Source organism: Brachyistius frenatus, unplaced genomic scaffold, assembly GCF_029030835.1.
Source record: "Brachyistius frenatus isolate BFR_SWC_R1_liver_20210118 unplaced genomic scaffold, ASM2903083v1 Contig_20, whole genome shotgun sequence".
Lineage (NCBI taxonomy): Eukaryota > Metazoa > Chordata > Actinopteri > Embiotocidae > Brachyistius > Brachyistius frenatus.
In genome coordinates, this window is record NW_027210619.1 from 4,465,092 (window position 1) to 4,740,084 (window position 274,993).

Below are 274,993 nucleotides of genomic sequence, written 5' to 3' on the forward strand. Positions count from 1 at the left end.
CAATTCAGGAAAATGCTCTGACAACTCATCTGTGAGTGTCTCTTTATTGCTCCTTTCAATGCTGCTGCTTTTTCTTTTGCAAATCAGACAGTGCAGCTCCTTGACAATCATTTCTCACAATTGTTTTTCCAGTATTTGCAAGCAATTATCTCTGTTGGTGAGCGTAAGCAGAAGCAGCCTCCAGACCACTGTACACATTCTCTCTGTAGTGGTGACGTTGCCCGGCAATCTGAGCTGCTGGATGAGTGCTGCTCAGATGGCTCTTTCTCCTCCTGCATGCAGGCTTCTCTCGCCGTCTCTTTCTGCCTCGCTACCCCCCACCTCTCCTCTCAGCTTGCCTCTCCTTTATTTGCATACTAATAGATGAAGCAAAGGCTCATTATAAACCCGGGTTGTCAAACTGATTATTAATATTATACATTTTGGGTTGTGTTTACAGAGACAGTTTGTGGGAACTCACTCTAATCTCTCATCTTTGTTACATGTATAGTTTTCACTGTGAAATACAGTTGACAAAGAGTCTACAGGTTTTATCATGTGCATATATCATTAAGGTTGTATTGCAAAAAAGTTAGGTCTTTTTAATTTATATATTTGTGTAGTCCACTAGAGGAGGGCAGTGTGCAAGTGTTGAAAAGCTGTAAAACCAATAGCAGAGCAGTAAACCTACTTTTGCTATTATGTGCTAGTCAATAAACTGCTGCTGAAATGTCTCTGGGGCCCACCACCACCACTTTGCCCCAGACTCTGCATCTTTCAAAAGCCACCAAACTTCAGGAGTCTATCACTGCTGCATCTTTAAACAGGAAGGAATCATTAGTTTCACAACAACTCACAAACAGATAGAGTGTTTAGTTTATATAAAACAGCCGTTCTCAATTGCAAAAAGAGACAAATATACACACAACATAATAAGCATAATACACAATGTAATGAGCATTGAAATTAATGTTTGTTTGAATTATTTTGTCTTTTTAGAAAAAAAATTTACAGCAACTTTCTGTCATTTTGAAGAACTAGAACAGTCAGAAAACAGCTGTAATTTGTTCTTAGACTCAATTATTTTCCCATGTAGATTTGCGCGGAAACACATGACTTTTTCCCTCATCTGAAAGTTCATTGTGTTTTCTGTGCTATTCTCAATTATGTTAAAGTTGATGTGAAGCTGGCATGTAAAAGTAGATGGATCAAAGTATAAAACCTCATTTTTTTCATTGAGGAGTTCCTCAGTGACAAAGTTCCTCTTCCTGATAGGTCTAATCCTCGAGAGACGAGTATAATTAGAGCTATGGAAACAGGAAACACCTCACCCTCCCTATCGTTTCCCCCCCTCTCTACCCTCTTGTCTCTCGTTCTTCCCTCCCTTAGATGTGCATTTATTTGTACAAATTATCAGGTGTGCAGACATTGAGTGTAGCCATAATGAGTCTTGAGATGGTTATCGCGGTGTCTTATGTCCTTTGGTTTACTGGAAATGAGGACATGGCTTCTTTTTTTTTTTCTGCCTGAAAGTAATTAACGAGCTGCAGATTCAGTGGATGGTTTTGCAAAATCTGATCTTGTTGACCTTCAACTTTCTGCCTGTTTGTAAAAAGTTTCTTATAGTATACTGTATATGTTACTCGCTTATTCAACTACTAAAAAGCCCAAAAGCATTCAATTTACAGTGATATAAACCAAGAAAAATCTCATACTTTGGAAGGGTTTAATATCAAATAGTTTGTATTATGACTTCATAAAGGGCTGATCAAATAATTAACTAATTGTTTCTACATTCATGGTCCTGCTCCGGGAAATATAACAAATGTAAGAGATACAACGAGATATATGTATTTTTATTCATTCAAGTCCTCATGATGTAAGACAGGCTCTAATATTGCTAAATATTTCATGCTGTCTAAACCTTAATCCCCCACAAACTCTTCAGCTTGACTTGCATCACAATGTTTTGGCTGTGACTGCCTCTGATTCATTTGTGGTGAATGTTTACACTCCCTTGCTAGTTTAGTCCAATGTAAGGGATGCAGTGGAGCAGCCTCTAATTTCTGCTCCTTCCTCCAAAGATTACAGACCCTGTGGAGACCAGGTGTACTGTTCAGACCAAAGATTAGCCACCCATTATACTTCCCTTCATCTGAGACCACATAAACATTCTGCTCCTACACCATACTCCACCTCTGGGACAGGGTTCAATTTGTAGAGCAGGGAAGCTTCTCGGGACTCCCCATGAGCACTCACCCCTTCTTCCACTCAGGGACGCACAGTTCAAGAGAGAGAAAAGTCCACATTTTTTATTGATTCGGAGGAGTGGCTCCCACCTTGCCTCTTCCTGGTTTGGAATGCACACCTGGAGGTGTTTGCTGAGTGGCTCAAGTAATCCATGTAACAATGCAGGCTGACATCTGGTGCCTTCAGAAGCACTGGAGGCAGTTTGCACTGACAAGCTCTGCATTGTCTCTATGGATCAGCAGGTCTGCAACCCTGTTGATCTCTTTATTGTTATTATTTAACGTAAATCCTTTAGGTTTGTCCCTGCAGATTAAAAGGTTTAAATATGATCCGTTTTTTAAATGTGGCAGAACATGTGAGAAAATTCTGTAACTGCTTTGTGAAAATAAATATAACCTAAATGTTTGCGCACATAGAAAATACCATAAGCATTGGGGACTAGAGAGCACAGGTAAAGTGCAGTTGTCTAGACTTTGTTGACATGGCAGGCCAGTTGAGTTGCTCCACTCTCGGTTCCCTTCACAGTGTACACACAGGAGGGAGATGGGTGCAGATAAAACGACTGGGTTACGCCCCGCTGAGGAATTGGGATGCCTGGAGGGGCTGGGAAACTTTCTGCCTGGCTAGCCTTAATATTGTGATTCTACTCAGTCAACAAAACAGTGCGTTTGATAGAACATGTCAGGTTTCTCCAGGATCTGGGGGCTGGTCCTCTCCTCTGGTTAGACAGCTGTCAGCCCCTGAGAGCCCAGAGAGCCGTACACTCCTCCATGTGGTGTTGGAGACTTTAGAGCGACACAACAGAGTGAGGTGAGTGCTGATTTTCAAAACAATTGAACAGTTAGCCTGTTTTTTTGTTTTTTTTTAAATTATCATTCAGAGTTGGTTGTTGAGTCAAGTTGCACCCGTTGGTCCTTGGAATTCATTCTCCTCTGTCTATTCTCTGAGCCATTGTTTTGTCTTTGGAGAACAATTTCTTTAATTTATTATGTGCAGGTTTTTTTTTTGCTCATTTGTAAAAAACAGATGATCTTTATTTGTTTGTCTAATGTCATGTTTAAAGCAATAGCTTTAAAGATTGTTCTCAGAATCCAAGTAGCATGTGATTTCTTTAAGGGACCAGTTGAACAGTAGCCATGTTAATTTCAGTTCATCTAAGAGAAAAGTGAAGCACTATTGTTTCTACACAGTGTTTTAGATGGAGGAAGATCAATTTGTAGTGTTGAAGTTGTTTAAACTTTAAAGTTTTGATTATGTTATGCTCAACTACTAAACAGCAGGGTGTTGCTGACCTTCTTGGATAGTATAATAACCTGTCAAATGAGCAGATGATCAATTAACATTACTGCATTATAACCATACTCCTAGGGCTTGAATTATTTTAAGGTAAATCAAATAAATGCAATGCAATACAACTAGAAAACATGCTTTAGCAGACCTCGAGTCAATGTATGTATTTGATGTAGTTCATGTAAGGTTTGAATTCTTGTTGAAACAGATTTATGAGCGCGTGGGGACCCAGACAGGTCTGTGCAAAGATGATAAAATCTAACATCAGTGTGTTTAATATAGGAAAGTATTTCCACGTGGTCTGCCTGTTCTTCTTTCTTACAGCACAGATTAGAGTGCAAAGGGAGGGAAACCGTTCTACGAGTTTGATTACTGTAGTTAAACAACAGGGATTACTTATTAAAACATTCTTGCAATCCATATAAAGAACAAAGAGTAGGTCATGCTTCAGTATATTTATTGTCCTCAGTACGTTTGTTGTATATGAATACTTTGTCAGGCTTAGTGTGTTCTCTTTGACTTCTTGATGGTTTGAACTGTGGAAGCTGCTGCTGTAACTCGACCTGCCCTCCTCCAGCCACCTGTGCTCGCGTGCTAAGAGAAAACACTGGCTTTTGTGTTGGAGTGAGACGTCCGCACAGAAGGGGGCTAAGGTACATTAGGGGGCTATGACAGGTGGCATACTCTTCCTGTGTTTCCCCGCAATAAAGAGCATGAATATGGTCGTGCTTGTGGTAGAACAGCCGCACCACACTGCCATGGAGGTGGGGGCAAATCTCATTCCAAACAAAGACATCAGAAAAAGACAGCATCTGGGACGTTTGATTTAAGATGCATTTCTTTTTAGTGCAATGTATGCGTGTCTACATGCGGATTTGGGTCTCAGTTTACATGCAGGCTTGGAAGGCAGAGGGAAGTCGGGGGCTGGGTACAGTGTGGGTGTTTCTGTTTGTGTAGCTGTGTGCATGTGTGTACTGAGCTAATCAATCTGAAATGTGCAACAGCAGAACTGAGTCTGTCTGCGAGAAGGAGGACCGGTTCAGTTCAGAGTTCCCAGTAACTGCTGGAACTGGTTGAGAAGGGGGCAGAGGGGGCCATAGTTCAAGCTGTGTGAGCCTGGATGGAGATGTGATGTGAGTTCTCATGGCTGTGTGAGGTGAACAGCAGCAGAGTGATAACTCATTCGTGTTGTCCTCTACACAGAATGAACTCCGCATCTTTGCCACACAGTCCAAAACGGACCTGTAAGTATAACATTTATTTCAAGATTCAGTTATTTTCCTTTTGGATTGTTTAACCCAGTGTCTCGCAGTTATGTAAACAGGGACTTTCTCAAGAGTTTGACTTTGGAATTGTTGGAATTGAGTATGTTTTATTTTTATTTTCTAAAGCCTGCTTTTCTTGATCTTATTATAGTGAAATAACATTTTGGGTTTTTCAGACTTTTGGTCAGACAAAGCAAGATATTTTAAGATGTCACATTGCTGTAATTTTAGATAAATAGTAGCGAGTACTATTTCATGAAAAATAATTATTACTTGCAGTTCTAGTTGGTATGAACAATCTGAGGTGTTGCAAAGAACAAATCAAATATTGATGTTTAAATGATCACACTAGAGTTTATAATGATTTAAAAGGGTGAGGGTTAGAGTTGGAAGTTTTCATCACAACTGTTGGTGGCCTGTGTGGCACTGTAGGGTTGATATGAAGTGAGGTAGGATCAAGGTGTCACATTCCACAGTTTGGTGTGTGTGTGTGTGTGTGTGTGTGTGTGTGTGTGTGTGTGTGTGTGTGTGTGTGTGTGTGTGTGTGTGTGTGTGTGTGTGTGTGTGTGTCACCTCTACAATGACCACCCATCTATCTGCAACAGAACATGCACTTTATCTAACCTTCCTTAAACTTAATATACAGTTATGTCTCCCGTTAATTCTTCCATATTCTAGAGTTTGAAAGTATGTGTCTACATGTTTGTTTGTGTGTGTTTGTCTGCGTGAGTGTGTGCATGTCCAACCGCAAAAGTCTTTCAATCTTTATCCAAACATCTGCTGTGTTCATCCTCCCCCTTAAATCTGTATTGTATTTTTATCTGTAGAAAAAAAAGATATGATGAAGAAAAATGATGAAGCTGCAGCTCACATGTCATCTGACTAATTTGTTCCCTTGATAGCTTTATCAGATCGCGTGCCACCCTTGGGACTGCCCTATCTGCTTTTTCAGATCACATAAATATTGTTTACCAGAAGCCTGCATAAATAAGGCTATTTTAGACCTTATGGAAAAACAACAGGAAAAGTTTAATTCTCATAGCTGTGCAAACATTTCAGTGTAAATGGAGCTGATGTTCTACTGTCCAGAGCTTCACTGCTATCTTGGTTTGAATCTAAACACACTTATTTACACATTTATTTTTGCCTTTAGCAGAGGGACATCGGCACTGTGGAATAAATCACCCTCCAGGATACATTTAGTGTTTTTTCTTTATCCCAGTGTCGCAGGGCCTGCTCATGACCTAAATCACCAGGAATACAAACACTGATGCCTCCTCTTGTGACCACAGAGGAGACACATGTCCACATTCACAAAATGACATACAAAGAGGGGAAAAATGTGGACAGAAGGTATCTTATATGACCAAGTCTCCGTTCTGAGTGAGATGGTCGAATATATTTACTTTTTTTATTTAAAAAAATCTCCCAGTTGTCAATTAATTTTTTTCTTTTCATTGCTAGACAACTTTAAAAAATATCTAAACCGAGGATTTATTTAAAATATTATTACAGTATATTTCACCTGTAATCATTTAATGAGTGTCAAATCATAAAAAAATATATTTTTTTAAATAATAAAAAAATATCACTGCATATGTGATGTGTGTAGTAATGTGCAATATTTTATTTTCATCACAATATAAGCTAAAATGTGTGTGATCACTTTAAATTTCATATAATTCACAGAATTGGATACTTAATGCTCTGGCAGCTGAGAACCTCAATTTAACTGTGCAGTTTAGCTCAAATATCTGCATACAGCCCTGTTAATAAAATATAACAGAGACATCCCATATAAAAAGATGTATTAAATTATACAGATTCTATCAGGACGCCGATCTGCTGAAGACACAAGTAGATTAGAGCAGCTGACTACTCCAAGGCCAGCTTTCTTGAAATAAATTAAACTATTGACCTATTGTGTCACTCAGCACTTGATAACTAGTGAAAAATTTGCAGTGACAGCCATTCACCACCTAACAAGGCTGCATTCATTTGAATTTAATACTTTAACATCTGAACATTTTTGGCTAATCTCTAAAAACTGTGCATGGATTATAAAGTTTGTAACATTTTGGAGCACATTCTGGCGTAGTTCATATTTAGCGTAGCCTTGGGTCACCGCTGCTCTCCCAGGACGAGAGTCTGAGCGATCCTCTGATGCACGTCATTTCCTGTTATCTCTCTACTGTCGACTTGGGAATACATAAAACTTGACCAAAAAAAATTCAACTTGACCCGTTTTGTTGCCCACGTGAAGTAAATTCAAACCAATATGATAAGTAGGAATTAAAAAGAGCAAAAAAGGGAGACCGGAGGAGACAATCTGCCTGCTCACCCAGTGAAACCAGCCCAGTGGAAAAGGCCAAGGCAGCAGAAATTATAGGTTCAGTCGTGGCACAAACAGTGAGCGAGTTGGAGAGAGAGGAGTGTATATTTGCATAGTGCATACAGTATGTGAGGTACATCTTTTGTTTATATAGCAGATTATACAGTAGATATAAGACTAAGACTAAATGTAGATCCAATGTATATATAACAATATGTGTGGTAATTCATATTGTCACTTCTGATTCCTCTTTTTATAGAAATGTACTACATGAAAGTGTAAGGTTTTCTGGATACTATTGTCAGCATGACAGCGACCACAGTGTGTTCGAGTTGAGACCACGTGTGCTGTGTGACTGCAGCTGGTGACAGTGCGCCTCCTTGTCTCTCTCAGGTCTTTGTGATGTCTGACTCTAATGACGCCTGACAAGAATCTAGTGCCTCTCTAAATATAAGACAACCTAATTACCTATTCTCACTACCTTCTCTGTTTACACGGGCTGACTTAATATGATCTTCACATCTTCACACAGAGCGTCTATTCTCACGAAGCATGCTTTTTCTCAAACAGGGATTTCTTGTGTTTAGGAAGAAATGGGAAGGACTTACTGTTCACAGCTCACAAACTTGTCACTTTTTTGCATTTCTGCTGTAAAAACATCCTCACCTCTCGAATGTTTCTGTGTCTTGCACAAAAAGGGTTTCGTTGCAGTGCCTGTCGGATGTCATTATAACTCCAAGGCAGCCTGTTGGTAAAAGCTTTTTAAAGACCATTAATCTCCTTTTTTAATATTTTGTATGTCCTTTAGAGTCAAACTGTTTCAAAGATGTCATATCTATCTTCTGTAACAAGAGGATGTCCCACATGTCAGTGGTTTGTAAGAGCCAGTTAAAGGATTGGCCATTGCCCTGACAATATTTAAGGGGAATACTATTATAGTGAGTGACCTGAGCAACCAATCCTATGCTGATGTCTTCCTTTCTTTTTCCTTTTGAAAAGCAGCAGAATAAGCTGAAACCCTAGTCCATTTGTATTGTCAGGACAAAGAGAGACCATTGTGGCATGAGGGGTAGAGGGGAGCTGCCGGTGGAGGTAGGGGTGCAAAGGGTCAGGGGGGCAGAGAGGAGTTGGTCAGAGTCGATGCCTGCTGGGTGGAGAGCTGGGGCTCGTGGCGGTGGGGTCGGGTGGGGTGCAGGTCAGGTTGTGTGTGTGTGTGTGTGTGTGTGTGTGTGTGTGTGTGTGTGTGTGTGTGTGTGTGTGTGTGTGTGTGTGTGTGTGTGTGTGTGTGTGTGTGTTGTTTTCTGAATGATGAGCCTGAAGTTGCAGCAGTGTGCATTTATCCAGCTGGAAGAGGCTTCAGTAGCAGAGCAGCAACAGGGCGGGGGAGGTTAGGTTGGAGGAAGGGAGGGTGAGTGACTGGGAAGGCAGCGCGCACTGCCTCTCTCACGCTCGGGAGTTTAGTCTGCTCCAGCTGCCAACACCGTAGCAGAGAGAGAGAGAGAGAGAGAGAGAGACATGGGGGAGAGAAATGGAGCTGGACCTGTTGATATCACAGCAATGACTTACAGCAGTCACAGTGTGGACTGTTAATTCTGTTGCTTGGAGTATATTGCACATTATTTATTGAAGTTTTGAGGGGTTTTTTTGGTGCCTAAATGCTGTCGCTAGGCAAAATGCACTCCAGAGCAAAATCCCGGAGTTGTGACAACTACCTGAGCATTAAGGTACGAGCTTGAAATATGTATTTGTCACAGTTTAACTATAACTTTTTGGAAGCTACTGATTCTGTGCGTGTGTTTTTACATGTGTTTTAACAAACATTTCCCTTTTTCTTCTCTGTCTTGGATGCAAACCTGGTTGTTCCACGACTGTGTTGTATGTGTTAGTATACACATTCCAGCAATGGATGATTTTAATGTCACAGCTCAGAGACAGCTGTTATTTTGACTTCTTGCACTGTAGTCAAAACATAGCAAGTAGCTTTTTATACATGCATTATGTGAGTGAAAAGGGAGGGCAATATGTGTGCTGAGCTGGGAGCATGTTATTCCTTAATATATGAACACATCCCTTTATTTTCTCTCATTTTTTTTCATGAAAGGAGCAAGTTTGTGTTTTCAGAAAAAACGAGGTGAATGGGAGTGTAATTCCTCATCTACTGCTTTGTAAAGTGTTGAATTACAACTCAAAATAGTAAAGTCTCACAGTGCTCAAAGACAAATTAGATGTCCAGTCTTGATAGATGAGCTAAACACAGGATTTGGAGACCAAAGCTTATAAATAGTCAAAGCTTGTATTTATTTCTTCAGTAGGCAGATAGGTAAACAGGACTGAATAACAGACTACTTATCAGGGGTCAGTGAAGTACACAAGTTTGTTTCCTCTCTGATATGTTGTTGTGTTATCATCCTCCCACTTGTTTCGGAATGCACTCCTTCTATATTTACCCTGCAGAGGTATCAACAGAATTTGTTAGTCTCCTTTGTCTCTGCTGTCAATGCTCATCTCTACTCTGATTGGTCTGAGGACCTCCATTTACTTGTTATCTTCTTTGTTGGGTTTTCCTTGTGCAAAGGCATTATTACTGATGTGAATCCGTGTGTTTTTATACAGTGAACATCCATCTATGGCGTCAGCGAGGTGCCGCTCTGGAGGAATATCATGTCAGTGCTGTTTTTAATCCTGTGGACAAAGTCTTTAGCTCCCTGCTGATGACATAAATCAAATCTTTCTGATAATTAATGTGGGAATCTGTAAAAACGTCCCCTCACTGCTTCATTAGGTAGCTGTAGTTTTATTTGTAAAACACTACAGCTCTGTCACTTTGATCTTTTTTTTTTTAATGAGCCATATATAAAAACAACGTTGGAAAGGTAAACTTGTAATGGCCTGTTGATTAACAAAAATATCCCTCTTATTGAGGGGCTTACTGTAAATCCATAAAAAGTGTAATATAAAGTTAAATTCAAAACAGTGCCTTTTTCTGTAGACATGTGGGTGGCCTGGTCTGTCACGAAGCAGACTTTTCTGTGTTGGTCACACAGTCATTGTGCCCCTCTGTGGGTTAAAGTTTATCTGCCAAGATAACATTACAAGATTTACAACGTGTCTTTTTACAATGTCACATTACCATGTAATGCTTTTCATTCACAGAGAGATGGAGGTTCTTTGTATATGATGTATATTTAATGTTGTGTGCTCGACAATGTGTCTTAAGCTGCTCTTGCGTTAAGAGACTTACGTGAACTCAATGTTTTGGTGTAACGGAGATCTTTGTCTTTAACTAACCTTACTGAGTTGGTCATCTCTTCATGACATGACTACTAAAGACTAAGGTTACTCTTAAATTCATTAGGAGTACAGTAGAGTCCCTTCCCCTGTCCTTCCCTCTCTCCCTCTCATTTATATAGGATTTAAATTGGTACAGATCAAACGCTGAATCAAACTGAAGGCTCAATGGGGAGGTCTCACTTGGGTCTTTTGTTGGCATCCTGGCACCTGGCAGCAAGGCAGGTCTGAGCAACCTGTGGCCTTTGTCAGCCTTTGAGGCTGTTAGCAGGTTGGTTAGTGAGCAGCCTGTATGGGGGCTCCAGGGCTCTCCTGTTACACTCCCCTGGTGGCTTCATGCTCCACTGGAGGCCTGGTAGGCAGCGTCTTTTGTGTCCCTGACCCACTAAATGTGTCAGTGACCACCTCATGTTCACTCTCTCTGTCTGTCTCTTTCTCTTGTGATGCACTCTTTTTATTTCTGCGCCTGACTCTGATTCTTTCTTTTTCCACTGTGCTCTCTAACACATGATTGAAATGGATGCTGTGATTTTAGACTTGACATTTGACTGGGATATGTTTGATGAATTTAATGTGGTCAACTTAAAAAGGGTTCCGCTAATTAAACTGAAACTAAAAATTTCAGGTTTTTTTCAGTGTCTTCTTAACCAGGACTTAACAACTGAAACTTCAACAGAATCAATCCTCTTTGCCTGTTTCATTGAGAGACAAAACCCCCATCGTGTAGCCTACCTACTCGCTGCCTTCCCCTCTTGAACAGCTGGTTTACCAACGGCACAGACAAAAGTGTCCCACCTGGAGCTTAAGGCCATTAATTACCACCTCAGTCACACACAAGCAGCCGCTTACAAAGCATCAGAAAGGGTGGGACTTCCCAACTTGCTCCTGTCCAGGCCGAAGCTCTGAAGCTAGACATACACAACTATACACACTGCATTCCTGTGTGGCTCAGAGCGGATGGGAAGCTCGGCTCCGGTGGCTAAGCTCAGTCGTTCTGCTGAGACATGCAAATATGTCTCGCACTAGACAGGTGACGCTTAATGAAAGGCTTCAAATGCTTCAGGACAGTGGAAAGCTACATATGTTTTACTTTCATATGATCTACAGGGTGATGATGTAGTATACACCTCTAAATGTAAACATCCAGCTATTGTTCAGTTTGGATTACATAGACAGCCACTCCTGTGCAAGGCGATGACTGGCTTTTGAATTGTAATTGAGATCAAATCTCAGCTATGTTGACTAATTGTTCTTCAGAACACTGCTCCTGTCACTACCGCTGTGTTTTTTTTTCTGCTTTGGAAACATGCAGAGAAACTTGCTGGCCTGTCCTAACGATGTGGCGAGGGCTTTCCTTCCATTGTTAGCTTTCCTCCAATAAAACACCATGTTATTCTTCTCCTCCTGGGTGCAACAGTGACTAATGCCCAGAGACATTTTTGTCTCACTAAAAGCAAGCTGACTGCTAATGGAAGTGGGTGTTTTGTTTCTGGGCACCAACACTGTACAGCACATACCACTTAGAGAGGCGGAGTGCACAATGAGCGCCTTGTAGTAGAGTCGTGGCATGTGTACGAATGCGCTGAACTGTACTGCCTCTCCTCTAATTGATGGTGCTGAGCTGCTTAGATCAACAGGACAGATCCTACAAAGGGTAAAACATGGGCTGTCTGACAGGCAAACAGTACAGGCCATCTCTTGATTTCTCGCCAGCGGTTTTTATGCACTTTCATTGTCATGTAAATGTGTACATTCAAGTGAAAGTAACAAAACAGTCGTGATGTGCGGCATATTCAAACTCTGCATTCTTCGACATGCTACAAAGTTGTTATAGTGTGAGACTTTCCCTGGCATTGCTATTCATCTGTGTGCTTATCATTGGAGACAGATGTCTCTATTTCACTGCTGTGTTCCATCCAGGAAGGACAGATAGCAGAGTGATGTTTGGCCTTGGCTCCAGCTGCATGGAGGGAGGTCATAGCCTGAACCATGGGCATACCTACCGCTGCAGGTCAACCTCATCCAGGACTGCGCTAATCCCAAATGTCCTGTTTTATCATTAGACTAGTTGTAACTAACAGTGTTGGACATGTCATCTGTTCTGTTGGGGAATGGGCGGTGTTGGCGGTACAGGTCATGCAGAGGTCGGATAATATTCGGCGATGACACAGTTGGTATTATAGGGTAATGTTCCACCACCGTGGACACAACCGGAGTCCAGTATGGACTTTCCAGTTTGACTGTTTGTGTCCACTGACGGTGGCGTCACTCTCACCAGGTGTTTCCCCTCACTGGGATGGCTGATATTCCCTGTCATGTTCAGACTTCCTGACTGTCAAGCTAAGCGGGATCATGCACAGTGAATCATGTGCAAACACAACTGTATGGTTATCTAGTTGTATTATTGTACAGTATACAGATGTCTTTTAATTTGATTATAGTTGTACAACATTTGATCGATTGCAATGCAAACTGTCTAGACTAGACGTTCCCAACCAGGAGTCCCACAAATGAATCTGCAAGGTCAGAAGATGATAAAGACTTTTCTCTCGCTTTAGCTGGATACCTTACACATTTGAAAATCTTTTGAATGAAACTCTCATGAAGGAAAAAAAAATCTGCCTTTGGTTGACCTGCTCAACCCTTTTTCATGCCATAACTTTTAATACACGTATCGGTGTCACATTTTGCCTCGCCTTGACATGAAAAGTAAAGTGTCTCAAGTTTAGTCACCAAAAACCTTGTGGTTAGGTTAAATGGTTGCAATTTGGTTTGGGTTTGGCACCAAAACTATTTGGTTGGGGCTTACGTAAAGTAAATCCACATTGACTTTCACTTTCTTACGGAATCGAACACCAGTCATTTGAGTGAAATTATCCAACCACCCCAACATCCACACAGACTTGATCAGTGTTTGTACTTTGTCACATGACCTCGTTAACGTGCTGGTGGGCTGGTCATACATTCATGTACTTTTCGCGTTTATATGAATCAAAACATTGACAAGCTGTCCTCCAGTTCATTGACAGGTGTCTTACATGCTTTGGCATCATACCAAACTGACCTGCTCACAGCACGTGCCCACACCAAGGCCACAAATGACACATTGCATGCTTGCGTTACATATTGTAATGTTTTGTTCTATCCTGAGAAGAAATGCTTCCGACGTGGCTCTGAGCATTGTTGTTATCACAACATATTTATTGTTGCACAATTTATCTGACGAAACATGTCTCTAATTTTTCCTCAGGACGCTGAGTCTTTGGACAACTGTATCCAAAACACCTTGTCTGCCCTGTACCATCCCTTCAGTGCCACCGCTGCCACCGTCCTCTGGCAGCTCTTCAGCGTGGTGGAGAGGCAGTATCGTGGTGACGGCCTCCGCTGTCTCATTGACTTCCTGCTTCCTGCCAAGAGGATCCTGCAGATCATCCAAAAAGAAACCTGTGTGAGTACTTGATAGACGCGCTACCTGAGATTAGATTAAGGAATCCAAGAATGCCTTTAGGGATTTGTTGCAGTATTTCTTTTGGGGTAGAGCACAGTGAGAGATTTACTTGGTACTAACCTCTGTAATTTCCTGCGTGACTGTTGGAGATGCTTTACTCAGTTCTGTCTTTGGCTTTGATGTGTTTGAAATAGTAAATTTAAAGAAAGGTGCAGTGAGGACACACAAAGGAAAAAAATAAACTTAAAGCCCCACTAGGACATGTTTCACTGTAAGGACATATTAACTAATTTGCTCAAATAATGAGAAAAAAAATGTTGTGCCAGAAGAGCGTACTGCTGAGTCTAAGTATTTCTGCTGATTGGGAAAAGTGACGGTGAGAGGGAGTTGATTATTGTTCTGAAAACGAGCTGAAAAGCCGTCATCCTACTCTGACAAGGGAAAACAGAGGTAAACTGTGGTTTGCTTGAGAGGCTGCCATGGACTCTTGGATCCAAAGTTAAACTCAATATTCTCTTTCACAAGCTTTGATTGCTGTGGGTTAGAGCTCTAGGACCAAAGCACTGAAACTTTATTCCTCTGTATTCATCTCTCTGGTGATTACACTGTGACGATAGCCATAGAGCAATAGTTTCACCTAAGCCTAGCCCCTGAGAACAGCTTGCTGTGCATGAGAGTCTTTGTACTAGAGGCAATATGAGAGGCTTCAGAGGAAGATCACATCCTCAGTCCTTTCCCTTGACATTCATAAGGGATGAAAAAAGCCAACACTTGAGCACCGTGTCTTTGCTCTTAGGATCTGTTTTTATGCTGTCACAACCAAGATTTGTGTTGCGGTTGCTGCGAAACCAGGCCTGATGAGACAGGTTCTTGTCTTTAGTCGAATGATCGCTGACAGTGATTCATCCGCTACGTCTCATGAAAACATGTTGTCTCTCTATTAAAGCCAAACGTGTGTTTGAACACACACTTTGCAGATGTCAGTTGAAATGATGCAAGTTGTACCACAGCTGAACCATGACATACAGATGATAACAGTGTTTTATGGGAGTGGGTATTGAATGACCTCTCTGTTTTCTCTCAGGTAAGGTTCAGAGGCTTGCTGTTCTATCATGAGGGATGGCCTCTCTGCATCCACGAGAAAGTCGTCCTGCAGCTTGCCCCTCTGCATAAAGTTCGACTAAAGCAAGGAGACTTCTACTTACAAATAGTCCCTTTAGGCCGCAAGGCTGCCAAACTAGTGATAAAATGTTTGTCGGCCAGTGGGCAGGTCATTGCAGAAATCCCCATTTCAGAGAGCATGTATGGCAGCGTCTTCACAGCTGAGTTCTTGCAGAATGTAACACGTGACAGAAACCTGCACCCACTACAGAACTGTCTGCTTACCACCGGTACGGCTGTGTACAGGACACCGTGGAAGAACGTGGTCAACCCGTTATTCGTCAGCAGCACGGCGGACGCCATCATGCAAGCACACTGCAGCAGAGGTGGCTTCCGTGGCCACCTCAGCACTTGTAGCACCAGCGGATCCACAGGGACTCTGGACAGCCACCGCAGCTCAAGAGAGTCCCTGCACTCTCAGGGAGCTGACTCCATCTTCTCTGAGCCCACCTCCCCAAACAGAAACCACATGGACTCCAGCAGTGACAACCACAACGTCAGCACAACTGAGCCTGCAACACCCATCATTAAAATCGAAAGGCCTAATGAGGAGTTTGGTATAGGACAGGGGGATGAGGACAGTAGTGAAAGAGAGAGAGGACCAGGGTCCAAGATGCTCTCTTTTAGTACAGACCTCAGTAACCCAGGCGCTCGCCGCCGCCTCCCAAGAGATTCTGTGGCCTTTGAAAGCAGGAGACTTTTCAGAAAATCGTACATGGAGGCCCTGCAGAACCCGATGAGCCTTGGGTCGAGCTCTGAATCCATCCTGGAGGAAAGCCCGGAGCACAGTGTTGGCGTAAGAGACAGAACAGTGACACCAGGCAGCAGCCCTGACACGCGCACCTCTCCCAGAGAACATTTATCTCGAAGGTTGGGCAGCCGGGGCTGGCTCAGTGGTGATGACTCAAGGCCCAGCACACCTTTGCTTTACTTGCAGAGGGGGCTGAGGAGCGCTGAGAGACGGGCAGAAAGGCGCTCCAAGTCACTGGAGAGGACTAACAAGGCAGGACAGGTTAAAGGTCACCGGGAACGATCCTCATCTGGTGGCTCAGCGGGAATCTCTCCCAAAAAGCTAATGAATGGTTATGCTCTTCGTTTTGGGAAGCTGGATGTGGAGGCAGCATTTCTGGGCACTGAGAGGAGAAGCAGCAAGGAGGAGTCAGGTATGTCCTGCTTTACTAATGTTCAACCTAATGCTCTCAGTGCACTGAGATTACATTTGAAATAGTCTGTACATTATCATAACACCCCGAATGGGCCATGTTGCATAAATACCTGAAGTACATTTTGCTCAGAATACGTCTGTTTTTTACCAAAGTAAATTTAAAATGTAATACTTTTAATTTAACATCAGCACAATGTGATTTCCAACTTTTACTGAAGGAATAAAAGCAATTTTTGTTATTGACAATAATCTGAAAACCCAACAATGAATTTAACTCCTGTGGAGCCAAAGTTAAAAATGCACCTATCAGCCACACTGGGTGACATGTTCCTTCACCACAGCATGATGGTTTATTTTGAGTTGACGCCACTCACAATGTGTTGCTGTTATAAATATACACTAGTGTACCAAAATATGTATTAATCTATGGACAAAAACAGTGCCCAATAAATGTACCATTTATCCCTGACTGAGTTCTGCTGTTTTGGGGAATTGCATAAACCTTTTCAAAAATGTAATATGTATTTGTACAAGCAATTTTGAAGTAGTAATGTGCTCTTCAACAAATACTTCTACAGTTTGGCTTTCTCCAGCATTTCTTGAATCATAATGAGAGCCCATGACCTGTCATTTATCACTTATCAAAAAACACAACCTGAGGTCATGAAAACCTCTTAATAGCTAGACGGTGGGTTTTCACCAGGGTGTGCAATGATGCCCTGCAGCAGGACTGGTTACAACAGTTCATCAGATGGCTGGAGTCGGAGTCGGAGTAACGACAGCTCATAATTCTGAAGCATTAATGCTTTTGTTGGTGACAGATTGCCTTTCAAAGCCCACACTGGTTTTTTTGGCACGATAAGGGGACAGGTACGGCCCTACCCTGGAAACAGAACTTTAGTCACAACCCTGTGTTTTCTTTACAGCTGTCAGTCTGTTTTGTGTTGTGTTGTTCTAAACTCTGTAGCTCAGGAAAGCAGTGATGTGAGAGTACCACCTAGGGAGTCATGCTGTTTTTAGAAGGTACAGCTTCTTCCGTCAATTGAAATGTGAGGTGAAAAGTGACTGAGTTTAGTAAAATCTCTGAATCCTACCCTTGGACAATACCAGACAATATTTGTTAATATTAAAAAAAAAAAAAAAAAAGATTTTCAAAGGTGAATGCAAATGTTTTAAATGCACACCACTCGGCAAAAATACAGTAGTTAAAGCACATCGCTGCTGCGTTTGTGAGATTACCTCAGAGGGGATTGTATTTCAGCTCTTGCGAAGCAGGTTTCTCACAGCGACATTTCAAAGGCAACAAAGGGTCCTGTAAACCCTGTAAACCGAACACAGGGACCCCAGCATCCCACAATGAGATGACCCTGCAGTGTTACTGGGGCTGGGGGCTGCACTGATCCCAGATGGGTTGCATCATTTACAAAAGTTTCCTTTGTGAACCAATCAGCCACTGGGGATCCATGGAAAAACAAAGTCTTTCAAACTTTGCTAGTGTCTTTGGAGAGTCCATTAACTCTAGAAACACGAGACGTAACCTGCACTGACTCATACCAGTTTAAAAAAAAAAAAAAAACATAATCCGGAAGAGATGAATTACTCCGCAATATCAGAACACACTCTCCGTCATTTATGTGATCAATAAGTCAAAACCCCAGCAGCTGCTGCTTATTCACCTCTTTGGTGGCTTTAAAATGTAAAAAAACAGACTTTGACACAGAACAATACTCAGACAGCTTTACTCAACATGTGTCACTTCCTCTCAAAACAAAGCATTTTAGGAAACATGCAGCAAACACAAGCCTGGTCACACAGTCGCACAGGAAATGCACTAACTGTTCGAAGACAATAGAGGCTGAGCTGGGAGGGTTTACCGTCACTGAACAGAGCAGGACAATACAAGAGGCCTCAAACTGTTAAAAAAGACCAAATTCAACAAGCATCAAGCACAGCTAAGTAATTATAGATCTACCCACGGAGTTGGCTGGGCAATTGTTTAATGTTCAGTTTTAGGCCAGTTAATAGTTTGATGACTTGAGTTTTCAAAACTGTCAGGGCTGTTATAGTGTAATTTTAGATGGCATTTTCAGTGATCTCATTAAATGTTTGTGCCAACTTTTGTCTCAGCCTGGTTCTGTTAGACTGTGACAACAATAGGAGATAATATTTTCTATAGTACAGCTTTATAACCAAGGGAATTACCTGGTGTGGACCATGCCGCCATTTGAGCTGCCTTCCTGTGCAGCTGCTGTAAGCGTGCAAAGAGTGAGCAGCAGACATAGTGACTATTACATTTCAGTCATGATTTTTGTCATGAGCACAACAAATAAAATACCTGGAGCTATGTTTTTGAATCCTTATACTAGGGCTGCAGCTATTTTTTTTTTTTTATTATCAAATAATCTACCAGTCATTTCCGGTGATTTTGATCCAGTAATCGTTTTAAAATTTGTTTTAAAGATTCAAAAATAGTAAAAAAAAAAAAAAAAAGAAGCTCCCTATAGCCCACAATGGCATTATGCTTTGTCTGACCAACAGTCCAAAGTACCCATATGTTCAGATTATTATCAAATAGAAAAGAAAAAAGCAGCAAATTTGCCATTTGAGAGAATCTTCTAGCATTTCTGCTTCAAAAAGTACGAAAGGAAGAATTATCCAAGTCATTTTATGTTAATCAAATCTTTGATTAATCGACTAATTGTTGCAGCTCTTACTATGCATGTCCATTTTATCCCTGTCGTTGACACTCTTCTTTGGCCAAGACACAGGGAAGTATCAAGCAGAGTGCATACAGATACTGTATTGTGTGAATATTTGCATGCCGATTTGCCGCCTCAGGAACAGGATCAAGTCTAAAAACTGTGGTACCGCTTGAGAATGTCAGGCAAATCATTCCTGTAAACAGAGCCTTGAGGTAGGCAAGGCTGAATAGGAGGAGGTGAAGATATGAGTGTGTGACTCAGGCTGACTAAACACCTGGACTCCATGATGACTCAGGGTGAACTCACGAATAAAGCACGCCTAATGAACACTTGTTTCAAAAGGAGTTACTAAGAGAAAGTACAGTGTTGAAAGATTCTAATTTGTATTGGTTACACTGTATTTTTAGTTGCTCAGTGAACATCTTTTAGACACTCAGAGTTGTTCTCACTGTTTATGTTTATCTCTACAGGACAGCATGATGACAGCATCAGCAGTGAGAGCGGGCGGCTTAGAAGTAGTGGAGAAGAACCACACAGTCCTAAAGCTACCAACGGGACGACCATCAGAACGGCTTCAGTACAAAGCTCCTCCTATGATGATGATTCAGCCTTTCCCAAACTGGTGTCAGAGGTCAACCAAGAGCTGCTCACATCAGGGGCTGTGATATTGCCAGGTAGGGGACAAGGCAATGGGACATATCAGCTTTCATTCCTGCCCATCAGGTATTGTCTTACAGGTATCTTTCACATATTGGCCAAATCGTTCCAAGTCTAGTATCTCTTACATTACACATAATTGTGGGAAAACGTCATTCAGTTTATGAATAGTGAACCGTGCTCAAATGGACAACAGAAATTAGTTTTTGATGGACTTTGACCTTTGTCTTTCAGTCTCAATCATTTATGATCAATGTAGAGTAATTCAACGATGAAATAACTCATCTGTAATATCTAAAAAAGTTGCAAGAAATGTCTGTAAAATCATAATATCCCACATGTCCAGTGCTTCTTATCCACTGCTGAAAAATTACAACTGGCCTTCTGTAGCATATACGACAATCATCCCCAAATTCGTTTTTGCATAATTTATTTTATTTGTTTATTTCTGGATAGTATAGGGGTTTATTATTTTGCAGTCCTTTATTAGGCCATTGTTTTTCCCCCTCATTTTCGATTTTACAGAAATTCATGAACCTTTTTGCTTTAAGTAACATTAGTTTGATATTTCATTGACACATTCCTGTTGTAGAAAGATAGTAGATGTGCATGTGTTAAATGTTGACCCCCTACCTTCTCTCCTCTAGGAAACGGAGATCGCAGTGGGAGAGCCGTGCTGCAGGTGTGCACGAGAGCTCAGGTGTGGGCCGGTGAGACTTGCACAGTCAACGACCTGACCTGTTTACTGGGCTACTACTACTCGACTCTGCGGTGAGTCACACATGCTTCGGTTTATTTTGTCTGGGTTAGGAGATCATTTTGACACCTGTCATTTCTCCTGAGATGAAACTCCTACTGTCCCATCAAAAACGTTTCATACATTTAACAATTCTAGCACTTTTCCAGTGGTCCTCTACACTGCAGCTGTTATTTAGAGTTTATAGACAAATAACATTCTTGAAGAAATGTCACTCTTTTTAGATACAGAGTATTGTCAGTAAACTTGAAACACTCATTATTCTGACAGGGTCTTTCCAGTTGGCTTATTTGAGCATATCTGTTCCCAATTAGATTTATAATTAAACATTGCAGTGTTTTTGTAAAGCAGTGTAATACCTACATTCGTCATGGCTATACAAAATACATATTTTACATTGAAATCCAACAGCAGTGGAATTAAAATGGACTTTCACTGTGTCTAAACTCAATTTTAAATGTCACAAAGTAATCGTATACTACTGTCTTCTCATATAGGCAGGGCCTATTTCTGTGTTATTGCAAGCAATCAGGTGTTTGACAAAGACAGTGCACTAACTTTAATACTCTGGTTTTAGGAAGGAAAGGCGTGATCAAGGTCTGACTGTTGTAATAGACAGCAGAAGGCAACAGCCTGTTCCAGCTCTGTTGTCATCTCTTTCTGAATTTCAGGTGAGTGGAAAATATGTAATTACCCTCCAACACACTCAAAGAGTCCTCAGCGCTGTAATGTCAGAGTCTTCTGAGCTGTAATGCCATGTCTCTCTATCAAAGTTATTATACTCTGTCATTCGTTACACGTTTCCTATTGTTCTGCCTCTCAGTCTCTGGCACAGTTTGAGTTTTTTTTTTTGAAGAGGCACACCTTAAATTTGTAGTGACTGTACTTCCAAGACATTTCTCTGAAAAAGGCTGCCCTCGGGGCTCTTGGGAAGAAGCCTGCCCTTACTTGTTTGTTTTTAACCACACACTGTGAGTGGGATGACTTCAACCGACTCACAAGAGACGTATCATCATATTATGATAATTACTTTCTTGCTGATATAAGGATGATAGTTCTGCAAACCATAACACATACATCAGAAGTCACTTTAAACGCCTGTTTCACAATATCTAGCAGTTCATGATGTAAATCTATATGCAATATAGTTTATTGTCTCTAAGTGAATATAACATTTCTTGTGCTTGTTTTTTCTCAGACTTTGGTACCGAATGCACTTTATTCAGTTCTGTTCCTAGTGGACAAGGAGGCAGCCGCCAAACCTGAGAGAGACATCAGTGTACAGGTAAATAAAGACCATTATTATCAGGTGGACTAAAGGTGTTTCCAGTGACGTGTTCATGTTGCTGACTTGAGTCTAGCCTCAAATGAGGTATACGCAAGAGTTCAAATCCATCAAGTCTGTTTGTTACTGGATTTAAGGCTTGTTGGATTCTTATGTAATCTCATCACTACAAGCTACGATGGCAGAGATTCGGGGTGAGCATGAATTGGCCTGCGGAGAGCTAAAGTTTCGGTAGATTTGAGGCAGAACAGGAGGCACACTTTGACTGAAACCTGGACGTTTGTTTATATTTCTTCTTTTCTTTGGCACAGACTGAGACACTGTCATCTCTGAAGGCCCTGCTGAAGCATATCGATCAAACCCAGCTCACACGAGACCTGGAGGGCACCTTCCACTATGACCACAAACACTGGATCCATTTCAGACAGGTGGGTGTGACGGAGGCAACTGGACTGTGACCAACATCATAAACATATTTGTAATGTCCCTTAAGAGATTGGAGAGGGTGAGGATACCCTCTGAAGAGTATTTATTTTCACTTAACATTGACAGATGCTCTAATTGCTGTTTTGCCAGAGTTGCGAATAGTTACAGGAAATTATCTCTGAGCCAGTTGAAACATGATCTTTTTAATATATTGCAGTATTACTGTTTAGACATTGTTAGTGCTACTAATCTCCCACCATCTTTTTTCTCTGTCGTCCTCTTTCTCTCTCTCAGAAAATTGAACCATTTGCCAGCAGTTGTAGTGCAGCCATCACCTCCCTTCAGGAGTCTATCAGCACACTGAGCACCAGCAGCGACATGAGAACCTCCAAGGTCAGACCTAAATCCTGCAGGCGGTCTGCCCTTCTGATTTGTGTGTCTCCACTGACACATAATAGTTTTCTGCCAGTATTTTTCTTTTTAACTGGAGTAAACAGTTCAGGAGTTGTTGTTTTTTGTTAGCCTTTATGAATTTTGTTTCGAAATCAACATGAAGCAAATATCTAACTTTATTTGTGTCTGGAAATGTTTGATTTTATTTTCCACAATGCATCCTTAAAACAGGAGGTTTGTGAGGTGATAGAACAGCAGAGGCATCTCATGAAGTGTGTACTAGATGACACCCGTCTTAACAGGCTGCGTCTAGAAGGAGGAACTGTACTTGCCCGCATCAGGAAGGAAGAGGCCTGTGACAATGAGAACTACAGGTACAGCTTGAAGACAGTCACAATTTGTAGTGCCATTGACGACAAAATCAACTTTTCATAACGTGTTTGATTGCATTTTCTTAAATTTTTCAGGAATACTGTTGACATGCTGAATGCGCTGTACAACCAAGTGGATGAGGAGGTTCATAAGCTTGTGATCCTTTCCAACAAGTCACAGAAACAGTTAGAGAGCCTGCTGGAGATGCACAAGTTCGAGGAGCAAACACAACAGGTGGCCTAGAATTTAATTTCCATCAGATTTGCAGATCTTCGGTTTCTTTTTCATCTCTGTTGACGAAAAGGAAACCTAAGTCAGTAAACAATGCTTTTCTCTTCTCAGATCAAAGTCTGGTTCAATGTCGCGGGAGAGAAGCAACTCACACCTTTGGAATCACTAACTCTGTCTGTGGCCAAAATAAAGGAGATGAGAGAGAGCCTGAACCAGTTTCTGGAGGAGTCGGTGGTAAAAACAAATTGCAGCAGAACAGAATCCTTTCCATATTAACTTTTAAATGCGCCTGCTGTTGGCTGCTAATTTGATGTAATTGTTATCCTGACAGCACCAGCAGAGGCATGGTTTGCAGCTAGTGAAAGAGTCTCCGGAATCCCTCCCAGGTTCGGTTCTGTTCGACTTCAAACAACATCTGGGCTCCATGTTAAGCAGAGTTGAGAAGAGGAAGGCTAAGCTGGACATCCTAACCAACCTGTATGAGTTCTATGACTCGGTAAGAAAGAAAAAAAAAAAAAAATCTGTCTGTATCCTGTAAAAAAAAGTATTGTTACATTTTATCTTAACATTTCGAATTAAGCATCTTCTTTAATCCAGACTGCTTTAGAAGGAGAAGACAGAAGACAAACTATTGGAACTGGAACTATTTGTTTTTAACCATATTGTGTATCTATCTCTGGTATAAAGAAACCACTCTTTTATGTCTGTAGGCAAACCAGTGGATGGACCACTGTCAGGATTATTTCCGTCACCTGAGTCTGGACAGCACAGCTGTAAGGTTTTCACCTTCTGTGGTGCAGATCCTGCAGGATTACTGCAACGAGGCATCCAAGTTCTCCATGGACAACTTTAGCACGCTGAATGACATGGTGCTCTCACTGGAGAGTCCTCAGCAACTGCAGCAGTGGAACTCTGTGTGGCACAAATGTCAGCAGACCAAACAGCAGCTTGAGGAAACTTTGGCTCGAGCCATAACGGAAGCGCCGAACTCCACGACTGTTGATGCGGTGGATTCTTTAAAGACTGTAGAAAGTCAGACTGTCACCCCAGAGGAGCATGTAGCTAATGGGTGTGTGTGTTTACCTGGGGCGATTACGTCTTTGACTTTTGAGGACAACAAGAATCACTCTGCTGGACCTTTCTCCAAGAGCCCCTCCAGTTCAATCTCATCTTCGTCACACTTTACCTTCCCCCCCGACTGTGAGAGCAAACTGAGGCAGAGTCCATCCATGTTTGAAGACACGGACAGCGACTGCACCATCGACTCCACCATCTCCTGCCACTCCGAGCCCATCTACTCTGGAGCCTCTCGGCTCCGCAAGCAGCCAATGAAGAAGATCATGAAGAAGACCATGAGTTACGAGCTGACCCCGAGAGACAACAGTCACTCGGATGTTGGCCACATTCATGGCTATACAGGTGTGTACATTAAGGGGTTGGAGGTGGCCAATAACGTGTCGGCAGAGAAGAAGCTGCAGAGACCTGATGTGTTGAGCCCTGCATTGGGCCGCAGCCGCAGCATGTCTACGCCCTCCAGGATCCATAACAGACGCAGTGACGGAGACGGCAAGAAACAGAGCAGGTGAGGAAGTAAATCTGTGATACTAAGCTTACACTGGGGAATTACTTTATGTGAATCCAGTTTATGCTCCATATATAGGACATGGACAAAACACTAGAAACACTTAGTACTATGATTTTAATGACCAACCACAAGATACAACCACATTTTGGCATTCAGACAAGCCTCAGTCCTGATCAGCCAGTCATAAGGACTTCAATGAAGTGTGGTTGCTTATTAGGAAAGTGTTTTAAAATCTCACAAACGAATACATCTGTTTTTAATCTGTTATAAACAATTTGGAATTTGCCTTATTACAAATGTGGTTTAGGTTTGGTTTAAGTTAAAAACATCTTCTCTTGTGGTGTTTCTATTATTTTGTCTACCCCACATCCTAATATGTCAAAGTTATTGTTATATTAGTCATAGACATTCCTACCTTAATATAGTGATAATATATACAGTGTATTGTTGTTTTTATGCTAATGGTAGGAGCTAACAATAGCCTTTAGTATTGATTCATCTCTTGGTTACTTTTACAATTGATTTATTAAATATTTTGACTATTATATGTGGAAACTGAAACATTTACATCACTTTTTTCCCCAGCCCAAGATGAAATTGTTCCTTTTTTATAACGAACAATTCATAATGAAATAAAGATCTTCATTTGAGATGCTGCAATTAGCAGGTTCTAGCATTTTTCTTTAATAAATAGTGTAAAATTATTAATCAGTTATCAAAATCCCTACTACTAGTTACTTTTTTTTTTTTTATTATCTGAAACCGTTTGGTATCATATTGTTCTGAATAATATGCCCTCTTAGCCTTATGCTGTTGCATCTTTCTGTTTGCCAGTAAAGTGCAGCACATCATGGATGAAATGATTTCCACAGAGAGGGAGTACGTTCGCTCGCTCAGCTACATTATTGAACACTATTTCCCTGAGATGGAGCGCCTCGATCTGCCTCAGGACCTGCGGGGGAAGCGCAGCATCATTTTTGGGAATGTGGAGAAACTGTGGGACTTCCACACTCAGTACTTCCTAACAGAGCTGGAGGCGTGCGCCCACTCCCCGCTGTCCATCAGTAGCTGTTTTCTCCGACACGTGAGTCCAGACAGTCAAGAGCGCCCTCACTTAGGACATTAGCGTCAGTCTAAAAACAGCACTTAGATCTAGTAGCTCCCATTAACAAAAAGTTACTGAAGTTTTAAACAGCAACTTAGTGTCATGTTTCCAGTGGAGTGTTATAGTTTCACTATACCATAGTTTCATTATTGTTTCTATACCAATGTACTTAAGTCACCTCTGCAACAAACTCTGCAACAAAGCTGGTGGCTGAACCCATATATTTACAGTTTTGGCCTCTTGGGAGCTGAATCGTTCATTGTGTTAAACAAACCATGCTGAAATGTCAACTTACTTTATGCTGTAGTCAGTGTTGTAACTTGTTAATTTTGTGTGCAGGAGGATCAGTTTGGAATGTATGCTCTGTACAGCAAGAATAAGCCGCGGTCAGACACTCTACTCAGCAGCCACGGGAACGAATTCTTTAAGGTGTGTCTGGAAACTCTGGTCCTGGTTACTTTCTTTTCAAAACATAAATGCATGATGTTTTGGTCTTACACTAAGTAGATCACAAACAATAACATGCATATGAGAGCCAATCACTTTGATGCTTAAATTATGACTGGTATATTGGTGTTGAGGTATATGACAAAAAAATACAAACTAGAAATAATATTTGTTAAAAACTAAAATAAAAATACATCTCATGGGCCTCTGTGGATGCAAGTGTCCAGTTGTCATGGAAATAAATGGCGAGATCATAAACCCTGTGTTGTCTGTTTGAGGATTTGAACAGAGATGTTGGAGTTGATTTCAAAACAAGTACACCATTATATACCAAGTCCACTAGAGAGCACTGAAAAGTTTAGTTTTCAAATGTAGAATGTGCCGCACAGTTCTTATCTTTGTCATTATTCTTTAAAGGATTTTTAACTGTTGAAAATTACATCAGTGGATGTTTTCTAAGATTTAATAATACTAATAGTCATGTTGGCAAAAAACTACATGTCTAACACTCAACACAGATGGATTGGATCGGTATCAATTAGCCAATGGCCTCAACTGTAAGTAGTCCCATTTTCATGAGTAATAATAGCACACTAATCCTCCTCCCTGTTTGTCTGTTTCTCTCTCCAGAATAAGCAGCTGGAGCTCGGGGACAAGATGGACTTGGCGTCGTACTTGCTGAAGCCCATTCAGAGGATGAGTAAATATGCACTGTTGCTCAAAGACCTGATAAAGGAGTGCAGCCAGTCCCAGGAGCAGGAGCTCAGTGACCTCCGCACAGCAGAGGAGATGGTCAAGTTTCAGCTTCGCCATGGCAACGACCTGCTGGCAATGGATGCCATCCGGGGCTGTGATGTAAGCAGTAATACACAGGCACACAGCCACAAAGTACAAGTACTGCTCAACAATATTATAAGACAGTCTGGCAGGACAAAGGTCATTAAAACTATTTTTGAAATGGAGGTCATCTTGTTATGTAAACAGTAAAGTGAGGTCAGAATCCCATCAGGAATTGTATTGTTCTCTCTGACGCATGTGAGCGGCCATGTTTCCTCTCCAGGTGAACCTAAAAGAACAGGGTCAACTCCGCTGCCAGGATGAGTTCATAGTCTGGTGTGGACGCAGGAAATACCTTCGCCACGTCTTCTTGTTTGAAGACCTCATTCTCTTCAGCAAGACCAAGAAGATCGAGGGAGGATATGACATTTACATCTATAAACAGTCCTTCAAAGTAAGAGTTTATTGCTTGAGGAGGATAGTTTTTGCAGTTTCTAGATTGTTTGTTTAACATAGTTTCACTTCTATATTTTTTTCTGCACAGACAGCAGAGATTGGTATGACTGAAAATGTTGGCGACAGCGGCCTTCGGTTTGAAATCTGGTTCCGTCGAAGGAAGTCACAGGACACATTCATACTCCAAGCCAGCTCTGCAGAGGTCAAGGCAGTGTGGACAGCTATTATTGGCAAGATCCTGTGGAGGCAGGCGCTCAGGAACAGAGGTGTGTTTTTCTGTCAGATTATACAGTTTTTCACAAACTATTCATTGCATCATTCAGTACCAATACAATGACATACAGTTATTTCTATGCACACATTATGCCATTAAAGATCTTTAATTTTTGTGATTGTAGAGTTGCGTATGCAGGAGATGGTGTCCATGGGAATTGGAAGCAAGCCTTTCATGGATATCAAGCCAAGTGATGCAGCCATTAGTGACAGAGCCATTGATTATATCATGAAGGGGTCAGGTGAGCCGGTCTTGTGCATTTATTATTCCTACCTTCTCTGCCCCATTTCCTCTCCAGTTTCTTTCTAAGAGCATGTATGGGTTACTTATTTAATTCAGATACACAAAAACCCAGCTCATGTTTGCAGAAGTCATTACAAACGCAGTAATTCCTTTTCAACCCTTAATTATCATCATTACCAACCACAGGATGTTTATACATTTGGCTTGTACACTGCTCCTGTTATCTAACGGCTCACACTGTTTGTCTCCACCTGCAGAGTCTCGGACCAGAGCGTCCATTGCCGTGTCTTCATTTGAACACGCCACCTCATTCAAGAGGCCTCACTCCACCATCTCCAACAGCAGCACCTCCTCCTCCAGCAGCCAGTCGTCCTCCTCCCTGCTGGGCTCGCTCAATCTCCACCTGTACTCCTCACCCTCTCACCCACACACACATTCGTACTCATTAGGCAGCGTTCCCTCTTTTGCCCAGTGGCCCTACGACTGCATAGAGGAGGATGAGCTGGAGCAGGACTCTGGGAGCCAGCCCTCCATGAGTGAGTGGATACTTTTCTGTTTAGTGTATCTGTTGATTTTGAATAATAAAAAACAATGAAATGTCAGATGACAAAAAATAATAGTATACAACATTTTCTGTGTGTAGGATTTAGGAGGATCTATTGGCAGGTGGAATATAATATTCATTTTAGAGGGCCTTTCATGTTTTTTTTGCAAGTTTCGTTACCACTGTCAATTCTCTTACGAGCTTGGGAGGGAAGGTTGAGGTGATGAGTGTTTAGTTGGTTGCAATCTGCAACCTCACCACCAAATGTCACTAAATGCTCTGCTCTTTTAAATAACTGGTTGCTCACTTCTTTGATGTCTTTTTGTTTACAAGAAAGGACTTTGGCAAAAAGAAATCAGCAACTTATTTGTGCCTTACCATCATTTTTCTCTGCAGTTTTTTATGTATGGACACATTTTCTGAAGTGTCGATGTTGGAAATGAACTATATTTGATTTAAATATTTGTCATCACTGTCCTCTTGAAGCGAGAAACACAACAACCTTATGATTTGTACAGTTTAAACCAATCAAATTCATAAAAAAATAATGTCATGATAATAATGATTGTAATAAAACAAACAAAGCAAGTACATAAAACATATACAATTAGCCTTAAAGCCTTTATGTGTAACATTTGTAAAGGAGTGCAATCTGTGCATCTGTGTCTGTTTGCTGCCTCCACTAGGAGCTGCGAAAGTGATCATTTCAAATTTTACATACTGTATATTTATAAACACATAAAATATTTCACAAACTTGGTAGCTGCCCACAGACTGACTAAACATTTCAAACTCTTGGTTCAGTATTTAGTAAAGACAGTTCCTTGTTTATTGATCCTGTATTATTTTAACAATGTATCTTATATTTCTCTGTGTGTTGTGTGACAGTCACTGAGAGCTCAGAAACATCCTCCCAGTGCACGTCGAGTGACAGCGTAACAGGGCTGAGCCCCCTCACCATACCCGGGCATGCCAGCATCATTATGGACTCCTACAACAACAATGAGCACTCCTCCTTCCTCTGCTCCTCCACACCTTCCTCCTCCATAGCATCTCCCTCAATATTCCAGAAAGATGAAGACCTCCAGCCGCAGGGCACCAAGTTCATCACAGCAGTGAGTGTTTGATTACCTTCCTTATTATGATCTCTCATTAAAATGAACTAATGTCACGTAATTGCAGACATCATGCTGTTTCATGAATGTATTTTGGGAATATTTATTTAAAGATTGGCTACAACGACACTCGTTATATTTGGTGGCCCTCTGTGGTCATGTGTTTTCCCTCAAGCTGACCTTTATAGAGAGGCCTGAACACATGAACACATTTCACTTCATTTTTTTTTTCTATTTGTGCTCTTTCATTGGCCATGTGTCAAATATGAGCAGGTTCAAGGATGGCTAACCACCTTAACTACTGAATTTCTTTCACTCTCTTCATGTCTTTGTATAATTTTTCTGATTACATTACTGCGTAATTTTACATTTAAAGAAGCTGTGTACCGTATTTATGTTTGTAACTTCCCCTTTTCATTACTCCTATGATAGTTTTCATGTCAAACTTTTGATAAGAATTTAGCTTAGTTAGTGTATTGCTTTATATTACATCCTCGTAAGCCCGATGAGTAGTTTGGAAGTTTGCCAGTTTATGAGGAACGCTTTGCAAAAAGCAGTGCAGTGTAATACAGCAACAATAAACTGGCACAGTGTTATGGGCATTTATGTTTGGGGTTTATTTTTTTTACAAATATTTTAAATATTCATGTTCATCACCCTTGTTTACTCTGATTTCATGGAAGCAAAACATAATATTTTACTTTTTTTTTTTAAATGTAAAGACAGTGATGACAGGAATGTCAGCCAGTGAATAAAGTCTAAGCTCAAATATTCTCATCATTTTATAGTGTGTGTGAAGTATTTTTTGCATTTGTTTTAATTGACAAACAGCGATAACAAAGGTTAGACAGACAAGTGATCAGAAAACTTGTACATAATTTAAAAAAAAATCTAAAGCCAGGAAAATATTTGTGAGTTTGAAGAGAGTTTTGGATGTAAATTATTAAACCCTGATTAAAGCCTTAGACCAGTCAAAGTTTGGCAGTTATATTAAACTTGTATTTATTTATCTAACTAGAATCTATAAAAATCTGAACCTGATCCAGTTCTTCATGTAGAGAAGTCAATGTTTACATGACCACATTTTTTCCCTCACACATTACTGTATATCTATGAAAGGAGTCCTCATTTTTAACCTGTGCAGGGGAACTAATGATTTAAATAATCAGCAATGTTTTTAGAACAGACAGGGAACTTAAAGACAAGTAGTAGAGAATAGTTGCAGCTTTAGTTTCACTCACCACCTCTTTTTGTTTTTACTAGAGCACGACCTCTCATATAGCAGTAGGCCTCTCTACAGTGGTCTGACTCAGAGCTGAGGGGTTTTTAGCTCAGTAAGTAACCAGTGTCACAAGAGTGGACATCTGTGTTGTTCCCTTCACAGCCTCATTAACAACTGTGAGGAAGTACCCGTGGCCTGAATACTAATCTGTGTGGAAATGCTTTTGGTGCCTGTGTCGTGTCGTGTGCTGCATGGCAGTGTGTCCTGATGGGTTTAGTGGGCTCTCCTCCTGACGTCTGGTTTGTCTTGTAAACATGTGACTCTTTTTTCCTGTTTTCTCTCTTGGTTTCCTCATCCTTCTCATTTTCCTCTGTGCATCCGTTTGACATGAGGGTGAAATGTATGATATCACATGTTCTCAAGAGTATGTATGTTTGAACACGTGCATGCTGTATTACAGCCTTTGATTTCGTGCTTTGGAATGCATTCATTGTTTATGCCTAAGTTTTGTGTTTTGAACAAACTTTTGAACTTGTTATTGTTTTCTTTATTGCATGTGATGGGGGAAAATTATATTTCAGATAGCACACCTTAGCCAAGATAAAGACAAAATGTCGCAAAGCAGGAAGCAGTATTAAAGTGGACAACCAGGGGACAGTAGAGAATGGAGGGAACTGTTACATCTGTAGTTAGGTTTAAGTATATTGAAAGCATGTGTGATAAATAAGAACTGTTACCCTCTGTTGTACGGCCTAAATGGCAATGAATCCCTTAGTTGTAATCATTTCTTTCCAAAATTATTGCATTAAATCTACTTTTAGCCTAGAAGAAACATTATAATGTCCAAAATCCAATTGCCTCTCTACGTTCGAAACATTTTCAGCTCAAATATTACAGAAATAAAAACACATTTTGATCAAAGTTTCAGCAAATAGTTCAAAGGCTTTTTAATTTCGGTACAAGTTAACAGCTAAAGGCTACCCTATGGAAACATGTAGTCATAAACATCCGGTATAACATTATATAAATGTTATGGACCTGACTTATTGATTATGTTGATGTTGTCTTCCTTAAATTTATAATTTGAGCTGCATTTTGGTCACGTTCTTGATCTTGTATGAAACACTGATGACTGGACTTGAGCAGTGAGAATTTTAGGGTGACAAATAATGAGACTACGAATATTGAAAGAATTCTGCCATGTTGTTTTACTTCATAAAAAGGGCTTTAACTGGGCTTCTTTCCTTGACTGGCATTCTTAAAATTGCATGCTTACTCAAGTAAAATTATTTTGATTGCATTTGTAGATATTACATTTTTTTTTTGTCTTCCTTTGCAGCTGTGATGTCCTCAAGCTGAATACCCTAGCAGTTTGCTTTTCACAACAAGTGGATGGAAAATAAAGAGGAGTCAAACTTCAAAGCCTTTAGGACTTTTAATGGCTAAAGCTCAACCCTTACATGACATTTCATTATGATACTGTAAATTGACACATAATATACACTTATGATGGTACGTCAGAGGTCTGTACATTAAGTTTTAATGAACTTAGGTATGTGTTTATATTGTAGATGTAATTTACAAAACAAAAAATAGCAGATAAATTCAGACAATGTTCGTATTTCTCGTCGCCAGTTGTACAGATGATTAAAATGTTTTAAACATGTCATTGTATTTATTTCTTTGCCACAGACAAGTTTATTGTGAACTTATTCTCGCCTAACTAATGACTGCATTGGTTTAAAAAAAAAAAAAAAAAGAAGAAGAAGAAAAAAAGCAGGACCGTGACAAACAAACCCTTCATTTTTCTCTGAAGCTTTCTGTGCGTGAAACCATCTGAAAGTGTGAATGCAGCTAAAAACAAACAAGATATTTCCACTGATAACCAAGTATAGAATGTAAAACCACACATGCAGAGAACATTGCACATGGATAGACAGAAGTGCACTATGAGATCCACTACTACCGTTACACAGAGACGTAGATGTTGAGGAGGATGAAGGGTGGTTTTTTTTCTTCGCATGAGAAACGCTGACATTTCCTTACCACAAGTCTTGTGTTCTCAGTCCGAGTCGAACATCATCCGCACACCACAGCTCAGCCTCTACAGCTGGGGTTTGAACTCCAGTATAGGTATTTTAGAGAAGTTGCAGAAAGCTACATTATGTACAAAAAAAACATAAATTGCCTGGTCCTCTATATACAAACAGTTAATTTAAAGTATACAATCTTCAAATTTTTTCTCAAAAAGTTTCAGCAGTTTGATCATGGTGATTTTGGGTGTTTCTCTTTCACGAACCAGAAGCAGAGAATGACAGAGAGGAAAACCTCAAACCCCAACAGACAAAGTTCCATCACCTCCATCTGTCAGAAACATAAAGATCATTAAATGTTCAGTGGTTTTCTATTAGAAAACATGTATAAATTTCTTTTACTAAATATGGCCTTCTCTGAAGTAATCACTTTGTCATATTCTTAACATGGTCGTACCCTCAAATGCTGATCATTTTCGTCATTCCAGTAAGCCAGGTCCACACTTATCAGACAAGCTCCAGCCATAGCCACAATAATGCAGCCACAGTTGACTGCAAAGGACACCTGTGACAACATAACACAGTAATCTTTTAACTATTAGTCACCTCTGTAAATGTATTATTTGTCAGGATTTTATCAAGTTTTACTTACTGATAGTAATGCTGGATACTTGAACAACAAGTTGGAAAGAAGTCCGGCTATTATAAGCTGTAGAGGAGGAGAATGAACGTTAGACGTTTTCATGTGCTTCACCACTGAATTGTTTCTTATAGTTTGGTTTTTGCTTGAGACTCACAGGTGTCCCAGTCATTTGGGATACTCTGAACAGAGTGAAAAAGGAGTTTTCCATCTTCTGGGTAACAGAAAAAAGAATTCCCACTCCAACACTGAAGAGGCCGCTCACTATCTGCAGAGACTGACAAAAGAACAGAGACAACTTGCATGTAACTAAGACATCACTAATGATGCAAAATAGAAAATAGTTGTGTTCAGGTGTACAAACTAAATTCTGTTAATATTTGCATTGAATATATTTTTTTATATTTATAATCTCAGCTTCATTTCCATGAAAAATTACAACAACAAAAAAAGGGATCCATTCCCTCATGTAGATGTGAGGAGCAGCGACAGGAAATGGTTTTTTTTGTTGCTGTTTTTGTGGCATTTCATTAATTGTGTTTATTTGGTAACACTACGGTAAGGATGTAATGTATTCAACATAAAGGCTAAAGTGGCAGGAATGTATAAAAAGAATAAACATTATCTCATGAATGCCAAAATGCAACAAACATTGAACTGAAGACTATGAAGAACATAAAATCATACGTATACATAGCTCTAAAACATCAGTCAGTGTTTTAAAATAGAATAGAATAGAACTGAACAACTTTATTGTATTAATATTATTAATAAAAGATCAAGTTTTCCGCTTCCTGTGTTTACTGTAAAGAATTTCCACATAAATAGTTGTAAATAAATAACTCAAATAAATAATATCTTTAAAAAAGTTAATTGAACTGTAGAATATTGCATACATTTACAAGATTTAAGTTCATGAGAAACTTTAGTCTTTACACTTATGAAATGCAGTGCCACAAATGTGTTAACCAAGCATTTCCTGTTGTTGCTGCTATTGCCGCTATTTCTACATCGCTAATCTGCTGGTGATTCTGACATGAAATGTCTTTTTAGATCATAAATAACATAGTCACAGAGAAATGGGGAAGTGATTTGTTCTAGTAACGTGAAAAAACCTATGGTATGTACAGTATGTACTGTACATACTGATGAGGGGAAAAAAAACTACAATCTTAGTTCCTTTTGTCTATGAATATGCACAAAATCATTGTGACTTACAAAATGTGAAACAAACTCACACTAAATAAAACACTTGTACTGTAAAGACTTAATTACAATTCATTATCAAATTTGACCATAAAGAAGCACTGCCTTGCAGGTGTATGCCTCCATCTACCAGTTTGCAGTGTACTTCCATGTCTTCCCAGACTTAAAATATATGTAGTGACGAATTTATAGTAATCCTTATCAGTACGTGTTCACATACTGATTCTGATGAAGCACAAAGTTGTGGCCATGACAGTAGACAATGCTTCAATGTTGTTACTGCAAAGAAACTACAAACAGGAAAACATGGATGCCTCGCACACATCTTCTACCCAATAGCACAAAAGATCTATATTATCAGCACAATTTCAAGATACTAAAAATTAGTGTCATTAATTCAGTTTATGACCAAATGTGAAATATATAGTCACAATCTTTCCTTCTGCTCCTGAGTTATGGAGTTAAACAAAGGCTAAATAAAGTGTTTTTGCAGCGCACAATGATGGCACCTTTAACTCTTGGATGTAAAATGTCACCACTTAATTTGATTCGATTAGACATTTGTTTGAATTTTTGTCATGACTAGTGTATGAATTCTTGACACATAAGTGATTTGCGAGCTTGAACTCTGACTTTTGACCACCAAATTCTAGTCGATTCATCCTTGAGTCCAAGTGAACCAGATTTGAAAAAATTCCTTTCAGAAGTTCTTGTTAAATTGTGCTCGCAGGAATGGGAAGGATGGACAAGCCGAAAACATAATGCATGTGGCCAAGTCTGTCGGCGGTGCAGAGGCATACATATAATCTGTTTTGATCAATTATTCCTGCCATCAATAACCTTCTGACATTTAGAAAACGTATAATGGTTAATAATTGTTTTGACTAGACACTTTTTGAGAAAGTCGTTTAGATCGTTAGATTTTGATTTCAGTTTTATAAAGGAGATTGTCCAGTTGAATTGTTAGAGTTTGATCCCTGGTTCCTCCTCACTGCACAAGCTGAACTAAACCGTTAACAATTCCCAGTTAGCTGTGTATGCCATGAATGTCTGTCTGCATAAGCAACTTCAGAGTTGACCTTTCTGCCATTACTCAACACTAAACTTCACAAAGGTATTACTTATTTCAAAGGCATTACATCTTTTTTATGTATGTACTGAGCTGTTCAAACACTCTCACCCCCAACACGGCTGGATGTTTCTGCAGCAGGTCGTGCAGCGGCTTTCTGTTATCTGGCATCATCTCTGTAGCCTGGTAATATTGGATCATTGGCGCTCCTCTCCGGCCACCTCTGTGCGGCTCCTCATCAGCACGGATGTCCATGTCAATATCAGCACAGGCCATGGTGCTTCTCTGATCTAGAGGAATAGTTGTTTCCCTTATGAATGTCTAAATGCATATTTATTTAAAAATCATGATGTTTCTTTCAACGTGTCAAAAGTGATTCATTTTGCCTCAGCGCGGAAGAAATTCTGCAGTGGCCTTAAAATACACAGAATAGGCTGAAAAATGTAAGTCCTTGTAAATTATAAGAAGTTTTATAATAAGATTCATGGTATTAAAAAAAAAAAACACAAAACAACCATGTAATAATATGATTTGTTGAACTGTTGATGACAATGCTAGGGGATTATTCAGGGTTATTGCATCTCAGGAAGCAGAAGTGCATTGTTCTGGTATTTCTATTTTTCTTGACATGTGGTTTGCACCGTGTGTTTGATATGTGTTCATTGAAGTTGGTCCTGAGAATAGTTGGCTTTTTGATTTCCCCCCAAAAATGCAAAAAGACAATGCAATAAAAAAAAAATTTCTTTATGAAGTTCATTACTGGGAGATTTATATTTTTCGGTGTTGTGAAATTCCTACGTTTGCAGTCAAATGTGTAAAAATTCATTAAACAAGCATAATTATTTGACCTAATAATGTTTCTTGTTCTTCTTTAGGCTATTTGATAGCGAATATGATGATACATATATGACACAAATGTCACACAGCAGCAGCTCTCCTCTACATACACTTTGTGACACATTTAGCAGATAATACATTTAACATGCAAAGAAACTCACAAATACATTGACATGCATATACAGACTTTGAAATACTCATAAATTAATCTTCCGTATTGCAAATGTGTTTAACAAAGCAATTTTCAGTGCAGTTCAAAAACAGACTTTGGTTCAGGATTCTTACCAGGTTCAGCAGTATCTCTGTATCTGTCTCAAACATGTGTTGCACTCTAAAGGCATGATTTTCACTTCCCTGCTAATACTGAGAGATGAGGTCATCACATACTTTAACTTCCTTACTTTGCAAGTAAAGTGCCTTTAATATTATTGTATTAAAGCTTTAGTGCCTCATTGTCATATGTTTTATATTATGTTATTTCCGTTGCAATGAAAACACTTTTGTAACTTTTAAGACTGTAAAAAAAACATAAATAAGTTAAGATATTAGATCTTTGCAGTTTTCAGACAAAGTCTGCATGCACGCATTTTGTCGGTGTGAGAGAAAGGGTGGCAAAGAGGGGGGGGGGGTGGAGGAAAGTCAGAGAGGATTGGTGTTTCAGGTCATTTCCTTGTCAAACTTGTTCGACAAAGCAAAGAATTTGAGGTCTGAATCGAGCCAAGAAAAGAAAAAGTGCAAAGGTATTGCTGCTGTTTACTGAAAAGCTACACCTGGTCACCAGTCATATACAGTAAGCTGCTGCAAAGCTCTTTGATCTTTTTCAGAGGAGAATGAGGAAGACATTTCTATGTGATGACTCAATAATCATCACTATTCCCATTGGAAGTCTCAAGGATGCTCGAGAGGGTCAGCTGATGCCAGAAAAATTCAACTGTGTGTTCAGGGATTTCTACAAAGTCCTTGTTATTAAGGGAAAACCTAAACCTATCGGAGTAAGTTGCACTGTTTTATATGCAGATGGGAAGGTGTGGTGCCATGCAAACAGACTCTATAGAAGTTTATATTTCTTGTTTTTTAATTTACAGACAAAAATTTAAGCATGCATAAAGTATTTTCTGTTCTGTTTATTATCATGTTTCCCCCTTTTTTTTTATTATCAGGCAGCCCAAGTCACGGCTGGTGTGTTTCTTTACATGATTGGTCTAATTTCTAAAGACAGCGCTGCCATGATGTACATTCTACCAAGTGTTCTGGTAAAAACTACTTCAAATATAGATAACACTTAAAATGTCTTGTAAATGATCATATTTCTGTTTAAAATAAATAATATGCTTTATCATTATCTTAGTTTGTGATCACTGGTATGGTGTCCTTTGCTGCAGGACAATATCCAAACATTCATGTGGTGAGTAATGTAATTTAAAATGAGGATTTTGTGTGCATATAAAAAACCCACAAAATGGCGGTGGAGTTACTGCTGATTATTTATCACAACTTGACTTCAAAATGATGACACACTGCATATTGACTATTGTATTGATCCAGATAAAGTTATATAATTACTTCAATGTTTCTGACGACTGTTTAGTTTCTTTTAATTTTTTTAATGTATTCTAATACATACTAATATGATTAATTTTACTCATAATCAATAAGGTGTGTGCGTGTGTGTGGTGTCTGTGTCATTCATCAATTATTCAGCACTGTGTTCTGACTTTGTCTTAATTGAGCAACACACCAATGCCAACATTGCTGCCAAAATAGATGTGTGTGTATAATGTAATGTCTTTTTCACCTTCCAGGCAAAGATCTCATTTTCTCTGAACATTATCAGCTTCTTCTGGTCAGTTGTGGCATTTTCTCTCTGCGCGGTCCGGTTTCTTGAGAAAAACAAAACCACCACCGAGGTACACGACAACACCATCACACTTGACTGAGTAAAAGATTTCCCTTTGATATACCAAACAGTTGATTTGTATTTAAGCCATTGTTTTTAAAAAAAACATTTTTTACAGGTGATCAAAGGAATCAATGGATTGATGATGGGTCTGCTGGTAGTTGAAAATTTAATAACCTTGTTCTCGATCTACTGGTTCAGTAAAGCTGTATGCAGACAACATTTCAACACTCTGGTATGTAATTTTCTTTACACACATGGCAGCTCCACAGAATAGATATAAAATGTTTTATGAATAATAATAGTCTTTATTCTTTTATTTTGCAGCCCACCATACTGCTAAAACAAGAAGACTGAATTTCGAGGATTGATGCAAACCAACGGCAAACCCAAATGTAGTCTGTACTTTAACATTTAACAGCCTCTCAATTTTCGTGACTCGTGCAACAAAAATTGTGAAGGACATTTTTGTTTCTGTCAGAAATAGCAGAAAAATATTTAGAGCTGCTTGTATTTGAAATCCACTGCCAGCCAATTATCAACAATTACTTTTGTTTTTGCATAGCTACCCGTTTATATTGGATTTCTGTATAATTCTATTCAAGCATTCATATCAAACTAAGAAAACGGTTGCTGAGCTACGTTTGATTTTTGCAGAAAGCTGTAATTTCTCAGCGGCCAGCAGTTTAGATCAATTTTGATAAATTTGTATCCATGTTTTTGTTGAATAACTTTGCAATTTTGATTTGAACATATAAATAAAGTTAACTATCCTACAATATTGGCATTTTTATTGAGCAAAAACAATAGTTATCTATACTCCAATGCACAGGTGATGATAATAATAATAATAATAACAATTGTAAAAAATTTGCCCTCTTTTAAAAAGAACAATAGGTGCAAATACTGCAAAAGCAGGGAATTTATATTTGATTACAGTAAGAAAAAAAAGTACAAATTAAATAATTTAGATATATTGTTGTGTCCTACTGCCAAACAATAAATAATTACTTTGCAGACTTAAAGTTACTGAAAGTTACCAGAGTAATTATGTATTCCACACGTATCAGATCTACACATATCAAAAGCTACCAAAAATGTAACTACATTTAGAAATGTAAGGGAAAGGGAAAAATGAAATAAATAGCCTAAAGAAGCATATACCTAAATGGATTTGAAAAAAAAAATACATTCACAAATAAAATATAAAATTAATTGTGAATGCAAATGATTAGCAGTATCAATACAAATGCTAATAAATACAGAAGAAAACTAAAAAAAAATAAAAAAATATTGATATATGTTACATTAAATCAATTAATTGGTGCCTGCAATTATTTATTTTTTTACCATGATTTTTAGTGCACATTAATGTATTTATTGGGTCATCTATTTATTTCCGTTTTGGCACGTCCGGTCCTCCACAGAACTGCTGCGGTGCAGCTATTAATGACTGGATGCGGCCGCAAAAGGGCGACAGACACAAGCCAAACAAATTCAAGGAAATCTACCAGCCAAGTTTATTGCAGGAAACACATTCATTTGACATGCAAATGGCTTGTTTTGCTTGTTCCGTGCTGGAATCGTTCAGACAATGAAGTGAGTCGAGGTTTTGCAGTCAGGCTCTTGTTCATCAGTTATGGCGAAACGTCCTCGCGTGGGAAGTCACGCTTTAAAAGCACATGAACTCTTCCGCCCTGGGACACTCCCAAACAAAACATATAAACCAATCCAAAATATAAACTGAACAAATTTCCCTTAAAAAAAAAAATAATAATAATAAAAAAAAAAAAAAACTGCCTTCCCCTCTTTTAATCCTGCTGCTCGCCAGTTTTATGACTTCATTTCTTTTTTGTTTTGTTGTTTTTGTATCTGAATCCTGTCCGGTGTCGGTGGTCGTAGATGCTTTTTTTTTTTTTTTTCCACTGTCACGCCTCCGCGGCAGCAGCAGCAGCAGCAGCCGCCCTGCCGGCCGAGTCCAGCTATGGCGTCTGTGTACAGCGGCTCCCACACCTTGAGCAAGGATGATGTGAATTACAGGATGCATTTCCGAATGATCAACGAGCAGCAAGTCGAGGATATCACCATCGAGTTTTTCTACCGGCCGCACACGATAACGCTGCTGACGTGCACGGTGCTCAGTTTGATGTATTTCGCCTTTACGAGGTGAGTCGCTTCCCCAGCTAACGTCGGCTAGCTCCCGTGGCTTAGCTTAGCCCGGGCTAACAGGGAGCGGGGATGCTCGGGACGGTGCCGCCGGTGTACGCGGGCTCTTTGCGGGCTTCTCCCGCTCACGAGAACCGGGACGACTTTCTTAACCTTTTACTGTCATTAAACGTCAGCTTCGGTTCGTAATAAGAAACGTTTTTGTGAAGTTATATAACGTCGATCCAGCGGTGGACGGTGTTTCCTGTGTGGCAGTGTAACCAGAAATGAAACTGACTCTCGTTTCTGCTTCACAAAATCTAAAACTAATCTGATGCACCGTGATGTCGACCAGATGTTCACACATGTGAGGCACATCCACACCACTGCGGCTGTGGAAAGGATGTGGAGCATCCTTTTAAAATGAGCTGTTTGATAGACCCAGTGGAGGAATGTAACTAAGTGCATTTATTCAAGTACTGTACTAAATTGAGATTTTATTTATTTATTTATTTTTTTACTTAACTTCAATATTTAAATTTTATGCAACTTCACATTTGTACTCTGCTTTACATCTCTGAGGTAAATATTGTACTCTTTACTCCGCTACATTTGTCTGACAGCTTTAGTTACTAGTTACTTTTCAAATTACAGTACCTTTCCTGTCTAGTAAAAATCACACTGATGATTTTGAATTTGATTTTTTTTTTTTCTGATAAACTGAACGATTAGATGTTCCTTTATGGATTAAAAAAAAAAAACTTTATTAGCGACATAATCTAGAATATATATATAATGCTAAATAATTTTCTGAGCTTGTTGACTTTTTAGAGATACGTAGTTCTTACAGAGCAGAATTGAATATGATGCAGTGCTGTAGATTCAACTAACCAACATGATATAATATACAACCTTAAATACCTGCAGCAGTAAAAATGCACTGTAATGCAACAGTAATATGAATCCAAAAATATCAGGGAACACTTACTACTCATTGTGTACTTATACTTTAAATACATTTTTCGCATAATACGTAAAGTAAGGACGGTAACTTGTACTGGAGTATTTTCACTGTGATGTATTAGTACTTTTACTTATGTAAAGGACCTGAATACGTCTTCCACCACAGGATATTCTTCAAATCACTGGTAATATTAACTGATCATTGGGAAATATGTATTTGTCCCATTTGCAGAGATGATGGAAATCCTGACAGTAATGTCTGGATTGGACTCATTCTCGTCATCTCCTTCTTCCTTGTCATCAGTGTTTTGGCATTTCCCAATGGTGAGTAAACCGCAGAGAGGCGGTATTGTTTAGTGAAAAACGGTGAAGTCAGTCGCCCTGAAGGTGAGTCCCAAACATTTTAGCAAAGTAAATAATAAAGACTGTTTTACACAAGTTAGAACAAAGAGGAACTTCAACAAGGACCTCGTTATGAAAGGAAAAAAACGAACAGACTGTATAAACTGAATTTGAATCCTAAGGGGAACTGCTTCTGTCAGCGTGGTGTCATTTGTCAGGTATTTTAGTTCCCTCTAAAAGCCATAAATCACCTCCACTAGCAGGCATGAGGAAGGGAACAAATCCAGAACTATATGTGAAGTAACACAAATAAAGAAAATATTTTTTTGTATCTTAATGTACCTCATTTCAGGTCCATTCACCAGACCACACCCAGCAATATGGCGTATAGTTTTTGGTGAGTATTTGCTGAAAGTCTTTCAGGTTAAAAACAGGCGTTGTCTGGACCTCAGATTTTCCTCTCTCACCATCATGTATCTCTGCTGCCATAAGGTCTGAGTGTCATCTACTTCCTGTTCCTGGTTTTCATCATCTTCCTCAACTGGCAGCAGGTGAAGCAGCTGATGTTTTGGCTGGATCCAAACCTGCGCTATGCCAAGAGAGAGGCAGACATAATGGTGAGGTTCACTGCAAAAATAGTTTACCCGTTGATTTGCATGCACCAGTTGTGCTCACCGTCAGGGGGGATTATCAATCAGTGTAATGAGGCTATCTGTGCTGTTGCCTGCAGGAGTACGCTGTGAACTGCCATGTCATCACCTGGGAAAGAATCCTGAGCCATTTTGACATTTTTGCATTCAGCCATTTCTGGGGTTGGGGTATGAAGGCCCTCCTCATTCGAAGCTATGGCCTGTGCTGGACCATCAGTATTACCTGGGAGCTCACTGAGGTACAGAAGCAAGCACACACTGGTGCAAGTCATCAAACGCATAGCATCCTGTCACTTTCTGCCTGCCTCTCGCTCACTCTCTCTCTCTCTCTCTCTCTCTCTCTCTCGCTCTCTCTCTCTAATGGAGGAATTTTAAGGTGTATTAAGCAGGTGGTTTATCCAGTGGAGTATGATGGGTTTTAGCCATTGTTTTGCGCTTCCTTCTCCTGTACCTATAGCTATTCTTCATGCATCTGTTGCCTAACTTTGCTGAGTGCTGGTGGGACCAAGTGATTCTGGATATCCTGCTGTGTAACGGAGGGGGAATCTGGCTCGGCATGACTGTCTGCCGCTTTTTGGAGATGAGGACCTACCACTGGGCCAGTATTAAGTATGACTCTATGGTCTACAAATGCAGCTGTAACTGTGTTGTGCTGCTCCTCAGTCTGTTTGAACAGCACTAACATGCCCAGAATTTTCAGATGCCTTTTCTAAATCATTTACAGTGTGTGGAAATGGAAGGGGGCTTCATATTGGAAGACTGGTGCATACATTTTATAAAATCAGCCATGTTTTAATGATATTACATCTGATTTAAAAAATGCCGGTAATACATCATCAGCCTGTTTATGTCACCTCAATTCAAACTCGAATATAAAAACTAGCATCTGAGGATGATATCACAAGCTAAAGAATGATTATGTTTATTATTATTTTGGGGCTTTTAGGCTTTGTTATATTATTTCAAGAAAATTTTGTTTGTCAACCCAATGAAATTTATATTTAGTTTTTCTTTAAATTTCATCAAACTTTCTTCCGTGATTTTATTATACAATGTATCTGAAAGTCCCAAGATGTAGATGTTAATGTCAGAATACATCAAATATAATGAATAAACACTATCTAATGGATTTAATTTACTTTGATTTTGTAACATTATGATAAAACCTATTCCGCTCCAGCAACTCTTTTTAGCAAACCATCTGATGCATAAATTGTTATTCTGAAAAATAATCCCACATGTTCATCAAGGCAGAGTGGATCTGAATGATTTATGTGGTGGCATTGCTTTCATCTGTTCTCTGCACTAACATAACACTTATTGTAAATCTATCTGCAAGTGTTTGTAATCCTGTTTATGTGCTTCCCAACCAGGGACATCCACACCACCACAGGAAAGATCAAACGAGCCGCGCTGCAGTTCACCCCTGCGAGCTGGACATACGTGCGCTGGCTCGACCCGAAGTCTTCCTTGCAGCGAGTGATGGGCGTCTATCTGTTCATGATCATCTGGCAGGTGGGTCCGTGAGAAATCCGCTCTCATGGTGACTAAGTGCCGACTAGTTGGAGATCATCCGTTGTGCTCCGTGTGCTAAATCCTGGCTAATCTAATTCAGCTGAAATCTAAAACCAGTCCCAAAAGGATCCAAATAATGCACGAGAGTCCTGCTGTCTGCATATTGACAGCTAATCCCATAAGAGTGAGGCGGACTGGATTACTTGGGTGCAATTTATGGTAATGAGAAAACCACGCATGGAGAACCTGAGTAAGCGCCGTCGCTCTCCACTAGAGAGTCAACTATGGCTGCCAAAATTTCTAGCCGCAGACTGCCGTGGTGATGGAAGCTAAAGGCTGGTGTTTCTCCTGTTTTTTTGTTTGGTGATGAAACGGCAACATCCACCCCTCTCCTTCACTCAGGCCATCGACAACTCTCTTGAGACCTCAGATAGTAATTACCAGTTATTAAAAATGAGTTGAGGAGATGTGGGATGTCTCTCCTCTCCTCAGCGTGGGGACAGTTTAGCTGCTCCTCATTGAGTTCAACCACACAAGCTTCTGGCCAAATGAATGAATAACACTGCAGCAGGCCTCCCTCTCATTATCTTCCAGTGCGGATGAGCGGGACTTGGACAAAGTCCCCCCTTTAAAATACACTGCTGTTGTTGTTGCCAACGTGTTTATCCAAGCCTGATTTGCATCGTAACAGAATCTTTGTTAGTGTCCTAACTTCAACTCGAATGGTTTCATAAGTGTTACATTTTTGTGAAATAATCGGTATACCGTATGTGCCAGTGTCATTATAAACACCCTGAAACCAAAGAAATCTATACATTTATTTTGCTGAAAAGGACTTGGGTGTAATAATAGAATTCAGATATCATTACTTAAAATGGGAAAACAATTTTACTGTCTGTGTTCGGGCTGAACTAATTGACATTTTCAGTGAATCTGCCTGCAATAAAATTAAAAAAAATTCCATACTGACACCACAGATTTTGATTTGTCAAACACAGATGTAATCATAACATAAAGAGGGGCCGCATTCCTTTTATGTATCCGAGTTTCAGGGTCCTGCTCTTATGCACGCAGGCTGTGTCTCAATCTCAAGGATGCATCCTTGGTAGGCAGAGGTTTTAGTCTAGTCACTATTATCTATTTATATAGCACATTGAAACACAGTGCTGTACAACATCAACCAGAATTAAAACAAAACAATTTCTTGGATGTTATGTCATCAAATCCTGACAGGACTGCTCCAATGTCTCGGATCAGTTAAGTCCCACATTAAGGGAAATTTCAGAGATGCATCTGGTGTATCTTTGGGTTGCTTAAAGCACCCACAATTCTGTACGCACATACAAGGGTGGAACTTTTTCTAAGACGCATAGCTGGAATATAAAGTCTGTATAACACAGCAGTTGTGGTGATGATCTTCTGCCTGGCTCCAATTTGCCATTAAACAAAGAAGAAGGATGAAGCACACTTTCAGACTCGCTAGACTGTTTCATCATGTGTACTCTGAGTGCATAGAAAGAGTATGGCCTCGCCTCTGAAGGTCCTGGCTTGGAAGGTCCCATCCTTTCAAGGACACATCCTTGAAATTGACAAAACCACCTCCTGTCTCACTGGCAATGGAACAAAGCTGTCATGAAATGTTATTTGCGACACCTGTGCTTGTCCTGCTCTGCCATCAGCATGTCTGCTGTGTGCGAGATTTATGTGGACCACAAACTCGAGCTCATGACAATATTCTCTACTTTAAGGGTAGATTTTCTTAGCTCTCAGACTGGAATAAAACTGATGAACTGGGTTCATAAATACACAGCTGTGAGAAAATGTGGTTTTAATCTACAAGCAACATTTACTGTCCACCCTTAAAATAATATTGTATTCTCATGTAAAATAGAGCATGTTGTTTTAAGTATTTAGTAACAACGAAGGAAGAGTAGTACAGTTATGTTAATAAGTAGAAGCACACTTTGACATGTTTTTCTTTGGCCTTTTTAACAGCACACATTTTGACTAATCATACTAATGATACCTTCATTTCATTCGGTTGGCCCAGTAATCCATGAAGCCATCATGCATAATACCAAGACACAGAAACTCACCAGCTTCAGGGAACATAAAATTGTATTATTTACACCTGTGCTTTTCCTCGATGACAAACCACTGCCTAACCTAGAAAAATAGCTTTTGTATTTACTCCAGCACATTTTATTTGAATTTGAACAGTTCAGAAATTAAAATGTATAATGTTAATTAGATGACTGAAGAAAAGCCAATCATGAGGAAAGATACTGTTGATATTTACCTCTGCTAGTCATTTCATTCATATTAAATATTGATATTTACAAAAGATTAAGGTATAATTGTTTATTTTGTTTTTTCTCTGTGATTATATATAAAACACATTGTAACTTTTTTTTTTAAACCTTTATGTTTATATGTGGTGCCAACAACAGAAATGTCCTAATAATTACAGACTATACTATAAGTGCTTATATAGATTTTTACCATGATCATCTGTGTTGTTTCCTGTTTCTTTCGCAGCTCACAGAGTTGAACACATTCTTCCTCAAACACATTTTTATCTTCCCCGCGAGCCATGCTCTTAGCTGGTGTCGAATCCTGTTCGTTGGTATCATCACGGCTCCAACAGTAAGGTACGTCTGGTTCATGCTTCTGTGTCGTTCATTGTTTAGTCAATTTTATAGACAGGTTTATGGTTAGGCAAGAAACTGACTTGAAATCTGCTAACGTTTGCATTGTATTTGTTTTGTCTTCAGGCAGTATTATGCGTACCTCACAGACACACAGTGCAAGAGAGTGGGGACTCAGTGTTGGGTGTTTGGGTAAGTAAAACCTTATTTAGAGTGTATTGTTACAAATGAGATCCTCAAAAGTCAGTTGAACTACACCTTGTATGAAGAATGTAGTTTGCTGTATACACATAATAATAACGGCCTCAGGCAGTGATGGCAGATAAGAAGTGATGCTGGCTGTGATGAATGTTAACTGATCTACCAGGTGGTATGAGCAGTAGTATTTGTTGCGGCATTTCGCTGCCTCACTCAAGGTCTAAATTGTCATTCAGTTGACCCACATCAGGAATGTTATTCAAAAAGAATATGTTTCATTGAGCTGATGTAAACAGATTCAGGTCAGTGAGCCTCCCACAGCTCTCGGGTAAAAAAACCACAAACCAACATATTTGTTTAGAGCTTCTATTTTTTCCTGTTAAAGTGAAAGTTTAATGTGAGAAGGTCAAAGGTTTCAGTTATATGTGGGGTTTTTTTTCTCTCTTTATTCACAGGGCAATAGCCTTTCTGGAGGCCTTGGCATGTATTAAGTTTGGACAGGACTTGTTCTCAAAAACACAGATCCTCTATGTGATCCTTTGGCTGTTGTGTTTGGTAAGATCATGTTTATGTGCCTTTCTGCCATCATGCTTTCAAATATGTGAAAGCTTAGACCTTAACCACCAACACACTGTAATTTTGTCTGTTTCAACATCTACAATTAAAAAAATGTTCAATGCTGTAAATTATTGATTAAGGATTTTCCAAGAATCGTTTACGAGTCTCTGTTGCCTTTGATCTGTTTTTAGGCCTTCATTACATTCCTGTGCCTATATGGCATGGTGTGGTATGCAGAAACATATGGTCCGAGGGGAAAGGTATGTTTATTGCTTTAGCTTTTAGGAGTGTTTTTTTTATGTCAAACTACTGCAGACCTAGTAACATTTCTGTATCATTTACAAAGACAATTTTAATTTACACAAAAGTATTGTTTGTTTATCAAGATTACATTGAAATTTTCCCTATAAATTTCTTGATGGTTCATTGAATACATCAAAACATGTTATTAAAATCCATCTCCGCTGCAGGTTGTGAGGGAATAAAAAAAACGTTGCTCTCCTTTGACGTCATTACTTTTCAACAGCAGTGGCAGACTCTTTCCCAGAAGCCAGTGACCTTCTATATTAGTCCTGTCACGTCTAAGTAAAGCTGTGACAAACTGATACCCATGTCTGAATGACAAAAGGCTGTGTCGTCTGCGAACTAATAAAGCAAATCGTTTTCTGTGTCCAAAAAGTCTTACTGTTGAGGACCCTCAGTGAATATTAACATTCAGGATGTGTCCCTTTTAAGGATTCTTATCAGTCAGTGAGCTGTTATATGTTCTCTGTTCTTTTAAAGTTGTGCGTGTGTGATGTATATTTACACTTTTCTCCTCTCACAGAGCTTCTCAGAATGTGATGACGGTAATTACACAGAGTCAGCTGATCCTGTGTTCGAGGAATTTAACGGTATTTTATGAACCACAGGCTCAAAAATACACATCAATCTTCAGCTATTATCCAGTGAAAGACTGACCTCTAGTGCTTGAAATAGAGTTATACTGTAAATATGCACATTTCAGTTAGGTATTTTAATGAACTCACTTAAAAATATTTGATCTTCATGTGTCAGTAGAGACAGATGTACACAGCGACAGCCCGACAACCAGACGAAGAGGGACAGGCTCAGGAAAAAACAAATCCATCAACGGCCTCGACAGCCAGTAGGAGCCGGAGCCAGAGGCTGCTGGGTGACTCCTGAACTCACTCCGAAGAGCCAAGCGTGAAGGATTATAGGCTGAAAAAAAAGGGGGCAAAGATACGACCTCTTCCCGGTGTAATTTGAAGTCTAGGAAAGCCCCCCACCTACAGCAGAGGGCGTGGAGACGACAGAGACAAAGTGGATGAGCAGGTCCATGCAGTGTTATTAGGAGTGCATGGTGGCTCTGACTACAGCGATGCACACTAAACTGTGTGCTGTAGTCACAAAAGCTCCTACAGCACTGATCACTGGTTTCTTTGTGTGTGAAAGAGGGGTAGAAAGATGAGGTGTGAGAGTGTAAGAGAAAGGGCAATTAAAAACTGCCGATTCTAGATGTGACTGCATGATCATTGTAGCCGATAATTTACAAACATTTATCCTATGATACAGTATCACTGATGGTTAATGTACATTAGACTGGTTTAAGCCAGCCTCAATTATCTTGGTTCGACACATTTCAATGTTAAAAAAGCCATTTTGTCGAATTTATCACTTTAATTGGAGCCTCTATGTCATAGCACAGAAAAGCTAGTCTTTTTTTTTTTTTAAATTATAAGTATGTCATTGATTGTCTATTTACATCATAGATGTTCACTATTAGGTGTTTTTAACTTGAATGTGGGCCAGATTTCAATGCAAGACAGCTTCAGCTAGGTAGGATCATCAACTGAGGTTTGTTTTTGACCTGTAACTAAGCGAAGCACACAGTTTACGCACTTTGCAGAATGTTTTCTTGAAAAAAAATGTTGTACATTTTGTAATGTTTGAGTATTTTGTGAATCATTGTGACCTTGAGTGATTTTACTCTCCCTGTCCATCTGTGGCTGCTATAGTTTTTATTTTTGTTTTTTTCCTGTCCTGATAAGAGAGGGTAGTTTTTTCAGACTCCTGCATGTTTCGTCAGGTTCTTCCTGGCTGTGTGCGGGTGATTTTCTTTTACTATCGGCCTTCTTGTTGTTGCATATATTGCATTTGCATGGCTGTGTCAAATCAAATCAAGTGTTTTAGTAGGAAAATGTTACAAAGTAGTCAAAGAATCTTTGTATTACAACACACAGCAGGACACCAGTGTTGTTATGTTCATGTCATTTTAATGGTTTAATTCACCCCTGCGTGCCTGTTTGCGTGTTCTTTTTTATTATTTTTTTTTTTATTCCCTAATTTGTCTCAGTTTGTGTTCAGACTAAATCTGAGCCTTTTGTGTTTGATTCTTCTGGCCTTGAGTGCTTTATTGAAAGTTTATTTTCATTTGCTCTGTCAGTATCATCTCAGAACAGATATATCCCTGATAATTCTCAACAATCCAGACGTTGACCTCTGTGGAATGGACCAGGCTCCTATGCTACATGTACACACTATAAATGGTACATTGTCTCTGGATTTAGATGTAATTTGCCAAAAAAAAAAAAAATTCTGCTGAAAATTACTTGTGCTGTTCTTTTTCACTGTGAAATAATGAAACATATTAAAAAATGTTTTACATTTCCTCTTAAAACAAGGTGTGACTTCTTACTTCAAGGCCCTCCTGGTTTTTAAAGTAGACATTAAGCAGCTTACCCATTTTTACAAGAACAAATTCCTTTATTTCTCAGCAAATACTTTTTCTTTGTACTCGCTACCATGTTTATATCAGTAGGAGGCTGTTTGTTTACTCCAAAGTAACAACAGCAATTATAGAATGACCTTGCTCTGCCGCAAAAGAACGTCCTGCTGCAGCAAAGGAGGGCTGGATTGGCTGACTCAAGTACTGCCCATCTCAGATCAGATTTCACTCCGGCTGCACACCATGAAACTGAGACAGAAATAGCTGCCTCATGCTGACCTGTAATAAGATGTATTTGAAGGTACAATTGCTGTCTCCTTGGAAAACGACAGCAATAAATGTCATACGGTCCTAAACAGCAGCAGAGGTTGAGTTAGAAATTCAGAGCCTGCTGAAAGATAAACTCTCCAATTGTGAGTATTCAGGCAAACTGTAACGGGGTCCTAGTTTTGAATTTAGGCAAACATATCTATTTGTTTATTGAATATGCATGTAAGGATTTTTTATTTTACTTGCCTCTGCTGTCGCTGAATGTGCTCTGAAATATCTGCATAACAACCTGTGTGAGTTGATTTCCAAAGGAGGGCAGCAGAGAGCCTCAGTTATGTGCAAGATGTCACGTGACTGGCTGGGCCTACAAGCCTGGGACATGACTGTACATACAAAAAAATTGTGGTGGTTCTGTGCTTTCATATCCCTCTCTTTGTCATTCTCTCTGTCCTAGTCTTGTTCTTTTGGTTTACTGAGCCTTGTGCAGCATCAGCTGACTGAACAGTCTCAGTAGATTATCAGGATATTTAAGTCATGGCTAAGAGTCCTGGTCTCCCGCATCGTGGCAGCCTGAGCCCTGAGAGGATACTGAGAGAGATCCAGATCAACTTACTGGAGTGCAAAGTCTGCTTCGAGATGTTCAGTCCTCAGCAGAGGGAGCGAAGACCACAGAACCTTTCCTGTGGCCATGTACTCTGTCAGGAATGCATCACTGCTTTGTCCCACCCTCTCCTGAGGAAGCTGGAGTGCCCGTTCTGTCGACAGCTGTGCAGTGTTGACAGCACCTCCCACTGCCAGGCTCTGAGTGACCTGCACGAGCTTCTGGTGTCCCGGAGCCCCACATCCTCTTCTCCTCCTCGCCGGGCAAATGGAGGCTTTGTCATGCCCACAGGCCTGGCATGCACAGCTCTGCACCTCCACTCTGTGTTTGGTGGGTGGGGGACTCTCATCAACCCCACAGGCATAGCTGTTTTGGGGTCTTCGGGGGCAGTAGTGGTGGTGCATGATGGAGAGAAGAGGGTGGTGGTGTTCAATGTGCAGGGAAAAAAGCTGAACACCTTTGGTCGAAAAGGAAAAGCCAATGGGGAGATCTGTTACCCGGTGGATGTGGCAGTAACTCCCAGTGGTTACGTGGTGGTGACAGATGCAGGGGACGGCGCTGTGAAGGTTTTCACCTCCAGGGGGAATCATGTGTTGACGGTCAAGGACTCCTTCCAGCTGCCCTGGGGTGTGGACACAGACAGCAGTGGGCACATCCTGGTCTCAGATGTTCAGGCCGGGACACTGTCCCAGCTAAAAGTGGACTACAGTCACAGTGTCCTTCTGGAACATCAAATAGCCGTTGCAGACCTTCATTGTCCCAAAGTGGTGGCCTACTGTTGGGCTACTGGGAACACTGCAGTGATGGAGCACCTACCCGAGGTCACACATCCAACAGAGAGGCACCAGCACAGAAAACTTAAAGTGTTTACAAAAGACTTTCACCTCCTTTACCAGACAGACAGTTTCAGCCTGATGCTGCAGTCCTCAGGGAGGCTGAACATGTACGGGGTGGCCTTTGACAGAGATGGAGATGTGATTGTGACCGACTCTAATCAGGGGATGATTTGTAGTTTGGGGAAGGTCCTGAACAATCCAGTCCTAACTCCTCTTGTGGGAGACAATCTTGTCCGGCCAGTTGGATTGGCGTTACTGAACAACCTGCTCGTCATCCTGGACAGTGGAGACCATACAGTGAAGATTTACTCTGCTAAATCTCATACTGGGCCGACAATGTAGCTTATGTATGAAGTAGAGTTGAGTAAGAGTTTAATTACGTTTTATCTTATCTGACTTTTTTTTTTTTTTTGGTATTATATGACAAAGCCCAAGTAACCAATGTTTTACTGTATGTTTTATTTTTTCTGATAGTAAAATGAATGTAGTTAACATTTTTCAGTGGTGTTAAGCATGCAATCATATTAAACATGTTTTTTTTGTTATGTGTTGTTGTTATTGTCCCAGCTTCTGAGCTTAAAATTGTATTATTTAATAACACTATAGTGTATGCAATGGTTCCCAATCTATGCTTGGGGCCCCACAAAGATGCTCAATGTATATCTCAGTCTAGTCTCAAGTTGACTAAAGGGATAAGAAGGAAAACAATGAGAAGGAAAACACACTATGAGGTTCAACTGCTCACAGCTCATGTCTACACAAAGCTATAAACTGATGGGTAACAAGTGGAGGTTTAAGTCTTCTGTGATTAAGTTTAATTTCTACAGTTCATATTGACAACATTTTCAATCTTATTATACCTGTAGGGACAACTGACATAAACACATCTTCATACAGTCCATCAATACATCAGTGAGAATGAAGGGGGGGGGGGGAGCACTATTTTCAGGTTATGAAGAGAAAATAGGAAAACCTGAACTTGATTTAGAATATAAATATGAAAAGTGGGTTATACATAAATACCAAATTACCAAAAATTATTTTTGATCACCGGTTTTAAAAACCGAGTTAATTTGACTATTTTAGGTTGGAGAAGAAACTAACTCAGTTGGTATTTATTATTATTTTCATGATTAATATTTATCTCCCCTCAGTTTTATTTTTTATTGTTTTACAAAAAACAATGGATAAAACAATTTAATGTGTGTGTGTGTGTGTGTGTGTGTGTGTGTGTGTGTGTGTGTGTGTGTGTGTGTGTGTGTGTGTGTGTGTGTGTGTGTGTGTGTGTGTGTGTGTGTGTGTGTGTGTGTGTGTGTGTGTGTGTGTGTGTGTGTGAGAAAGATGATCACCAGCAGACAGGTTTTATAGGACTGTTTAAAACTTACTAACTTGTGTACTTCATCTCACCTCGACACTCTCTCAGATAGATGCTTATTGTTGACGCATGTAAATCAACTTGTCACACAGCCTCTCATTTCTCGTGTGTTGGTTTACCCCAGATAAGCGGCGCGGTGCGTAAATCCTTTCCCCCTCTTTGGCACAGCCTCTCCAGTCTGCCAGAGGATAGCTGTCGTGCTCCCAGTGGAAGATGGCGGTGGGGATGCTGTCTGGGGCTGGAGCAGAGCGCTGGATTTACACAAGAAGCGAACCCGGATGGATATAAAGAAGAAGAAAAAAAAATGAACATATTCCTATCTCTTCTCCTCGAGCTCTGGACTCTTTCGGGGCTGTTTAACTAGAGTCTGCTGCCTCTTTTTTTTTCTGGCAGAAACCCGGGCTTCTTGTCGGGGATTCACAGACTATATACATCGATAGCTCGGCGCATAGACAGGGTGGGAGTGAAAAGTGGACGAAAATGTCGGATACAAAGGTAAAAGTTGCAGTGAGAGTTCGGCCCATGAACCGCAGGGGTAAGTGTCCTAACGACGATTTCTGCTTTGCAAACTCTTTTCTGTCTTCTCGGATTCATGCTAAATGATCTCAAAGTTGTTTTGCTTTCTTCGCCATTGCTGCTTTCAGTCTTGAGTTATGAGCCTCAAGTCAGACTTGAGTGTCGTTGAAACACGGTCAGAGGAGCTCATATTTGTCTCTTCACACCCCCGCATTCTGCTTTACTTTCCAAACAAACTTCTCTCTGCAGAAATTGAACTGAACACAAAATGTGTCGTGGAAATGGAGGACAACCAAACAGTTCTACACCCACCACCCTCAAATGCAAAAGGAGAGAACAGGTAAACAAAGCTGAAACACCGCCAGGAGTTCGTATGTGCAAGTGAATACGAACACATTACATTACAGACTGGAATATAGTGCAGTGGGATTAAGGCTTTTTTTTGGTGTGTTTTTTTTTTTTGCCTTAGTGTGGCTAGTTTGACTGCATCTAAGTAGAGGTCTTGCAGTGCAGAGCAGGAGGACTGCACTCTCACTGTGATGACTTATCTCCCTGCCTGGTTGTAATACAGCAACAATAACATTTGATATTTGCAAAAATACTAATAATCCAGTGAGCTCCTGCATCATAAATGTAGATCGAAAAACACGTTAAAACAAGACAGCATGCACATGAGCCTGATAAACAGTCATGAGGATTAAAGATGCATATGACAAACTTCTATCTTTAAATTCGAGGTAAATGATTTCTTAACATTAATGCCAGTAAATAAATGCAGTGTAGTAACAGGAATACTGCACTGCTGCTGCTGCTGCTGCAGAGGACATGGTGTCTGTCACCCACCTGCCTGCAACATGATATTATGTTATGTAATTCACGTGAACTTTCCAATACCAATCAGCTCAGCATAATAACACCATCCCGATATTTTGCGTATATCTCATGTTGAATTTCAAGGCCAGGATCGGAGGTCGAGCCTGTTTCACATGAAGACGTCTGCCAGACCGAGCAGATTAATGTCGAGCCTCGGGGTATCGCTGTAAATCTCTGGAGTCAGAACTAATTTATGTTACGTCGCATTCAAAGTGGCGTTAGATCGCACAGTTGCTTTTTTAAGTGGCGAGATGCTGCACGCTTAATCTGGAGTTATACTGGCACAACAGTGACAGAACGAGTCGCACTCTCGCTGCAAACTGAAGGGCTCCAAAAAAAAGCTGCACTTTGTGTTGCCTTGTGATCTGAGAACTTGCTTTCAGACTGTAATGAGGAAATGTCTGGAGTCACACAACATGGAGGCCAGTGATGAGCGTATCCTGGTGAATTTAAGGCCTGTTAGCAATGGTCAGAGATGTTATATTTCACCCATCATAGTTGAAGGCTTCTCTACATTTCTGTGTTTGGTTCATTAGTTCTTCTCTGCTGTTGGTGTCAGACATGATTAGGCAGCTGACCTGATTACTCACAGGCGCAAATACATATAAAAGGATGCTCGTTTAGATTTTTAAAAAAAACAACAACAACAACAAGACTTTGTTTTTTCCTTTGATTTGTCTTTTGTCTCATATCCTTCCTGATTATTTCAAATGAACAAACAGCTCTTTAGGCTACAGAAAAAAAAGCCCACAGTGTTTGTGAATGCTGAAAATGAAGTCACAGGAGGCAAAGGTATGGCACAGTCAAGGCTTTTCTCGTGGCCCACATCCAGTCTTGTTAAAGTGTAACACTTTCTCTGCTCCTCCACGTAACCAACAGTCAGCATTAAATGATTATGAGCTGGCTCCCGCGGCGGCTTGGGTCCACGCATTAACCTGTATTTAAGGTAATTATCAGAACAGAAATTGCCACACAATGGCGGCGCTTCAGGCAATTAAACAAATCACGCTCAGAGCTAACATATGTGGAAGCAGGATGCATAACAGCAGAACAAAAGGCTGTTGCGAGAGGTCGGCGGAGTGACAGTAACTGAGATGCAGAGTGGCTACATCTGCAATATTTCCTCAGTTAGGTGATTTGAATCACTCTCACCTGTCGATGAGTGAGTTTTCATAGCTGATTCAGATGTTGTGTCACTCATGGACTTACACACTGATATAAAAGGTTTCTCCTTCTGCTTGGTAGTGTATTTTCTATTGTGCCAAACCCATGTCAAAAATTTCAGCAATTTTATTAGTTGTAATTCTGTAGCTGTACCGTGACCAGGACCACGAGCAGCTCTGATGCAGTTTGGTTATATTATGTCACATTTCTATTCTATAGTGCAGTCCAGGCATATAATTACTTGCTAGCATTTCAGTGCTGTGTGTGTTTTGGGTCTCTGTGTTTAGGCTGCCATGGTTTTCTGAAACCATATAATTTTCCTTTCTGCTGCTTGTGGAGTCGCAGAAGGGGGATACCCTGACTAAGACTTAGCCTTGTTTTAAAGACACCTGTTCCTGTGTGCTGGAAATATTTCAGATTTAATGGGTATTAGCATGCCAAATATGGCCGCAGGGCCAAGATCATGGGAACTTGCTCTCTCTCATGGGAATGCTCAGGCACAGCCTCAGAGGGGGAATGGCATGACAGTTATTTTTATGTAGACACATCTTAGGTAAATTGAACTCTTGTTAATCTCTTTCGCTGTATATTTTGAAAAACAGGATTTAAAAATGGGGGGGGGGAAATGACAACATCTGCATTGCAGTGAAACTGCTTTTGGTTTTGCTCAATACCTAAAAATGTGAAATATGGCTTCAGTCTGATGAAATACAGAAAGTCTGTAGTGGGGTGAACGTAGCGCTAATTCCATCTTGGATCATTAATTCGACCTTTAAAACTTCACAGATTGTGTTTAATCAGGTTAATCAAGACTGCCCAGCACCTCTAAAGCATGCGAGTCACGTAAAGAATTTGAAGAAATATAAGGGGTTTCCTTTGATGACTGAGCCTCATTCCTTGCACCAAGGAGCATTACGGCTCCACTCGTGACTCCCACCCTCATCTCCTATTTCCCTGAGAAATGAACAATAATCTCAGTGGTAGGCAAATGAAACATGGATTGTGACTTCAGGGCGAGAGGTTAAGTTTCCTAAGTTTCATCTTTCTTCTGCCTGTTAAGCTGGCACAAATGGCATATTTGAAACGGGAATCTGGGAAAGTAGTGTCGCTTTCATGCGCCAGCCCGCTCTCCTTCGGCGTTTAGACACAATCGAGGCGGGGGCGGAGAGGCAGAGAAATACCTGAGGCTGCTGTCTGCACAGGGGGATGAGTGGTGGAGCATCATGACAAGGAAATACCCTTCGACTCACACAATGGGGCCATATTACATCTATCATGCCCCAACGTGTCCGTGCAAAAAAACTGAACGCAGGGCCATCAAGCGTTGGAAAATCGTCTCTATGTAAACCCCCCTTTTCTGTGTATTTCAGTTTGGATACACCGAGTTGTCACAAAAGCCAAAAACTAACCACAACAAACTTTTTAGATCATTAGAATGCAGTCTGGTTTATGCCAGAGGAAGGTGCTGTCTGTTGTCCTCTTTCAGTGTAGCTTTTAGAAATGTATTATTTCATATATTTGTTGAAATTGTGACTTTTCTCATCATTACTGTACTTCTGCAGTCCTGTCCTTCAACATGAACAACAGTAGAAGTATGTCTTTATCTGATAATGTCTGTACCCAAGCCTGTAATTTCCGCTCTAATCTCTTCTTATCACTGATGGTTACAAGAGCTCAATTGGGTTTATCTCCACTAGCCTGTTATCTTGCTTACTTGGGTACTGTAATCTGTGGGGTGTGGAGAGAAGCAACAATTGAGACCTCCACTAGGAGAAGGATGCTGTTCGTCCTGTCCTTCCCCATCTTTGAGTCATCTTGAACCAAAACATTTAAAAAAAAAAATATGTTCAGATAGCTGAGTAGTTTGGTCCTCAATGTGTTTCCAATGCATAGTTTGACCATTTGGAAAATATACTTACTTTCTTTTTGATGATTTATACCACTCTCCATGTCTGTGCAGTTAATATAAAGCTACAGCTAGCTGCTGCTACAATTTTTTTTTACTGGAAACAGGTAAATGATTGGTGCTAGATTGGATCAGCAGGAGGGATGCTCTGCTGCGGTTGGTTATTACATTGTTAGGCAACATGCATGACCAGTATCTGACTGATTTTCAAAATCATATGTCAAACATGACACAATCTGAAAAACTTTGCTGACCAATTTTTTTTTTTTTTGAAACGATCTTGTTGGGCTATGGAGCACCAATACTGCCCATTAACGCATTGTGTTGCCTGTAGTTTCCTTTCAGGGAAAACAGACTGTTTTCAACCAGGGTTGTAAAATCACAATTCAGAGGTGTTAAAAACGTATTTGCGTTAATCCGCAGCAGCTAAGTAGTTTGACAAAATATTAAAGAAGTAGCCAAATCCACAACTGACCTGTACGTTCACACAGTTAAATCCTGTGTATGTTTGTTAACTGAAAAATGGGAATTTATCCCACAAAGCTGCCCGCGATTTCTTCGGGAAATATCCTGTAAAGACATCGTCAGGGCATCCTTGACGTTGCAATGCAGGTTTTCAGTCGAATGTTTCAACTGCAATCTGACATCACCGAAGACGGCACTTAGCTGCTGTGCAAGCTTTTCCAATGTCTGCCGTGTCATCACTTCTTTGACATCAAAACAACCAATCTCAGCAGCATGCGTGCATCCCTCTGGCTGATCCAATCTTGCAACAACCAAGAGGAAAACATCCAGACTGTTTCTGTCCAAATATAACAAAATGAGCCTACGGATACCTCTTAAACTCACCAGGTTTATTTCAGTTTTTAATCTGTCCAAAAACCAACACGTAAAAGCATCAATTTGCTGCTGGACAGGTGGTTGTGTGGCAGAATGCAACACAAGTGGGAGCAGCACTTTCCTGGTTGCCTGAGTCTGCAAAGAAACAGCGTGTTGCATAATATCCTGGAAAACAACAATTTTATAAATGAAATTAAACAATACGGCGTTCATTCATGAGTCAGCTAACCTTTGGACTCAGCCAGGCTAGCTGTTACCAGCATTTAGACTAACCAGCTGCTGGAAGTAGTTTCATTTTTACGACATGAGATCAATCTCCTCTTTTCCAAAGTGTGAAAGTACTCCTTTAAATTTAGCCAGCACGTGCTTCAGTGAGGCCCTGGAGCATCTAAAGTTTTCGGTTTGTTTACTTGGTAACCCTTAGTGACGCTAAAGACAGGGCTTCCTGTATTAAACAAAGGTGTTTCGTCGATATGACTGTCTACCATGTTGTTGAAGGTTTCTACGTTTGTCACATTTTCTGTCAAGTCGCACATGACCCAGTGTCACCATGTTTTCCAAATCAAGCCTTTACTAAATGACAATGCTGCCTTGTCCGGTGACTGGCCTCAGGAATGTTCTCTTTGTCTTTCCATTTTGCTCACTGTGTGCCAATAATCAACCTTTCCATTCAGGGAGATCTTGTTCTCAGAGTTATTTGGCCTAAAGTGCATTTTATCAGCCCACAACGTCTCTTTAAGGCTATTCTCTTATTAGGGTGAAGTGCCATAAGCACGCTGATGAAACAATTCCCTTGTGGACCGCTCTCTGTTTGTTTAGAGGGTGGGACATTGTTTACATCTTGATCCGGAATTGAGAAAAGATGGCGCCCTCCCTCTTTGTGAAGCCTGTGCCTCATTAATCTCAGATGTGGCTTCTCATTCTGAGGGCAGCATATCTGAAATGCACTCTCACATTTCTGCCATAATGATTCTTGGTTTTCTGTCTTGCACGATTCTCTCAGATGAGGCCTTTTCGAAGTTTTGAAGCTGGCTTGTTGTGTTTGTATGAATTTACTTTCAGATAATTCAGGGGAAGTGGAGCCATTCAGCATTAACAAAAGCTTATTTTAACTTGTCTGAAATGTTCGGCTCATTACATTTTATTACGTCGAAGCTCATAAGTACTGTAAATATACATTTCTCTCTGTCTCTTAATGACATTTATGATGTGTTTTGCACTTAGTGAGCATACTTATGGTGGCTTTTGTTGCCTATTATCTGTAGCAGCCACTTGCCAGATCTATTCAGATAATTGACATTCAGCAGTCAAACAGGGTCACAGGAGGTGTGTCCTGGTAGTAAATGTGTCTCTTCATTTCCCCTGGGGAGGAAGCCGTACCGTAATGGACAAATTGATGAACTTCACCTCCTTTGAAACTTACCAGATTTAAGGCTTTGGCGCAGATGTGGTCAGTATCACTCTCTATATGATTTAGCACACACACACACACACACACACACACACACACACACACACACACACACACACACACACACACACACACACTTGGCCCTCTGCCTGGTGACCCAGGTTGTCACAGTGGCGTCAGAAATGCCAGAGAGGATTAAATTAGACTGTGCCTGCATCATATGTTGTGTTGTTAACATTTGTTATGGAAACTTTGTGGTCCCGCGCAGAATTTGGTATGAGCATCATTTGTGCTGCTGGTGGCAGCGCTCTTCATTAAGGCTGTTTTTGACTTTGGCTTTCATGTTGGAACTTTGACTCATGAGCCTGGTAGGTTGCCTCGCCTCCATGTTTATCACCGTTACTTAGCGACAGCAGTCGCGAGATACAGAAAAGTCCTGGAGTTATGTTGATGACCAAATGAGTGATATCCCCCAGCCACTCCAAATATTTTCATAGGAAACAAACTTTAGCTTTTGGTACAATGATCCGTGGGCTCGTTTGTTTTAAAAATGCTTAATTGGCCAAAACCAAGCAGTTGAATGTAACTAAGTAGTAATTACATTTTCTGCACAGTTCAGGCTCTTGCACTTTACATGGGTATTTCTATTTTATTGCCACTTTGTACCTTTAACTTTACCACATTTATTGACAGGTTTAGTTCGCAGTCACTTTACAGTGTGAAGTTTTACATAAAAAGTTGACAAACCAGAATGCATTGTTCAAGATCAACACAGTAGTTTCCATCACTTTTGGCCTGGAGCTCCTTGTTATGTTTCAAACAACTATGAGCTGTTGGCTGTTCTACAGACAAGTGATTTCCTCTGTATAACTCATGGTTTTGTTTTAATGACTGCTCAAATTATCTAGTATTTCACAAAAAGGCAAATCTTAGAGAAAAGCCCTAAAATATGAGGCCAGACTTTTTTCCTTCTTTCCTCTCCCATCAATCATGTCACGACCTTTCACATTTATCATGTAACTCTAGTTTGGAAAACACCGGAGTTTATTACAAAAATATAATAGTTAAAATTAGCTCCACCTCAACTGATACAACAGCAAAACTCTGCCTAAAATGTTTTTTCTGCATATTAGTAATTTTAATATATAGTAAATTTAGCTTCTAATATTATATTTTAAATTTAAAGTAGGATGTTAAATGTAAGGCAAAATTAGTAGTAAGATGTTGCATATTTACAGTAGACTTGTGATGTAATGAAGCTGAAGAAGTTCCAGAAATTGTTTGTGTTGGAGGCGTTTGCTGTCTCTGGAGCTTGGATTGATGGTGAAGGTCTGTTTTTGTCATCAACCAACAAACCTGCTTCAGTGCTTGTCTCGGAAATATTTTGAAATGTCCAACATGTAAACGTCCGACTTCAACCACTTGTCACGTTTACTTTTGGATCACTCGTGCTTGTAAAAGTTTTGCATGAGGCTCTGTGCTTCCTTGGACCCAACTTAAGTGTAATTGGTCATAGAAGGGACCCCCACCCCCTCAACCTCCCCCACCTGTCACCCTCCTCTACTGTGACTCTGCTTGGTGTCTGAGTGGCACAATGACCTCTGCTTTGAGTGGGTGGGGACTGCCGTGTTCTATTCTAAACATACTGGAAGGCTATTTGAAATGTTAGCTTGTAGCCTGTGAGAGCAACTGCTCTGTAACTCAACACACACACACACACACACACACACACACACACACACACACACACACACACACACACACACACACACACACACACACACACACACACATTGTGAGTGGCTCTGTAGCGTGTTGTGTTCTAATTGTCGTAAAACATGTAGACAGCTAAAAAGTCATATGTGTGGTTAAATTGAGGTCAAAAGGGTGGGGGAGGTGTAGTTTGAGCAAAAGATCAAGAGGAGGGATTCAAATATGTGACAGGGGAGTGCCAGCAAAATATGTTGTATGTACGTGAGTGTGTGCGCAGAACAGATGAAAGCTGTGGCATCTTGATGGGACGGGTGAACCTCTTCCATGTGATTTGAGCTGCAGGATTATGTCAACATAAACTATTGCAAAGCCTGCAAAGTCACACTGATGAATCTGATTATATATTGTTCATGCAAGCTCCTGATCCAATAGCTGGAAGGTGTGCAGGGTTGAGCACATTCAATTAAACAACACATACAAATCGGAAATATCTATTCAGTCTAATACTTCTGTGAGCTAGGCAATACAATGTCATTTTTTTAAGAGTGGTTGGATGCTTCAGTGGGTGGACGATACAGTAGATTAATCTGGTGTGTTGCCTACTGGGCTAGAAGAGTGCAGTTTTCGGTGGCATAATAACCCAGTGGCCTTAATCCTGCTCCATAACCACAGGGGGGTTTCCACTGTTGCTCTCCCAGTCTTTATACCTTCCTTCTGGGCACCAGCACAAATATGAATCTGAACTGGAAGGCTGAGGAACATGCTCTGTCACTCATGTATGATCTGACCCTCATGAAAGAGTTCAAAAAAAGATTGTGCTGTCACAGTCTGGTGCTGAAGAGGTATTTCTTGCTGGAGTAAAAAAATATAAATTTAATGAAAAAGATCAAGAGTTGCTCCTTTAGTTGGTCTCACACCACACAATATGCACTCAGGGGGAAATTCATATGAGCGTGAAAGGCCAGTTCTCACCCTTGGCTAAATTGAAATCATTTATGGCTGCCTTAGCATCAGGTAGCTGGAGGCGTGGGAGCCTGAGCATGCCCTTGATGACACACACATGGAGGCACACAATATAATAAGTGTTATGTGAAAAGTTGCTGTAAATAATATAAGTATTTATACAACCAAATACAAAATCCCCAACAGTAAGGACAGAGCTTACATGGTTTCTATAAGCAAGGCACAAAAAAGATGTGAAGGACACCGATTTCTGAGAAGATTAGAGGGATTATGTCCAAAGCAGAGTGGAGAACTGGAGCCTAATGTACCTTAATTTATTGAGGAGGAGGTCTTAACATTGTGATAGGGGGAGGAGGTTAGTGACTCTACATAAATACAAGTCTTAATATGAAGTCTTTGTTTCGGAATTAAATCAATGTATTACGTAGGAGAGTTTATGAGGAAGTTAGAGCTCTATGAAATCCTAAATTTAGCCGGCTAGAAACAGTTCCTCCCATTGTTCAACGTTCACAGCATACCAGAACTGGATGCATTAACTGTACATACAGTAGATGACTGAGTCCCCAAACCACTGCAGCAGCTCTTTACCACTTAGTTTCGGCTGCAGAGATTATCCTATAAAGTCCAGACTCCATTTATTCCATACCCGCATGTCTTTCATCTCCTCATTCTTAAGTGTTTGTCTCTGACTCTCTCTCTCCAGTCCTCTGATGGTTCCTTTTGTTCTTCATATTGATGCTTCAACAATCCATCTGTATCCCTTTCTCATTTTTTACAAGGCTGCCTCCTGTCTATTTGTTATCTGAATTTTCCTCTGTATTTGTTTCGTCTTTGACTTCTCAACTTTGGAGGAACATTGATGTTTGAAGAAGCTGACTTTTTTTTTTTGTACCTTTCAAGTTAACATGCATTAGGACCTGGTCAGTCGTCCCGCTAGTCTGCTCATGTGAAGTTTTAATGCCAAATCATGGTTACCGCATCCATGTGTGCTGACCAATGCAGACTTCACACGAGACTTTTAATGGACGCACGCATGGTTCAATTCATACCACCGTTTTAGGGAACGCATCGGTCTGCTTTGTAGATGCGAGCTGCAGTTTGTTCCCAAGCAAAATGGGCAGACGTAGTACAGGATTTCTGGAGAATTTGTAACCTCTTACTTTGTTTGGGTGCCATTGATGGAAATCATGTACACATCCAAGCACATCCAAAGTCCGACAGCGACTATTACAAACTCAATTACAAATGGACTGACTCATTGTTCTCATGGCTACAAGGTGATGCACATTATTGCTTCACAATCGTCAATGTAGGGGCCCATGGTGGTGAAGGTGATGATGTTCTTTTCAAGGAGATTGGTTTCATCAGGAGTTTAATGCCATCAGTGTCTCATTGTATTCTTTTAATAATGAATTATGTTGAACAACAAATATGCTCACACTCAAAGTAAACATCCATTTGGTTTCTTGGTGCAGCCTGCACTTTTGTACCGCACGGCCCCTTGCAGACTTTGGCAAATGACCAAATTTACGTTATAAATACCATTTCAGACACGCGAAAAGCATGACTTAGACTTTAGATCTGAGCTCTAGCTGTCTGCTGCTGATCCATATCTCATTCTGTGGCTCTTCCTGGACATCTCCTCACCGTTCTGCCATATGGAGGGACAAACCAGAGGATGAGGTCCTGCTACAGTCTTTATGTGCTCTGATTAAGATCCAGTCTCAGTCGTTGTCCATGGCCCAGATTTGGATTGAGGGTCTGAACCCACAGGAGGCCCACTTCTTTTTTACTCCTCCACCCACTCACTCTCTTTCTATCCTCCATTATTGTAAGTGTGAGCACAGTTAATGACATGAGTATAGTCCACAAAGGAAATCATATATTTTTTTTGTTTTATGGCAATTTTGATTATTTTCATCACTTTCATCACAACAGATTTGAAAAGAGAAGTGCAGAAGGTTATTTTCTGAGTGGGTCGGGGTAATGTCCTGCAGCTCTGTAGCCATGCTGTTGTTAGTGACTCAGCTCAGTTTGTGAGACACTTTGGTGCAGTGTTTCTGTCTTCCTGAAGCACCCTGCCCCGTATTAGTTACTCTGTGAAGGTGATGTCCACCTCTGTCTCCGTGCCAGGAGATGTGTGCAGGAAGCATCTGCTGCCAGTTGAAGGACAGGACTGTGGCAGATGAAGAAGCAGTAGGGTAGTGGTGTATCTGTGTGTTTTAGCATGCATGCATGTCTTAATTCTTTGACACATACAATAGTGGCTCTAACATATGTTTAGGAGCTGTTCGGTCTTAAAGGTATAGTTCTACTTTTTTGAGGAATTCCCTCTCCTGTTAAGTGAACAATCTGACATAACTTGGGACCATTTATACTCCCCTTTTGTCCTTAGTTCCGGCAGCTGGTAATGCTGAGGGCAGCTTCCCCAAACTGGCCTCTGTGTTAAGTCCACAGGCATAAGAGCTATTTACTCAACAGAGTCAGTGGGACATTGAATCCTAAATCTCTTCCCTTCCTCACGCTCCACTGCCCCAATTATGAACCCAATCACAGCAGCACCTACCACCAGGAAATGCTACTGGGTGGAAGTGAATGAGTGAGTGAATAAATGAGAGAAGGAGTGAATGAACAAGGCACAATAGGAATTTTAAAGTATCGAAATTTAGAAAAAGAGCCTGAGGTTTCATAAAAATCAAGTGATAGTGTATTCAGAGCACCTCATTTCATTAAAGATTGTGTCAAGACAGAAGTTGCGAAGATTCCTGCTGAGTGTGAACCTTTTCTGTTAAACTGTGTCATGCTAACCATGTTATTTCCTCTCTATGCTTCTCGATTCCTGATTCACCCATCGGTTTCTTCTGTTTATGATGGATTGTCCTTTCAACAGGAAACAACCTAAGGTATGTATGTTTTATCTGGGTTTTTTTCCTACAAAAAACTGGTTAACATCAACAGAGCTGCAATTAGCCATTTGTAGTGACTTCGCAGATGCTGAAATCATTCAGTGGCAGGATGCCGGACAAGCAACGTTATTACCCAGAGGGGCTGAGAAACATCCAGCACAGGACGATGTACTGTTGTGACATTGTTTCTAGGGACATGATTGAGGGTGTTTTAGTAGTTTGGTTGGTCAGCAGGAGCCGGATAGATGTCCGTGTGAATGTGTCAGCGCTCTAAGATCTCGTGAACACCCACAAAGGCTCTACATTGAGAGAGGGATGAGCGCGGACACTGGGGCAGTGTGTGTGCACATTCAAAGCTGCATTGTTGGAGTGCACCCCCACATCCCCCCTTGACAACACGCTGGTGACTAGCTCAGAGATGTTTCACACACCAGGGACGGTGCTTTGTACTCAGTAGACTCAGCCCCTGACTGGACTGGGGGAGCGCTAGTCTGGGCCACAGGCGTGCACGGTCTCTAGGGCTTGTGAACCCGAGATACCCTGTAATACTCTTCAGCTAGATGAGCACGTGGCAGTCTGCTAAGTAACAGTGGCACTCAAATTATTCTCCCTGCATTGGAAAGGGTCGGCAGCGGCTGCTGTCCAATCACGTTTAACCAGGTTTCATCCTAGAAATGACAACGTGCTTTATGCTTTTCAGCTTCATCATTAGTTGTACTGCTGATTAATAGTAATTGTCCAATCAGGAGCAGGTCACACCCTCAGGCAGGACAGAAACAGATTGAAGCCCCAGTTACCAAACCAGCCCTAATTGAGAATGATGGCACTTTTGTTCCTTTGAATGGCACCCACTCACTTGTCTGAAGTCACAAGAGGAGGTCTTGCTTTCAAAGCACTCAGTGATCTCAGTGCTTCCCATGCTGACTGTGCAACCACTGGTTCTCTGGCCAGTAGCCCTTATTATGATTAAGAAGGAGTTCAATTATTTGGGGGGTATTTGTGTTGGGGAAAGTGTTTTGGCAGAACAGCAGCCGCTCACTGAAAGCCAGGAGTAGTAACATGTGCAGCAGTCCTGTCCTTGCACTGCAGGATGACAGAGCAGCAGCAACTTTTCTAACATCAAGGAAGAAAAAGAGAAGTAAAGAATTACTTTGCTCAAAAGAAATCTGTCATACAACTTATTAAATTGGGCATATTATTGTATATCGTGCAGCCAGGTGTTGTTAAAACCAAATAAGCTTTATTTAGGCCCTGATTTGCTTGAGTAACCTGGATTTGAATATTCAGATCAACATTTGTGCAGATGGAAACTATATAATGGGAAAACTTTCATCGCTACTTAAAGGGGAAATTTAAGTGGCATATTGGATTCTTAAGGATTGAAGTGAATATGCAACATATTCATTAACAGGAGCTGTTCTGTCTGTGAGGAGTTGTGATCCTTGGCGAATGAGACCACTGCTTTTTCCCAGAGAGCATCCTCTCTGTGTTTCATCCATCCAGAGCTCATGCAGGTGCCGGGGGGACACAAGGGCTTTTTCTGCTGTTGAAGTCAGTTTTGTGAGACCCGGCGCTGAGGGCTAAGAGCCAGCCTGCACCACCGCGAACAGCTATGGCCCCGTTTCCTTGGAGATGAAGGTCACCGGGTGCTGGAATTTCTTCTGGGGAGCGCTGACCCTGATTTATGAATTCATTTAACTCCAGCCACTATGACAAAACACGGGGCAGCTAACAGTGAATTTGTGCAGACAGTCACGGCGCAGTCTTAACGAGCATTACCTCAAACAATACTCAGTTAGGCTTAATTTTACTCCCTCAGACAAGCTCGGTCCTGTTGATTTACAGCAGGGTGGCATGGCACTGCACAATAACCCTTTGTTTACACCTCATAAGAAAACCACTACTATGACAGATCAGGTTATGTTGTAACGTACAACACGCTCCATGTGCTGTCTCCTCTGCAGGTGTTCGCTTTTGACCACTGTTTCTGGTCCATTGATGAGTCCAACATGCCCAAATATGCAGGTGAGTCAGAAGTGGTTGCTGTAACTGATCCTTCACTCATCCAGTGAGCTTAAGTGATTTGCCATATAAAGATCTGCTGAGCTTCCAGGGAAACTCCCGACCTGTTTTTGTATCACAAAAAACAGCATGGTTTGGGCATGTATGATCATCTGCATTTTAGGTGAATACATTTAAATATATAATCAAGATTGCTGTATTCATATTGTCTTGCGACAATAAAATCCTCATGCAGGTTTGTGCAACATAAGCTCAGATACTGCAGTTGTTCCCATCTGCATTTCATATTGTGTGCCCAATAATATGGTCATTTCAGTTTCTTCAGTCACCATTTATTCCCCTAATGAGGGCTGTACAGAAAAGGGCACATCTACAGTTTTTGTAACATCTATAGAAGAGAGGTTATTACTGCCGGTCCGAGGAAGATTAACATAATCATTGTAGATATTTTGTTTATCTTAGCCTCCTCTTTGTAAGATGGAAATGTAATGCTTACATCTGCTTTGTGCTGAAGCGACAAGGCAATCTGTTCAGTGAAGAGCTGCCTCAAGGGCCCGAGCCAAGGCTTTATTTAGCTCATTAAACAGCTGTCCCATTCAGCAGGGGCACGACTGTGAGCAACACAAGAGATTTCTCTACACAGCTTTGCGTTTTCCACACGGCCAGACAGGAATCTGCCACCTCCCATGAATCTTATTCATTGTTTTGTGGCCCTCATCAGTACATTGCTCTGTACCAATTTATCCTTACTCGCAAGACAGACAGATTGTCATACGTCATAGTGCTAAAACTGAATGGTTTATCTGTTTACCATAATCTCCATGGTGACTGATTTTTTTTTTTCTGCAAAAGGTCAAGAGGTGGTCTTCAAGTGCCTTGGAGAGGGAATACTTGAAAATGCATTCCAGGGATATAATGCCTGCATATTTGCCTATGGACAAACAGGTAACTGAAAATCCAGATAGAATCTGTGCTAACTCAAACCATCAATTTATGCAGTCTTTACAGAATTAATAAATAATGAATTGCCTCTATTCAGTATTAAGTCTCTGAGTACATTTGCAGGCAGAGTTGTCTCCAGATTTGTCCTTATAAAGTTTAAACAACAGGAAAATTTGTATTTCTGACCTGGTCCAGACTGAAATAATTCAACACAAAACTTTGTCGCAGCCCATCAGGTCAAAATTTCAGTTTATCCAATACTTATGTTTCTGCCCTAGTTGCAAAACAAACAATATTCCTTTCAGCTTTAACTTGTTTTTTGTGCTAATTTGCAAATGTTAGCATGCTAGGATACTAAACCAAGATGGTGAACACAGTATAGATGCCTCCAAACACCAGTATTTGAACATTATCCTTTAGTTTGCTGATGTTTGCATCTAGCCCAAAGCACTAATGTGGCCTCATAGCTGCGAGCCTGGCTGGTTGTCTACATGCTACAACATGTAGAGAAGTTGTTTATTTGTTACAGTATGACCAGGATGGCTATTTTTCTCCTGCTCAGGAGTTAAGATGCCAATTAGATTCTGAAATAAGACTATTTGTAGTCAAAGAATGACATTAAGTTTCACCGTTATCGAAACCCTTTACTGTATAACTGTCTTTATGACACACTTGTGTGTGACTGCTGTGCCTCCAGGTTCAGGCAAGTCCTTTTCCATGATGGGGAATGGAGAGCAGCCAGGTTTAATCCCTCGACTCTGCTGCTCACTGTTTGAGAGGGTCCACAGAGAGGGTAACGAGGCCCACACTTTTAAGGTGGAAGTGTCCTACATGGAGATCTACAATGAGAAGGTCCGTGACCTGCTGGATCCCAAAGGGTGAGTGTGATGTGTGGTCTCTGCACATGTGACTTGTATCAGCTCACTGAATTTAATGAGCTAATGATTTGGACTGCTTTGGTTAAGCTTTTGACCCAGGGGGACAGACACAGCTGCTTACACAAACTGTGGTGTAATTTTCTCATAGTCTTCATTCGCCCCGACTCCAGCGCAAGCAGGGACCTGTCCGTCAGCTCCCGCTTTGTGCTGGTTTGCATCTCTGTTTATAGCTCTGTTGTGTCTAGTGCCCTGAATGGGGGCACGGCGACAGAATGATGTGAGTAGGAAGCTGAACTCGGTCATTTCCTGCAGAACAGCAGCCAGCATCATCCTCTGACACTGCTGCATTCTTCGCCTCTGTGGTGTGATGTGGGTTAGCGGACAGACTGCTAGGAAGGCCGAGCTGTGAATGGGTATGTTTCAGGGAGATCTGTTAGTGAAGCTGGGAGCAAGAGAGCCGTCAGAGCCGCCTGCGAGCCAAGCTCCAGAGAGGGGCTACAGTGCAGCGCTCTGTGTGCTGCAGATGTCCAAAGATGCAGCCAGACTCATTTCGATGGCAGCTTTTTCTCGCGTCCACAGTGAGCCTCACACTCGCTTGATCGTCCCGCCTAACTGCCTCTGTGAACATTAACATTAGCTGCTAGTAAACAGTAGCTATTGGGATATGTTGTATAAAAGGAAGTGTAAATAGGGTCTTTGACGCTGAGTTCCACCATGAGTTGGTAGCTGGCCACGGCCTTTCTCGTGGGTATATTCTCTTGTTTGCTGCTCTGGATTGTTTGGCACTAGAGTTAAAAGAGAGAACCTTGTTTCTACCAATATCAGTTTTTCTGTAACCATTTAGAGGGAGTCAGTGACTCTTACTGATCTGTAGGATTTCTTCTCAACACCTAACTGATAATGATGAGTTTCAGTTTACCAACCTGCACCTGTGAAACACCTGACTAATCCGAGTTTAAGTTTGTCATACGCTACATGCTTTTCATATTAAGAAAAGCCCGGCCACATTTTAATAATAAAAAACAACAACTGCATAAAAACAATGTGCTGAGTAAGGTTCAGTCTATCCTACCAAAGGATTTATGCTACTAATAAGTTATTGTCTGTTTTGCCACAGCCTGATAAGATATTGATACAATACTGATAAACTATTAAATACATATAAATGAGTTCATTTTGAGTAAATACCACATGCACCCCCTTGCCACTGTAAATACTCACTATGGCAAAGTTTGCAGTCTGTCACACTCATGCCAAATGCTGTTTGCATCCGTCACAACCTTCTCCTCAACCTTCTGTGGAATTTTATTTTGTTGATATAATTAATATTTAAAGTTGACATGTGTGTTTCAAAAGGGGGATTAGGTCCCTTAACAGAATTTTTCTTGCTGAGCCTTTTCTGCCAAACCTTAATGGTAAACAATTTGCTATAAATGGTAAATTCCTTGAAGCGTCTATAACGAGTTTTGTTTGCTAAAAACCACCAACAGGAGGGTTGGTCATACAAGCTTTTTAAAACTCTGAAGCATTCGTCAGCAGTGAAGCTTTAGGCTTCTCTTAAGAGAGAACTAGTTCAAAACATTGACTTCAGAAACAAGAAAATCAAGTTAAATAAGCATTTTAATACTTTGTTCGGAATTCTCTTTGTTCCTTTACTTTCTTTTTGCACAAAATTTTATGTCCCTGATTGGAAGTATATATATACACAGAAGTATATATAATATTCCTCCCTTTCTTCTTCTCTATCTTTCACTCATTGTGTTGCCTTTTCTGTTTTTTAAGGAGCCGACAGTCCCTGAAAGTCCGGGAACACAAAGTCCTGGGTCCATATGTGGATGGTCTGTCTCAGCTGGCTGTGACCAGCTTTGAGGTGTGTCTTTCCCCCCCTTCCGCCGTCATGCTGTGACCAGAGACGAGGCCAAATCCACCCTCTACCACACACCAAAGTGCCTCATATTTTACTTACACACAGACATGATTTAGAGCATCCGGCAGAAATGCCTTTATATCATATCCCCAGTTGTCAAGCCACTGATTTATGTTCTGAATAACCATTCAGCTTAAAATCCTCCTAAGTGCAGAAACTCTAATGACACATATTCCTGATGTGGGATGCAGTCATTGGGTTTCATGTACTTTATATGCCAAGCCTTGGCAGGTCCTTCCTTAATTAAGTTTAAACATCTCCGCCCTGTTCCTCTGTGCTCTGCTCTGCCTGATATTACTCCAGTAGATTTCCCACAGCTTTGGCCCACTGTTAGTTGTGACCCAGCTAAATCAAAAGGCACACAGACAAGTGTGAATAAATCCTGCCTTTACTGTAGTCCCATCAATCAATTTGGAAGCAAATCCAAATCTTTTTTTTAGACCAGGAAAAAAATTGAAATACAACAGACTAATAGTGTCGTCTCTTTCTCTGCTTACCTTCCTCTTTATATTTTAAGGACATTGAGGTGTTAATGTCAGAGGGAAACAAATCTCGCACAGTTGCAGCCACCAACATGAACGAGGAGAGCAGTCGATCACATGCTGTCTTCAGTATCATTGTCACGCAGACACTTTATGATCTGCAGTCAGGAGTGAGTCTGATTTTTATTTTTATTTTATGTAGACACACATTTATCCTTTTATATGTATTTGTCTCGGGTCTGACTGCACTCACTGTGATTTTAAACAGAATTCAGGGGAGAAAGTGAGCAAGTTGAGTCTGGTTGACCTGGCAGGAAGTGAACGAGTGTCCAAGACGGGAGCTGCTGGGGAGAGACTCAAAGAAGGCAGCAATATCAACAAGTGGGTATTGTCATTATTATTATTATTTTTATGAAAGGCACACAAATTAATGGACTCTAATGACTTGACATGTTACCACAGGTAGTTCTCAAATGTATTTTTGTGTGTGTTTTCAGGTCTCTCACCACATTAGGCTGTGTAATTTCTGCTCTGGCTGATCAGTCTGCAGGAAAGGGGAAGGCCAAGTTTGTGCCTTACAGAGACTCTGTCCTCACTTGGCTACTGAAGGTTTGAGCCACAAATTACACATAAACATAAGTGCCTTCTGTTTTGGTTGGTAGCTCCAGGTGTTGCTGAAATCTTTGCACCGTGCCTGCAGACTATTGCTATATGTTGTTTTGACTTCAGGACAACCTTGGCGGAAACAGCAAGACAGCCATGATAGCCACAGTGAGTCCATCTGCTGACAACTACGAGGAGACTTTGTCCACACTACGTTATGCCGACAGGGCGAAGAGGATCATCAACCACGCCGTGGTGAACGAGGACCCAAATGCGCGGATCATCAGAGAGCTCAGGGAAGAGGTGGAGAAGCTTAAAGTTCAGCTCTCTCAGGCTGAGGTGAGAAGATACATGTGACACAGAGGCAGACGGATTATTAATTAAATTCATGCCAGATTTACCACCAATCACATGATTCTCATTTCAATTGTTTTTCCGCCAGTCCATGAAGGCTCCTGAGCTGAAGGAGAAACTGCAGGAATCAGAGAAACTCATCCAGGATATGACCGTCACCTGGGAGGAGAAGCTAAGAAAGACCGAGGAGATTGCTACAGTATGCACATCAGTCAGAAAAACTCTTAAAACCTCAACTCTAAATCATATTTATATGTGCAGCCACACTGTCATTATCTATGTTTACAGGAGCGTCAGAAGCAGTTGGAGAGCATGGGCATCTCTTTGGAAACTTCTGGGATTAAAGTGGGCGAGGACAAGTGTTTCCTGGTCAATCTGAATGCTGACCCTGCCTTAAATGAGCTACTGGTCTACTACCTGAAGGTAAGACAGTCAGGGCTCCCACAGGTCAGGGAATTTCAGGGAATGTCAGGGAATTATAAAAAAAAACCTTTCCAGACAGTGGAAGTGTTATTTTTTGGGGGGGCCAAGTCATGGAATATTAGGGAATATTGTTGTGTGTGCATGTTAACATTTTAGTTGCCCTTTATCAAAATGTAATATTTTCCATATATGTAGCTATAATGTTAGTGAGCTAGTTATTGTCAATTTGTATGTTAGGTAGCATTAGTGGTCACTGGCAGAAATTGAACATTTTGCTTATTAGGTTGCGAGCTAATTGTTTTAGATAAATGATTAGATCAATTCTTTGCCTTTGAAGTGTAACAGCCAACCATCCAGTTGAACCTGTAAAAGCAAAGGCAGGCGAGAAAGCCGTCTCTGCAGCTTACACAACAACAGGCCTTTGTCTGGGTTCTGCAGGCCAGCCTGGCATATCAGTGTGGAATGACTATGGTAATGTGAAATGGGTTAGTTCGCTGCAGGGTTGGACATCCTCTGGAAGCTGGGATGTTTGTTTAACAACGCCCCCTCTACACACAAGTTTTTTCACTTAGGCCTGATTTTGCTTTAATTTCAGTTTTGATTTTCCTGAAGTTGAAGATTAATTATTGCATTTGAAGTTTTTGCAATGCTCTTGTGCAAATCACCTCAATAAATAAACAGTTGCAGGTTTTCGGGTTTTGACCAAAAAGTTCGGATAAGAAGGCTGGATGTAACTACAATCAGATCTGTCATTATAGTTTCCTTAATCTGTCCTCCACCTGTGTGTAGGAGCACACGCGTGTGGGTGCAGACACATCTCAGGACATTCAGCTCTTTGGGATCGGGATCCAGCCGGAACACTGCGTCCTGGAGCTCTGCCCAGACGGTGATGTCACCCTGATGCCCATAGGGAATGCCAGGTGAGCTACTATACAACTACTTCCAACATACTCTGTCTATTTGTCTGTCTCTGTGTATTTCTCTTTTGTCTCTCTCCTTCATGGATGACTGAACCTCAGTGTTTCACATGACCTCACTGTACAGGAATCTTATGATCTGAGCTCCTCACTTTGATATCGGAGCCATGGCTCCCTCCTGCGACAAAAGGATTGTTCAATCTCAATTAGTCAGTGTTCCTTTTTTAAAGCTGAAAATCATTTTACATCTTCATGGATTAAGTTTTATATTTCTGTTTTCTCTAGGTCCTGTGTGAATGGTACAATGATCGATTCTCTAGTACACTTGTGGCATGGAGACCGTATCTTATGGGGAAACAATCACTTTTTCAGGTAGGTTTGTGATGCCACATTCAAGGCGTGCAAACGATTATGAAGTTAAAAAGTCACAGATTAAAAATCCTATTGCTCTTTAGGATCAATCTGCCAAAGCGAAAGCGGCGGGACCGTTTGAAGGAGCTGGAGAGAGCTTCTCCCAGAGAGAGCTTCATTGAGGCAGATGTGGAGACGGCCAGCGAGGCCTCTTCTGAGCAAGATTACAGCTATGAGTTTGCCCAGATGGAGGTCATAATGAAGACTCTTGGAAACAATGGTATGATTAGGATAATCTGCCTTCTGCAATCCACACAATTTTCTTAGGCTTTTAGGCCGTAGCTGTGTACAGTATGGATTCCAGTTTCTGAACCGCCAGCTAATTCCAGCCACCCTGGCTGTATGATAACATCTTTTAGAAATATCATTACTGTAAAACAATACTTTGTTTATAAATGTAGAGAAAAGAACCCAAATATACTCAGTTTATTACTCAATGATATAATTATGACATGAAACAATAAAAAGCAGCACATTTCAAATTTGGGAACATAGAGAAGTTTCATTTTGAAAATGTTAGTTTAAAAATAAGTAATTGTCACATTTGTTGTCTCTAAATTTTCTTCAAATGGTATTAATCAAAGAGGCTCTGAATCCATTTTTAACTTGTCACCAAACACTCACAAACAAAACCTTCAGGAAAGAGTTTGGTGATCCTCCCAGTAAATTCAATCATTGAGTGTCCATTAAAAAAATAGCAATTTGCTTATGATATTGATATTAACTATTAATTGTTTGATAATTAAATGCTGAATTTGACGCTCAGTTTGCAGTTGTCTTTTGTGGAAATGTAAAATGTGTCGTTTCTCACATGCTGTGTGTAGACCCCATGCAGAATGTGGTCCAGGTGTTGGAGAAGCAGTATCTGGAGGAGAAGCGGACGGCTCTGGAGGAGCAGAGGATGATGTATGAACGAGAGCTGGAGTCGCTACGGCAACAGCTGTCTCCCGAGAAAACCCCGCAGCACCACCGCAGCAGCAGTGATCGGCTTACGTTCCCAACGAACACACCACACGGCAAACTGCGGCTGTGGACAGAGGAGCGGTCAGTGGAGCGGTGTGCTCACATACACAGACACACAAAGATACAAAACTCTAGAGAACATTTTGTTGCAAAATCTGTGTTTTGTGAAAATACCAGAGAGAGAGAGCCAAATCTGAGATACAGATGAGAAGTTACATTAGTCCGTGTTACTACTCTTGAAAGCATGTTTGACACGAAAAGATTTTTTTTTCAAACTAATCTGAAAATACTAAAGTTTGTGTTTGGCAAATAGGAAATATTACACCAGTGTGATGTGGAGACCTGAAGCCTGCATTGCACATACTATCAGAGGGGTCTTTCAGGGATGTAGGAGACATCTTGTATCAATTAGAAAAATATTTACATATTTGTAGATCCTGATTCTTTTCTAATTTTTTTAAATGGGAATTGTGTTTTGGAAAACCATGTCACAAATGGAAATGGAAATATTTGTTATTTATCTTTGAACATGTCTTGAGACGATCTTTAAATCCACACTGAATGCACATAAAAGAGGAGAGGTCATCTTCATAAATGAATGATGTTGTGTTGTGTGTTTGTGTGCGGGACAGGGATGAGCTGTTTCGTCAGAGTCTCTCTCGGCTCAGAGAGCAGGTCGTCAAAGCCAACACTTTGGTGCGAGAGGCCAACTTCTTGGCAGAGGAGATGAACAAACTGACTGACTATCAGGTCACCCTTCAGATTCCTGCAGCCAACCTCAGCGCCAACCGCAAGGTCAGACCTCTGAACTCCCACCAATTTAACACACTGCCGAAGGCTATAATATTGTTCATTATCCTCTTTCATTAGCATTATCATCTGTTTAGGCTTTAAGACAGAATTTTTAAAGTGTGAATATCTGGTACCCTGATCTGAAATGCGTCTCATCCATTTTTATGTAGCGTGGAGCAATAGTGAGCGAGCCGGCAATTCAGGTGCGGAGGAAAGGGAAGGGGACTCAGGTATGGACCATCGAGAAGCTGGAGAACAAACTGGTAGACATGAGAGATCACTACAGAGACTGGAAAGAAGGCACAGAAGAAACGGTGAGAAACGGAAGACAAAAACAGGAAAAGAGTTGGAAAAAAAAGCATTGTATTATTGAGTGTGTTCCTTTGTTTTTTTCCAGGATAACAAAGCAAACAGTAAGCACTGCGACCTTTTCTATGAAGCGCAAGAAAACCACAACCTGATAGGAGTGGCCAACATTTTCCTAGAGTGCCTTTTCCATGATGTCAGACTGCATTATGCTGTGCCCATCATCAGCCAGCAGGGAGAGGTAAGGGTACAATAAACATTTTACAGCTGGGATAAATGTCAGTATTAATACTAAAAGTTCATATGAAAGAATAACATCATATTTATGATCATGAATACAAATGGTAAAATTCTCAAAAGTTTTTTTTGTACACAAACAGTTCACTTTAAAATATATGTAATACATTTTTATATCTAAGATATTTCAGGGCTTTTGGATCCTCTTTTAAATTAAAGTGATCATTCCTTTGTTCTGCTTGCGTGAACAGGTGGCAGGCAGGTTGCACGTCGAGCTGATGAGAGTTAGTGGAGCTGTACCCGAGCGCCTGTCTGGGGGAGACGACTCATCCGAGAACTCCAGTGAGAGCAGCTGCTACGAGGTCATGGACACCAACGGAGAGATCGTCCACATGGCCAAGAGGCTTACCTGCAGGGTAAGGGTCACTTATTACTGGATTTTATCCATGACAGAGATTTCAAAATTGTTCTTTAGCTCTGAGATCTCCAAAGAATCTAATCTTCATCTTGTCTACTTGTCTCATTTGCTGTAGGTGCGGATCAGGGAGGCTACAGGGCTGCCGCTCAACCTGTCCAACTTTGTCTTCTGTCAGTACACCTTCTGGGAGCATGGTGAGCCCACCGTGGCTCCTCCCATGGTCAGCCCAGACAGACCTCCCCCTCGCAGCCCAGATGCTCAGTTCACTGTCCAGTTTGATAACTGCAAAGTAAGATGCCTTACTTTGCATGCATTTTAAGCTCTTATCACTTTTGTTGGTTGCTTTTATTTTCAAATCGGCCTCACTACACCAACTCTTGTCTTCGTCCAGGACTATGTTGTGCATGTTACGGATGACTTTTTGGAGTTTATATCAGATGGAGCGTTGGCCATCGAAGTTTGGGGGCACCGCTGCGCTGGGAACGGGCGTTCTCTCTGGGAGTTAGATGCACTGGAGGCCAAAACCCAAACGCTCCGAGACAGGTTGGCTGCACTACATGTTGCACTGTGACTTTGGCACTGACACTGACATTTCACACGTAACTAATCCTGGCTGATGCGTGTTCAAGGTGGAGTGAGGTGTCTCGCAGGATCGAGCTGTGGACCTCCATCCAGGAGCTGAATGAGCAGGGAGAGTACTCGTCTGTGGAGCTGCATCCTGGAAAAGACATCAGCACGGGAGGAGTCTTCCAACTCCGACAGGTCAGAGAAAAACTATGAAGAAGTTTCCCTTTAGTTCAGACTGGCTGCCCTACATCATCATAACTAACTATTTAATTGTGAATTATGACTTGTCGGAGCAGGGTCACTCCAGGAGGCTGCAGGTGTGTGTGAAGCCGGTCCAGAACTCGGGCACTCTGCCTCTTCTGGTGGAGGCTGCGCTGTCTGTCTCTATTGGCTGTGTGTCGGCTCGCTCCACCAAACTGCAGCGACCACTCGACAGCTACCAGGTCTGTGAACTACACACACGTGCCACTTAAGACTCTGAATATATGGGGCTGACATTAAAAGGGTGATTTTTATGGAAGTGATTCTGTATGAAAACAGAAAAGTGTTTTGGGAACAGTATGCTCATTTCATGCCAAGGATATTCAACATTATGCTGATTCAGCCAAAGTATGTTTAGTCTTTCTCGGATTTCATGCCATGACTGGCCCGTCTGGGTAACTGGCTGTGAGTCTATAGGAGGCCAAGTAAAATATAGTACAAACTCATTAGTGTCCTCTTATTTCTTTTAACATGTACATGTTGTGTTCTGGCCATTTTTGCAGCAAGGGACTGTTTGTTTAGTCTGAATAGTCTACATTCACAAGATTAACAGAAGAAAGCCAGGCTTATTATTACTTTGTTTACTAAATGGCATGTAAACATAGGCGTAAACAGATCTTTCACATTGCCAAGATTCCTGGAATGATACAAGAGCAGTAGATGTTTTGCTCCGAGGTGTCATTTACTGGATCCGCTCATGTGACTGAGTGTCTTCTCTCCTGCCAGAGAGAGGTGGAAGACGATATGGATAGTTATCAGGTACCTTCCAAGTCTCCTCCTGCTGCTGCTCCCCCTGTAGTTCACTCTGCAGCATGAAGGAAACCAAACCGATTGTGTGTTTGTGACTAGGCCTTTTTGCTGAGGGCATGTGAGGCAGGAGGCAGAGGGCTGTGCCTCTACCGACAAAAGAAGTGCTTTATTAAACAGCAGCTGCACATCTGGATGATTTCTGATGCTGTAATTACACTGATCACACCAGCCATTCTTTGGCAGCACTCGATGCAAAATACAGCTCCACCCGTGGCTGAGCTCCGAGCCAGCGGGCACGTCTGCCAGGGTCTTGTCCCGCTCTCTCTTGCCTTTCGCGTCAGGTCCAGCACACTAATGCTACTGTTTGTTTGTCTCTACTGAAGAGCTGCAGAAGTAATAAGCCTCACTTCATCACACGGGTATCGCATGGCTGCATGCTTTACAGTGCTTTGCATGGTGAAAGTGTGCTGACGTCAGAAGCGTAATATGGTTGGCTTTGAGGTCTGTTGATTACTGTGGATGTTGCAGACTGGGAATCTGCTCTCTCTGGTTCTCTAACAGAGTGATCCGCCGAGCATTCAGGTAGGACTTTGGGTGGCTGTGGCTGCACGTGAGGATGTGCATGCAAGCGTGTGTGAATGACGTGTGTGAATTGCAAAGGGGTTAAAGGGAGATTTAAGCTGGTGTCTGTTTTGAAACTTTCATCAAAATTAGATTTTTCAGACAAAATTACAGACCCCAAGGCTTTGATTTATAACATCTTGGTTTTGGGAACAAATATGAGGGTTAGCTTTCACTTAGCTTTTCCCAAATATTCTCAGTGCTTAAGGTGTAGTTATGGTAAGCCGTCAGGCAAACCAGCCCTGTGCACATTCATCGTGTCCTGGTAACACTTCACTGTGACCTGCAGCAGATTCTCTGCCTCACTGAGCCACCTGGCATTGATTCTGGCCTCTGTTTGGTTCCAGGAAGAGGATCTCAACTGCGTTAGAGAGCGCTGGTCAGATGCCCTGATCAAACGTCGGGCGTATCTTGATGAACAAATCAAGAAAATAATCAACAAACATGGTGAGTCCAAGACCCTGTCTAACTGACAGACCATAGATTTTTTTTTTTTTTTTCACAGTTTTTTTGTATTTTATGTTGTGGTGAAACCGCTCTCTCCCTCGCTGTTTGGATACAGAAAAGTCAGAGGAGGACATTGAGCGTGAAGCTCGGCTGGTGGAACAGTGGGTTGGCCTGACTGAAGAGAGAAATGCAGTGCTGGTACCTGCACCAGGAAGTGGCATACCGGGAGCTCCTGCAGACTGGTAAAAAAAAGACACTCCACCCAAAACATCACACTCATTTCATTTGTGACCCTTTGCTTTACCAATAACCTCATATTCTTCTGCTTATAGGACTCCACCTGCAGGGATGGAAGCTCACATTCCTGTACTCTACCTGGATTTAAATGGTGAGGCAGACAAATACTTTATTTCACAGGTTCCTCTCTGGTTCTGCAAACGCTAACTGTCTTTTATGCCACCAGCTGATAATCTGACCGTGAATGAGCAGCTGACCAGCCCACATGCTGCAGGCGTTAACTCCATCCTGCCCAAAGAGCATGGCAGCCAGTTCTTCTATCTGCCCATCATCAGGCACAGTGATGAGGAGGTGAGCAATGACTTTGACTTCACTGCACTCCTGTGGCCAAAAAGAGAACTTGGGAAACAAAAAAGAGGAGATAGTTTACTGCATTTCTGTTTCTGCAGACATGGCACATAACTAAAGAAAGGCTTGTGTGTGTGTGTGTGTGTGTGTAACGGTGTGGGTTACTTGGCATTGGAACTTTAAGATGGTGTAGCCCTACTTGCTGTATTTCCAGAGATGTCTGTGGTTTGTCATCCTTTGTGACACTTGATGTAAATTACTCGCTATTGTTTGTTTAGTTGTTTGGAGAATATTTAAAAAATACATGTTTTTCTGTCAGGGGTTCAACAAAGGCTCCATTCCGAATTCTGTTCATTTTACTACTTAAATTGTTGTATCTCACACGTATTTCAGGGCTCTTTTTTCTAACAATTATGTGCAGAATTGAATAATTACACAATCATGGGTTGCAGTACACATGAGAGCAAGAACATTCATCATAATTTATTTTTGTTTAATGTTGAGTAGCAGCTTTTACCATGCAGTAATCCCTACCCACTTTGCTGCTCTTAACTGTGTCATGAAATGGTAATTAGCCAGACCCAAAGCCACAGCCCACCTACTTCATTGTAATCTCTGCCTGTGCCCTTAGAGCCCACTAGATCAGATATTCTCTCTCTTTAGGCGACTGTAAATCTACATGAATAAAACACAGCTCTTCTAATCTACCAGGTGTCTGCAGTGTGCTCCTGGGACTCGTCCATCCATGATTCTGTGCACCTCAACCGGGTTACGTCACCTAACGAACGCATCTACCTGATCATTAAAGCCACGGTGCAGCTCAGCCACCCTGCCTCCATGGAGCTGGTGCTCCGCAAGAGGATTGCTGTCAACATCTACAACAAACAGGTTAATACAATAATATTTAGATGTAATCAAAGGAGGTTAGTCTACAGAAAATATGAGGTTTATAACAGTGAATTGTGGTTTACTGATCAACATGGTTTGGGTTTATTTATACAGAGTTTCACTCAGAGTCTCAAGAGAAGAATGTCCCTGAAGAACACGCTTTACTCCTGTGGTGTGACTTATGAGATCGTTTCCAACATACCAAAGGCAAGACTGTGGTTCTGGTCCTATTTCTAATGGTTGATGTTTTGTTAAGTTTGGAGTTTATCTTTATCAGCCCTTTCTAAGTTTCTTCTTTTTTTTTCCTGTCAGGCCTCAGAGGAGCCAGAGGAGCGGGAAACCTTGGCCCTCATGGCTGCTCGCGGGGACAGCGAGGAGACTCAGGATGGAGAAACCTACATTGAGAAATACACACGAGGAGTTTTGGAAGTGGAGAACATCCTGAGTCTGGAGAGGCTGCGACAGGTATTGTACCCAGTAATGCTCGTGACATGGAACACGATCAACTTGTAAAACAACTGAATTGTGGTTTTTGTAGTAATAAAATGTGATCCGGTGCACAGTAAAACATCCATCTATGGGGTGACATATAAAAAATACTTTTTATTCTCTGCAGGCCGTGACAGTGAAGGAAGCACTCGCTGCTAAGGGCAGACACTTAAGGAGGAGTATCAGCACACCAAATGTACAGCATGTAATTAACACATCACTCGCTGCATTACCCACTGACCGTATGGAAATAATTGTTTGACCATAAAATGATAAAGTTTCCAAAACTGATAACATCTTTTTTCTCACTCTCCAGTCTTCAGGTAGTAAAACAGACCTGACTGGCTGTGAGGATGAAGACTGTAAGGTACGTCAGATGTGGTTTAACAAATTACAGAGATTTTTTTAAATGCCTTTCAAATAATACTAATTCAACACATGTATGGACAAAAATGTAATTATAAGACAACATTTCCCATAAACCCTGTCACTTCCTGTTTTGCGGATCTTTACGGTCAACAGGCATGTAGTTTGATTTGATGATGATGAGAGGTTGAAGAGCTGCTGACTGTAAATGAGGAGTTAATAATAATTTGTTGTTTGGAAAGTTACTTTGTGCCATAATGCCTTCAGCTGAGCTTCTATTAAGTAGCTTGACTGCGGATGAATCGTGGATATTTTGCAAAATTGCAAGCTCCTGTAAAAATTGTAGAGATCAACTGATTATGATATCATTATCATACTCATGCCAAAATAAAAAAATTTAGGAGACACTGCTTGTCATTATTGTTACCTTAATAGTAAAAGTTAAAAGCAATGTTTTCATCTTTTCCCACTTGGCTCCCATGAGTGTACTTGAAGTAGTGTAAAAAAAAAAAAAAAAAAAGGGGTTCCACAGTATATGAAAGCCTTTTGGTTTCAAGTTTATTTAAACGTAATTAAACTGACTGAAACTTCTTATCACTGTCTAGGACCACTGTGATTATGTGGACAACACCAACTGCAATCCCCAGGATGGCTCCCTTTGCACCACACCCATCAAAAACAAAGAGAACCCAGGTAAATCACAGAAACAGCTGCATCCTATCCTGACTTTCTTTTGTGAGAGAAAAGTGTTTGTGTTGTAACATTATAACTGGGTTACCACTGACTGTTCCCTTACAGGCGTAGTTCCAGACAGTCCAACTTTTTTCAGCTCCAGCCCCTTCAAAGTCCTCTCCCCTCAGCCACCCAAATTCCTCAAGTCTCTGCTTCCTGTCAAAGAGGAGAACAAGGCAAAGAAAGCCCTGGAGGCCCGGCCACTGCTGGGACAAGAGGTAAGGAGTGCGGAATTAAACTAAATTTCTAAGTTTCTAAGAGTGAAATTTTCATGTCTTTGTTTTTACCATGTTGTCCCACATATCGTTGTTTTGTCAGTCCTCTGTCACTTCCAGTTTTTTTACATTTTACCATTTATCAAATCAAACATGATAAACATATCGACACTGCCAAAATTACTGAAGTTTGCGTGGTGACATCATCCCCTTTATTCATGTCAGTGTTGAGTGGAAAGCGCATGACTCAGAGGAGCATGACTTCAGCAGGAGACAGCCGCAGCACTTAACTTGCTACAGTTGGATTTTCCGGATAGTTTCTGGCTGTTCCGACCATTTCAACTAACCTTGCATATTTGTTTTCTTGAAGTGGACTAAAAGAGGTTCAGGTACTTTGGTGCTATCAGGAATATTGTGGTTGGGAGGTACAACTCTTTATCTTGCAGCACAGTTGGATCAAAAGAGAGGGGAAAAGTTCTGAATGTATAAATGTAAGGGCACTTAAATAGCTGCAGTCTAGATAAAAATGTAAATATGTAGATGTTTAATGATACAAATTGCTATGTTTACTGCAGGTTATACTAGTGTCAACATGTTAACATGGGTAACTGAGGGTCAAGAGACTGGAAACAGATGGACCTACTGCTCATTATTGCAATAAAAAAGTTCTGTTCCTCATACTTAGGACACTTCAAGCACTGTTTTTGTGAAATATCAAACTGCATGGCACTAACTGTAACTGGCCTGCCCAGCTCCATGCATGCTGTGTGTGAGTGTGAAGTGTGTGCTGTTTGTTCTGACTCATCAGCAGAGCATGCGCTCATGTGTGGACAGCCCTGCACTGCTCCCCTCTCCCTGCCCCTGGCGCCGACCCAGGGCAGGCAGCGAGGGCCACTGCAAGCCTTCCACCTCCACCTCCACCCCCACCTCCTCTCCCACCAGCAGACAGCTCAGCCGCACTCTGCCACGCACTGCTGTAAGTGCTACACACACCGGCACTGAGGGTTACTGTGAGAGATTTACACATTTACACGTACACACACTTGCTGACACACAAGCTGTACAAGTTGTAAGTATCACACTCATAAGTGTACACGTAAACACAATTTGCTCTGAACATTTCACATGTTTTCAACCAGAATCTGTGCTGGTGCCAGCAGTACATGAGTCATGCTATAAAATGGCAGCATTGCACTGAGAGTCAGACACCTTCTGGCATACTGTGGATTTCTTGGCAACAAATGTCATTTGTTTACAAGTTACAACAGTAGGCAAACAGCAATGAGGTTGTAGAAAGGTGAAAGATGAAATAGTTAATGATGCTGTCTCCCTGGTTAACTGACTAGGTATTTGTGTCTGGCACAGAATCCAACACGTTGTGTTGCTCCATCCAGTGCTGCTTTTTGTGATAGTTTTGTACTTGGCGTAGTACTACTGAAATTAAATCAGATACAACTATATTTGTATAGCACCTGTCAGTTGGATTAGTGTAATTAAAAGTGCTTTGCAGGCCACTGCCAAACAAATTACACCATAGAACAAATACAGAGAATCAACTGGAGACCGCTGCATATTAAAATGGTCATTAACCTGTTTGGAGCAAATTGAACAGTACAATCCGTTGTGCATTACATTGTGTTTGTCTCTTTTCTTGGTTGATTCCTCAATGAAATGCTTTGTGTCAGCAGCTCCAGCAGTGTTTGAAAAGTTGTAGCATAGTGCTGCACTGCTGTTTTTCACTCTTAATTTGATGGCTGAAGGACTCACATAAGTACATGTTAAAGCACCAAACACCTTGAGGCAAAGTTATTAAAACAAAAGCAATGTGCCAAAATATTCTTACACTATGTTCATGTTCCATCATCACTCTTTACATCATTTTCATTGTCTCCATTCTCATTAAGAAAAGTGTTTATATTCTGCAAGCTAATGCCGTATACAGGTTATAGCTGACATCATGTCTGGTGGGATGTATCTTTTGTCCTGCTGCTGTTGGTTTGATCAGCAGGACTCTGAAGACGAGGAGACGAACGTGGACATGAATCTGAATCTAAATCGGGGCCCCCAGGACCAAAGCGGCTTGCGGCCTTATGTCCCAGAGGACTTTGCAAACTTTGAAATCTACAACGCCAATCTGGAGAACCAGGACGGGTTTCGCTCTGACTTGAAGGGAAACCGGTGCGGAGGAGGGAGTGGAGACAGAGAGGTGTCCCGAAGCCCCACGGCCAGCAGTTGCACTAGTGGCTACTTTTCACACAGTGCCTCCAATGCCACCCTGTCTGACATGCCTTTCAGTACCAGTGAGAGCTCTGACCACCTCAGCTGCACCTCCAGAGATTCCCATGACCCTCCTGGCTATCCTGCTGGAAGAGGCTGCACCCAAACCAAAGGTGTTTCTGCAGGGAGTGACACCCAGCAGCCCCCTCTTTCAGCAGGTGGGGTTCAGGATCTGCTCATCCATTCAGCCTCTTCTCCAGTTAGTATTCCTAACTGTACAGAGAAGCAGCAGTCATTCCCTCTGCCTCACAACTGTGTCCTCAGCACCAGCCAGGAGTTCACTGACTTTAAAGGGGCTGAAGACAGTATTACGGAGGGTGATTTAGAGCATTTTACGGAGGATTGGGAGCAAGAGGGGTTGGAGTTTTCTACAAACCAGCAGAAAGAAACAGATATCATAGAAACAATTGGCAGTGACAATCAGCTCTTCTCTGACGTCCCTGGTGTTCTCAAGACACCTAATCGTGAAAGTGCAATATGCACATATCCTAATAATGAAAGCCCTGTTAGTGTAGCTGTGTTCTGCCCTGACACAACAGTCGTTTGCACTTCAGTCAGAGGGCCAATCTCTGCCACTGACAAAGTCCAAGCTCCATCCCCAGCCCTAATAACTCCCTCTGCATCAGCCCCACCTCCAGCATCTCCATCCCTGCTCACACCCTCATCTACAGCCCTGTCCTCTGCCCCTGCTCCCCGAGCAGGAGGAGAACCTCCAATCCAGGAGCCAGCCCAGGGAGATCTGCCCCATGGCAGTCCCTGTCCCAGTCCGAACCCAAGCAGCGCCGAGCCCTCCGGGGACTCCAGCGGGGATGAGAGCACCCCTGTGGCTCAGCTTCCCGACTGGATGGCACCTGGGGAGCAGGTGTGGGTGGGGAAGAGGAGAGGAATGGTCCACTATGTAGGAGGGGTGGAGTTCGCTAAGGGGATCTGGATTGGTGTGAAACTGGACATGGCAGTGGGTGAGTCCCTTCAAAGAACTTACTGTTAGAGGAACCAAATACATATATACGTATGCTATGGGATCATGTTAGCTTGATGAAGGTTAAAGTAATTTAGAGATAGTGTGGTTTTCTTATAGTTTGTATCAGAGTGTGCACTAACGAACTATTTTTTTTAACTGTTAATGTTTCATGTATATATCATTTCTTTATTTTCTAGTAACACAAGTTTAGGGATCCGTTTGTTCTGTGTGTTTTGGTTAAAAACAAATACCAACAGAAATATAAATAAAAACTGCCCTTATATGGTTTGGTTTTGGTGGCAGCGGGCATCTGTTTTCAACCAAACAAGCACTTAAACCCGCTGTACACTAACGGCCCACCAAACATCAGACAGACAAAGTTAGAGTTTAAAAGCTGAAAATTAACAGTTTAAGAGATTTTATTTCTGGCTGGTCTTAGAGGAGCCCAAAAACAGAGTTAAAGAAAGAGTGAATACTGAAATTAAATTCATCAAGTGGACACAAGTGTAATTTTTAAATGAATAGTAATGTTGATTTGCATCTGCTGGATGTATAAACAGGTAACTTTTTGTGAATTTCTGTTCTCCAGCTCAAACTTAAAATGGGATCATCTAGTTGTGTTCACAGTTTATGGTGCCCCCAAGTGGCCAGATATACATGTAAATGTCCAAGTGTGAGACATACAGAAGAAAGATACTTTTATTAATGTTAGTTTTGTGGTGTCCTAGTTACCAAGTGACTGACTCATGGTTCATTACAAAATACACAGTTAACAAAAATAAGAGGTGCTGGACAGTTTCCCACTTAACCCCTTTGGTTGAGCGTCACTATTTTTGTACATTTAATATTGATAATATTATGATAGTAATAATAGTAGTATAATTAGTTCAAAACAAAAGTCATACAATGAACAACAATACAAAATCATGTAAATTTTGCTTAACTACAGAAAATCAACGTGCTTAATATCGTGTTCAAATCAAATTTTTATGCATACACGTTTTTTTTGGTGTTTTTTTTCTGCGTATGAAAAATGTAAATGTGACTAATTTGACTACCAATCATCCAGATGCCCTGAAATTCATTATGCTTGACCCTCCTACAGGTAAGCACAATGGGACTGTCCAGGGCAGAGTCTATTTCCGCTGTCCCCCCGGCCACGGCGTGTTTGTGAAACCATCTCGTCTCACCAGAGGACCACCCTCCATGGACACAGAGCCCCAGACTCTCATCAGATAGGACCTAGAGAAGGACCACTTTTCTGAGGAACAACAGGGACCACAGGGTGCTCCTCAGATCCAGTGGGATAACCGGAGGCCAACTTCAGTATGGCTCCCCTCCTTCCATCCCTCTGATCACTCCACTCTCTGCGCTAATGTATTCTGTCGGAGCATATCTTACTTGTGCATTTAATGAAGGTATATCCTAATTACTGTTCACTGAAAAATCACTATGCCCATATCTGAGTTTTCTCTACGGTTGTATTTTTATAGAGAACTTAAATTTTAACTGGGAGTCCTTCAGGAATATTACACGCATACATTTTCTTACATCCGTTCTGAACATTATATATAATATTTTTGTAAGACAATGGACCCCTCCCCTCCACTCCCGCTCTGAGGCTCATAATGGAGTAATCTGGGATATGAAGATTAAGAATGTACTACTGTTAATAAACATTGATATTTACATCAATATTATATGTCAGGGCTAACCAAAGAACTACGGTTCCATATCTGCTGTTATATGTTATTTTTCTAATGTACGTATATGGAGGTATTCACTATAAAGCAATGTGTCCAAGTAAAGCTTAGTGCCATATCTCTAGGATTAATGCCACATACCCTGAACGTAGGACAAATCTGCAACATGTTTGCCGTTATGAATGATCCTATTGATGTACTGTACCGCTGTGGAGGAAACAATCCCCATCCAGCATGAGACTGTTGCTGTTTGAGCGCTTGCACTGGAAAGGATTCTTGGAGAGTTCGCCGACTGTCTTCCATATTGGACTGATGAAATATTTGTAACTGAAGAACTGCGTGACATCGCTAAAATCTGCTGGACGAAGCAGCCAGGCTTTGTCAGAGGCCTGGGAAATACCGATGCCTTATTCCCCTGTTTGCATAAAGAGAGGCACATAAACCCAGAGACTGCTCGATGACCTCCATGTCGAGTTCACTGAGTTCTAAACAGTAACAAACTGTAATGGACCTGAAACCTGTATGTTCGTCAGGATGCCCAGAGGTGTTCAAAACGCCATCCTGCCTTGCTGACTGATTGAATACCTTTTTAACTGATTGTCCATCTGCGTTTTATATTTTAACTGACTGTGGTGTCACTCCACATGTTGAAAGGTACTCAGTTATGCAATTTTTCACATGGAAGAATGGATGAATGGGTGATGGACACGATCAGGTTAGAGCAGATGGTGCAAAACTAGTTTAGGTATGGCGAAGAGTTGTCCTATGACCTTATAATTTTATGGTGGTGAACTGTGGAACTGATTAGAAATAGTTAACTATTCAATCTGTAATTTCAAGTAAACGAAAGAAACCCAAGACCTTACTTTTAAAGAAGAGAACAAAGCTGCTCTCCCTAATAAGGAGTTGTAAATAGAAATGTATTTGAACATAGTATTTACACTATTATAATGTACAGAATTGTATTTATAATGTATCTCGACCTGTTTTAATTGGCACAAAATGTTCTAGAATAGAACATTTACAATCAGTGGCTGTGTTGACTCTTCATTTGGTTCGTTCAAGCCGACTTTGTTTATATATTTCAGTATGTTTTTGCAGTGTTGGACAATATGTTATTATGTTGGTTTATAGCCATTCAGTATAGATGGCATTCATTCATTTTCTTGTGCTTCAAAAGGGGATCAAAACTCATTAATTTGACATTTATTTGAAATTCAAGATTTGCTATATCTGAAAAGAGGCCTAAAAATGTCCTTTAACAGCAATGTCTGCCATGGAAAAGAAATTCCATAATTTCTTGATGTGACTGACATTTTTAAATCTCCACCGATTTTACCTTTTTTACACGGAGATTGTATTCATAGGCCATTTCAAAATTTGTTATGATAATGTAGGCACAACATGGTTGAGGTCAGTTGTTTGTGTTTTTAGTTTTCACCTTTATTTTGGTAGACAGTGTCCAAGATGTAATTTTGATTTAAAAATAATAATAATAATAATAATAATATAAAACAGCAACAGTGTAGGCCTACTTCACTTTCCTAAAACAGAAAATCTCTTATACCCTGCAGGGAACTTAATAACAATATGTCTGCATCTGAAGTGTACAGAAATAGGGAGTTAATCAGCTAAAATTGTATTATTAGTCATTGAACAACTGTTTGATATATTTAGCCAAAAATAACGTGCCTAAAATGACGTTGTAAGGGAGAGTGTTTTAGTAGAAAATATTCAACAGTCACCATGGTGTGTGGTGCTTTAAACTACTCTGCACAACATCAGCAAACATGTCTTCTCTGAGATGAGATGTCAGCAGTAGCGTTTGCTCCACTTTCACAGTACTGGGCAAAAATGGCTCCTGCCACTGGCAGATTATAGTATCCTGGAACTTTTATGTCTGGCTGATGTAAACAATACAAACATGAAAACATGTTGTCCCCCACCCCACCCCCCCCTCAGTAAATGATGAAAGCCCCTGCACGCTGATCTTTGACCGCCTCCTTAAATGTTTACTATTTTGACCCACTACTTGTGGTGCCAATCAGAGTAGTATCAGCAATTCAATACATTTCTATTTATATAATGCCAAATCACAACACAAGTCATTTCAGGGCAATTTACATAATAAGGTCCAGAGCTTACTTTGTAAAGTACCTGGTACAGTGGTGACAGCTGGGATTCTTTGAACAGGAATAAACTGATGAAATGTATGATCCTTCTTAGCACTCACTGTGCCGGAGTTAATTTAACCTAAATAAACCCTTGAGGTCAACTGAGGTATATATATATATATTTTTTTTGGCTAAATTTATTGTGAATCCTGCCAATGTGGAAGCTATTAAGCTGAATTTATATCTTTGTGCTGGAAAATGAAATACACAGGACATATTTACAGTAATTGAATCGTTAAATTGCAGTATACAAAAGAAGACATTATTTATAGCAACATTTTGAGTGGGGTTAAAATCCTGTATACAGGCCAGAAAATGGCAAACATGTAAGGTAGCATTCCCAAAGTAGACATGATTTTACACTGAATGTGTGAAATGAAAGAAAAAAAAAAAAAAGATAGACACTCTGGAGAAGTAACTTTGCACAATAATTTGTAGCTTTTCAAATCAAATAGCCTTCCGCCTGCTTTAGCCTTCTCTACACGGTGTCCCTGCCACTGTTGCAGCAGCTGTGAGACAGTAGGTAGGCTGAGGTCTGGATCTGGGTGGAGTTAAGTATCTGTGTCACTGACAACTGTGAAAGCTTCACAACAAACTAACAGGTGTCCTCCTCCTCCTCCTTCAGACCCATAGTCGCTCACATTGCCGGGGGGCTTCCTGTCCGCGCCGCACACTCAACGCTCTTCTTTACTTTATCCGACATTTAAAACTTTGATACACAAAACGACAAATGATGCACTCGGCACAGAAAGACACCACCTTCACCAAGATCTTTGTGGGAGGTCTTCCTTATCACACGACGGACTCAAGTCTGAGAAAATACTTCGAGGTGTTTGGAGACATCGAGGAGGCTGTTGTTATCACTGACCGGCAGACGGGCAAATCCAGAGGTTATGGATTCGTAAGTTAATATTATTTGAAGTGACGTTTTAAAGCTGATGGCCCACGTGCGCGGTCGGGGGTATAGTGAATTGAACACCTGGCACATAGCCAGGTTAAAGTAAGAGTCGCCTCTACTGTTTCCTGTTCTGTGAAACAGAAAGGGACGAAATTGACTATTTGGAGTTGAATAGTTTGGTAAAAAATTTTTTTTGGAAAGACACGACTTGGAGCTACTGGAGCGGGATCGAAGTTGATCTCAAATATTTTTCAGCGAGGAAAAACTAAACCAGTCTTAATTAATTGTAGTGAAACATTACCTTACTTTTCTCAGCTGGTGGAAACACATTTGAATATCATATCAGCATTTAGCAGTATGTCCATGAAAATGTGTTGTCGTCTTTTAGGTGACCATGGCAGACCGGGCCTCGGCTGACCGAGCCTGCAAGGACCCCAACCCCATAATAGATGGAAGGAAGGCCAACGTCAACCTGGCCTATCTGGGGGCCAAGCCTCGGGTCATTCAGCCAGGTGTGTGGGGGGGGGACCTGACCACAGCTTTATTTCAGATTCTATCTAGGCGGAAACAGACAATAGCAAAAACAACTGTGCTCATTTACAAATGGTGACTGACAGTAGCATGAAGTTAGTACAAGTATTTTTGCTATACTATAAGATATAGTTGAGAATAAGCAGCTATTTATCTTGTTATTTGGAGGATGAAAGCTTTCTCCACTGAAATGTATTGTATTTATGCTTCTCTTTTTGGAAAAGACAGTCAGTCTAACAAGTGATCACAACACTGCCTTCAAAATCATCCCCCACTCAAGTAAAGCATCCGGATTTTAAACAGAGGTTTAACACCTGTCTGTCTTAATTCTAGGATTTGCATTTGGTGTGCCTCAGATCCATCCAGCGTTCATCCAAAGACCTTATGGGTATGTCGAGCTACAAAACTTAAATTTCTTTCACAAAATCTGTCTGTATAAAATGGAAAAAAAAAAACCTGCCATTGTCTTTTACGATCTTATGTCATATGTCATATGTTTTTATTGTTTTAAACATGTATTTGTTATTGCCTCCACCTATTTCATCCTGAATGAGGACATGTGAGTGTTTATGTGTGCTCCTCTGCTTGGCGTTGACTGTGAAGGAAGTGAACGTTTGTCCCCCAGCTTCAACAGGACTTGACTTCATGTTGTCTATCTCTCTCTGATCTGACAGGCTCGGTAACGGGTTAAAATAGCTGATGAAGGGACATGATGATTTGAGGAATAGCTGAGTCTGCATTGGGCAGAGCACTAAAGTGTTACCTGTATACTCTGACATACACAAACGAACTGAAATGGTGACTAGATGCATGGAAGTCTTATGCTGTTTTTTTTTTTATTTTCCGGTTTTCTATAGTACATAGATTGGTGTGTGTGCCTTGTTTTCAGTATGATGTGGTGTTCAGCTTAACTGTGTGCTTATTTCTACTTGCGGTGGGGGAAGTGGGGCGTGGGGGAAGTGGGGCGTGCAGGAGTTTTTTTTTGTGCAGACTTTATCAGTTTTGTTAGGGAGTTATAACTCTGCAATGGAGTGTTGATTCTTTTCCCTTTTTAATGATTGTGCTTTAGCCTGTGGTTTCATTTTGTTTTCATGGTTTCCAGTTAACATTAAGATGATTGTGTTTTGTTGTCAAAGGGGGGCTGATGATCACTCACAGTGTGTCAATTTCCAAATCGATCCCCTGCAACAAAACAAACACTAGCTTGCATGTGGGAGTTCCTTTTCTGTTTCCTTACCATTGATGCTGTGTTTTCTTATTAACCTATTGCTTTCACTTGTAGCTTACATCTACAGGTACACGATAATGAGAATATTTTCCCCTCTGACAAACCAAAAACATCTGATGTTTTGTATTTTTCTCATCTCTCCAGTGACTGTCATTCAACAGCAACATTTTAATGTGCAGGGGAATGAAAACACACAAACACAAAGCAGTGTTTTCGCCATATAAAAGCACACAACTATGCTTGATTGTCCGTGTTGCTATGTTAATAGAAAAGCTACACAATGATGATGAAAGCAAACTGAAAATATCAAGGCTCTGAGTTAAAGCTGTTTGTATGAAACAATATTTAGATGGTAGATAACTCTATTTGTGACTATAGATGTATTGTTTTACTTTGTAATAGATTTTTTTTAAAGTTTTTTTTTATTTTTTTATATGTAGACAGACTCAAATGGTTACTGCACTATAGGTTGGAGACTGAGATCTTAGCCTGTCTCTTGTGCAGCAGCTGTTGCCTACAGTGATCTGCACGGCCTCTCAAATTCAGCTGGAAAATAGGAGTCACTCAGCAGCGCTGTTAATAATGTATGGCACAGACAGGGCTGCTCGGCTGTGGACAACAGGTGGGCCGAGCCATGCGCCCATGAAGCCTTGTGGTTATGTGCTGGGGATTACCCATGTGTCCTGGTGATTTACAAAGCACCTTTATTTAGCTCTGAACTTGCAGGACGACGAAATGTTCATCCCCTTGCTTTCAGTGGAGAGGGCTGAAATCAGCTATGCCCTTTTAGCATGTTAAACGGTTGATATTAAAACAAAGATGTGAAACAAAGAAAATAAAAATATACAATTAGATTTGTTAATTTTTAAAACAAGAATTGAAACTTTTTCTGTGATCATTTTGCTGCAATAGTAAAAAAAAACAGTCAGCTCCTGTTTAGAGCAGATGGTCTGAATCCCACTCAACATTTTTTTTTTTTTTATCTGCTGTGACGCCTCTAGTCTGATAATAAAGAAGTAAATTCAGGAAAGTCACCGAGACATTAGTGCAGCGAAGGCAGTCGTTCCAGTTGACGAGCACTCTGCCATGTGTTACTGAAGGAGAAGATCGGCTTGTCCTTTGGAAATGACAAGGGGAGCAAAAATAGCTTCCAGCCTCCCTTGTCAGTCAAGTTGGCGTGTGTATGTTTGTGTGAGGGTGTATGTCTGTAAGCGGGGGAGGGGGCACTTGTCTGTGGACAGATATATTTCACACCTGCTCCTCAGTATATTTACTGAGGGTGACTTCAACACAAGTTTAAAGTGGGGACAGGTTTACCCAGATACATAGGTTGTATTTATCCGTTCATACCCTGATGTGTGACAAGAATATTGCTCTTCAAATGGAGATTATCTACTCTTACACAATTATTTTCTTTATAAAAGTTAACATGAATTTCTTTTTCAAACTAATAAACACTACAGGGCCTCTGCAGAGCTTAATACCACTGAGCACCCACTCGATAACACGCTGTAAGGGTAAAACTACAGCTACGTTCACGTCGTTGTAATTCATTGCATTTTTTTTTTTTTGCTGCTCTTTAAAGGCACAGAAAGCCTATTTTTTTTCCCCTATTTGTTTGTGTTTAAGGACCTATTAACATGTGTGGGCATGCCTGTATGTGTGGTGTTGGTGTGGCAGTATGTGGACAGATTAATGTCCATTTCTTGTATTGATATGTTGTGGTGTTCTGCGATAAGCTCGCATTTTGTCCAATCTGGTTTTCAGTGAAACACTGGGTGCAGAGCTTGGCTGTGTCTTCTTTTAATGCCTTACTGTATTTCAGATTCAGGTGCTTTTTTTTTTTTTTTAAATTAAAAGCTGTGCTTGTGTTTCTTTGTGGTTTTGCTGCTTTTTAACTTTTCATTTCTAGGTAGGGTTTTTCAGTTGTTAATGAATGGATTTGCTGTGTTCTGAGGACTGGATTGACATATTTGGCGCCTGCTTTTCAGTTTTCCAGAATTTAGTTTTAGCGTTGGAAAGATGACCGACTGTGGCTCTGCTCTGAATCTGTGTGTCATTTTGTCCTACAGGATCCCTGCCCACTATGTCTACCCACAAGCCTTTGTCCAACCCAGCATGATGATCCCTCATGTACAATCTTCTGCTGCTACAGCAACAGCTGCTGCCGCCACTTCCCCGTACCTTGACTATACTGGAGCAGCTTATGCCCAGTACTCTGCCGCTGCTGCCACTGCCGCTGCCGCCGCCGCCGCTTATGAGCAGTATCCATACGCGGCCTCACCAGCACCGACAAGCTACATGACAACAGCAGGGTACGGATACACTGTCCAGCAGCCGCTCGCCGCTGCTGCCACCCCAGGAGCTGCTGCTGCTGCTGCAGCCTTCAGCCAGTACCAACCCCAGCAGCTCCAGACAGACCGCATGCAGTAACACCTTGATGATACCTTAAAGGAGGAATGAAGGGAAAGGTCACCTCCTCTCTTCAGGAGGGGGTGAAGTTTGAAGGGGTAGAGTAGAGGCTGATCGATGGTTGTCACTCCCAAGTTTTAATTTAGCAGACCCTCTACCAAAGAGCCTGGAGCAAGTGTGGAGACAAATGAGGAATTACTGTATATTTTATTCAAGTGAGATCAGTATTTTGTCACTATGGATATATATATATAGCCTATATAAATATTTAATAATTTATTCAGCAGTAAAAGTATTCATGTCAACTGAAGTAGACTCACTGGACCTCATGTCAACCATTGCTGAATCTTGTATATATGTTGCAGTGGAATTGGTATAAAAAAAACAAACAAGTGCATTCATGTCTTATGATCAGGTTTCTACCACACTACTTTGAAAACCAACCAAAACACTTGCATACATAGGAGAACGGTATGTTACATCATCATGCAATTTTCAGTATTTAATAGTTTTGGACCATTATTTTGTTTGGTGAAGCTATGCAGACATTGATAGAGAAGTCAGTGTTTTATTAGGACTGTTATCTTTTTTTTTTTATATAATCATTTGGAGTGAGATAGATTAGACACTCTCAAGTAGTTCCCTTTAAAGTGTGTTTTCTTTATAGAATGTAAGAAAAATGCTGAGGTTACAGCTGAAGCTGGTAAAAGCACTCACGTTTCTTCCCTTCAAATTACACCTCAACTAAGCTCAGCAAAAAGGGGAAGAAACATTGTTGAATGTGAATCTTTCATTTTGATAAAGTGTTTCATTATGTGCCTTTAAAATTATGCTATTTATGTATTTATTATGGAGCCTTACAGCAATAAACCCTTTATTTGTTTTCATGTGTTAGTATGAATGTGCCCACATTGTGCTGCTGCATTTCACATGATCAAGAGCTCATGATGGATATTTAAACTCACCTTAACAAACCGCTGTGCTCTGTGTAAAGAACAAATAATAAGTAGAAAAGTAACAATAAGTCCAAAGCTTTTTCTATGTTCTGTAGATTTCATGTTGTCGTCTCTAATAGTTTCTTAACTCTTTAATGCCGCTTTTTATACTTGACCAGTTTGATAAAGGACAGTGTGACAATTTAACTTTTTAATTTCATCACATTTCCTGTCTTTTGACCTTAAACGTTTACTAATTGCAAGGGCATCATCTATTTCACCTTGTAATGCATGACTTGAAAAAAATGCAGATATTTAATTTGGGAAATAAATGGAAATTTGCCTTTAAGTTCCTTAAGCTTCTGTGTTCTCTTTGTAATGTATGTTTTGCTCACAGCCTTTAAGTTGTTTAATAGAAGCATGTCACGTGATGAACACTGCTGTGGACAAAAAAATACAAAACTGTAGATGAGGTCAAAATAATGCATGTATACATCTAGATACCTGCCTAACACACTATAATGCATTTTGTGTTCTTTTAAGTGCTGGTTAGTATGCAAAAATGCTATGTGATAGTCACATGAACTGTTTGACGTTTATTTACCTCTCAGCAAGAAATGACCTTAATTCTGTTACCAATTTCAAACAGAGCTCAAAACCAAAGTGGCAAGATATGTGTCACGCAGATGAGCTGAACCACTAATAAACAATGGCTTACTCACTGTATTTTTGATAGATTGCTCAGCACTTGGGAAACCTATTGAGAATTATCTGCTGTCTATATTATAAATCCATGCAGATGTTTGTGTAACACGAATCCCTCTTTCTACAATATCCAATCATTCGTTGAAAAAAATTAGCTGTTTGCATGGAAGTGTATGTTGACAAAATGGAATAATTGCAACCTTTTTTATCAACCTCAAGTTGTGTGTTTTTATGCTTCCACACCGGAGACATCATGTTTTCAGGTTATATGTCCATCCCATTATTGTGAACACGATATCTCAGGTACACCTTGAAAGAGATTCTTCAAATGTGGCACAAACACTCCGACTCCGGGATGAACTGATTAAAAGTTTGTGGTCAACGTTCAAATGACATTTTATCCAAAATATCCAAATGGTAAAAGGTCAATCTCACTGTGAGATCATGATGTTCTGCAAAAACACTATACAATAATTTAACACCATAACTCAACCACAGAAGAGACTATGACCACATTTAGTCAGATAGTGAATTGGTGACACTAATTTTGGGTGTACACCTTGTTGCTGATCAAATACATTTTCTGTGCTGTCAGGCTAAAGATGTGCATGAAACATCCGAGTTTTAGAGTTTGTAGCTTCCTGGCAGCAACATGCATATTGGAAGCATTGTCTGCTGTCATTACTACAAATTTTTTGGTCCGTCTGAATCAGCTATATTGGCAAAATTTCCTTCAAAGTCTTCACTACATATATTTTAATGAGTCTGGACAGACGTGGATGTAATCTGCAACTCACTGGTTGGCGGAGATATGCAACCACAAGGCAATAATTATATTTTGAATTTAATCCTGATCACTTTACAGTTAACGTTATTCCAGTTGGTTCTCTTGTGGCTGCAGACCAAATTAACAGCTGAAATGCGTAGCACTCCCTGTTTACCTGTTTACAAACCTTCTAAGTAACTGTGTGAGTGATACGTGGTGTGACCTACTGTATGAGGAGCAGCTGCATGATCTAGTATTTAACGATTTAAATCTAGTGAAATAAAAGTGACTCTTCCCAGTTGCCTTCTAGGTTTTTCCTCACCAAAGTGGTAACCTCCTGACACCTGCTGGTCAATGTGGGTCACTCTCTGTTGCCAAGCTTCGCCAGTGCAAGAGGGTATTTAGATCCTCAAGTACCAATACAGCAATGTAGAAAAAAAAAATACTCAATTAGCTACAAGTCCTACATGAAAAATGCTACTGAAGTAGAAGTACATATAAGTAGGCCTAGTTGCAGCAAAACTACATTTGACTGCAAATACTGTCACATATCATTATACAGGCCTATAACATATCACTGGATTATTGACATTGAAGCATCAGCGTGTAAGCAGCATGTTACTGTTGTAGCTGCTGAAGGTGGAGCGAGTTTGACTTACTTAATAGATTTAGAGTTTTAATACAGCAGATATATTTAAGGGTTCGTCGAATGATTACTGGGAGAAGAAAAGAGGGGGAAAAAACCGAGTCTTTTAACAACTCACAGGCATCTGAAATATGGGGTCAATCCATAATACACTCCTTTTTTGTCAAATGTCAGAGGCCAAAAAGATTGGAAACCACTGGTTTAGTCTTCAACGGTGTGTTGAAGAAATGTCCCTCTGAAATGTAGTGAAGTGGAACAATGTTTGAGTGAATGTCTATCTATCACTTTTGTTATCCAAAGCTCTGTGTTTATGTTTCTCTGTGGTGCTGGTTCACATCAGGTTTTGACCACTTTACTTCCGATTTTATGACGCTTTCAGGCGGAGCCAGCCTCCATCTGAAAATTCCCAGCCACAGAAGTGGTACGTTTATGTCATCGCCAATGTATCGTAATTACATGTTTTCAATTTATGTAAGACTTTTAAAATGGTAAATGCCAACACGCAGGTGATAAATACGACTGGAAAAGTCAACGAAAGTTTAATTTGCAAATTGACTCTTAATAACATGGAAGTGCTTGAAAATAAAGCAAACATGGTCTTGTGTGTTTGACTTAAACTGGCCAAAGTCAGAAAGTTAATTGTAATTTAACACAAACAAAAAAAAAATAGTGCTTATAATACTATATTGTTAATGTACTACATTTTAAGTAGCATGACCAACTTCATCTCACTACTGTAAATTGATCGCTGAAGGGTATGCTCCCAAGCTACTGCTGAAACAGTACCGTTCTCATCTCTCCCATCTATCCTTTGTTGCCTGAACGCGGCACCGTCCGCATCGCAGGGGCCGTGAGGGGGTTGTCGTTTTCTGGCAGTCAAGAGTTCTCCGGAAAAACCATCTAAGAAGAAGCGAGCTGGGATTGAAAGTTTGAAAGCAGAGCATGTGAGTAGTATTTAAAGACTTCAGACGTCCTAACTTTGTTGGTATTTGCTGGCTTTCGGTTTGGCTAACCTGATTGTTTTTCTTGTGTAAAACATGGCCATTTTAGGTTGTGACAACTAAAGGAAAACATCTTGACTCGATCTTTCCCAAAATATCAAATTATATCTATTCATGTTACTTTGTGACTGTGGAGTGTAAGACTATGTGGGCGGAAAAACTCGTGTCTTAACTGAACGTGAAATTAATGGCCTAATTTTCATAAACCTCGCGAGTCTCGGAGAAACTCGGCATCAAACCAGCACCAGGTACTTAACCCGTCGTTTAAGAGCCAGAGTGATGGCAGTTTTATTTGAGGAAACGTGGGAAATATGTGCACATAAATGATGGTTTAGTTAAGGTGCCGATGCCTATCGACAATACATATACCGGAAGTCAGGTGACTTGTTGGGAAGTATTATGTGAAATACTAAACCGTTGTTATCTGGGCAGTGCTGTTCATATGAATTTTCATTTATGTTTCATACTTTACAGCGTTATTTCAAGATCCTAATAGCCTTGTCAGTCCGTTCCCGATCTAAGGCAGAGATGACCACCGAGAAGACTGACTACATCCCCGTGGAGGTGGGACCCTCTCCAGCCTCTCTCCCCGGGCAGCCTGCCTCTCTCCCCGGGCAGCCTGCCTTGCCCGCTGCCTTTGGCATGAACATGCCAGGCCCAAATATGCTCGGGGGTCCTGCACCTGGTGGTCTCCCTTTCCCTCCACCAACTGCCTTTGCACCTGGAGATTTTGGGGTGGCCATGAACCCCCAAGGAAGCTCAGGATATGCCAACCCTTCCTTTCCATATTCTCCACCAGACCAGGGCTTCAATGGCAACTTCAGTGGTTAGCATCTCTAACATTGTGATCTAATTTCTTTAAAAAAAAATTAGTGTGGGGTGGTATTAATAGTGTAACTTAATCAATTTCACGTTTCTGGTTGGTGCCACATCAGGTGATGTTTATCACAACGAGGAGGATCCGCCACCCTTTCATGAGAATCAAGACTTTGATTTTGGACTTGATAACAAGAGCATAAGAAGAGCCTTTATTCGAAAGGTAAGAAGACATAGCGTTTGAGGAAAAGTCCATCATACATAGTGTTGCAAATCAGAGGCACAAATGGATCTTTTAAATATGAAGTACCTTTGAAGTCATTTGTGGGGTTTGTTAGCAACAATTATTGAAGTATATTTCAATATATGTATACAACTACAGTAAGATACATTTATAGAGCGGCAACAATTAGTCAATTTGTTGATTGCCAGAAAATCAGTTGCCAACTATTTTGAAAATCAATTGAATATTTTGTAATGAATTTTTTTTTTTTAATTCTTGCTTCTTAAATGTGAATATTTTCTGGTTCCTTTTGTCCTCCATGATAATAAACTGAATATATTTTGGTTGATCAGGACAAAAAACTACATTTTAGGCTGCACCTTCAGCTTTGGGAAACACTAGTTGACATTTTTCTCCATTTTGTAACATTTTAAAGACCAAAAAAGTCATTGATTAATTGAGAAAATAATCAGCATATGATGATGAAAAAAAAATGTTCCTTTCAGCTGGAGAATTTGATCTAAATTGTTTCAAACTGACATTTAAAAAAAAATTAAAAAAAAATGTTTTTAATGAATTGAACCTAGATATTTTGCTGTGCCTGGCTGTGCTTTCCCTCAAATTAAACTGAAGTCGAGTTGTGAAGTCAAGACTGTCACACAGAAAACAAACACAACCTAAATACAACAAACATCCCCTACTTGGTTGAGTTAATAATGTACTTTTGTGCAACTTGAGATCCACCTAAGAAATGGACTTTCTTTGCTTACAAATTTCATCTCTGTCTGCTGCCTAATATTCCACTTCTCCCTCCAGGTATTCTTGGTGTTATCTGCTCAGCTGATGGTGACATTTGCCTTTGTGGCTGTTTTCACCTTTGTGGATGAGGTGAAGAGGTTTGTCATGGTGAACACCTGGACCTACATGTTGTCCTATGCTGTGTTCTTTGTGTCTGCATGTGTGATCAGCTGCTGTGGAAGTGTTCGCCGAAGACACCCATGGAACCTGATTGCATTGGTAAGGCTGCTCAGTCTTCGTTTTGTTTTTGTGTAAAGAGGAAATTGAGGTGGAGTGGTGGTTTCAGCTCAGGAAGTTCAGCAGTGTCTCAACTGTTCTTCGGATGGATAGAGATAGATAGCGAGATAGAGAGATAGAGACATAGATAGATAGATAGATAGATAGATAGATAGATAGATAGATAGATAGATAGATAGATAGATAGATAGAGAGAGAGAGAGAGAGAGAGAGAGAGAGAGAGATACTTTATTGATCCCACAAAGGGAAATTTTTTTCGCTACAGCAGCATTATAGTCACAGGTAGAGGAAAAAAATAACAGAGTAAAAAATATTAAATATGAAAATGCACAATATGTAGAATAATATTAAATGAACTAACTCAACAATAGTGCAAAGATTTAAGCAGCAAACATACAACCAACGGTGTTATGGTTAGGTGATGGATTTAACCATAGGTGAGTTATTGTATAGTCTGATAGCGGTGGGCAGGAATGATCTCCTGTATCGGTCCTTGTGGCAGCGGAGCCGGAGGAGTCTTTTGGAAAAAGTGCTCCGCTGTCCCTGCAGCAGGTGGTGGAGAGGGTGGTCAGGATTATCCAAAATGGATAACAGGATATTTAATTGAACAGGCCTGCTGGTTTATCAGTGATTGCTGTCTTGGGAGAAATGCATTTCCCATTTTTACTTTATTGTCTTTTAAACAATGAATCAGATCAACGACGACACGGTAACTTCTTATGTAGTAAAGTGAGAGATCAGACGGCTTTCTTGCTGAAAAGCTGTCATTTTCAATTCATGTTAAAGTTTTTTATCCTATAGTTAAAATAACAGACCTCCTTATTATGTGACCATTAACACAGTCATGGTTTGTTTGAAGATGTTCAGTCGGGCTTTACAGTGCACCGTCGCACAGACACCGCACCAGTGAATGTTACCAATGGAGTCGTCTCTATACTTGTCCTGTTAGATCTCAGTGCTGTATTTGACACCATTGATCACAATATTTTATAACAAGAGATCTACCCAGTGTGTATTGCATGGTATTATTTGTGTATGATATTGTATTGATTGTATTGTATCTCCACGCTGTCCTTTTTTTGCACTTTCTATGCTGTTTTTTTCCCTCTCTCCCCTCACCATATACGGTCGAGGCAAGTGGCCTCCCAACTCTGAGTCTGGTTCTGTCTGAGGTTTTCTTCCTGTTAAAAGGGAGTTTTTCCTTCCAGCTGTCACTCATGTGGCAATTGTAGGGTTTCCCGCTATGTTGTTGCTGTTGTAAGAACTTTGCTCTGTAAAGTGCCCTGAGATGACTTATGTTGTGATTTTGCGCTATAAAGATCAAATTGAATTGAACTGAAATTATTCTTAAACATTTATACAGATTAAGTTCAGATTGAGCCTCACAAATCTCTATTGTAACTAAAAAAGTGATTTTCAATTTTGTATTCATTTAAAAAAAAATTGTATTCCAGGTCAGCAGTGCTCAAATACTGTATTTGTCTTTCTTCTTTTCAGTCCGTCTTGACTCTCAGTATGTCCTACATGGTGGGAATGATCGCCAGCTTCCATGAGACTGAATCTGTGATCATGGCCGTGGGCATCACATCATTTGTGTGCTTTACAGTGGTCATCTTCTCTCTGCAGGTTTGTGTCTGTCCGTTTCTGCTTTTTGTATGCATGTCATGAACAACTGTCACACGGATATGGAAATAACCTTATTACTGCTCTCGGCTTTACTCCCACAGACCAAGTACGACTTCACTTCCTGTTACGGCGTGCTTTTCGTCTGTTTGATTGTCCTGATTATCTTCAGCCTCCTCTGCATCATCATCCGTAACAGGATTTTGCAGATTGTGTACGCTGGACTGGGAGCTTTGCTCTTCACCTGTGTAAGTTCTGAAACAAACAGTTTGCAACATTAGTGGTTGGTTTTGTCCAAAATGATCTACATGGTAAGTATGAAACCTCTTAACACAGTTTTGTGGCAATTGGCAACCTAACCTTATTTAAGGTCAAAGTTTTGAACTAAAAAGCCTGAAATGTTTACACCTGTAAAACTTGCTGCTTAAATCCAGCTTCAAATTGCACTCATTGGTCTTTTTTTTAGTATTCATTGCAATTTAAATGAACATTTGAAGGACAGTGATGCTTATATAGTTTGGATTTTAAACCTTAAAATGCATTAAAGGTACCTTATGGAGTGCTGTTGTCCACTGTGGCTTTATTGTATACCAATACATTTGACAAACGGTCTCTACAGGGTAACGGAACAAAAAACAATTGAGGTAGTCAGCCTCCATGACACTATTACCAACAAATGTGATTAAAATCGTGTCTCTGGATATTTTCTGAACTGAGTCGCTGTTTGCCGATTTACCAGGCTTCTTGTCTCAGGCAGAAAAAAGTCAGTTGAACCAGTCTATCTAGAAAGACTCAGGTCAAACGTCAGCTGATCTAAAATGCCAGATTCCCAACAAGTGAAGAACACATTTGATCAGATCTCTGCTGCTCTCAGATCCCTGCAGTGACTGCTGGATAGTTTCACAATTTTCATAATTGTATTTTTACTTCTTGTCCTTACAGCTTTACAGTCTTACTCCACAATACCTTCCTGACCCACTCACTTTATATAAGCCTGCTAAAACTCTTCCAGCTCAAACCTTATAGTTTAGAGTTGAAACAAAAGTTGCTGAAGCAACCTTTGGTTTTTTTGTGATCTTGGTGTCTAGAATACTTTATCAGACTGTATTAAAAGTGTTCCAACTTTAACGTGTGTAAAAAAAAAAAAAAAAAAATCCAGTTTTCCTATGCATTAATCTGTTTTACTGTATTTAAATGGTCAGATCAATCTACTTGGTTGCCTACATTCACATGTATGTCTTTCATGAGTATATGTTTAGTTTTTAATGTGAAGTGTATTCATTTCATCTACCTTTTACTACAGAATAAATCCACGGGTACTGGATTGTGATATAGGCAGAAATATCAGAGACTGATATGTTGAAACCTGGTCAAATAAAAATGACCTATTTAGATAACCGAATACTACTAAATGAAATGTAACTGAAAAATCTGTATTTTTGTAATTTAGGTGAGCTGCCCTTTTAGGCTGATTTTACACCACATTATTGGAAACCAGATGTTGACAGATTTTTTTTTTTTTTCTATATCTTTGTGAGGGACATTGTATTGAAATATTTGACCATTGAGAATTTCTGTGTCTGTTTCAGTTCTTGGCGGTGGACACGCAGCTGCTGCTTGGCAACAAGGAACTGTCTCTGAGTCCAGAGGAATATGTTTTTGCTGCTCTCAACCTGTACACGGATATCATCAACATCTTCCTCTATATTCTGGCCATCGTTGGAAGAGCGAGGGGAGGCTGAGCAACACATAACGATGCAGACAGAAAACTTTCCACTTCACGAATTTTGATTTGCTTTGTAGTGTTTATTAATCACTTAGTGACTGCTTGAGCTTGATCCAGTGTAAATGCTATTTTTGTATGATTATAAACAGATGGTTTAAGTTGCGGTTTTGGAGATAATTAAAGTTTTATGAGTTACATGACCGATTGTACAAAAACTGTTTTGGTTTAAAAAAAATTGTAAGACAAACGGTATAAGGATTTGACAAATCAGCCCCAAGTTTCCAGTTTCCCTTCAAGTGTACCACAGTTTTCATCAGCAGGAGGTTGTTCAGTTGACATGCAAGCTCATTAGCAGCAATGATTTTGATCCATTACACTTGTAGGACTTCTTGACTGTGTTAGTCAGACCTAGACAAGTTGTTCTGGAAAAAGTTGGTAAGTGGATCATGGGATTGTTTTTTTCAAACTGCTATTTACAGGGCCAAGTGGGAGCTTTCGTTGTTAATAAGCCTCCAGGACTGAAAAGGGGTAAAAAACAAAAAATCAGAACGTGGATGTATTCATCACAGTTGAAAAACTCAAATATCAACTGATACATCTCCGCGACAACTAAGCAAACTTTATCCACTGATGTAAGGCTTTAAACATGTTTTTACTTGGTGTACTGTGTTGGAATTTCTTTCTTAAACTATTTCTACAGTCAATAATTAACTTTTGTGCTTTCAACTACTAAGGAGCCTTTTTTTTTTTTTTTTTTTTGTAAATCTGTTCTTTGTATGAAGTAAATGAATCCTGTTAAAACCACTTCCATTCAGAGAGTTCTGTTGTTATTTGAAATGATGTGATTTTGTTGGTGTCCAGGAAGTTTTAGGAGTTTGTGGCTCAGTTGTGAAACTGGGAGCCCCAGAATGGACCTGGAGCAAACTGCTGCTGCTGCTGCATTGGGGTTAGAAAATGAACAACTCAGGCAGGAGAATGATCAGTTAAAGTCAATGCTTTCTGTAGTCCAGGAAAACGTACAGCTAAGAGCCAAGATGCAGAGCTTCAATAATGACACGCTGAAGGAGTTTTCAGGTATTGTGTTTTTCTGTACCACTAGATGGCAGCCATGGTTCAGTTTAGACATGTACGTTTTGTGGCAAGGAGGTATTAACTGAATATAAAACGGGGACTAGAATCGGGAGTAAAACAAATAAATAAAAATGCTACCCTAATGAGTAGAGGTCAGTGGGCTGGTCTAGTTGGCTTTGTTTCTAAATCAGAGTAATGTTTTGTACTTCTTTGGTCGGGTGTTAAGCTATCATTGTGAGAAACAGTAACATGTAAGCATGCACACATTATTTCATTGTGTTAAACATAAAACGTATTCATGGATCAAACTTTATATGGATTTTATAATAACAGTTGACCAAAGCGATTTTCGAGCAGCGCTGTTCCAAAGAAAAGTATTCTGATTACCTATCATCGTGCCATGTACGTTTTTATAGGTGTAATCAAAAAAGTTATTATCACTGGTGTTTACAGAGCATTCAGAACCCAGGTTATGCAGACCCTCACGTAAAGCAGCACAATCAACAAATAAATCAAACGTAATGTATTATCAAGCAGGGAACTGAAAAGTTACTTTAAAATATTGGATCAGAATATAATACATTAACCTCACATACGATAACGTAAAAAACAGACAAATTATTCATGTAAAATCAGGTTAAAAGTTTAAAAACTATGATTTAAGGAGAGATTTGATTAACAATAATGTTTTAGCCACATTTATTTCTTTGGGTGGGTTGGTCCACACCCTGGAGGCCCTAACTGTGAAGATCCTTCCACCTCTAGTTTTTACCCAAGGCCCTGAAACAAATAGTAATTATAATAAAAAATGTCTGCTCAAGGATGTCAAACTATGCACAGGCTTGTTAGGAGCTAAAAGATCAGAAATATAGCATAGACATGGGCCATAGTGATCCTTTAAAATAATTAATAACATCTTAAAATCGATTCTATAACATGCTGGGAACCATGAAGGCTAAAACCGGTATGATGTGGTGATATTTCTTAGTTCTAGTCTGACTACCATCTATACAGTTTGTACTATATCAGAGTATTTTATATCCAGATGAGTAACGAGGCTGTTACAATAATCAAGGTGTAAGGAGATAGAAACATTTAAACATGTATGGTCTCTGTGCTTATCAACGGTGTCGGTACTATCAATGGCAAGAACTTTGTTTGTATCAGTTTCCTCAGCATCAAGAACAAAGTCATCCAGTCACTGCCAAACCACCTGTGATGAGAGACAATTCCAAAAAGCCTTGCAGCAAACCAAACTCAAACATAAATATCGGACATCATCTCCTGTCAGGTCTTTGTTTCAAAGCTCTCCGCACACAGACATAAACAAGGAGGAGTCTCAAAGTGGCCAGTCTGATCTTCATCTTGACATGCAAGGTGACTGTTACCTGACATGCAGACATTTCAGAGTAATAGTGTTATTGCTACTTTTTGGTATTAATTCTCAGTTTTTAAAATGCAGGTCTAAGCAGGCTGTTCGGAGAGATTGCCTATCAACTCGATCAGAGGATTCTGTCCCATGTCTTCAAGGGCCAGAAGAGGCTCTATGGCTTCACAGTGGTCAATATACCAGATAAGATCATTGAGGTAAGAGATCTGTATTTATTGAAGACCTCAATTCAAGTATTATGAAACAAGATGTTCAGGAAATGGATTCCTCTTTGATAAGGCAGTGCACAGATAAGACATCATATCTTAACAAAGTTTTCAAGTACAACAACTTCCCATACCACCTCATTTAGAAATACTGTCTGTTAAATTGCCCTAGGAAAGATTTAGAAGGAAGTGTCAAGCCTTTTTTCCCCCTGTCTTGCAGGTCAGCACACACCCGCTGACAGGGAAGGCAGATGAAGGCTATCGGCTTTATCTCACACAGAGATATGCAGACCTCATGGAGAGGCTGCACCAGCTCGGGTATAAAGCAACACTTCACCCTCTTTTCACTGAGATTATTATCAACACCTATGGGATCCTGAAGGCAAGGCCCAGTGAATACAGCTCCCAGGAAATAGACTTCAAAAATCCAGGATTTCTGAAAAGGCTGATAATGACTACTGCACCAAGAAAACTGCAGACGGACCTGGTGGCCATGCTCGCCTGCCTCTGCAGCATGGCACAGAAGGATAAAAGGCCACTCCTTCTGTGGTAGTCAGAGATGCATTCAAAGCCAAACATTTAGGAAGATTATGCCATCCTTAAAATGGATATCAACTCCAATAAATGATAAGGTGGTAAACCACAAACTGTCAACTTTATTTAAGCTATAAAACATGAAGTATTCAGGGTTTCCTAAATTGTTTCAAAGACAAACAGGAAGTGAACTGAAGACCATTTAACAGTGGTTTACATTTCAACCAATTTAGGTAATAAGCAAATCCATCCATCCATCATCTATACCCACTTTATCTTAACAGGCTCACGGGGTCACTTTGGTCAAAGGCAGATTGCCAGTGTATCCCAGAGCCAACACATAGAGATAGACAGAAACAAAGACCATTCGCGCTCTCATTCACACCTAAAAGCAATTTGTAGAACCACCACTTAACCTGACATGCATGTCTTTGGTTAGTGGAAGGAAGCTGGAGTACCTGGAGAGAACCCACGCAGGCACAGGGAGAACATGCAAACTCCACACAGAAGGTCCAGAAGTTGAACCCAGAACCTTCTTGCTGTGAGGTGACAGTGCTCACCACTGCACCACTGTGCTGCCCTAATACACAAATGTGGGAAAGAAATAATTCATTAAACCTACTGACATCTACTAAGCATAAACAATCTACTGTAAGCTCCATGTGAGATACAGCATGAGAGAGTTTGTCATGCACTTTGCCCGATAATCAGTTTGAAATGAAAGCTGTGGGTTGTGACTCAGAGGTCCTGAACGAGACTACAGACCTTCAATGCTTCACTGCCTGAAGGAAAGCTACAATAATGAGTTTGTTATGGACATTTCTCATTCTGCATGAGAAGGAACCCTTATTATCCATTACTGTACTTCATTTTGCAGAAGCATTGTGTTTAAGAAATCAGTTTTGGCTACACTGCAGCTTGCTCCACAGTGTACTTTATTGGGCAGGGCCTTTCTTGTTATCACAAAGGTTAATTATTAATTTAGGGTTTTTAAGCAAGAAATATGAATCAATACAAAACACATAGAGATGAAACATGAACACTGCAAATTGATTTAGTATTTACTAATTAGCCTATACAGCTCTCCAGGTCGCCTCAGGTAAAGTCACGTGCCAGCCGGGCCCGACACCATGACAACGCCAGTTGGGGCGTGGCTTAGTAATGCCACGAGCTGCTCGGAGCGCGGAGGGCTTTATGTTCAAAAGGGCTACGATACCTACGGGTGTAATTATGTGTGAGATAGACCCTACATGTGGCAGCCCAATATATTAACGTGGTAAAATAAGAACATTAACAGGTGGCTCGTTGCACGGGTTTATCAGACGGACTGTCCCAGTTGTTTCCGCGCTAAGGTAAGACCATCTGGGTTGTAACGTTAGCTCAAGTGTGTTTTTTTTTTTTTTTAGCTAGCTCCGCGTCATGACAGGTGCTTTTAGTTGTAACTACTGAATTGTGCTCCGATGATATGAAGCACGTACAAGACATTAGAAGTCATTGACCTCGTGGGATAAAAATACGATGACGTTATGCAATCAAACAAACATGAAGTGTTTGTGAATCGTGAAGTGAAACTGTTGAGCAAAAGCGTACCTGCCGATGAGAGCACCTTCACACGGAGATCAATGTACCTGTATGAGGAGATCAATGCACCTGTATGAGGAGATCAATGTACCTGTATGAGGAGATCAATGTACCTGTATGAGGAGATCAATGTACCTGTATGAGGAGATCAATGTACCTGTACGAGGAGATCAATGTACCTGTACGAGGAGATCAATGTACCTGTACGAGGAGATCAATGTACCTGTATGAGGAGATCAATGTACCTGTACGAGGAGATCAATCTACCTGTATGAGGAGATCAATGTACCTGTATGAGGAGATCAATGTACCTGTACGAGTGTCCACTGAACACACAACTACAACAGCTCGCAGTCTTTGACTGTAAAAATACTTTGTGGCTTTTTGAATGGGGTCTTTGTGTTTTTATTCAGGGTGATGGAGGGTTCCACCTTCATGGTTGTATCCTGTGAATGACTACTTTTTCTCAATCAGTACTGTAGTAGGAATCACAGTGAACACTTGAAGGCATCGCACTAACGTCGAAGGACAGATCCACAGTAATACAATTAGGGCTGCAAATAACCATCATTTTTTTTATTTTTTATTGACGATTATCTTCTCTTTTGTTTTGCTTTGTTTTCATAGAGGACTAAAAGAACCAGAAATATCCGAAGTGAATTGACTTTTAACATTTTTTCTTTAAAACAAAAATTCTTAATTGATAATCAAAATAGATTATCATAGATAGGTTAAAATACATTTTCTGTAGATCTACTAATTGATTAATCACCTAATCCTTGCACCTCTAAACAGTGTTTCAATGGTGGTCTGTGTTTTCACTGTAAAATATGCTGCTTACTTGCAGCAAACTAAAACAGCAACCGTCCTGAAAGAGTATTCAGACTCCTTGAACTGATGTCATTGTGAATATTTTATGCATTACAAAGTATCGTAGTGCGTGACTTAAAGTGCACTTGGCTGTTTACACCATGTTTTCTCTTTGCTTCTTTTAAAATCATGATGCAGTGCATAAGCAAGCAGAGAGCCAGTCTGATGTTCCCACTCTGACGTGTTTATGGTTTTACGGTTGTCCATTGCTTCATGTTTTCCATAACTGCATGTACGGGCATGAAGTCTCTGAGTCATTCCTGAGAACCCACACTGTAATGCTGACGTGTGTTAGGAGCACAGCAATGTCATAACATTTTGATTTCCGTCTCCTGTTTTAGTGTCCGCTGGAGCTCGTGAGGGAGAGACTGTGGACAGGAATGAGGCCAGAACAGGAAGTCCAGATGTTGTTCATCCTGATCGTTGTTTAGCGACGGCGCAGAGGCATGGCCCTGGAGGAGTCTCCCTTTCCTAATGGGTTTGTTGCAGGCATCCATGCTGTGGGATGGGCATTCATCCTGCCTTGTTTCTGGTTTCTTGACCGCCTCATTGCGCTGTGCAAGTCCACCACCCTTGAGCGAACCCAGCGACTGGAGCAGGAATGCTACTACCACCCCCTCAAGGTCTTCTTCGGCTCCATTATCTTCTTCCTCCTATTCGTCGCCACAGCCCCCCTGGCTCTCCTGGGCTTTCTGCTCTGGGCACCTCTTCAGGCCTGCCGCAGGCCGTTTTACTACCACAGAGAGACACCGTCCTCACCAGAGAAGGAGACACACAGGGGCTTTGAGCTGGTAGGAAAGGCATCATTTGGTTTTGCCACAGCCAACCTGTGTCTGCTGCCTGACAGCCTGGCTCGCTTCAACAACCTGGGGCACACTCAGCGCAGGGCGTCTGTCATCGGTCAGCGCATCGTACAGGGTGTGTGCCGTCCCCACATTCGCATCTTCGTGGACTCCCCCAGCAGCTGTGGTACTCTCAGCCCCTCCAACAGCATTCTCCCCACCGCCAACTCTACATATGGGGCCACCGACAGACAGGCACTACCTCCAGTAAGTCACCATCCTGACTCAGCAGAAAGACATGGTTCAATGTCGAACTCCAGCAGTCGTGTGGTTTGCGTGCCCTGTGATGATACAGCGGAGCCTTTGACTGAGCCGCCTTCTACCCTCCTCAATTCCAATCACAACTCGAACCGGCAGGGCCGATCGGGTCACCGGAGTGCTCCCCGAGCTTTGCTGTCTCAGGGGCTCCGCCAGCAGGACGATGTACCGTGGGAGGTGTTGTCATTGTTTCCACCCAACGTTGACATCCTGTGTCTGGAGGAGGTGTTTGATAGGAGGGCTGCACAGAAGCTCACCAATGCACTAAAACCTGTGTTTGGACACATCCTGTACGACATCGGTGTGTATGCCTGCCAGCCACCGTGCAGGTGTTCCTCTTTCAAGTTCTTCAACAGTGGCCTGTTCCTAGCCAGCCGATTCCCTGTGCTCGAGGCCCAGTACCGCTGCTTTCCCAACGGCCGAGGGGAAGACGCTCTGGCTGCCAAGGGCCTCCTCTCTTCTAAGGTGCCTTTTTTAAAGTCCAGCCCCACTCAAAAATGTGTTTTTGTCAATGCAACTTGGATGTTTGAGCCTCACTGTACAGAATTGTGTATGTTCAGAGTTTATGTGCTGACAGAGGAAAGTTTCCTTCAGATCACCTAAAGTCCGAGTTTGTGACTTTGCAACTAGGTTAGAAGCTGATTCTGGTCCAATAGGGAACCTAAACAAGTGTGATGTGGAAACTTGAAGGCTGCATTGCTCACACAGTACAATGAGAATATACATCATATTGATTAGGAGACATTTTGTTAAACTTAAGATTCTCGATTTTAATATGAAGGAGGAGGCGTAGATGTCATTTGAAGAATTTCTAACCATTTAATTGAACTTTTTTATGGAAAAACCATATCAGATACAAACTACACTGTGTGTGTGTGTAAGTGTTTTATATAACTGCGAACATAATTAAAGTGGATCTGTAATGTCATATATGACGCAGCTAGCAGTTGTTGTCTTTTGTGTTGCAGAATTCATATAAAATAGGATAAATACTCTTGTAAATACTTTTGTTCCTATATGAACACGGTGAAAATATTATTCAATGAATGTTTTTGAAATTGTCAGGTGCTTATCGGGCAGAACCAGAAACAGAAGAACGTGGTTGGCTATTTTAACTGCACACATCTTCATGCACCAGAGGGCAAGTAACACTTTCTGATTCGGTCTGCTCGGAGGAACTGATATTTTTTTGCTTTCTTTACAATTAGTAAACAAAGACAAGTTTATGATGGTCTTTTCTGTGTTCAGGTGAAGGGGAAATTCGCTGTGAGCAGTTGAACATGATGACCAAGTGGATTGGTGATTTTCAAGCTGCCAACAGACAGCCTGATGAGGATGTGGTTTTCGATGTCCTCTGTGGTGATTTCAACTTTGACAACTGCTCGCCTGGTGTGTCTGTGTCTCGTGCACTTTGTTATCCTTTTGTATTTTTTCGAAATGCATCTTTATCACAAGTTTTTAATTCATGTTCTTTCTGTTTACCTTCTGTAGATGACACTCTTGAACAGAATCACTGTCTGTTTGAGGAATACAGAGACCCTTGCAGGGCAGGACCTGGAAAAGAGAAGCCCTGGGTTATTGGTTTGTACTGTATTATTTAAACCCAGTAAACTGCAGTAATCACTACATTGTTAAAGTATTTGGAAAATACGTATTTACTTACTGTGGTTTTGTCCTGAAGGTACTCTGCTGGAGCAGCCCACGTTGTATGAAGATGACGTCAACACCCCAGAAAATCTACAAATGTACTCTCCGCTCTACTCTACTAACATGATGAGAACAGACCTTCTTACACACTGTGTGTCCACCACAATGACACGACAACCGGTTCTGTCTTCTGTGTGTCGTTGTAGGACTTTGGAAACAGAGGAGCTGAGAAAGCAGTACATCTCTCCTCCCGTTCCTGCAGCAGGCTCTCCACTCGTTTACCCTGAGACTGGCCAGCCGTGGATCGGACGTCGGATCGACTACATCCTGTACCGTGAAAACTCCATTTCGAAACACTGCCGAACAGTAGGTATTTTTTTTTAAATGTTTTTACGTCTCTCTATTCTGTTCTCACCTTCCTCTCAATTGTAAAACATTTGCAAAGGTCAGAACTACTGACAAAGTCAGTTTTTATCATTATCCTCCACTGAGAAGAATTAAGGCATTAAAAAAACCTAAACTCCTTGTTTCCCTCCAGGAAATTGAAGAGGTGACATTTATAACCCAGCTGGCTGGCCTTACAGACCATATTCCTGTGGGCTTGAGACTGAATGTAATAATGGACTCCGACTGTGCTGATGAATGACGACTCGTTCAAACACCGGGAGCAAAATGTACAAAAATGTACACGGCTTTACTCTCTACAGACACATCAATGTTTTGGTTTCATACTTGAATTTTTATTTTAAATTCCCATGACTATGTACTGACCAATGATCTCAGGTGAAATTTATATGGCTTTATTGAAGTTTTATAAAGTACACAATTTTTTTTACACTAAGGGTTGTTGCGGTTAGAGGTATCTATTTTGTATAACTATATTTTTAGGATATTTCACCATGAGAATTTTCCCACAGAAATAAATGCAAAATGTTAAAAGTGTATTTTGCCTTTAAACCAGGGGTGTCAAACTCATTTTAGTTAGGGGGCCACATACTGCCCACTTTGATCTCAAGTGGGCCAGACCAGTAAAATCATAGCATACATAACGACAATATTTCTCTTATGTTTAAATCATTGGTGAAGGTTTTTGGATGATAAACCCTATTTTAAGGTCTTTCTACAATAAACTAGAAACATAAAGACCAAAAACTCAGACATCAGCCCACTGTTTATCTGGGCTCTCCTCTGCAGATTCCCTAGCAACAAGCGCTTCTGCCTCCGGAGCAGACATCGCATTTACGCTGTTTTTGAAGCAATTACTGGATCGATTAAAACAAAATTACAAAACATTTGTACTCGTAAACCTCCATATTCTCATGGAAATGCAATTTATGTCTTTCTGTAATTTTCACACTTAGCAAAGTCATCCAGTGGGCCGAGCTGGACCCCCTGGCGGGCCGAATGCAGCCCACGGGCCGTATGTTTGACACCCCTGGTTTAGACCCATCGGTTATGAGCTGCATTGCCCGTCTGAAACGGTTACACAGCAGGAAATCGGCTGCTCGCAGGAACAATTTACAAAACATTGTGACCACCAAGCATAGCAAGATGACTTAAATATAGGAAATAGGCTGATTCCTTTTATTATTAGCAGATATCCAGTGTTTGTACTGTGTACTGTTTTTCGGTAGAGTTTTTACATACTCCACTTGAGTATTTCTCTTATTTCCTAATTTATACTCGTTTTTCATGTTTTACTTTTTACTCCATAATATACAGTATATTTTATAACTTTGGTGAGTCTCATGAATTATTATTATAAATTGAGTTCAAACAATCCCTGTGGAATGTTCACAAGGTTCCCTGCGTATATACAATAATTATTTTAGCGGGTGCAACGTTTACGCGATCATTATATTGCAGCATATTATTTTGAAATGGGACATTCTGCGAGTACTTCTTCCAACACTTGCAGGCATCACGACGATATGTGATCTCTTAACTTGCCTGCCTTTGTTTTCACACAGTTTAAATGGTATTACCAGTCACGCCAAGTTTGTCATGGCAGGACACTTTACAGTATAATCCTGCCTTGTGAAATGCAGCGCAAAATCATCAACCTCGCTTCTGAGGACAATACCCTTTCTCATCGATAGGGGGAGCGCTTCATCTATGTCGAGCACAGCACAGACACCAACAAAGAAAGCCGCACGGGCCAATCAACAGCCAAGGACGAGAATCCCTTCCGGGTTTCAGCCCTTCGTAAACTCGTGGATAACGTCACGCGTGATATGTTTGTTGTGTTCAGCGAGCAGAAATCATGAACGCTGTTAATCGCGCCAGGAAACTTGTATTCTGCGTATTTAGAAGCAGCGGTTCAGTTTGCTCCGTCCCCAAAGCTCGGTGCCATGACCCGCGTCCGCCTCAACATTTCACAGCGGCTTCAGCCTCATCTCCACACCGGCGTCACGTAGCGTCATTCAGCTGTTACTTCGACACGAGAAGATGGTTTTCAGACAGCGGCGAGAGCAGCAATTCAGAGAGCTCCGGCGTGTTTGAAGAGGAATCGCATGAGACGGAGGACGGCAGCAGTCACGGCAGCTCCTGCGGTGGAAGTAAGTAGTTGCTCCAAGTGTGCGTACACACACACACACACAAACGCGCTCTTCACCATTCACGTAACTTTTGACAGGTTTCTGCCCCTGCAATGTGACAATTTCCTGTTTTTTTTCTTCGCCACATTAGATGATAAACTGGACAGGGCTGTTTATAATGTATCATATCACCTTTTTCTTTTTTTTTTTTTTTTTGGCCAATAGTCCGAGCAAAGAAATTAACATATGCTTATATCAGTAAAACAAATAATAAAAAAAATCGAATAAAAGTTCCACCAGGATTCTTTAAGAAAATAAAAATGAACATGGATAGATAGCTCGATAGATAGATAGAGTGATCTTCACACCATAAAATAATTCTACACTTAATCCCAATATATAGGCCTAATCCTAAATATATACTGTAAAGCTGCTAATGTGCCGACATCTCTTTGGGCTCTTTTTCAGGGTTGCAGCTAATAGTTATTTTTGGTGTCAATTCATTTGCTGATTATTTTTTTCTAATTTACAGATTTTTGTGTGTGTGTGTGTCTATAAACAAAAAATTGTTTAAAAATGGCCAATCTCAATTTTCCCGACCCCGAGGTAATGTTTTCAAATAGTTTGTTTCTCCCAAACAGCCTTTTAAAATCCAAAGATATATTTTGTTCACTGACATGAAACAAAGAAAAAACTTAATTTTCTCATTTGAGAAGCTTGAGCCTTGTTGTTTGGCATTTTTCCTTAAAGTTACTCGAATAAATAATCAAAATATTTGCAAATGATGGGACTGACTGACCAATCACTTCTAGAAATTGTGGTTGTTTGTGATTGATGTTTTATAAACCCAACAATGTGGTGATTAATGCAACACCCATAAGCAGACTAATTCAGAATGACAGTCGTAGTTAGTTGTCATAATGCCTCACTGTAATTGTCTTCGCAAAATAGCATTTTCCAAACTACCATGCAATGACTGAACGGATGGAGCACCCACACACTAATGAGACACACATCCTGCTTGCATATTTTCCAACAGATTGTTCCCTTTTGTTCAGGATCCTCAGAGACTTTCACTCTTGACGTGCTTGTGTCTCTGCTGCGTCAGGAAAATGCCGTGGACCTCTGCGTGATTAAAGTACCAGAGCAGATCAAGTACACAGAGTACTTCATTGTCGTCAACGGTGTGTCACCGAGACACCTTCGAGCAATGGCTCTTTATGCCATCAAAGTAGTATGTAACCTTCATTTACCTTGTTAAATGTTGAAATGTGAAGCCTGTATTTCTTCATATATAGAATATTTTTCCTCCAGTACAAGTTTCTTAAAAAAGACGAAGATTCAAATGTCAAGATTGAAGGGAAGGATGCAGAGGATTGGATGTGTATTGACTTTGGTATGTAAATTATTCAATTTATAGTGTCGTTTTATGTAAACTGGTGTTTGTCAATTATTGGTTACTCGTAACCATTTTTCTTTGTTTCAGGTAATATGGTTGTTCACTTCATGCTGCCAGAGACCAGAGAGAAGTATGAACTGGAGAAACTTTGGACTCTGCGCACCTATGATGAGCAGCTGAAGAGCATCCCTGCTGAGATGCTGCCAGAGGACTTCATGTTTGATGTTGAAGTCACAAAGTGACGACATCAAAGTCTGATCGTGGAAGCTGTGCCCAGACTTATGTAGGTGTAATCATATTTTGATGGCTAAATAAATTATTTTAATACCATTCTAGATTCTGTAACTATTATTGAGTTGTGGCAGGGTTTTTACTCGCCCTGCATTTACTGCTCAATAAATGTTTGCCATTTTTGCTGTGTAGGAGAATGTTAATTACGAAAAGGCTTAAGTACTTTGAACACATTTTCTTTGTATGTACTGGGAATCCTATAGTAATTACATTTCTTCTAATGTTTGGATGTAATCCCCATTTGGGGTTCATTCAGTGGTGGTTTTGTCAGTTTTGACCAACCAACTGAACTCATTCACAGTTTTGCAATTGCATTGCAGTTTAGAATAGTGACTTCTTGTTATAAGGACACAGTAAGAATTTCCTGCGTTATGATTGCAGTTCTTTCCCTGCAAGCACCTGCAGCCTCGGATTGATGAGTGGGAAATTATTTATGCATCTGTGACATCATAATATTGTGCAGAAACCCTTTGCTGTACATTATTCAATGCCATAACTCAGGAACAGAAGAGGAGACTGTCACCATATTTCACATCTTGAAGTCCGCCTTGAAACTGTGGTTATTGTAAAGATCTTCTGTGCTGTTGGGTTGAAGATGTGTGTGAAGCATCCACGGTTTGTAGCTTCTTTGCAGCATAGTTGAAGCGTTGCCTACTGTCATGGCTACAACTTTGCTTTATCAGAAACAGCTTTATTGGCCAAATTCCTTCAACGTTCTCAATACATGTATGAATTTAAAAGTTGGCGGAGGCATATAACTGAGATGGTTACTGCAGTTAACATTTGAATCCTTCAACAGCTATCATAAAAATGAAAAACTTGTTTAAAGTGTGCAACAATATCCTTTATTAAAAGTTCTTTGAAATATTTGTCTTTAAATAAGTCTTATGAAATGGAAATATTTAAGTTAAATGACAGACATCAAAGTTGCACAAGAGCATGTTTCTATAGTAAGTGCACCTTGTCACCTATGGGGCCAATTCACTGGGCTCGTTGATGTCTGCATAGACTAGGTTTTAGGAACATTTGTGAGTGAGGTCACCAAAACAGGTCACTCAAGTTGATGCTTAAATCAAACAAGCAAATTGCTACTTCCAGGAAAAGAGAAATTGTAGGCCTAACATGTGACGGGCTTTCACTCAGCACTGGTGAATTGACACCATATACATAAGTCCGACAGCAGCACTTGTGCAAATTAGAATTAACAGTCAGCTACTACAATCTCTGACCAAAGATCAGCAGTCGCAGCAGTACTCGATAATCCTACTGTCTAATGTAACTGGTGGATAAACGTTAAGATTTTTCCATCACTTTTGATCATTTCTGATATCATAGCACACTGAAAAACACTGACAATTTCACTTTGAAACTTAAAACCATGCAAACCCGTCTTAAAGCTCCAAATACTGGTGGACATTCACAGCCTGAAGGTAAAACCAAAGATATACACTGCAGTGATATTTTATGAGTGCACACATACTCATACTGTGCCCTCCTAACTTCCTGGCAAGCGACCATTACGATTCATTGACTTCTTGTCAGAACATTAGCTAAATGTAAAAATGTAATGAAGCAGGAGATGCGTGCAGAGAGCTTGACAGGACCTGGTGTTTAAATGTTTTTGGGACTTGTGGTTGTGCTGTTTGTACTTACATGGTCTGCAAATAACAGTAATGTGCAAATAGATGGAAAAAGAGAAAAGTGACTTTGAACAGCTTTCTGAGTTTCCAGTAGTTTCCATATTAGAAACCCACTGAAATGCAATAGGTGGACGTTGTTGATTGTATTACATATTTATAGTTTATAGAATGACTGTCAAATAACTATTTAAATTGCACTGTGCCTGTATTGTAGTATACCAATTATTACTTTGTGCCAAAAACTGTATTAAAGCAACTTACTTCTTTCTAGTGGTTTAGCACTATGGCTCTGGAGGGAAAACTGATTTGTTCACTGTTTTGCTCAAACGTTATTGTTGCTAATGTTCTCATTATCTGCACAGCCATTTTACCCACTGTTGCGTGGCCATTAAGAGCCATGGTGTTACTATCCTCTTTGTCTGAGGAGATTATGTTGGGCGATTAGTTAGGTTTTGCAAACAGCAGCAGAAGAGTGTCTGCCTTGCATGATTTATTGCTGTATAAGGTACACCAGGCGGAATTAAACTGCTCCTTTCATTGTATTAGTCTCCACATAAATGAGTAAATCTAACATATATCACAAAGCCTATACCATAGGTGTACATGCAAATGAATAGTGTATGTGTATGGCACAGAGAGAGAGAGTTTATTAATCAGCAGCTGCTCATTATTTCCCCGTATGAAACAGGCTGGGGATTAATCATTTATCTCCGACAACCCCCAACCGAGACTTTCAGCTTCAGTCCTCTGCTATAAAAGCCCACCTGTCCTCCAGGCTGTTAGCTTTCTATTGTATATAGAGTGTAAACAAACAAAAAAAGAGCAACGATTTAGGTTCTCTGATATCAGCCTGTAATCTGCAGGTGGGTAGCACCTTGCTGCAGTTTTCTCTCAGTAGAGGTTGTTTATGAGGCGTATTACCAGAGAGCACATCCACTGTATCAGACATTATGATTGAAGGACTCCCTGTACTTCATCCACCTGGTCCTCATTTGTCAGCAAAGTACCTGCAGGCTGCTGTGACTAAATATGTAAACCAGCCATTTATTACTGACCATTCTCCGAACAGCACATCTGTTATTTCTCAGGTGAATAATGATTCTTTATCAAGTAAAACACAGAGTGACTCTCAAATAATGTATGAGCTGTATATAACATTGAAAATATAATTGCACATTTTTGTTACAGCAAGCATGCAAATTTATAACTATCTCTTGGCTCCTCGTGTCTTAAGGAGTCACAGCTGTGGAGGAATATAAAGAGAAATTATATTCTTCATTTAACCAATATATTCTAGTTTAAATAGTTTTCTTGCTTTGTTCTCCATACATTTTAGAGCTCTATCGCTGACAGATTACACATTAACTGACAACGTGACAGCTAGAGATTGATACTTTGTGATTTCTATAAAAATCATTGTGTCGCTCTTTCCTGAAAGAAGCAATTTATTCTGGCATAACAGCATCTGAATATTCAGTGTAAGGGTGAAAGCTCTTCGTTTTTATGAACTTTTCCTGCAAGGACTGTGCTGTTGTTCTGGAATGTGACTTTGCCAGAAAATAACAGCACCAATCTGCTGTCAGATTTCAGCAGAGTGCTCTTCAAAGAAAAACGTTGCCAATGAAATCGTCTCACCGTTTAAGGGGCTGAAAGCTTTTTGTGCCCTCAATCAGCTGGAATTGAAAATTTATGGATTTGTGTGATTTACTGCAGTTTCTTGGGTTATTTGGTGTAATTTGGAGTGATGCTCGCTGGTTTGGCTAAAATTGCTGCACTTATTGTCTGAAGACGACTGCATTTTAGTCAGTAGTGTTAAAAGTGGAGTTGTAGTGCCACTGTTTTGCATTCATGTAGACTGAAATGCAACAGAAGTAATTTAAGAGGATTACAAAATCACCTGATAATCTCTCCAAACACCTGGGGGCATCCAGACATTTTACAATTTAATGTGAAAACTGCAGACCATCATCAGCCAATTTACACATCATCAGTTTTATTGAAGCTTCTCATGCTGGTTGGGGTCTTAAATGGACTGCCTAAACTAATTAACATTTTAGACTTTGTCTTCACTTCTTTTTTTTAAACAACAGGGAAATCTGTTGTAATCTGACGTACTCTTTCCTACCCTTCATCCATTCAATGACCTTTTACTGTGTTTTATGGAAAGAAAAGGAATTAAGGAAACAATAACTACATTGCAAACTGACATTAGTCAAATATATGGGCCCCTGTGGCTCTGTGTATTATTGAACTTGTTCATTTGCTTGCTAAACATGCTGTAAAGCACAAATTTGTGGTAACAAAATGTAGGAATAATTAAATACTCACAACACATTAGTTTGTAATGCAGGTGATTAAATCAAATCTAATCAAATAATGAACATTTTAATCAATCTGATGCTGACCACTTACATGTTTAGTTTAGTTTTTTCACGATAATGCAACTACTATCACCATTTGTGAGAGGCAACATATATTTGTTGTGAGTAGCCTAAAATGGAATTAAATTACCCTCCCCCCCATCCGGCACACACTGTATAAAACACAGGCAATGTTGGGAATCTGACAGAGGTGCCTTGAACAGGGAGAAAACTGACGACAGCAGCATTTTCAAGTAAGCTCTTTTTTTTCCTTCTCACATTTTAATTTAATAGGCTCCCTTGATTTAAAGTCAGATGGACAGTTCTAGATTTAACAGCTTTTATGGCTCATGATCATGAATCACAGGAGTATCAATCCAGTAATGGAGCTTTTATTTCTGATTCTGGCGTGAGTGATACTGTTGGATACTTATTTTTTACTCTGTGTGACTGAATTTTCCCTGTGATCTCTAGGAGACGCTCTAAAGCTGTGATGTTGCTGAGTATTCCGGCTCTCTGCCTGCTGGTCTGTATTCACTCTGGCATAAATGCATATCCAGCCAAGCCTGCCAGTCCCCGGGAAGGCGCACCACCTGAGGAATTTGCCAAATATTATTCTGCACTTAGACACTACATCAACCTCATCACAAGACAGAGGTCAGTACTTGAACTTCTATAATATTCTGGAGATTTAGAAATATCACTGCATTACATGCAAAGAAGTATTGATATGTTACTCCAGTCTCTTTTTATACACAGGTATGGAAAAAGAGGCACTCCAGATACTGTATTTTCAGACATGATGGTGAGGGAGAGCGCAGAGAGCGTTCCAGAGTCCAACTATATCAGGTAAAGAATAATATTATATTATTCCATTCTATCATCCCTCTACCATACAATATCAGGAATCTAAATTCATGATAAACAATTTTTAATTATATTATAGGAAACACATTTGTCCATAAATAGTGTACTTCTATATAACAGCTATGCAGTAAGTCAATATTTGTGAAGCTGATCATGTTCAGTTTATGTTTACACTGTGTTAAAGAAGTGTTGATTGTACTTCATGGTGTTTTTTAAGGTTAGTGGTATTGGATTGAACTTTATTAAGAGATGTGTTCAATAAACTTTCTCCCAGGTGTGTGTGAATAGGAACAGGGAAACATCTTGTTTTTGTGTCTGACAAAAACATCTTATTTTGTCAGACACACATTATTTTCTTGTGACTTCTCTCTGTATTTTTATAGGTATGATGCGCTGCCACTGTGGTGAAGCTGCCTGAGCTGACTGTACCCTAAAGCTGCTGCCATGTCTGTTTCACTGACATGAAATTAACTTGTGTTGCATGGAATAAACAATGTGCGAAGAAACTACTTTGGTGTGTATTGTTGTCAGTTCTACACTAGGAAATGTTTTTGACACTCACGGCTATTATCTCACTTTGGATCACTTGGGTTGACAAGCAGCAGGTGGTAATCTGTCTGTCCTTACCTACAGTACAGATATGTTCATTCACAAGTGGAGTAACAGTGCACTCTTCTGGTGAAGTGCCATCTAAACATCTTGAGATGTTTTTAACTGGGGCAAATAGCTTAAAACCAATACTGCTGCAAATGACCTATTTGGAGAAACAGAATTTTTTTTTTTTTGGTGCACTGAGTAAACCACAGTGTTGAACTTATTTCAGTTATATCGAGCCTGCGGAGATGTATTTGCACTTTAAGAGAAAACAGATTAACAGTTTAATCCTATCGAGTGACCTGAATACATCAAAAGCAAATTAGGTAACCCTATGGCTCTATATAAATATGCATTGCTAACACCTGGATCTCTCTGAAGGTTTGGTGAATGGGATATTGGTTTAGTGCTTCATGTTGCCCGGCTGATGGCTGGCACAAATGAGATCATTTGCAGCCAGATGTGGGGATAGAGTTTTACGGAAGCCATTAATGGTAACGAGATCGACAGTATCCCGGTATGTTCCTATTGGGGTAAGTGTATCCTCAAAGTTTAATTCTTAAATGTGTTGTTTGCTACACATTATTATCTACTGATATTGTGCATGTTTTTTTTTTAATTTTTTTTAATTTTTTTTATATCAGAGTAAGAGGATAAATAAATCTGTCATAAACAATGAATGGGGAAAGATATTTAGTGGGTCTTTTTTCACCCCAACTATTTTTGGCACATTTTCATCATCAGAACCGCAGATTTTGAGCCCTACAGCTATTCCAAGGGATATGGTATATTTGCGTATATACTCACTTCATATATTCACAATGAAGCAGTGCGTTTACAATTAAAAATCAAAGGCAACCAAAAGCCATTATTCGTTTGACGGAGGAACTAGTTGAAGAAACCATAGAGGCGGTTTACCCGCATGCGCACTTCATCAAGTGCATATTGTTTTCATTTTAGAGTAAAGTGATCAATAAATGATATGAGTGGGTTCAGTGCAGGATTCCAGTGGGATAGAATTGACTTGGACGGCATTGAATGACATTCAACGTGTGTGTGTGTGTGTGTGTGTGTGTGTGTGTGTGTGTGTGTGTGTGTGTGTGTGTGTGTGTGTGTGTGTGTGTGTGTGTGTGTGCGTGCGGACGGAGAGCTGAGAGAAGGAAGGACGGCACACTGGAAATGCACTAAGTAGTCACTATTGCTCAAGTGATCGGCTAATTATGAAACTCTGACATGAAGGCGGCCATGACAGCGTGACTGGATACGGATTTAATGAGGTGAAGTATCATTCATTCATTCATTTATTCATTCATTCATTCATTCATTCAGACCAGATACGACGCTGTAGTTTCAGTGTGCCGCCGGCTAATGTTTAGCTGATAGGCTTAAATTACCGTCGGCGACTAACTAGTTGGCGTAGTAGCGGGACTTGTAACATTATCTGCTGCTGCTACCGCTAAGACAACGTTGACAAATGAAGGTGTCTGGTTTGATGTTGCTCGGTCGTCCATTAGTGTGTGATAACGGTGTGATCGGTCAAACTGGAAGATAGTTTAACAGTGCACGCAAGTCGTTGCTACCAATTAGCACTGCTAACTTGCTGGCATTATGAGCTACGAGACCGGGGACACGGCACGGACGCCGGTGGAGCAAATCCCCTAAGCAGGCTCTGACAACGGGTAGTTTCACTTTAACCCGTTTCAAATAACATCTGGTCGTTGTACGTTCACGTCAACGTGAGCTACTAATGTGCTACTTTATCGTTGCGAGCTAAGCTAGCTCACGTTGAAAGTGGCTACACGTGCCCAGTGCGCGTGTAGCGTGACAGCAGATGATGAACAGTGCAGCCATACACTGTAACTATCACTGTAAACTATCACTGTAACTATCACTGTAAACTATCACTTCAACTATCACTGTAAACTATCACTTCAACTATCACTGTGAACTATCACTGTAGCTGTCACTGCAACTATCACTTCAACTATCACTAAACTATCACTAACTATCACTGTAAACTATCACTGCAACTATCACTAACTATCACTGTAACTATCACTGTAAACTATCACTAAACTATCACTGTCAACTATCACTATAAACTATCACTGTAGCTGTCACTGCAACTATCACTGTAACTATCATTGTAAACTATCACTGTAGCTGTCACTGCAACGATCACTGTAACTATCACTGTAAACTATCACTGCAACTATCACTTCAACTATCACTTCAACTATCACTGCAACTATCACTTCAACTATCACTGTAGCTGTCACTGCAACTATCACTGTAACTATCACTTCAACTATCACTTCAACTATCACTAAACTATCACTGCAACTATCACTTCAACTATCACTGTAGCTGTCACTGCAACTATCACTGTAACTATCACTGTAACTATCACTGTAAACTATCACTAAACTATCACTGCAACTATCACTGTAAACGATCACTGCAACTATCACTGTAAACTATCACTGTTAACTATCACTGTAAACTATCACTGTAACTATCACTGCAAACTATCACTGCAACTATCACTGTAAACTATCACTTCAACTATCACTGCAACTATCACTGTAACTATCACTTCAACTATCACTGTAAACTATCACTGTAAACTATCACTGTAACTATCAGGGGAAACTGAAGAAACTGTTGTTGTTGTTGTTGTTTTGTGTGTGTCACAGCTGGCCTTTTAAATGATCAAGTAGGCTTTGTGAGGCGAACGAGCAGAATACTTTTCTCAAAAGTCGGACCACTCCGTCCTCAAACATCCTTGTACACCTATTTATATCTTAAAACTGTAGTTTCCTTTCCTTTGACCCATTTGTAACATTATGTCTGCCCTCCAGTTAGGTTTCCTATCCAGTATCTCAATATGCAGAAGTGACGTGAAATTCAAATACAACTGCCCTGAAGATCTCTGGCCAATATCTGTTCAAACTGCTCAGTTTTTAAATTTTTTTTTTATTTACTCTAACTAATTAATTTTAGTACTATTCCTAGCAGTGATGGGCATCTTAATGTTAATTCAGTGAAATATGCCACAAACAATTTTCTACACAAATGAAAAGTTTCTTTTGGTTACAAGTTTGACTTTTCCTCCTTTTAATTATACAGAATTCAATCACCTCAGTCTCACTTTGTCTGAGCTTTAAGAAATGTAAAGTTTTGGTCTTTTAAATAGACACTGGTCATGTGACTTGGCCTGGCCAATCAGAACAGCTGCATTACAATACTACTGAATGAGCAGTGGAAGCCAGGACAATGAAGGCATGCTTGAGGTAGAGAGTAGCTTGTTTATCAGCATTGTCTGATTTCTGTAATACCTACAAGGATTTTTAGAGTGTCTTAGCACAATTTACACAAATATTAACATTTGACATTGTCTCTATTAATCCAGAGGTTCCAGATGAGATGTTTATTTAGTAAACATGGGGCTCCGTGTTGGAATGCTGCACTGATGAATTGAGCACAATTTGTAGGTAAGTTCTTGCATTTAGTGTTTCCTTTTGTCTTTGCACGACTAACATCATGTTGTTTTTGTTGACATTTTGTGTACAGATTTTCACATGATATTTATACAGTTCACAGATTATGGTTAAACAGAGCTGCCTGGGCTCAAAAAGCCTACTGTTGTGTTTTGCCTCTTCCCCCTAGATCTGTTTTAACCTCTCTGTTTAGAGCGCATGTTTGCACAGAAAGTCCCCAGGGGCCTCAGTGTGTGGCTGGCACAGCTTTAGCCAGAAGGATGAGAGACTCATCCTTTGTCATTCAATTGCCCTCTTTGTCATTCCCTCAAGTGGCCTTTGTGTTGACATATGCATGAAACACCAAGATGAACAAATGTCTCTCTCTCTGCTAGTTTGCGTCTCCCTTCTGTGGCTGCATTTGTTTTCATCAGCAACACATGTACAATAAATGTCAGCTTGATTCATGTCATGGCATGGCTTGTACATTAAGGTGATCTTAGTGTACACTGTACTGACTTGCGTGAGTTTCCTACATTCTCCAGCTCTCCATTTGCTCTGGTTTCTGTAAGCTGGCAGTTTGGTGGCTTTTGACCGTGTTTAGAGTTTCACTGTCCTGAGCTGAGGAATAAAAAAAAACCATGACTGTGGCCAATGCAAAGTCTGGCTCAGGTAAGCCGTCAAAAACAAAGTCTTAACTCGTCTTTTGCACAGTTGCAGTGTTGTGTTTCGAATTTCAAAATAAATTTCCATTTGAATGGCAGTGTGCTCACGGCCCAGAGACAGTCATGTGGGTGTGACCGTTGCTTTCTGTGAACATTTACCTTTGTGCCTTTGTAGAGAAGGTGGCCAAAAGGAGAAAAAAAACAAAAACTTTTTGAAGCATGAGACACTCGTAAAACAGCCAGATGTTTTACATTCTTTCATAGTGGCTAATGTTATCTCTGATTGGATCCTGTCAGGCCTCAATTTGTGTTTACTTCTATTTTCAAACAAACTAACACAAATCTTTATTCTCTTCATAACAAAAGGGAAAGGATGACAGGTCTATCCTTATAGAAAGATAATTACTGGGAAACACAGAAAGATATAATGTTATTTTTAATTTGTTATGTTGGGTCATTAATTTAACTACTAGCTTAACTACTAGCCGCATGTTTTAAGTTTTTTTTTTTTTCCCCCCAGAAACGGTTCATTTGGCCTCATTTTCTTGCCGTGTGCTTTTGGCCACTGTGAGACAGATCTGTTAGTGGAACAGCTCCTCTGTGACTCTGCATGCTTGTTGCTGCTGCAATGGACATGAGGAATGAACTTTGTGAATTGGCCCATTGATTCACTGTCCACTTGTTCTTGCCTTGTAAACTCTTGTTATGGGGAAATGTTTGTTATTGCCTGCTTTATTAATTATATTCATCGCTGCTGGTAATGAGCTTTGTTTGTCACTAACATGTCTGCCTGCTTTGATTTAACAGTAAATTTCAGGCTCTAAAGGAGTAAAGAGCATTCCTTGAGCCAAATCTTTGATGTAGTATTTCTTCTTCTTCTTCTTCTTCTTCTTCAGCAATGCAGCAGGTACTGGACAACCTGAAAGACCTGCCATCAGGCACAGGAGCTAAAGATATTGACCTCATCTTCCTCAAAGGCATCATGGAGAGCCCCATTGTCCGCTCCCTTGCCAAGGTAATGTGCACACTCACTGATGAGTGGGCACTCTTTTGTGATGCACACATGCTGTTAATCATAATCTCACTAGCTGGTCGTGTAGTTACACTTGAGAGGAGTAGCAAATGTTCGTGTGTGTGTGTGTGTGTGTGTGTGTGTGTGTGTGTGTGTGTGTGTGTGTGTGTGTGTGTGTGTGTGTGTGTGTGTGTGTGTGTGTGTGTGTGTGTGTGTGTGTGTGTGTGTGTGTGTGTGTGTGTGTGATCCAGAATTTATTTTTTTATAAATGTTTAATTCTTCCTGACTCTTCTACAAAATGGGGGCACACCCACCTTCTGTATGTCAACCAAGTAGCCAGTGCTTATTTGTGTGTTGAGTTGGGCGAGAAAAAGGAAGAGAGAAAATAAAACAGAAATACATGCTTTGTGTACACACAAACAAACTGCGCTAACTCCTCTTGCTGGGTGCCCACTTTTCCAATATCGAGGTTTTATTTAAGCACAGGAGATCTCCATACCAGTGGGAGGTATAACTGTCTGTCATCAGCAGAGTGAAACAAGTAGAGTTTTACTCTGTGCAGGGTTGTACAGCGCAACTCTTGTGATTTTCATATAGTTGCAAAAAAAAAAAAAAAAAATACAAAACATCCCCCAAAGTTTATTCAGAAGCTCAAGTAGCCAGAAAACCTGGTAACATCAGTTAAATCAATTTTACACACAACTAAAAGAGGCTGACAGCATGACGTGCAAATGGCTTACATAACATTATCCAGGAAAAAAAAATCTCCAGTGCAGATTGAGGTCATCAGGTTCAACTAGTGTAGCTATAAATAGAAGGTTTTTAATAGAAAACCAGCCACAAAGACAAGCTCTTGTCCTCATTTCTAACAAACAGATTACAGTTTTACCTAGATACTAAGTATGTCATTTCTAAAAGAATGCCTTGAATGTGTATAAATACACTGTATATAAAACTATTAATTTAAAAGCCATTTATGTTTCATATGAAATGAACAAGGATGTTACATTTTAATGGTGTCTCACTTCTTTCAGTGACACACAATGTTATAACAGCAACACTTGCTATATAATTTAAGGATTCATTGAATGGTCAATTTCCCCATCTAATCATAGATCATAGGCGGCGCAGTGGTTAGCATTGTCACCTCACAGCAAAAAGGTTCCGGGTTCAAATCCGGTCCTGGGCCTTTCTGTGCGGAGTCTGCATGTTCTCCCTGTGCTTGCGTGGGTTCTCCGGGTGCTCCAGCTTCCTCCCAACATCCTAAAACATGCACCTCCCCAGCTCCTCCTGCCCACATGCCTAAGTGTCCTTGAGCAAGACACTGAACCCTAAATTGCTCCCGATGGTGTACCATCGGTATGTTGTAAGTCGCTTTGGATAAAAGCGTCAGCTAAATGTAGTGTAATCAAACTAAACTAGCTGCATTCCTCTCAGTAAGTACCACCAACAAAAGAGTTTCCAGAAATGTATTATACACTATATATACTCTGTTTTGAGATACACAAATTACTATTGAAGAACCTTTTTTAATACTTTTTGCACCTTCCTGTCAGGTTCTGTCTCTTGCTTGTTTGTCTGTTGAAACGGCACCAAAGACCACTTTGTGCTCATTGTAGTTGGTGAAATAATTAATCGTGAAGTGTTTTTCTTATTATCGTTAATTGGCAAATAATTTTATGATTCACCAAATTGTAAAAATAAAAAAAAAAAATCCAGCCACAAAGGCAATAGAATAAGTTGGGTCTAATTTGATTACCCACCGTTGTGTCATGAAGTAGGTTGTAGAGTCACGGTTGAAAAGATTCATGGTTGTGATTTGGCACACGCTCAACAAAGTTGAATGTGTTGTTTGCGAACTACCCCTGCTAAAGAGTTTATGTTTTTGCTGTGGTTTGAAAAACCACACTAGAAAAACTACCTGCTTGATTTTCATGAAAATTAGTAGAAGGATGTTGCATGTGCCAAGGAGGAAACCATTAGATTTTGGAGTATATCCAAATCGCGGAGAGGATCCACAACTTATTTTTCACCTCCATTAACATTGTGAACAAGGACATTTTGGCTACTAAGCGCTGTAAGTGTATTTTGTTAACCTGCTGTTGCCAACGCATTGTGTTGTGCTGCCGTTGATGGATTTATCTTTGCTCATAAATTTGAGCTCACCAACACTAAAGTCTCTTGCAACATTTGTTGCACGATTTATACTCTACGTCCTCTTTCAGGTTAACTAGCTTCGCAGTTAGTAATGACTTCTCCCCCCCGTGCTTCTTCTCCTTTCTCCCACTCAGTGTGTTAGATGTTTAGTTTTTCCTCAGCCTCCTTTAGTGATACGGATATCTGTAATAAATGTTGGGTTTTTGCACCATTGCAGGCGAGGATTACTGAATTGGAAACAGTGGCTCTGCAACATGGAAAACAGCCCATTAGCTGAGGATGTTAATCAGGCCCCAGTAGCACCCGGTGCTGGTTTTGCCCCTGAAAACTCTCCTCCAGCAGGTCCAGTGCAGACGGGAAGCCAGTCAGACGGCTGACAGTAGGAAGGAAGCACAGCTCTGAGCCCGGAGTAGGATTTTCCTCCTTACTGTCCCCAAATGCTGCTCAAGAGGACTTGGTTGAAGTGTTATGTTTCTCTCTTTTAAGTATGATCCGTAAAGTGCTGAGATTACCTGTGTTTTGATGTGATGAATATATAAATCAAATTTTGATTTGGAAAGATATCAATACAATTCAAGTGATTTTAAAAAGTAAAAAAAAAAAAAAAAAAAGATTAGAAAAACAATGACTCAATATCATAATCCATATTCACAGGAACAGTAATCTTTTGGGATGCACATGTACTTGCTGAAACTTAATACAGTGGGCAGCTGGATTGGAGCGCTTGGAGACAGTGATTTCATCGAGGAAAACTGGAAGCGGAAAAACAGCTGAGATTTGAAATCATTCTAATAGTTTTGGAAATACAAATAGTCAGACATCTATAGCAGTTGAAACTGCAAATTTCAGTATCAAAGAAAAGTGGATACCTGGCCTTGTTCTGTGCTCCCCCAATGCACTTCTAAAATCATCAATGAAATCACGATTTGCAACTAACCTAATTCATCCCATCCTTAATGCACAGGTTTACACACTGACACTAATTTTTTGGTGTGTGTGTGTGTGTGTGTGTGTGTGTGTGTGTGTGTGTGTGTAGGCCCATGAGCGTCTTGAGGAAGTTAAGTTACAAGCCGTGCGAGACGATAATGTTCAGTTGGTCACAGAAATCTTGGATTCCCTGAACAACCTGCCTGACAAAGATGCTGCCACAGCTGAGCTTACCAGAATCCTTCAGGAGCCTCACTTTAAGGTATCTCAGGTCTTCTTGCTCTCACGCTCAATTGTTACTGGGTTTAGTGGGGCTGAAGTGGGGAGTTAGACCAGAGATTTGTGGAGTAAATAGTCAAGCTTGTGTTTTACCCGTGTGGGAATGGGTGTCTGAGCTTTTGACTCCAACCATTGCCCAAGTTTCACTGGCGTGCCCGTGTGGTTGCTCTGCTCTCTTGACACCCTTTATACTCTCAACCACTTGCGTGCTGCAGCATCGAGAGTGGGGGTGTCTTCCCTTGGGCCAATAGCGGGCTGAGTTATGTGGGTGAAGTCAGGGGAGAAGACTGTAACCTACTGTTTCATTAAATCTTCACATTTGCTGATGCAGTTTGTAGACTCTAACCAGTGCTGACTATGTTGCGGCTGCAAGGGTGAGAACAAGATTGATTTATCGTCTCTATCAATTTGTTTGTCAGTGCAGTCATGAAAGCGTCTTTTTCTTTTCTTTTTTTAAGAAACGTGTATACAGCGAGGTGATTTATGGATTCACTCTGTCACAATCATTTTTAAAACATATGTTGGGGAGCTGGTTACTGGTTTTAGTATTGTGTTGCGTGGACCACGGTGTCATCTCTGAATCAGACAAATTCTTGGAAATTTACTTCACAGACTGGTCCAGATCTCTCTGAATGTATTTCTCTCCTGTTCTTTCTTTAGTCTTTGATAGAGGCTCATGACAAAGTGGCGGCAAAGTGCTACGAAACGCCCCATGCTGCAGTTAACAGCAACTCCTTCTTGACGAGTTCACTCATGCCAGCTGACGCTGTCAGGATGATTGGTATCCAGAAGAAAGCCGGGGAACCTCTGGTAAGTTAGCCAGGCATTTATATCCAGTGCATGTCTGCAGAGGGAACGTGTGACACTCCTGTCAGGCCGTAAAGTGCTTTACACATGTCCTCTTTCATTCTTACGTAGACGAGTTCTTTTACCGCCACCACACAGACCAACTCATAAAATAGACATTTATGAAGTGTGGATATTAATGACTCCAACTCTCTTTTCAGGGGGTGACGTTCCGTGTGATGCAGGGAGAGACGGTGATCGCACGGATCCTGCACGGCAGCTCGATTGACAGGCAGGGCATGCTGCACACCGGAGACATAATCCAGGAGGTGAACGGTCGCGAGGTCGGCAGCAACCCCCACGAGCTCCAGGAGCTGCTGAGGGACTGCAGCGGGAGTGTCACGCTTAAGGTCCTTCCGAGCTACAGAGACACACCGGCACCACCACGGGTAAGGAAAAGGGTGGCTTCAATTTGTGTATGATGTGGACGCACAAAGATTGTTATTCACGGGGTTAATTGATGCTTGGCCGTGTATCGCGGCTGTTGAGTATTTGTAGGGTACCTGTCAGGGATTGGGTGAGAGCGCTACCTGACCTGGCTGATCTCAGAATGCCAGGCTTTTGAAAACGGAGCCCACGGAGGATCTATTAATAAGACTCCACACATTAACTGGGACATACAGCGCTCCATTCACAGGAGCACCTCCTCTGCTCCTTACTGTAACGGGCACACGCAGCACACTCAGCTGACACTGAGGAGCTGTATGTAAGCTTATGTCATACTCTGACCTTTTGTACTGGGGTGATCTCATTCTTCTGTTTTGCGACGTTAGTATCTCAGTTATGGTAAAGGGTTTTCCTCACTGCTCACTGATCCCTTGACTTGAATGGTCCACTTTGTTCAGCCTTCTGTCTTTAAACATTCACAGCAAGAGCTACAAATTACAGAGAATGAAATCAACTGAAAATAAAAACCTTGTCCTGAAAGAGCCGTTTAAGAATCATCCCGTGGTGCAATGAAAAAAAAAAAGCAGAAGATTGCAGCACTAAATAAAAGTGGACAGAAGTTAATAGAAGAGGTTTATATATATATATATAAAAAAGGGAATTCACATTCACTCATAAAAGTTCGATATTTGCTGAGAATTTTTATGACTCATCAGAAACATTAGTTCGTTCAGCCTCGTGTTAAAAAAACTCAAATTTGTTCAATAGCATCCTGTATTTATGTACAGGGATTTAAGCTTTTGCTCAATCCTATCTATAATTTAATTGTGTGAAATTGCAGGTTTATCTTAAGCCACACTTCAACTATAACCCGGCCACAGACAACTTGATCCCCTGCAAAGAGGCAGGTCTGGCCTTCTCCAAAGAAGACGTGCTTCATGTCGTCAACAAGGAGGACCCCAACTGGTGGCAGGTGAGAAAGCACATATTGCTCAGCAAATTGTATAGCCAGTTAAGTGTGGGCTTAAAATATCGGCTATTTAAAGGCTTCAAAGGTTTGCTAAAGTTGAGCTTGAAAAGGCTTCTGACAGAAGAACATATTCTTTTTCTTGTGGATTATTTAAACCACAACTACTATGATTTCCATACAGGCATGCAAAGTTGTTGGTGGAGCCACTGGTCTCATTCCGAGTCAGTTCTTGGAGGAGAAGAGGAAAGCTTTTGTGAGAAGAGACTGGGACACTTCTGGTACAGGTCGGTACAAATCACGGTCTCCCTTTCACACCAGCTACTCTTGTTCAGTCTTCTTGACAGGCAGAGATCTCTGGCCTTCAGCACCACCATGTGGTATCCTGACATTTTGTGTATGTGGGCTCAGGGATGCTCTGCGGAACTCAAACTACCAAGAAGAAGAAGAAGAAAATGATGTACCTCACTGCCAAGAATGCAGGTGTGTGTCACCAGCGGTTCTAATTTGCCCACTTGAGATTTTGTCCACATTTGTCCCGGTTATATTTGAACTGCTCATTCAGCCTGTTTGCTACCTTGAACAGAGTTTGACCGGTATGAGCTGCAGATCTACGAAGAGGTAGCCAGGATGCCCCCGTTTCAGAGGAAAACGCTGGTTCTGATTGGAGCCCAAGGAGTCGGGAGGCGGAGCCTGAAGAACAGACTTATTGTCATGAATCCTTTGAGATATGGAACCACTGTCCCCTGTGAGTGTGTGAGACAGTCCCTTGAGGCAATTCAGGTATCTGTACTTGCCACGGTAGACGTAACACTTTATTTCTTACCTTTTCCCTTCAGTTACGTCCCGCCGTCCCAGAGAGGAGGAGAAAGATGGACATAATTACTGTTTCGTGACACGGGAAGCGATGGAGAAGGACATCAAGGAGAGTCGGTACCTGGAGAACGGCGAGTATGATGGCAACCTTTACGGCACCAAGATCGACTCTATCCACGAAGTGGTCAATGCTGGTCGTACCTGCATCCTAGACGTCAACCCTCAGGTCACTGACAGGCACACACGCTCATTATTTTGGTCTGTCTCTCTTAAAGCCTGGGTTGTGACATTACATTTTATTCTCCAGGCCCTAAAAGTGTTGAAGACTGCTGAGTTCATGCCGTTTGTGGTGTTCATTGCTGCTCCTGAACTGGACACACTCAGAGCTATGCACAAAGCTGTGGTAGATGCTGGACTTACCACCAAACTACTCACGGTTTGTGTCCTAAATACTAATGAATGATGATGGGAGTTTCAGTGGTCTTTTCTCATGAATGGTTGCTGCTTCCGTCATACTAATGGGCCCTTTTTCTGTAACAGGAGAATGATTTAAAAAAAACTGTGGATGAGAGTGCCAGGATCCGCCGGGCATACAGCCACTACTTTGACCTGACAATTGTCAACGACAATCTGGACAAGGCCTTTGACACGCTGCAGGAGGTGGTCGAGCGATTATTCATAGAGCCACAGTGGGTTCCAGTCAGCTGGGTCTACTGATGTTTTACCCCCTGCCGCACGGACGCCGCCGTGAGAGCAGCCAGGCCTGGGATGAAAGGGTATTCAACACTGTGCTACACACACACACGCACACACACACACGCACACACACACACACACACACACACACACACACACACACACACACACACACACACACACACACACACACACACACACACACACACACACACGCACACGCACAGTGTTGGAAATCAACCCTGTGTGAATTTGGATCTCGCACAAACCTGCATCAGAGTACCCTCGATCTGAATTGCCAGATTCCTTTCTAGCACACTATGCAACTCACAACACAGGAAGTGTACTTATTTATTGGCAAATCTTTTTTTTTTTAAAGAATATTTTGTATTCAAATGGATTGGAAGAAAATACTGCCACCTTGTTTCAGATTGTTTTAGAAGGCAAACGCGGTTTTTGCCATGTCCTCTTGCAATTTTACACCTGTATGTAAGATAGGGAAAGTGTATTTATTCTGCAAAAATGAGGGCTTGCTTATTGAAAAGGACGATACCTCAGAGTCAAGGTTTACAGTGAATACGTGTCCAGTACTTCATCTCATTTTGTCACTACAAACTTGTTGCAGTGTCATATTCTTGAGACCGAAAAAGGTGTAGAAGACAACGTTTTATGCCCCGACGTCTTTCCAGTTGAACCTCATGAAAGGAAAATGTTCTGCATGTACTGTATGATGTTGTACAGGAAGACTACTGTATATCTGACCCGGGCCATCTGGTATCTGTACAACTGCACGGAGCTGTGTTCGTATCAGGCACGTTTCTGGTGGGTGTTGGCCTCCTTTGTCACTGATCCTGTTTGGGACCTTCATGGACAGGATATCTAGGCGCAGCCGGGGGGGGGAGGAGGATGTCAGGTTTAGGGAGCATTGGGATCGCCTCTCTGCTGTTTGCAGATGATGTGGTCCTGTTGGCCTCTTCCACGACCTCTGGCATTCACCGGGGCGGTTTGCAGCCGAGTGTGAAGCGGCGGGGACGAGGGTTGGCACCTCCAAACCTGAAACCGGTGGATTGCTCCCTCCAGGTGGGGACAGAGTGCCCGCCCCAAGCGAAGGAGGTTTAAGTATCTCGGGGTCTTGTTCACAGTGAGGGGAGGACGGAGCGGGAGATCGACCGCCGGATCGGTGCGGCTGCAGCAGCGCAACGGGCGCTGCGCCGGACCGTGATGGTGAAGAGGGTTTAAAGTTTACCGGTCGACCCACGTTCCGACCCTCACCGATGGTCACGAGCTCTGGGTCGTGACCGAAAGAACGAGGTCGCGGCTACAATCGGCTGAAATGAGTTTCCCCTGTAGGGTGGCCGGGCTCAGCCTTGGAGGTGGTAGAGAGGGTAAGGAGCTCGGACGTCAGGAGGGAACTCGGAGTAGAACCGCTACTCCTTCGCGTCGAAAGGAGTCAGCCGAGGTGGTTCAGTCATCTGATCAGGATGCCTCCTGGGCGCCTCCCTCTGGAGGTTTTCCGGGCACGCCCAACTGGCTTGAGACCCCGGGGAAGACCCAGGACACGCTGGAGGGATTATATCTCCCATCTGGCCTGGGAACGCCTCGGGATCCCCCAAGATGAGCTGGAAGATGTTGCGGGGGAGAGGAAAGTTTGGGCCGGCTTGCTTGGCCTGCTGCCACCGCGACCCGACCCCGGATAAGCGGAAGAGAATGAATGGATGGATGAATGAATGGATGGATGGATGGATGAATGAATGGATGGATGGATGGATGATCCATTATTTCTCTCACTCACGCACAAAAGACGTGACATTAATTATGTTGATTGTTTGTCAGACATTTGGATCATGGAAGTGTTTCTGACTGTTCAACCTGTCGATTTGGTGCTGTGTTTGTGCTTGAAAGACTGAAAAACTTTCCACAGGACTCTTAAACAGGGTACTGCAACTCAGTGAACCATCCCTTTTGATGTGATATTACTAAAACTTAACCGTTTTAAAGAAAGTTCATATTTACTTAGAAAAGGTATATTTTACAAGATTTCAGATAAGATGTATTTTCAAGTGTCAAATAAATAACTGGTGTTTTCTAATGATCCGCTTTAGTTTGGCTTTGTTCTTTCAGTACAAACGTGTTTAAAAGCTGGTAGCAAACACAAACAATTACAATAATCTGAGGTGATCAGTTTTTTTTTTTTCTACCACAGTAATAAACATACAAAAATGATAGTTACAAACCAAGTTGACACAATTTCCCACTGAAACGCCACGAAAAGTTAAAATACTCAGAAATCACTTTAAGTGGTTCTGAATGAGGTTTTCAGATTTTTAACAGCTTTTAAACGTTTCAAAGATTAATCCACTTGGAGGAAATACGTTGTGGTTGTGAAGAGGTATTCATACAATTTACAAACAATATTTTACCATTTTAAAGAGGATATAAGATAAAGAAATATTAACCAATCTGAAGCCACAAAGAATGGAATTGAACATATTCAGTTTAAGAGGTGTTGTCAGTTATTATTTTATAACATTAAAAACAAGATTCTTCTGTCAGAGAACAAGCAGGTTTATGGGCAGAAATATCTCACTACGAACTGAATTTGAATCTAGCATAATTGCAAATTAAATATAATATTTTAAAACTGAATATTAATCAACTGAAAATTGAATTTAATATTATAAAATTGTATTTGCCCTAAAAGAGTATTTGAACCTCACAGAAACTTCACCTCTCTGTAGACTCTCACATTTAGTTGACACAATTCAGATTCAGCTCTTGAAATTCAATTTCAGATTATGTTCTTCAGATTCAGTTTTTAAAAGCAATTATTCAACTAAAATATAACAAATTCAAATACAATTTTTAAAGCAATTATTTGAATTAAGCAATTCAAGTTCAAAGAAAAGTGGTGTCAGGTCAAAAAAAAAAAAAATTTGACTCAATGTCCTACCTTGAGGACTGCACATGAATCTGAATTAAGTCGTGATCATATAATGGTACATTTCAAAGTGCAGGGAATACTTATTTTTCATTTCAACATGGCTACTGATTGTTTGAGGTAAAATTTGTTCAAAATATAATGCGAACAGCCCAAAAATCCAAGATCTGTTAAATATTGTGCTTTTTAAAGTTTGTACATTTATACAATCACTTAACAATAAATGTGGATTGTCACATTTTTTTTTAAAGCTTTAGTTGTCATGATAAATTTGATTCCAGTTCAAGCAATTTTTAGACTTTCCTATTGGTCTTGCAGCACCAGTAGTTGTGTGGAAAATGCCTGTACCAAAAATACACACAAGATCTAGCATTTCCAAAAACAGTAAAAAAAACAACAACAACAACAACAGATAAATAATATTTGATCAGGATGAACCATTTACGTCTTTCCTCTGTGGTACTGGTGAATGTAAAGGCGTCTTCAGTTCAAACATCGTGGACCAATGAGGCCAGACTTGTGACAGCGATGCACAGGACCAGAGGAAGATTTCCTGCCTGATGGTTTATTTCTGTCTTCACCACGTCCTCGTCTCTCTTCAGGGACACTTTGGAGGAGGCAAACAGATGTTCGGCCTTTTCATACATGTCGTCTGTCAGCGCTGCGCCGCTCAGAGTCAATTCTCCATTTTCTAATACAGACTGCACCTGGAAACGGGTGAGAGAAACAGGAAGAAGCTTAATCAATGTGTAATATGTCATTTGAAATATATCCACACGACATGTGGTGTTGTGTGGTATTTATTAGGTAACGACAGACTTTACTAACCAGTAGCTCCAGGGTTTGTAACACTGTGGGGATGCAGGACATTCCCAAGACAGGTAGACAATCATTTGTCATCTCTGAAAGACAGAGGCCCAGACACAGTATGAAGAAAAAAAACAAAAAACTTTTTGGCGGATTTTTAGTTTTTAACGGATGGAGGACATTGAGTAGTAGAGGCTGCACAGAGTAAAACTTTTCTCACCATCCAGGGCGCTGGTCATGAGGTGGAGGGCTGTGAGGACAGATGTGGACTGGCCTTGCCGAGTTGAACCCGCTTGACCCGACAGCTCCAAAAGGTCTACAATTGCTCGGATGTTCTTTTGTTGAGGCGCGGTTGTTGTAACATCGCCTCCGTCAGGTGTCTTACCCAGCCTCTTCTGCTCCAGCTGAGACAGGGAAACTCAAATTCATTAACGCTAACTCCACATTTCTTGGTGCATCTGCACGGCCCAGACCTCGCTGTCCCACTCACCACATTCTGGAGCGCATTGAATGCTGCTGGGTCCTGCATAAGTTTAGTGATGTGCTGCAGCAGAGAGGATCTGGTGGATGCAGAGAGAGCTGAGAGTGCCTGGAAATGATCACTCAGTCGCTCCAGTTCTGCAGATGGAAAAATAAAAACACAAAATGCAGACATTTTAATTCTAAAGACAAAACATGCTCGTGCAGCAAGTTCAAGAAGTAACTGAAACTACAACAAAAACAGGCACCGGGCATAAAACATGCTGGAGTAAACCATTTTAACAATTACATATTTAACCTCACTGGCATTTCTAGATTACGCCCGATTTTAATTTCCATTTTTAGTATTAATTAATTTCAGTAATGATTACCTCTCATGGATATCCTCGTATGTTGTTTGGCTTAATATTATTCAAAATTTTGTAAAATGTTCAATTGCTTTTTTTTTGTTGCTCAATTTGCTTTTCATCACTTATGGGAATTCTTTATTAAGAATAACCCTTTGAGATGTACCATCTCGTTTTCAAGGGGGTCCTCAACAACAATACAGGCAAAACCTAAGTCAAAACATTTAACAAAAGGAAACAAATATCACAACTTGATAATTAACAATTAGAAAAAAATAAATAAATAAATATCAAATAAAAAAGGCATAAAAAACAGGCGATCATACTCTAGGTAGAGCATATACATGTATCTTTAATTTATAAATTACAGAAAATTATCAATAGTTTTCAGGTCCTTTTGATCCGTTTTAATTGAAGCCCTATGAACAACTTTTACTGTGTATAAATGTGCTCCATAAAAAAATTAAACTTGACTAACCGAATAGTAAAAAACAAATAAAAGAGTGTATGTATAGACTCTATAAACAAACGTAAAGCAGTGTCCTCACAAATACATGATTGCAGCCTGAATTATTTATTAATATTGCTTCAACACCTTATCAATACACGGATGCCTGCAGTGACCAGCTATTTACTATCAGTGTCGATACGAAACAGTTACCACAGGCTAAATCCTGATGAAAAATTCAATAGTGCATTCTCTGCAGTATATGACTTGCATAGAAAACTAAACGGTAAACTGCACTGTATGAACTGCTCGCATACATTTTTTGTTTTTGTTTGAAGAGACCTAAAGAGACAGGTAAAAGCACATGTTTACAGTCACATCTTTCTGATAAGACAGAGCAGGGCCTCCCACCTCTGGAGGCCCTTTGTGACTTGACATATATTTCTGAACACGTCATCTTCAGTTCTGTTTTCCCTGCATAGACACAGAACCAGAAGAGAAAACCGTAATTTACCCTGTCGAAGGTGGCTATTTTCAGAAGAGTGCACAGGAGCTCCCGAGACACCCAACAGTCCTGTCTTCGGGCCGTCTACTTCAAAACCTCCGTTGGTGTCCGATATCACACACAGCTCTGTGTAAAATACATGTTTAACACCCATATTTTAAATGAAATCACTTGAATCATCTGTTCTTGTGAAATGATTTCTCACCATAGTGCCCGTTGTGTTTGATCTCCAGCTCTATAACGCCAAAGGCAATGGTGGTATGGACAGGAATCTCCATGGTAATGTTACTGTCCTTACTTAAGCTCCCATTCTCCTTCAGTGAAAGCTGAAGAAACAACAATGTTTGCATGTGAGAAGAAAAATACAAACTCCAACAAAATAGCTTGGGTCACAAATGTAAGCTTGTTTTGAAGGAATAGGACACTCAATTTAATACTGCGTGTGGCAAAGATAATAAATCATTTGTGGACCTGTCTCATTCCTTAGGATGTGAAATCGAGTCTCCCTGTCTGGCTACGATGGAATTTAATCTACAAAACCTTTACATATATCTATCTCGAACATAAACAAAGAATTCCCAGTTTTGATTTCAGTCTTGAAGAGAGCAAATATTTCTCTTCAGAATGAGCAGTTCACAACAGAAATTGACTGTAACACAAAGAGGATCAAAATGATTCAAGAGGAAGTACAATTTCCCTACTGACAGTGGGCACGATTTTATCGTACAATGAGGACAAATTCCACTTCCTCTAAACCTGAAAGGATGTTCTACTTTCTTCACATGCAGAACTGAAACTCATTCTAGGTGGCAGTAGGATACCAGTGACTGGAGGGGAAATGCCAAAGTCTATTTGCTGCAAGGTAAGCTTAACAAAAGGGAAATTATTTCACACACAAAAAAAAATCCTGGAATAACAGTGAGAGGCTGAATTCTCAGACAGACATTTCTAAAAGACAAATTTCTCTCTGAAACATAAACAAACATGATAAGAATCATAAGAATGAGCGTTTCAATGGGGTTACTGTACCTTCAGGGCCCTGGGGCCGCAGGGGTTCAGAATCCCTCCACACCCGCCTCCCTTCTGCACGTCCTCTATCACTGAACAGGGCTGAGCAGTGAAGATACGCTCCTTCACAATCCCGAGTATCCGTCTGTGCTTCTCCTTCGTCTGCTGGATAAGACAGTGGGACATGTCCAGGACCCTGACACAATAAATGTTACAGAACATCAGTGCTGCGTTTCACAGTGAATATTCTTAGAAAGTTTGATTCAAATCCCTGAATAAAAAAAACACATCGTAAATACAGAATTAACGCAGACTGGGAAGTAATGTGTTTTGAACAGATTTTAGATTATGTAAAAATATAACTAAACCACTCAAATCCTGTAAAACTCTTAATTTTTTCACGAGGGTTAATATTTGACATGGCCTCCTGTTCTGAGTGAAACTTTATGGTTGGACAGAGATCACCTTTGCTCATCACAAAACCTTTAACAGCATGTATGTCAGATTATGTTTACAGTTGTTTGTCCTCTGTATTTTTGGAGCTGTGGACACAGGTGGAGGAGACTGACCTGTCTTTGGAGTCTCGCAGCAGGCTCTGTAGGTCCACCTCCTCTTTCTTTAAACTGCCAAAAGAAGATTGGAGTTTGGAGGAGTCTTTACCCTGCAGGCTGATGCTGGAGTTGACAAAATTTGCATCCACGCCTCCCTGAATGTTGTCACCAAATGTCCCGCTGTATTTGATGAAGTCTGTCTCTGCCACGACTGTGAACGATTAAAAACGTCAGCTTTCCGTGACGTTATAGAACAACTGATATTAAAGCAGACATATTTACTAGTATAGATAGGTTACAGGTGTACCTGGCTTTATAGGCGTGTCTCCTGTTAGTATATCATTGAGATTAAAATCTGTGGGAAGATACTTGGGTTTCTGCCAGAACCAGAACCGCTTGCGCTTCAACACCACTGTAAGAGGAGCAATAGCGTCGTTCAGACTGGACACCGGGATCAGTAAACCTCCATGATCCACCTCCTCTACAAAGTTTCTGGTGGCTACGGCAAACATCCCTCAGCTGGAGAAAACCTGTGAGGCTGACAATGGAGTCAGGTTTGCAGAAGACAAAGATGGGGAGTTGTTTAGTAATAATCAGACAAGAGAAGACAGGAGCGTGTGGGCTCCTCCCCAGGCTGGAAAGCGACTACAAACTATTGCAGCACAAATAGCTGGCTCCCTCCTTTCTATACACGGAACTTTAATTAGACAAAAAAAACCCACCTCGTATTCCTTTAACCACGTCATAAAACAAACAACAACAAAAAAAACAGCTTTATGTTACTTGCACCCACAAACTCACCCTTGTTGTGATCGAAATTGGACGGTCAGCTGCTTGCACGAATAGCAGCGTTAAGAGAAACAAATGCAAATGCTACATGTGTTGTCGCCGCTTTACTGAAGTCCTTTCTTTAGTGATGAACCGGACAAGAAACGAACTGTTTGTGTCTCAGACTTTCGGAGGACTACACGTTTCCTCCACAGCAGACTTTGGTTCTCCAGTGGTGGTTTCCTGTGTTTTGGACAAAAGACCCGCAGAAGCGCCGCCCTCCTCCCAGGAAGTGTAAGCCTCTGAAGACTTCTGAAGAGTCAAAATAATAGATCAAAATACATTATTATTATTATTATTATTATTAAAATTATTCAAAAATATTTGTAGGGCTAAAAAAATAGAAATAAGACGCGTTTTGCAGATTTTGATTTTACAAAACTATCATACATGTATTTAATGTCTTTAATTCCTTAAGACAAGCTGACACGTAAATACGTTTAGAAATTGTTCTGTACTTTTGCTTAAGTGAAAACAGTTATTGAGTGTCTTGTAATTAACCACACTGGTGACCCCTTTTTTCTTTCCCGCTGTTCTATGTACTGTGCACCATTCAGATTTATTTGTTGCCACCTAGTGGCTGTTTAAGATTAACCTGACATGGACTGTCATACCTACAGTATTTTCAACAGCAGCACTTTATTCTGAAATTACACTACACTATACATACTCTATATACACATGCTATAAAATTACACCACTATAGAGGCTGTTTTGATTTAATAACACCATGTTTTTCCTTTAATATCACTCTCCAGCCAAACTACAGTTTCTTACCCCGTAGCTCTGAGGATGGCAAAATTATCAGCATCAGAACTTGTTCCCTCTTTTGTGTTGTGGCATATCATGAACATTGCAGGAGCCAGTAGCTGTATCTTACTCTTTTCATCATGTAACATGGTTGTCCATATTACTGCAATCATTATTTATTGGTGGCTTCTGTCATATTTTTTACTTATCTGACACCCTTTACTTGTGTCAAGGCTCAAGAATTGACCTGTTATCTTTGAGTTCTGGTTGTTGTACAGCAAAACCATAAATATACATCTTCATCAAACACACAAAGCTGTTAATTGAATGACTAAAAATATTCAGTTAGCTGTGTCAGCATTTAATGAATTTTCATAGTGACTTGAGGCAGTAAACGGTTCACCCACATCCTCGTACCAACTGTACATTGTGAGCTATTTAGAGTTGAGTATTACGTCAAGTTTTGCATATGGGACATGCTGAGAGAAGAGAACATGTGAACCCATTAAATCAATATGACTGGAGGAGCACAAAGATTGCAGCCGTGAGCAAGAGCTATATCATTTAACAGCTGCTCTTTAACCCCTCTCCCCCACCCAAACTGAACTCAGCTGGTGATAAGAGACTTATTCTTACATCACATGATTAGTGTGTACAGTTATGTAACAAGCCACGCATCAGCAGTAAATCTTGATGATATTGTTCCCAAAGCTACTGAACTAAGCAAGTGTTTTTAAGCAAATGCTTTCCATGGCCTCCTAAAGTACCAGCGCTAACATAACTTACACGGGTTATTTCTGTTGGTCACAATGTGACGGCACAGCGAAGTAGAACTGCTCTGAATGTGCGCTTTAAAAATGATTCAGTTGTTTTTTTCTTTCATTAGACTAACACTCATAATAGAATTACCTGCCCGACAAATCATCATCTGAAGTGGAAGCGATGGTAATGGTCAAGTTTCTTTCAGTGTTTTGAACAAACAGCCACAAATGACTCGACATAAGGAAAGAATCAGAAGTTTTATTTTCGCTCATGGAGCATAGTTTTGGACACTTTTGGTCCCAAAGCCCAGCATCCAGGATAGACAATGGTGCAATGTATAACATGAAATAATGGCTGGACTTGTTAATTTGCTACTTCTGCTCATAGCTGCACAATCATTCACTCAGTCATAGCAAAGAGCAGTAATGACACAGAAAGATGAGTTCAGTAAGGATTTGACGATCATACGAACAGTTTTCATTTGTTCTTAAGAATTCCTTACAAAACATCGATTTTTTTTTTTTAAACATCAAAGAGATGCAACAAAAATAAGTTAAACAATGTGAGTACAAGCAATAAGGCATCAGGCAGATGCAGAAAAAAATATTGGATGTGTACACTTCATCAATGGCATGTCAAGGCTAGTTTATCTCAGAGGTAGAGAATGTCCATGAAAAGACGCCAACTAAAGTGACCAGTTGTTCAATACATTTCAAGCTACGGCTCAGGTCGAAAATTACTGGCACCCCTGAAGTTATATTCACAAATGAATGCAAATTAGGCTGGCCAGATTATTTACTAAAATGTCCAAAGTTACTGAACAATAAGAAAAAGTGCTTTCATGTAGTGAAAAAAAAATAGAATGTATGCTGGACACAGTTATTGTGTCTTCAAACAAAAATGAGACTAAACTTACCTGTTTGTAACTTTCTGTGTTTACATGGCCTGAATTAGCCAATGAATACGGAACCAACAAAATGTGTTACTAACTGGATGTGCCTCAGCATCGTACTCTACCAGAAGCTGAAATGGGACTTGTGGACTGACCTCAAAAGCTCTAAGACACGACAAAGAATGTACTTTTTTTTTTTCAAGAAATTGTTGCTTTTTAATATCAGTGAGAAAATGCTCCAAATGTTTTACTTTGCTTTTATTGCAAGTGTTTTAGCGTTTTTTACGTTATGGACCATTTTTCATGTTATGTTGATTCAGTTTGCAAAGCAGTCTTCTACCACTCTGTTTGTAGTCTGATTCTGAAAACACTGTTTGGAGGGCTAGATGACCACTACCCCTCCAATCCCTAAAAGAAACGGGACACATTGCCATACATGGACACATGCAAAACGAAGGGTTAGGGCAAAGTGGTGGGGCCAAGAGGGGGAATTGGGACTGGGCCACTATATGTGTCAGAGTATGATGAGTTGATGGAATGCTTATGTGATTATGCTGCAAACCAATTTCCCCATGGGCACAAATAAAAGGATCCTTTTTACTGCATGAACAAGGATTGATTGTTTCCAGTTTCTTTTTCACAATCGAGAAGACAAGTGGGCACAGAAAGGCTATTACCAAAAAAACACAACAATCCCAAAGGGTACAAGGCAATCGGCAAAGGTCTTGAAATTCAACAGTTCGTAATGTGATCAAGAAGTTTCACATTCATAAAACAGTTAAGACGCTTCCAGGACGTGGCACTTTCAAATTCAATGAAAGAAGTGTTTCATCGATGAGCCACAGTCTTACTGGGATAATGTTTTGTGGATCGATGAAACCAAAGTAGACCTCTTTGTGAATGCAGTGCATCTGTTTATTTAGAGGTGGCCAACCGCAAAACATGGTAGAGATTGTCCTTTCACACTGTGGGGCTGCTTTGCTACCTCTGGTACTGTAGGCGCTGAATGTAAGATAGGAACAATGAAATCACAAGATTATTGAGGCATTTTAAAGCGAAATGTGTCACAGAGTGTCAGAAAAGTAGGTTTGAGGTGAAGGTCTTGTCTTGCAGAAGGACAGAGACCCACAGCAAACATCCAGCAGCACAAAGAAACGGTTGAAAAGTAAAAGATGGACTTTTTTTAAAAACTGGCCAGCAGAGAGAAAATCTTTGAAAAGAACTGAAATCTGCCATCGCAAAAAACAACAACAACCAACTCCTGCAAACTTAAAAGAGCTTGTGAGTGTCAGAAACGATCAGCAGACTGCTGCACGAAGCTTCTGGATGGCTACAAGAAAATCTGAAGGCTATCAGTGATGTTAAAGGTTTTACAGCTAAATATTAGTGAAGGTTGTCAAAAACTAACTAGTGTACATTTTAAGTTTGCATTATTTAACTCCACATTTTTTTTAAATTTTTGTTTAATAACATTTGGCATTTCATTAAAATATTGTGGTTTACAGAACTGGTTAATTTGCATATATTTTCTCAAGTTATATACTTGAAATTCAGGGGTGCCAAACTGTAGCGTAGATAAACCGTAAAAAGTATTTGCCATCCTTTATACTAAGTAGGTTTCTTTTTCTCAGTTTAAAAGGTTCAGTAGAACATAATAGTTTGAAATGTGGGCAAAAATTGCCTAAATTGATCAACATTCTTATAATATACTTGCATAAACATGTTTACGCAACTTAGATAAGCACTTGTTATTAAGGCAAAAACTTTTATAAACTGCAGTATATAGTATCGGTACTGAATGAGGATGGTAAGACTGGGACATCACCAGAACCAGCCTGGATCACAGTAGAGGCTGTGCAAGTGTGTGATCTGCTGCTCAGGGGTCACCACAGTGTCGGGAAATCAATGTGGATGAAGCCTGGGTCCTTCCTCAGCTCCCAGTATGTGCTGTTGCTCACCCACGTATCGTCCTTTGACTTCCTGAGGAGACAGAATAAATGGCAGACAGTAATGAACACTATGACATAGTTGTGACAGCCTGCTGTTGCCGCGACACTCTGCATGTAACAGAGACACGAGCACTTTCCCATCAGTGTCTTTCTTTGAGAGAAACCACCATTAGGCTACCTGAAGAATTTAGGTTGATGTGTAACATTGTTCTCCTCCAGGACTCCCCGTCTCTCCCGCTGCAGCTGTTCAATCCTCTGCTTCTGCTCCTCTGCAGCCTCCAAGTTCCCCTCCTCAAGCAGTCTGCCAGTGAGAAGCAAACACATTCATTATGCAAACATGGTAAAACATTCATCTTCAATTTCAAATTTTGATCTTAACTCGTGTTTTTTGCTAGGAGTCATTATTATGAAATAACTCTGGATAAATAAAAACAAATAAAAAAACACAATAATTATGATCTGAAGGGCAAGAAGCAGTGCCATTTTTTTTTTTTTACTTTGATGGCAAAAAGATAAGTTCTTCATTCTTTCTGTGGTGCCTTCAAGCAGTGTTTTGTAATTTACAGACTTTTAAACCTTAAATATTGTGAGCTAAAATGAGTCTAAAAAAAGTGCTAAAGTGCCTGCACATGTTTACTATTGTTAACGTGACTATTGATGTGTCTATTTTTATGCTATTTTGATCATAAGAAATATGCCAGAGTTGTAAAAGCTGTGTGGCTCAGATAATCACTTGGGAATGTGTTGATTTCATATTAGAAGTCTCTGGTAGAAATCTAGCTTCTTTTATAAAACTTTGTTTTAACCTTTTACCTCTATTTAATGATTGTCTTTCTCATTTACATTTTATAAAATAGATCATTGCAGAGAGCTGACAATAACCAGACTGCTTGAGTGCATGTTAACAAAAGTTTAAAAAAACATTTTTTCCAGTTGTTCCTCTTACCTTTGGTCCACTCGTAGTCTCGTGTCTGTCGTTGGTAGCAGCAGTTTCAGCAACGGGTCCAACTCGTTCAGCTCTATCGCAAACTTTGTAAAACCATAGTACTGCTCATGCTCTACTGGCATAGGATCTACATTGTACAAAAATAACACCAACGACATCAGACTCTATGAAAGAAAGACACATGTTACACATGAGCATTTTGTGCCTAATGATGAAGGACATGTCATACTTGCTCTCCATATGCATGTAGCTGAAGGCGGGTCTCCACAGAAAACTGCTTCATGCCACTTTCCAAAGAGTTTGTGGATGACCTTTCCTTTATTGTCTGTGATGGTTCCCTCCACATCGTTCACACTTGAATTCCAGTATTTGGCCTGTGGAAAAAAAAAGAGCGGTTGAGTATGAATGCACAATGCAGAGATCGTGAGTGTCCCTCTTGCATTCCGCAGATGTTGCTGTTGCGTAAACAATCCTGTTCCCAGCATGTTCAGTGAGAGATGAGGATACATAATGAGCTCTGACATGTCTTGACTTGCTGTCCTGCGCAGCGTCAGGAGGTCTTTCAAGTGGCTCACACTAAAGCAATTAACCTTCTCCTCGCAGTAAAAACATGTAGAGAAAGTTGAAGAACTTACATTTTCTGTACAAATTAAACATTCTTCAGTGCAAATCTTCTCTTCACTCCTACTGTTACTAACACTGATTATTTTGGGAACGTGAGACAATTAAGACATTGACTCACAACGCATTAAAAATCCATCTGGGATTGCAAAAATGTCACATCATTTCTCGAAGTTTAAATCACTTTAAAGCATCTACTGTAACAAAAGAAAATCCACTTTAAACTGTTTTAAAGGTTCTACGGTTAATGTCGCTGGGTGGTTAGTTTATTACTATATGTCTCTCACCATTATTTAAATACCAAATTTATGTTCTTTGCTGTTTTCTGTTGAGTGTAAAATTGTTTTGTCAAATGTTACAGTAAAATGCACAGCAGATTTTAAGTGCACTACCAGAGTTTCACCTGACTGAGTGAATCTTTGTCTTTCTTCATTCTTTGACAAAATAGTCACTGTGCCTGTTACTCAAAGAGTGAATTTTTAATTGTAAGAAGTTGTTGTTGTTTTTGGCAATGAAGGCCATTAGAGTGGATAGAGCCCTTGCATACAGATACTTGGTAAGATTTTGTGCTTGTTTGCCTCACCTTAACAAAAGTGATCTTGCACTGACAAACATCACTGCTGGAGTTCCTGATGGAGATCTCCCCGTAGTGCTCAATCCAGCGCTGCCCGCTGAGAATGTTGTGAACGCAGGATGTCACCTTGTTCCACTCATAGTGGTCACCAAATCTGAGGTGAGGAAGCAAAACAAAATTCATTTTTACTTGATGCCAGTCGACACTATCTGTATAATATGTATTTGGAGTACAATAATGCAAAGCCTTTATTTTGATCTGTAAGTGTTTATGTCACTAGAATATCTGTTTTAAGATTATACCAAGAAGTGGACATCCTTGTTACTAGAAAATGTCCTTTCTCTTCCACATTTTAATTGTTATCTACTGACATTTATTGTATGCGTCTTATACAAACTGTATATCCACAAATTTATCTGCCAACAAAATAATTTGAACATTTTAGCCACGAACCTAAATAAATCAAATATCATTTAACTGAATCTAAACCAAAGCTGTGTGACTGTTAGAAGTCTCGTAGAAAAAGAAAGAGGAAGGTTAATGGAGAAATTTGATCGAGTCATATTTTTTATTTAAGGTTGTGTAGTGGGAGGAGGCTGGGGGTCTGTCTGTCCTCTGCTCATGGAAGTGAGGCTTAAGAGACTCACCCTGGCAGAGTTACATGAGTGGTACCCACAGGAACAATCTCCATCGACTTTCCCCAGAACTTGTTCTTACACCTCACATCTACAAAAGCAATTCAACAAATTAACATTCATTCAGGACAACAAGCTACTATTTTAACATTTACAGACACTGAGAATAGATCCAGTATAAATCTCGATATTCCAGTACCTTGCCAGAAGACGAAGTTTTTAGACTCTGCATGGCAAGCTGAGATAGGAGGGTGATGGCTGACCTGACGTTGAAAAGGGGAACACACATTTTGATTATATAGGTATCTGTTTCTTAAAAGGTGTTTCAAAAAAAAGTTGCCCTTCATGTAGTTAATTCATCGTGTGCAATCAATCATATCAATCAGCTGGAATGCTGTGATTGTTGAATTGCTGATAAAACAAACACCAGTCATGCATACCTGCTCTGCAACAAATCGAAAGCCTTTATCTGGCCGGTCACATTCATACGTCTCTCCTAGGATGGGATTGAAAGGCTTTCCTCCAGTTCTGTAGTAGCTAGATGCATAGCCAGATATAACAAAAGTAGCCATGTATATCTATACAAAAAGAAAAGGAGAACACCAGCAAAGTGAGCGGTACTTTATTTGTAACTCTTATTACAGACTGACAAGTGACTTGAACTATCTGAGTCATGTCACCCTTTTATATTAATAAGTACCTCATATTATTGGCTCATAATGAATGTCAAATCCAGTTTTGATTGTCATCAGTTCTAATTTACTCTCCTTTTCACTGAGTAACTGTCTGAATACTCCTCCAATAGTTGCACTGAGCCAAGAGAGTGCTGTAATTACCCCACCTCCTAATGGGAGGCCACAGACTGGAGCTCTCACTCCCTCCACAATTTGACAACTAATTGCTCTGTGAGGTTTGGCATTGTTTGTGAATGTGGATATTTATTGAGCTGATTTATGGATTTTTTTTTTTTTTATGGCACACACAGCTCCCCGGTCAACTTTCAATGCATTTGTATTATTTATGTATGTGTGTGTTTTCTACAACAAATTTCCTCTTGTGGGATTAATAACATTGTTTGTTTTTGTGCTGAATTGATGCCGACATCAACTGCTTCTCATTCCAGATTTTCTAAATTATATACTTTTCATTTATGTGCGACTCCACAGGCTGTGTCGCTACATCTCCCACACAAAAATTAACAAATTTCAACCAATAAAATCACTTCAAAGTCAGTCAATGAAAATGTAAAAGGAAAACAAGGAAAATGGGAAAAATCATGTCCTCTTTATGGTGAAAACCTGAAATGTGGATCAGGGTGTTTCTCGCACATAAAGCCAAAGGCTGGTAAAAACTCTGACACTGGACAACAACTCTGCCAGGAGACTGCTGGAGTCCCTGGTCCAGAGGAATGACAGCTAGCAACAAATGTACCCAACAGTCACTTAAATCTATCTTGTCCTGCCCTTGACCATATAACACATATGGTTATAACACATACAGAGCACTCTTTTGTACTAATGGCCATTGCTTCAGACATTGCATGGTTAACCAATTTTGTGAAACATACATATTTGCTTTCTTGCAACTTAGATGAGAAGATGCACTGAATATAAAGGTTGAGGCAACAGGCCTCAAGTTAAGTTTAGCATAAAAAAAACAAAACAAGAATAAACAGCTACAGTACACTGGCTCTGGCCAACATTTATATAATGTGCCTGTGAGGGATTAAACAAACAATATGATATATTAATTGGTGCACTTTAGAAGTAGAATTATTTCTTAAATTTGGACTGTGCCAAACCAGCTGTTTCTCTTTGTTTCCAATCCTTATGCTCATCTAAGCTAATGGTCACCTGGATGTAGCTTCATATTTAGGTAGGTAGGTAGGTAGGTAGGTATATACTTTATTAATCCCCGAGGGGAAATTTTTTGAATTTAGTGGAAAAATATGATGGTAGTATATATCATCACATATAATGTTGAACTATTCTTTTAATATTATAAGGAAACCAAGCACATCATTGTTTTCTCCATCTTTATGAAATCCGTGATATCTCCTTTCTTCTTCTTTGGACACATTACATGGACAGACAGAACAAACTCTCCAACCAGGCTGGCCAGGGATGTGACGAATGGTTAACATTCACCGCTACCTGCAAACAATCAACATACATCTTTGGCCATATAAGGATATCCTGTCTCCACCCGACTATTTGCTCACTGCTTTAGACTTCACTGTGATTATAGTCTGGAAACACTGCTCACATTAAGTCTGGACACACTGAAGGCCGGAGCAAACAGCAAGCAGTGGGGGGGTTTAAGTGCGATGATGTTGAAGTCGTTCCAACAACGACGGCGGTGGTAGGGTTTCGGTGCACAACATATGGTATGTGGTGCTCAATACTGATTGGTTGAAAGCTCCAACGACTGGAAAACCATCCTCAGTGGAGCGTGGCTAGGTAATGACAAGCATCTCTTACTTAAAACATGCAGAGATTGTCACACTAGCGTCACTACTAGAAAGTAAACACAAAAAGGAACACTGCCCACACACTCAAACAGTGAACAGTGAATTTGCCATCTCACCATACGTTCAAAAGGGTCCTGTGTGTTCGCAGCTCTGTCTAACAGCTCGCTGAACTCCAGCTCCTCACACAGTCTCTGCAGGGTGTTCAGGGGCTCATTAAGTTGCACAGGCATCGCCACCTTGGACAGGTCTTTGCCTATGTTGTTCCTGAGGATGTTCCACAGGCTGATGGTGCTGTTATTCGGGCTGGGCGTGGGCAGACAGGATCTACGCTGACAAAGGACAGTGCTTTCTTCCACAGAGCCTGGGAACAGATGGCATAAAGGAAAAAAGTCTTTCTGTGCTAAAAAGGAACTAGAAAAGATGAAGATTGAGTTATAATAAGCCAGTGCACAAAAATGACTGAATCTTTTACTTTATTAAGATTACCTGAGTTTGGTCTTTCACTTTCGATCTCGTTGCTGAAGTTGTCCATGGAAATGTTGTCACTAATGTCACTGATGTATGAGTCATCCTCTGACACCTAAAAATAAAAATTCAAACTACAGCTTGTAGATAATAGATATTTTTTTTATTTCCACTTGCAGAAAGAAACTGAACAGGTCTCTTTCAACATCCCATCATGTCAGGTGAAGATCTAATACTGAACGGTCTCTTGGGACCTGGTGACAAAGTTGCACCTCGGCTTGCTGTATTTTTAGATTAAAGTAATTAACTTCCATTTTCTTATTGCTTCTTCCCCAGCTGCTATCTCATCAGGCGTGCTGCGTGAACACTGAGGGAAGAGAAGAGTGACGTAATAGAGGGCATACTTGTTTTAGGTAACGGGTCATAAAAAAAACTTGGATTTAAGATTTTAGAAAGTCTCCAATGATGAATAAAGTTAAAATGTGTGTGTGGTGGTGGGGTATGGTTTGGCTCAGCTGCAGGAGGGACTGATTGGGGGAGTGGTTCAGGAAATGAAGAAGCTTAATTAGCCCAGCTGCGTTCAATGACTAGCTGTCTCTCTCGCCCCATAAAGCCACAAGCAGGACACCGGACGGTTGGCACTCCTGGAGACACTGAGCAGCAGACTGGCTGCAGACCAGACATCTGGCGTGTGGCGTGTGGCGTGTGGCGTGTGCGTATACTCGACAGGAGAGCACCCTGTCCTGTGAGATAGCGGTTGTGTGGGAAATAAAGACCTTTATGAACTGTGACCTAAAGTGTTGTCGTTCGTGTTGAGAGAACCCACAGTGACGGCAAAGATGTGTCACAGTGTCCTTTTATCTCTGCAACAGAACACCACTGAAATGCCACGATGCGCTTAAAAGTTTAACACAGAAATGAAGAAGTCTTGAGTGATAGGCAGCAAAAAAGTTAAGAACTTCCTCGTACTGGTGTTGACTTTCTGAGATTGAATTGTCAGGATGAATTTTTCTCAATTTCTCGCAGCTTTTCTTGTCAAACAACAGTTTGATTGCACAGACAAGACAAATTACTCCCAACATTAACAGTAATGATAACTCCATTATGCAGTTATGAACGTCAGTGCTGAGTCTGGTACCAGTTTAGCACCCACACTCACCTCATTTTCAGACGAACTAGCAGACAACAGAACTTCCTGAGCGTCAAAGAACTCGGACAAAGAATCTGCAACTGAAGCTCTGCTCTCATTGGAAACTTGGTGTACAAGGTGGCGGGATTCATCTCCACAGTCCCTTTTCTAAGAGAAAAAAGGACCACAGCTATTATAAGAACAAAGAAAAGGGTACCACAATTATAGACAGGGGTGGCAATCACAGTGTCATTCAGAATACAATACAATGTGAAGATAAGTGCGAGTATCACAACACACACATTGATATGCAATATATTGAAAGACAGTCATTTATGATACAGTATATCACAGTGTAAGCCTAAACAGCAAACATCAGTTCAACTGTACACTATATTTCTTTACTGCATATGAAATACAGAAGTGTATATATATACATTCATGGTAAACTGAGCTGAAACATTATGAAAAATAGTGCAAAAAGTCTGGCCAAATGATGAGCTGAAGAAATCTGAAAATCTGTGCAAGGGAGGGATACTTCTACAAGTGAACTCCAATTTTACAAGATAACTTGTGTCAATCAAACTTACTTCTAGAGACTGTGCAACAATAAATTACTTCTTAATTAAGGTTTGATTAATGAAAGTTTTCAACAAGTGCGCACACCTGCTCTTGTGCAAAATCAAACATTTTGCCCGACATGTAGATGTTGACAAAAAAAAAAAAAAAAAAAAACCCAGACAATTACAAACATGAACTATTTGTTACACAAGGACAGTGAGTGCGCCCACCTCTTCTTTGTTATTGCCAAAGCTGATTAATTAACTTGGGGATAATCTCAGCAGAGGCACATTAGCTTCGCACTGTGTTCAACAAATTTCCAGGGACACAATTAAGTAGATCAGCTCACACTGTCTGGTCAGCAAATCTGATTAAAGGAGTGAGGAGCTTCCTTTAGAAGACCATAATGTGGCAGGTCGTGAAGAGTCTGCGTCTGAGCCCTGTCATAGTGAGACGTGTGTATACAAAATGACAGGACTGAGAGGAGGCATTCGTCATTGAAAAAAAATCTAAATGTTTATGACTTGAGGAGGAGATGAAGGTACAGTCAAGAAAATTATGTTGACTTTTTTAAACTCATTGTTTAATGGAGTGAATGGAGGGTGGGGGTGTGGTGGGGGTGTAACATTTGTTGAATCTGGATGAGAGACAGCTCATTCAATCTGCTGCCAATTTCAAGACTGCGTGGGATGAAAATAAAGACAGCGATAATAATAACCATCGTGATGGTGGGGAAAACCGAGTCACTGCATGCCTGCACCCACCTGCACAGGGGCAGGAAGATTTATAAGTGTGGGCTCTATGATGTGGGACTCGGCGTGAATCTTGCACAGGCGCTCTCTCAGCTCAGAGTTCTGAGCTAAAGCCTGAAAAAATAACCAGGATAAACAGTTTTAATTGCACACACCCAACCAGTAAGGCCTTTGAACACTGAAAGCTGAACTAAATTTCTTGTTTTCAAACACCATTGCCCTGATTTCTATTTCTGAAACTGACTTATTCTCTACTAAAAATCAGACTGTAAACATGTCATTTACCTTTAAACTGAAGACGTGTGGTATCACCTTGATGTGAGGTAGACACAAAGTAATCAGAAAGAAAAGCAAACACCCAGTTTAAAGTGAAAGTAATGTGTTGGCGTAGAGGGCAAAATTACTTTGTTTGCCACATTAGAACTTGTGCGCTCTCTACGTCAACACATTTCTTCTCTGACTACATGCAAACAAACGTGTTTTTACCAAAGACCAAAAATAGAAAAAGGCCCCTGGGTGGGAGGCAGCAACCACAGGAAACATGACTGTTGAACGTGGTCTCATTCAGGTGGGCTGACATCACACCAGCAGCTAGTAATCCCTCTAAAGGGCTCGTCAATGTGTCACGAAATGACAAACCGTGTGGGAGGACACGGCATCTGAGATAAGTGTAAAAGTTGAAAAGAAGGTGGAATACCTAGTCTAAATCTACTGACTGAAAGCATCCCCTTTGCCCCATTTACGAGTGTGTGTTATTTCACATACCGCTGCCAGTGTGTTCTTCAAATTGACGGCTTGTGGTGAGGTAGGAGGACACGTTTCGTGATCCAGGTATTGCTTTAATCTCTCTCTCTCAGACGTTAGTGAACTCAGTGCTGACTTCATGGTCGTATGCACTGCAGCAACAAGAGGAAAAAAGGGGAAACTTCGATTTAGAACCAATTTGTATTTATTTCCGTAGAATGTAGATTCAGTACAGAACATCCAGTGACAGTTCATCACACCACGCTTCCAAATTCCAAAAGCGTGAAATTCAGATTATATCCTATCGCTCAGCAAGTTGCAACCTTCATCACTTCATTATCACTGCTTTACAGGCGACATTATTGAAAAGCAATGGCAATATTAATGAATCATTGTATTAGATTAAGCCCATCACACATCATTAGCTTCATAATTTTGAATGTGCATAAATCTGGCAATTTAAATGCCCGCAGAATTGACAGCTGTTCCCAGGGGTAAGTTTAAAACCATAAAGTCAATATGTAAAACACAACTCATTATCATTAATCCATGTCAAATGTCAGGTATCTGAACATACATTTGAATGTGGACAGAGAAAAAACTAAATTAGACTTCTACACGTCAATCTTTTGTTGACAAAAAAGTTGTCTGGGCACCTAATGAGAATGAATGAAATCTGAGACAAGCTGTTTACTAATAAGAGCTGACATTGTAATATTTTTGGCACTTCAAAATGTTACAAACAACACCATGTCAGCCTTATTTAACATGCAAATACGACTGACAGACTGATTTATTGGCAGCGTCTCAAGCATAAGAAAAACGTGTACTTTAAGTTTGTAAATTCTATCTTGAAAATCCTTAATGTCGTCTACCTCAAACAATTCATCACACTATTAAATCATTTTAACTCACAGCTGGTGGCAACACGACAGAAGTCTTCCTGCAGCTTGGCCAACTCAAAAGGAGAATCCAGGGACTCAGGGTCGGCTTTGTCATTGCCGAGTGCAGCGGTGGAAAGGTTGGGGTTAGAGGCGTGGAGGCGGATAAAGCCAGAGGAGATGCAGCTGGGTACCTACAGCAGAGCAGGAGGAACAGAAGCTGGAGAGACTCACACTGAGAAATTTTGAATAAGTAAGATCACACTTTATTGTCAGGTTATCTACCTGCAGAGTTGTTTTTACATCTTTATTGTAGTTTTTAGAGCACCATTTCCTTGGAAGTCTCTTTTCTTTTTTGGGGCTGTCAAATGTAGACGCCTGCTGAACAAACGGGAAAATATTGATGATCAGGACAGAGAGTGTTTCTTTTTTCTTTTAAGAACGGCTTTTCGCAGTGCAATGAGCAGATGACTTGAGGCCAACAAACATTGGTGGAGAGAAATGATAAAAGACAAAACAAGACAAGTTACTTTGCATAATTATTCCAAGTCACCTGGTATTTTGGATGTGATTTATAGTATCTAAGACTAAAAAGGAGATTCTATCACTATTCATCTGGCTGTCAAATCAGTGTTGATGGAAAAAGTTGTCAACTGAAGCAAGAAATTCCTCAATAAATCCTGTTTCTCTGGTATGCAACTTCAAAAGCTGTTGTTCTTCCGGCAGCCACTTTGTTATTTGATGTGTACAGTGGTCAGAAAAACTACATGAGCTGTCTAGGTGACGAGGGGGTGCTTTACAAAACGCTGTTCTCTTCCCATGCACTGCAACTAGCTACATTTCCAACAGCATAAATGTCAGCCAAAAATAGTACAGAGCATGTCATGGACGAGGATATATTTCACAGTGCTTAGGCTAACTTCAATATTCGGCTATATTTAATTGAGTCAGAGTTTACGCCTGAAAGAAATACAGCAGAGAGAGACACTGACACTGTGGCTGTATTAGCTGGGCGAGAAGATGCGGCCTGCTGGAACATCCAGAAACTGACCTGCAGAGAACAAACAAGTGCTGGTGCCTTTGCTAAAATTGCCCTCAGATGCCAACAGAAATTGAATCACTGCAATGATTTTCAGTGTGGGCAGTTGGATGCTGTCGTCGACGCCGACTTAGAGAGTCGTGTGTGTGTTACTATTGCATGAAAGTTTTCTCCTCACATGGACAGAGGGGTGCCGCAGACCTTCCTCAGGATACTGAAGATAAACTGGAAAAGACAACTAAAACCATCTGGGACGAGAAGGCAGGCAACCATCGAGTATTTTTGTCACCTAACATTGTGCTTCGGACAACAAAGTATGCGAAGTGGTGATACACGGCAACATTGGACATGTGGTTTTCTCAACACATCGTGTTGTTTACAATAGCTGCTAACATTACGGAGAGTGTGCCAAGGAAATTGAAGGAATTGACATCAGAAGCTCACACGCAAAACATCCTGGTATATGTAGGCCCTGCAAGCAGAAAAATTCAGAAAAAAATCTGCTTTCGCCGAGGAAGTTTTTGCTTCAGTTGATTATATTTATCATCATCACTGAGTGAACATCCACAAAAAGAAGTGGTGAATTTTTCTTTTAATCTTGTATCACGACCAAACCTGTTCTGCACGTAGAGGTGGAAGGAATCAGAAATGGAGTGCTGACCTGTAGTGCTTGGATAGAAGGAGCAGAATATGTACGGTGAAGGACTTCCATGCTCTGAAGCAGGTGGTTAAGCTCCAGCAGGTAGGCCTCACACACTGACAATTCTGTACAGAGGAGGAAAAACATTCATTGTTAGAAAAGGAGGCGCAAAGGTCGATGGTTCCACATGCTCATAGAACTAGAGTTACAACATGTATGTTAGTTCAAATAGATTCCTTAGGCTTAAAATGGCCATGCTTACAGGTTTGTATCTCCTGCCAAGATAAGGATCTCTTCTTTTACATCCTTTTCAAGTAGCAAGACAATGGCAACGCTATACTAACCAAGCCTCAAGACTTCTCTCAGTACCACAACCAGAACAATGTCTGACTCAGTCTGCCTCCGAAAGAGGAAATACCAGATAATATCCACTTGTACTGTCCAAGACTTGGATGTTTGTAGGGACAACAGATGACCAACAGAACAGTCACACGATTTGACCCAATTCTATAAAAAAAAAAAGCTCATTATACAGCAAGTTGAGTGAAATTTCACAATGCACAATCGAGCTATTGGATAAATGATAAGTTTCTGCTTTATAAAATCATAACTTCCTACTGAACAGCTAGGCGAAGTCATCATCAGAATCCTAATGAATGTAAACTGAGACCAACACTGCATTAATAATCAATGGCTTCCTTTCTTCATCAACACCACCCTGCCCGTCTGCTCTAACTTGCAAATAAGACAGCAGGCAGACATAGATATTGGAAGTAGCAGAAGCATCTGACAAACAATATTATAAAATGTGGTGTAAATTAAAAAACTGGAAAGTTTTGAAGTTCAGCCTCCTGCCTCTCTCTGCCATCAGAAGGCTTTGAATAGAACATAAAACATCAGGACCATTTAATAATTCTCCTACTTGGAAGCTGCAGAATCCATATGGCCTTATCTTTGTTCATTATTTTTCTGAGGTTGATTTTTAAACAAAACAGTGATCATGAAGGGGTTTAGTACCAAGCTTAAAATTTCTAAATGTCTAATTTATCCATGAGCACAAGAATGCATCCAATAGCTTAAATAAAAGTGCAAATTATCTCATGCAGTTACAAACAAAATGTAAGCAGTGTCTAAGAGCTCGGTGCTCACCAAATTTCAGCCAAATCAGTTCACTTTTTGATATTTTGCTCAGAAACAGACAGACAGGTGCTGCTAAGTGGTGAGAAGGTCCACAAATCAGGAGGGACAGCTCTAATATCTCACCTTTGGAGCACTTGTCCATGTCGTCAGATGACTGGAGCCAGGCGGCTACCTTTGCCTGACTGTTGGAGCTTAACGGGAAGGTTCCTGCAGAATGCACAGTGGACTGCCTTCGTATGGGCATGCACTGTAGAAGCAAACAGACTTAAAGGTCAGTCCAATAGCAATATTCTTCCCTCACTGTCAGTAAATTTTAAAGGCGCTCATGATGAAAAACATTGAGTCTGTACTTTAAACAGACCACATGGTTCCTCACTAACAGTATGCTGTGTAGTGCACAGGTATACCTTTCTAATAGAGGCACCCTCAGTCATGCTGGGGGATTTGGGGGAGTGGTAGTGGGGACAGTAGAAGGACTTCTCATTTGGATACATGGCGATCTCATTTTGCCGATAGAGCCGATGGTGACGCAGCTTTGATACCCATTCATCAAACAGCTCCTGTGATTTAATCTGCAGAGCACATTATGCAGTCAGAAATCAACACAAGGACAAGTAAGGTGGAGGTGGTGTGCTGGTGGAAACACACATACACGCACGCACACACACGCACACACACACACACACACACACACACACACACACACACACACACACACACACACACACACACACACACACACACACACACACACACACACGCACGCACACACACACACACACACACACACACACACAGGTACAGAGTAATTCTCTCTCATAAACATACACAACACAAGGTCATTTTAATGTTAGCATCTGTTCCAGGAATTTAAAAAAGCAATAATCTGAGTAATCCATATTTTTACCCCACTTCCTGTGAGCCTGTGGGGAATGCCTTACATTCATTGGCCTTGCGGTTTACCTTCAGGTGATAGATGTTTTCCTCCGCATCAAGATCAATGCACTTGGCTTTCTTCTTAATGGCCATGACAGAGAGACCCACGTCAATGCAACCATGCAGTTTCCCTTTCTCAATCTGCGGGACAAACGCAACACACAGTATTATGAATATATTGGACTGGACCTGATACAAGAGAAAGTGGATGCTGCTCAATTTTAAAATGAAATAATCGTCCTTTTGCTGGTTCTGCCAAGCTGAGTTTCTGCATAGCTGATACATAATTATGTGATTGGCAGGTAAAATTCACAGTGTGATTCCTATCAGCGATAAAGAGATTGAGGGAATTAGGGACCTTTGTGTCTACAGGCACAGATTGATATTCTGGGACAAGATGGTTGGCAGTTTAAACAGTCAAGAACATTACAAAATGTCTTTTGTAATCTTCTGTAACTGGTGAACCAACATAGTAAACAGCCAGCAGTGTTTTGTACTCACATCAGCACTGCACTTGCCATACTTGAGGACACCCTTGTCCAGGAAAAAGTATCTCTGCAGGGAGAAAGACGGGCAAATTAGATGCAGTGGGAATGATATGCAACACCTCCGACAGCAAGTCTGAAGTCACTGTCATAACTCTGTGTTCCTGATGGAGTCAACCTCTTGATTATGTCCTGGATGTTGTTGATGTCTCTGCAGAGAGATGTTTGTCATACCAGGCTCTTGTCTTGGATGTGTCTGCCTGCATCACTCCTCCTCTCACTCAGCTACAAGCGTTTTCCCAAACTCTATTTGTAAATGCAATTCTTGAAGCTCTTACTGTGCATCACAAGAATGAGATTGTTGAAAGCACACGTAAAGTTCTGACTGTAAGTCAATACTAAGTGTATACAGCTCTAGTAACCAAAAGCCCATCAGCTAATGCATCAGAGAGGAGCACAAAGATATCTAGGCATTATCATCCCAGGAAAAGCTTTTAGACAGAGTGTAAACAGGCACTGACCCAGGTCACATGTAACTCCTCTCAGAGTGAAATCATCTCCTGCAAAAGCTCATTCAATTAGTTTGAAACACAAAAGAGTCATGTCAGCAGATTCCTAAAGGGAGCCAGAAAAGTGTAGAGTAAAACCGGGAAATCAAAATGAAGCTCACTTGTCAGGGCTTAAAATATGTCATGAGGTCTCTCTGAGAGATGAGTAAGTGTGAAGTAACATGGGTCACTTGAGGACACTGCAGGTGTTCTATTATACCTTATGCCAGCCCTTCATGGGCCACTTTCTCCTCTTCAGCATGTAGCCTTCCTGTTTCTGGGGCTCCAAAACATTGCTGAACCCTCCGCGCAGGCCTTCCACTATTTCCCAGCTGTCCTGTGGGTGCATATGGTTTATGAGGACTGTGGCATGAAAGGCAGATGTTAACAGTCATGCAGACACATGCGGATCAAAGTTTACGGGAGGTTTATAAACATAAATTGAATAAATCGTTGACACAGCAGGAGTCAAGATCAGAGTTAAAAGTGTTTTATAATGATTGATGCTGCTCCATCTACTGTCAATCAGTCAGTGGGAGGCTCTGAATGAGGGAGATGAGAGTTTCATTGCTGAAGTACTTTGACGGTCTGCGACCTGTGTGGGGCTTTACAGACTACTCCTACCTCATGATTCCATTTACAAAATTAGCTTACCTGTCTAATTTCACTCTTCACATGAATAATTTCCTGACTGAGATTAGAACGGTCAAGTCCAAATCCGCTGCAAATAGACAGATTAAGATGATATTTCATCATGAACTAATCCAGATAGCTGTATTATGTACCTCAGCAGTGAGAATTCCAGGAAGTCAGGATAAACAGTATAAACAGAGGGTTTTGTAACATCTTTGTGGACACACACACTATTACATCATGTGCGGTTCATATCACTTTTAGTTTGTATTAGTACTGAAACAATTACATGTTTACACAGTTAATTAATCAACTGACTTGGTGAATCATTTAAATGGACACCAATTTCACACAAAAATGTCAGTTTCCTCATCAGAAGCATTACTTCTTAACTTGTATAAAAACTATAATGGGCATTTATCCAGAGAGAATAACCCCCATGGAGCAGCACCGGACTGTGAGGTAGCTTTGACACACTAGCCACAGTTGGTATTTCAGGCCCAAAAGGGCTTTTCCCACAGAGTAATTAGCTAAGATGGAGCTGTAAAAGGGTATATACATTTTTAGGGCCCGAGCACCGATGGTGCGAAAGCCCTATTGTTCTTCAAGGAATTATTATTCCGTGTTATTATTATTCTCCGTAAACAACTGCATTTTTGGAGGCTTTATCATATTCAAAAACTCACAAAAGTTGTTTTTTCATCTCTCCCAGTGAAAATTTCTTATTTTAGTGGAGTCATGAGTGGGCGTGGCCAAATGGCTCGTTAGCGCCCCCTAAACAGATTCCCCAGGGGCTACATTTACCTACATGCACGAAATTCGGTAGACATGTGTATCACACCGAGATGTACGAAAAAGTTCCAATGCACCATTACGTTAACTCAACAGGAAATCCGCCATTTTGAATTTTGTCGCCATTTTTGGTGATCCACACGTTGTATTTTAACGAACTCCTAACAGATTTTACTGGACCAACTTGAAATTTTTTCTGTGCATTCTTAACATGTTTGGAATTAAAAGTTATCAAAAGAATTTGTTTTCGGCGATCGGTGTGCCCGTAGCGTGACGGCCAAAAAGTGACCCAAAAGTCATATTAGAGCATGTCGTTGAAAAAGTGACCCAAAAGTCATTCTATAGCATGTTGCACAAAAGGTGACCCAAAAATGACTTTTGGGTCACCTTTTGCTATAGTATGACTTTTTTTTTCTTCATAATTTGGACGACATACTACAGTATGATTTATTTTTTTAAAGTAATGACAAAAGGGGGGCTCAAACCCCAAACATTTTAGGCTGAAAGGCAACAGTGCTAACCATTGCACCACCAATGTTCCCAGGAGATGGTCTGCATTGTGACAAATCTTTGGCTCACTGCAACCTATAACTCAACCATCCACAAATATTTATTCAAACGTGACCAAAATTGCCGCAGACATTCTTTGGATAGTAGATTTCGGACGACATAGTATGACTTTTTTTTTTTTTCACATTTGGGACGACATCCTATAGTATGACACAGTGGTATGGTGGTTAGAGCAGTTGCCTCAGTGAGAAGTAACTGGGTTCAATCCCCACTTGAGGCATGAATGTCAGTTCAGAGAAAGGTCATAATCCAAAAAGTGATAAAGAAAACAGCATATGGCCAAAAACTGAACCGAAAGTCATTTTGTATAGTATAGCCAGGGCAATGCGGGTAAGTTTAATGTTTCGCCGTGACACAGGAAGTTGATGTTTAAGGTCAAACGATGCTCCAAACCTCACAAAACTTTGCACATGCGTCAGGCACCAACTTTCATGAGTTTTTGAAGATGTTAGAGCCGCCAAAAAAAGCCTTTTTAAAAAAAAAAAAGAAGAATAAGGAACGAGATTGAGAAAACAATTACAACTGCAAGCGGGAATATGCCGACCCTCGCGTGCTGCACGTCGGGGAGCCGGCGGCCCTGATCCACTGGACCCCCGACGTGCAGCGTACGAGGGCCCACATATCACTGTTTGCAGTTTGAATAAAATTTTGTTTTGTACTGTTGAATAGACATTAATAATCAAATAGGAGCCATCACTTTGGGCTCTTGAAGATAATAATGGGCATTTTATACTAATTACTGTGGCTTTGTAATTAATAAATCAAAAAATATTTGACAGACAAATGCAAATAATCATTAAGTTCAACCTTTGTGAAACTTCAGTGGGACAAAAACTAAAACACAAATGAAGTTCACGTCACAGCCGTCCACAGGGACTTTGGGCTCTCGGCAGAGGTTTGAGGCGACTATCAGTGTGTCCCTGACTGTTCCAGCAACAGTTCTGGTTTAAACAAACTCAGTCAGACAGAGCGGCCGAATGCTGGACGTGAGGCCATCTAAAATAAACCCTCATATCTGAAGGGGGATGGACAAGGGCGTGACTTGTGGGCTGCTCTCTCTACTCTCCGTGAGCGCTCATCATAGCGACACAGTCATACAGTGAGTCACTGTCACACAGTGCTGGGCCTCTTTTCTTCAAGGTCAACAGAGTCTTTCAGAAAGAAAGCAATGACGCTGAATATTTTCAAACTGGTCTGACATCCTGGACATCGTACTGGACCCTTAAGATGGTTGTCTGTGGAGACTGAGCCTTGTCCTTCAAAAACAAGTGTGTTATGATCCATGTTCAAAACGTTTAATAAATTAAATATTCAAGGATGGTTTGACATTTAGGGATATTTAAGGATTTGCATTCTTGCCAAGAGTTAGATGAGAAGATCAATACCACTGTTATGTAATTTCATCAAATCCACTAAAATTCACAAATGTACTCTCTGCCAAATATCAAACTCACTGTGTAGGCCAGTAAGCATCAACGAAACAAAACATTAGTGACTATTTAAGTTCATTAGAGTGAACAATGACATGACATTCAAGCTGGATTATAAACTAAACATTTGACTTCATTTATTTGGAGATTCAAAACTAAGATCTGAGTATTATGATATTTGAAACAGATATTTATCACAAAAGGATATTACAGAATATTTGTTTGTTTGTTCAGAGGTCCTTTGCTAATGAGAATGCTTTTTCAGTATCTGTATTTGTTATTTCTCCTAAGTGAAGTCTGTTTGTCCTGTGGGCAGTACTAGAGAGAAACTCTATTACTCTATTACTATAGGAAACGCTGTTGCGAGTAATGAAAAATTAATGAGTCTGCAGCCTGAAGATAAAAGCTCAAGGCAAATGCAAAAACAGTTTGTCCATACTCTTCTCCATGATTTGTGTGGGAGAATTTGCTTTGATCTGTTGCAAAATTGCATTTTAGTGATTCAGAGTGCTCTAAAATCTTCCACATTTGGAGAAAATGATGTGAGGATGAGAAATAGAAAATGTCTCTTTCAAGTTGGTGGCTTTTAGTGCCTAATGCAAATAGTGGTTGGATGTATTAAACATTTGTGTTGTTAACACCTAAAGTTCCTCCTGACAAATCTCTGCCAGGACTGGCAGTAGCTATACAGAAACAGCATAATGACCACAAAAAAAATATACTCCAACCCTTTTCCCTTCCATGTACGACACACTAGGGTAGTGAGCTGTCAGTGTATCGTGAGTGTTACCTGTCGGCTGTCGTGCTTGGACGAGGAGCTGCTGTTGCTTCGTGACAGGGAGGAGATCTTCTGTGACATGGCGGAGCTGCGCTCCTCTGAGCTCATCTCGCTGCAGACCGGCCGGCGCAGGCTACAGATGGAGGACAAGGGACATCCCTCCACTAAGAGTATAATGGGGGAGAGAAAGATGGTTTCAATAGGCAAGTTCTCTAAAAGCCTTTTCGCACTTACAGAAAAATACATTAGCTTATTTGGAGTGATCAGTTTTTCCACCGTTATGAAGCAGAAAAATGGGATGTAATGACATGTAATGTTCTCAACATCAGCAAACTAAATTGGCAAGCAGGACTGGAGGATACAAATTGGGTTGCTATTGAAGAGACCACAGGTTTAAATAATTCATATCTTACCCTTTCAGTCAGTGATGGAATGTCAGCATTTAATGATCTTATAAATCTAAAGCAGCCTCTTGAAGTATAGGTGTGTTGGAAGACGTATTATATATCTATGAGGGTAGATACACTGAAGAAGCACAATTAAATTGTTTTATAGTATCTTAATTAACTGATTAATTGATTGCTAAAACAGATTAATCAATGAAGTCATTCATAAAGCTGAAATGCACAACAATTTTGACTTTTTCCATTTTCAAGTATTTGATCAATTAAAAAAATTGTTAGCAAATTGACTTCAAACTATATTTCCCTCTAAAATCTATAAAGTAGTACAATATCGGAAATACCCAAATAAAGAACAAGCTCATGAAAGATGTACTGAGTATTGGCTGTGACTCTACAGACAGCCCAGTGATGGGGGAATTAAAAGGTACATGTCACATGTCACATATGCAGTGAGATCATCAGTGAAATGTAACAGTGTGAAAATTATTTCTTTAGAAAGTGACAACCTTCAGTCACCTGCCACACAACACACAATTTAATTAACATTAAGTGCCTGTTTGACCACATGAGCACATGAAACCACATTTTGCTAATGGAATGTGAGGGGCAGTTTGTCACAGTGTTGACGAATGATCAACAACCAGGAACAGTGTGTAAATCTCATTGTCCACACAGGAACAAGCAGCAGGTCATTCATTTAGCTTTAGTGAGGGTGCGCAGCAGTACTGACTTTGTGGACCGTTAGGCCAGAGTTCATCGCTGTATTAAGTGACTGTCTGTGAGATTCTGTCAAAGACACAAGACTGATCATTTTAATATGACAGCTGGTTTCAAGGTGACATCTGCAAATTGCTTATTTTATCCAAAAAACATCTCACAACCCAAAAAGATATTTAATATATAATGACAAAGAAGAGAAGCAAATCCTTACATTACCCTATGGACATAGTACGATCAATATTGTTAATTAATTCACTGTCAACTGACCAACCAATTAATCAGCTTATTGATTTAGCACTAGATTAGTACAATCAAGTCATGTGTCCCAACACCCAGCACGTTTCACTGTCCAACTTTTTATGCAGGGAAAAACAAAGTGTCATTAGCCAATATGTACCGAAACCTTATTTTTTACGCATTTTTTTACTGGATGGTGAAAGCATGACCTTCGCTACTCTGCCTTTGATTGGCTTACCCTGATATTTTTACTTTATCTTTAAGCAATAATGCTGCCACACGCATGTGTGGTCCAAATTGGGTAGCAACACCAAGTGGCTACCGAAGTGGAGCGAGAAAGTTACAAAACCTGTGTTTGGCTTGGGTGTGCATTACTCAAACGAGTCAGCAAATCAGAAGATAGAGTCATTGATATCCATGGGCCTTAGAGACACAGACACCAAACAGCTAAAGAGAGTATGTATTGTATGTAAAGCTAAATTGATTTGGTTGTTGGTGCTTAAAGAATCAATGATATCTTCTTATGGATATCAGGACTGCAATTAAAACACCAGAAAAGTTTAAAATATGGGACCTTTTAACAACATTTGACATTACAGCTGAGCAACTTTGCTGATGATGACCATAACATGTGATTGAAACCTCTTAAATATCTAGTAAGTGGACCCTTTACTATTTTTGTCGAACCATTTCCTTACTACCAGTGAAAACTAATGGCAAACATTGCCTCTTGGACTGAATAAGACACACTACGTGTTTAGTAGGAAGCAGCAGCAAGGTTAATCACATTACCTGCTCTGCATCCACTAGTTTTGTGCTGTGTAATGGCCACAGCCTCTCGTGTTGGACAGACAAAAGCATGGACATCTGAAACCTTCGTGCTTTTGGCCGAGCCTACACCAGCTCTCTGTCTGCGGATCACAGGCTGTGGTTTACATCGACACAGAAAGGCGCCCAAAATGCAGCTACAACAAAGGATCAAAGTGGATGGACACACAAAGAGATGCCCCCAGCAGCAGGAGAGCATGTCTTGTGCATTTTGCAGCTCAATAATTGCTGAATGCTATTAACTATCCCCAGAACAGAAACAGACTAAGCTACAGACAGCCGTGATTTATGAGACACTAAATGTAATCTATCTGTCTATCCAAAGCTCTCTCACCATCTCCTATGATTTATTCATCCACTTTCCACTGATCACACCAGCTATATGTGCAGGTCTGTAACACTGTCGCCCTTCAGGGCACCCTTTCATCTTATACAACACCACTTCTTGGGCTTTCATCGGGTTGACAGCAGTATTAGATGTCAGAGCTCCAGTAATTATCCTTTCACACTGAAGAACACATGAAGAAGAAATACACTATGTGATTTCACCCAAACTTTATTCATTTGCACAGTAGCCGTGTGAAGGGTTAAGGGCACAGTCAGTGTGGATTCTTACTTCACTTGACAGTTGTTGGTGTCATTTACAAACACACAAATTATCCCCCAAAAATTGAGGAAAAAGCATGAAAACAATTTAAGTCTAAATGGTTGTGGTTCATGCTCCATTTCAGAACAGTCACCGTGACCACAGCTTGGTAAAGGGGAATGCTGAATATGTTTGTCTAGTGTGTTAGGGCCAAAGAAACAGGGGATCACATGAACACTGACCACCACAGAGGACAAAAGGTAAACACAGGGCACAGGGAAAGTTCTACTGTCATCAAGACAGCCTTTCTTTTACATATGAATACATGAGCACAAAAAGAACATGTGCAGTGCATACACATGACTACAAATAGGTGCAAACAGATGCATGGTTCTGAAAGTGGGAGGTGTAATTTAATGCAAATATTTATTGTCTTGTCAAGGCCTGGAGAAGATAAAAATCTAAAAAGCTATAGAAAAATAAGAGCTGTCTTTTGCAGAAAAAGAACTGCTGACCTGTGCATCTGAATCGATGATTACTGTGATTCATGCATCCCACCAAATCAAATATCTACCAAGCAGCCTGAACAAAATCTGAAAATATATCACAGCAAAATCTCTCAACATTGATGAGCTGAAAAATAGCTAAAAAAAAATAAATCTAATTCATATTCATATATTAAGCAAGTAGATATCGCAAGTTTTAACAGGAAACAATTCAAATTTCTTTTTTTTTTAAATATCCAGTTTATTCTCTGGTATTACTTGTAATATGTCTTATTTCATCTATACTGCTGGATGCATGTACATCATCACCAGCAATTTTCAGGCTGCATTTTAAACTATATAAGAACAAATTCTGGGCAGAGGTTCTTTTTAAAGTGTCTCACATACAAAAGGCTAAACCGTTTGTGCGAAGAGGTGACTGACATCTCTTGAATATTCCAGTAAAGTGTGGGTGGCTGGTAGCCACAATTGCTCTATAATGAGAAACCAGCATGACATTTGGATGAGACAGATGTAGGAGCTTCGAACTTAAACTGGCATTTTCATCTCACTGAAAACAACCAGAAAACCCCCATCCTATTCACCCAGCCTCACACAAGCGATAGTCATGTTTCAAATATATTTTAGGGGTGTTTTTGTCCTTTTAGGTGGTAAGCAGTACAGACCAGGGACAAAATGAGGGGGGAGAGAAGTGATGGGATGACATAACCTTGGCTGTAACCAACAATTCATTTAATTATTTATTCATCTGAATAACTATTCAGTGTAAAAATAAGTGAAACATTTCTTCAAATTGCTTGTTTTGTCTTGCTAACATTCTCAGTCACAAAAGCTAAAGTGAAGAAGTGACTCACAACTGGGCAGCTGAAACTAAAATATATTTGGCATTATTGCTTGAAAAATTACTTGAACAATGATACGTAGTCTTTGCTAATTAATTTTCCATCAACCAACTAATCATCGTGCTATACTACAAGGAGAAACCACCAAAATCACCAATCAGTTTGGTCCCAATACACTCACAATCACAAAGACTAAAACATATGATGAATGAAGAAAAACAATAAGCACAGGAGAAAAACAACCACTTTAAAACAAAATGTCAACATACAACAGTGGATGAAATTATAATATTAAAACACCACAATATAACATCAGTGTTAAAGAAACAACATGCAATAGTGGCAGACAGAGGGGTACTCAGTGCATCATAGGAGGTCCCCCAGCAATATAGTCCTGTAGGGATGGTTTAGGGATACCTGAGCCAGCCCTAACTTTAGGCTTTGTGAAATAGAAAAGTTTTAAGCCTAATCTTGAAAGGTAGAGAGGGTGTCTGCCTCCTGATCCCAAACTGGGAGCAGGAAGAAGGGCCTGAAAGTTAAAGGCTCTGCCTCCCATTTTACTGTGGAAACTCTAGGAGAGTAAACCTGCACGCTGAGAGCACAGTAATAGTAGCCTATTGGGCTAATATGGAACTATGAGGTTTTTAGGATATGATGGACCTTGGTCATTTATGGCTTTTTATGTAAGGATAAGGATTAGTTTTAATTTCATAAGGAGCCGATGAAGAGAAACTAATCCAAGAGAAATATGATCTTTCTTGCCAACTTTCGTCACTACTCTTTCTGCAGTACTTTGGATCAACTGGAGGCGTTTAAGAGAATTATTGGTCCATCCTGATCATAAGGATTTACAATAGGCCTGCCTAGAAGTAACAAATGCATAATTGTTCAGCATCACGCTGAGACAGGAGCTGTGTTGCAAATGGCATGCAGTGACATGCAGTGCACTATAAGTACCCGGGTGGTGTACTCGGTCCAAAAGGTCTAAAACTTGAGTGGGAATTGCTGGACACTTTCCACACTAGACAGTTGCCATCTCGTCTACATAGTGGAAAAGTATCGACCCCCGACATAAACTATTTTCAAACTGCAGCAGCAGAGGAAGCTGCAGCTTTAAATATAGCTGGGTGTCATCTGCATAGCAATAAAAAAAAAAAAATTAGGTTGTGCTTCCAAATACTATTGCCTAATGTAGGCATGTATAACGAGAAGAAAATTGGACCATATACAGTACATAACCCTGTGGAAGTCCAGAGTCATCACTGATGTGAACAAATTAAACATATAACAAATATGATTAGAACTAACCTAATGTACTTTCTTTAGTCCCAATCACATGTTCCAGTCTCTGCAATAAAATGTTGTGATCACTGGTTTCAAATGAAGCACTAAGATCTAGCAGGACAAGTAGGGAGACGAGTCCGTTGTCTGAGGCAATAAAATCATTGCTGACTTTCACAAGTGGTGTTATTGTGCTCTAAATCCTCACTGAACAACCAATTCCTGTGCAGATGGTCACATAATTGATTTGCAGAATTTTTCTCAATAATTTTAGAAATATAGGAGAATCATGTAAATTTATTATGTAAAACTATTTTGTCCAATTGCACAAATAACCATAGCAAGAGCTTGACGAAAACACATCTCACCAGATGTCTGCCAATATGCGCCATCATAGAACACAAACTCTCCCTATTAAGGCGTACCAGAGATCTGTCAACAAGTCCATGCCCAGCTACAGATGTCAGTTGAAGTTATAGATGACTTAATGTCCTTTTAAGCTGCACTAACTACATTGACAGAAGCTGAAAGGCCTCTATTACATCTCATGTGCAGTTCATGTTGCAGATGTTCCTCTGTCCTTCCACTGTCTCCAGAGTCTGCCAAAGGGGCTGACAAGCATAACACGCTTTCAGGCATCATTAGGATGTGACTCACCAGAATAAACATCTCATGGTTGAACCCCCACCATGCAGCTTGTTTAGGAAATAGAGTCATGTTTGCAAAAATGACAGCTCTTACTGTAAGCTCCTATTGGCAGCTGATGTAGCACAGCAATTCAAAGATGTTGGGTGCGGTTGGGCTGGGCAATTCTAATAAATATGAAGTGAAAGTAGAAAGTGACTTTAGAAGGGGCAGGATACGCTTCAGTAATTATTAGCTGAGAAGTGGGCCTGCAATTGCTGTGGAGGAAGGCATGGGCCCATGTGAAAAATGAGTCATCTTTAAAATATAGATAGAATATTGAATTTTGCCAAGCCGATGAGATGACATTTAGATAACCTTTAAATACATTGAGGTTTGCATAATATCTTAAATAACATTTTATATGCAAAACCCAGCTGTGAGTGTTCAATTATATTCCAAAGGGAAGCCATGAAAAGCAAACATGGTTATGAGCTCCATGTTTATGTATTAGTAACAAAGCTGCAGGAAAAACTATAAATATATATATTTTTTATTTTATTAGATAAAAAGGATTGGCTTTCCGCGTGACTCGATCTAAACAAATTCCGTTTTGTTGTGTGATGGGTTGGTTTGATGAAACAGAATTACCTAAATAAATCGGTCTTGATTTAACATTGCCCCAAGTGACCTTTTATTTTCCTCTGCAGGATAAACTCATCAGAATCAGATTTGTAATGAGCACACATATTATTCATCTTGTTTGCTTTGCACAGTGATTACATATTTTCTGATAGCTACCCACTGAAGGAGACTCGCGGGGCTCTCGTGTGCAGCATCTCGAAGTTACCACCTTAATAATAGTAATCTAGTTACAACTGTGCATTACCCTGTTGGGATGATGCCACTTAGTCTTTGTTATTTCATTATTAAAATGCAGAGCAGCTATTTCTTGGGAGAAGACAAGAAAGTCTGACATAAAAGAAACAAAAAAAAGGGTGTGTATAAAAAGTGAGATAATTTGTGACACAGAAAGTACTGTCAATTAAAACGGCAATGCAGACTGGCTTTCATTACTCATTTTTTTCTTGACTTTGACAGCTGTAAAATCTGATGTAAAATATCTGAGATGAAAATTAAATCTCATACAAAGCAAAGATTTGGTGTACACATTATAATTTGACAGACATGATATTTTATAGGTTGAATAATGAACATTTGGGCCAAACCAGGTTAGCTGTTTACACGTATTTATGCTAAAATAACCTGTTGCTGGCTGTCGCTTCATATCAAGCGTACAAACCTTAAAGAGATGTCAATGTGCTCATCTAACCCTGAACAAATCGGTGCTATGCTCCAAAAATATCCATCAATGGCCTTAAAATTTAAGGTATTTCAAACATTCAAGCACTCTTTCAACTGCCAGTTTTTTTTATTCAGAAGTCATTAAGGTCTGAACATTTGTCCACTTGTTTAGTTTAATGAATTCATTTAAAAAAAAATTCCATATCTTGCGAATATCTGTGATTTATGTACTTCATAGTACTTCATGAAATGATGATAACACCATCGACAAAACTGGGATTTTATTGGGGACATCAGGAGTGGAGACAAGTAACTCAAATCTGAATGAAATATTTCTTAGATTATGTCATTCACAACTGTGATTAGCGCTGCCCGGTCCTTCAAGAGGTTGAAATCAGTCAAAGGGCGGAGGTAACAACTCCTGTCTCAGTTATTATAATGAGTAGAAGATGAACAAATTGCACAGGAAACAGAGGAAAGTTTCTTTCTTTCCCCTATCAAGGACTCTGACTTTTATCAGGTGCAGTAATTAATCTTCTTCCCCAGGCATTACTTCTGTCATCTATCTTTTCTGGAGTAAGGAGTCTCTCTTCTGAAATCCATCTGCAGAATAAGGGCAGCACAGAAATGTCTGGATATAGTCTTTCTCAAAATATATTCTTCAAACAATAACACAGGTCATCATGGCAGCACCCAGCAAGCCATTATCCCAGAGGACTGAGTCCGAGACAAAACTGTCTGCACCTGAATATGAGATCCATTATTCATTTGAAACATTTCTTGACCAAGAAGGGTAATGTTTGCCACCCCACTTGTGTGTGTGTGTGTGTGTGTGTGTGTGTGTGTGTGTGTGTGTGTGTGTGTGTGTGTGTGTGTGTGTGTGTGTGTGTGTGTGTGTGGGTGCCACACCTTTTCTAAAAGGGATGCACAGATGGTAACGCCTGCTCCTGATCTGCTTAAGGCATTATGGTGAAAGGTTGCCAAGGCCAGAGGGAGCCTCTCCAAAAAAACAGCTCATGCAGCTGAGCTTTAAGTACGCACAGCTCTTTCCGCTATCCAAAATCTTACATTTTCAGCAGCAGGAAATGGAGTTTGAAGCTTTATTCGCCCATGATATTCTCCCTGGGAGAAAAAGGTTGTGGAGTTATGGTCATGCTAATGAGGGGGAGACAGATAGAGTTGCTCAATAACTTCCTGCTGCATAAGTTTTTTTTATTATTATTCATGTCTAAAACTGTCTTACACTTGACAAGCTATGTATTATACACTCTCACCAATGACACACTGCATCCTGTTAATCAACCACATCCTCGACACACCACCTCCCCTCCAACACCCCCACCTTCTATCTCTTTCTGTTGTCTGCTCTGAATGTGGCAGAGGTCCTCTCCTTTGTTTTAGTCACAGTGTGGGGGAGCCTGACAGCCTCATAACTCAACACTAGCTCATTAGGACACAGAGAAGAGCTGTAGCTTTGTTCAATACTCACTAGCTAAAGATTATGGGAGGGGGGGGAACATACAGTGCATGTGCTGAATTTCAGGGTGCAAAGTGCTCTTCACTATGTGTCACATGTAGCACCTTGCATGACCGGCAATTCAGCTGTTGCTTTCCCAATTAAAGATCACAGTCTGACTGGGAGGCAGCAGCATCCATTCTCATCTTAACTCTGACATGTTAGCATGTGGATGCTCTCTAATAAGAATACGTGGGGACAAAAAATAGACCTAAAAAAAAGAAATCAACACCTGCACTGCCGCAAGCAATCTCCAAGTCCTTGGAGTGGAGATATATTTAGACATGGCAGCGTCTTCCATTATCTTCCATTTATGGACAGCCTGAGATGAAGTGTCTGACTGAGAAGAGAGATTTACTTCATGCCTGAACACTGCATCAGTAAAGTCTTCCTAACTCAGTGTGGATGAGCCCATAACTCTCTGATAGAAAATAGACTGTCACAGCACCACAGGGTGACTCAAACTGAAGCAACCCTTAAGTGACAAAAAGGGTGGGGAGTCATCACAAAGCAGCTCTGAGTTTTATTCTCTGAAAAGCTTGTGTTTCTGTGGTTTGATGGCAGTCGAGCTTTGGAAGAATATATTTGAAGTGTGTTGTTAAAGTTGTAGTGGGATCACATCTCACCCACCCACCCTTTAAAGATGATCTACTTTTCCTATGTGTAGATTATCATGGACCTAATTTACTGTATTTATTATATTACCTAATTATTGTATATTGATGCTACTTGTTTGCTACTTGTTATGTTTTTGAGTGAGTTTGTGAGGTGTCCCTTGAGTGCCTTGAAAGGCGCCGATAAACAAATTGCATTCATATTTGTATAACTTTGTATTGGATGTATAATCCAACTCTAATGTTTCCCATGAGATCCAACAAGAAACACATCACAATTTTTTCATGCTTGACAGTATAAACTAGATCATCTAAAAATACAGTGGACTGATATTGTGAGTGAAATATGCTAATAAAACAAGACATTTTGATGCTTTAAATCTTCTTTTTGTGCAACGCACACCAGAAAGACTAAGAGTCCACAGCCACTCATCAGCTCTGTGAGGCTGCACAGTGAGGAGCTATGAGCTAAATGATATCCTGCTCATGCTACCATACTGATGTGTGGCAGGTTATATGTCAGTGATATGTCATTGTCCTTTGCATGCTAAGATGAACTAATTAGCACTGAACACAAGTTCACAGATGAGCACAGTTGAAAGTGATAGGAATATTGTTGCTTTTCCATGTACTTGATCAAAAAATAAAATGTTACTTGTTGATGGAGGTACGGGAGAAGTCAGGGGTTTACCAAAGTAAGTAGGATTATTTGTGATAGTAGTCCTGAGTCCTGAGAACCAAGACCCTTAAAGTCTCTGGACAGACACAAAAGTGTTATTATGTTCTTAATCAAAGAGAAATAACTTTGGTTCCATTAGAGAATAGAGCTATATGTGAAAACCTCCTAAAACTCACACAGCTCTGGTATTTAAATAGTTGGGCTGAAACTACAAAAACATAGAAAGAAGGACAAAAAAAAGTGTGATGGATATGATTCTGGTACTGAAAAGACCAGAGATGAAATTGAACAAAACCCCTTTGTACTTGATCAATAAAACGAGACAGTCATATTATAACATTATGTAGGTATTTCTTGGGGCGCTAATCATTCATTGTAAATAAGACAAAGCCTTGTCTGACTTTTGTCCAAATGGGAAGAATCAAAAATTATTTCATGACTTCAAGCCTACATTATTTAGTACATTGGAAGTGCTGCTCTTTAAAATGAGGAAGATTTTGAATAATTCAATTCTATGAAGCACGAGAATGACCATGGCTGTGTGGAGGAGTCCAATAACAACATGTCTTTGCTCGTGGAGTGTGCCATTGTTTTTAAGTTAAAAGTATCTGTTAGTGCCGCCCTCGTTAAAATTTCATGCTGATATCTGGCAGTCTATGAGGGAGTTATGAAATCAGCCTCCGAGCTTCCTTCAGTCTCTCTTCTGCCTGGAGGAGGCTGAAGACAAGAGTACCAACCTGCCATTCAAAAATCATGGCACAAATTTGGAAAACAATTACATAACAGCAAAACAGTTAGTGATCTTATTCTTCCGGTATAACTCTAATAGTGTTATTTAAACAGTACAAGCAGCTTGTATTGTGGTTACCAAACAAAAAAAATGTTTCAAGTTAAATTTTTAAATGCAGATAAGGTCGATAAACGTAGTTTCTCTACTCCAGGCCTAAAACCATATCTACCTGTTTACATATGAAACCACATGAATTGTTTATGTAGGCCTACTGCCCACGCAGGAAGAGCACCAACACCTGCCACATGCTCCCAACAGCTGCTTCTCTGCTCCTCTTCTCCCACCCCCTTCATCATTCACCTGTTGGTTTGTGGCTATTTAAAAAAAGTTCTTTAAAGCATAGACCGTGCAGCACTGCTACACAGGTCAGGGTATGATTTATAATAGTGTGTTTGAGGTGATTGAGAGTGACCATATGTTCACTGCTCTGTACTACATCCTCTACTATCTCAGTGGTGTTAAAGTGCAAGGGAATTATTGACTGGTAAATATCAATGTGTTGAAGTGACTGTCTGTGCAATATTCTCCGATATGACAATACATGAAATGGAAAACACAACGTCAGGAGATCTCCAATATTGTAAAGAATCATCACAAACATGAATAGTGTTTGTGAAAATGTGAAACCTAGATTACAGGTTGTGCCATTTACACATACAGTGAAATCACTGTGGAGGTCACCTCATGCGACGCAGTGCCTCTGCTGTTTTAACCACCAGCCTTTCACAACAACGATACTTTTTCTTTCCTGCTGCTGCATTCCACAGATTCTGTTGATTCCTTGGTCTCAGTCTCCCTGTGTCTGACTGCAATCACTGATTTGGGTGTGATCCGAGCAGAAACAGCTCCAGCGCTGCAAGAGTCATAAATTTCCGACCACACAAACCACAGTCCCCAGTGAACACAGCTGTGACAGGGGAAAAGAGAAGTAGTGAATCTTACTAGCTCCCAAGTACTGAGTGTTACGACAAACAATATGTTCAGACCCTAAAATCCACTGTCAAGCTTGATTTTTACTGTATGACCTTGATTCTGTCCTTCCCCTGCATTGCCCACCGATCTGTGGAAGGACGTGCACACTATGCACCTTTTTTACAACTCCACCTCGGGACAGGCATTTTTACAGAAACTCTCAGTAGCCCTTATTGAACCTCTCACATGTGTGAACACACAGCTCAAGCAGGACCTGAAAAGCCTCTTCTGTTTGCACTGTTGACACAACATCCAGGAAAGCAGAGAGGACGCAGTGTAAGTCGTAAAATGACCACTACTCTGTATGAGAGCCAAACAAAACAGCTTTAACTCAAACAGACATCTGACTGTGGAGTTGTGTCCCATAACTATATTATAACTTCAGTTACTATCGTCATGCTGGATTCACACTGAATGAAACCCAGGTGTGCACTGATCACTAATATACAGATTCTGTTGTGTTTAAAATCTGCATAGTGACAGAAACAGCCAAATCCTCCATAATCCTGTTTCTGCTCTGAACACTATCAGCATGAGATGTTGAGCTTAAAACCTGATTAAATCTGGATCCTGCGCACACTATCACACACACCTACATCCACTCAGCAGGAGAGATTCAACCAAATAAACATAAATGCACAATATTTATCATTTGGGCTTTTGACTTGTGGCTTGTAACTCAGGGTAGGTGCTGGTATCGCTGTGCTCTACCGTATGTTGGCTTTATATGGAAACAGACTATCATCCACAACTTGTTTTCACTTGTCTAGAGGAAGAGCAGGGGACTCAGAGTTACCAGGGAAACTAAAATGATTGGTATTAACTATTTGAATCACAATGTTCATACCTTCTCCGCTGCTTGGAAGACTCTGCAGGCCTTTAACTCGGGGGTTGACTGCCCTTGCCTTTACAATAAATACAGTTTACTGTTGTACTGTTTAAGTTGGAAGCTGTACAGTAAGGACTCTGACATTTTTTTACAGCTTTCTCTTGAACTCGTAAATGTTTTCAGTGGTTCACTTGATTTGTTCAGTTAAACATGATCCTGATGTTCATGTCTAGAAGGACTGACACGTCTTGTTTTTGATAAAAAAATATAAAAATGACTTTTCCTGCAACAGAAAAAAAAAACGCACTCACCTCGAACTACGAGTGGAACCAGTCGGTCGGTGAACAGATATTTATCTGCAGGAGAGAGCACAACCAATGGGGACGTTCAAATTATAGCCTGGATCAAACGACGTGCCGACTTTACTATAATATGTACACACTTGCACCACTCGCACTTAAGAGCATCATCTCCACCTCTGTATGGAGGCGGGGTTATGATGCGTGACCGAGAGCACCCTACTCCAATTAAAATGCAGACCAGAGCCCTACGTCATCTTAAAGGGGTGGGGTTTGTATCATTGACAGCATTTTCCGTGACGTATTGTGGAGGACCCCAAAAGCAAGGACAATTTATCACTCTGCACGCGAGTCATATATTTCTGATATCATTTGTAAGAGCGGATGTATTTGAATCTTCTCGAATCCATTTGTAGATGAGGGGTGTTTTTTTTTTCTTCTAGGTTTTACTGACTGCATTGGATTGTAAAAACGATGTCAACGTCACAAAAACGACCAGATAGCTGTTATCACAACCAAGAAATGGAAGTCAGAATGATAAATGGCAGAAAATTATGATATACTGCCACCTGCTGGATGAACTGCTGCATTACTACTTTTCAGTGGCGTTCAAGGCAAATGTGCTCAAACAAATTAGACATTTGCAGAGACAGTAAAATACTAACATATAACCAGTTGGTGATTTTTTTAATTTTTTTAACAGCAGGGATGGTCAATGGGAGCTTTTGTCAACACAATGTGATTTACCAATATAAAGCACAGTTAGGCTACTGATAATTCAGCGCTATAGTCGGGGTTATAGATTCTAATCTGCACAAACCTCAGGCAGATAAAGGATCAATGAGTCCAACAAACAAGACAAACATATTCAAATAAACAACCCTTCAGCCCCTGCACACTCTCTTGGGGATGGAAAGGGGTGCTGCAGCAGGTTAACAAGGGGGATGTCATCCCCCTCTGGATTCCTACTGCATATAACTAATGAATGAATAAGCAGGTTTTTAGTTTATATATAGGTGATATATTTAAGACCTTGAATGTGACATAAGTGCAGGTCTACAATTCTGAGACTGTTGCACAGAAGCAGACACAAAACAAAATAACCCAACAACAATCCAATTTTATCTTAGTTGTCTTTAAGAAAGTGCTCGTTACAAAATTACTTGACAAATTGACACTGTCTGCAACATTCAACGAGACAATAGCTCGTGTCCATTTTGCTGTGTGAGCCATTATATATATATTTTTTTCTGGTCTGAATGAGAGGCTGTTATACCACTCAAGGCTGCAGGCTTGTCGCTCAAGGACTTCGTGTCACAAAAAAAGCTTTCACACAAGTCAGCCTGGCTGCAACAGATTACGTGCAAAAGAGCTTCTTTTTTTTTCTTTTCATAGAGGCAAGCTAGAAGGTTACTGCGGCACCTATAACACCTAGAGGTGGTTTCTATAACACAGGCTGCACAATGCTCTGTGGTACACTGTGTGTTGCATTATTTTGGGGAGAAATCAGCTTTATACAGATGTTTTCCTCTGTAAAATTAGAAAAAGGTATGATAAAGATCAGTGTTCATTGGTGCAGCATTATGAATTCAGTGCTGCTGAATATTCCTTCTGTGTGCAGCACTGCGCAGGCAGGATGAACTCACTTAAAAGTGTGCTTTGAAGGCTGTTTCTTTTCATTTCACTCTTACAGTCAGCTACAGCTTACATGAGACCAGTATTGTATAATAAATCCTGAGCTCTGATGAATACTACAAATGAAATGTGTGGAGCCAAAGATCAAATTAACAATATTTGCAAATTACTATGCTTACAATTGTGATTAAATTTGTTGTTTGGATCTGCAAGAAGTAATGAGTCACATACATTCATAGATCCAATGATTGTAGTGTGATCATACGAGGAGACTCACAGGACAAGATGCATGGTTTGTAGCTAGGACATGAAAGCCAATACGTGTTTCGTGCCAAACAATCTTCAGTGTGGATGTTATAGAAAATGTAGTAATAAGCCATAGTAGTAATGATGAGTATTCAACAATAGCCCTAGACACGAGGTGTCCATCTATCAGCAATAACACTGTACCGTTTGCGCTATGCAGTTACCATCAAAATTTGCACAATGCACATTTTTTTAGTTTAGTAGTACACACTACTAAAAAAAATTGCATATATATATATACACACAACTAAAAAAAATGTGCATTGTGCAAAGTTTGATGGTATTTTGACTGTATATATGCATATATGTCTAATTGTCTGTTTCTGTGTATGTACAATGAGTGCAAGTACAACCGGGGTCAAATTCCTTGTATGTGTACATACCTGGCCAATAAAGTTGATCTGATTTAAATAAAACCTGTAATAAATGCCTGTAACGGTTAATATGGAAGTTAAAACATCTTGGAAATGATTGTACTGAAATTTCATTTCAAATTGGGAAATTCAAACATCATAAATTTGTTTTAGATTATTTTCAAATTAAAATATTTCAAAGCTCCACATCAGTGTTTCACAAACTGTGGTACGCATACCACTCGTGGTATGTGAGGCTCGACCTAACGATTACAATTCCAAAAGTCCAAAAAATCATGGACATTTAATTTTATTTCATTACGGACAACTGTTATTACATACACATATTACATTCAGTGTCATGTAACATGACTCTGATGTAAATATTAATTGTTAATAATTTTTTATATTTTAGAAGAAAAATGTGCCTGCACTTTGCCACGTCAGGTGACGTCACAACAAGTGACATTGCATAATGCTGATGTAACTTGATGAGGTCGGATTCTGACTGCTCAGTTGTTGAGTTTAGCGAGCAGAATGAGTGAAATATTAAAATGGTTATAAAGTCCCAGAAACAGTGCAGAGAAAAGTGACATTGCTGGACCTGATGGGTCAGAGAGAGAGAAAGAGCCGAAAGCCACAAACCGTTGTTTCTAAAGACCTCCCTCTGCTGGTTTAGAGGGATTATTGTGAGTGGTGTGCCTTATGTTGTTTTTATTTAGGCTTTCCGAGGTTAATGCATGACAAAAACAAAACAATGTTGTTATCTGCAGTGAGAAGTGGTACTTGGGAAATTTAGTTGGGTACATGGTCTAAAAAGTTTGGAGGCCTTTACTCTATATTTTGTTGTGTTTAATTTAGCTGTTATTTGTTTCCCTGAGATGTTAAAATTCATGTTGATGAGTTTATCCACGGATGTAGCAGCAGTTGATCCCAAAGAAGTCGTGTTTTTTCCCACTGATTACATTGTCCCTCAGGTTCACAGCAGCTCGTGTGATTAAGCTGTTGAAGTTGCGATGGGCCTCAGACTTGCTGAATGAATTTTGAAAGTCCAGGAGGCTGAGAGCACCAACTCTGTCCACAGGGCGAATGACTGGCAGGACAGGAGGCCGTGGCAGGATGCAGGGATTAGAGATACTGTGTAGCGGCTCTCTGCCCTCTATCAGGCCCTCCTGCTCTGAAGCTGCCCGTGATAATAACTCAGTGGGTGATTCAATAAATATCTGGTCTTTGGCTACAGCTTGCTGAGGTAGATTTCTTCCAACTTTAAAATACTTCTTTTTGCTACTTGGTACACACAGCTCAGTCACGCTGCTGACTTCTATCTCTCCCTGGGAATGTGGGTGGTTGTTCAGGTCCAGGGTTTGCTCTGTGTTTGAGATCTGGGCAACGTTAGCCTCTTGGCTGCTCTGTGACATGGATCTTCGCATGAGACTTTCATCAAACTGGACTTTGTGGTTTTCTCTCTCTCTGCCCTCGCACACACAGCTTTTGCCCTGAGTTTGTTGCTTGTGTAAGATCTCCTGGGACGGCTCGCTGCGATGTGCTTCTGTGGAGCCAGTGCTGTAATCTGATTGACTGTAACGCATGTGGTTTGGACCTGGTGCCTCATTATGCATAGCTGTGATCTCATGCAGACTATGTTGGTTTACAGTAGCTGATGAACTGCTTTGGTTTAGAGCTGGAGATGTATTTGGGAGTTCAGCTGCAGTGGGACTACAGGTGCTCCTCCCCACATGGCTCCCCTCTCTTCTTCGACATCCTTTTGGTTTAGATGGAACAAACACAGGATAGGACCTTTCTCGCTGTAGGGAAAATAATTTGGATTATTAGTGTTTCACAATGTAAATTTTACTGTAAAAAGGTGCAGTGTATTTTACCAGTGGTGCATGGATTCCAGTGAGGTTACAAATTTTTTCCTTGAAATCATCTATTTGCAATGGATTTGTTGGCCCCGATCCTTAAAACAACATAAAACATGAGTGTCAGATTATTTATAATTAACTTGAACATCACAAAAATATAATTACTGCATTATTTTTGACTTTGCAAAGTGGTTCTACACACCAGCTTTCATAATTTCTAGCAGCAAAACTACAGTCTGTGTTCATTTTTTTCTAGGATCCTGTATTTTTATAGTGTTCTGGCTTCTTACCTGTGTAGTGGATTTGGTAAGTGGTGAGCCAGAGTGTCTTCTCCAAGTTTTTCAGCATGTTGCTTGTTCGCTCCGAAAGCGACAAATCCCAGTCACGAAGTTTCGGGTTGGGCAGCACTGTCTTTGGAGGGGTGGGGTAGAAAACTTCCTTCTCTCCCTTCAGTGGTTTTACATGCTGCTGGAGGGTGTTGTAAGACATTTTTATTTTCTGTTTAACTTCAATGAGAGTGTGAAACTATTTATATTTTATTACTCACATCCAAAAAGCCATGATCTCCTGTCCACCTAACAGCCCTCTTCCTGGTTTTCACTGGGGTTTCTAGGATCTCGTGTCTATATGGACCACCTGTGCGTGGAAAAACAAAAATATTTTTCAAATCTGTTTTACAGAAAAAACACATGATTTTACATGTTTAAAAACCCATGTGATCAAATGTGACCACACATTGTGCATGTAAAATATGTATTTTTCCCATGGGAAACGTGGTTTTAGAAGAATTTTATAGCATGTGTGAAACTTTTTCACCTATTTTCCCCATGTTATCATATGTTGCAACATGTGATAAACATGTGTCATACATGTAATCACATGTGTCCTATGTGAAAAATATGGGAAACTTGTGTTTTTTCTGTAATGGCTCCATAGAAACAACTATCCTACTGCCCCTTTTATCACAATCTGTCCCCGCTTACCTATAGCTTTGCTCCACAGCGTAACGTCTGGTGCACTGTTTGGGATAAGGCGGTTGAGGAAAGGTTGGGAAGCAGCTCGGACACCAGTTTCAGGATCATCTGGAGAGCGGACGGATGGAAACATTGCAAACCGAGGAATGTGGGATGAAAAGGGATGCTCTTTTGGTGTAGGGGTCTTAATCATTTTCTCCCTATAAAAGGTCAAGTTTGAAACAGACACAAAAAAAGGTAAATAAGAATGCAGAGCTTTCTACAGAAAAAATACATATATTATTTGTTCGTGTGCTGACAGTAAAAGCACTCACGCCACATTTATGTCAGTTGGTTTTGGTATGCTGGCAAAAGAAAAACCAAATGTTATTGTTTCACTGCAGATGATTGTTATTGAAATAATTTAAGTGATTTGTTCATGGTGCTGCACTTAAAGTAAACCACTGACTACTCACAGTTGGTCATTGAGACGGACATTACTTTTCTTTCTGCCAGTATTAACACATTGCTGACTGGTGATATGCCTGTGAAGGTAAACAGCCAGTATATAGTTATGCAAAATATATCACATTATTAATTTTGCAACTGGCTTTTTATGTAGAACATCTCTACACTCACTCAGGTATGGTTCTGCCATAACCCCAGGGATAATTTGCATTTAAATCAGGCGGGATACTGTGGGTTAGTGAAGACATCGGCTTCATGTGGCTGCTGGAGACCTGACTCATAAAGAAGAAAATTGAAGGAAGGATACAACCCTGAGGAGGAAATAGCGTAGAAGGACAAAAACAGAGAGAATCAAGACACATCTTTGAGTAAAACTAAGTCTAACAATCAGTGATGGTTTTTTGTCTCTTTGTTTGAGTGTCAACTCACAGCCAATTATCATTACTGGCAAGGCCATTTGTCCTTCAATGGCACACAAACAGCCTGGTTAAAGAATGAATAGTATGTTTACACACATATAAGTCAATATCAATTTAGTTTAATATTAAATTAAACAGCAAACACATCTGGTTTCTTAGAGAGAATTAACACTCCTATGTTATTCATACTGCATCAATGATGATGAAATACAGTAAAACACTATTATACCAAAACATGCTGACACACTCACTCACCTGGACAGTACAGAGGAAATCCAGAGGTTTATTTTATCCTCCTGTTGCAGATACAGATAGGCAGTCGTCCTAGTCCAGATAAAAGTGGAAATGTTTTTTGTTGACCGAACAGGACTCCCTCCTCTTTGCTTGTGACCAGAGAAGTGGGTTTGAATTCCTGGGACGGTCAGAGTGATGGTGTTACAATGAACAATAGGATCAGTGTGAGTGACATCCAATACAGCCCACAGAGAGTGTAGCAGAGGCCTCATTTAAAAAGCCTTTTTTAAGACTAACTAAACACCGAAATAATGTCTGTCTGATAATGTTTGCTTCAACCAGTAGAATATCAACTGTGAAGTTGAAAGTAATTTTTTATCTGTTAGGCAGGCACCTAAATATGATGATATTATGCATTACACTAATGTTTTTACAGCAGTGGGTAATCACTGCTCCGGATGCCCATCATCAAGTCATCAAGCATGGATCTGATAATATTACACGTTCACAGTTTGATGAACTCATACAACTAAGCATGGGGTGGAATGAAAATCAAGCTGGCTCTGACCAAGGACTGCTGACACCAGATACAAGCTGTGTGCAACTGGTGTTTGGTTACAGGAGTCATATTTCATTGCCTCCATTCAACAAAGAACAAATGAGATCAATTGAGCCATATGTGCTTCAGCAAAATCCACAAAACATATTTGAATAAAGTCAGAATCAGTCAGAGTCAAGAAGGAAAATCTTCCTGTTCTTATTGTGATTTAGAAAGTGTGTGATCATTTTGTAGAACATTCTCTTCTTGGATTAAGTGGACGGCGGGAGCTGTCCATGTGTCCATGGTGCTGCTACTCTGTCATTACTTTCTTGATGGATAGGGTTCACATTAAAGACTGTGACACAATGATTTGACCTATTTGGAAAAAAGGTATGTCAGTTCTCTTGGACAGTTTCAAAATCTTTAAATGTTAAAGGACTCAGATTATTCTCAAACCCTATTTGATGAAATGTTGATTTTTTTTTTATTTTTTAAATAAATTAATCTGAGATGGCATTTTAAATAAGCTTGGACTGATTTAGACCATGTTTATACATCATCCTGCTGAGTCAGACATTAGTTTGCAAAATATGAGTAAAGTGAAATAATCCTTCATTTTCCCTGTTACAAAATTGAAAATGTGTACATATTGCTGACATTAAAGCCCAACATTACAGTCCATTAAAACTTGGCTTTGCTCTATAACATTTAATATGCATGACTAAAAAGGCATCATTAAAATAAAATAAAAAACAGAACCCTGCTCACTTCAAATTAGAGTGAGGAGCAGAGAAAAATAAATGCAGATATCGCTCATGTAAAGCAACTATACCTGTTCTAAATTCTGCAGACACCAGTATCTTCATGCAGGGTCATTGCAGATATTAAGAAGCTAATAGAAAAAATACAGGACACACACCTGATTTACTCCCCGTTCCATAAATCATCAGAAACTTGAAAACTGCATCTAAATACCAGTTTTCAATCAGCACACATAATCAATGCAGTTGCCTCTCCTTGAACATGACATGGACTGCTTTCCAAAGCAGCAAACGTTGCCTTGTTTGTTAGTTCAAAAGACTCATATTCTGCATTCTGCTTTTTAATTGGGATTCTCAAGAGACCTTGTCCAAAGTCTCAGCAAAACACCCAAGTCCTATCAAGCAGCCTAAGCTACGTCCAGTAACCAATTACCCTGCTCTGCCCCAGCAGAGCCGCTGCTCTCCGGATTACATTTCCTGCTGCTGCATTACAAATGGGCCACAGCCTGCAGTGATTTCTCTAATATTAAGTTATTGTGCAGCTGCAAGCTGATGGCTATCCGCCACAGGATTTCACACACCAACAGGAATCCAACTTAATTCTCTTCCTGTAGTTACCTCTGAAAGGAATTAATTCACCTCTCTCTTGAGGAAAAACATGTGACATTGATTAACCCCACTGGTCAAGAATCAACTACCCCATCTTACCCCTGAAACCAACGAGTATTCTCTGAGCAGCCAGAAGTTGGCAACTTCACTGTTATTAAGACATAATCACCATCTAGGCTTAATAAACAGAACATATTATAATATAAACTGATTCAAGAAAGGTCTTGTTTATATTTTGACAGGGTGCTTACTCCGTACCTTCAAAAATACCCTACATAACCACTAGACTTGTATATCAGGATTTAATCATCTGCTACACATGATTAATGCTAAGTTACATTTGACCAAGTAAAGCCACTTGTTTAATGTGAGGGTAAGATTGTGGTGATGGTTAAAAGACACCAACATTGGCTGTTGCATAGGTCTACAGAGTCAAAGTCAAACTCTGTATGTGCAACAATTCACCTCATCCTACCTCTGATGGTCAGAGGCTCCCTGGGCAGCTGCCTGCACTGCCAGGTTGGTAATCTGTCCTTTCCTTGTTGGTGCACTACAAGCTTCCTGAAAGAGTTTATGGAGACATTCATGATGCTTCTTTCATGTGAGCTGAGAATGAAAGAATAAAAGATGAACCTGTGAACTTACACTTCAAAGCTCGCAGCTCTGGAGAATATTCCATTAATTTAATTTCTCTAAAAAAAAAATAAAAAAAAACAACCACATTTCACTACCACGGAGGTACAGTGTGTGGGTGTTAGCATGTGTGTGTGTCTGTGCATGTGTGCATGTGTATGGCTCCAAGGTGTGTTTTCTCTACAATGGGAAATATTTTAAGGCAAAATACATCTATTACAAGAGTGTGTTTTTCCAGTTACATGCAACTTTGAGCAAAGAAATGTGGCGAAACAACAATTTCCTTTGAGTGTTTTCACATGCTTTCTCCATCTATTCAGTCAGGTTCTGAAAGCTGGAAGCCAAGTGCCCTTGAGTTATTCAGTGCTGTCATAAGGTAACATAGTCAGAGCTGCTTTTATACCTTTACAGCCAGTCTATCTATCTATCTATCTATCTATCTATCTATCTATCTATCTATCTATCTATCTATCTATCTATCTATCTATCTATCTATCTATCTATCTATCTATCTATCTATCTATCTATCTATCTATCTATCTATCTATCTATCTATCTATCTATCTATCTATCTATCTATCTAATTCATCCCACTATGAATATTTCACAGTTACAACTTACATGTTGACTTAAGCTGTGCTTTTTAAACAAGCTCATTATTCCTACTGTACACTGTAAAAAAATGCTTTTTGCATGCGCTTTTTCAATGGAAATTAAACATCCGATCAGTGCTTTAATAGGAGCACTGCACAGTGTCTCTGGTGGTATATAATAAAGACACGGAGTGAACAGCCTGCCCTGTTTTTTTCTTGGTTGTTGATTTTTTTTTTTTTCTTCAATTTCTAGGGAGAATATCTATACAGGCGCCGTGTCTTTCTTCACCTCTGCATATTCCACAGAAAACCCCAGAGACACAGCTCAATTTCTCAAATGACAGCTGTAGCTCGTCTCTCTGGCGTCAACAATTCGGCGTCAAAGTGAATCTGTTTGACCACTTCGACTCCCAGTATTTTAGGGAAGAGCATACAATGAACTGGAGTAAATAGCTATATGTTTAGAGGACATCACTTCTCAGAGAAGCTCGGCTGCAGCCGCCTCACCCCGTCATCTACTCTTGTTCTCTTACATCTGAGCGTCTCATTTGGTCTTCACAGCAGCTCTCACCATGACAGCGTTTGACTTCTCGGATATAGAGGCGTTTTTGGACTGCCATCCGGATTTATTCGAGGAGTATCTCGTTCGGAAAGCGAAATGTGATCAGGTTAGCAGGTGGTTGAAGGAGCATCAGCCGTCGAAAGTGTCGACAGCCGAGGAGAAGCGGGGTGCTGCCATGGACCCGCTCTGGCCGAGTAACACTGACGGGCTCCGGCGCAGATCGTCCCACATGGAGCTGCGGCGGAACTTCGCCCGGTCCAAAGCCACCACTGCGCACCGGACATACGACGAGCATGTGAGCCTGAGCGAACACGAATCCCAGTCCAGCATGAGGCGCCGTGCGCTCCTGCGTAAAGCCAGCTCGCTGCCTCCGACGACCGCGCACATCCTGAGCGCCCTGCTGGAGTCTCGGGTCAACGTGCCCCAGTACGCCTCCAGTGCTATTGACTACAAATACAGACTTAAAGAAACCAACGAGAGGGAATTTTTTTTGGAGTTAGTGAAGGATATCTCCAATGATTTGGACCTGACAAATCTGAGTTACAAGATCCTGATCAATGTGTGCATCCTTGTGGATGCAGACAGGTGTTCGCTTTTCCTCGTTGAAGGACCAGCTCATAAGAGGACACTGGTGTCCAAGTTCTTCGATGTGCACTCAGGCACCACAGTCAGACCATCATCCAGCACTTTAAACTCCAATGAAGTGCAAGTGCCATGGGGAAAAGGGATCATTGGCTATGTGGCAGAGCATGGGGAGACAGTCAACATCTCCAACGCATATGAGGTACAGGTCTACATATTTACTAATTTTACTCAGACTACATTTCAGAGACATTTGCGATCAATGAAGTTATTGATAATCAATCTCTGACTGCCGTGGGCATTACACTTGCTTTTCAGCATTGAGAATAAACCTCAGGTTGGGGGTGCACCTTGGCATTCCTCCATGAGCAGTATCCACAAATGCTGAAAAAGTTTGCAACACAAAGTTGCTTTGCCGCTTGCAACATTGCCCCACCCCTCAGAGTGCAAACCTTTAAGCACGCAGTACCGCTCAAGTCAAAGAAATGGAGAGGAGACTTGGGGTAATTAGCTCGACTATGTCCGAGTAAAACAAATCTCTCTCTATAGTAGTCAAATAAAAAAGCACTAAAGCGAGCGTTATAATTCTCGCAGATTCCCACGAGCCACATCTCGTGTTGCACGCTACCAGTTGCGCACCACATCATTATATCATGGCCCTGGGCTGCTCAGGAAGCTATGGCAAAATGATGATGCGGATCTCCCTGCGGACTATTACTGCAATAGTATAGATATGTGTCACCGAGGTATCTCAGTTTTCTCCCTGCGTTTAAATGACCATGAATCACACCTGACAATTGCGTCGGGGATGCTTTATTGTATGTGACACAGGCACCTAAAAACCCAAATGTTGAAGGGACGTAGTTATGTAGGGCTACGAGGTCAAAGGTGCTGTCATTTACTGGCAACTGTGGGGTGTGCATATCTGGCTATGTGGCAATATGCAATATGTAATGTGTAATGTGTGTTTATATGACCACAATTGCAGGACCACCGCTTCAGTGATGAGATAGACAAGTTAACGGGCTACAAGACTCAGTCCATCCTCTGTATGGCCATCTGCAACAGCGATGGAGAAGTCATAGGTGTTGTGCAAGCAATCAACAAAAATCCAATGGGCACCCCCTTTACTGAAGATGATGAGAAGGTGAGACTGTATTATTGTGAGAAAAAAAAAACGTTCAACCTAGATTCAAATCCAATACAATCTGGGCAATTTATCATCTTCAGTATTATTGTCGTTGTTTGTACCATTAAGGATATTTTAGAGATGGAGTTAAAATTAGATTGGAGCATTGTGTACCCCCACTACAACCACATACACCAACTCCCTGCAAACTAATGCTTGTACTTTGAATCTTCTTAATGGCTGTGTAGAGCGGGGCAAAGTGTTCCCCTGGAAGCAAAATAGCAGAAAAATGAAGAGAAGAGGTCAACCTTTTACTCAAGTGTGGGGGATTAAATATGTCTGGATGTAGAATATATACACACACTTAGGAAACACATTTCGAGTTCATACACTTTCAGTTGCTCCCTGAGCTATCTGCTTGAAATGGGTTTGCTAGAATGTGCATGTATTATGGCTTCATTTACGGTTCCACAGCTTATGAATACAATTTCATTCTCCAAGTTTGCTGATGAGCAAATAATTTATTGGGCATCTTGCAGATCTGAAAAGTGTTGGCTTCTTGTTTAAGTGAGTACTCAGGCAATAAAAAGGCAAAAGTGCTTATCTGAATCACTTGGTGTACACTTTGAAAAAAATAATTCTGTCACCTCCTGCAGAGGTTTGTAACATGATGATGTTTACAAACCTCTGCAGGAGTCCAACTGCACTGCGAAGGAACAGTTTGTCCACAAGGTGGCACAGTAAAGTTGTGGAACTTCATATAGTGTGAATACAAACAGCATGCTGTCACTTCAATTTCAGACAAATCTAATTTGTAGATATTTGCATTTAATGTCTTTTTTGTGTGTGTAAATCTAAATCAATACACTAAAAATAGCTAGTGCAAAGAAACTATTCTCCAGCAACAAAGACAGTGAAAAAAGTTTTTAAAAAAAAGCAAATAAAAAAAATAATAACCTGATCTGCCATTTAATCCAGACATTTTACAGCTCGTGATGCCTTTAAATCAATACTTCATTAACAGGGAATCTATCTGAGAGAAATTTGTGCTGAAAAGCAGCTGACTCCGTCATGACTTTCTACCCACGTCACCAGACCCACTTTATGTTCCTCTCACCCATTTTTATGCCTGATTTGTTTAGCATCCCCATGGCTAACATCTAGAGATTATGCAAACCTCTCCACTTTTACTCAGGTGCTGCAGATGTATCTACCATTCTGTGGAATATCAATTTCCAACGCCAAGTTGTTTTCGGAGTCTCGCAAGGAGTACGAAAGGAGTCGGGTGAGAAGCTATAAAATGTGCCTTTATGAAAGATGCTTGATGCTTTTAAAGCCAGAATTATGGGTTACATAAGCTTCATGAAACTTACCTATAATACAATTTTGATCACTAAGTACTCACTGTAAACAGAAAGACATCCAGTGTGTTTACCTTACAGTTTTTTGTAGTGAGTAGTTTAATGAAAAGGTTAACACGAGGATTTTTACATTGCTGTGGGACATAGATTAACATTCAACAACATGATATTCTATCATTAATTTACAAATGTTGTGCTTGTGTAATGAATATAAGTCATATTGTTCATTGTTGTTGCCACAGGCTTTGCTAGAGGTCGTTAACGACCTGTTTGAGGAGCAGACTGACCTGGAGAAGATTGTCAGGAAGATCATGCAGCGAGCGCTGACGCTGCTGCAGTGCGAGCGCTGCTCTGTGCTTCTTCTAGAGGACATCGACTCACCTGTGAGACATTTTCTTTAATATATAGTTTATCAGCTTTTACATTTTTACTGCCTCACATTCATTTTCTGCTCGAGTTACTCCAAGTTATTTCAACCTTTTCATTAATGTGTTACTTGTGCAAAACTTTCTCATTATTGTTGCTAAATGATATTTCTGCTGGTTGTGGTGACACATGACTTTCTCATAGGTTGTGAAGTTCTCCAAGACGTTTGAGCTCATGTCTCCCTTGTGCAACATGGACTGTGACATCAGGTAAAAAAAGACATCACAAAAAAGACTCTGATGATCATCTATTCTATGATACTACAACAAAAACACAAATCATTATATGGATACACATGGATGTGATGAGCATTCACACAACAACGCTTACGTGTTCCAAAATTTGTTTTGCTGTTTTTTTTAGTAGTATTTACTCTGCGTATGTTCTGCTGTTGATTTGGATATGTAAGGGCCTGGACATGACTCTTGTTTCCTCTTTGTGTTATTGGCCACACCAGCATGGAGAAGTTATCCTGTTCCGACTGGCTGATCAATAACAGCATTGCTGAGCTGGTGGCTTCCACAGGACTGCCTGTTAACATCAGTGATGTGTGTCAGGACCCACGCTTTGATGCAGAGGTGCGGACACAGCAGTGTATTTATCAAACCTTTTAGAGCATACATGGAAATACAGGCCCCAGGCCCATTTTTTAGTCATTGCATAAATATAAATTTGTCCCACAAACAAATTGCATGATTATGTCCTCTTCCTTTTACAGGCAGATCAGGCCTCCGGGTTTCATATCAGATCAGTGCTCTGTGTCCCCATCTGGAATCGAACTCATCAGATAATTGGTAGGTTGACCAGAAATAATCAATTCTATCTTACTGGAAACCAGTGTTCATGCTACAGTCAATGATTTCTGTGTGTTTCCTACAGGGGTCGCACAAATTCTGAACCGCCTGGACAGGAAGACTTTCAACGATGCAGATCAGAGACTGTTTGAGGTTACCTGATTAAAACTCTCCACACAGCTGGACCACCAAACACTATGTTTAATCCTAAATCTCTTTTTAATGTGCTCTTTGCCATATTCTTTGTGTGCAGGCATTCGTGATATTCTGTGGGCTTGGAATCAACAACACTATGATGTACAATCAAGTGAAGAAGACGTGGGCCAAACAGTCTGTAGCTCTGGATGTAAGCATGTTAAAATAAGATTGACTTTATTAATCCCACAGTGGGGAAATTCGGTCATCACAGCAGCAAGAAAAAAACCAAAAGTGCACACAATATGAAAAAATTTACAAATACGTATAAATACGTATAAATAATATACATAATAAAATAATATAGATAAAGAATAATTTTAAAAAACCAGACAAATAAAATAAAATTTAAAAAAATAAATACAGTTGAATGGAAAAAAATTATCGGTGCTATGAAATGAAATGAAATGAGATGAACAGCGCAACGATATTATAGGGTGGAGTTGTACAGTCTGACAGTTGGAACAATCGAACTGCGGCAGCGCTCTTTCCTACACTGAGGGTGCAGCAGTCTGCCACTGAAGGAGCTGCTTAAAGCTCCTACAGTCTCATGGAGGGGGTGAGAGGTGTTGTCCAAAAAAAAGTTATCTTTATTCACCTGCCACAGCACCACTATGAAGAACAGATATATAAATTTTCCTCCATTACTTTTTAATCATTTGCCAGTATTTCTTCAAGATTCCAAATGTTTCCATATAGTATATATTGTTTGGCAATATTATTATTATTATTAAAAAAAAATTATTTAATGGAATATAATTTATATATGGTTAAACTATATTGGAAACAGAAATCAACCTTGATACATATTAATCCAAGCATTTATATGCATTAAACAAGCTTAACAAAGTTTTCTTTTACAAGCATGTTTGCCTTTTTATTGAACTACATGGTATAAGCTGCATTTTAAAGTGAACTGGGGATCTTCATACAAACAAACAAGAATTTTATAAACTAATGTAGAGAAATTCTCTATAATGTTTAACCAAAACTAAATTTAAAAAAAATCTCAATTGTTTTAAGTAAAATAATCTAATTTCTGACACCCCTTATAATGTATTCCAACTTTGTGTATGAACATGTATTAATTGTAGAAGAATGTGGTGTCACTGATTAATGCTAACCTGAGAGGAGGCGCTTCTTTATTTAGTGTCTCTATCTGTGTTCTGCTCCACTGCCCGCTATCTAACCTGAGCCGCCACATTATACTCAGAAAACATGGTTCTGCTACTCGACCATTAATATTTCAGCTGCTCTCAATAATTCATGATAAATACACGTGACAGTCTGCCTCTCATCAAAAGCAACACACACTGATGTGTTTTTGTCTCATAATCTTTTCTGTCTTTAAGGATTTTTTTGTTATTGTTAGAACCAACATGTAGCAACAAATTGCTTTAAAAAGCAGAGATGGATTTTGTTTGATCCTGATAACGTGCAGTAAGAATAGGAGAAACAGAACACATTGAAATCCATAGAAAATATTGATTATCTTCTGTAACAGTGAGTGTTTTTTTGTGTGTTTTTTTAAAAGAATTTATCTTATTTAGTTTAGGTCATCCCCTCGTGGCCTTACATCATTATCAGAATCAGTTTCTTATATCTGACTATTTTGCATTGGTTCGTTTTTTTCAGATGTTGTCCTACCATGCTACCTGCTCCAAAGTAGAAGTTGACAGGCTTAAGGTAATCCTCAGAGTGAATGAATGTAAAAAACATCCATTCATACGCCTACTGACTTTATGAAATGTGTGAAATCTGTCAGTGGTTGAAGGTGAAATATAATCAGAGTGCTGTTTGCTGATTGCCATCCTGCCACCCTTTGCTGGCACTGTGTGACTTACAGACCTGTCCTCTCCTCCCTTAAGGCTGCCAAGATCCCACTGAGCAGTGAGTTGGGCATCGATGAGTTTCACTTCAACGACTTCTCTTTGGACAATGATGCCATGATCACTGCATCACTCAGGATGTTTCTGGAACTTGGTGTCGTACAAAAGTTTAAAATTGACTACGAGGTGAGGCCTTGGAATATGTCCTGTGATATCAGTGTTTTATCAGTCCAAAGAGTATATACAGTATACATGCCACCTGTCTGTCTGTGTCCTTAGGTTTTGTGCCGCTGGCTTCTGACTGTGAGGAAGAACTATCGAACTGTGGCATATCACAACTGGAGGCATGCTTTCAACGTGTCGCAGTGCATGTTCGTTATGATCACAGTAAGTTTTAAAGATAGATCAGATTTATGTCTTAATTTAGAGCATTGGAGCTGTAGATGCCCATAAATAGTTAAATCTAAAGTTAAAATTGATTCAGCTTTCTTAGAGGCATATTTCTTGTGTCTTGTGTCACATGTTGTCTGCTTTGGTCTCTCTTCGCTTTCATTCTATGCTGTCAAACTGTCTATACAGTGAAGGTAAAATTAAACACTATTCAAAACAAAACCCTCATTTGGGATAAGGTGAACGGTTTATTTTTAAAGCCCCGTGGTGAGAAAAGAAACTCTTTGCGGACATATCAGTAAACTAATTAGTAATCTGTGACTAAACAAAACATCAATGGGAAAAGACATCACAGGGGGAAGCATCATTAGGGAAAAATTGTAAAGAGGACTATTTGGGGTAAATACAAGAGTGACTCACCTACTGGACCATGGCTGTCTGCTTTGCTCTGTGTAGACGGCCAGCTTCCAGGATATCCTGTCGGATGCAGAGACACTGGCACTGATGGTAGGCTGTTTGTGCCATGACTTGGACCACAGAGGAACCAACAATGCGTTTCAAGCCAAGTAAGCATAGAGGCCGGAGGTTACAAAGGACAGGTGTCTTTGTTGGTGCCGCAGAGTGTCACTGCTCTGTTTTACCTGCAGGACAGGTTCTGCTCTGGCTCTGCTCTATGGGACGTCCGCCACCCTGGAGCACCATCACTTCAACCATGCAGTCATGATCCTGCAAAGTGAGGTCAGGTCAATATTTTCATTATGTCCAAGCGATTCTTACATTTACTGTATTAGCAATATTAGTCGAGGTTTCCTTTTGTGGTCTGAAGCCTCTTTTCCACTGCTGGTACGAGCCCGGCTTGACTGCTTGCTTCATTTTGATTTTCCATCGGGCAAAAGTTGTGAAATAATACTTGGTACTATTTTAGGTATCATCAAGTTTCCAAGGTAGCTGAGCCGATACTAAAAGGTTGACAATAAAATACTGCTGACTACTGATTGGTCAGAGAGAATCGTCACAATCACTTCGTCACTGTTTACGCGATACGAGACATCCTGCACAGCCAAGCTACTACTACTGCCGCATTTTTTTAATTCACTGGACTACTCGATTAATAGCACCTCGCAAAACCACGTCGTGGTCAGTTGACTGGGTGTCTAGATGGTAACAAAAGTTTCCAGTGAGTGTGTGCGTCACGTTAAAGATAACGCCACAGCAGTTTCATGTGGAGTTGCAATAGTAATGATTCCGTATTAAGGGAGAACAATCTGCAGTGAAAAACGAAGGCAGAAAAGTACTTGGTACCAAAGAACAGTAAAGTCAAGTTGAGTAGAGTCGGTAAATGAAGTGGAAAAGGGGCTTAAATTTAGTGTTTAATTCAGACAGATAAAACAAAATTGTGTTTCCTTATTTAATGACATTTAAATGGTTATTTTGAATACCAAGTAATTACTGAAAGAAAAGCACCAAAACCAATATTGAATAGCCTTAATGTCACATGGTGGCAGCTAGATAAGATTGAGAGTTTTTGTACGATTTTCTTCCCTCACAATTTCGCTGTATTAGGCAGTTTGAAAATGACACATAAACATATCATCTGTGCAATTATGGATCAGTGCCACATGCTAGTATGCAATGTCTGTCCCTAGATTGGCCAAATAGATCAGCCCAACAGGAAAACACATACAAATGTCGCACAATTGCACAATAAAAACAACATAGAAGCCTAAAAAAAGCAACTGGTCATCCCTGATTGCATTACTGATCCCCTTTTAAAAAATGTTTTAACATGGTACTGAGACCGTAGGGGACAGGGAAAGCAGAACTCCACAACTCTACGTTGTTGTACACAAACTGCTCCTGGGCAGAACAAGTGACCACTAGTGACGTCAAAAGGCTGCTTTGTCTCAGGTTTAGATCAGTTTGATCATCAGGAACTGTGTTCTCTATTGATTTCCTTCAACTGAGGACAGAGAAAGTCCATACACATTGCTAATTAACATTGCTAATGAGAGCTTCATTTGACAGTGAGCAATGACTTTACCAATGCACTGGATTTAAGGTGACATTTTAGCCATTATTGCTCATCCTTTTCTGCTCTTCTGTGTGTACCTACTGCATACTATTGTATTTTCTTTCACAGGGTCACAATATCTTTGCAAACCTCTGCTCTAAAGAGTACAGCAACATGATGCAACTATTGAAGCAGGCTATTCTCTCAACAGACCTTACTTTGCACTTTGAGTAAGTGCTCTTTTCTGTACATTCAGAGCTGAAGCAGTTCATGATTGGTAAAACTGACAGATTACTAGGCATTATTTAGAAAGTAATAAATAAAAATGTAAATTTACAAAGTGCCTTTGGGGCAAAAACAACCGTCTTTGAGTGTATTCTTTTGCCTCTTAACATCTTTTGTATCCTTGACTGTCTTTCTGAATTGAAAGGCGCAGAACAAAGTTCTTTCAGTGTGTTCTGTCTGGAGAATTCAGCTGGACAGATGAAGGACAAAGAGAAGTTCTCAGGTCTCTATATGTGTCCTGAATAGAACACAATCATTTTAACTGTGAAGAGCAAAACAAGGAACTAAAACTGAGCTTTGCTGTGGTCAACAGGTCGATGCTGATGACGGCCAGCGATCTGGGAGCTGTCACTCGTCCTTGGAAGATATCAAAACAGGTTGGAATCCCTATCACTAAGTTTCTCCCTGCTTTCCCACAATGCATGTTGGGATATGGACTTGCTTTCTTGTGGCCCTGAAGCATAAATGTATTAAGAGAGAGTCCTCGAAATGCATGAATGACGTGGATCAATAGACTTGATAAAAAAAATCCATACGAGATAGGACAAAAACACTGCTGTGGTTTCTTTGGGACTTTTCAACTACAAAAATAACATTTCATTAAAGCCAATTAAAAGAAGCCAGAATTACTTATTTTTCTTAGCTTTCTAAATAAACTTAAATGACATTTGAAAGGGAGTTGCCCAGTAGATACCGGTTAGTTTACAAATCCTCTTTCTTATTTTCAGTTGGAGATGTTTGATTTATGTACAACTGAAGTTGATTTGCCAAGCCTAAAGAGGTTTGCACAGCTTTTAACAACTTCTTTACCAGTTGTTTTCTGAAACTATAAAAGGCAAGTTGGTGTTAGCATGACCCATATCAAAATTAGCACAATTAAAAGTGTAAGACTAGAAAAATACCAGAATTTTCCTTGCTATATCACCTAAATTTATCCAAAAAATATAACATCTTCTTGCTTAGAGCCAAAGTTTTACTGTTGAAAATGTTATATCCTGTAGCTAGCTAGCTGATGTAAGATAACAATCTGACTTCGGCAGGTGTAGCAACTGAAATCCAGTAGGATTGAGTGCAATGAGCTCCAGGCTTTTATAACGTTTCGCCATGTGAGGGGCATGGCCATGCGGAGGGCTTTATAAACCGTCTGTGCGGTGACGTTACGGGAGAAGTTTTAATCACTGCGTACAAAATCCTGACCTGAAGACGGATGAGAAACAGTTTAACGGTCTAACTCCACAATTCAGTGTGACAAAGTTTTCAAACTTTGCACATGCTTTAAGGTACTCATTTCACACATATATAATGTATTTAAAAGCAAATCTCAGAATTTGCTTTCCACGCTCTTTAAGTAAAATAATTAGGTAATAATTGTTTCCGCTCTTGTTCCAAGGTTGCAGAGCTGGTGACGAGTGAATTCTTTGAACAAGGTGACCGGGAGAGGTCTGAACTCAAGTTAACCCCAGCAGTAAGTAAGAAAGCTTCCAAAGTCTTATCTTTCACTGGGATGTTTTGTCTCACACTGAGTTAACAGCATGCTGGCACAGACCACTTCCTTAATGTGACCAGGTTTGTGTCAAATAATCATGATAACAGAAGAATGTCTCCTCTCTGCAGGCCATCTTTGACCGCAATCGCAAAGATGAACTGCCAGCCTTACAGCTGGAATGGATTGATGGGATCTGTAAACCCCTTTACCAGGTAGATAACCCTTGATGACTTAAAGCTATAGTGCAGTACTTTTTCATGTAAATAAGCGTTCATTAAATTTAAGCCCTTGCTGAGCAAGTTGATACAATGCCGGTTAAACCTGACACTGCCAGTCCCTCTGTAATTCACAGCAAACTGAGTTTTTACATCTGTTGTTCGGTGTGAAATTTCCCACGCTGGCCAGATGAATGTAAACTGGCAATGTTCAATGGGCAGAGCACCAGCATCAGATACTTCCACCAGTCAAACCGGCTAACCTTTGGCTTAGCCTTAGGATAATTTGGATGGGAATAAAACAATTCTATCACGTCTCTTCTAGACTTTATTAATGTTGTCGGAGCAAATGACTCAAATGCTGACAGTGAAACGAGTCATTTTGCGACGGTTGTGATGCTTTTTATTTCATTTATCCTCAATTTATCCACCGTTTTCCAGCCAGAACATCAACCACAGAGTAGTCAATGATAGAGCCTATGACCTATGCACACGTCGACCGGGTTTTTCTAATTAGTCTTACAGGCAGAAAGGGGAGACAAAAATACTGCATGGCTGGTTTAAGCAATATACTGAAGTCTTAGAAAAATAATCCTCATTGAAATTTTTTAACATTTTCTCTACTCTTCTTTGTTTCTTTAGTCACTGCTGACACTCAACAGAAAGTTACAGCCAATGGTGGACGGGATAGATGCAAATCGAAAGAAGTGGCAGGACCTCTGTTTTTCCTATCAGCACAGAGCCATTGTGTCCAATCAAAGCCCTGAACCAGGTCAGAATACTGAGTCCAGTGAAGATGCAGAAACCAATGAACGACCAGACTCTACAGAAACTGTGAAGCCAGTTGAAAACACCAAGCTTGAGTCAAAGTCTAAGTGTAGTAAGGATCTAAGGTGCAGGGTAAGCAAGGAATCCGGTAATGATAGAGCAGCCTCTGCTGGCAACGTAACATCTGCTGACGAGAAGTAAAAGAAAGCTAAAAGTGGTAGGTTTATGCATTAAATGGTACACATAGGATTGTTCCAATGCCCTGTGATTTATAACACATGCACTACCCTGCACTATCTTGGCAAATGAAATGCAGTATACTGCTTCTCCCAAGCATCACTGTGTTAAACTCAGGAGTGGGGTATATTCCCATTGTTCAAACGCAGTTTCCCTATTATATATATATCTAATGAACGCTTTTAACCACTTCAATGAATAAGGACAAGAGACTATTAAAACCAAAGAGGGCCACTTATTTATTGTAATGTTTTTTTTGGAAACTGTCTCAAAGGTCACAAGCCCATTGGAATGCCTTTACAAAACAAAAAGGAATCACTGTGACATGTCACATAAATTGCCATATTGAATGTAGACTGGAGCATGATCTTGTTCTGGAATGTTATTCACTGATTGGCCGTTTTACCTCAGTTGCACATCTTTGGTTGCATGGCATTATTTTCTGTGCTTGTAGGTTAACTGAGCTGTTTGGCCTTTCAAATTGTTCTGTGATTTGCATGCATGTACCATATGAGTAATGTACAGCACACTGCTACATTTTGATGAAAAAAGAATAAGGCAGTTATTGCACTGATTTTGTAAGGAAGGGCCCTGATTAAATCCAAACTCCCTGGGCTGGTTGCGTGCGTGTGTGGGGGGTGTTATATCCTACTGAGGACTTTAACCCGAATGCACACTAACTCGTAGGGACTCTTAATTGTGGGGACAAAAATTGAGATCCCTATGGTTAGATGAGTTTTTGAGAGTTAGGACTTGGTTTTAGAGCTAGGGTTAGAATTAGGTTTAGTTAGGGTTTGGGTTAAGGTTAGGCATTAAGGAGGGGTGGTTAGGGTAAGGGGTTAGAGAAAGCATTCTGTTAATGAGTTGTATCCAAAGGGGTAGTGAGACAAACGTGTGTGTGTGTGTGTGTGTGTGTGTGTGTGTGTGTGTGTGTGTGTGTGTGTGTGTGTGTGTGTGTGTGTGTGTGTGTGTGTGTGTGTGTGTGTGTGTGTGTGTGTGTGTGTGTGTGTGTGTGTGTGTGTGTGTGTGTATAACCTAATTCCTTGAAAAATTATGACACAAATGGTTTTGAAATCATCTTATGGGGGTCTTAAAGTAACTTACTGTGAGTGAATGGTTTAGTTTTGAGACTAGCAGAACCTTTATTGTTTTTGCAACATATCGTAAATCCAGTTGTTCCCCGGCCATTGTCTTGGGGGCTGGGCCACTCCCCAACGATGCATCTCGCCCTCCCTCTAAGAAGCCAGATATTGTGTTATCTACTCAGCTTCTGTGCATTAGTTTCTCTTCAGCTCAGTGTGAGAGTCTCTACTACGTTGTGCTGTAATTAACAGTCGTACCATGTCTCTCTTTTGTCTGTGTCTCATGATGAGTAGGGCTAAGCCCCCACTGGAGTCGAGACAAGAAATCAACATGTCGACAGCGACTCCTTAAGTTAAGAAATAAAAGTGCAATATGAGCCCAAAATTAATTTTGTTACTGGACAAACAGTGACCCCAAACGTCTTAGTTTTTAACCCGAATCTGCCGAGAGTGACATTGGAAGCTCTGCTGCTAATCATGCTTGTCGACCTTGGTAGAGCACAAGTGACTTTGATAACGACCCAACTCCATTCCCCGAGCGGCCCATACCACTGTCCAAAAGCCATCAGCCCAGGCGAGACACTGAAGTAACTCCCCTGAGTAACACGAATACATGAATATATGTCTCCATTCGTGTTGACTTCAGTGTTTATCTATTTTATTTTTACTTGCGCTTAAAGATAATTGTTAAGCCCAGTTCAGCTTGTCAAGTTACAAGTAGGCGGTTTTAGAACATAAGGCACATCACCTCTTTCAACAGCCAATCAGATCGTACCAAAGTCAGCTTGTCACAGTTACAGACCGTCAGCTGAAAAGAAATAGCAGTCTTTTGAAGGAAAGAAAGTGAGGAACAGCCATGTCTGTATGACACAGGTGTTGTATGTAACTCACTATCACTATACACATTCATGTGTAAGACGCTGCAAATTATATGCAGTTATGAAAAAGCCTGCAGTAAAAACAGACATACGGAGAGTTGTTGCTATGGAGATGTTACATCATCTTGTTTGGATGCTTTGGTGTAAATTTGCAGGTTTCAGGATGTAGCGGATGGATGAATTGCAAGTAGTTGTAAGTTTCAAATCATCTTGTTGCAAATCTTTGAGCCAAACTTCTTTTATTGTTGTTGCTAAGAAACCCTCAGTTTGTAGGTGATGACTCCATACAATAGGCATTGACTGAGCAAAGTTGGCCTCATTTTAGAGTTCAATATATCCGTAAACTGCACATCCATGATTTTGTCTCGCTCCCAGAAAACTGAACGATGCCTTTAGGATATTTCAGTGTTGTGTATATACAGTATGTAAAAATATCTGAGATAAGTTTAACACTTTCATAAAGCAGAATGTGTATATACTTTATGTATCCATTTGTATGCAAATGCATGCTGATTATGTTGAAACTGCATGTGTCATGTTCGATGTTGAGACTGGACATTATCTTGATGCCTTTGACTGCCCTATGAGATTTGCTTTGCATGAAAGTGCTGTAATGGAAATGTCGTTATGTAAGAATATTATTGTTGAGAGGAGATAAAGATTTCTATTTTCGATCACAGACTTTACCAAAATTATACATTCATTATTTTTCATACACCGTGCTCTATATTTATAAGTATCCCCTAAAAATACATTCTTAGAGAAGACAAGGGTGTTTCAATTTAGATAAAAGGGAGAGGAAAATTTGAAATCTGTCTCCACTGGTTTTGTGAATAAAATGCTATGGCATGGAAACTGATCATTTTGTTGTTACATTTATGTAACCAAAGTCATATAATGGCTATTGTTCACAATTGATAATTTGGAGAAGACAGTAGATAACAGTTAAGTTTACTAACAAAACTGTGATACTCAAACTGCTTCGTCGGGGAGACGATGCATCATGGTGTGAATACGCTGTCGTTGTCACAAAGCTATTGACAAAATAAATGAACTACATGAATCAATATGATGATGGAGTAAATTCTACCCTTTTAAGGAGATGGACACGACTAAACTTCACAAGACGATTGTTATTCCTTCAAAGCTTTGTTCATTATGTCAGTTTGACAGTCTCTTATTTCATACGTGACCATGGATGAAGCTCATGTACTCATTCTCTGGCGCACAGATGTGCATTTGAAAGATGAAGAAACAAGTGCAGATTGAAGGTGTGAGCAACAAGATATCTAAAATGATTGTCAACATCTGCACACTAGATGTGAGTAAATCTGCAATTTAGTGATGCTCCCAAATTGAATTTTTTTTCTTAAGTCTTTCAGATAGGGTTTCGTTATCATTTAAAATTCTTCTATAACAGTATTGAGACCTTCACTTTGATTCCGGTTCATATACAGTACTCTTTTGGATGCCAATTTATAAAAACGTAATCTTTATTTTCATGCACTTTAGAGGGCAGAGTGTAACCCAGGTTAATTTCTGTAGCTACAATTTACAAATATCACTTAAATGCCTCACAGGCAAGGTATCACTAGATGCTACAATTTACCGACATTCCCCACGCCTCACAGGCTGTCAGTAGATGGTAGTTAGCTGACTGAACACAAAGAAGCCTCCAGTTACTGCAGCTCACACAACTCAGACTATAATGTGGCCAAAAATGTGTTTGAAAAGTGGGAAATAAGGTGTTCAAATGTAAGATTTACCCAAGTTGAAATCTTGTGATTAAATTTGTGTGGGCAGACTGGCTGAGTAGAGCCTTTTTATGGGAAACGCTGGGGCTAATTGACATTGATGAGATTTACTCCGGTGTAAACATAGCAGAAGTGTTTTAAAACGACAGCGTGTTAGTGTGAATGTTGCCATGGTATCAAAATGTGGTATTGAATGACAAGGCGTTTTTCGATCGTAATTTTTGATATTGATAAAAGCATCAAAGTTTGTTGGCCAGCTGTACTTTGAGATGATATAGACTAAGACTGATGCAGAGCCAACCTATTTTTGTCAAACTTGTTTTCTGTGCAAATGAATATTTATAGAGTTTTGTGACTAAAATAGATGCGAATTGGCATTTCTGATGTCCTGTAGTCCTGTGATTGCACCGTCTGCTTGGAATAGCTAAAGAAAAGAGTGTAGAGCAGGGAATCTTTTTTTATCCTTTTTATTAGACAATACTCATAAGCATGTTAACTGGCAGTTCCCAAATCATCTCATCACGAGGCTGGAGAGCAAAGCGAGACCAAAAGACGACAAACGAGAAAAACACTTGTGACCTGAAAAGCCGTGCTAAAGGTTAACTCATCCATGAAGCAACAAAACACAGCCTCAGCCTCATGGAGAGCACATTGTAGAGAGAATATTTACATATTCATACAGTCTCTTTTAAATACTGTTATTCATCTGTGGAGAGTGTTTGATGTCAATTTTAATAAGGCGCCGAGGTGAGGCAACAGTAGAAGCAGAAGAAGTGTGTAAAACTCAGTTCAGCTCGACGCGCATGCAGCCGCCAGCTGCCAAGCCATAGCCAGAGCTGGGCCTTAATCTATAATTTAACATGGATTGAGTTTATTCTCCTCAGGGTCGATGATCAGGGGAGAACCGGATGGAGAGAGGAGGGAGAGCCTTCCAACCTCATTTTTGATACCAGGCCTGGGTCTACCATAGTCTTTGATCTCTCTCTCGCTCTTTCTCTTCTCTGTTGTTTTTTTCTGTTTTATCTTACTCACATGCGGAAACAATGTCTTTCAGTCCGATTCAGTTTGACATACTGTACTATAGGTACACATTGGCAAAAACGATGCAGGGCATAAATGTCTGAGTGGAAATACAAACACCCTGAAGAGACCTGTGTATTGTTTAATAACCTCTAAGATATTCATTTTGCCAAGTTTGTATCCTAAGTCATTTCTTATGAGACGGAAGCTGAGAATAGAAACCAAACAACCAGCGATAACCTCTGAGAATGAGTTACAGTCGAGGTTTTAAAACAGTCATTGTGTAAACATAATCACAGTAATGCGATCACTCTTTACTGCCACTTTGTCCATCTAGAGGAAATGTCCTATATCCATTTTTAGAAACTAGATTGCCATGCGAATGTAATAGTGTGAAGTAGACTATGAATATTAATACACACTCAATACTAATGGCAATGTACTAGAAATAGCTTTGTTCACCTCATGATTATTTATTTTATTATGTGCATTTATTTTTTATGATACAACACTGGAACACTGTTATAGTTTTCGAACAGATAGCGCTGGCATGTATCAGTGTGATGGCTTCAATACTCACATTTTCAACAGAACATCATTAAGATTAAAGTTTGAACACAACCAACAGGAAATTTTAAGGAAGTTAGAATGATTATGAAACCACTATGAGTTACTTTTCCTTGTTTACATCTATGAAGGTAAAATAATCAAGCAGAGACTAATGTATTGACTTGCTCATGTTTCACATCTACTGTAAAAATCTGTCTTTAATAATTATGCAAACAAACCTTAAAGTGGGAATTTTCCACATTAAATAGTAAATGGTCTGCACTTATTCTGTCTACAAACACATATTGCATCCCACACACACACACACACACACACACACACACACACACACACACACACACACACACACACACACACACACACACACCAGTGGCAACAGAGCTGCCATGCAAGGTGCTTGCCTGCCATCAGGGTTCAGTGTCTTGCCCAAAGTCAGTTCAACATGTGGACTGAAGGAGGCAAAGATTGAACCTTCAACCTTACGATCTGAGCCACAGCTGCCTAAATTCTAATATTAATATTAGCAAAATGGTGATCAGAGTTGGTTTGGAAACAGAAACTGAAACAAATTCAATGTCTGTCACTAAATTGCTTGTGTGGTTGCTCATACAAAGATTGTTTGCCCATAAATGTCCCATAGTATGTGAACAAATTCTGTCTGTATTTCAGTGTTGGGATGTTACTAAATATGTTTACTAAGAATATTTGTCTAAGTGCTGTACTTAAGTACAAATTCGAGGTACTTGTACTTGAGTATTTCCATTTTTGTCAGTTTATACTTCTATTCCACCACATCTATTTTACTAGTTAGTTTTCAGAATACAACTGTTCATACCCTTCCTGTCCAGTGAAAATCATATATCTCCAAATGTATTGCTTCTAAATGTTTCTGATAAACTGGATGATTAAATGGTCATTTATAAGTCGAGGCAATTCTCCTACATTCTTAAAAGGAGCAGTTTGTAGGATTTGGTGGCATCAACTGGTGAGCTTGCAGTCTGCTACCGACTGAACACAACTCATCATTGCCTTCCAAGAGTGTATTAAGATCTACAATGGCTATGAAACTCGTAAAAGGCCTGCTGCGGAACCAGTGTTTGGTTTGTCCTTCTGGGCTGCTGTAGAAACATGGCAGTGCAACATGGCGCGCTCCGTAGAAGATATGAAGGCCTCATTCTCATGCAATAAAAACAGAACAATTCTTAGCTTCGGGCTCATTATGTACTAATGAAAAAATTGTAATGAATATTATATAAAAGTTTTTCAATAGATCCTCCAAAACTTTACTCACTGAACCTTCAATCTAAAAAAAAAAAAAAAAAAAAAAAAAAAAAAAAAAAGATTTCAAAACATCATTGATCTGCTGGAAAATGCCCTGTAACACATATAATGAAAAGTTTACTTTTTATAGATACAGTAAGTGATTCTCAGAAGACAGCGGCGCTACAAAAATATGAGGATCTTTTAGGATATGATTATATTAAACTAACCATTAGTATATAAAATTAGCACAACTTTAACTAATTACAGCAGAAAAATACACATTAATGCAGCAGTAATATTAATCCAAAACATAATAGTATAACACTGCAGGAATATATTTTCTGCAAAGTGTGTACTTTTACTTTGCATACTTTGTGTAAATTTAGCTGATAACACTCATATACTTTTACTTAAGTATGGTGAGGGATTTTTACTGATAGTGCAGTATTTTCAGTGTGGTATCAGTACTTTTACTTTAGTACCTGGATACTTCTTGGTGAATAGATAATTTCCTATTGGCCAGATAAGGATCAACCACAGATCAAGCTGTCTGGGTTTGATTTTATAGCTACTATTCAGTCATCACCTGGTTTGATGAGGGTTATAAGAAATGACACATGCCTAAAACACTATCTTCGCTCCTCCTTCTGCCCTGGACTAACCAGCTCATTGTGAATCCCACATTGAAAGGTTCATTTGTGTGGAATTGTGTAGATTCCCGTTTTTTTTTTTTTTTTTTTTTTTTTAAATAAAGCCTTCTTGTGGTCTTTGAGTCCAGCGAAGAAATACGTATTATCTGAAGGTTTTCTCCCTTAACAGTCACATGATGCAGCCTCAGTGGAGATCGGTGCATGTTTTCTCTTAGCCATTTACTGCACTGCCATGTCTGGTTGTCTGTCACAATCAAAGCATCCTCAGTGTTATGACATGGAGATGAATAATTGATTCATGCAGGCGGCTCACTGGTTATGTAATAGTAGACCCAGTGAAGCATCAGAGAGCACTCTAGTCTGAAACAGTGCTGCAAGTAAAGACAGAAATGAACAGCTTGTTGATATTTGCTGTGAGTGTATTTAAGTGAACAGAATTTGTAAGCTGCTGTGATTACAAATCACACTTGATAAATAAAGACCGAACACAACAGTTTATCTATCTATCCATCCATCCATCTACCCGTGCAACAAAAACATAAAATCACATTTCTCTTCAGAGGTTTTTTTTTTTTTTAATTCACAACATATCTATATTCAATAAATTTTGGATTTTTGTCAACGTAATTATGTACTAGGATAATCATTAGAGCTTAAATGATTGGTTACTTGATCAATCAGTCAACTAACTATATTATTCAGCAAAAATCTATTGAATACTTTTCAAGCAAAAATATGAAACAATTGCAGATATCAGCTCCTCACGTGTGAAGGTTGGATAAATGTAAATTATAAAACAAAATCATCTTTGGGATTTAAACTGTTGGGACTTTTGAAGACTTTGGGCTCTATTTTCTAATGTTTGATAGATCACATAGATAATCAGGTTATCAAAAAACAATTGTCAGAATGATGACAATGAAGTTCACGAATATTTTCACCTCAAATTATAATCACATTTTTAAAACTTAAACGTGTAAAGTCCAGCTTTTTGTTTGTAAAGTAAAAAAAAAAAAAAAAGAAGCCAGATCAAACTATAAAGTTTCACGTTTGAGGGTATAGAATTTAATCTGGACACCAAAGCAATTTATACATTAACATACTTGCATAATATGGCCAAGAGTAGTGTGTAAAAGAGTAAACACATCATTTCTGGATAGATGGTTCAACAGCGCTGCTACTTTTCATTTTGTACAATTTTGCCTCCCTCAAGTGGTGAATAAGAGCACTGACATCACTGAGAACCAAGTGAGCTGCTGTTGTCACTAACAGTACAACAATCAGCCTTACTATCTAAACCACTGGCAGGAGGAGCATGAAGTGCAAAACAACATCCCAGCAGTAAATGCTGCCTTCATAATGTTTATACTGTTCAGATGGTGTTGTTGACCAATAATTAGGAACACCAGTACAGTTTAAACGCACCACAAATTACAGCCTCCAAAAGGACCATTAAAATGAATCAAGAGCTTGTGCAGTCAGACTGAATAACAACTGAACATTATCATCATTATGATTCGAAGATAGATAGATAGATAGATAGATAGATAGATAGATAGATAGATAGATAGATAGATAGATAGATAGATAGATAGATAGATAGATAGATAGATAGATAGATAGATAGATAGATAGATAGATAGATAGATAGATAGATAGATAGATAGATAGATAGATAGATAGATAGATAGATAGATAGATAGATAGATAGATAGATAGATAGATACTTTATCAATCCCTCAGAGGGAATTTTTTTATGTTACGGCAGCATAAAAAAAATGGGAAATTAATTGGGAAATTTAAAATAAAAGGCCATACATATAAATAGGAAAAGTTCAAAGGTATGAAATGCCCTAAAACACTGCTGAATTGCAATGCTGACAATAGATCAATTAGATGACAAGTTGGCTTTAAGAGGAGAGAGAGAGACAGAGAGAGAGAGAGAGAGAGAGAGAGAGAGAGAGAGAGAGAGAGTATGTGCTCTTGACCAATGCCATGGATTTGACCAGAGATTTTGAAAAAAAGAAAAAAGAAGAAAGAACCAGAGGAGGTACCCTGCGTATCCCTCTGTCCTGCTGACAGCTGGGAACGCCTCTCCCTGATGACAGACCAGCGCTGGATTCTTTCAATGAAAAGCCCTTTGATTGTTGGCAGGAACTCCTCTGGTTTGGCTGAATGGCTGTCAGCTCTGTCAGTGTGATGGACGGGCGGCTGTTTCACTCCTGATAGAAAACAAGCCCCTTCCAGCGAGCTGCTAACTCTCAGAGAGCAGGACCTCTGCCAGTCAACTTCTAACCTCTCTCCAAGCAGATGGAAACAACCATGAGATGAGATGGAGGAGTGTAAAAGTGATGCAGAGTCAGCTGGTAATTACTAGCTACAGAAGCAAAAACTTGAATCCTGCATAGTCGTGAGTTAAATCAGGCATTTTTACTAACCTCTACACTTTTAGAAAGTCTTGTGAACAACATTATATGTAGACACATGCAGGCCTTGTCCGCAGAAGGAGATCAATATGGAGTCCACAACTGAATACCCTTATAACACAGGGAGTTTTTATTGTGTTGACTCACCTACAGGCAATCGCTCCATTATTCAGCAAGGCTTTGGTTTTTACCTCACTGCCTTTATGCATCGACTAAAAACGTGTGGTTGGTTTTGTCGATTTTTTGTTTAGTTTTAGAAGAAGGATCAGAGAGTTTAAAAGATAGAAGTTAAGGGAAAAAAGGGTTCTATCTGACTATTCTGTCTCTGGGAGCCCCCATACTACTGCAGTGTCTAAGCCCGAATCGCATGAATTGCAACCCCTTAACGCACCATTATCACTATGTGTTCCATGACTGGCCACACATGAGTGCCGAAGCGGAGCAGCTCAGGCCTTCGCAACACTGAATCATCATCGTTTTCCTGTGAGAAGAGAATTTAAACACTGCAAACACGGACTGAGCTCAAATCCCAGATCAGTCAGAGGGCAGTATTTCACTTTTTTCTCTCGACATCCCTCTGACACACACACACACACACACACACACACACACACACACACACACACACACACACACACACACACACACACACACACACACACACAGAGAGAGAGAGAGAGAGAGAGAGAGAATACATCAACTCAACTGTAATTGTTTATACTGACTTCAACTTAAGGTCTGAGCTCCACGGCATGAATCACCGCTCACCACCATCGTAGCAGGCCTTCACACAGAGGTGGTCCTTCACATCGCAGAGACAGCGGTGGGTTTGTGTGGGCATGCAGCCAGCTCTGACCTTCGAACATGTGAACGCAAACAGGAAATGTGTGTCTACATGAGCTTCAGTCACCTGTCATCCTCTCTTCTGTCTGACTAAAATATTACTCTTAGATATTTTGAATATAGTATAGGTTATCCAAGTATTTTGGGTAAGTCCATTTAATTCCACTTTGTTATAGCACTGTCTCACAAAAGACCAGAGACCCACAGCTGTTACCTGTGATTTATTATGCTTTTTGCACAAGCACATAATGCTGCCCAAGGATGTGCACAGGAGGTGATAAACTATGTACAAATGTGTGAGCTTAAATATTCAAAAGGATTTATATTAAAGTGTGTCTACTGGTTCTGAAAACAAAAATGGCTTTAATTAATTTAGGGAAAAAAAGTTTCCTTCCCTAAATTGATCTAAAATATATTTATAATATACGCATTGATATTCCGCAAACTTTAAAGATACCATCCAGTTTTAAGACATGTAAAAATACATTACGTCTAATCATTTGTGGATCAAATGTTTATTTGTGTTTTTTTCTACAAAAAAGTTAAATTGCTGCATCACAAATTCTTAAAATTGGATGTATTCCTTCTGGATACACAAATATTGTTAATTTTAAAGTTTAACTCGACACTTCACTAAAAAGTCCATTGTTAGTAAATTTGAACTGGATGTGTTGAGTATTCATATCCCACACGTCCTCTGACATTATACTTGTGTACTGAACCATTTCCGGCTTCCAAACTAACTGTCAATATGCTTGGACGTATTAAACTCATTTTTCAGGTGAGCACAGATAATCGTTCCCTCTTCAGTAGCCTCCCTGTTAAACTCTGCAAATATATCATTCAGCGCAGTGAGATGGCACAAAGCAAAAACAAATTTTTGAGTGGAGGCAAACTTCTTGTCTAATAACTTTTCTTTGGTTCATCAGTGGTGACATCAGTATCTCAAACTCTTAATGAATTCAGGTTCAGCCTGTACTTGTTCAGAATTTTTTTTTTTTTTTTTTTGCTCTCTCTTTACAGGCAGCTGTGGCACTTTATTCATCGCTCTGATTCAAGGTGAAACGCACTGTCAGGGTCCCAGTCTAACACCAGTCCTCATGCTTGAGCGCTTTATGAAATATGGGGACAACTGCCTGCTTATTTTGTTTTTCTTAATGAAAGTGAGTTATGCATTGTAAAAAATATTGATTTTATCAGTACTTATCCAATGTTTCCCATTGGTAAAAGTGAGCATTCCCAAATACTGCTTGTTATTTATAATACCACAGTAAAAGGCATTTTTCTTCTTTATTGATTTAAAAAAACTGAAGGAGTCAATAATTGAAGGAAAATCCAAACAATTTAGAACATAGGGACAAAAAGACTAAATCTATTTCAACTTCTCTTAAAATGCAGCCACTAATTTCATTTGAAACATATTTCAGGGAATTCATCTCCCTGGCTTGCACATTTTTAAGCTTTTTCACATCACAGCCATTGACCCCACTCAGCCCCAGAGACAGAGGGAGGTTGGAGGTGGGGGTTTGCGGAAGTTGGAGGTGGGGGGAGGATCTGGAGGCCTGAGAAACTCAAGACCTCGTGGCAGCATACCACTCAACCATCACAAGCACTTAACGTCTTAAAAACGCTGCAGCGTTGTTTACTATTGGCTGTGTGTGAACAAAAGCTGGAGCCCTGGTGTCTCCGCACTAACAAGGCCCGTCTGAAAACAGGAGGGGAAATACAAGCCGGCCTGAGCTTGCCACTTCATTTCCTGGCTGGTAAGAGCTTGTTTCCTGTGCATCAGCCTAAACATGGCATTTCACAAACGGGACTTGGCTACTCATCCTCCCCCACTCCACTTTTAACTTTCAGCTGCAAACAATTTCTTCTCAAGACACGCTGAGTAACAGTTTCCAGATTAGCCTCTGATAGGAAATATATTGAAAATGACATTTTGGCAGAGGGACAATGTAAATCAGCTCCAAGTTTTGTCAGGCCAAGGCAGTGGTTCAAACCAAAAAAGTCATTGTGGTTTTTCAGCACTCTATACTAAGTTGTGGAAAGCAAGCCATGGAAACAAATTTTCACGCCCAGGACCTATTTCATGGCAAGTATAAAGCTGTCTATTTGAGAAAGAGCTGTCTTGCCCACGAACACTGGTGGCTGTGATTTAAATCAACTCAGACTTGTGTGCAGCATATGTCTAACAAATGTTACACCGTGCTTTTTCCTCATGAATTCAGAATGATTCTAGATATGGTTTGACATTTGAGCGATATAAAAAAAAAAAAAAAAGAGATACCACTCTCATGTCCGCACAGGGAAAATGAACTTACAAACAACTGGTGGGTTAAGGCTGGGGTGTGGTCAAAAATAACTGGTTTGTACAGCGTGTCATCCAACTATGATGAGGGCAAAAGTGTTTATAGCTGTTCAGAAGAGCAGTGCCCAAAGGTGGGGTGAAAAGCCTGTTGCCATGGAGAGGGATGAGAACTGATGATAACATGGGGAAAACTTTTCAACAATCTTTAGTGGATGGTAGTCAAAGTGTTGCACACTTGCAAAGTGATTGGTTAACTGCTGTGTGAAATGTCAGATTAAGAAAATTGGAGCCATTGAACCTCTGTTGAAGCATACCTGGGGCTTTAGCTTAGCACAAAGAATGGAAAGAGGGAAAAACCTCACCCAGCATTGTCAGAAGGTAACAAAATCTGACCAGTACCTCTGAAATGTACTAATTTTACATGTTTATTATGAGCACTGCATGGTTGCCAAGCAACTACCTTGGACTTCAGGAATTCAGCGTGCCTGCCCAAGAAATAATCCTGCACGAACCCTGGTGTCAAACCACAATCCATCGTCACATCTAACTCTATGCAAGAATATAAAAAAACATTTATTCTAAAATGCCAAACTTTCTCCGTGATACTTCCCATGTAACACTGACTATGTGTTCCATCATATAAACCTAAAAGCCATAGAGTACACTAACCTCCAAATAAATGCCATCAGAAGTATCAAGGTTCAACCTAAACCACCAGCTATGGATCTTCTCTTCGACAGGAGATGTAAAAACTAGAAGGGCCCTCAGAGAGCGCAGACCTCGCCGAGGCCAATCGTCCACTCTTCTGTGATATGCAAATCTGCAACCACAGCCACAACATGCCTGGATATATTTTCCGAACTATTAGAATAATGTTAAAATACGCTAATGCCGCTAATCTCAGCTGTTGTAACGGTTCTGGTCCTCCCCAATCAAACCACTGTCCCTAAGTGCTCCATAGCAAATAGCAAATTTGTAACCCCAATTTTCAAAACTGAATAAAGTGTCTGAAGCCAAAACTGGATGTTTTTTGCTTGGAATATAATATCAGTTGCTGTAGCCTCTGTCAGTTACCCAGATTTCACCACCGTGTCTTCTGTGTCTTTATTCAGAATTTGCAGGGTAATTGCTGGCAGGACCTGCTTAAAGCTGTAATTTTCCAGATGGCAAGCAAGCACAGCTGAAGAGCTGGTTGGTCTCACTATGTGCTCTGCTGGAGCCAATGCAACATCACATCAGATGGCATAGAGCTGCTTATCTCAGCCAGGAGCTGCCTGACTGAACTAAAATGTGTAACGGTCAAAGAACTTTTAGCTGAGGATGAAATGCTTTAGATTCCCAGGACCCAGCAAGCAAATTGTCTGTATTTGAGGGAAAAGCCTTGCATCCAGACCAATGCAGACCAGAAGAGAGGTTTGATTTCAAATGGGCCAGTTTTCTGCAGCCAGAAGGGGTGGGGGTGGGGGTGGGGGGTCGCTAGGGGGTTGGATCCTGATTGGACGTGGAGTAGACCTAAAGTTCAAAGCGTACAGCTGTGAGAGAAGGAAGGAGTGAAAGGTCAACAGACTGGATTCGGTGGTTTGTGGAGCTGCACTCGATGAGAGCAGACAGTCAGCAGCTGCACAGTGACAAGTAGATTTACCAAGACAAAGGTCTTCTCACCACTCAAGGATAAGATACTATTCAGCTGTGTACTTGCTGAAAAGAGTTCCAACAGTCTGGCCATTGTTTCATAGTTGTGTGAAAAAAACATTGAATACACAGTGTGCCAATTGAGATATATATATAATCTTGTAGAAAATGCAATATATCATTAAAAAAAAAAACACCAGCAAACGTTGACTTAATGTGGCCACCAGTGATTACTTTGTATAGGAAACCCCTGTCATCAAGATAAGCCATTTTACTCTCCTTTTTTCTGTGTCTCAATCTCTCCCTGCCTAGAAGAAAAGGACCAGGTTCCCTGTTTAGATTCACTGGATGGTGATGGACAGCTGTGAAAGGGAACACTTAACATTTGGAGAAACGGAAAACATGAGGGGATGTGTGACAAAAGCAGGCCGCAAGAAAGCAAACAATCTCCCTGCAGACAGGAGCAGTCATTGCTTTGCAATCTCAAATTACATCAGAAAATCTAATTATTATGATAGTACCCTATTCAAAAATGCTACATTTGAATCAAAGCAAGATTGAACTGTTCAAGACATTTGACGGCATGTGAAGATTTCAAAATGTCTCCTCTGAAATTTGGTTCACACAAAGGCATCTGGGTCATGAGTCTAATTTCTCAGCAACAGTTATAGCTAAAACAAAAAAAGCATCTAAATTTGGGGTGATGCCACAGTTGCTGAACATCATCAGTGTCACGATATTCAAAGGAGTCAAACTTTCCAAAACTCCAACAAAATCAGACATGTGAGCTGAGTGACAAAACACTCTGTGTTCTTCAGAAAGTGCTTCAGTCAAATTTTCTCACATTTTACATTGCCCGGAGTCAACTTACTCCATCATCTACAAAACCCAGAAGAACAAAACACCTGCGCAGACTAAAAAGAAAAAAAAGTGAGGAGAATGGCGCACAGAGAGACCGGGGGAAAAGAAGTAAGAGACGAGTGGGGGAAATAGTCTTATCCATTCACTTTGTGCCACATTGGCCCCTGCGGGAAGGGGAGTTGCTTGTCACTGGTGCCATTCACCTGTCAATCAGGAGGTTACAGGATCCGATGGGCTCCACATTGTGGAGGGGAAACCCATGGCCAAGGGGCACATGGGATGATGGGATGAAGTCAGCACCTGTTTACTCTGGCAGCAAAACCATCTCCACTGTCTGACGAGTTTTGAAACGTCTTCTTCAGGTCAGCTTATGTTAACACTTCTTGATACTGAGAGCACTACTGTTTACTTCTTTAATGTTTATCTAAAAACTGTTCTGTTTAGATAAGTCAACAATTATAACATGTGACAATGGTCCAGTTTGTTATTAGTTATCAGTTTGGATAAGATTTGTAGGTTTATATGATGAATTAACTTCTTTGGTTTGGTTGCAGTTAGCACTACAGACTTTCTCCAGCTTCTACACAAACACACTCTGGTAGAGAAAAGACTCCAGTTCGAGGACATCAGGGATTTTAGATGTTGACCAGACATTAAGACTTAACAAGTGTAAGAACAATACATCCAGTTCCTTTGCAAATGGCTGATGTCTTAACTTTCCAAATAGTCACATATGGTGGAAAAAAAAGAAAAAAGATAACAACTACAGAATCTACAGAATGAGGAAAATTTGAGCATTTACTCCAAACCTATCCAGGAGGCACATAGTGCACCTTGCATGTGCTCATTTTGAGCTACTTTCTACTTCAGTGCCAGAATTTTGTCATTTACTGCAAATTTATTGCAAAATGCCAGCACTCAGTGGCTTGTCAAATTTCAAAATAAATTAAAAAAAACCCCACTAAGTTAGAAACCCAAGCAACAGTAGCCTGTTCATATTGTCATTATCAATACAACAGACACAGCGTTACTACAGCCTAAAGGCCTTATGTACACAGCGGGGACATGATTTAGTGTGCACAAACACCACACCTGCCTGCACCTGTAATGTCATTGGTGCATTGCCGCAAAAGCCTGCACGCTTAATTCAGAATTTACTGTAGCTAGCTACCTTTAATTTCACAATGTCTACCGCGATCACCTTCCACAAAACAGTCAAAAGCCACCTGGTTGGATAGTGGTTAAAACAGAATTAATTCTAGGTAAGGCGTGCAGGCATTTGCAGCAGCGCACCAAATATGATCTGCAATCACAACAACACACCAATCAGCAGTCTAAATCAAAGTACTTCATCATTCCAGCCCTCCCAGATCTCATAAGAGCGAACATGCTCGTGATCCTCATTGTTGATCTGCTCCTCTATGTTGTCCCACTCTGGCATGCTAACTACGCCGATTTTGCTGCCTTACGATGCAAACCCTGACCCCGGATATACTCTCGCGAGACTTGACCACCCAGTTCATGTTTTACTTGCCCAAAGTAAAAATACAAAATTATTTCCCAAAATATAATTAAAATGATCAGGACAATTAAAACATATTTTTCTTATATAGTCTCTATTTTTTTTTTTTCATACAAAAACCGTGACGTTGTTAAACTGTTGCCAATCCAAATTTTGTTGTTGCTATAGGAACCCCAAGATACCGCCTAGCGCCGCCACTTTCTACTTCAAGAGGTTTTTTTTGGTTTGTTTGTTTGTTTTGTTTTTTAATCAAGCATAATCAAGCCTATTATTTGTTGTGATTGTGGTAGTGTCTGTCCATTAGTTTTTGTTTTTTGTGTTCTTTTCTTATATGATGATGATGATGATGATGATGATGATGATGATGATGATGATGATGATGATGATGATGATGATAATGATTGGCCAAACATTTTTGGGGTATTTATTGTTCATTTGATGACTGTGTTAACCAAATTGCTCCTTTGAGAACTTTTTACGCTTTACTTTTCATCAGCAAATAGAGTTTATCAGCGAGGTCAATCTGCGAACATGCGAGGTCATTATTTTTTACTTTTAGTAATTTGAGGTTTTCTTGCTGTATCTATGTAAACATAAACACACACTGAATAGCAGATTGAAAAAACAATCCCAAATCAAGAAGAAAATGTATTACTTTAGTAATCTAAGTGCATACATTTATTCTAATTTATTCTAATTTGATATATTCTTGCCTCATTTAAAACCAGTATTGAAATAGGCCTACATACTTTAAAAATGCATTAGTGTATTCATTCATAACTCTACAGACACTTACAATTACCCCTCTCCCGCCCTATCATGCCAGGTATAGAATAACACAAAGGGAAGTATCTGCGGGTTCCATAAATATTCTGAAACAAGAGACAGATTTCCGCAAGCTAATCCAGGTGATCTGCTGTCCCACATCAACTGTTACTCATGAAAAGTCCCTTTTTTCAGCCACTGCTGCACAAACAAAGAGAAGATAAACTATACTGGAGCCTGTCGCACAGGACCCGGATTGATTTACTATGTGACTGTGAATATGATCTGAAGACAATTTGTGGAGCTGATAAAGGTGCTGAGGGCGGTGGTGGCAGAGCTGGTGATAGGCAAGCATCTGAGCTCTCATACTGCTGCCCTTATCCCAACTTTGTTCTTGTGTGTGTGTGTCTGCATAACATGTGGGAACGATCTCTAAGAAAGTACTTTATAAATATGCCGTCAACCAATCAATCAATCAAGCAATAATTTGGCCAATAATGATCTTGCGTAAATCTCTGTCTGACCAGCTCAGCCTTCAATAGCGTTTCACTGCCCCTTATCCAACCAGATTAATGCTTGAGAAGAATAACAGGGCCAATGTGAATTCCCTCGCCCTGGATGTAACCCGAGAGCCTCGGAGGGAAACTGAGGGAACGTCAGGGGCCCCCCCATGTGAAAAGCTTCCAGTCAGGCTTGGCCTGAGCCACACAGACCACTACTCACTCCATCCACAGCCCCTCACAGCAGGATCCAGCCATCTGGACTTATTTCTGCTCTGAGAGGGTGACTCTCAAGGCCCATCTGTATTAGGGCTACATTCACAGTGGGCGTGAGGAATGTGCTTGTCTGGGAGGGAACTCAGTAGATTTAAGAGATGACGGCATAACACGATATATCTTTTCACCCTATACACCCTATATAGCATGTCATTTCATCAACATCTGTATTTCATTTTTATTGCCCTGGTCAATCTTGGGTTGAGTCAGTTAGGTTTTAGGCACAAGAAAGGCCTCAAATCACTTAATTATTGCCTGTTGGTATATTATGTTTATTTGGGTTGCAAACACATGCAACTTTTTATAAATATTCTGTGATAGTTAAAAACAGATAATAATTTATCTTGGTGAATTTGTGATGTATACAGAGATTGTCAGTTGTGGTGGCATTGAAGACCCATAATAAAAAACTGCAAGTTCCTAGGTTCAATTTCAGCACTCCCTGTCTCTCTCTCCATGTTTACTGTTAGTTCATCAGGTAAAAGGTGAAAATACAACGATCTTTAATGCCTTCTAAAGCTGAAATGACCAACTCTTGTGCAGTTGGTAGCGGGGAACCTAAAATGATCCATACTGTAGCAGAGCAGTAAATCCTGACAGGACCTCATTGCATGCATTACTGCCATTCCTGCGCCTGCAGCGACAACTCAACCCTATTAGCTGCTCGGTTACTATGACAACTAGTACTAAAACCCCAAAAGAGCAGACAGGAAAGGGTCAGAGGGCAACAGCAGGTCATACGGCTGATAACCAACACATGTCTTGCCTTGGTTTCTGGGTCGACTCTTACTTCAGGTCCATGCAGAAAAGGATGTTGTAAGGTTGATCTTACTCTACTATGAAAACTGCAAATAAAATATGGCATGACTTTTTAATGAGGCAAAGTATATAAGGGGGGTTGTAATTAATGTCTTATACTGCAAACCTTATGGCTGATAAAAGATCAACACCAGCCAAAAGGGTGCTTTAATAGTTGTTCCCTGATTTGCTTATAAGTGATCTATAAAACTTGAGTTAATAATCAATTATTAATAAACACATTAGTTACAAACTACAAAGCCTCTTTAAATTAAAAAAATTTTAAAAAAAAAATGGCTTATCATCATAATTAGAGCTTTGGTCCAGCTGAGAATGTGTAAGGATTAAACTGATGCACAGATTTTAGTTTCACAGACTTCAGAGAAAGTTTCTCTTGTATTTTATATGTTTGTGTGGAAAGAGATATCCATTTGTGGGGGGACTAGCTCAGAGCAAAGAAAGAAAATGGTGCTAAGTTGTTCGGAGCATCTTCAACACAGTGTTAATAATTGATCAGAGAAGAAAACAGCAGCTTACCACCTATTATCAATATAAAACCCACAATTTCTAAGGAATATATAACAGTCTTCCTCCTACGTGAAGTTTCCACTGCACATGGGAGTTAAATGTGACATAGGTGCAGGCTCCCGAACAACCAAATATTGATTAGCAACTTGTATTAGACCTGTATCCTGTCCTCCTGAGACTTTGATCAATAAGCTCCCTTTCTGGAGCCAATATGTACCACATTCATCATTCATGCAAGCGTATGCCAGCCTTTTCACTGAAACTTGAAAACAATAACAATTTGTAATTACATTCCAAGAGGCTGCCCCATGTTTTCTCATTGAAAATTAAACTGAGGTATGAATTCTTAGTAGGCTATTGGCTCCTTGCACATGACTTACATTATTGTAGTGCTGTTGTAGTGCCAGTATACAAGTAAATTTCATGAACAAATGTGTTATATAATCCTGCCAGGAGGATGAAACAGTATCAGTAACAACGGTGTATCGGAGGTTGATCCAGTGTGAACGGTAAAAAGCATTTGTCCTGCTGTGTGTCCTTTCGAGCATGAGTCCATTCGCATTAGTTCACTGAGGTGCTGGAGCGTTGACACGGGCCCTCTGAACCTGGCAGTCTAATATAGGTAGGCAGCGTCCCCTAGTGGTGTTGTGCAAAACACCATGGAATAACTGCTGGAAAAAAGGTAAATTTAGTGAAGTAGAAAGGCCCTGCTAGTGGTGCTTATTGACCAATCAGGAGCCCTGGGATATCTCATTGGCTAAATGAGAGCTGTCAATCAAATCTCTAGTTGGCTGTTTTTCCTGTGATCTCACCAGTGCGGTTTAAGAGAGTGAGGAGGAAAGACCTCCTCCGAGAAAACCTCTTGTGTTTACAGGAGTATAGAGGTCTTAAATTATACCTCTTTATCAGCTATAGTCAGTTACAAGTAAAGGTCTTGCATTTAGAATTTTATCAAGCAGTCTAATATTAACAAAATATAAGTAAAGTATTACAAATATTAACGTTTTGAATATTATTAACAATGCTGCCACGCTAAGCAACATAAAATTATTTGCATCAGATATGTGGGCTATATTTCATATTTATTATTTTTGATGCATTAAACTACATTGTAATGCTGTTAAGGTGGAACTAATTCTAACTACGTACTGATGTATCATTTAATACGCAAGACTTTTTGATATTCTTGGATGATGCCGTGTTTGATAAGTAAAATCCTTCGCTGTAAAGTCACATATTATAGCCTACCAGTACTTGTGAAATGAATGTAGAGAAAAGTAAAAGTAATTAATAATTATATTTTCTTCTGAAATGTAGTGGAATAGCAGTGCAAAGTAACATAAACTAGAAATTAAGTGATATCCTCCACACTGTACCTGAAATGTATATATTATATTATATTATATTATATTATATTATATTATATTATATTATAGATTAATACATAATAAGCATTGGACTTCATATCTGCTTCATAATAGAATGATACAAATTTGGAAACCAGCGTGTAATCCCGGTAAAACAGCCTACAACACAGTGCACGAAGTCCCCTGCCATACCCCGCTGAAGCCCATGGGTGGCAGGACTGTTCCGGACCACTGGACGGGGACGGACAAGCGGACTGCTCTCTGATTGGTCGGCGGTGTTGCGCGTCCCCGTCGTCTCCTCCCGGTTTTCCTGGCATGACCTTTTCCCTTGGCAACCACTTCCTCCGAGCATCAACGGCCATCTTTAATTTTAACTCATTCATGAAAAGTTGTTTAGCTCATTTAAACACGCCGACCGACACGTTTGCGCTGCTTTGTGCAAGCAGCGTCGACGGCGCTGTGCGCGTGTAGTTTCCAGCGACAAGCACAAAGCAGAGCGGAGCAGAGCGACAACCGCAGCCGGCTGTCCGTCGAAATTAAGTAAACACCGAAAGCGTACGTGCATATTGTTCTTAAATAGCGTGTTTCGCGTCACTCGGGCACGTTTCCACTCATGTTTTTAGGATTCTGTCTGCAAAATGCGCTCGTAACTAAACTGTCGACTCGTGTAGATACTAACGTGTTGCGTTTCGGACTGAGGAAACTGTGTTTCGCTCCCGAAAGAAACAGCAGGTGGAGCGCTATAATAAGTGTATGGATCGTTGTGTGAAGGGCATAGCGGAGCACTGACCTCGTTGTTCCAGCAGTCGGGCGATCCAAGTGTTTTGTTTCTGACTCCACAGTGCCACTTTCTGTTCTTTTATATTCTTGTAAACGCCCCCGGCCTTCGTTCATTTCCTTCTCCTTTTATTATCGTGGCAGAATGAGAAAGAAGCAGACAGCCAAACAGAGGAAGACTGAGGAGACTACAGTTGTGCAGGAGTTTGTGGTAGAGAAAATAATTCTACGCAGAATCTTTAATGGAAGAGTGGAATACTTCCTGAAGTGGAAAGGCTTCACAGAGTAAGTGAGGGGTTGCAGAAACGGTCACATGCATGCCTATATTGAGTAGCGTTTTGTTTATCTATGATTGTAAAGTGCATTTTCCCCTCTCTTTGATGTAATCACAGTGCAGAAAACACGTGGGAACCTGAGGACAATTTGGACTGTCCTGAACTCATCGAGGAGTTCCTGAGAAACACCCACATCTCGCAGGAGGAGGCGCAAACTGAGCACGAGTTTGTTCCCAAAGAAGAAATGACAGAGCAAGAGACGGAAATTGTGAGTTTGTGACAAATGCAGCGGTGGAACGTCTGCAAGTATGTGTTGTTTCCATGTTATTCACAGAACTTCTGCACCTAAATCTGTAGAAAGGAAGAAAAAAAAAGCATATTATTAGTTTCTTTTTTTATGGAGCACTATACTTTAGGTTCACAGTTAGACTTTTTTAGAAGTAGACACACACTGCACTGGAGTTGAGTAAAATACTCTGAGCATATTGGCAGATTTTGGTCCTACTTTTACAGCTGAATATGAAACTAAATGGTGTGTGAAGGTGGTGAGTTTTGCAATACCTCTGAAAGTGAAAGTAGTTCACTTTCCGGTTTTTCCTCCCACAGTCGGCATGTACAGTAAAAAGCACCACTTCTGCAAATGCGGATGTTGTCTTTTTCGAAATGCTCTGTCTTTCATCCTTGTACTTTTTGTTGCAGTCCTGCATGCAGTCCCAGCAACAAGCTCACGCAGTGCAGAGTGAGGACCACATCCTCCCGCCAGATGATGAGCAGTCAGACGGCCCCACTAACCTCAGCACTTACCTCGAGCCTGAATGCATCATCGGCTCCACAGATAGAAAGGGAGAACTCATGTTCCTTGTGAAATGGTAACTCCGCTGCTTCCTCTTTACCCTGTCCTCGAATGAATGCCAGCGTTTGTCGAAAAGAAAAGGCAAATGTTCATATTTAAAGCTGCAATCTGCATTTTCAAAATACAGTGCCATAAAACAACATGAAATGAAACAAATTATCCAGTCAGATTTATGAGAGTGTGTCATCCTTTTGTTGTTGCTCGTAAGCAGTCAAACTTCGACTTCCTGAACGTTTAATGTGAATGGATCATTTACTAGGTCGACAAAGTTGGACGTCATCGCCACTGACCTCCCGACTCCTCAGATTAGTAACAGATTGTCGAGAGCACCTCTAACCACAGCAGATGTGCTTTGGTGTCACCGTTTCACTCGACCATAAAGCTGTACATTCAGTGGACCTTTTATTATGTTCACCTGTACAGTCCAATACAACAGCTCTGCCAATACAACAGCTCTGCCAACATGGACCTGTTTGAAGCTCATGATGTTCAGATTTCGATGACACCGTCAGGAATGTGGAAATTCAAAGATTATGTTCATTAATGAGGTCACGGTTAGTATCATATAGAGATGTTTGTCATATTTTTGTATATCCAATTTATAAACATGAGGTCAAAATATCACAAACAGCTCTTATTATGATGCAGTCCAGGACAACAGCACAATAACTTCAGTGCTGCCTTATAACTACAGTGACTTGATGGCAGAACTGTTGTTTTGAATTGCTCTCGACTGTACAGCTGTACCTAATAAAGTGGCCTTTGAGTTGCTGTACACAATACCAATGTTTTCATCTCTAAATGACTATTGGTCGCTTTAAAGGGGAACTTTGCAGATTTTATTGGTCACAGTGATTACCACATAGTCTGAAAAAAAAGATTTGTTGAAGTCTTCTGTGTCGCTGAAGGGGCTTTGTTAGGTTTGTTTAAGTTACTGGGCCTGGAAGCGATGATTTTTTTGTTGTTGTTGTTGATAGAAAGCTTATTTTTTTAAACAAACAGGAGGTGTGCAGTTTGAAAGATGCATAGATGGTCTCAGCGATGTTCAGACCGCCAAGAGCGCCGCAGGAAAAACAACTGCATCGGCTCTGAGGGTGTCAACACAGACGGCTCCGGCAAAAAAAAAAAAGAAAAACAAACCCAAGGTTGTTCTTCCAAAAATACTGAATCTGGCTGAACTCGTGCTGCAAGTCAATGCAATCATTCGGAGAGGTGCTGCTGTGCAGTGTTGGTTAGCCTTCAGAGCCATAGATCTATTACTGACTCGTACCTGAAGCAACAGACTCAGCCCTCGGTATTTTTCCTAATGCAGTGCTGTTTTTATTCAAAATTCACACTACTAAAATCTATGTCTTTAGAGCTTGATCCACACAAAAAGCTAAAAGCAAATGCAATACTAGATAGTGTTAGTGCCCCTGTAAATAGAATATTTATTGGATATTTTGTAACGACAGTGATCTGAAATTGACTTTAATAAAGTGTGATAATGACCCGTACTAAACTGTCTTGAAATGTCTTCAAACATTTTACTTACATTAAAAGGTGGGACGCCATTTCAATGCTCATCTTCTCCCGTGTTTTTCCCCACAGGAAGAACTCCGATGACGTGGCACTGCTGCCGGCCCGTGAAGCGAGCGCCAGATGTCCCCAGGTGGTCATCGACTTCTACGAGCAGAAGCTGACCTGGCACTGTGGAGACGAGGAGCAGTAAACCGTGTGTGTGGGTTGTATGCAGAGGAGAACCGATAAACAGCTGCGCTCTCACCCGAAGTTTAGTTTAACCTCCATGGAGTGTCCTCCTTCAGCTGACATTCGAGGCACGCTGTGTGAAATCGCATCCCGCTGCAGGTGCGAGATCCTCGGCAGAGATGGATTTGAAGTGCTCTCTGCTCTGTGGTGCCCAAAAAGGTCTCTGTGGCTTTGAGGAGATCACGATGGAGACTGAAACTAACCTTTTGTGTAGAGCAGCTGATTTGAGGTCAGACTAACCTGTTGCAGCTGTTTTCTTGTGACATCATGTAGCAGACTCAATCACTGTGGACGTGTTTTGTCTTTAAGATATTGTTCTATGGGTAATTTAGTATTTGAAGTCCTTTTATAGCTCCAAATATGTTTAACTGGGAGGCGTGTTTGGTTGTTCAGTGTGGGCTTTATACAGCATTAGCACTAAACGGGCACAGTGAGCTAACTGCTGTCCAAGCTGTATCTTCAGTCCATGTTTGTTTAGCTCTAATGATTGTAAAGCTGTTGTTCGAACGCTTGTTGTTTGAACTCGTATCATGTGAGGTGTTTCTAGCTACAGATTTGACCGTGTCATACTGTATCTCTGTATGACCCCTGTAGTTAATGTCAGATTTAAAAACCAATGTTACCCACCAGAAATTGCCCATATTTTCAATCAGCTTCTATGTAACACATGTTTTCTTCTCCTCTTTATTGAACTATAACTTTTTTTAAATTATGTAACTATTTGGTGCTTTTATCCAAAGTGAAGTCCTGGTCAAATTTTTCAAAAGGTCACATTATTTCTTAAATAAAAAGTAAAATCTATTGAGATTTGAACCAATTAAAAATAACCTTTGTGCACCTACAATGGGTAAGTCAATTGTTAAATGTAGCACTTTAGATAGAAGACTGTCCATTTATGCACTGAATTGTCTGTAATTGACTGTAATCATACAGTTTTGTGTATTTGACACTTGTATCCTGATGGCACTGTCCTAACCCGACATATCTCCCATGATTGTTATGGGACACTCAGCTGAACCTTAAACCTCCTAAAACACATCTGCTACTGAACTACTGTAACTGTTGACCATAGATCTGTGAAGTCTGTGAATAAAAGAAACCTTTTGTGACATGTTTCTTCTTTGTGATCACATTTGTCACATCGCTCAAACAAATGATCAAGTCCAAGTTGATGACCGTACATTTAAAATCATGTACGTCTAATAAGTTTTTTGATTGATTCTAAATTACAGGCTATTAAAAGTGTTTAGTAAAGGATTTGATATCATTTTGTCTCCTCTTTTGGGAGTTTAGTGGTCTGATCAGACAGTTATGAGGAGGAGCTTATTTCTGTCTTGTGACTTTATTTTGAAACCTTTGCTCTGGGACAATAAAAGTGGGAAAGAAAAGTCATAAGTGCTGTGCTAAGCACATCATTACGCTTCTGATTTGAGGTTACTGTGACGTTCTGAATAATGAAAGAGGAAGCTGACAACACTGTGAGTCAGGTAGGTCTACAGTTGATTCTATAACTTTCATGTTATTTATCTAATTTTTTTTTAATAATAATAGCCCTTTTAAGAAGCCATGTGTTAAATTCAGAAGCTTCAAATTGCGGTATAGCCTTAAAAATTAAATCTGTTTTTGTACTGAGTAGGAAAGGATACTCGGGTGGATTTTCCCATCATGATTCTTGTTTTGTTGCTCATCGCACTTCCTCTATCTGGCAATAAAAACCTTCCACTTTTTCATAAGAGCGTTTAGTTTCAGTGTCTCTTTCCTTCTCCATGCAGCAGGGCATCAGTGTCTGGGTGCGGGACCCGCGGATACAAAAGAATGATTTTTGGCATGCCTACATGGACTATGAAATTTGTTTACATGTAAGTAAAATGATAGTCACTTAAATATCTACATTCCTTTACGGCAGCTTCCTCTAATATGTGTCACACTGATGGTCCTGTTTTAGACAGACAGCGTGTGCTTCACCAAGAAGATCTCCAGAGTGAGAAGGAGGTACAGTGAGTTTGTATGGCTCAGACAGAAACTACAGGCAAATTCAATGCTCATGTAAGTCATATCAGTGCAATTTCAAATTATAATTTCAGTGAAAACAATAGGGGCCATTTACTTTGTTTTCATGTAAAAAATAATCTGCTCAATGCTTCCTGTATATTTTGTTGTTGCTTATTTTTTTGCAGGGTACAGCTACCACAGCTGCCCCCCAAAAACCCTTTCTTCAGTCTGAACAACAGCCAGCAGATCACTGATCGCATGAAGGGTCTCCAGAAGTTTTTGGAAGAGTAAGAAAGACCTCAGAGATCAATAAATGTTTGAACTTTGACATATTACAACACAAACATAACAAAGCTGATATGCAGCGGTTCCACAAACATCAGACCACATGATTGACATTCTCACATCCAATGGCAAATACTGCATAAACCCACCCTAATGTGTTTATCACCCTATTTATTCAGAATCCTTCAGAACCCGCTGCTGCTGTCCGACAGCTGCCTGCACCTCTTCCTCCAGTCACAGCTCAGCGTGTCCAAGATGGACGCCTGTGCTGGTGGAAGGACGCACTACTCTGTGGCCCAGGCCGTCCACAGCTGCGGCCTGAGAAGATTCCACTCAGAGGAGCACCTGACCTCAGCATGTCCTGTGACTCTGACTCAGATAGGTATTGTAATATTATGCGTTACTCGTCCCTGTGATGAAATCTTTCTCCTCAAATCTGCTTTTTCAAAAACTGTAGAGTTGAAAGAGGTATTTAGGATAGAGGTAATTTTGCATTTGTTTTGTCAGCAGTAAGGCAAAGCTTTTCAATATACTCTCGCTGATTTATTTCCCAGGACAGAATCTATGAGCGCTCCTTCTACCTAATTCACCAAATTATAAATCTAATCCTCCGTTCTTGTCTGTGTTGTTCCAGCTCAGAGTGCAGAGATCCAGAACACAGGATTAAAGATTTGGCAATAAACAAAGCAGAGAGCACAGCATCACTTGATCTCATGGGAACAAGCCAGGAGGAAATGCTAAGCTTCTCATCTGCTCCCACATGAAAACACTATCTTATTGGCACAATGTTGGAGTTGCATTTGGATATACAAAGGAGAAATCTACCCTTTACTCTGCCATACTGCACATTTGGATTCATGGTTCATGGTATAAATGGTTTTTCATTTATATATATAAAAATAAAAAAAATAAAAAAAATTGCTTTAAAAAGTCACAGCTTATTGTGTCGTCAGTGAGACATTTCAGTTTGAAATATGGATAGTAAATAGTCCAAAAAATGTCCCTATTTTATATTTTGTATTTTAAGTGTTCCACTATTTGCAGAGCTGCAAAGTTGTAGCAAAAAATTTGCCTGAAGATGGCAGTGTTGTAACATCTATACGTTTGTATATTCACTGTCAACTGTCTGCATTTGCTTCATAAAGAAACTTAGAAGCACCTTGAATTTTGGTCATTCATACTGTGAAAGTAGTCAGATATGTGCAGATAACAATGTAATACTTTAAGCAGTGCAAGCCTAATGCCTCTCTCTGTGAGTCCCACTCCTAACAAAGTGTAGGGTGTGAGATGCTTGTCATCTGGTGGCCACTGCAGTGCTTAGCAGTATGACATTTATAATAGGGTCTCTGCAGAGTTTTCAGACAGTCCCCCTGTCAGGTGTGTGGCTGGTAGGAGGTCCTGTGGGATCCCGACGGGCCCACTCCTGTCTGAGGGTTACCAAGTAGACAGGCTACATTGCTCCCTGCTGAACAAAATGCCAGCTGCACTGACAGGCCACCCTTTCTGCCTGTTTTCTTTGTATTTGTATGGGCTGGTTCACTACAGTCACTTCTCTTAGAGTGTCTGTGCATGTGTGCTCTCACAGAGAGCACCACAATGCTTATGCAGAGGTAATAACCACAAAACAGTGAAGGCAAACTGACATATCTGCACAGCTAATTAGATTAGCTGTTTCTCTCTGCAGTGTCTCACTGATTCATTATAAATTCAGAACAGGAACAGACAATAGGCTTGGAGAACAGAGAGGTGATGTCACCTCAGACCCTCTCTGCTCTGAGAAGCAGAAAGCCTACAAACTCAAACTGGGGGTTGGACGTCTCTCCTGAAGATGTGTGGGGTGTAGACGTGTGTTCGTGCATCTACATATGCTAATGTAGTGTATGCACATGTCATCTTTGTCAGTGCTTGAAGTGAAATTATCCTGCACTGTCAAACACAGGCACTGAGGCTGTCAGTGCAGCAGATGTTTGCTTTAGCTGGCTATTCAGAGAAGGTATATGCCTCTAATAGAGCCAAAAAACACACAGAGGGTGTTGAAGCAAGGCCATTTTATATAAATGGATTTACGTGGAAAGGCATACCTATCTCAGCTTTTTGGTTTAATAATATTGTTACAAATTCTCAATCATTGATATTTTTTAATAAATTAATTTTTTGGTTATTTTGCAGTTTCCTTCAGTGTCTTCAGTCACCCGGAAAAACACACAACCATTTTAAAATGCTATGTAATGTCACCTACATGTTGTCTTTCAATTTCTGAAGAATTTTCATTCTTCAAAAGTTTAAAACCTAAATTTTTTTTTTTTTCTAGAAACCAATTCCGGTGTTTGAAGAATCAGTATGTTTAAATGAGACTATTTTTTTTTGTCCTCAAAAGAGAATGTTTACGAACAGTTTCATTAATTAGTAAAATACTTACATTTTATATAATTAAAACACTTTAAACACCTTAATTTTGGTTTCTTTCCAAACGTTTAAGAGTGATGTGGGATGTATCAGGGAGACTGATTAGAATCCATGGCTAAGCTAATTTGTTAGGTTGTTTAACATGCTAAAAATGTGCAAGGGAAGAGGTAAACTTGTTGGGCTTTCAAGCTTCGCCCTGGTTAACAATTAACAACAGCAACAGCGAAGCCTCGTTTGTTGCTTGCAGTCCTGTGGATTGAAACATTTACTTTGTTGCTTTTCATCTGATCTGTCCAGGAGTATTGACTTCTCTTTCAATGGTCTGTGACTCTGGTCCACTGGCTGTTAACCTTGAACCGCTGTAGCCTATCCTGTCAGTGCAGCTCTGCTCCCATGACAACACTGACAAGTTTAAACCCATCAGATCAATTGCTAACAGCTCCCTGCTCCATGTTGTGTGTCCTCAAAGAGGCCAGAAAGAGTGAAAACATGTATGAAGTAGGAAAATTACTTTGTTTTCATGGTGGGTTTTCACTGGATAACCAGAGTAAAATGTAAAATGTTTTAGCTAATCTGATTAATATGCTTATTGTTTGACACATAAAACTGTAGAAGACCAGATAAAGGAAAATGGCCCCTCTGGGAGATGCCCATCTGCTTGAGACCAAGTCAGCATGTCTTTCTGCCACGACAGCTTAAATAAACCCCACCTCATGTCTAGGATCTCATGCCTGACTTACTATTCCCTCTGTTGTGTAATTAACACAGAATCACAAAGAGCAAAAATCCATTTTATGTGTGAAGAGAACCAAATTGGCAAACATGTAACAATATGAAATCCCAATCAGGGTTCCAAACAGAGCTAAAAACAAATGGAAGTATTGAAGGAGATATGCTTCAGTGGAGGCAAATTACAGATAAATCAGAGACTGCTCATGCATTTTAAGTGCCACATTATACAGATCCATTAGTGGCAATAGGAGCTCAGCACCACTTGAGATATTAAATCTCTGTGACTGCAACTCAGTGGAACCAGGATGAGTCGACATCAGAGAAACCAAGCAGCACTGCCAATAGATAGAGGATGAGGCCCAAAGAAATGATGCCAGAATCATACACCAACAGCAGTGAAATGATAATAGAACAAGCTAGTGATGTTGATGTGCAGTTTGTTACAGAGCAAGGTAACCACATTCACTATAGGGGCAGATGAAGAAGCAAGGTAACTGATCTGGGAGCTTGGGATTATCTGCGGTGTTAATAACAAACTCCTCGACTGAACATTTTCAAGGTCTCACACATTTTGTGCCAAAACAAAGAGCGTTGATTTACTGAGGGCCACAAAAATTCTACAACTTGACAGGCAAAACTGGATTTTCAGATGTCACATCTGTCCTTGTAACTGTGTGTGCCTGTGGCTGTGGTGTGTATTCCGATCCTAACACCTGCCTCAATCTGGTAAAAAAAAAAAAAAAAAAAAATGTTCCTCAAGGCTGAAACATTTTTCTCCGTCACTCAAATGTCACAGATGGATATGAGCTGACATAAGACCTATCCATCATTCATCAAACCCAGCAGCCGTACCTTTCCTCAGTTATGCATAGCTGTAGCTGCTATTTCCCCTCCACATGCTGTCGCCTCGTGTGTGTGGATGTGTGGATGTAGCAATTACTGGGAACAGGCGTGATCACTGTACCAAGGCAAGCAACAGCTTCCCATCTCCTGGAATCAGAGCTGATCGGCGTGAAACTAGCTCCTCTGCCTCGAACACGTAGGCCTGAGGGGGGGAAAGAGGAAAGTCGAGATCACTTCTTCATAATTTTCTGAAATAATGCGGTATGTAAAATCACATATGTCTCCTGTGGCATATACAGCCCAAAACAGATGGAGAAGGAAGGGCCTTGTGTTAAGATAACATGCCTACTGTGGTTATGTTTTTATATGTATTCAAAATATTTCCTCATAAAAACAAACATAGAGCAACATATTTTACAAACAAGTGTCCTAATGGCTGTAAAGAACTTTGTAAGATACACTATATACACATACCACATAAAGATATACATATATAATACATATTTGCTCATATTTATATGAATTTGTGTCTTAGCACAGGGGACCACGGCCCTCTGTGTGTCACAAGATCATGTGCACATAACAACCCCTCCAGACTTACAATATGTCTCGTTAGTGATGTGTAACGAGTGGAGGGGGATCTCTTTGGTCAGACACCATCGCAGTGAAGGGAGAGACGGCCAGCGGTGGCAGCGAGGGGACGACAGAGGGTGGAGAAACAAGGGGGGAAAGAATGGAGGGGTAGAGGGCACCATCTCTTGGGGGCCTCCAAGCTTCACTGCCAGTGTGTGTAAATCAGCAGGCTGCTCACGGTTGCAATGAGGTAGAAAATAAAAAAAAGATAAAAATGTCCAAGTGAAATAAGAGGCAAGGAGAAATTTTTTATGATGAGTCTAAATTCTCCTTACTCTGCAGTAGATCCACTGACCGGCTCAGCTTGTCTTCTCCAGACACCGTCCATCATCCCAGCGTCTGCATATAGGCACAAATTACTCAAATTACCCCACCTGCTACTCATGTAATACATATGTAATGAGTATCCTAAATTCGCATGATTATTATTCATGGTGCATTAATAGGTCTATGTTAAATTCATTAATATGCACGTATAATGATGTGGACTGCCAAACCCGGGAGACCTGCAGTCCTGGACAGATCTTTACCTAACATGTTTAAACTCTCAGTCGTGATCATGCTGTTCAGTCCACAGTCATTCGAGCATGGACTTTTATTCCTGACCTTTGGTAACAGTATAAGTAAGCAACATAATCTTCAATCGAAACTCTATACTGGCTTTGTGAGATTATTACCTCTGGTCTTCTTCAGCAGAAGGGGCTGGTTTGGGTGCATCACGTGACCCAAGTGTGAAAGCTCTCCAGTTGAAAGCACATGAAGCTAGTGAGTGGACCTTTGACCTGAGATTATTCTGGTTACACATACATCTCCATATTTATTTTGTTTCATAAAGTTATTGTTTTAAATAAAAGCAGATTCACTTTTTTTGTATATATAGGGATAAAGTAAAGTATTCACCCCCTTCAAATCAACACTAGTACAGCCAATTGATTTCAGCAGTCAAATGATATCAAGATCATTTGTGCGCAGTCAACCGGTTTTTAATTGATTGTAGTATAAATACAGCAGTATCAGGAAACAGAACTGTGAAAACTAGGGAAAATTGAAAAACACAAAGGAAATGAACACAGAGCACATTCAAAGTGCTTTATGCTGTATATTGTAAAGTAGTGAGCTTTCAGTCTCCTCATCTCTTTTTAAGTTTTAAACAGTGAAATCAGACATACCTGAACATTTTATATTAATACAATGTATTTTATCTCCTTACACAATTGTCTAAATGCTGTCCCCAAATAATACAATATAAATTAAGAAATAAAGCAATACAATTTAATAATTAAACAATAAATTACTCAGTCCGAATCAGGCTTAACAATAACGACGTTACCACGGTGTCCTCAGTGCTGACCTCTAACCTGATGGTGTGGTCATGTCACTTTGGACTGATGAGCAGCTCCATGTGTACCCAGAGCACTAAATTAGCTCAGGTTAGCTTGGCAGGACCTCTGCTTGGACACATACCAGCGCTAACACTTAATGACAGTGGTGGCAACAATCTGCTATCCAGTGGCTCAGTTAGCTGAGCAAGCTCTTGTAACTCAACCCTCATACTTCCACTTCCTCTGTCAGGGGGCAGTTTCACAAAAAGCTGCTATATAGAGCTGACATTGAGATGGGACAGCAGCCTGAATGTTGGGACATAAGAAGGAGAGAGAGGGGTCATCAGTTTGCACAGAGTTGACTTGACAGCTGCAGTGTATGTGGGTGTGAGGTGTCTAGAGGGTTGTAATTACAGTTAGAGCATCACTTGCATCTCTGACCTCCCCTGATTACAAACTACCCTCCCAAACCATCCAGGGTCATCACTCACTTCCCTAACTAGTATAGTAAATCAGCAGCAAAGCACTGACCTGATATTAGAGCCAAAGCAAGAGAGTAAACAGGGTTAGATTACAGAGGCTTCAGATAAATAATCTGCGAGGAGACAGAGCAGGAGTGAAGTGTGGGAGATGTTTATAGTGGGCGGACAAACACCTGTCACTTTGATAAACCTGATTTATCTCGAGCGACATGTCAGCACATAGCTCTACCTTGCCTTGACAGCCTGGACTGCCAATCCCACACCCTGGAACATGAAACCAGTTTGTATCAGCGATGCGTACAGTGCGAGAGAGATGACAAGCGTCTCCCAGCAGCAATAACCACTTCATTAGTATTAAATATCAGCCAGGACGTAATGGTGCTTAAGGCAGTGTCCTGTAGGTGGTTGATGGTGCTGTTTTTGGGGCCAGAAAACGTGACTTTTAGACACCGGAGCCACTTGTGTCTCCTGCTCTAAAGATATACAGGTCTTCCCTCGACATCACTGTCTGCAGCGCACAGAAGGCCATTAACAAGCTGAGAGCAGACCCCGTAACATGCGAGGGAAGTGGGCGTGGTGCTCATAATAAATGACCGGTCTACACACATATTTACTGTCCTGCCACTAACCCTGGTCTGCAGCTCGTTATATTACACATTAGATATTGGATCACGAAAATAAATAAAATTCGAAACCTCAAATTCCAGAAATATTAATTTTCAGACCAGCCTGTCATGATTGTTGTTAGCTTTCACTTTAAATCGACCATGTCTTCTCACAATGTCGTAGCCGAGGAAATCTTAATTTGGTAGCTGCCATGAGTTATGTTAACAGAAACTGACCTCAATTAAGAGTGACTTGCATTTAAAAAGTGTCTATTTCAGATTTTAAGATTTAGACGAAGGGGAAGAGGCTTTAATGGAATGCTGACATAAGGCCAGTTGGAGAGGTAATACATTTCCTGCAAAATGCCAGGGGATACCACATAAATAAGGCTGCGTTATTCCTGACAGAAACTCTCTATGAAGCCCCACTGTGATCTATTGCTGAATGACCGGGTTAAAGAGCAGAAGAAACAGCTGACAACTTGATCAAGATTACCTCTCTAAAGTGGTATAGATCAAGCATTTAGCCTTCTCGCCAAGCCCAAGGGTGATGGTATGGAATGGTAATGGTACATGATTATACTCAGTGAAGATGAACAGAGGGATATAAGAGTACTGATATTGTACTGAAAGTTATTTTTCCATGCAGACAGCATGAATTGACAGAGGATGAACATCAAAGGATTGCTTATTGGAAATCAAAAATATTACAGTTGGCAGTCTGTGTTAGAATTAATTTATTGAACGCTAATCCATCAGAATAAAATGACTACAAATGTGTTTGGTCCTGAGGGGGAATTTGTTTTATATTTCCATCATCTTTCTCAGCAAATCCAGTTTTATTTATTATTACTCAGCAGCTCAATCTATATATATTTGCCGGGTAAAAGTGTGTCTTTATGGTTGAAAGTATTAATTAGTGATATTCTGGTATCATTAGTGTAATTTAGTGTTCGGGTGATTAATGGCACAGTGGCATTTATCCTTGAAACATTATATCTTGATGTTAAATCGCAATAAAGGAACCTGTATTTTCTGAGGATATGGCTGTCCAAATCCAACAGGAGATGGGGGCGAAGTTGACATCCATTAAGGAAATCCTTTATTAGCACATAAAAATGAGAGGCAATATTTAGCCTTACTTGCCTTTGGCAACCTAATCCATTGCCAAACATTAAAAGGAGGGCTCTCGGGGGCAAATATCAGGCTATGTCAGCAGTAAAGAAATATTTGTGTTATGTTCTAAAATCCACAATTCTGAACCAATCCCAAAACATGTTGAAGCGTTTCATAATCAAAATTGCACAGGCCAAGAACACAGTCATTAATGTCATCTCTTCGACTAAATATCACATTGTCTCAGTATAGATCCTTTCACTGCCCTAAAACAAAGCGTTTCTTCTTTATATTCAATGCCGTATATTCAATAACTAATTATGGTAATTCATTACATCTCCAATTAGTAGAGAAGTTTTATCGCTGCACTATACCGTAAAGAGCAGGATTTATGTTGGCTTTGAATGTCACCCAGAGGACAGAGGACTAGCTCATCACTCAACAGGAACAAAGCAGAGAGACAGGAGCAAGAAAAAAAATAGAGGGATGAGGGAGACAAAGATACAGTGAGTTATTGGTTAATGAGTGCATTTTTCCTTCCCATTTTATCACAACCTTGAAAAACCTTGAAGAGGCCACTTTGTCTGTATCCAACCAAAGATGAGCACACTATCCTGATATATAAAATTGTATCACAGTGTTGGTATTTCACTGAGGAGACTAAAAAGATACATACAGTATGTATGTAACCTCAGTGTGATATGCCCAGCTAACACTACCTCGCCTGCTGTCAAACAGCCCCTCGGAGGGCAATAAGCGTCCCTGCTATCTGTGTGGGTGGCTGTCTTATTAGTGCACCTCAGCCGTTTCACTCAGGCATGCAGCACAACCAACCATCTGCCACGCTGCAATCCTCTGCCCAGCAAAGTCTCTCAGGTGCCATAAAAAAAAAAAAAAAGTGTCCCTTTGAAGCTTGAAACAAAAGTGCTGACCAGATAAATAAAGTCATTTTTGAAAACAAATTAATTAATTTGTAGCTATTTGATGTGGAGGTTATGTACATGCATTTAGTGACCACATAGGTTTTAATAACTCTAAAATGCACAGTGGCCAAACTGCTCTGCATCAGAGCAGGAAAATAATGTGATTCAGTAGTCAAGCTAAAATCGTATTGATAAATGCACTAATTTCTTATTTCTAGGCATTTTAAAGGTTTCTTCCCATTAAAAACTACGATGAACATCCATCAAAGTGATATCTAAATTAATTTCTGCTGTTAACCTTCTTCCTCTCATCTCATAATAGCTGTCATCATTAGTTTGGATCTGTAAACATCAGGTCAAGATTTGTGTCCTAAAGCAGCAAAGAAATTGCCATGTGGTTATTCCTGCCTCCAGCATCTTTGTCACAGATGTCATCTATGACCTTTAAAGGGACTCTATTGCCACCTTGTGGTTTAACTAACAGATTAACCAATACAGAATTATATGATACAACATATCTTTAATAAATTTGCCATTTGTAAACATCAAATTAGTCAAAAGCAGTCTATGAAATGGTGTAAAATTTTTTAACTTGAACAGAAATAAATACAAACAAGCATCACAAAGTTCAGATACACTATAAAAAAATACTCAAATGTAATACAGTCAAATGAAAATCTGTTCATTGAATTATTTATCTTTTACAATGGATATAGGAGGGAATGTTCCTGAAAATGATACAGAGTACCAAAGAAATTACAATGGATTTATTCCAAGTGTATATTTTTAGCTTCTGAATTTCTATACTGAGCAAACAAGTGAAAAAACCAAAACGTGCAGCCCGTTTACAGAGCGTACAGCTCTGTCAGGTAGTCTTTGGGAACAATACCTACAGCTCCACTCTTCTCTCCAACCCACCAGCCAAAGTTCTGGTACTCCTGGACACAAGAGAAGCAGAGAGAAGGAAAGAATAACAATATTTGGGTTATTATTTACCAAAGACAACCAGCTGGACATCTGACACTTATCACTTTCTTCATTGAAATCCATTAATAAAATCTGAATCTGTTTGCTCCACAACAACTATGTCTGATCTACAACTTTACACTACCTGTTTTGTGGCCTGCCTCTCTACCTGGTGTTATCTCCCAGACTACATAGACACTTCCCTCCAGTCCAAACAGAAACCTCAGTGTGCACAGAGCACATCACACATAAATCTGTCACAGGACGACAAGTAATAGCTCCAAATGGCTGTCAGCATGCTGAAATGCAAGGAGGACACTGTGAGGAGAGATCTGAGGCAAGAAAAGAGTAACCCTCTCCCTCTCCTTCTCTCTCTCTCTTTGGACAAGAGCCTGACCTCGCATCAAAGTGTTCCCAGGACATGAATCAATGGTGGAGATCACGTTCTGACAAGGCTGAAGGAAGACGGACCTCCACAATGTTTTAAATTTGAGCCAGGACTCAGGGACAAAGAGGGGCCACATCTGTGTCCAGTTATTCCCAAGCCAGGGTAATGGATGCAAGCAATCATACGGTAGTATTAGACACAGGAAGATTAAAAAAATAATAGCACAGAGGGCTAAACATTGACAGTTGTCTGGTGATGGACCATTCATCATGTTAGATAAAGAGGCACTTGACTTACTGGCAGTGTCACAACTCCAAAGCCAGATGATATCAACACAAGAAAAGTTATTAAAACATTTCAATTATGAATTGCAAATTAAACATCATATATACAACTACAAGAAACACATTCATGTTTTTTAACGTGTCACATGATGAAAATGGCATTTCATCACAGGCCCCTGGAGGATAACACAGCAGGCTGACATGTAATGTGTGTAAGAGTGTGTGTGTGTGCACATTATGACTTCCTGCCGCTCGCCTTTGAAAGCAGCAACACCTCATTGTGTAGTTGGCTGGCTGACAAATAAGTCACGCTTGAGTGAGTGCTGGACACAACATGAGAACACATATGCAGGACTGTGGATGACTAATGACACCACACACTGTGACAACACACACATTAACACAAATAGTCTAAGCTGGCTGAAACCACTTTCCTGTAGTTTTATTACATGAACCAAATGAAAGGCTCCTGGTGTAAACTGTAAAACAACGATACGGTGAAACAACCTACAGAAACATTATATTATCTTTTAAGTCAAACCATTACATCTTTCGATTAGTTTTTCACTGCAGCGGGGGGGGGGTGTGTGTGTGTGTGTGTGTGTGTGTGTGTGTGTGTGTGTGTGTGTGTGTGTGTGTGTGTGTGTGTGTGTGAGGGGAGTGTGTGCGTGTGTGAGGGGAGTGTGTGGGGGCGTGTAGCATATCCGGACAACACACTCTCCCTCAGTCAGGCCTTATAATCAGCGCCCAGGTCCTGACTGGGGGGTCTCACAGCTGTAACACTACAGCTATTTCTGGGCTGTGGAATGGGGGAGGGATGCACGGAAGACGGAGAAAGGAGAATGGTGGAGGAGGGAGTGATGGAGGGGGTGGGGGGAGGGGGGGTGGAAGGAGTCGGCTGTCCCTTTAGCTGCAGCTGGCTGCTGTAGTCCAGACAGGTTTTATGGTCATTGCCCTCGCAGCAGGCCACAACCCCCAACACCAAGGTTTCAGCTAATGGCACTCCCAGTCTAAGTGAAAGGGCAACTTGAGTCTTGGTCCTTTTCCACACACCAAGGAGGAGTAATAAACCGGCATTTGGTCAATGGGTATTGATAGGTCTGTCTGCTTTGTGCATTTGGGTCTTTCCATTAGTCATTAGTGCTGAAGGAACAATAATTTGATTGGCCAACAGAAAATTAGCGATTGAGAGAAGTCATTATTCTCTAATTTAATTTATTGAACAGAGTCATCAAATATTTGCTGCTTCCTGCCTCTCAAATGTGAAAATCTGGTGCCTTTCTATTTGGATTTTGTACTGTTGGTAGTACAAAAAGTGAAGATGTCATGTCTGACACCTCTGTGAAGGCATTCATTATTTTATTGCATTTAGTACATCCAGAAATAAGTGATAATGAAAATGACAGTTTTTTTTCCAATGTTAATAAATGAATAGGAAGTTCAGTTTTTACATTACAATTAAGGGGCATATAAATAAATATAAAGTGGCAGAATGAAGGCATTTTCTTGGTGTACCTCTGACCAATTTAGTGTAGGCATAACAGTTCTGAGCACCTTCTTTGTTTTTAGGTGCCACTAGATGGCAGACTTGAATTTGAAAAGGGACTTGGCCAAATAGCAACATTCTGTTTCAGTTGACTCCATGCCCCATAGAAACCAAGCCAGACAGGAAATACAGCCTGTCTACATGGAGCACATTTTAAAAAAAAAAATTGGTAAACCATTGGTTTAGACCTGCATTTGTAAAAAAAAAAAAAATTTAAAAAAAAATTCCACAACTTATTTTCTGTCTGATGTTAAAAAAGCTTGTTAAATGTATCACAACAAAATCCAATTCTGCGTTCATATAAACCAGTTAAGTACAAAAGGGCTCCTGTTTAGTCACATAATAAAGGTAAAGAACAGCCCCTCAGTTCTCCCACCCGTGCCTAGCTGAAAAGCCTCGGAAATTGTGCGTCCACTACACGTCCTCACCTGCTCTGAATGGAGTGGCGGACTAAGCCTGGGTTTCCTGAGAACACACATTCCTATTTGGCGAGGTGAGGGGAGATGTCTGAGAGGTGTGTGGGCTGAGGGCTGCTCACCGCCTGGCATGGCAGCAGCGACAGCGTGCTGAAACAGTCCAGATGGAAGTGATGGAATGGCGCCGTGTGCCAGCGAAGCCCAGCCTCGGCCAACAGCACTAAAACGGTTTCCGTTGTGACACAACTAATCCCCATCAGAGTGCCAGAGAAAGAACCTAGCCCAGTCTGCCTCTTACCATCAGCCATCCACCTCCAGGCGGTGGGCCAGGCACTGCCAGTAAAGTCTCTGAATAGTCAGTTCCTCTAAGGGCCAAGAAATAATTCACTTTAGGTGGTCTGAAACCAGCCGAACAACTGTGACAGCAAACGTCATCTCAAACCTTTGCAGTACAGTTGTGTTTGAGTGAATCCTGACTTTACAGTGCATCAGTGCACTCACACAGGGACAAATCAACATTTTACCTCTGACAACCAGGGTTCCCCTCCCCATACCTTGCTCAGGATGTAGATGGCATCTCCACGTTTGAAGGACAGCTCATCTGGGTGGTCCCCTGCACAGTCCCATAAGCCCTGGTAGTGGTTCTGGTAGTCTTTGCTCTTATCAGCTGCAGGGAGAAAATGGGCAATAGGGTGATAACAGATAGGTTTTTTTATTTTCTCCTGAGCCTAATGACTGCAGGTCCACAGTTCAGACACACCAATGAATGTGAGTGTGGAGTAGAACCAACAGGAGGCAATGGAGAGCTGACAGCAGCATTAGATGGAGGCAAAACAGTAGCTGTGTCCCAGTTCCATACTAAATACTAATTCTAAACCATATGCGAGTGTGCTGCTGACACTATTTTCACACAAAGTAATGCACAAAGAAAAATAGAGAGGCCAGGGACAGGGATAGTTCAGTGGTGAAATACCTAAAAAAAACAACTAAAAAAAAGACCTTAAAAAAAAAAACATTTAATATGCAATATACTCAAAAGAATTATTTTGTAGCATGTAAATAGGATACAGCTTTTGTCTTTGTAGCTGGTGTGTCCATTTTTCACACAATTTAGTTACTTGAAGAGGGGCCATTTTGAGTTTTGTTCATCGTTAGAGTGTTTACATACACACAGTAGCCAGATAGATATTTCTGCAGGCAAGTATTTTTGCACTTAAAAAAGTGTAACATGCTATTTATCGTAAAAGGAAGTTGGCCAATTTGGTTCAAGTTATTTCCAATGTTGTGTTAAGTTTCAGTTGCATTTATTCACAGTAACTTCCTCTGTACATGTCACTTCTTCTTCTCAAATAGGGTTTAGAGGGTTGACAAAAAAAACAAAGTGTGACAGAAGACTGAATGATTATTTGTTGATCACAGTCTCTTCATAGCTCATGTATCTGCAGTGAAAGTAAAAAGTACTAATTAGTACACAATTGAACGACACACAAATGTCAGCCCTAGGTACCTGCAGCAGGAAGAGTGGGTTTGCTTGATGGCTCGACCTTTGGAGGAGGCTTTGCTGGAGTGGGAATTTCGTCGTCTGGAGAAACAAGACAATATTGATGGATAAGTTCTTACAGATCTCTCTCCAAGTAGTGGACAGATACTGTAAATATCAAATGGTGCAAAGACGAGAAAAAAAAAAAAAAAAAAAAACACTAAACCACATCAAAGACAAAAGGGTAGTTTGTTCATGTCCTGTAGCAGGGCAGAGGTTAATAGTAATCCAATTTGACCAATATGTGGTCGAACCTGGGAGCTCTTCATAGATGTCTTCATCGATCGGCTCGGACTCAGGTACATCCCCTATATGTCCAACATCATCGTACATTCCCTGTTCCTCCTCTTCATCTTCAGGGATGATACCTGACATATCTACAAAAAGGGAGAATATGATGTTGGTCTCGTACCTATACACATTAAATGATGATGTGTTTGAATATTTTCACAGACACACACACACACACACTATTCAGTGATAATATTAAGAGACGTTTGTTCATATTTGCCTTTTTGGTCATGAAGAAACAAAAGTCTGTGCTACTGACATTATAGAAGTATATAGAATATATATATTCTATATAGAATAAAGTGTTCTTATAATTGGAAAAGCTCAAACCTCTCAAAACAAAGTCTATCTGTTTCACCCATTCCTCCGCCTCTCTCGTCGATGACGCACAAAACTGTGATGAAAGGGGAGAGAAATGAAAACTGTAGTCAGTGCAATAAGCAGTCTCCATATATTAATTAACATAAACAAATAATACTGCATTTATGCATAGTAAAATGTTCCACATGGAAGAGCCTGAATGTTAAATACACTCATTTAGACTTTTTAAATATGCGCGTCAGGTTGAGCCATTGCAAAGGCAGCAGTGTCAAATGAATGAAAAGGTTTTAAAAATAAAGATTTACTGAAGTGAAAGTACACGCACACCAAGCCACGGTTTAAAAAATGGCAGGTCTCAAGTTCACATTTGTTTGGCAATTTAGGAAGTACATTTAACGCAGCAATGACTCAAAGACACTCGAGTCATCATCAAGAGACAAGTGTACCTGATAGAGTCGCTTGTCTGGAGCTGAAATTTCAAAGCAACAGTCTTTCTTTGAGTCTTTCCGTAAGCTGTTGTTCATTTTGACAGTGTACCCATCAATACTGAACTCGCCCTTCTGCTGCTTGTCTGGTTAAAGGAAATTTAAATATCATCATTAATGGTTCATATACAACAAGTGCAAAGACACTGTCAAAACCTGTGAAACAATCCACTCACTTTGAAGTTTTCTCAGACAGTATGTGATTCATTATTGACTGAAAAACTGGGGTTAAATTAGAAAAAAAAACAGAATTACCTTTTTCACTGCCATAATAGTAGAAGATTTGATTGCTTAGAGCACACCATCTCTTCTGCCACTCAGTCCCAAAGAAGCTGTGATCTGTTAATCCAAACAACAAATAGAAACCCAGAAGAGTTTAGATGATTTTTGGGGCTATTTCTCAGGGTTAATACAACTGTACATTGTATGTGGATGACAAAATGTGCATCACATGTCTTGTATGGGCTACATTCCTGATTTTATGTGTAATGTATCACCAATTTAGCAGTTAGGGTGTTATTTAGTACCATGCAAGCTTCTCCAAAGAGCTGTAATTCCATGTCTACATAAGTAGCCTCCTTTTTGTTCAAATTTGACCTTGCAAGTTCAAACACTGCATCAACATGTTTTTTTTGACAACTTTCACATTTCAGGATGCAGGTAAGTTCTTTTTCAATTAGGGATCCCTGCCTCCAAAAAAAAACAGTGTAATGTGTATTTATTTAGTAAAGTACCAACCCTTTCTGCGTTTCTCAAGATATCCTGCTTTAAAGACGGACAACAGGTCCTGAGCCGCCACGGGTGGGGACTGCTGGGCACCTGCAAAAAGAGTTAAGGAAAGCCAAAGAAATTAACCTTAATGTTCTCATATCATTATTCTCACAGTGTCCTCTAAAATTGTTTTGACTTTGCACACATGTCTACGTGGGTTTCTGGACAAGCTTTGTCATCATATATTTGTTTAATTGATAGCAAAATTGATAGCGAAAGCTATAAAGGCTCCACAAGGAGATGTTTGGCTTCTCACTGGAGGAGGTTTCCTTTGCAGCGTGCAACTTCAGTGTAAATGTTCAAATGCTGTGTCAAAGTTGCTTTGTGTGAAAGAGCAGCCATAAAACTGGCAGCTGCTTACACCCCATAAACCCCCAGTCCCCTAATCACCATTTCACAAGGACTTCCCTAATACTATTTTTAAAAAATGTAAATACAAAATATTTCATAGATTGCCATGATGGAGGAGATTGGATTAAAGCTACTGTACATTGGGGGAATGTTTTTTTTCTCTCCACAAACTACAGCCATGGCAGTAATTTTCAGTCCCCAGCCTGTGGCTGAGAGCAATAAAGCATGCTCTAACTGTCAAAGGGGTGGGGTGAGGGAGGGGGTGGGAGTAGCAGTTGTGCCCCCAAATTGCTTCCCAAGTGTGTTGCCAAGTTACAGTAGGAATCTCTCCCTCATTGTGTCACTCAAAGTCACTTTCTCCGAGGAGCAGAGATCTGGATATTTTCCTACCAAGACCCAGGTTTTAATACGTTAATCCACAGCCTTGTGAGCAGTTAGCGAGTCAAATCTGGACGTCTGCTAAGTGCTTGTGGCTTACCTTCACAAGTCTCTTCATCCTTGTCCATGCGCTCTGACTGAATCGACCCACCGTCATTGTTGCTGTCAACTTCCTCCTCATCGTCAGAGTCATCTCCGCCTACTGGAGTAAACAGAGGGAGCTGTGTAGTGATGGTGCAAACCATGGTGTAATACAGTGATCCCCCACCTGTTGTGTGTATCTATGGAGGTGTGCACAGTTATTTTGAAGACTGATTTTCCCCTTTTTAACACTGTCTGCATGTTTTAAAAGCCCCCCCCCCCAAAAAAAAAAAAAAAAAAAATCTGAATTTTGTGCAGCGTTATGTTTTACTTTCTACATTTGTAATCCTCCAGTAACCCTTTTGTGCGGGTCCTGTCCCCCCCAAGCTGGGGGCAACAGTTTTAAACATAACCGGCAGGATCATTAATCAAAGAGAAACACTCACTTTTGTCCTTGAAATCATGTGGGAAACTGTTGGGGAGACAGTAAATTCAGCTTTAAAGTTTTGCTTCAGCAAATAGAATTTTAAACAAATGAGATCTATAAACTTCCAAACAGGAAATGTTAGATGTGCACAGACATACATACCTTAGCTTGACCTCTTTGAGTCGTTTGATGAAAATTTCCCTCTTCTCCTTAGCCTTCTTGCTTAAACTTTCTCCTTTCAATCCATTGCAGAGATAATGTTCCAGATCTGAACAAAATATCAGGTAAAACATTCATACAGTCTGATAGTGAAGGGTTATTTTTGGCGGACTATACTGGCCCAGTGGTGGAGGTCCTGCTGCATTTCCGAAGCACAACAGTAAACACAAAACATCCGTTCAGACTCATTGTTTGATAGTATCAGGTGTGAACTGCAGTTTTTGAATGAAATAAAAGCAAAGCAGTGTGTTGTTTACATGCGAATGAAAGAAACGGCATCCATGTCGAGTCTGTGCTTCCTCTTTTACAAAACGGTCTGTTAGAAACTGAACTAAGTAAAAAAAAAAAAAAAAAAAAAAAAAAAAAGCCTTTAAAAGAATACGGAAACCAACCAGCGTGTACAAACAGACCACGTAGTGTCGATGTTTTACCTGAAACAAGCGTCGTCAACTCCTCGGGGATCGTACGCATTGTGTTCAGAGTTTGTAGCCTGAAGCGATGGACTGTCCGGCAGGGCAAAACTTCACATGATACGGAAGCAGTTCAGGCTCAGAGATACGGAAGTTAATCTGTCAATTATTTAGCAGTGGGCACACAGTTACGCCGAAGGACAGCCAAACCCGCGTGCTGTTCAGCATCCACGCTGACGTTTATTGGTCTTTATGTTTTTGACTGCCACTGAAGACAGGGAGTTGATGCTTTAATGGAGCTCCGGGTCTTTATTGAATGATAAAGCCCAAAGCATGACACGATGATCATATTTTTTGATTGATTCCACATAGTGTTTCTTTGGCACTTCAGTGTGCTGGCTCTGACTGACTCACTCGACACATTAGGGGGATCTCTTTTGTTTACAATGATGTAAGCACTTTCAGTTTATGAATATGTCAACACTGTAAATCTAAACAGGGATCATTAATAGTTGAAAACTCAATTATATAATACTGCTCATGTTTCTCTGCCAGATCTTTTTACAGTCAAGATGGTTCGGAGAGTCTGTGCTGCTTCTGCTGCCTAAATCACATGTATTAGCAAAATAAATTTCATTTTATCCGATGCAACAAATGAACCAGTGCTGGAAAGAGTACACCTCACTCCTTACATGAAGTGAAGCCTGTGGCTCCTGGAGCATTGAAGGAAAATAGCTTTTTGTCATATTGTTTACAAAGATGTCAGTCATTTACTAGTCATCTTTTGACAAGCGGTATTACCCAATCCAGGTTGAAAGACAGCCTTTGAACTGTGCAGCCTGTTGTTGTGGACAAATGAGCCAGAAATGTCAGTGCAGCTCTGGCAGGGCTTTGTGAAGAGTTTCAGATTTTACTGTAGCCGTAGGTGTTGGACAATGTTTGTCCAATCGACTGCCAGACACAAAGACTCTGTGTAGGAATGTTTTATTTATTACTTCAGTCCCTAAACAATGAGGATAATATGGGTTTTAATCCAAAGATACATAATTGCCTAAATCATACAAAGCATGCAGTGATGCATTTGGCATTACTTTTGTTTTGTCGCATTAAAATGTTATGGATTTGTCATAAAATCACACTGATTTTAATACTAATATTTTCTTGAGGTCACTATGTGATATAATCTCATTCATCACTTCTAGTAATGCAAATTTTAACCTCAGATCATAGTCTGCTCTTCCATGGTTGTTTCATGCAAACATTTTCTGATGTCACTTCCTGTTTAGCCTTATCTGAGTGGCCAATACATTCCTCATGTGACACAAGGCTCTGTAGTCATTCAAAACCTGACCCCCTTCTGACCTGGCAGTAGTTCTTCCCTGCTTGGGGCAGAGAGGAGAGCCAGCTTGACCTGTGAACTCTCTCTCTCTCTCTCTCTCTCTGTGTGTGTGTGTGTGTGTGTGTGTGTGTGTGTGTGTGTGTGTGTGTGTGTGTGTGTGTGTGTGTGTGTGTGTGTGTGTGTGTGTGTGTGTGTGTGTGTGTGTGTGTGTGTGTGTGTGCGCGTGGTGGGAGGGATCTACTGGTGTAGAGTTGTATTCAGTTTCCAATAAAGCTTCATCTACTTGCTTCAAAAACACCTCCCTTCATCAGACTCATTGGTTTGTAATCCACTTTCTGCATGTTGATGCTGTGTTGCTTAGCTTCCCGTAAAGTGCAACGTATTATAATCTAATTAATGCAGTTGAATTTATAATTTATTTTTTGTAGTGAAGGGATTTTTTTGAGTGAAGAAAATAAGATGCAGCAGATATTTTTCCTTTATTTTGTGAGATTGAAAATTTAATTAAGCATGGGAAACCAGTGTTGTTGTTGTTGTTGTTTTCTTAATGACCAAAAGAGGAGATGTGGCTGGTTCAAAGTACTGCCGGCACAGCGTGGTCCCAGTAGAGTGACCTCACTGGTTTCAACTAAAATCTGACTGTCTCTGTGCCTGTTGGATTTTCTATGAGGCTACTATGGCCTTGAATTCAAATTATGCATCACTTGTAGCCATTTTCAGTAGGAACAGCAGTTCACCACCTCAATTCACTTTCTTTTTTTTAATTATTGCCGTGAGGCTCTTAGCCCAGCAGTCCAGCCCTGAGAACATGCACCACCACTGAGTGCAGAGATAAATGGCTGCAGACTCTGTTCAGAATAAATCATCAGTGTGATTGTTAATGTTGTGATTCCTGAAATAACAGCTTTGGTTTTTCCACAAGTCTTCTCCCGTAAACATTAAATAGCCTAATACATCATAAATAAAAACAACTTCTGTTGAATTGTGTTAAACGGTCTGTGTGTCGAGCTGAGGATCAACTGGTCGGTGTGAAAAATTCCTTTAGCAGCAAATGGGAAGGAGAAAAGGTACAACTCACGTTTGCTACAGATTAATATAAATGTACCTAGATTTAATAACGATTTAGTTCAAATGAATGGAACAAATAAACAAATACATCCTGCTGTTTGACTAATATCTGACCATGGTCGATTTCTATTAGTTCGCCCACAAGGCAGTTATTTAAAAAAATTGTATAAATGTCGATTTGAAAACAGTGACCCACGTCTGCTGCTTTAAGTGAATCCCATATAATTTTAAATCATTAATAGTTTTGAAAACTACAATGGGGCCAAGGCGCGATTCTTAACTCAAAGAGGTTGTATTACATTGCGGATCACGCAATAAACAAGCACCCTCAGTCCTGTGAGTTTTATTGGCAATAAAATTTAATTAGAAAGCCAAGGAAAGTCATAGCTTTTGGCCTGGGACTCATAGCAGGCAATTTTCACTTGTGAATTTTGGTTCTCTTGGTTTAAACATGCAGAGGTGACGAATCCCCACTCCTTTTTTTTTCTTTTTTTTTTTTTTTGTCCTGATAAAGATTAAACCAGAACCACGGTCAGTTTGGAAAAGTCTGTCAACTAAACCCATGAAAACGAAGAGATGTAATTATATATACACATGTTGTGTTTCTGCTTTCTGTGCATCCCTTGGATAATTATTGTTTGGGATAGTTTAAATATAAAAGTGGGCATCTTGTTTATATTAAACCACATACTCTCCATATCTTGATACCGTAAAAACTATTTGGCTTCTCAGATAATTAATTTCTTTATGCCTCATATTCTAAAGCGTATTTTTATGTTTTAAAGTATAAATCAATGAGCTTTCCAAACTTGCTTCTTGTGAAATAAGACAATAGCGCGGCTGATTCCAATCAATGTAAAATTTTATTTCAAGAAAAATATTGTGCTCAATTTAGTTGAAATCCATATAAAAATAAATGTGTAATGTCCTCTAGAAGCCTATTGCAGTAAACAGTCCATCCTATAGGCAAAATAGTAGCTTTGCTTTTTGCACTTTAACTTACCTTATTTGTGAGATCTATTAATTTTCCCTTCACGCTAAAATTTAGTACAAAGACTGGAAATAAGAATTAAAATAAAACATTTCGAAGCGTTTCAATAGCTTAGGTTTTGCAGGTCGATTGTTGTGAGTGTTTCTGAAAATAGGTCGAAAGTTTCGGCTGCTAAAGGCGGAGGACTTTGTGTTAAATCTGACAAAGTCGGTGAGAAAGAAGACGGGTATGAGAATACGTGGAAATCCTGCAAAGAGACGTCCAGGCCCGGGGAATTATCATTGTCCGGGCCTATTGTTGACACGCAGATAGGAGCAGTGGGTGTCGGGTTAGGAAAATGTTTCAGATTTTTCTCATTGCTGCTCAAAGGGCTTTGGTTCTCCCCATTGTGTCCGTTCTGACACGGTTGTGAAGTCAAGGTATTTTGGTTAAAATACCTCTCCCTCTCCAGAAGCGTCCCGGCGGCGCTGCTGTCCGCCGCCTGCTCGAACTCGTCCTCCGGGCCGTCGTCCAGGCACGCGTACTTCCCCTCACTGTCCCGGTTCTCCTTGCAGTGAGTCTGCCTTTTGTGCTTCATCCGCCTGTTCTGAAACCACACTTTCACCTGCTTCTCGGTTAAATCCAACAACGCAGCTATTTCCACTCGCCTGGGTCTGCACAGGTATTTGTTAAAGTGAAACTCCTTCTCCAGCTCCAGAAGTTGGGTGTTGGTGTACGCAGTCCTCAGCCTCCTGGATGCTCCTGCACCGCCAACACCACTCTCGGCTGCCTCTGGTGAACCTGAAAAAATAAACCAAATATTATTTGTTTTTAATCACAGAAAGGCTGGCAAACAAAAATAAAAATGGTAACACTGTTCAATGTGGGGCAAAATTAGCTCTGTTGGGTGAAACTTGTGGCAAGCAAGCACCGGCTCTGGGAAGATTTATGGGCCCTAGGCAGAATATGATGGGTCTGCGTGGACAGGACAGGACGTAGGGTGAAGATTAATGAACATGCCAGCTGCTGGCCCGTGTAAGAATAATCTATCACTCTCCATTACTGTCAAACATTAACACTCTTACACTGCATCACAAGTCAGTGCGTTACTTGATGAGATTAAGCATGCTTAAATCAAAATCCTATACTGGCTTGAAGGGACGCCTACGTTGCACAAGGCCCGGGATGCAGCTCCTTGCAGAAGGGAATCCTCAGACAATGAGGAGCCTTTAGCATGGAGGTTATTAATCATCATGTCTTGCCTTGGGGGGAGAAGTAGAGCGGTGAGGAGTCGGTCGGTGTCGCAGCAGAAGCAGCCTGGTTCCTCTTGATGCTTTTCTTCTCCTTCATCCACGGGTACTCCGGGGGTAGGGACGCAACCTGCGGCGGGCTGCAGCCTTTCAGAGCCTGCTTGGAGCGGCTGTGGCGTGGGTGGACGCAGGGGCTCAGGCCCGGGATGGTCTGCTCAAAAGGAGGAGGAATCAGTGTCGACTGTGAAAGCGCTGAGCTCTTGATTGATGAACTTTGAAATGCATCACCGACAGGGTTAGTGAAAGATGTCAGGCACTCAGCGAGCGACGGCTGGCTGTTGATAAAACCACTTTCTCGCCCAAATTCGTAATTCATCTCCTCCTTCTTGTCTTGAAAGCTCGCTGATTCTGAGTTAATGCAGAGGAGGCAGAAATCATCCAAATTAATAAGCAGTTTATTTTCATAAACTACTTAACTGCTTATAGTCGTATGGAGACCTCTCTGCCATAAAGTATTGCTTTCATGAGGACATGGTCGGAATTAGACCGTGCTGCTTGTCACATGATTGCATCTGCCCAATGACAATTTAGGGTTTTTATCAAAAGAAGCCACTGTCCCCTGTGATTGATCGAAAAAGTCGGAGGGGTAACGCCTCATTCCGGGGGTAGGGGTTGCTTTATTTACACTTTTTTTTTGGGTCAGTTTGTTCACCATCACACACACACACACACACACACACACACACACACACACACACACACACACACACACACACACACACACACACACACACACACACACACACACACACACACACACACACACACACACACACACACACACACTACTACTACCACACCCCAGCCCACCATTCCAACTCCCCCCAGTCTCAAAATGCACCCAAAACTCGTGCCCTGTTCTTTTGCGCGTCCACGGCAGTGTGCCAAGGGAGTGCGCGCGTTGGCTATGTGAGCTGCGGCGCGCGTGCATTTCCTTATGTGCATTTATTTCTCCACAAATCATGTCAGCAGTCACATTTGAGTGTGATAATGCCTCGACGCCCACAGTCGTTATCAGGGTCCAAGGCGTTAATCTGGAGAGAGATTTTTTTATGATTGGAGAGGAAAGCTGCACCAGACGCATTCACCCCTCCCCCAAACACACAACATGCAAAGAGAGACAGCAATAGAGACAGAGATACATTTTTAGTAGCTTTAAGTGTGATTTTTGCATTGATCAAATGTTGGCACAGTTTGCTCCCAAATGATCTAAACTGTCAAATATATTGTGTTTTTATAGGCAGTTTTAGCATTGAATCATTGAATATCAGGAAGTCTGATGTACAAGCAATATTTTGTGTCAATGTAAGAAAGCAGCTGCGTTATTTAACAGGCATTTGTCACCATTTTACAGTTTATAGCTCCCTGCCCTACATCCAATTTCATTTATTTTACCTCACCAACAGGGATCTGTTGACCTAAGCCATCATCCATACGCTTCAGCATTATTGGTTCTAGCACAGCGGAGAGTAGAGATGATTTGCCACTGCAATGTGAAGCTTAAGAAAGGTGGGGATCTGATGACTGTTTATTGCTCAGGCTCTAAACAAAGAGCCCTGGTAGCCTGTGTGTGATCAATCTTTCTCGCCAAAAGGTCTGACAGCTCCCTGCCCTAAGAACACATTTAAGCCATCTAACACTTCCCGAGATCATACATGGCCAGGAAGAGGAGAACCTCTCTGTAGGCTGTAGGATGAGTTTTCAATTTTGAGAGTTTGGGATTTTTCTTTGAAAGCACGGATGAAAAGCACCACCATTTTCCGCGCAAAGATGTTGTTTTTTTTGCGCAATCACTTGATTAATACATGAGAAATCCACGTAAATACACTCTTTACGTGGATTTTTCGTCGTTTTTCGAATGCTAAAAAAAGGACTAATACTGGCACAAAAAGGGACACAGGAGAGAACTGGACTGGGTTAAAGGTATAGAAACGAACGGAGCAGCTTTTTCATAGGATCAATTGTTGACTGAGGTGAGTGGGTGTTGGCATTCAGGAGAAATCCCATTCACTGCCATACCTTTCTCTCTGTCTGACTCCCTGAAGTCTTTCTCTGGCCTCTTCAGCTTCTAAAATAATCCAGCTGCTTGCTTGATTTGTCTGCATTTAATTGTACATGTTTAACAATTATTGTTTGCAAGCATGCATGCTGAATATGAGAGAGGTTTTGTAAAAGAGTATTACCACAATATAGTCTTTATAAGGCTATAAAAACGGAAAATAACTTGCATTTTGATGACTTAGAAATACATTTAAGTATTTACCTGAAATTAAAAGAATTTCGTCCGTCTGTAACTCCTCAGATTTGATCCTTTTTTTCTGAAAATAACTGTATAAAATAACCATTATTGTGTTCATTCTTTTCATTACAATATGCGTAAAATGAAAGTTTATCTTAATATGTATTTGCATTAGCACATTTAAGTAAGGAAACAATGAAAGAACAAAGAGCCTTCTCCAAAAAAATAAACGCCTGCAATATTTGATACAGTAAAATATAAACACTGCATGCTGCTTGAACATATTTTGCATTTCAAATTGCAACAAAAATGTGGATTTATGTTCTTGTTGGTCAGAGCTTTGACTTGATATGAAGCCACATTTAGCTGCTGCTTGATTTGAACGAATAGAGACAAGACGACGGTGTCTGGATGAGCTGTGAACACAGAGGCACGTTTCCCGTCTGTTCGGAGAACTACGCGAGACATCTGGGAGGCAAGCAGCTATAGGCCGAACCTGCGACCACCGACGAATTGTTTTTAAAGAGAAAATATTTCAGCTACGATTTACCGGCGCATATGTTCTTTTCATTTGGTGAATGTGATGCAAATGTTCAAACTGACGAAACAATAAATAACTGAGCAATTACAGTGTGCGTCTGGTTGTTGTTTTTTATGTGTGTACAAATGTCTCATTTAATATGAAATAATTTGAACTGCAAAGTTTATTACATTTGTAATATCTATCGTAAGTTTTGCACAATCCAGAGGATGAATTAATCCAGAGTCTACAATAATTTGAAACTATATTTAATCAAATGTTTGTAGTGTTTACTGCATGTTGTTTTCGAAATGAACTCTGCATTGCATCACATTATAGTCTCCCTGTAGTTGTAAAAATATCGGAGCACATTTAAGACACAGGGTAGTCAGTCTGGAAAACACATTTAGCGTCCAGCCTATGTGTGTGTGTGTGTGTGTGTGTGTGTGTGTGTGTGTGTGTGTGTGTGTGTGTGTGTGTGTGTGTGTGTGTGTGTGTGTGTGTGTGTGTGTGTGTGTGTCCTGGAAACAAAGCAGTGTGTTCACGACAGGATTTTTCACATTACGGTTTTATTTATTGAGCCGCCTGGATTCATGGTAAGATTGACAGATAGTTCAGGCGCATTATAGGCCCGCAAATCAAACAGATCTCCAAGTCGACACGTGCAGGAATATCATGACTTCTCAAAAAAAAGAAAGTTACAGAAATCATCACTTTTTTTTTTTACCTCTCAGAACATCCAATTTTGGAGATCACAGCAATTGAAGAGATAGCATTCATGAATAAAACTCTTCTCAGTGATAGATAATTCTCCTGTTTAAACAATGTGATCTATACTTTCATGTGAGATAACACCCACCTATAACCCACTTTTAAGAGACAGCCAGCCCTTCTGTCAGTTCTCTGTTGTGTCTCTGCTCAGCTTCCCAGGTGAAGTCAAAGCCAGAAATTTACAAGGTTCAAGGAAGAATTTGAAGCAAATATCATCCTGACAAACTGATGTGAGGTTAATTGAAAATAATAATGCAGGGAAATGTTGATTGTAAATGGCTGATAAGCATTAAATAACAAGCTCCTTAAAAAACGAATTATTTCTCCTTAACCTGCATTAATCTGAAGCGTTACAGTCAACACGAGGCCAATCCTTTATATCTGCAAAATGTTTAGGCATATAACAACAGAGACTCATATTACAGAGGTGTAACCTCATTATCAACATATACACCCTGGATTCATCCAAAACAGCCGACTATGGGCAGCAAAGATATGTGAAAGAAACAAACTCCTATAGCCTACTCCCCTAAACTTTTCCTCCAGAGCTGTGACCTCTTCTGTCACTGGTGATGTCATGAGGTTTGATGTATAGGGGTCACGAAAGGTCACAGCAAACAACATCCTAGCAACTTTCTGTTTTTCTGCAGCAAATGGTTGTTTGCACAGAAGATATTCAGCCAAGCATTCAATCCAACACATAATTGTTTTCTACAGAGCCCAAGGGAGACTTTACTAGTGGTATTATTCTCCTACATGTTTTGGGGAAACGGGGATATCAGCTCTCCTGAAAATATCCCTTTAGTTTCACCCACAAAGGTAAAAGAGACTTAATGAGCTACATGTGGATGACCTTTTTAGGTGTGTGTGTGTGTGTGGGGGGGGGGAAGGACAGAGCAGGAAGGGAAGGTCTGGAGCTATCTCAGACTTTTAGGTTTATCAGCTCAATCCACTTACAGCAAACATACAGAGGTGCTTATGACAGTGTGTGAGCACAAACTTGATAATGTGTCAGTCATCATTATTAGTGGTGGATATTAGGCCAAATTATCTGTCTGAGTCACATAGTTAAGTATTTAATAATGAATAGTATTTGTTAAATGAAATGCAGCCACATTTGATTACCACTGCTGTAAATAATTTTCTTTAAAAAAAAAAAAAAAAAGCATAAGGAATAGTCATTTAACAAATATATTTATATATTTGTCTGTTTCTCCAATTCAACAAAATATAAAGAATCCCAGGTCAAACTGGCCTTGCTTTCAATAAATATGGGTTTTGAAAGAGCAATCTATGGTATAGGCCAAAATAAAATGTCTATAAAATGAATCTGCAGTCAAACAGAACATGAAGCAGTATTAGATAATTGGCTATGTGATGGAAATAACTGGTGAAGGCCTGCAGTCGTTGGGGAGTTGTCTCAGTGTGCCCTGAGTGCATGATCCAGTTTGAGCATTGTTTTTCAGATGAGCCGCTGCCTCCACCTGCTGGCGGTAAGAGCGCAGCAACACTCGGCGCTGAAACACCAACATTAGGGGTGTCGTGTTTGTCCTAACTAAAGTCTTCTGATTTTAACAGTCTAAAAGTTAACCTAGTTAGTCAGACTACTTTTTTTTTAACCACTGTAATTTTTCTGTAATGTCTTTTCACAATACATGTTTATTTTTTAAAATTTATTTCAGGGTGTGAAACGAGTTGTCTTGCTGGTGTGTGTCTGCTCACTGTTTTGTTTGCGACAAAACAACGAGCGGATGTTTCTGCACCGAGACAATCTGATTGTTGGTAGACGGTTGTAAAGTAATTAGACGTTTTAGGACAGACCCATCTGCACTGCTAACACCACCCCCTCCCCCCACCCCTCCTCTGTGTTGCCCCACTGCTGCAGGCCTGTCTTCCAGCGATATTAGGCTACATATTCGACTATTTGCTCGAGCCTCATCAGGAATGCTCCTTTACTGCCGTCACACAGCTGAGGCTGTGATTGTAGTTCATAGCAGAGAGCATATATTCTAGTTTGTAGGGCGATCAAAGGCTGAAAATGTCCCACAAATGGCTGCAATGCTGCGAGTCAGACAATATTTAAGTGCAACATAATCTAGAAATTCTGGCATGTGTTTTGTTTTGGCTTCAACTTGCTCTGACTGGTTTAATTTGTTATTTCTTTGAAATTTACACTGCTCCTTTCATTTCCGGAAAAGCTTTCTATTTATTCCACATTAAGGAAGTAATTAATCATTGCCATTTTCCAGACTTTCTATATAAATATTTGTTTGAACAGGTAGGCTTTGACTTCGAAAAGGCTTCGAAAAAAATTATAATAAAAAGTTGTTGGCCATATTTCAGCCACTTAAATATTCCTATCACACCAACAATAACAGCTACTATTGTAATATATTTATATATAGGATATAGTATTGCTAGAAAGGCAACTTCAGGCCAGTAGACTTGACAGAAGCCTTTTAGAAAAAAACTTGGCAGGCCTGAGGAAGTTTTGGTGGCTCATTGGGGTTGTTTGCACCATAAAGCTCGATGGCTGCGAACCAGAAGATGTAGTAAATGTCTATTTCTATCGTTTTTCCTGTAATAAAAACAGTTTTTTTCAGTTCAATTAATTTTTAATAACAGAAGTAAAACTTCTAACTCGGTCGAAACGATTTCTAAACATTTCAGGATGAACAGAGCAGTACATTTAAAAAATACTGTTGCACTATTTTATGAATGTATAGTAGCTATATATTTTGTTGAAATTGAAATATTATATTATAATATTAGGCAATATGATAACAAATTAAAACCACATAATCATTTTTATTCTACGATGCAAACTACACTTTATTTTGGTTGAAATCAAGAACGACGAGGTATTTTAAGTGTGCGCAGTGTTTTCAGAAATGCATCAAAATATAATGGTTAAAAAAAACATCCAAAGTTGCAAAAAACAATAACTTAAACATTGCAAATAGGTAGCTGAAGGACATTCAGGTATCGAGGATAATTTCATGCAAATAACAAAGAGGCCTACGTGGTTAACTATCCATGTGCGCCAAATACAACACATCTAAATTCTGACGAGACACTTTGTCTTCCTACGAACATGAAACACTGGATATCATTGGGGGAAAAAAACTTCCAGCATTGTTTTAACAACATTAACTGTACAACAACATGTGTTACAGGTTAGGAATAGTAAAGACAGGACTCCCCCCCCACCCTCCCCTTCCAGACTCTAATCCACCATCCTTCCAAACCACGTTAACTGTCTCTCCGCTGGTCTTTGTTTTCCTTCTTCATCTTCATCCTGCGATTCTGAAACCAGATTTTTACCTGTCTCTCGGTCAAATTCAGGAGTCTGGCTACCTCGTATCTACGATCCCGGGGAAGGTACATGTTAAACAGAAACTCCTTTTCCAGTTCGAGGATTTGATACTTTGAGTATGGACAACGCTTTTTTCTGGTGGGCTTTGCGTGAAGCCAGTTAGATGACGGGTTATCTGGAAACAAGGAGTCAAAACCAGGAGACATGCGATTAATGCTCTCAAAAAATAAGATTCAAAACAATTCTAGGCATTTTGCTGAGGACAAGCAACTCCTGGCAGGATCATTTTCTATTAAGAAACATATTTAGTTTAATTTTCACTCTGCACTGACCCATTTGAGGACCATATTACTATGAAATAAATGTAAATTTTTACAGTAAAGTGTGTCAATCACCTTCGAGAGAATATCTTATTTTTTACAGATCATGTTATTCAGCTGTAAGACTACAGGATCTCTTTGGGCTAAAAACATTCTATAGTAATCTTATTGTAGTGTCAGGCCTGCACAATCGAAGCAGTTCCTTCACATTCTCAGGCAATTAGTGCTCTTTTACTTCTTCTAAATTAGTCCATGAAGTGCCCAGAATTAAATGAAAACGCTGCTTACTTGCATCTATCTTCCTCTTTTCCTCTGCTGGTGGGTTCTCTTCAGTGCCTTTAGACGTGGATGAGGTTTCGCAGGGAATCTCCGCCAGGGACACCCCGTTTTCAATGTCAGACAAAAGAGGTGTGTGCGTCTCCAAAGTCGTACATTCAGCACTCCCAATCAGAGGCTCGGGTTTTATCTCATAATGCATGGCTGTCGATGGTAATCCCGTCAAACACAGGGACGCAGAGACCGGATCCAATGCCCAGGAGCGCGTAAACATACCATCGCTGTCCCCGCTTGTGTAATGGTGATGTATATAAGTCGGAGTGGCCGAGTTTGGAGAGTGGGCCGAAAAGGTACTCCAAGATCCACCAAAAATAGAAGATTTCGCCTGCAAAGGACAAGACTCCTGTCCGCCATATTCGGTGACCACCGCCTGCTCCACCTCTGCAGCTGATGAGTACCTCGGTGCCATATCTTCCTGCTCGGGAAGAATGCGCGCGTCAACATAGTAACTAGTTCCCAGCGTCGACATTGCAAAAAATGTGAAGCAAAAAAAGCAGATCGTTACAGTCCTGCAATGTGTAGAAAAAATGGATTCATTGCATGATAAGGTGCTGCTTTCGTGCACCAGCTACGAGCTCAATGCGTCCAGTAAATTGAACCTTGCCCAAGACTCTATAGGGCGCCACAAACACGTGACCGTGGGACAGAACAATAAATAATAAATCAGCCTACTGCTCGGCTAAATGGCCACCATTTTCCCCACCATATTTTAATAGCAAATCCCCTCGCCTTTATTGGGAAATATTTCGTTTTATAAGCAATAAACGTTATGATTTTTGTCAAGAGATCTTGTGTTAGTGTAATCGAACGTAGTTGTGAATGGGGGCAGGGGCAATATTACTTTAAAGCGTCCATTTGTGAAATCATCAAATCCCTTACAAATTGTATAAACATAAAAACTTAATGGGGTTATTTGTTCTCCAAAATAAAACGCTTATGATAATTTAATGACCTCCATCTATAAAACTCGTACTTTGGCAGAAAAAAATGGTCCTTGTCAGTGATATATAAAATATTTCATTTTTTGAAAACAAAAGGAGCGAAGATGTTATAAAGGATCATTGGATTTTACAATACCTAAGTGTAGGGAGAGTTTCCAAGATGCACATAGTTGTGTCTGCAGGCTTGTGGGTCCACTTTGAAGGCAATCTAAAACGGAAAGTGGGGTGAGGTTATTTTGGTGCTATATAACAGTCCTTTTTATCACGGGCAATTGGGTTGTTTTTCTTAAGGTTACAACCTGGCTGTCTAAGCCTAAATATCACCAATAAAGCTCAGCCTTTGTGTCCTTTCTCTGGCGCAAGCAGACCCATCCGGCATTTTGAGGCAACTGGCAGACTGCAATGATCATAACCGAGGCCTTGTCTGTCCTTTCCTCCTCTCCTGGACAAGTCTTAATCCTTCCATTTCCCAGCCTGCGTCTTTACACCCTGCTGTTAAGATCACACACACATGCGCTCAAAATCCTAAACAGGGGTAGCCTCGAATTATAAACATGGAGAAAACTTTGCGTTTCTGAAAATAAAAGTAACCTGATTTCAAAATTAAAAACCACCAGAAAGACAAATACTCTCCCATGCAGTCCTTTTACGCACAACAATAATACACGTTATTGCACTTGTTGGAATAATATTTGTTTAAGCCTTTGAAGCAGTTTGCACCAAATCATTAATAAAAGCAATCACTAATTAAGAGTGATTCACTTTTCATGATGCGACGAGTTTTACTGAGGTAATCAAGGCAGTTTCGTGTTGTGGGAGAAATAATTTAGCCCAACAACATGAGACTACCTAAACCACTCAACAGCCCGCTCTCCTCTTCAGGATTTTTAATTAGTGTTTTAAATGTGTGGAAATTAGGGAGTTTATCGATGAAACAAGTCCACTAGAAACAATTTTACAAATCTGTAAAAGTGTAAAAGACGATGATGTAGTTACAAATAGTCAACAGTCTAATATTGTGTGTAAAAAAATGTCAATCTGTTTACATATAACATGTTGGACTGTTTCAGTCTAAATATTCCAGATGCATTATTGCTTAAACATTTAAATTACGCATTTTAACGGTTAAAAAGTTTAATTAGTGCTTGTTTTTGCAACAGGAACCAATGTATTCACACTTTGAAATAGTTCAAAAATCACATTGAAAGAAATCACCGCTCCTCCACTCTTTTAGTCTGATGTCAAGGACAAAAAGCAGCGACGTGTGCACAACAACTAGACAACTCTTACACGCTTTAAATAACAAACATCACTCACATGATTAATATTTACTGTGCGCAACTCAAACACCACGCAGCTTCTAGTCGGTTTTACCGAATTAAATCAGAAGTCTGCAGTTGCAGGGATGGTTTTATTAATTTGACCAGCAAAATGTGCAAATATTCAACAAACCTCTTGGGTTCTTCAGCTGTCACATAACGGCCTACATGTAACTGTAACACAAGTGTCCCAAGGGTTAGTCCAGCATGCAAATTCCAATGGTTCACTCAGGTTGACTATACAGTATGTACAAGCCTGAAGCTCTGAAACATTGTGGTCACATTCTGAACATCTTAAATGGATCAATGTTACAAATGTAACTATTTATAAATACAAATCCACGACAAAATAAACCAGACATGAAAACAAATTTGTCAAAAGAGCAACAATCAATAAGTTAGCAGTAGGGTCTTATATTCCATGGACATTCTCACAGTTGGGTGGGGGTTCTGCACAGGCGTCCTTGCCATGGATGGAGGAGGGCGCCAAAGCCGCAGACAGTCTCACGAGAAGCTGAAGTTGCTGGAGAGCTCTCGGATCCTGTTCTCCCGGCTCATTTTTTTCAGTTTCATCCTCCTGTTTTGGAACCAGATTTTGACTTGCCTGTCAGTGAGGTGCACACTGCGGCTGATCTCCAGACGACGCTCTCTAGTCAAGTACATGTTGAAGAGAAACTCCTTCTCCAGCTCCAGAGTCTGGTGCTTGGTGTAGGGGCAGCGCTTCTTTCGACCACTCTTAGCTGTGAGCCAGTTGGCCGTGCTTTCCATTTTCCCATCTGCAATGAAATTGAGGCAGAGTGTAAGGCAACAGGTGGGACAAACACCATCAAATGAGGATTCTCGTGTTTGTTAGAACGTTCAAAATCCAGGATAAATAAAACCTAACCAACCTCCCCAATGAAAAAGGGACCTCAAACTGTCTAATAAGTCTATATGTTTGATGTATAAATGTTATATGACAGCTTCTCCTCAACCGTAAGGTATATAGGCCCGTAGACTGTTGGATATTTGTGTTCTGTTTTGTCTTTACTAATATATTACGCACAGGTAAATACCCGCGTGACCAAATGCTGTGCCATTCTGCATTTCCCCAGAAACTGATATTATCCCAGTTAAGCAGCGTTACAACCACAGCAGCAAACTGAATCTTTATTAAGACATAAAACAGTCTTCTGAAATTACAACAAGGCCTTTTGCCTTTGATGAGGGAGCAAATGAAATCAGAGTCGTGTACATGACAAGTAGACCGGACTGCAGTGGCTTTTAAATGAATATATAATTAATCCCTGGTAACATCTAAAAACAAATAATTAATGTACTTTTCAACTATCAAAAATAATATTTTTGCCAGTTAAAATAAATCAATGAGGCCTGTTCAAATGGCACTGTTATAAAGCAAAGCGACAGCAGCCTATTTCCATTTTTCTAAGCAGCCACAATAGCTCTAACCCCCACTCTGATTGGTCACGTTCAATTTTGCCTCATGTCCGATAAACCGGTAAATATAAACGCAGACGTGTGTTCCTGACAGTTGACCTAAAGCACCACTGATGCATTTCTTTGTGAGCAGAAATCATCGGTTACAAAAACAATCGACGCCTAAAAAAAAAATGGGCACGAATCTTCAGCAGCATCTGCTATTTTGTTTAGATCATATTTCTACAAAGAATGTCTGTCACCTTTCACGGTCTTTTCTGGACACTCCACACTGCATGTCTCAGCGGGTTCGGGGGAGGATGAGCTTTCCGAGGAGAGGCGGCTGTTCTGCTCTCTGACCGGGGCGCATGGCGCAGGGGCAGGCGCCTCCTCGTGGCTCTCACTGTGCTCCGGCTCCGCAGAGGCTGCCGGCGGCTGGGAGGGTTGGCTATCCAAGCGGGCAGGTCGTTGCAGAGAAAAGTGATTCATGTTTGGCTGGACACCATGATAAAGCCTGGAGGACGTGTATGTCTGAGACAGGCGGAAGTAGCCGGGGACTGGCACGGTGCTGCCGGTAACGGGGCATGATGCGGTCGAGTAGGAGATGTCATCTACTGTCGCTCCTTTAGGACATTTGTCAGACTCATAAAGGCAATATGGGCTCTCCTCTTTTATACTCGGCGAGAATGAACACTGAGCCATATGCTGGCCGCTGGGCTGATCCACCCGGCAGGATCTCGACGTTTCCAGCCACGTTTCCATCCCTTGAACATACGGAGCAGAAGAAGGGATCACGCTTTGGGTCGTTGGCTCGTTGCGTTTACCGATCCCCGGGAAACAAGAGCCACCGGAGAGTCCATATGAATATTCCGACGCCGGTGGCAAATAGACGCTGTTACTTTGGTAATATGAACCACTGTCGGTTCTCACGTTGATTAGGGAGTCCACAAAAAATGAATTTCCTGCTTGGTTGTTGGGGCATGACATCGTTGTGGTATAATTTGACGGAGGATGAAGATAGCCCTTTCTGGCTGACATTTCTTGTGCAAAACATTGCTGAATAATTACTGATACTCACGCTTCTCACTGTAGCCTGCAGCCAATTAAAACACCAGGCGGCTACAGACTCCTCCCAGTCCGACCAGGCAACTCCACTCTGTCATATATTTTGTTTTAGGCTAAGTAAAGAGAAAACTATGCAGGGAAAGTGGAGCATCAGAGGAAATCTTAGATCTCTTGAAATCTTCCTCAACTGGAGCTGCCTGGATGTAAATGTAACCACAAAAACCCCTTTTTGACAACTCGGTTGTTGAAAGCTGTCCCTTACAATTATGTACAATGCATAGCTTTATGGCCAGTTTTACAGCACTGTAAAAATGAAGGGTTCTAGAGGTGCCTCTGAGAAGCTCAGGGAGCATCAAAGATCCAAAACGTCCTGTGTGACTCTTTGGTCGAGGGACTTTTAACCTTTCCTGTGCTGCTGTAATGCTTATTATTGGACTATACTTTTTAAAATTCCTTATGGACGTTCCAATAGCTGAGTGGACAATGTTTAACTTGTCGCATCGCTAGTCGTGCCATTACAAAAGCTTATCTAATAGTGGCTACAAATGCCATGATTGCGTCCTTATTCCGCACCAACACTGAAGAAGTAGAAGCGCTACAGCTGAACAATGTTCTGGAGCTACATTTGCTTAATGATAGTGTAATGCTGGCAAGACTGCAAGGAAGTGTGTTCGTCATTGAATGACAGTATAGAACTTAGAACAAAATAAGTTTGCTATTATGTCTTTAAAAATGTGCAGGGGAATTACAGTTTTTTTTCCCACGTATTTACGAACTACATTTTAAGAGAAATGTACACACTTATTCCAAGGCCTAATCCCCATTCTTTTAACCTGTTTTTAAATTAAATCTCAAATCAGAATCTATTAATTTTACCCATGACGAAAATGTTCTGGCCCCTTTAAAGTTGTTTTCATATTTGAACGATCGTCACTGTTTTCTTGTCTTTTCATGATTTTTACGTCTATTTCAGTTAGAATACCACAACAAACACGATCAAATACAATACAATTTGACTGTAAACAAAACGTGCTGTTCCATGAAGTAATTTAGTCTTCGTTTAAAATAAACAATATCCAAAATCTGACGTGAATAATTTTCGGAAACAATTGCGCAATACAAGTGAATAAAAAGAGAATATTAGCTCTTTCTCATCACACGAATAAAAAGCCAGTGAACACAAATCATTAACCTGAACTGCAACATTATCAGACGGACATGTTCATAACAGAGGCCTACAGATTTAGGTTATCCTAAAACGTCTGTGAAGGTGGGGTTAACCCTAAAATACAACATCGGTTAGCCTGCTTCTATCTTCCTTTAAGTCTGGAGCCATAAAGTCTAGAAATCAGAGCTACAGTTTATGTACAGCCATTTTATATGGCGTCAAACCTGCAGCATGCAGTCTGCAGTGGATGAGAAGAACCATTAACCATACTGGATTATTCCCTGTCATGTCTCAGTGTGCGTCTGCTGTCCTTATGTTATTATTTCATTCGTATTCAAAATAAATCTTTTAATATCTAATTTAATGGAAAAGTTAGAAACTGAATCAATATACAAGTATTAAAATGTCCCTGTTCGTGTCTGTCTTTGCCGCACGCACACGCACGTGAATGCAACAAGCAGTACAAAAGTGAGCAAATGGTTTATAGACAATCTAAAGTTTCCATTTTCCATTTCTTTATCTTTTTCTATAGTCAGCCACTCAACGTAAATCAAATTTAGAAAATTATACGTAAATTCGATTTGAAACTTTACAGCGATTATGAAAATTAGTGGGCCACAAAATGTTTGGATCATAAACTTTGTGATTTTATTTCTTTGTGCGCATTAGCCACTTCATGCCTAAAACTTTTGCAAAAGTGCAACCGGAGCACTTGCACTGACCTAAATGTCAATAGAAACTATTTGTTGCAAAAAATTTCCTCCGGGATTTTTCCAGTTATGCTTTCATTACATTATAACTTAAAATTTAAAAAAAAAAAACCCGAAACCTTCAGATTAGTGACTTTCAGATAAGATGAACTGGGTTCATGTGGAAAATATACTTTCTTACATCACGTTTTAAAAAATCCTGTTGTCATAAAAAGCACATGATAATATTTCCGTGCCTACCTTCGTGAAATCCTGAGGTGGTGACATATTCTAAAGCAGCTGAGCGGTGAGGCAAACTTCTTTTATATCTCAATTCACGGCAATGACATTGATCTGATTAGCGCCACCCAGTGGACAAAGCCAGCAGAGCCTTTACCCGCTGCAACACAACACAAACAGAATATTCCTACCACGGTAAGAATGAAACAAATGACGCCGGAAAGGTCCGTGAACACAAGTTTCAATGCTCCCAGCCGTTGTTTTTCAGCCCCTTAGTCACAGTTAATAACCTTGGTCTCAGACGCTTTATTGCACTACACTCCAAATGCTCCAGACGAATCCGCGTTTTATGGCCAAGTTACTGGAGCAACTGGGAGGATGTGCAGCAATCAAAGCGGAATTCCTGGGAGCCTCACAGGATGCACGGTATAAGGAAGGCACCAGGGCCCCTATTAGCTTATGACAGGCCATTCAAGCTGTTTGCAGCGGCCTGGATATAAAGCCAACTGAACCCAATTTTTACCCATCCTTTTATGTGCGCTTTCCTTCATTTGCAGGTTTACATACATTTTCAAGACTTATATTTATAGCATGTTTAGGTAGTGACAGACTGCTGTCTTTGGATTAAACCACTTCAGATATAAATAAATAATGATGCAGCTAGTGGTGATTATAACAGGGATTTGGGGGTTTATCAATCTCTTTATTTATACCAGTGCCACTGCTGGATGGGTCAAGCAAGCTGACTTTTAGTTCCAGCAACAATTACTCTCATGAGAGCATAATAACACAGATAGATTCATGTTGTTTGAGAGGAGGCGTCTGTTAGATGTATTAGCTTTAAAACAAGTGTCAAGATTGTTTCAGTCAGCTCTAACAGGCATGTTAGTTCAAAAATCAGCCTTCCACATCCCCCCATAAATGAATGAACCCTTTGTAATGGATATCAAATATAACTGCAGCGGATCTTATTTCCAGCCATGGAGGAATAAAAAGCATCAGACCTACATATCATGCATCTGATACGATCCACGTGCAGGCATATAAAACAAAAATATGGGATTATGTTTCTTTTGGGGGTTGTGCTCTTTATCAACGGTTTGCCCTTTGGATGAAGTTGGAGAATAATCCCACTTTACGGCCAAGAGCTCAACAAAGCGCATGTAGCGAGGATCAAGCGCATGTTAAATATCACTGAATATCAGATTTAAACGCACGAGACGAGCAAGTTTGTATCAAATTATAATTTAACTCATCCTATAACTATGCATCGCTGCTGCTGACCAGCATTTTGGGACAGCTGATCCCCGACAACAATGTCAGATGAGGTCTGTAGAACTCCAAAACACACAAAACGGTTTCCAGTCAGCGTAGTTGTTTTTGCACAATAACATTAAAAGATGAAGAGAAAGGAGGAAAAGCTTGATGTTACAATATCTAGCTGCAAAATGTGCGCGTGTGTGTGCGTAAATTGCAATTTATAAGCACACACAACAATATTTTTTGAAAATGCAAGAGAATACGTGTACGTGTGCAAAATTGGAAAGTAAAGTTTAATTTTTAGGAAAAAAATCATATTGTTTTTGAAAATGCAGTACAGTAATCTCGGTGTGTATTTCTTAAATAATATAAAGGGAATTCAGACACATTTGGTTTTCTGCGTAAGCACCCAAAACATGTTTAAGTTTCAAAATTTGAAAATTATTGGCAAGCATAATAATAATAATAATAATAATAATAATAATAATAATAATAATAATAATAATAGCCATTGAATTTGATGACAAAATAGTAGAATTCTTTATGGAGTGTGGCACATTAAAAACCCGTCATCCAGTCCAGGTAATGATATAAATGTGAAGTCTATGAGGGGGTGCATTGCCAGAGTCTTTGTTCAGTTTTTATAGCAGGGGGTTTGTGGTGTAGTACTGTAAACGGTCTCTGTTCAGTTTCTTCTCCTTCATCCTCCTGTTTTGAAACCAAATTTTGACCTGGCGATCTGTAAGATTGAGCATCCGCGAGAGCTGCAGGCGCTTCTCTTTGTTGATGTAAACGCTGAAAAAGAATTCCCTCTCTAGTTCCCTGATCTGATACTTTGAGTATGGACACCTCTTCTTGCGAGTCCTCTGGCCACCTGGAACACAACAAAAGGCAAAGGTCACCTCAGCACATTTTATAGACACTTTGCAGCAACATGAAATCATCAGTCTGTTTGTTGCTTGGAAGCAGCATTGGTGGTCTATAACATCACGAGTTTTGGAGTTCAAGTGTTTCCCCCCCCCTCTTAGGCCTACAGGACGCAGATTTGTAAACAAAGCCTGGGTCTGATAATGGAACATGTTGGGCATGAAGGATTGCATGTGAAAACTTACAGAAATCTGTAAAACCACATTGGCAGGTTTTTCAGAGTAAGGGAATGGGCCTAAACCAAACATGGGAGTATCATGTATCTGATAAGCTTTTAGGGTCCGCTTTTGATTTCACCGTGGGCAAAGAGCTGTTATTTTAGCTTTAGCGAGGCAAATTCCGTCATGGAAAGCAGTTGGTGGATTAAATCCTCGCAAATCCAGTGAATTTGTAAATATTTATCCTAAAACGCAAGGGTTAAACCTAAAGGCTTGTCCAAAGTCAGACTGGAATGCCCCAGCAATCCACTTGGCATTAAATAAACCAAATGCTAAACTAAAAAATATTTAAAAAAAAAAGTTAAACACCAATATGATTAAGAAATTATTTATAATCGCATAGATACAAATACGTGAGAACTGGGTTGTGTTTGAAATTTTTACTTTGCTGTTACGTTACTTCAGTAGTAGCCTATTTTACTTTAAAAAAAAAAAAAAAAAAATTGGCACATAAATGTTTTACAGGGTAGCTATATGAGGCTATATATGCACACACATGGAGGCAGAGAAGTGAAGATTTTGTTTGAAATCTTGAAGACAAACTTAACGCCAAAGTCTTCACGGCCAATTTCAATCCCAAGCACGTGATCTTGTCGTTTATAACATAGTTTTGTTATAGGGTAAATCTGCAGGCCCTCCATAAACCTTCCGTGCTTATAAAACTGCATATAAAAAGCTTTAAGAGCAACGCGTAAGATTTTTCTCCTTGCATTAAGCAGGTTCACTCACTGCTGCTTTTGCCCGGTTTCTCCTCGCTGTGGCCAGAGGACGACTTGGGGCTGCAGCTCTCCGCCGAGTCCGAGCCCGGCGGAGCAGGAGCGGGGCTCGCTTTGGCGTCTCTGTCCGTGTCTGCCGCCTGTGCTGTCGGCGTTGTGCTGTTCTCTGCGCTCCCGTAGGCGGTGTCGAAGAACTGATCGAACGCCTGGGGCAGGACCCCGTTCCTGCCAACGCTGCCATAGAAGCCGGGCGTCGGGTTGGAGGAGCTGGGGTGGCTGGCGCCGGAGCTACCTTTCACCAGGATCTCTCCCCCCCGTGAGGTCGAGCTCGTCCAGCTGTCCCTGTGCACGATGTCCTCAGCATAGCAGTGTGACAGGCTCCCCCTGCTGTGGTGCCATTTACTTGAAGTATCAATGCCATAGTCTCTGAAAGCCACATCTCTGACGGACGGGACCTGTGGCAGGGCTGAGGACTGGTAGGGGTATGTCATGGGGCAAGAGGACTGGCTCTGGGTTAAATAATGAGGGAGACCCGAGAACTCCGCTCCGGAGACGTAGTAAGTGCAGCTCGGTAAATACATACTGGAGCCAGATATCCGTTCATCAAAATCCATATTCTGCTGCTCAAAACGTCCTATAATAATCCGAGCATAGTTCCTCCGCGACGCAGCGCTCCAGTCACTTTGAGGCAGACTAGTGGAGCAGAAATCCTTAGACGTACAAGCTGACGTGGGGATCCATCTCTATCCATTCCTGAGGGCCAAAGCCATGTGACCACTGGCACAAAATGACAGATAGCCTACGTCTCAACGTGTAGGCTATATGAGTCAAAGAGTTTATAAAGTAGAGCTTTGGCTGTATGGAAACGGAAAACTGAATGGGAACTTTGCTCACAACCATTTTGGCCATGTTAGAAAGAAATCGGTTTTCATCGCAGAGCCTCTGTCGGGTACTTCTATGGCTGCAGAGTATTATTGTTAAATTATTACATTACAAAGGGGAAAAAAAAACCAACAACTTTGAATTATACCCAGTTTCGCGCCAAGATGCTTAAACTGCTCATTTTTAACTTTAAATTTTAAACATAACCCTCACCTTAACCCTAACCTTAACCTCCGAGGAGCCGTCTCAGGGCTTTTAAAGAGGAAGATCACATATTTCGACCATGCAGGCTTTAGACTTTTCTATGCATGATTAAGGCTCAGATTTTGTGGCACACATTACAACATTTAAGCAACATCAGCGGATTTAAATTTGATATGACAAATCCTAATTTGGGGCTGCACCACGCATGTGTGAATTAGTTTTGAATCTATGTTAATTAAGAATCTCTTTACTACACGTAATTATTCTATCTCGTAATCACTGGTTCGCATATGAGTTTGTCGTCTCTGTGGATTTAATACAGCTTCTCTGGCTATATATAGACCAATCTAGTGCACAAGTGATCGGGCAATGTGAGTCACGCTGCACTTTTGTTGGGCATCAGTCCAGTTTTGCACCCGAGAACAAAAAGACAATAGACTGTAAAGGCTTGGCTATCTCCCTTGTGGGTGCACCAGTATGTGTTTGTTTGGACACACATTTTTGCAGGAATATTAAAGCATGCCAGCGCGATTCTGTTACAAACGACGTGTCCCTTCCAAATTCTGTTTGATTGCATGCCGGTTTTGTCCGTTTTACGCGTAAACGTTGACACGTTTCTATTCTAAACTGTGTTTGAATATCTCGTTTGCAGTGTAACTTGTGCTTTAAAGATTAATAATATTTAAAAGTAAAACGTTGGAATACGATTAGAAGGAGGCCATGAATGAAGTTCATATTAGGATCATCATCTGACATCACAACAACGCTTGCATTTGACCTTTAACGCATACATAGACACTGTTGCTCATGAACCTATGAATGAGACATTCGCAGAAGGGGCTGCAATCTTTGCAACGCCCAATATAAACCTTTGGACACGGGCTATTTCTCACACTCCAATCCATTTTCATTTGTCATCACTGTGGAGTGAGCGGGCACATGTGTCACATATCACTAAACCTGTTATGCAGCCAATTTTAGAATTCAGTCTAAATTTACTTTTTGCACATCAAAGCCTGTGCATTTGTCATCTGCAGGGAAGCATTAAGAGACTGTAATATTTCATTCTACTTCAGTGGTTGGCTGTTAGACTTGAGTGGATTGACTGTTATTAGAAACTGTAATTTAGTGAGTGATTAAAAAGGTCTTGAACAATAAATTTCATGATAATCACAATTTCCATTCCTTTGTGAATAATTCAGCCAAGCGTCCATACAGCAGCATCAGGACTGAGGCCGAAGGTGCAGAGAGGCGCTGTTTGCCACATTAAACATCCTTATTTAAACACGGCTTAACCGGTGCCTATAAATGTTCATTAATACAGTAAAAGCAGTGACACATGCTTCATTAATGAGCGTGGTGGCTGCATGTAAACAAAAGTGCACCCCCAGCGGGTCATCGGGCATAAAAAGGATGTGCAAAAATATATCGTAATAAAATGAAAATGTATATTTTTCCATGAATGCAAGTTAACCAGATATATAGGACTTGTGCAAAATTCTGAATTTAGCAAAGTCAAAAAATGTAGTCGATTATAATAATGCCTCAAATATGGAAGTACAGTACTTCTGTAATTTAAAAAGATAATTAAACGATATTATTTTCTTTTTACATTGCTCATATCCTTACATGAGCTGGTTGATGTTTGAGACACCTTGGAAGTTGAAATAGGCTTATATATTAAAAAAAAAAAAAAAAAAAAAAAACTTAAACATGAAATTTCTGAAGATCACATAATTAACTTAACTTTTATAAAAAAAAGAAAATAGAAAATAGACTACTTTCAGCAGTCCTTGGCGGCTGATGTTTGGAGGAGGCTAAAGAAAGATTTTTGACACATAAACTGTTTCTTGGTTTCCCTGAATTTTCGGTCGTCACTCATGGACGAATGCGGTTCAGTTTATAGTGCCTTAAAAAAATGTGCCTCCTGCTTTTCCTGGTTCCTGCGTGCCTGGGTTCATTTCACAAATTGTTTTAATATTTTGTGCTGGTTAAGATTTACGCTTTAAAAAGGACACAATCTGTCTTTGAAGTTATATTACAGGTGTATTTGGAGTAATAGATGAACAAACAAAAAAAAAGCATTTTGTGTGCATCCCAACCCATCGAATATATGGCTAATTTATTTCAAAGTTTGAAATAACTGGTGCAAACAATTCAAAGAAAACAATTCAGATGCAGTGTGTCTATGACTTAAAGGAGTTGTAAATCATTCAGAGGGAACCAGCAGGTTTCAATCCTGTGTCTTGAAACTCGGTGTTGAGGGGACTCTTTGTTTACATTTGAATCACGGTACGTACCTTCAAAGAAAACTTTTCAAGAGGAAACCAAACATCAAAATAGTTTTATCTCCACTTTATTGATATTTATGGGGATTTTAAGAAGAGGTATATAAACTGCCTCATTTGCAAGAGGTTAGATTTAATTTTAATGAGACTTGATGACAACTTACCCGGAAGAAAACATTTAGGCCTATTTTAAAATGGATGAAAATTATTAGGAAAGACCAAAGGGTTTTCAAGCGGGAACAAACATTACTCCAAAGATTTATTGAGGAAAGACAGTTTTCTATCGGTTAAAACTATTTTGTGCGAGATATCATGTGCCAACCACACGATTTCTAAAGTAATACACGAAGTACCACCTGTGGAGAAAACAGTATTCAGATCCAGACTGAGAAAATACTAAAAGATAAAGTCCTGCAAAATCTTGAGTAGAAGTATGTCAGTATTATCAGAAAACTTTTTTTTTTAATCACGACTAGGAAGTAGGCTACACTTCACACACATGCTCCCTGCAGTGTTTTACCATTATGTTTTTGCATTATAATTACTGCTCCATTGCGTCTTACTGCTGCAATTAGCTAATGTGTGCATATTATTTTGCTTTATTATTATTTTAGATGCTTCATATCCTGTTTAGTTTATTCTGCAGTGATGCATCATTATAGGATCAACAAATGTTTGTAGCTGTCCTGTGAGAACCACGTATCTCTAAAAAAAAAAAAAAAAAAAGTCAGCGAACTCAGTAAAGTAGTCCTATTCAGTTTAGTGACATTTTCCATCTGATTCAAGAGGGTTTTGTATCTTTTATTTAGCTGAATTAAAGTAGGATAATTGTCTCAGCCTATATAGGAACAGATAATCCTTCAGTTTAACAGAAAAATCCAAATGACCAAATTTGTTCATTGGACAAGCAGGGTAGCCTAAAATAACTTTTGATTCTGAAAGAAACGTCTAAGCTTAATCTTCACTACATTTGTCTGAGATGTCATGGATTATACTCAAGTAAAAGTACCTTGAATTTGTACATGCGCAAACCTTCCACGACTGAGTACTGCAAGCAAAGACCATTTAAAGAGATCGACTGAAATACAAGAAAACTAAAGCTTGAATGTTTGTTGTCATCAAGGTGTAAAGAAACTGAGCAACGAGCTAAAAGAAAAAAAAAAAAGAGAGATGGACGAGCCGGCAGGGGGGGGAGGGGGGGAGGGGGCAGGCAAACCTGTAAGACTGTCTTATGAATTTGTACTGCTGTTTTCGTCCAGATGTTGTCCCACTGGCAGAGCTGTTGTGTCACATCTCTGTCATAGATGTGAAGCGGATTTGATGTTGAATCTGATTTTTGTCTGGCTGAAGGGAAATCATTGGTCTCTCTTTCAAACACTGATTTATTTATTCATTTATTTGCTTGTTTGAAGAAATTTGTAAATTTCCCTTCGTGACATTTTCGCTTCAACTGCAGCAAAATAAATAAACAAGTAAATATTTTCGTCTTTGTCTGAAGTTCATTACACAACGTTCAACGCCATCCCCCAACACACAAACACATTGAACATAAAATGGTAAAGACGTTCATTACTACATATGTAGTAATGAACAAGAGGAATTTATAACCATCTTTTTGAATAAAGTACCTCGATAAATTAAGCTTTAGCCAGTTATCATTATTATTATTATTATTATTATTGGAGTTTTTACATCTTTGTTACTTTATATCTTTACTGGCTTCAGTTTTCTTTTGGCAAATGTGAACATTTACATTCAGCAATAAAGTTTCACTGTTACTGATGCGACTTTAATTCCTACATCCTATGTTTTTAATATTATTATCACCATTATTAATAGTCTACAGAAGCAAAATTTAGGCCTACCGCGTGCAGTACATGTTGGAGTCAGCTGCAGTTACCTGCGTGACTGTTAGGGGGAGCAATGACACAGATCAGCCAGAAAGGACACGGCAATTTAAGAGCATCTACAACCATACAGACGGAGGCCTCTGAAGGAAGTGGGGAATATTTACACCAACAACACTTCCATTATTGCAGGGAATCAGTAAAAGCAGCCAAGATGCTTTAGAAAGGCATTTCAATATCCTTCTATTATAAAGTGAGATAGAGTGCCCATCCAAAGCCACGTGCAAAGTGATAAACGTGCCCATCATTGTTAGTTAATCGGCCTACTTTAACATTGTAATTGAGCAGTGAGGGTGACACTCACCACAGGGTGCTGCCTGGTTAGGAGAAAAGAGAGCAACCAAGCAGCCAGAGTTAAATACGGCGAGTTTTTAGGTCAGTGCCATGGTTCCTATTTAGTCTGATATTAACATTTCACAAAAATTTGTTAATATTATGTAGGCTAGATTTTGTTTTTTAGTTCCCAATATCATATGATTGAATCCTTTAGCATTTACACAAACAATCAGCTGAACTGATTGTAAATGAGATTAAATAATGTGGATCGTACAAACCATACTCTAATTATAATATTACATTATGGGCACGTAAGGAAAGGCAATCTGTAATAGTTAAAAGGTTGTTGGTCCATTATTTCACACACACTCAGACTTGATCATTTAAAAGGTTTTAATTTACATGCTTGTAAGCGAGTTTTTTTCTGTGCAATTTTAGAATAGTGCTGTTCTATTTAGCACAAAACTGAAATGAAAAGACATTTGAAGAAAAATGCATGCCAAAATATTACTGAATCTTTTACAATCTTAGGGTTTCAATATAATCATATGAAATTAGGAATGAATATTATTATTATGTTTTTCTTTTTAGAAACAAATTTTCAAATTGCCCTCTAAAATTGTTGCTTCAACTTGTAAACTTGTACAAAGAAATTAGGCATCAATGAAATATAAAGTGAACATGAACAATCTGACGTAAATGACTACAATTCTTTTCTCATATTTTAACAGAAAAATCAAGTTGACTAGCGGATTGTTTTAATACTGACAAAGTATAAATAAAAACATTTGTACACAAAATATCAACAATGCATTTAAGATCATAATAATTATAATAATATAGAATAACAATAATAATTTTAGATTTGTCAAAAGTGTATTTTTGTAGTGCTGCCATATTTACATAATATCCTAAAAGAGGACATGGTTATTGTTACTGCAGCAATACGTTTTTAAGCTCTTTTTTAAATGTAAAAGTTGACATATGACACATTTTAAAAATAGGCAGGTTCATCGGGTGTAAAGCAACAGGTATTTTTCCCTCTCTCTCTCTCTCTCTCTCTCTCTTTCTCTACAGATTTAAAGACCAATGCTTAGACTGCAAGGGCAGACGCGCCGTGCTGACAGAGATTTGCCACTAGGTGGCGACAAACTCTTAATGGCACAGACTCTGAGCTCAGTGAAGGCGCTCTTCTGCAGGCCTGTTGGCCTACATACACCTTCATCCATAAAGACAACATCCCGCAGCCATTTCTAAATATTTTACAATGAGAGGGAATTTCAAAGGCTCCTCTTGCTCGATCGTCCAACTCCGATTTGGACTAAACATGAGGAATGACAAGATCCCATTGCATCTCTCAAACATTTATTGTCAAAATTTTGTGGCTATTGCAACCAAAAAAGGGAGGATAGATAGTTGCAGTCATAGTATTTACATTGTTAAATATCTTTTCGTGTTCAGTAATTTTCTGCAAACTCATTCTTGAATGACAGGCAGAACTTGCATAGGTTGTGAGCGCGTTGATA

General features: G+C 40.3%; 24 protein-coding genes across 41 annotated transcripts; 15 read left to right on the plus strand and 9 right to left on the minus strand.

The window, feature by feature from the left end:
* Window positions 1-8,625: 8,625 nt before the first annotated feature.
* Window positions 8,626-32,435, plus strand: LOC138619557 (pleckstrin homology domain-containing family G member 4B). Of its 2 annotated transcripts, XM_069696122.1 has the most exons (24): window positions 8,626-8,840; window positions 13,655-13,852; window positions 14,937-16,176; window positions 19,351-19,554; window positions 20,185-20,308; window positions 20,872-20,965; window positions 21,493-21,579; window positions 21,891-22,007; window positions 22,300-22,398; window positions 22,630-22,772; window positions 22,866-23,004; window positions 23,113-23,235; window positions 23,333-23,497; window positions 23,712-24,583; window positions 25,421-25,670; window positions 26,031-26,120; window positions 26,769-26,993; window positions 27,199-27,369; window positions 27,460-27,637; window positions 27,770-27,886; window positions 28,146-28,424; window positions 29,321-29,547; window positions 30,811-30,881; window positions 32,109-32,435. In XM_069696122.1, exons 1-23 carry the CDS (start codon window positions 8,772-8,774, stop codon window positions 30,853-30,855), a joined length of 5,256 nt encoding a protein of 1,751 aa, XP_069552223.1. In that variant the 5' UTR covers window positions 8,626-8,771; the 3' UTR covers window positions 30,856-30,881; window positions 32,109-32,435. The 2 variants fall into 2 exon arrangements, with proteins under 2 accessions (XP_069552223.1, XP_069552224.1); XM_069696123.1 differs by lacking the exon at window positions 30,811-30,881.
* Window positions 32,186-36,882, minus strand: LOC138619558 (uncharacterized). 2 transcript variants are annotated; one of them, XM_069696124.1, is made up of 6 exons: window positions 36,840-36,882; window positions 35,829-36,007; window positions 33,600-33,719; window positions 33,455-33,511; window positions 33,260-33,367; window positions 32,186-33,133 (listed from the first exon to the last, which is right to left on the minus strand). In XM_069696124.1, the coding sequence occupies exons 2-6, from the start codon at window positions 35,991-35,993 to the stop codon at window positions 33,035-33,037; spliced, it is 549 nt and encodes a 182-aa protein (XP_069552225.1). In that variant the 5' UTR covers window positions 35,994-36,007; window positions 36,840-36,882; the 3' UTR covers window positions 32,186-33,034. The 2 variants fall into 2 exon arrangements, with proteins under 2 accessions (XP_069552225.1, XP_069552226.1); XM_069696125.1 differs by lacking the exon at window positions 36,840-36,882 and having other exon boundaries at window positions 35,829-36,240.
* A 357-nt stretch (window positions 36,883-37,239) lies between these two features.
* Window positions 37,240-39,219, plus strand: LOC138619245 (uncharacterized). The gene is made up of 6 exons (XM_069695534.1): window positions 37,240-37,546; window positions 37,715-37,807; window positions 37,903-37,959; window positions 38,357-38,461; window positions 38,570-38,686; window positions 38,779-39,219. The coding sequence occupies exons 1-6, from the start codon at window positions 37,385-37,387 to the stop codon at window positions 38,806-38,808; spliced, it is 564 nt and encodes a 187-aa protein (XP_069551635.1). The 5' UTR covers window positions 37,240-37,384; the 3' UTR covers window positions 38,809-39,219.
* A 1,182-nt stretch (window positions 39,220-40,401) lies between these two features.
* On the plus strand, window positions 40,402-50,153 carry ptdss1a (phosphatidylserine synthase 1a). Of its 2 annotated transcripts, none has more exons than XM_069696126.1 (13): window positions 40,402-40,617; window positions 41,792-41,883; window positions 42,254-42,298; window positions 42,394-42,518; window positions 42,632-42,790; window positions 43,009-43,160; window positions 43,925-44,066; window positions 46,605-46,717; window positions 46,841-46,906; window positions 47,368-47,467; window positions 47,662-47,730; window positions 48,297-48,363; window positions 48,527-50,153. In XM_069696126.1, the coding sequence occupies exons 1-13, from the start codon at window positions 40,436-40,438 to the stop codon at window positions 48,619-48,621; spliced, it is 1,407 nt and encodes a 468-aa protein (XP_069552227.1). In that variant the 5' UTR covers window positions 40,402-40,435; the 3' UTR covers window positions 48,622-50,153. The 2 variants fall into 2 exon arrangements, with proteins under 2 accessions (XP_069552227.1, XP_069552229.1); XM_069696128.1 differs by having other exon boundaries at window positions 48,530-50,153.
* Window positions 50,154-50,572: 419 nt separating this feature from the next.
* Window positions 50,573-52,446, plus strand: LOC138619561 (E3 ubiquitin-protein ligase NHLRC1-like). Its single transcript, XM_069696136.1, has 2 exons — window positions 50,573-50,611; window positions 50,923-52,446. Exon 2 carries the CDS (start codon window positions 51,003-51,005, stop codon window positions 52,245-52,247), a length of 1,245 nt encoding a protein of 414 aa, XP_069552237.1. The 5' UTR covers window positions 50,573-50,611; window positions 50,923-51,002; the 3' UTR covers window positions 52,248-52,446.
* Window positions 52,447-53,428: 982 nt separating this feature from the next.
* On the plus strand, window positions 53,429-89,596 carry kif13a (kinesin family member 13A). Of its 7 annotated transcripts, none has more exons than XM_069696129.1 (40): window positions 53,429-53,815; window positions 54,046-54,136; window positions 65,557-65,569; window positions 67,537-67,597; window positions 68,447-68,539; window positions 69,234-69,414; window positions 71,197-71,284; window positions 71,859-71,993; window positions 72,092-72,204; window positions 72,321-72,432; window positions 72,553-72,765; window positions 72,869-72,979; window positions 73,069-73,203; window positions 73,993-74,123; window positions 74,406-74,492; window positions 74,576-74,751; window positions 75,356-75,575; window positions 76,127-76,289; window positions 76,457-76,600; window positions 76,684-76,833; window positions 77,081-77,245; window positions 77,363-77,536; window positions 77,639-77,790; window positions 77,877-78,009; window positions 78,111-78,257; window positions 78,802-78,834; window positions 79,794-79,893; window positions 80,009-80,135; window positions 80,226-80,281; window positions 80,357-80,481; window positions 81,190-81,366; window positions 81,481-81,573; window positions 81,679-81,831; window positions 81,983-82,060; window positions 82,172-82,222; window positions 82,827-82,914; window positions 83,020-83,171; window positions 83,977-84,144; window positions 85,174-86,404; window positions 87,512-89,596. In XM_069696129.1, exons 1-40 carry the CDS (start codon window positions 53,761-53,763, stop codon window positions 87,643-87,645), a joined length of 6,009 nt encoding a protein of 2,002 aa, XP_069552230.1. In that variant the 5' UTR covers window positions 53,429-53,760; the 3' UTR covers window positions 87,646-89,596. The 7 variants fall into 7 exon arrangements, with proteins under 7 accessions (XP_069552230.1, XP_069552231.1, XP_069552232.1 ...); XM_069696130.1 differs by having other exon boundaries at window positions 85,177-86,404; XM_069696131.1 differs by having other exon boundaries at window positions 81,983-82,051.
* Window positions 89,597-90,872: 1,276 nt separating this feature from the next.
* On the plus strand, window positions 90,873-96,636 carry rbm24b (RNA binding motif protein 24b). 2 transcript variants are annotated; one of them, XM_069696138.1, is made up of 5 exons: window positions 90,873-91,184; window positions 91,570-91,693; window positions 92,046-92,100; window positions 94,404-94,451; window positions 95,013-96,636. In XM_069696138.1, the coding sequence occupies exons 1-5, from the start codon at window positions 91,014-91,016 to the stop codon at window positions 95,371-95,373; spliced, it is 759 nt and encodes a 252-aa protein (XP_069552239.1). In that variant the 5' UTR covers window positions 90,873-91,013; the 3' UTR covers window positions 95,374-96,636. The 2 variants fall into 2 exon arrangements, with proteins under 2 accessions (XP_069552239.1, XP_069552240.1); XM_069696139.1 differs by lacking the exon at window positions 94,404-94,451 and having other exon boundaries at window positions 90,874-91,184.
* A 2,613-nt stretch (window positions 96,637-99,249) lies between these two features.
* On the plus strand, window positions 99,250-105,638 carry grinab (glutamate receptor, ionotropic, N-methyl D-aspartate-associated protein 1b (glutamate binding)). The gene is made up of 7 exons (XM_069696140.1): window positions 99,250-99,348; window positions 99,880-100,231; window positions 100,341-100,444; window positions 101,261-101,461; window positions 102,977-103,105; window positions 103,207-103,350; window positions 104,692-105,638. Exons 2-7 carry the CDS (start codon window positions 99,934-99,936, stop codon window positions 104,842-104,844), a joined length of 1,029 nt encoding a protein of 342 aa, XP_069552241.1. The 5' UTR covers window positions 99,250-99,348; window positions 99,880-99,933; the 3' UTR covers window positions 104,845-105,638.
* Window positions 105,639-106,847: 1,209 nt separating this feature from the next.
* On the plus strand, window positions 106,848-108,048 carry LOC138619217 (speriolin-like protein). The gene is made up of 3 exons (XM_069695500.1): window positions 106,848-106,863; window positions 107,362-107,486; window positions 107,716-108,048. The coding sequence occupies exons 1-3, from the start codon at window positions 106,848-106,850 to the stop codon at window positions 108,046-108,048; spliced, it is 474 nt and encodes a 157-aa protein (XP_069551601.1).
* A 1,148-nt stretch (window positions 108,049-109,196) lies between these two features.
* Window positions 109,197-114,274, plus strand: smpd5 (sphingomyelin phosphodiesterase 5). Its single transcript, XM_069696141.1, has 8 exons — window positions 109,197-109,381; window positions 110,822-112,045; window positions 112,646-112,721; window positions 112,829-112,969; window positions 113,072-113,161; window positions 113,262-113,325; window positions 113,434-113,593; window positions 113,766-114,274. The coding sequence occupies exons 2-8, from the start codon at window positions 110,927-110,929 to the stop codon at window positions 113,871-113,873; spliced, it is 1,758 nt and encodes a 585-aa protein (XP_069552242.1). The 5' UTR covers window positions 109,197-109,381; window positions 110,822-110,926; the 3' UTR covers window positions 113,874-114,274.
* Window positions 114,275-115,271: 997 nt separating this feature from the next.
* malsu1 (mitochondrial assembly of ribosomal large subunit 1) lies at window positions 115,272-119,364 on the plus strand. Its single transcript, XM_069696146.1, has 4 exons — window positions 115,272-115,785; window positions 116,823-116,998; window positions 117,079-117,160; window positions 117,251-119,364. The coding sequence occupies exons 1-4, from the start codon at window positions 115,491-115,493 to the stop codon at window positions 117,403-117,405; spliced, it is 708 nt and encodes a 235-aa protein (XP_069552247.1). The 5' UTR covers window positions 115,272-115,490; the 3' UTR covers window positions 117,406-119,364.
* Window positions 119,365-121,684: 2,320 nt separating this feature from the next.
* LOC138619569 (peptide YY-like) lies at window positions 121,685-122,817 on the plus strand. Its single transcript, XM_069696147.1, has 4 exons — window positions 121,685-121,708; window positions 121,929-122,111; window positions 122,214-122,303; window positions 122,705-122,817. The coding sequence occupies exons 2-4, from the start codon at window positions 121,948-121,950 to the stop codon at window positions 122,727-122,729; spliced, it is 279 nt and encodes a 92-aa protein (XP_069552248.1). The 5' UTR covers window positions 121,685-121,708; window positions 121,929-121,947; the 3' UTR covers window positions 122,730-122,817.
* Window positions 122,818-124,059: 1,242 nt separating this feature from the next.
* pals2a (protein associated with LIN7 2, MAGUK p55 family member a) lies at window positions 124,060-137,238 on the plus strand. Of its 3 annotated transcripts, XM_069696142.1 has the most exons (14): window positions 124,060-124,192; window positions 126,328-126,409; window positions 126,940-127,066; window positions 127,956-128,074; window positions 131,265-131,417; window positions 132,095-132,244; window positions 132,442-132,669; window positions 133,509-133,640; window positions 133,819-133,921; window positions 134,046-134,117; window positions 134,221-134,382; window positions 134,474-134,676; window positions 134,758-134,886; window positions 134,991-137,238. In XM_069696142.1, the coding sequence occupies exons 3-14, from the start codon at window positions 127,036-127,038 to the stop codon at window positions 135,165-135,167; spliced, it is 1,659 nt and encodes a 552-aa protein (XP_069552243.1). In that variant the 5' UTR covers window positions 124,060-124,192; window positions 126,328-126,409; window positions 126,940-127,035; the 3' UTR covers window positions 135,168-137,238. The 3 variants fall into 3 exon arrangements, with proteins under 3 accessions (XP_069552243.1, XP_069552245.1, XP_069552244.1); XM_069696144.1 differs by lacking the exon at window positions 126,940-127,066; XM_069696143.1 differs by lacking the exons at window positions 124,060-124,192; window positions 126,328-126,409 and having other exon boundaries at window positions 126,427-127,066.
* On the minus strand, window positions 137,226-143,231 carry gsdmeb (gasdermin Eb). The gene is made up of 10 exons (XM_069696145.1): window positions 143,032-143,231; window positions 142,538-142,768; window positions 142,249-142,441; window positions 141,701-141,875; window positions 140,877-140,997; window positions 140,681-140,797; window positions 139,382-139,509; window positions 139,112-139,295; window positions 138,913-138,986; window positions 137,226-138,791 (listed from the first exon to the last, which is right to left on the minus strand). Exons 2-10 carry the CDS (start codon window positions 142,740-142,742, stop codon window positions 138,573-138,575), a joined length of 1,416 nt encoding a protein of 471 aa, XP_069552246.1. The 5' UTR covers window positions 142,743-142,768; window positions 143,032-143,231; the 3' UTR covers window positions 137,226-138,572.
* A 1,577-nt stretch (window positions 143,232-144,808) lies between these two features.
* osbpl3b (oxysterol binding protein-like 3b) lies at window positions 144,809-179,345 on the minus strand. 4 transcript variants are annotated; one of them, XM_069696151.1, is made up of 23 exons: window positions 179,225-179,345; window positions 166,193-166,344; window positions 162,198-162,314; window positions 161,446-161,499; window positions 160,972-161,085; window positions 160,416-160,580; window positions 160,132-160,255; window positions 158,890-158,993; window positions 157,475-157,567; window positions 157,224-157,383; window positions 156,330-156,460; window positions 155,577-155,678; window positions 154,282-154,419; window positions 153,144-153,237; window positions 152,774-153,018; window positions 150,628-150,765; window positions 150,387-150,450; window positions 150,200-150,278; window positions 149,562-149,706; window positions 148,587-148,731; window positions 148,358-148,484; window positions 147,590-147,712; window positions 144,809-147,442 (listed from the first exon to the last, which is right to left on the minus strand). In XM_069696151.1, exons 2-23 carry the CDS (start codon window positions 166,286-166,288, stop codon window positions 147,346-147,348), a joined length of 2,655 nt encoding a protein of 884 aa, XP_069552252.1. In that variant the 5' UTR covers window positions 166,289-166,344; window positions 179,225-179,345; the 3' UTR covers window positions 144,809-147,345. The 4 variants fall into 4 exon arrangements, with proteins under 4 accessions (XP_069552252.1, XP_069552249.1, XP_069552254.1 ...); XM_069696148.1 differs by having other exon boundaries at window positions 157,475-157,570; XM_069696153.1 differs by lacking the exon at window positions 155,577-155,678.
* A 2,443-nt stretch (window positions 179,346-181,788) lies between these two features.
* LOC138619246 (sperm-associated microtubule inner protein 4) lies at window positions 181,789-185,018 on the minus strand. Its single transcript, XM_069695535.1, has 8 exons — window positions 184,964-185,018; window positions 184,801-184,869; window positions 184,660-184,689; window positions 184,355-184,545; window positions 183,919-184,007; window positions 183,662-183,839; window positions 183,387-183,466; window positions 181,789-183,311 (listed from the first exon to the last, which is right to left on the minus strand). The coding sequence occupies exons 4-8, from the start codon at window positions 184,536-184,538 to the stop codon at window positions 182,412-182,414; spliced, it is 1,431 nt and encodes a 476-aa protein (XP_069551636.1). The 5' UTR covers window positions 184,539-184,545; window positions 184,660-184,689; window positions 184,801-184,869; window positions 184,964-185,018; the 3' UTR covers window positions 181,789-182,411.
* Window positions 185,019-189,047: 4,029 nt separating this feature from the next.
* pde11al (phosphodiesterase 11a, like) lies at window positions 189,048-200,966 on the plus strand. The gene is made up of 20 exons (XM_069696154.1): window positions 189,048-189,928; window positions 190,715-190,873; window positions 192,051-192,140; window positions 192,459-192,599; window positions 192,787-192,851; window positions 193,100-193,220; window positions 193,361-193,436; window positions 193,522-193,589; window positions 193,690-193,782; window positions 195,267-195,317; window positions 195,500-195,646; window positions 195,740-195,847; window positions 196,307-196,416; window positions 196,498-196,588; window positions 197,991-198,091; window positions 198,292-198,369; window positions 198,460-198,523; window positions 199,537-199,611; window positions 199,761-199,844; window positions 200,490-200,966. The coding sequence occupies exons 1-20, from the start codon at window positions 189,155-189,157 to the stop codon at window positions 200,814-200,816; spliced, it is 2,823 nt and encodes a 940-aa protein (XP_069552255.1). The 5' UTR covers window positions 189,048-189,154; the 3' UTR covers window positions 200,817-200,966.
* Window positions 200,967-222,230: 21,264 nt separating this feature from the next.
* On the plus strand, window positions 222,231-226,676 carry cbx3b (chromobox homolog 3b). Of its 2 annotated transcripts, none has more exons than XM_069696157.1 (5): window positions 222,231-222,435; window positions 222,817-222,957; window positions 223,065-223,215; window positions 223,647-223,816; window positions 225,391-226,676. In XM_069696157.1, the coding sequence occupies exons 2-5, from the start codon at window positions 222,818-222,820 to the stop codon at window positions 225,509-225,511; spliced, it is 582 nt and encodes a 193-aa protein (XP_069552258.1). In that variant the 5' UTR covers window positions 222,231-222,435; window position 222,817; the 3' UTR covers window positions 225,512-226,676. The 2 variants fall into 2 exon arrangements, with proteins under 2 accessions (XP_069552258.1, XP_069552257.1); XM_069696156.1 differs by having other exon boundaries at window positions 222,232-222,450.
* Window positions 226,677-226,970: 294 nt separating this feature from the next.
* snx10b (sorting nexin 10b) lies at window positions 226,971-228,991 on the plus strand. The gene is given in 7 exon segments (XM_069696155.1): window positions 226,971-227,036; window positions 227,322-227,408; window positions 227,495-227,595; window positions 227,727-227,828; window positions 228,006-228,172; window positions 228,175-228,208; window positions 228,461-228,991. Coding segments are annotated over 7 exon segments (654 nt in total). The 5' UTR covers window positions 226,971-227,003; the 3' UTR covers window positions 228,591-228,991.
* Window positions 228,992-237,397: 8,406 nt separating this feature from the next.
* skap2 (src kinase associated phosphoprotein 2) lies at window positions 237,398-245,868 on the minus strand. Of its 2 annotated transcripts, none has more exons than XM_069696160.1 (12): window positions 245,784-245,868; window positions 245,296-245,401; window positions 245,153-245,178; window positions 244,726-244,824; window positions 243,864-243,944; window positions 243,381-243,464; window positions 243,087-243,211; window positions 242,650-242,713; window positions 242,283-242,405; window positions 241,996-242,070; window positions 241,043-241,155; window positions 237,398-237,826 (listed from the first exon to the last, which is right to left on the minus strand). In XM_069696160.1, the coding sequence occupies exons 1-12, from the start codon at window positions 245,821-245,823 to the stop codon at window positions 237,734-237,736; spliced, it is 1,029 nt and encodes a 342-aa protein (XP_069552261.1). In that variant the 5' UTR covers window positions 245,824-245,868; the 3' UTR covers window positions 237,398-237,733. The 2 variants fall into 2 exon arrangements, with proteins under 2 accessions (XP_069552261.1, XP_069552259.1); XM_069696158.1 differs by having other exon boundaries at window positions 244,726-244,827.
* A 3,206-nt stretch (window positions 245,869-249,074) lies between these two features.
* On the minus strand, window positions 249,075-250,827 carry hoxa2b (homeobox A2b). The gene is made up of 2 exons (XM_069696161.1): window positions 250,402-250,827; window positions 249,075-249,931 (listed from the first exon to the last, which is right to left on the minus strand). Exons 1-2 carry the CDS (start codon window positions 250,763-250,765, stop codon window positions 249,264-249,266), a joined length of 1,032 nt encoding a protein of 343 aa, XP_069552262.1. The 5' UTR covers window positions 250,766-250,827; the 3' UTR covers window positions 249,075-249,263.
* A 6,393-nt stretch (window positions 250,828-257,220) lies between these two features.
* hoxa9b (homeobox A9b) lies at window positions 257,221-258,420 on the minus strand. The gene is made up of 2 exons (XM_069695537.1): window positions 257,904-258,420; window positions 257,221-257,470 (listed from the first exon to the last, which is right to left on the minus strand). The coding sequence occupies exons 1-2, from the start codon at window positions 258,418-258,420 to the stop codon at window positions 257,232-257,234; spliced, it is 756 nt and encodes a 251-aa protein (XP_069551638.1). The 3' UTR covers window positions 257,221-257,231.
* Window positions 258,421-260,601: 2,181 nt separating this feature from the next.
* hoxa10b (homeobox A10b) lies at window positions 260,602-262,684 on the minus strand. Its single transcript, XM_069695536.1, has 2 exons — window positions 261,891-262,684; window positions 260,602-260,987 (listed from the first exon to the last, which is right to left on the minus strand). Exons 1-2 carry the CDS (start codon window positions 262,663-262,665, stop codon window positions 260,716-260,718), a joined length of 1,047 nt encoding a protein of 348 aa, XP_069551637.1. The 5' UTR covers window positions 262,666-262,684; the 3' UTR covers window positions 260,602-260,715.
* Window positions 262,685-265,480: 2,796 nt separating this feature from the next.
* On the minus strand, window positions 265,481-268,661 carry hoxa11b (homeobox A11b). The gene is given in 3 exon segments (XM_069695538.1): window positions 265,481-266,923; window positions 267,924-268,646; window positions 268,649-268,661. Coding segments are annotated over 3 exon segments (969 nt in total). The 3' UTR covers window positions 265,481-266,690.
* Between the last annotated feature and the right edge of the window lie 6,332 nt (window positions 268,662-274,993).

Bases quoted from the DNA above. Each gene is read 5' to 3' on its own strand.
- rbm24b (XM_069696138.1), top strand. From the start codon at position 91,014: ATGATGCACTCGGCACAGAAAGACACCACCTTCACCAAGATCTTTGTG. The intron at 91,694-92,045 runs GTGTGTGGGGGG...TCTTAATTCTAG, and splicing joins GCCTCGGGTCATTCAGCCAG to GATTTGCATTTGGTGTGCCT. The intron at 94,452-95,012 runs GTAAGGGTAAAA...TTTGTCCTACAG, and splicing joins CACCCACTCGATAACACGCT to GATCCCTGCCCACTATGTCT.
- kif13a (XM_069696129.1), top strand. From the start codon at position 53,761: ATGTCGGATACAAAGGTAAAAGTTGCAGTGAGAGTTCGGCCCATGAAC. The intron at 72,433-72,552 runs GTTTGAGCCACA...TTTTGACTTCAG, and splicing joins TCCTCACTTGGCTACTGAAG to GACAACCTTGGCGGAAACAG. The intron at 81,367-81,480 runs GTTAATACAATA...TTATTTATACAG, and splicing joins TCAACATCTACAACAAACAG to AGTTTCACTCAGAGTCTCAA.
- LOC138619245 (XM_069695534.1), top strand. From the start codon at position 37,385: ATGAGGAAGACATTTCTATGTGATGACTCAATAATCATCACTATTCCC. The intron at 37,808-37,902 runs GTAAAAACTACT...TCATTATCTTAG, and splicing joins ACATTCTACCAAGTGTTCTG to TTTGTGATCACTGGTATGGT. The intron at 38,462-38,569 runs GTACACGACAAC...CATTTTTTACAG, and splicing joins AAAACAAAACCACCACCGAG to GTGATCAAAGGAATCAATGG.
- cbx3b (XM_069696157.1), top strand. From the start codon at position 222,818: ATGAGAAAGAAGCAGACAGCCAAACAGAGGAAGACTGAGGAGACTACA. The intron at 223,216-223,646 runs GTGAGTTTGTGA...TTTTTGTTGCAG, and splicing joins CAGAGCAAGAGACGGAAATT to TCCTGCATGCAGTCCCAGCA. The intron at 223,817-225,390 runs GTAACTCCGCTG...TTTTCCCCACAG, and splicing joins CTCATGTTCCTTGTGAAATG to GAAGAACTCCGATGACGTGG.
- malsu1 (XM_069696146.1), top strand. From the start codon at position 115,491: ATGAACGCTGTTAATCGCGCCAGGAAACTTGTATTCTGCGTATTTAGA. The intron at 115,786-116,822 runs GTAAGTAGTTGC...CCTTTTGTTCAG, and splicing joins CGGCAGCTCCTGCGGTGGAA to GATCCTCAGAGACTTTCACT. The intron at 117,161-117,250 runs GTATGTAAATTA...TCTTTGTTTCAG, and splicing joins TTGGATGTGTATTGACTTTG to GTAATATGGTTGTTCACTTC.
- pde11al (XM_069696154.1), top strand. From the start codon at position 189,155: ATGACAGCGTTTGACTTCTCGGATATAGAGGCGTTTTTGGACTGCCAT. The intron at 190,874-192,050 runs GTGAGACTGTAT...ACTTTTACTCAG, and splicing joins TTACTGAAGATGATGAGAAG to GTGCTGCAGATGTATCTACC. The intron at 192,600-192,786 runs GTGAGACATTTT...ACTTTCTCATAG, and splicing joins TAGAGGACATCGACTCACCT to GTTGTGAAGTTCTCCAAGAC.
- LOC138619558 (XM_069696124.1), bottom strand. From the start codon at position 35,993: ATGGCCTGTGCTGATATTGACATGGACATCCGTGCTGATGAGGAGCCG. The intron at 33,368-33,454 runs GTAAGTAAAACT...ATGTTGTCACAG, and splicing joins AGTATCCAGCATTACTATCA to GTGTCCTTTGCAGTCAACTG. The intron at 33,134-33,259 runs GTACGACCATGT...TGTTTCTGACAG, and splicing joins AAAATGATCAGCATTTGAGG to ATGGAGGTGATGGAACTTTG.
- gsdmeb (XM_069696145.1), bottom strand. From the start codon at position 142,742: ATGTTTGCCGTAGCCACCAGAAACTTTGTAGAGGAGGTGGATCATGGA. The intron at 139,510-140,680 runs GTAAATTACGGT...TTCCATCTGCAG, and splicing joins AAATAGCCACCTTCGACAGG to AACTGGAGCGACTGAGTGAT. The intron at 138,792-138,912 runs GTTAGTAAAGTC...ACCCGTTTCCAG, and splicing joins TACAAACCCTGGAGCTACTG to GTGCAGTCTGTATTAGAAAA.
- smpd5 (XM_069696141.1), top strand. From the start codon at position 110,927: ATGGCCCTGGAGGAGTCTCCCTTTCCTAATGGGTTTGTTGCAGGCATC. The intron at 112,046-112,645 runs GTGCCTTTTTTA...TGAAATTGTCAG, and splicing joins AGGGCCTCCTCTCTTCTAAG to GTGCTTATCGGGCAGAACCA. The intron at 112,722-112,828 runs GCAAGTAACACT...TTCTGTGTTCAG, and splicing joins ACATCTTCATGCACCAGAGG to GTGAAGGGGAAATTCGCTGT.
- ptdss1a (XM_069696126.1), top strand. From the start codon at position 40,436: ATGGCGTCTGTGTACAGCGGCTCCCACACCTTGAGCAAGGATGATGTG. The intron at 47,468-47,661 runs GTAAGATCATGT...ATCTGTTTTTAG, and splicing joins TCCTTTGGCTGTTGTGTTTG to GCCTTCATTACATTCCTGTG. The intron at 48,364-48,526 runs GTATTTTATGAA...TTCATGTGTCAG, and splicing joins TGTGTTCGAGGAATTTAACG to TAGAGACAGATGTACACAGC.
- LOC138619246 (XM_069695535.1), bottom strand. From the start codon at position 184,538: ATGATTAAGACCCCTACACCAAAAGAGCATCCCTTTTCATCCCACATT. The intron at 184,008-184,354 runs GTAAGCGGGGAC...TTCCACGCACAG, and splicing joins GCTGTGGAGCAAAGCTATAG to GTGGTCCATATAGACACGAG. The intron at 183,467-183,661 runs GTAAGAAGCCAG...TGTTGTTTTAAG, and splicing joins TTACCAAATCCACTACACAG to GATCGGGGCCAACAAATCCA.
- osbpl3b (XM_069696148.1), bottom strand. From the start codon at position 166,288: ATGAGCTCAGAGGAGCGCAGCTCCGCCATGTCACAGAAGATCTCCTCC. The intron at 157,384-157,474 runs GTAGATAACCTG...GCTCTGCTGTAG, and splicing joins ATGTAAAAACAACTCTGCAG to GTACCCAGCTGCATCTCCTC. The intron at 149,707-150,199 runs GTGAGTCTCTTA...TCCTCACCTCAG, and splicing joins ACTCATGTAACTCTGCCAGG to ATTTGGTGACCACTATGAGT.
- hoxa2b (XM_069696161.1), bottom strand. From the start codon at position 250,765: ATGAATTACGAATTTGGGCGAGAAAGTGGTTTTATCAACAGCCAGCCG. The intron at 249,932-250,401 runs GCAAGACATGAT...CAGGTTCACCAG, and splicing joins GCTCTACTTCTCCCCCCAAG to AGGCAGCCGAGAGTGGTGTT.
- LOC138619217 (XM_069695500.1), top strand. The intron at 107,487-107,715 runs GTAAGAGATCTG...CCTGTCTTGCAG, and splicing joins TACCAGATAAGATCATTGAG to GTCAGCACACACCCGCTGAC.
- skap2 (XM_069696158.1), bottom strand. From the start codon at position 245,823: ATGCGTACGATCCCCGAGGAGTTGACGACGCTTGTTTCAG. The intron at 244,828-245,152 runs GTGAGTGTTTCT...TGTTTACTCCAG, and splicing joins ACATGATTTCAAGGACAAAA to TAGGCGGAGATGACTCTGAC. The intron at 243,465-243,863 runs GTTGGTACTTTA...TTGGATTAACAG, and splicing joins TCTTGAGAAACGCAGAAAGG to ATCACAGCTTCTTTGGGACT.
- hoxa9b (XM_069695537.1), bottom strand. From the start codon at position 258,420: ATGTCGACGCTGGGAACTAGTTACTATGTTGACGCGCGCATTCTTCCC. The intron at 257,471-257,903 runs GTAAGCAGCGTT...CCTTGTTTCCAG, and splicing joins AAAGAGGAAGATAGATGCAA to ATAACCCGTCATCTAACTGG.
- hoxa10b (XM_069695536.1), bottom strand. From the start codon at position 262,665: ATGTCAGCCAGAAAGGGCTATCTTCATCCTCCGTCAAATTATACCACA. The intron at 260,988-261,890 runs GTGACAGACATT...ATTTCATTGCAG, and splicing joins TCCAGAAAAGACCGTGAAAG to ATGGGAAAATGGAAAGCACG.
- LOC138619557 (XM_069696122.1), top strand. From the start codon at position 8,772: ATGCTGTCGCTAGGCAAAATGCACTCCAGAGCAAAATCCCGGAGTTGT. The intron at 8,841-13,654 runs GTACGAGCTTGA...ATTTTTCCTCAG, and splicing joins ACAACTACCTGAGCATTAAG to GACGCTGAGTCTTTGGACAA. The intron at 25,671-26,030 runs GTGAGTCCAGAC...TTTTGTGTGCAG, and splicing joins GTAGCTGTTTTCTCCGACAC to GAGGATCAGTTTGGAATGTA.
- LOC138619569 (XM_069696147.1), top strand. From the start codon at position 121,948: ATGTTGCTGAGTATTCCGGCTCTCTGCCTGCTGGTCTGTATTCACTCT. The intron at 122,112-122,213 runs GTCAGTACTTGA...TTTTATACACAG, and splicing joins AACCTCATCACAAGACAGAG to GTATGGAAAAAGAGGCACTC. The intron at 122,304-122,704 runs GTAAAGAATAAT...GTATTTTTATAG, and splicing joins CCAGAGTCCAACTATATCAG to GTATGATGCGCTGCCACTGT.
- pals2a (XM_069696142.1), top strand. From the start codon at position 127,036: ATGACTGTGGCCAATGCAAAGTCTGGCTCAG. The intron at 128,075-131,264 runs GTAATGTGCACA...GTGTGTGTGTAG, and splicing joins TTGTCCGCTCCCTTGCCAAG to GCCCATGAGCGTCTTGAGGA. The intron at 133,922-134,045 runs GTCGGTACAAAT...ATGTGGGCTCAG, and splicing joins CTGGGACACTTCTGGTACAG to GGATGCTCTGCGGAACTCAA.
- LOC138619561 (XM_069696136.1), top strand. From the start codon at position 51,003: ATGGCTAAGAGTCCTGGTCTCCCGCATCGTGGCAGCCTGAGCCCTGAG.
- grinab (XM_069696140.1), top strand. From the start codon at position 99,934: ATGACCACCGAGAAGACTGACTACATCCCCGTGGAGGTGGGACCCTCT. The intron at 100,232-100,340 runs GTTAGCATCTCT...GTGCCACATCAG, and splicing joins CTTCAATGGCAACTTCAGTG to GTGATGTTTATCACAACGAG. The intron at 103,351-104,691 runs GTAAGTTCTGAA...TGTCTGTTTCAG, and splicing joins GAGCTTTGCTCTTCACCTGT to TTCTTGGCGGTGGACACGCA.